The 288,358-nt window shown below is 40.4% G+C and overlaps 1 protein-coding gene across 2 annotated transcripts; it reads right to left on the bottom strand.

The window, feature by feature from the left end:
* Positions 1-47,009: 47,009 nt before the first annotated feature.
* Positions 47,010-272,560, bottom strand: TCERG1L (transcription elongation regulator 1 like). Of its 2 annotated transcripts, none has more exons than XM_054033548.1 (13): positions 272,151-272,560; positions 269,937-270,083; positions 268,831-269,011; positions 249,954-250,130; positions 104,804-104,929; positions 91,337-91,431; positions 88,532-88,620; positions 81,365-81,519; positions 72,773-72,842; positions 63,221-63,356; positions 54,900-54,989; positions 50,738-50,856; positions 47,010-48,010 (listed from the first exon to the last, which is right to left on the bottom strand). In XM_054033548.1, the coding sequence occupies exons 1-13, from the start codon at positions 272,448-272,450 to the stop codon at positions 47,854-47,856; spliced, it is 1,842 nt and encodes a 613-aa protein (XP_053889523.1). In that variant the 5' UTR covers positions 272,451-272,560; the 3' UTR covers positions 47,010-47,853. The 2 variants fall into 2 exon arrangements, with proteins under 2 accessions (XP_053889523.1, XP_053889522.1); XM_054033547.1 differs by having other exon boundaries at positions 47,010-47,933; positions 272,151-272,531.
* Positions 272,561-288,358: the final 15,798 nt, after the last annotated feature.

Raw genomic sequence — 288,358 nt, 5'->3', positions numbered from 1 at the left:
ACAAGGAGTAATGGTCTCAAGTTGCAGTGGGGGAGGTTTAGGTTGGATATTAGGAAAAACTTCTTCACTAGGAGGGTGGTGAAGAATTGGAATGGGTTACATAGGGAGGTGGTGGAATCTCCTTCCTTAGTGTATTTTAAGGTCAGGCTCGACAAAGCCCTGGCTGGGATGATTTAGTTGGGGACTGGTCCTGCTTTGAGCAGGGGGTTGGATTAGATGCCCTCTGAGGTCCCTTCCAACCCTGATATTCTATGGCAGCTCTACTGTCCCCTCACCCTCCATGCTGTTGCAGAGAGAGGCATCAGAGAGAAGAGCAGCACAGCATATAGGTGGGACAGAGTTGTGTACTCTGCTTGGCACTGAGGCCTTATAACTTGCCCCAGTAAGCATGCAACCACACTGGAAGCGACAGTGCGATTAAATTCTTCTATGCGCAGAGTGGGTGCGAGGGAAACATTTGGCCCATACATACTAGTTACACGCCTCTGAATAAAAAGATCCATTCTCAGGTTTTTGTCAGTATTTTCAGGTAATGTTGTTACAGTGTGTTTCTGTGACAGGAGAATTAAGAGCCTGACTTGGAATATTTTCATGGGGATTTTTTAGCTTAAATATAAGTAGATTTGGTATTGTGAAGCTAATCCTTTCAAGGTATATTTAACTATGTCCCAAGGAATAACTCAGGAAGCATATATTTCAAAGTTTACCAACATGTTAATAAAATATGTCATTCAGTTCTCAGTATACATCATGCTTCCACAGTGTGACATGAGGACCTACACGTAACCCCCTTTCTCCGCCTCCAGACAAACACATTTACCAGGCTCCTTTGTTGTTTTTGTTTTGTCACAATTTTGCATTCATGACTGAAGAGTAGATAAAATAATAAAAGATACGGGCCTGTGTGGTTTTTATCAATGTGGTGGGATTATTACAGAAGATGAAATCAATGGATTTATGCCAGCTAGGAGCTTGGCGCAATCATAGAATTGTAGGACTGGAAGGGACCTCGAGGGATCACCTAGTCCAATCCCTTGCACTCAAGGCAGGACTAAGTATTATCTACACCCTCCCTGACAGGTGTTTGTCTAACCTGATCTTAAAAATATGCAATGATGGAGATTCCAGTGCTTAACCACCCTGATAGTTAGGAAATTTTTTCCTACTGTCTAACCTAAACTGTCCTTGCTGCAATTTAAGCCCATTGATGCTTGTCCTACCCTCAGAGGTTAAAGAAAACATTTTTTCTTCCTTCTCCTTGTAACTGTTTATGTGCTTGAAACAGTTATCATGTCCTCCCTGAGTCTTCTCTTCTCCAGAGTAAACAAACCAATTTTTTTCACTCTTCCCTCATAGGTAATGTTTTCTAGACCCTTAATAATTTTTGTTGCCCTTCTCTGGACTTTCTCCAATTTGTCCACATCTTTCCTGAACTGGACACAATTCTCCAATTGAGGCCTAATCAGCACAGCGTAGAGTGGACAAATTACTTCTCATATCTCGCTTACAACACTACTGCTAATGCATCCCCGAATTATGTTTACTTTTTTTGCAACAGTGTTATACTGTTGACTCATATTTAGCTCATGATCTTCTATCACCCCCAGATCCATTTCTGCAGTACTCATTCCTAGGCAGTCATTTCCCATTTGTATGTGTGCAAAGTGTAATACTTTGCATTTGTCCTTATAGAATTTCATCCAATTTTCTTCAGACCATTTCTCCAGATCATGTTGAATTTTAATCCTATCCTCCAAATCACCTGCAACCCCTCCCAGCTTGTATTCTCTATTCCATTATCTAAATCATTGTTGAAGTTATTGAACAGATCCAGACACAGACTTGATCCCTGCTGGACCCGACTTGATATGTCCTTCCAGTTTGACTGTGAACCACGGATAACTACTCTCTGGAAATGGTTTTCCAGCCAGTTATACAGCCAGCTTAATGTAGCTCCATCTAGGTCAGTTGTTCTCAACCTATTTACCATTGTGAGTCGCATATGCAGCTCTCTCTCTGAGTTATGTGGGTTGCATCCATGCAATATATATACTATCTATATATCTACCAAAAAATAAAGTTTAGTATGTTATCTGACAGCAATGTGATTCAAATCAATATACTATCTTTCATTCGAACACTGGAAAATGTCTACTAAGAGCATTTTATTTTGCTAATTTAAGTCAAAATATTAACCGTTAATTTGGTCTCACTTACATTAGGGTCTGAAAATGGCCAGTAGGGGATGGGCAGGCGGTTGCTGACTGCTGCAGGCAGTCCAGGGCACACTGCAGCCTGGAGCATGCTCTTCCCCCCTGGAGGTGACACATAGCAGTGGCTAATGGGGAGGGATGTGCCCCCGCATTTCTCTGGACAGACACCCAGAAGCGAGGAGGTAACACTCCCCCGGGTGACAGCACCCTCAGTCATCCCCTTCTCTTCCCCCGCATCCCATTCCCCTTCCTCTTCCCACTCCATTCCCTTTCTTCTCCACACTGTCCCTGGCCCCATTCCCCCTGCCCCATTCCCATCTCTGCCCCCTGTCCTATATCATCCCTCTTCTTTCCCCACTCTCCCTCTTGCCCTATCCCCCCATAGGCACTCACCAGTTGTCCAGAAACGGGACCCAGCACTCATAGAAGTTGATAGTGATGGGCATTAGGACCCAGAGGGAGCCTCTTCCCTCCCTGATAGCTAAGCAGAGTGCTGGAAAAATCGAGGATGTGGGGAAACAATGCCTGATCAAACTACACCCACGGCTGGCATGGGTTCCTGTGGTAACTGGATTTTTAGTGTCCAGTCACCAGTATTAACCAGATACTTGGCAGTGTGTTCCTGCAGCATGGGGAGACGGAGACGGGAGTGAGTGGAAGCAGCAGGCTGCTGGCTGACTGCTGGTTGAGGTCCTTCCAAGCCACAGGGGGCTGCTTTGCCTTTCCTGCTGGCAGGAATAATCCATCAGGGCTGCTGCATAAGCAGGCTCCCCCTCACCTAGCTCTGGCCTCGCCCCCTGCCTGACCAGTGTGGCAAACCTTGAATTATTTTTAGCACACACCTGTGGTGCTGGGCTGCAGCTGTGTGCTATTTGGGCTGCATGTAGCCTGTGGACCACGTGTTGAGAACCACTTATCTAGGTTGTACATCCCTAGTTTGTTTATGAGGTCATATGAGACAGTATCAGAAGCCTTACTAAAGTCAAGATATACCACATCTACTGCTTCCCCCCTATCCACAAGGCCTGTTACCCTGTCAAAGAAAGCTAATAGGTTGCTTTGACATGACTTGTTCTTGACAAATCCATGCTGACTGTTACTTATCACCTTATTATCTTCTAGATGTCTGCAAATTGATTGCTTAATTATTTGCTCCATTATCTTTCCAGGTACTGAAGTTAAGCTGACTGATCTGTAATTATCTGGGTTGTCCTTATTCTTCTTTTTATAGAATGGCTCTATATTTGCCCTTTTCCAGCCCTCTGGAATCTTACCCATCTTCCATGACTTTTCAAAGATAATTGCTAATGGCTCAGATTTGCTAGAAACTGGGAATGGGCGACAGGGGATGGAAGACTTGATGATTACCTGTTCTATTCATTCCCTCTGGGGCACCTAGCATTGTCCACTGTCGGAAGACGGGATACTTAGCTAAATGGACCTTTGGTCTGATTCAGTATGGCTGCTCTTATGTTCTCAGATATCTCCTTAGTCACGTCCTTGTGTATTCTAGGATGTATTTCATCAGGCCCTGGTGACTTGAAAACATCTAACTTGTCTAAGTAATTTTTAACTTGTTCTTTCCTTATTTTAGCCTTTGATCCTACCTCATTTTCACTGGCATTCATTAAGTTAGATGTCCAATTGCTACTAAACTTTTTGGTGAAAACTGAAGCAAAAAAGTAATTTAGCACTTCTACCATTTCCACATTTTTTATTATTGCCCCCACCCCCATTGAGTAATAGACTTACCCTGTCTTTGGTTTACCTTCTGCTTCTAATATATTTTTAGAATATTTTCTGGTTACCCTTTATGTCTCTAGGTAGTTTAATCACGTTTGGTGCCTTGGGCTTTCTAATTTTGTCCTTACTTATTTATTTATATTCATGCTTCATATTTTGACATAGTTTCCACTTTTTCTAGAATTCTTTTTGTTTCAGATCATTGAAGATCTCCTGTCTTTCCTATGCAGAGAGATAGTTTGTTCTTGTGCCCTTAATAATATCTCACTTTGAATATTCACTTTGAAAGAGTAAAAACCCTAACCCTAACCCTTTTCCCCCCCTGTCTAAATAGATTGTTTATAATATGGCACTAGGAAATGGGCAACTCTTTATAGTGAATAATTCAGTCACTAATCTTAGCCATGTTCTTTCTGTTCCCAGGTTGTTTGCAAACAAACTAATATTTTAGAAATTATTTGATGAATATGTTATGCAAACATATTTTAGCCTTTGGATTGTTTTTAACGATTCACTCTGAGTATGGCTTACCTTCTCACAATTTTTTGCATCAATTTAGCTATATAAATTTAGTCAAATTGGTGCAACCCTCTCACATGGAAACAGTTATATCAATGTAAAGGTGATTATATCGGTTAGATAATTCCATACATTTACCAATATAGTTAAAAACTGGGTGTAGGCCAGCTCTATGATTTGGTTATTCCTGGTGTTCAATTGGTTACTAACGTGACTTGTTATTTTTTCTCCTCTCTGAAAATGTTGGCTAAAAATTTTATGCATAGGAATAGGGAAATCTATGATATTTCAAAGTGGTTGCATGAACACTTCCAGCATCAAACTTTACATGAAGATACTACCATGAGTATCTACAAGAGCTTTGCTTTCTATGAACATTCTTGCAAACAATGAACTTGCTCCTATGAATGTCCATGGAAAATTGATATAAAAGGCTGTGAAGATCAAAGCAAATTTCGGCGTTTTAATTCAAATGAACATTTTAAGAGCAAGTCTTTATTGCAAGTCTTTTTATATGTTGGTCTCTCATTTAAAGCCTTAACTCCTGTAATCAAGTGATTATATGAGACTCTCAGCTTTCGTTTTTAAGTAACAAAAATATCTAGTCCTCACAGATGTGGGGAAAAAAAGCTTGAAAATGTGAATCCTAAAGGCTCAAAACCCAAAGGCAAATAAAAAGAATCCAGAAGTTTTTATCTTAAAAATATTGATTTTGGGGGCCTGACTCATAATTTCCAAGTATTTGTGGTTGGCAATACTGAAAATTATTTATTATTATTTAGTAGTAGTAGGAAGAGTAATATTATCATAACACCTAGAAGTCCTCATAATGCCCAGGTTAATTATAACTTTGTCACACTTTAGAAGAAGAGAAAGGGAAGCACAACTCACTCTCCCTTCCCTTTCCACGGTTAGGAGGAGATCAGTTTCCCCAGAGTTCCTCTTTCTCTTGCTTCTTCTCTGGATGGTGAATGAAGACTCATCTGGCTGGAGAATATGAAGGAGGGACACCAGGAGCTAGTGAGCAGCTGCAGTTGCACTGAGCTCCAAACCTTCTTTCAAGTAGATGGAGTAATACCTGCCCCTTGGATAAAAGAGGAATTAATCAAACCATGAGATCTCTAACTGCTTTTTTTCTTCTACAGAGAGATTTGCTGCTTCCCTTTTCCCTTCAGAGAAAAAGGGAGAATGTTTCACCTCCTGATCTACCCCACTTTCTGGTGAAAAGTTTCTTCTCCCCAGTCTATGGGAAGCAGAATGGTCTTGTCAGATTCCTCTCCCCTCCTGGTACACTACAAGCAGGTATGTGAGTGGGAAGTGTGGTTGGAAGCATAAGGGATATTCCTACACATAGTTTCACACACACGTTTAGCTATCTAGGGGCCTTCTTGGGGACTTTGAATCTTTCAGAGACATGTATTCCTTTTATCTCAAGGTGTGTCTATATTTAAAATGCTACAGCAATGCATGTGCAGCTGTGCTATATCTACACCAACAGGAGGGCTTTTCTCTTCCCTGAGAGGTAGTAGCTAGCTTGATGGAAGAATTCTCCAGTCAACCTTGTGCTGTCTACACTTGGGGTTAAGTAGGCACAGCTATATCTCTCATGAGGTTGGATTTTTCACACCCCCTGAGAGATGTAGCTATACCAATATATGTTCCTAGTGTAGACCTGACCTTAGTTTTCTTTCAAGTGTCATATCCCATTGCACACAATACCGCAATGTCACTTCACTGTGTGACTTCTGATGCCATACTGATAAACTGCCACCAGAATGACTGAGTTTCCCTTTCTGTTTAGATCTGCTTTAATCACTAAGTTTAATCATCTGATGCTGAGACAAAATGCACCCTGAACAAAAATATCAGAAACCATAGCAATAATACAATTGCCATCTATTATATTTTACACAGTAGCTCTTAGTTTCAAATGCCTTTTTGCTTGTATATTTATGTTTCTTCTTCCCATAGCATTTACTGAGAACATTATTTTCCTGCATCCTTCAGGTACTTTTATTGCTGCTTTTTTTCTATTGTTGTATTTTCACCATCTTCTTTAAATCAAATGCTTAAAATCTATCCCCTAGGGAAGAAGCTGCCTTTGAGCCTGAGTGGAAGCACTTCTTTGCATTTCCTAAGATTTCTTCTTCCTTTGCCTTTTGTTCTTCATTCCTGGTACAGTGAAGTTTTTTTCTTTTTCTTTTTTATTCCCCCCCCGCACCACCCCAAAGAATTAGAATTTGTTGAAGGTGTTTTCTTGACTGCTTACTTTTACTGCCTAAAAAATATCAAAGAGCACAAATAAAATGATAAATCCATGCTGTTTAATAAAGTCCCAGTGCTGCCATTCCCCTCAACTTCTTGTGCTGTGAAGTATCACTTACAGTAAGTGAGTTTAAAACTTGATTAAATCTGGAGCACTTTCTCATCAAAGGAAATTAAAACTGAAGGTTTTTTACGGAGTTAACTACCCAGGAAAGTTGAGTGGACTTCAAAATGAGTGGATGGCCTGTACTGGTGTGTAGATAATACGGGTGAGGAGCAAAGTTTAAAAATTGCAATAGAATAGTTTGGCACAATCTATCATCACTCTGAAGTTGTTTAAGGGACTTTGATTGCTGAGCCACAAATTGAACGGAGAGAATCAAATTAGTTCTAAATATACTCCAATCAGCTGACAAGGGAAGCCCAGACCTGTTCTCATTTATGGATGAACTGTGCTACAAAAATTTAATAAGAAAGCTTTGATCTACAGGGAAAGGAAATACAGGGTTTATATTAGGAAGTCTATAGCATAACCAGATCAGCAACACCAGAGTTAATACAATATCTCTCTGTGATCCTCACGACAGAGATTAAAGCCTGCAAGCACCCATAAGATTAAGAAAATTGCTTACATAAAGCATAATCTGTTACTTTTCTGAGATTTAGCTTAGCCACACAGCCAGGCAGAACGAGCATTTTTTTTCTGCTAAAAAATAATTTTATAGTGATGCTTCGCAAAAATGAGCATTTTTATACGATCATGAAATCCAATTTTCTTTGAATTGGCTCCTGCAGGACAGCTACAATGGAAAGTTAAAGAAAAGAGTCAGTCTGTACGTCACAAACTATTGCCCAATACTCAGGGTAGTCTCTGCTCAACTAACACATTCTGGATTTCAAGCATCCCCTCCTGATCAATGTAGAAGCAAGTTTCTCCATCCTATCCTCCTCACCCTGCACACCTTTCACATGAGAGTGTTAACAGGTTAAAGTTTGGCCTTGTTATCTGCAAGTCTATAAAGGAATTCAAGAAGCTAAGCAAAGGGAAGAGCCAGGCCCTCTGTTCTCTGTATATAACTTTATACATCTCTTCAGAGGGAGAGTGTTAAGAGGAAGAGGTTAGATGAATGGCTGTTTTATCCCCATTTTTAAAAGCATGGCCAGTTCATCTGTTAGTTCCCTGTTTATATCCATTGGCTAGGTATGCTCTTTGATGCTTGTTCACAGCGGTATGTGCAATTCATAGAATCATAGACTATTAGGGTTGGAAGAGACCTCAGGAGGTCATCTAGTCCAATCCCCTGCTCAAAGCAGGACCAATACCAACTAAATCATCCCAGCCAGGGCTTTGTCAAGCTGGGCCTTAAAAACCTCTAGGATGGAGATTCCACCACCTCCCTCGGTAACCCATTCCAATGCTTCACCACCCTCCTAGGGAAATAATGTTTCCTAATATCCAACCTAGATCTCCCCCACTGCAACTTGAGACCACTGCTTCTTGTTCTGTCATCTGCCACCACTGAGAACAGCCTAGCTCCATCCTCTTTGGAGCTCCCCTTCAGGTAGTGGAAGGCTGCTATCAAATCCCCCCTCACTCTTCTCTTCTGCAGACTAAATAACCCCAGTTCCCTCAGCCTCTCCTCGTAAATCATGTGCCCAAGCCCCCTAATAATTTTCATTGCCCTCCGCTGGACTCTCTCTAATTTGTCCACATTAGTGTGGGTATCAAAACTGGATGCAATACTCCAGCTGAGGCCTCACCAGTGCCGAATATAGAGGAATAATCACTTCCCTAGATCTGCTGGCAATGCTCCTACTAATACAGCCCAAAATGCCGTTGGCCTTCTTGGCAACTAGGGCACTGCTGACTCATATCCAGCTTCTCATCCACTGTAATCCCCAGGTCCTTTTTTGCAGAACTGTTGCTTAGCCAGTTGGTCCTCAGCCTGTAGTAGTGCATGGAATTCTTCCTTCCTAAGTGCAGGACTCTGCACTTGTCTTTGTTGAACCTCATCAGATTTATTTTGGCCCAATCCTCCAATTTATCTAGGTCACGCTGGACCCTATTCCTACCCTCCAGCATATTTACCTCTCCCCCCATCTTAGTGTCATCTGTGAACTTGCTGAGGATGCAATTCATCCCATCATCCAGATCATTAACAAAGATGTTGAACAAAACCGGCACCAGGACCAACCCCTGGGGCACTCTGCTTGATACCGGCTGCCAACTAGACATTGAGCCGTTGATCACTACCCGTTAAGCCTGACAATCCAGCTAGCTTTCTATCCACCTTATAGTCCATTCATCCAATCCATACTTCTTTAACTTGCTGGCAAGAATATTGTGGGATAAATATTGCTTTATTTTCTTCACAGCCTCTTGTTTGGTGTTTAGTCTCTGAACAAATGTGGCACATTCAACATTTCCCAGGTCTATTTTCCACCATAAAACACCCTCCAAAACCAGCCATGAAACAGAACCTGAGATTGGCCAATGGTCACTGACCTAGGGTGACCAGACATCCTGATTTTATCGGGACTGTCCCGATATTTGCTTGTTTGTCTCGCGTCCCGACCGATGTGCAGTCGGGACACTGGACAAACAAGCAATTTTGCTCTCCCTGGAGGGCTCTCGCGCCCCCCCCCACCTCGACTCCATCCCCTCTTTCCCCCATTGGCTCCCTCCTCAAATCCCCGCCCTGGCCCTGCCTCTTACCCAAGCACATGGCATTCCTCCTCCTTCCCAGGCTTGTTGCTGTAATGGCAGCAAGCCTGGAGGGAGGGGGTGGTGGCTGGCTTCCAGTTCCTGGAGCTGGTGAGTAGGGGCACCGGGCGGGCAGGGGGGCTGGCAAGGGGGCTGCTCCCCCAGGAGGTAGACGGGGGGGCTCTGGACCCCAGCAGGGGAGAGTGGCTTGGGGCCGCACGAGTGGCCATGTAAAGTTTATCGGCTCGGGATGGACCCCGGCCGGCTCCTCGCCCCTGTAGGGGAGTAGCGTCCACGCCTCCCCCCTCGTCCTGGCTCCTCAGCTGAGCCCCCACCGTCACCCTCCTGGGGGAGCAGCCCCCTTGCCAGCCCCCCTTGCCCGCCCGCCCAGTGCCCCTACTCACCAGCTCCAGGAACTGGAAGCCGGCCACTACCCCCTCCCTCCAGGCTTGTGCCGGCATTCCAGCTGCAAGTCTGGAGGGAGGAGGAATGCCGCTCAGCTGAGGAGCCAGGATGAGGCGGGACTCGGCTCCTTACCTGGCCTGCGGCGGCCGGTGAAACATGCTGGCGCGGGGCGGGGATGCTACACTACAGGACAGGGCGAGGAGACGGCCAGGGTCCTCCGCTAGCTGATAAACTTTACGTGGCCACTCACATGGCCCTTAGCTGCTCTCCCCCACCGCTGCCAGGGTCCGGAGCCCCGTACCTCTAGCTCCAGTGGCTCCTTCCCCGCAGGGCAGTGGGACGTGCCGCATGTGCCTGGGGCCCTGAGGTGGGGCGGGGCCACGGCACGGTCAGGGCCTGCTAATTCCCCCAGCACCTGCAAAACGGCTGTTTGTTTGTTTGTTTGGGGTTTTTTTGCTCCCCCCCCCCCCACGTCCCGATATTTCCTGTCAGTGATCTGGTCACCCTACACTGATCTGCCAAGCTAAGGTAAGAAATGACCTTTGTACTGACAATTCAGCTCACTAATTGACATCCCCATGACCAGAACAAGAAGCAGAATGTAAAAATACTTATCTATAAACATTAACATTATTTATCTGAAGATTCCTGTGTGAACCAGATTCATTATTTGTGACTATACTTGTGGAATTATTAGCCAAGCATGTTAGCTGGGTAAATAATTTAGTATAGTTATACTGAATAAATCCATTTGTAAAATATCAAAATATTGACCAAATTAATCATCAGATGAACATTATTTGATTGCCTATACTCATGATGACCATCAACATGATATGCAAAAGTTTGTTTTACAATGCATAGTGCTATTGAAACTCCATCTTATTATATTTAGAATGATCATGAGCAATATGATCTAGCAATCCAAGCGGAGATGAGAAATACTGCAGAAAATGTTAGGGAATTTGAGAGTGTATTTAGTCTACAGAATAATCACTCCCATTCCTTTCACTAACATGTAGCTGAGATCTGCTGCAAGTGGAGGCCGCACAGTTGTTTAACATTCTATTATTCTTGACTGATGGATCCACCCAGTCTCTGCAATGCTCCATAAAATAGCCTTGATTATTGGTTTGTCATTTGCAAAACAACAGGAGATTTGTACAATATTTATAGCTTATGGAATAATCAGTTCTCTTTGTCATCCTGCTGAGCTTTAATATTTGGGTTATAGCTCTAAGAATTTTTAATTGTATTATGTATGGAGAAACAGTTTATTCTTCTTTTGAAACTTTAGACTTTCAACAGGCCTTTATCCCAAGAGGATACTACTTAAAATAGTTATATATGGGCCACAGATGAAATGCAGCCACTTCTGGGGTGTAACACAGCAAATGAATTTATAGAACTAATGTAACTTAATTGTACAGTTTGAGTATCATGGTGCTCTTTGGGAAGATATTGATGTATTTATTAGAGATGGGCTGATGAAATGGTGTTAGGCTAAATCTGATCTGAATCCTAACATTTGTGGATAAATCAAATCTAGGGTTTGAAATTGTATGAGCTATTGTCAAACGATTTTAGCCCTAAATGTTAGAAATCTCATGAGAACAGCTGCTGTTCTAGGAGTTTGTATGAATCCAAACATTAACCTGAAAAAGGCCCCCCACTGGCTTTCACTTTGACCTGGAACCACAATTACAGGAATTCAAATCCTAACTCCTTTCTGAATTTGAAATAGTTCTGATTTGACATTTTGACTCCTCCCTAGTCTCTACCAGAGATTATATCAACAAATGCTTAATCACTAATGAAACAAGTTCATCCTAATACATAGGTATTACGTATCACATGCTTATAGGAATAAACAGTTGTGAAAGTTTTAATCTTAAATTAAGATTTGTTTTCAGATGACTGGTACAACAGGGGTGGAAAGAGATGGAGATGAGTTCTTACATAGGCTCCTAAAATATATAGGGGGATGGTAAGACTGGCCCTATGCTCTCAGACTTCATACAGCATTGGCAATGATTAATACAAAGAAATTTTGTTGGAAGAATGATTAAAAGGTTAAAACGTTATTCACTTAGGGTTCATCTAGAAGCAACCCCCCCCCAAAAAAAACCTCACATCCTGCGAGTCTCAGAACCCCAAGCAACTGACTTGGGCTTGTGTCAAGGCTGATTCCCCACTCTGGCACTTTGAGTGCAGAAGGTGGGGGCCCACAAGGATTCTAAAAATTAATTCTGGCCATTCCAGGCTTGTATTAAACTCCCAAGGTTACAGCTTTTCTCTGACCTTGGATGGATAGATGCTGCCACCACCCAAGTGCAAAACTCCTTTGAGAGCCCAGGAAGGCTCACTTGGGAATTCCTTCCTGTGGGGTACCATCAAGCCCTTTCACCACTCCCTCCAGGAAAGAGCTGAGAAAGAAAACAAAGGAAATCAGCTGTTGCCACCAGCTAATTAAACAACATGTGCACGAACCTCTTAGGACACAAAAATCCAATTCTGTTCTTAAAAAAGGTAAATTTTATTTAAAAAAAAAGAGAAAACATCTGGAAACTCAGGCTATTGCTATATTTTAAAAGAATAACTGCAAGGATTAAGCACCAATAATAGCTTTCTTGGGGTCCTGCTTAAAGGTTACAAGCAAAACTAAAGCACTTGGGGTTAGGACAGAGGAGTCCACAAGCCATAAAGAAATAAAAAGAGATAAATCTAACTGCATCTTCCTAGACATTTCCTGATCTACTTACATATTGGGGTTTCAAATGAGTAGTTTCTAGATATGATACCGGGGATTTTTCATACCTGCCCCCAAGCTTCTTACAGCATAACTCTGTCCTGTCCGCCTCTCCCCGGAAGAACAACAACAGTCAGACAAAAGGAGGGTTTTTTCTTAATTTTAAAAAGTTCTAGCCTTCCCATTGGCTCTTTTGCCCAGGTGCCCACTCACTTCCTTTTACCTATGCATAGCAGTGAGACTTTTTAACCCTTTACAGGTAGAGCAATTAGAGAACAGCTACTAAGAAGGATTTTATAGCAACTAGCTGGCTGGGTGTCCATAAAAGGGAGCTACCTCTTCCTCTTCATTTATCACAGCTTGCGACTGGGGCTAAGAATAGTAGTGTTGACATTAGGGCTGGGGCTGGAGCCTTCCTCTGAGACCCACTCCACTTGCTGAGGTCCAGAGCTCAGGCTCCAGCCCGAGACCCAACATCTACTTTGCTAGTTTTAGCCCTGTGGGGTGAGCCCCACAAGCCCAAGTCAGTTGACGTGGGCTCTGAGACTTGCTACCCTGGGTCTTTTTTTTTTTTTTTTTTGCTGCGTAGACGTACCCTTAGTAACAAAATATTAGAATAAAAAACAGTTACACTGAATTACCTAATGAAACAGCAAACTGACCTAATCCAGTTGATTTGCACCACTGACTTTAACTATTGGTGTTATGGTGTCCTAGCAGCAAAACATTTAGTGAAAGGAAGGAATGTATGAACTAATAGGGTAAGAATGGTAGCACAGATGAATATACTGCAAAGTGACCCACCTGAAATATAAACCTCCTTTATTGTATGATTAGATGAAGATAATATATGCCTTAAAAAGAGAAGCAAGGAAAATGTGGGGTGGCTGATGACACCCTGGCGTATGTGCCAATTTGTTTGGGTTTGGTTAGCATCAGGATCTTTAAGCAACACTGAAGGAATAAAAGGAGGTGCTGACTTAAGATGATCTCAGCCCATTGTGTTTTGGTGAACAGCTGACACTCTTCAATGACCACTTGAATACTGGCACCTGTTGTCTTCCTGGTCATAACTTATTGCCCCTTGTCCTTTGACATACAAAAGAACAAAAATACAAAAGTAGTTTCTTACCCATTCAAACATCTCATGCTTACACTTCTTCAGGATGGCCAATGCCCCAAACAAAATAGGAGTTTGCAGAACTATCACCACATCTGGGATACTGGGTGAAAGGTTATTTCCTTCTATCAAGGCTCAGAGTCAAGCTGAGTCAAAGCTACTTATTAATACCCTAACATAAGCATATTAAAATATAACCAATTAAAGTTTATACTCAATGTCTAAATGACTATTTGCATACATATCCTACATAAGCATGGAGGTGTAGGATAGGGAGGAACTGTAAAAAGCTTTGAAAATGCTCGCACAGGTAGCTTGTGGAAAGAGAGGGGAAGCCAGTGCAGGGATGAAAACAAGAGAATGACAGGTTGGGAGAGGAAGATAATTTTAGTTGGTGGGTTTTTTTTTTTTTTTTTTTTTTTTATAATGTGGTGCGGCAAGATGAGTTGCACAGAATCTCAAAGTAGATGACAGCATCACAGTAAGTATGGTTATGGAGCTGTCAAATAGTTAAGATTAAGAGATAAGAACAGTCAACAGTTTGCTGAGTATCTACAGATAAGAGTGATTCGGTGAAATTAGAAAACATAGAAAAGTTTCAAGTATCAGAGGGGTAGCCATGTTAGTCTGGATCTGTAAAAGCAGCAAAGAGTCCTGTGGCATCTTATAGGCTAACAGATGTATTGGAGCATGAGCTTTTGTGGGTGAATACCCACTTCGTCAGATGCATGTTTGCTGCTTTTATAGAAAAGCTTGTAATGGTTGGATTCAAGGGTCTTGTATAGAATTTCATGGTTTATTCTTGACACAGATAACTGAAAACCCTATATGATTAACCTGTAAAAGTCAAGGACATTCATTTGTCAGTAGGATGTTATAGGACAGACTGGGTAGGAAAAATGGCAACAAGTTAAATGACAGACTCTCCTTTTGTGATCAAGCACTAATGTACAGTTTAGAATATGCAGATCCAAATATCACCGTGATAATGACTAGAATATGCTAATTTAAAAGGGCTCATTCTGGAAGGTGTTTTATTTTGTTGCAATTTGAGGGTTTTACTGGACATTATAACTGATACAGAATGAGCTTCAGTGATGGTTGTGTTGGATTTCTTTGCATTTGCATGTAATATTAAAGCAACTGTAAAGCAGTTAATTTGCCATGGTTATCATATTTAATTAGTATCTTTAAATGACAAGGTATGAAAACAGTACAGGAATTACTGGGAAATTTCAGAGCCAGGGATTATGCACTCAATATACAGTTCACACTAGAAAAAATATACTTTGTCAAACATATACACACTATATGTTCCAGGTGTGCAGAATGTTCACAGAATGAAACCATTCAAAACTTCGTCTCAAATCTTGTTATAATCCCAAAATTCAATCAGTCTTCATTTAAAAACTTTCTCAGGCTCACAAACCTCCTTGATGTATCCTAGCCCTGCTTTTGGTGAATGTAAACCCTGTTTTCACCAAACCTAAGTCAGTTTATGGTTTTATGTCATATTAATGCATATTTTGCTCTTTCCAAAACCAGGTAGAAATCTATGGTTTCAGAGGAGTTTCACTTTCAAGTCTGGGGTTTGTTCAAAACATGGTATCAAAGCTTAAGTAATGCCAAGGAAAACTTAAAGCAAGAGGATGAATAGACATAGAAGGGAAACTCAGGTTTGCAAAAGCACTCAGATGGAAAGCTAAGAATTTTTTTCCACCAATTCCCATTGAAGAAAACTGCTGAGTTTTAACCAGGTCAGTTGTTTCTCACTGAGACAACACCAGTTTTAATGGTATATTTAAGGTACACCAGGAAGAATATCTAGGTTTTCTACAAATTATTTAAAAGGCTATTGGATGGGCAAATGGCATACTCACGTAATATACTGCTGAGGAACATAAACATCAATTTGTTAAAATTAAATTAGAAGTAAAAGACTCTGGGGAGGATGTTAAATTGGAAAGGCGTACATTTGTTTGGAAAAAATACAGATATTTAATGAAATATTTGAATTGCTAAGTGGCATGAGGTCAGTAAAGGGGGGGGGGATTATTATACATGATTGATCCAAAATTTTTAAATGACGAAAGTGCTACAAAGTCCTTGTCTAGCTCAAGGGTATATTTTCCCCAGCTGTCACTGTGGGAGTTGGTTGTGCCAACTATCCTGGGAAGATGTAGTTATTTACTTTGCTATTACCCAAAGAAACAGTATCTCAGATATTAGTGGTCTGATGTTCTAACATTCAGACTAACTACATGCAGAGAAAGACAAAAATGGGTTTATTCACACAGAAGTTCCATTGTCAGTCCAGCCAAACATACAGTACCCCATCAGTGAGTAGAGCTGGGTCTAACCCAGAGTGTGGTCTCTCAGTGGTTCAGGTCAGCTAGACAGAAAGACTCATACCTCTTCATATGTAGCCACTTCCTTTTCATGTGCATCTCGGGATGTTTTGTCTTCTTGAGCATTTCTACCCTGCTCACCTTCTAGTCTGTTAAGAAGGAAACTCATTATTAAGCCAGACAATGCAATCAATCAGCTTAAACTGCCACATAGGTGTTCATGATGGAAACTACACACAATACCCCATGAGATATGGATACTGCCATTCACCGTGTCTGGGTGCTCTGATATTATAAACAAAGGTGGGTCAATGAGCTACAGAGAACTAAGCCCCCCATGGGATTTTGTCCCAGGAGCTTCATTAGATTGTAAAATGAAAAGCAAGTGAAAACAACACCAAAAGCTCCTGTCCTACTGAAAAAAATGGCAGGACTTCCAAACTGGTGTGGAGGGAAGGTTGTGAGACAGCAAAGGGGACTATAAAAACATTTTATACTATGTATAATCTGCCCCAACTAGAAGTTTACAGCAAAACCTAAATTTATTATTTGAAATTACAGAAGCACCTAGAGACCCCAATCAGGGAACAGAAGCCTTTTGTGCTAAGCAGACTTTAAGCAAGAAGTCCCTGCCCCAGATAGCTTGAAGTATTATGTAAAAAGAAGAATGAGATGCAGAAGAAGGGGGAAGAGGCCAAGTGAACCAAGTAAGTGTTGTACAGTAAGCAGTAGTCATGGTTCAGTACCAGCCTAACATTCCCACAGGACAATATCTCAAGTAAAAAGAAAACAAGTTTAAAATTTGAAATCATTATCAGAGTGAAAGAAGGATCAATCAAATCTATTGAACTTAAAATAAGAAACCTCTTGTCCAGGTAGATGGCACTTCTGAATAGTGAATTAATGTGGAGAGCCACACAGCACAGAAATCAGCTCTGGAAAGACACCTTTCTAAAACTAAAGTAATCTTTCCCTTGTAGTAAATTGGCTGGAACTGTGGCTGCTTTTTTTTTTTTTTTTTTTTTTAGAATAAATGATGTGTCTCTTTTCTAGGACAATTATGTGGAAATAGCTTTATGTTCACCCTCTGATAGAGCAGCAGAAAATAATAGATCCAAGAGCCCTATGGGAAAGGTGCTAAAATGAACCAGTTTGCTTTTTATGTCTAGAACTTAATCCTAAAGCGGATGCAGAATTCTGTCAAAGTGTCTGTGAGTTGCAAGGTACTCAGCTAGTCCCAAGCTTTGGCATTTTGAAATCCTGCTGAAGTTGGTGACCACAATAGGCGATGCAGAGTGCCCTGTATGACTAAAACCCCTGCTGGGAAAAGGGGAGGTTGGGCAGCCACCAGTGGCAATTTTAGATAGGGATATATAGCCATAGAACACAATGGAACACTGTAAGTGAGAGGGATCTCAGTGTGCACCCAGCAGTGTTCGCTCACCTTATATATGGGATAGGTCGCTCTACTCAGATGCTTTCTAACTGCCTTCTTCCATCCTGCTTCCAAGGCTGAGGAACCGTTTTGCTGGGAATGGCAGGATCCTGTGTTAGTAGAGTTAATGCAGCAACTCAAGCCTAATAGGTAAGTTGAGTAAGAGTCCCTCTTTTGAAGACTGAGTGTAGATTTGGCCAGTTGCCACTCAATAGTCAAGGCTCTTCCTGTTCCAGTCCAGGAGACAATTAAACAGCTAGCAGGTGGCATAGTGAACTCTGAATTCTTTCCCAGTAGCTCAGCCCTAGCACTGTGAGCTCAGAACTCAGAAGGTATTCACATCAAATAAGCAAGAAGGTCTGTTTTCTTATCAGCAACTGCACTGATCTTTACAAAATATTAACAATATACTATCTATAGCAATGCACAGTTCAAACTATCCATTTTAAACACATGAAAAACCATTTCCCCCCTTTATATTTTAATATTTTCACAGGTTGCAATAGCAGTAAAGGCATTTCTTGACATTTCTTGTAGGGCATTTCTTCCATCTTGTAACTGGCTGGGTTAAGACTATCAACTCCTCTATCTGGCCAGGAACTTTTCTACTAGATGCTCAATACAGTACTGGTCAAATATTAAAAATATTAAAAAGCACATAGAAAATGTTTATTAAAATAATCATACTGCCAAAAATTCCAATTAGTTATTTTTGTTTAGAATGGCACCAGTAGACCAAGAAACTGGATTCTGGTCTAATTTGCACTTGTGTAAACTTTCAGGTTAGTTATTCCTGATTTACACCAAATGGGCGATGAGAACCAGTCCCACAAAGAAAATACCAGTGAGATTTTTTTTCAGTAAAATATTTGTTTTAATTTGTAGAAACACAAATAAGATGTACCCAATTTACATTATAATCTGCCATGTAATCACATTGGCATTACAAACTCATTGATTTAATAATATTAAGCAGCTCTTTGGACCTAATTCTTTTTTTCTCCAACAACAAAAGTAGCTTAAATGGCAAGTCTAAGAAGGCCTTGCTCATTAAATGGGTTTATTATTTCCTGAGCTCTGTTTAATTACCCCTTTAAAGTCTGTGTTCATTGAATGTTTCCTTTTTAATCAGGAAATATAAAGGAAAGAGTTGTTGTTAGAAATGGTTGATTTTACATATGTATTAGTACACTGGATTGCTTAATGAATTCTGACCAATGAGAAATTTGTATTGTCCCTGAAACAATCAACTTCTTAATTATTGCCCATATTTTCGGGGGGGGGGGGTTATATCTCTCTTTTAGGAATTACTTATTTTCAAGTCCTGCTGATTATTAATTATTATTATTTGTATTTCTGGTTGCAGTAAATGACTCCAGGCCCATGGTATTAGGCACAGTAAACACCCATAAGAGAGAGTTCTTGTACTAACGAGTGTACAATCTCCGCATAAGACTAGAGGCAACAGGTGGATCCAAATGGTAACAATGACACAATTATGATAAGCTGTGGTGACAGCAAACCAGCTGTCTAGGGCTTCCAGACATTTGAGCAGATGTGCATATGGAGGGCCGGCAAAGTAAAATAAAATTAAATAAACAGACAGTAGTGTGGAAAGGGAGGATGAGCCAGCTGTTAGATTGTTAACTTAGAACTGAAGAGAAACAGGTTCAGTTCCTTGCTCTGCCACAGACTTTTGATGTGACCTCGGGCAAGTCACTTAGCCTCACTGAGCCCCAGTCCCCGTGAAAATCACTTCCTTATCTCACAGAGGTGCTATGAGGATAAATACAAGGCACTCAGACACAACGGTAATGGGGGCCATAGCAATATCTAAGATAGATGTAATTCTCTTACAATATATCCCTGACCATCTTATTGAACAATGATAATTTACTTTACACTTGCTTATGTTCACAGAACACCAATCAAAAAGTAATCATAAATTTGACCCAACACTCAAGCTCTTTTCAATATCAGAAAACTTTGAACAAGAAAGCACTCACCTCAGATTCACTCCTAATGAACCGTGTGTAACAAAAGTCACTAAAGTTGCTAGATCTGGGTGAATTAATACTAAAGATAAGTAAATTTAAAAGTGACAATTTTCTTGAATTTTAAAATGAATTTGCTTTGATCAACCACATGTTCCTCTTAAGAATATTTGTATGAATAAGTCTTACAAGCATGATTGTTTTCAGGAAGCAAATGTCAAATGTTGTATATGTGAATATTAGCAGAAAACATTTTAAATTCATTCATCTGAGTATTGATGCCAAAAATAGTTGCACACTCCTCCAATCAAGAGTAGCAATATCATATATCATATGACAAATCATATCTAATTAATCCCTCTTGAATAGCAAATGGTTAATACTCAGAGAGGTCTGTTCAATAGCAATTCATTTTTAAAAATTACTGAAGAATAATTTCAGAAATGTCTGATGGAATAGCAAACTGCAATAAAGAGAGAGATGGATTATACAAAGCAAAAGTGAAGCACAATCCATATGTAAGTTGTTGTGTGGATTTATTTAATGAGATATAAAAGCCTAATCTTGTTCCTTAAAAGCCTAATCTAGAGATCACTCATTAAATTCATAAAGGTAATTATTTGCCTACATGTTTATGGTAGACAAATTAATTAGGAAAAAATTAAAACCGTGTCTAACTCTAATGACAAGGTATTCCAGCCAATATCCTGCTGCAACCATGCTATTGATCCAGAGATAACACTGTAACACTGGCAGTATGAACAGCTGTCTGTGAAGCCAAGAATTACATGCACTCCCTTAAGAATAGCTTTCAAAGCTTGGCACCTGATTCTTTTAATATTTAGTTGTGCGCCAGTGATTCTACTACTGCAGGAAGGAGGCAAAAAAGAAAAATAGTCATGGCTGCATTCTTTTTATTATTTTCCAACTGTATTTTACTGAACAAAAATGTTTTTATTGCAGGCATAATTTGAAGAGAGATAAAACCGTACATGTTTTAGAAAATGTAAATGTTATATTCAGAAACATACTGTGACAACAGAAAAGTAAACAGAAATGTTCAGACAACTATGGGCCAGATTGCCTATTGAGATCCAGCCCCTTTGCACAACTCAGGAGGCACAAAGGGGCCAGAAACTGCCCACACATCACCAGAAGAAAATTCCCCTGTAGGAGGGGTACTCCCCATTAGCATACAGGTGACAGGTCTGTATCTTTACCCTGTGTTCCGCCCTCACTCAGCATAAATTGCACGTTGCAAGCAGGAGGGGGCATGTAGGCGCAGAGGGCGTTGAGAAATGTGGCAGAACTCAGCTCTGATACATCTGTGCTCCACTGTGGTACGGTCTAAGGATCTAAGTCAGTAGCACAAATTAGAGATGTATGGAAGAAGTTGAATGCAAGCTAAAGCTGAGCCTCAGAATCCAGGAGACAGACAAACTCCTTGATGCCCCTTATCCTGTGCCAAGCAGGGCTCTGGGCAGAAGAGAATCTGCCCATGATCTCTAACTAAATGCGGATATTACTCTCAACTAAAGAGAAAAATAGTCAGTTTTTCATGACTCCCTTTCCCACAGTTCCTATTATCTAGTTAATGACCACAGACTCCTCCCATATTTAAAGAATGTGAAAGGTGTGGCACAGTAATAACTCTGGATCCAAGGTGAATGAAAAAGATCATTTTGATTCAGGGATGCACTTCCCAGCTGCCTCAGCATAGCAGAACATGGGCTTCTGCAGCACCCCTCCCCCAGAATTCATGTCTGGGAAGCTAAACCACTTAAAAGGTACAGGTCTCAATACCACGGAAGGGAAGGCCTGAGGTATTTTCTGATCCCTTTGCCTGAATTCAGAAAAGGAAGCTTTAATTTGCGATAAAAATGGTTTTACGCTGCTCCAAGATGGCTTTACAATTCCTTCTTTGGATGTTTTGATGCAGTGAGCTGGTTAGGTATTTTCTTAGCTGGGACAGGTAAGCTATAGAGGTATCTGCATATTTGGGACAAGCTCCCTGTTTGAAGGGAAATGCTCAGTATAGTATAGCAGACAGAGCCTCTAGTTTAAGAAATAACTCAGCACTGTCAGAATTGTGCGGCAAGGGACGTAGCACAGTCTGCATGAGTAAATCAGAGTTAGCCAGCTTACCAAAGATCTGTCTGTCCCCCCGCCTCCTGGATTTGACTTGAAATCCAAGTTGAAAATAATGAATCTTTGTGGCTATTCCATGATGTCCCCAACTCTGCATGCTGTGATAGGTCTTGCCATTGGGAAGCTGGTTGGTTTACATAGTGATCATATCTAGTTTTTCTATGGAGTTCCAGGTGCTCAAAACCACCCAAATGTAATCTGACAGGGTTTATAGCATAGTTACTTCCACTGTCACATCTTTTATTTCCTATAGTTTGGCTGAAATGTTTAAAATTGAACCCCAATACTAGGGTTAATAAATATGCAATGTCCAATCAGAAAAAAAAAGATACTTTGGTAAATTCAATGCTAAGGACAGAGCTTCCAGTTTTCAGTCCAACCATGAAAATCAGGCCATAGCCTCATCTGGATCCTTTCAACCTATCAGCATTCTCTCTATATATGGTTCTTTGCTCTTTCCCACTCTTTGAGGAGATAAGATGTCTGCTGCCAACTTAGCTGTAATTCTCCCTCAAGGAATTCATGCTAACTTATTAACCTTGAATTGATTAATTGGTGAAGAGCAGGCAGAAGCTGTAATGTTCCTGATCAAGGTTTTTTTCTCTTTTCTAGGTAGGAACTGGGCAATATTCCTCCATCCCATAACATTCTGACTGGGATTTCCAGAGATCCATGGGAGTTGAATACATAATGCTTAGGCCCCTTTGAGAATCTCAGCCTATGTTGTTATTACTAACAAAGCCTTAGTACTTCAATTTTGTGGTCAAGGGATGTGGTGTGCTGAGAAGGTAAGTTTGTTGGGGTTGCTCTGATGAGGATTTGCAATGGCAGTTAGTTGTAGAATATACCTCTACCCCGATATAACGCTGTCCTTGGGAGCCCAAAAATCTTACCGCGTTATAGGTGAAACCGCATTATATCGAACTTGCTTTGATCCGCCGGAGTGCGCAGCCCCGCCCCCCTCCCTGGAGTGCTGCTTTACTGCGTTATATCCGAATTCGTGTTATATCGGGGTAGAGGTGTACTTTTTTCTGTGTTTGGGGTGTAAAAGTTTGACCCACCTCACAGATGTGAGCTGGATTTGTAGGTTAACATCAGTCATACCCAGTTCCTAATGCAATTATGGTGTAATGATTACTGTTGGAATCCTCAAAATTATTTTCTTTGATACATGAAGCTTCAGCCTTTATGTGCCAGTTTGGAGCCAATGTGTGCTTAATTGTGGATGATAAGGGAGATATGGACATTTGCCAGGGTTAATGCATGTAATTCAGCAGCCAAGGGAAATCTGCCTTAAGGGAATTCCAGCTCAGCGGGATGCCTTCCAAAGACTAAAGAACCTGCAGTTTCACGGAGCAGGTTAGATTATTGTGCAAATTGAACTAAAATAGATTTTGAATATTTATATTAATGGTGTTAAAGGTTCATGCAGATATTACAAGTTATTACAGACAATAGTGCTACTATAGTTAAGACTGAATTGACATTTGCAATGAAGTCTCTAGTTTTTCTTATTCAGTATATTGTATTTTATTTTATCTTCAGTATATCAACTGTTCAAAACACACGAGGCTGGATTCATACCAGCTGGAGCCACAATTTACACCTCTCCACGTAATGAGGAATACTATGCCCTCGGAAAGGACAGGTAGTAATGCTGATGCTGCCCTCTCTTTGGCATTCCAATGGAGCAGGGCAGATTGAAATCCCCCTTGGAGATCCTCAGATACTATGCCCTTCCCAAGACAGACTATCCCACTTTTGGGCTGCATTGCTCCTCTCAGTCCGGATGAGTACTTGCAGCTACTTTGCAAATCTTCCTTCCTAATGGACTTTCTGCTGGAGCTCCGTTGTACACCTGGGAATGGATCCGGTCCTTGATGTGTTTGCACAGAAAGTTTGTCTTTGAATTTAGTCTTGGTAAGAAACCCAGGAGTTTAGATTGTTATCTAAATCTCTCGCATCTGTAAAATTTGGCTGGATATTTCTTGAATAGTCTGGTGTTTGCTAGTATTTCCTGCTTCTAGTCAGACTACAGATGCCAATAAAATACCTATTCTAGTTATAGTGCATAGGAATTGGGGAATATCCCGTAAATAGCTGGGGAGCCCTCTAGTGGCACTCACTATGTTCTGTATTTCAGATCTCACCAGAACCCTGCCAGAGCAGCTGTGTGTGTGTGTGTGTATATATATATATATATATATATTTCTAGTCCTGGCCAAATGGGAACCTGAAAATGCTGAGGCACAAGATAAGAGTGAGAGAAAGGAGTCAGCACCAAGAAGCAGTAGCAGACCTTTTTACAGATTTCATATTGCCCCTTCCCATGCAGGCAATACATTGACCGAGGTAACGGGGCTAAGGGTGGCATGAGCAATGTGAGAATCAGGGCTTTTTTGTGATGACGCTGGAAAACACTACCAAAAGAATGTAAGCATTTTGTTTGCTCATCTCATTAATTCAGTGCTCTGGGTCATGTATTCTTGTTTTGCGACATTGTGCTAAATGCTTCATCATACACTGCGTTATCTAATGGTTTAGGAACATTTCTGGTGGGGAAAAAATGATAGAGGTAATGTCAACATTTCTGCTACTCTTGGTAAATCATCTGATTCCCAATGTATTTGTATTGATTTTCAGCTGCATTACACTGACAAAACTATGCTCATAAGCTAATATATTGTGTACATATCTTGTGGCTACCTTGTGAAATGGTTTTAGAGTGAGTTGCAGTTCAGCATGTGTGTCTACCTTGATCTTAACATATTTTGTATTTTCCCTTCTGGAGGACAGGAACTCTGACATTTGAGAGTGCTTATTTCATTATGGCAGTTGTGCCTAAGACCTAACTAGCTAGCCAACAAAAGATGCAGAACCTACCTTGGTATATGTTATGATTGAATGGATTGCAGCATCTTAAGTTGTTGTTACAGGTGAATGAACCAGTTTAGTGGCAACCCTAATTCTTCAACAGCTGCAATTCTTACTAAACCACTTTGAATTTTATAAGTAGGGTATAACTCCTCCAGGGACTGCCTTGTGCTAGTGTCTGGCAGCTGCTACATCAAGAGCAAAAAGATAATAATCATTTGTAAGCTTATTCTCTGAACACAAACCACTTGTATTTGAGTATTTTGCTGTGTTTTTTTTTTTTTTTTTTTAAAGCTGCTATGCCACTTGGAGCAGCTACAGTCTTTTCCAGTACAACTATTCTAAAAACTCTGAGGGTGAGGGGCTGATTGTCTTAGTAGTTAATGCACTCTACACTGTGTCCCGTCATATATACAAGAGGACATAATGCTCTGATTTTGCCTTTCCCCACTCCTTAGCCAATCGGAAGAATGTAAGATTATTATTCTGCAGTCATCAACATGAAATAGTTCTTAAACCTTAGGGGTTTTTTTTCTTAGTACTGGAATTCCAGAAAAATCCAGTTAACTTGTGGTTATATTATCCTATTATAGATTCCATTTTGTAGCACTGGCAACAGACTTTTACCTTATCTTATGAAATACTTTGCTAAATATATATATTTAAAATAATTTGGTAGAAAAAGTATGCATAGTTGGGCAAAACCTATAGGTGCTGATTTTAAAAAGAGACAGGTGAATTGGGTGCCTCAGTTTCTGGATGTCCATCAAAAAGTGTGTCCAATGTTCAGGGGGCAGCCCTTGGTAAAAATCAGTCCCTTATGTCAGAATCCCAAAATCACTGGTTGCTTTTGAAAATGTAGACCTTACTTTCGAAAAATCAGGGGGTTGGGAGGGAGGAAAAAAACAGTTTAGTTTTGCACTCATTTCCATGTAAGCTTCTTGCCATGGTGCTATCATACGCAATTATTTAATAGAAAAGACAAACATTTCAGAAAGCTTTTTGCGTCAGGTAAGTTTGTGGTTGTTATATGTACATTTATTTGTTCCATATTTAGCCAATCTGCTTTTAGTTTTGATAACTCTTGTTATTAAGCGGTGCAGAAAAAGAGTTAAGAACAAACAATCTGCTTAGTCTTGCCACGTAGCAGGAATGTGCCTTTCTGTTTTCATCAGCACAGTCTTCTCTTGACCACTGCCTGAGGAGGTTACTTGTCTTTTGTACACACACAATTCTGTATAATATGCTAATAGGAATGGGCACCTGGCTCACCCTCTGGCTCCCATGATTCACTCACAAAAACTGCTGCTTGCATTCCCCTTTCTTGCTATGTTACTGAACACAGAAGCATGAGTCCCTTAGATTCCTCCCAACTTAATTAAATATTGTGAGCTTCACTTCAGGAGGTGATTGGGCGTCTGTTATAGTGTGCCTTCAAAAACACAGCACTTTTTACTTGTGTATTTTTATTTACCAGTAACTGTATCCTGAGTTACCAATTACTGCCAGGGAGTTATGATCCACTCACTTGCTTGCTTTCCACTGTAATAAAGCTATTGCTGTTCCTTTCTATTTTTTTTTTTCCTCTCTGGCTTGCTCAGTCTGTCTGTGATAACTATAGCATTACTTCTGCTAGAGGCTATGTGCCAGCATATGGGCTGTCACTGAATCACAGTCCTAGAAGCCAATAGATGATGCCCTCTTCTGCCCCATGAGTGGATGCTACTAATAAAAATGACCTCTGGGGGTTATGTGGGTGCTTTTTGCAATGCAGCTGCATACACTATGTGTTAGTAATAGGAAAAAAGCAGAAGCTTCACTGTTGAACTACTGGAATGAAAGTATACTTGAAATAGGAGAACGAGGTACCAATCAGTGATCGCTCTGGTTAGAAGCGAGGAGAGGTACAGAATTAAGAAGAAATATATGTATTTTAGAGCTAGTCAAATATTAATCAACACAAAAATCTCAATGATTTTGTGTTTGTAAATCATTCATAAACTAGTCCTGTTAGCTGTGAATATATTCAGTATTTGAAAATATTCACTAAATATTTTTGACAAATACTTTCAGACCATGAGTTGTTCTCATAGGAATGTAGGTCTCGATGGGACCTCTGGAGGTCATCTAGTCCATCCCCCGCTCTGAGGCAGTATTAACTATATCTAGATATCAGCCCTCACAGATGTTTGTCTAAACTTCCAATGATGGAGATTCTACAAACAAGCACTGAAACAGGTTACCTAGCTAATCTATTTTCAAATTAGAAAGTTTTTCCTAATATCTAACAAATCTCCCTTGCTGCAAACTAAGCCAATTACTTCTATTATTACCAGACTATTTGACCTGGCATTGTGTGTACTTTATGATTGGATAAATGAAAATACCTCACAGATAATGAATGGAAAATAGTAGATATGAACAAATGAGTTTAGTTTCAGTACTTGGCAATCATTCAAATACTGTGAAGTTACAAATAGCAAAATCCCACTATAGCGGTGGCTCACTATTTATTTATTTAATTCACACACCCACATTATTCCTGATTTGTAGAGGAATGTAGTGAGGCAATAGTGGATTTGTCCTACAAACTAGCATATTTACTTTTATGAGTGCAGTTTTACTAGAAGATTTTCAAGAAGACATCTACAAAAATCAAAGTGAGTAATTCAGATCAAAGAGTGAGTTGAAAATTAAAGCAGTGTATCTGAGGATACCTTATCTCTTCCCCCAGATATGAGCAGCCAACTCCCAGACAAAAGGCTGAGAAGTTGTTTGCTTCTCAGCTCAAATACACCTCCATCTACAAAACTAAGCCTATTAAAATAAAATATTTCCCCTACTAGCAGTCAAGCAAAAGCACAGATTTCACCCTTTCCTTAAATCTAGTCTCTCCTCTATCAGAGTCCTACTGCTCCCTTCCTTCCCCAGATATACCCAACAGCTGGGCCTGATAGGTTAGGGAACCCCACTGCATATGCACCACACCCTTTAACTTTTCCCTGTCTGCATATACACCTGTGCCAATACAGAGAGAGAGAGAGCTAGCTTAGCTGAGCTGAGCTGGGGCTGTCCAAGTGACTCCAAATCCACTTATAAGGGGCTCAGTGACACACATTGTGTTCCCTATTTGCTTTTACATAGTAGCTTTCTTTGTGCTTTTTGTTTTGAAGTAAAGTTACTTTTTAACAGATCTGCAGCTGAAATATCACTGCTTTTACTGTGTTTTTTTTAGTAGTCACTGAAATTACATTCTATCATAGTAGTCAGCATTGCAGGACCGGGAGGGGAGAGGGAAGAGTCAGGGGCAGATACAACCACATGAAACTGCTTTGCCACCCTGTACACTAACCCCAAGTAGAACTATCAGTTGATAATGGTGGACCTACAGAAGCAATTGTGTTCTTCTTGTTTTCATTGGCCCAGCTATTACCAATAATCATCTAGTAATTAGGGGGGAAATTCATAACATATAGCATCAGTATACAGAAAGAGGAGGAAATAGAGCAGATTCCTGCCCCATTTGGTTAGTGGTGGAGGGGGAGGAAGGGGGCAACTTCCCATACCTCCTGGGGGACTTTGTGTATGCCTGGTGCCTTTTCAAGCATTTAGGAACTGACAAAAGGAGATGTATGACACCAATTTTCACAGGGGCTGGAGCGCAAACCAGCCCCACACTCATCCAGCAGTCGTGTCTCCGGTGGGGCTGTGCCCGTCTCCCCACTCCAGGCATTGTGTCATGGCACATGAGGTCATATGGCGCTGTGACACCATAGAATCATAGACTATCAGGGTTGGAAATCATAGACTATCAGGAACCTCAGAAGGTCATCTAGTCCAACCCCCTGCTCAAAGCAGGACCTAATCCCCAACTAAATCATCCTAACCAGGGCTTTGTCAAGCCTGACCTTAAAAACCTCTAAGGAAGGAGATTCCACCATCTCCCTAGGTAACCCATTCCACTGCTTCACCACCCTCCTAGTGAAAACGTTTTTCCTAACCTAAACCTCCCCCACTGCAACTTGAGACCATTGCTACTTGTTCTATCGGATGGTACCACTGAGAACAGTCTAGATCCATCCTCTTTGGAACCCCCTTTCAGGTAGTTGAAGCAGCTATCAAATCCCCCCTCATTCTTCTCTTCTGCAGACTAAATAATCCCAGTTCCCACAGCCTCTCTTCATAAATCATGTGCTCCAAAGGCACACATTTGACTCATATCCAGCTTCTTGTCCACTGTAAGCCCTAGGTCCTTCTCTGCAGAACTGCTGTCTAGCCACTCGGTCCCTAGTTTGTAGCAGTGCATGGGATTCTTCCATCCTAAGTGCAGGACTCTGCACTTGTCCTTGTTGAACCTCATCAGATTTCTTCTAGCCCAATCCTCCCATTTGTCTAGGTCCCTCTGTATTCTATCCCTACCCTCCAGCCCAGTTTAGTGTCGTCTGAAAACTTGCTGAGAGTGCAGTCCACGCCTTCCTCCAGATCATTAATGAAGATATTTAACAAAACCGGCCCCATGCACCAGCTCACACCACCACACACTGAAATTTGGGTCAGCCACCCCTCTGTCATGATGGAGGGGCAGGAGGCTCTGAAAAAACTGTGCACCAGGTTGCTACATCCAGAGTGGGAAGCTGGGTCCAGCCCAATGGGACAGGAGTTGCCACTGCCAGTGCATGCTGGAAGAGCGCAATCTCCAGCACTTCCTGCCCTAAGCTTTCCCTCTGCACCTGGCTGGGATTATTACAGGGGCAAAGGGTGCAGCAGGCCTGATAACATGCTAGCCAATAGGTTTAACTGCAGGTGGCACCACCAGTGACCCATCGCCCCCAGCTCTGCTGCTGCATTTGTGGTAAATCTCCCCTGGAAACATAGCTGTGGTAACATAAGGCACATTGTGTGCATGGTGAGTTTGGCTTATATATACATATCTCAGTATATTTTTCATTAAAACCATCATCCAACAAGTACAGTACAATACTAGCACTATTGCATATTTTATATAGTATACCCTTGAAGGTGTTTAGCAAGTTCCTTTTATAAATGATTCTAGCTAGGGAATGTCATAAAAATGGATAACTTCAACCAAAGATGGCTGTAATTTCTTTTAATTTTGAAAGTGTGGCTAATGATTATATTATATAATACGAACCACTCATTTGCTGTTATATGGGTGTCAGGTATCAAGGACTATAACTATATATACACACAACACTCTGTGAACACATGCCTAATTTTGTAATTGCTATTATTCACAATAACAGCTAAGTCCATTTCTGATAAATAATGTATATTCATCTGGTGCCTTGCTACCCGCAGCCAGAATAAAGGGTCATTTATAGAAATTAAAGCATGGGCAAAATCATCTGCTTCTACCATTAGAGTCATGAGAAAATTGAATTATTTACTAACTGAATGGATGGATTTGCACTGCTATGAGTGAGGTCATCATATGAGAGGGCAGCAGCAGAAGTAAATTCTTTCATGGGTTATGCTGACATGTAGGGCCCAATTCTTCACTCTGTTGTACCTGTTTAGTCCTTTGCACCATGTGGAACACAAACATTCTGATTTGGAAGAGCTTTATCTCTACTATGCATAGGTTTAAATAGCTGCATTGTGACCAGTGGAGACTTCCGTAACCTTTGTAACCCATAGAGCCACAGGCATTTTGTTTATACAATCTCTATCTCAGCTGGAGATCTGAACTAATAAAGTAATAAAGTAAAGTATCAAGCTGAGTTTGCCCCTTCCTGAATGTACAGTCCCAGATTATTACAGCTCACACTGGGAGATAAGATCTTCCACAAATATGGCATGACAAATATTTGATCAATGGAGAGAAATGCAATCTTAAGAAACAAAATGATAGCTAGGACCATGTTCTTGTCCTTCTGGCTGATAAGGCTTCCGGTGGGAAATGGCTTTCCCATTCTACAAAAACTAACTGAGATTTCAAAAAGTTCAAATCGGGATATAAAGTTGAATTCTTAAAATTATTGGGAATTGAAAATAATAATCATAATGCACTCCCCACCCACCCCCCCAAAAACCCTCACTCACCCATGGTTTGGGTTGATCAAAACATTGTGTTCTGTTAATTTTGAAACATTTCATTTAGATTTTGACCATGTCTACTCATGCTGGAAATTATACCTCCAGCTCTGGTGTAGACATACACTTAAGCCCTCCCCAGAAGAATTTACAGTCTATCTTGCTATATGTTTGTGTATTGCCCAGTAGGATGAGGCATTGGCTTCTATGTGCTACTGTAATACAAATAGATCGAAGAAGACTGGGAAGAAATACAGCAGAAGTACACATCATTCATTACCTCTGTGAATTTTCCAGAACAAAATCTTAAAAGGGAGTTTATTGGACAGTTGAATGCCTGTGAAAATCAAGTTTAGTTAACCATAGTAAGAGCTGGGTATTCTGTCCTATATTTTTTTCTTGATGCAAAAAAAAAAAAAAAAAGAAGGAAGAAAGAAAGAAAGAAAGAAAAAGAAAATAAATTACTGTTACAATATGGGCTTGCTTCAATGGCAACTGAAGTCAATGACAGACTCCTGTTGTCTTTAAAAGGCCTTGGAACAGACCCTGTATGTAAATGTCTTTCAACAGCTTGGAATACAAAGATCTACCCCTCTCCAAAAAGTCCATGAACTACAATTAGCAAATGAATTAGCTTCTTGTGAATAACAAGAGTCACAATCTGCCTTCCATTTCCCCCCTGCTCTGGAGGTGGGAGCGATATACCATCAGCCCTTCTCATCCACACTCCTCTCACATGTAGGTGGGATGTAACCGTTCTATGGAACTTGCTTTTTCCTCAGCATTAACACCCATAGTATGGGCATCTGGTGCAAGGGAGGTCAGGGCACAGAGGATGGGCCACAATCTGGCCCCTTACATGTCTTGCTAATTGCATTGGTTTCGTTTTTGTGCTTTTTTGTATTTTTCTTGAAAAATCACTAAAGAATTAAAAAAAAACCAGGAAAACCTAACAAAACATCATTCTTACTTAGTTTAGGTGAATATCTTAGATCAGTATCCTAAGAAATTGTGTGCCATTAATTCTGTTATTAGAAATATAGCTTGCATTCTTTAACACAAAACAATTCATGGTAGATAGCGTGCGAAGAGAAGTACTTTTTTATTAAAACAAAAATAGCAATTTAAAAATAATACAGTAATTTATCTCTACAGTAGCCACTTGAGACAACAAAGATTTATGCAATAATAATTTTACAAATTGACATCCGATCAAATACTTTTCATTTAAAGTAACCCACATTGGGGCTTTTCAGCATAAAGAGATGTTAGATATTTTAAATATTTAATAATTTTAAGTAGACAAAATTTGTGTAATTTGGCACTGACAAAAATGTTATCTGTAGATTGCATCTGTCATCCTTAATTCTCAGATTTGAAAAGCTGAAGTCCCTGTCAGTGCTTTATTCTGCGCTTGGCTTGTCTAAATGTCAGAAACACATTAATGATCAGTTCTGCTTTACTCAGACCTTTTATTGCTCATCAACATGGGTAATTTATTAGTCACCCAACCAATACTCACCTAAGCTTTTCCAAAATAAAGAATGAATTGTGCTTTAAGGTCAACAACATTGAGTTACTGTATATTGTAAGTGACAGAGACCCTGTGCTGAACTTGCAAAAGCACTTAGCTCTTACCACTTGCCCTTCTTGTTGGTTTCTGTACAAAAAGGTTAAAATGTAGTTTTTCTGTCAAAAAAATCTAACAATTCTTAATTTGTAGCCAAGATACAATATGGAACATGTACTCTATATATTTAAATAATGGCCAATTCTGATACTATAACTAATTCATGTGGAATGACTCAGCTGTGCATTTAGACACAGTACGTACTCCAAAGCACGTGCCCAACAGACCACTCAGACCATCACACAACTTGCAGGCTTTGCTACCTAAACAACATAGTAACAAAATCAACTTTATGTTGTTATTTACAGCAAAATGCTGAACAGAACATTAATAGAAATCATATATATATTCTCATTAGAAAGTATTAAATAAGCAAGGTGAGCAGAACAGAGATCTGTAACAGTCTGTAAATACCTTATTTTAATTAAAAAAAACTAATATTTCACCTAAGGCCACTTATAAAAATATGGATTAAATAAATGTCTTTAATCTCCTTTATGACTATAATGGGGTTTTGAAAGGTAATTGTAGAGAAATAAATGCATTTTCATTGTGACACCAAAAATGTAAAGCTCATACTATTTGTTAATATTCTGAAAAATATTAATGACGTTCAGGTATTAATAAAATTATGGGGAGAAATATGGTTTTCCATAGTTAAGGATGAAACTGGCCTATCATAAACCCAATTATAGTGCCCTAAATCTTCTAATTTTGACCAAACTAAACAAATGTGTTTTAAATTTCACCACTCTAGAATTGTTCAGCCAAGCATGAAGTATCTCAGACAAGAAATCCAGGAGATTAAAAAGAAATCCTATGCCCTCCCTTTTTTGATGTTTATATAGGTGTGGGCTGTGGGGTGGGTTTTTTTTGGTTCGCCATACTTCCAAAATGTCTTGGCAAAGAAACTCTGCAATTCTTTTAATCTATTGGTCTTAAAAAGAACTAGTGCTATCGACTAGGTATGGGAACTTTGTTGTTGTAATGTATTTGTTAAAAGTGGCTTGTGTATACCTTATGGGGCTGGTGGAACATTTAACTCTGTCTGGCACCAATGCTACCTTTACCTAGTCTTCATGGACTGTCCAAATACAGTAAATATAATGGGGGAAGTGACATGAAAAAACATGAGAGGGTATTGGGGGCCACTCTAGGGAGAGCAGGAAGAAGACAGCCAGCTGGGTGGTAAGGGGAGTGGTAGGGTCCATTTAGCTGTACAGAGAGCACTCTCCAGAGAAAGAACACTAAATCCACTTTACATGCTGTTTCCCCATAGTAGGGGAAGCAGATGAGAAAGAGAGAAAGGACCATTCCTGAGCAGCTTATGAATGTTTTAAAATAATTTCCAATGTTAAAGGATGGTTAAGGGATCAGTCTTAGCCATGTCCAGTCCATACAAAGTCAAACTTTTGAGTGCACAAGCAAAGTATGCAATACAGCCATTTAAGATGCCCACAGGCACAGGAGATGAGTTTAAAGTCCTTATCAAACTCTTCATTGAAATATTTCTATTTTACATGCAAATTGTGATGGATGTACAGGATAGAAAGTTGGTGCTGAAAGAAAGGCACACTTAAAGATGTTTGGATCTTAATTATATTTTCACATATTCCAAACTGTTTATAGTGTCACCTTAACTTTGAACTTCTAGAGTAATGTTGTCTTTTTGAGAAAACTAATGCCTAATATGTTTTCAGAAATATCTCAAAATTAAACCCCATCTTAATTAAGAGCTGTGCTTGTGAATTATTTCTAGAAATTATTTCCTATTTTTGATTTTGGCCTCTTTGGGGATCCAAATTATATACCGAAGCAAACCAAAATTTGTTTTCATTATATGAGACACCCAGAATAGGTTTCCTGATATGTTGTAGTCTCTTGCTTGTACATATATCTACCTCTAGATGATTTAAATTTAGAGGGAAGGTTAGTGGAAGGTTGTGCCTTCCTCTCCAGAGTTCTGCTCCTATTTTTTTCATGTTCAACCTACTTTACCTCACACAGAAATTATAGGGTTTTTTTCTTTTCATTTTCACTTCATAATTTCAGCACTTATTTTCCTGCAATCATAGTCACTCTGTAATTCTGACAACAAGCTATGTTCTTTTTATTCTTTTGTGTCTAACAACAGCTACAGTAACTAGCAATCTGCTTTTTAAACTGTAGTTTATATTGTGAAAAGCACCGTGAGGTTTGGGAAAGAACACTTCTAACTAGCCTGATTATTATTTGAAAGCTATTCACAGCTTTTGTTTAAAAATACATACATAATGTTGGAATTTGTAAGAAGATCTATGCAATTTTGAAATTGAAACCTCTAGTTGACTATAATGTACACACTGAATTATTAATGCAATATTTTCTTTTCTGGGCAAAAAAAATCACAGCTTATGAGAAATTATTTTTAATACAAACAAAACAGATTCTGTGAGACGCAGCCTCCTGGTTTTACAATCAGAGCCTTTTCAGATGTACAGTGTCTTTACTGATGATGTTCTTTAAAGTTAAGTATATTCTTATTTCTGATGCAGTACTTGTTCCAAGCTGGGAAGACTGCTGTGTTTTGATGAAAAGCTTTTTCCTTGAATGCAGGAAAAGAACAAACATCTACAAAAGACATTTTGCTTCAGCTGGTAAAACTGTATCTAAGGATGCAGCAACAGAATTTTTTCAGTTTGTAGACCTTCAATATGCTGCTGAGTTCATTAGTATTTATCACAGTGTTCATCTCCATTTCCTTCCTCCCCTTCTAGTATTTCATATTATTTAGAGCATTCAGATCTGATGTGATAGCAGCAGCAGCTTATGCTAATCACAAAGTAGGAAGGGATAATGAGCAAGAAGGGTGGCTTTAGGTAAGTATTTGAAGAAGATGGTCTATCTTCTATTGTATGACCAACTTCATTGTATCTTTAGGGTCATTTTGGTCACTGTGAATGGTTCATGTCTATATAGTGTAAAGACTAGTCAGAGTAAACTAAATTCTAGGAAGAATTAAGTGCAGGTCCTACATTCAGAATTACAATATGGGAATTTAAATTACACTGTAATTGATCTAAGCCAAAAAAAAGAGAGAAGTAATAGAATATAAATCCACCACAAGAAGGTTTATTTTAAAACATATAGGGTGGGATTTTCAACAATGCATGTTGTTGCCCTATCTCTATTCCCACTGAAGTCAATAGCACTTCTCCCCACCTACTGACTTCAGTAGGAACAGAGTTAGCCCAACCAATGAGCACTTCTACAAATATCACCCTAAAGGGTAACATTTTCAATAATACCCAAATGACTTAGGAGCCTAAGTCCCATTTACAAAAGTGACAGGCCTATAGGAGCCAAGGGGTGAAATCCTGGCTGCATTGAAGTTAATGGGAGCTTTGCTACTGACTTCATAGAATCTTAGAAATGTAGGACTGGAAGGGACCTCTTAAGGTCATCTAGTCCAGCCCCTCATTTTGAGGCAGGACCAAGAAAATTGAGACCATGCCTGACATGTGTCTAACCTATTCTTAACAGTGTCCAATGACAGGGATTCCACTGCTGCCCTTGAAAGTCTATCCCAGTGCTTAACTATGCTTATAGTTAGAAAATTATTCCTAATATCTAACCTAAATCTCCATTGCTTCAGATTAAGCCTTTTACTTTAAGTCTTATCTTCAGTGGGCATGGAGAATAATTGATCACCTTCCTTTTTATAACAGCCCTTAACATATTTGAAGACTGTTATCAAGTCTCCCTTTAGTCTTCTTTTTTCCAAGACTAAACATGCCCAGCTTTTTAACCTTTCCTCATAAATCAGGTTTTCTAATGTTTATCAATGGGCCAGTATTTCTCCCTCTGTTTCATTCAAAATCAATAGGACTTATGAGGGTTCAACTGAGCTCTTTATAATAATTTCAATTGTAACTAAGAAATTTTAACATAGGTCCTCAAAGACTAAATACTATTGTCTTAATTAAACATTCACCTAATAAACACACAGAGTTTGGGGAGGGGGAATCAACCTCTCTTTTTTATTTGTGAGAGGATGTATTTTTTGTTGATTTCTTCTATGCATTAATTCTTTATTAAATGTCACTAGTCAGGACAAGAAAAAGGAAGAATTAACATATGAGAAACAGGTAGGTTATGAAATGGCTCATATAAAAGTCAACTTGCGAGAAATGTATTTGTTATGAAAAGCATGTAGAGAAGCAACAATTCTAGACTTCAAAAATAGTGATGAAGAAATACAATTTAAAGAGATTTCACTGATGGTTAGGAAGATCAATCAAGTTAAATTGCCTACAGAAACAAACCAAAAACATCTCACTGCAAATCTAGAAAATTAAATTTGTAGTTTCTTGGGAATGTTGCAACTATTTGTTTTTATTTCCTTGACTTCTCTTCATTTATGTTTTGAGATTTGATCATTATTTGGGGAGCCAAACAACATCAAAATTTGTTCCCCAAAGATGCCAGGTGAAAGTAATGTTTACCAAAGTAAAGCCAAGTAAAGAAATCAAAATGGGGTCCAGTACTTTTAAAAAAAGGAAAAGGGAGAAAAAAACTGGATAGTAAGAATAGCATGATTTTGCAACTGTTTCTTTGACCAAGAAGTTTCCATCTGATAATTTTTAACCTTATTGGATAGCAAAAAGCAGAAATGGAAACCATACTAAAAATTGACTTCCAGTGACTCTGACCTTTGTGTATTTTTACTTTGACCATATTTGTCAGAATTCATTAGCAACATAATTTCTCTTGATATCTATGGGCCCCTGGAAAGTTCAAGGGGAAAAAAAGTAAAATGTTCACCCTATTCTTTGCTTTTCATTCATTTCATGTTAACCAAATATAAACAAACTACATTATTTAGGAAACTAAAACCTACAGAGAAATAATCTAGTTGCTTTAACACAATATGATTTGCAGTTCTTTGTGTTTGTGTTGAGTTTGGTAGCACTGTTGAATTGAAAGAGAGTGGGATTAAATATGCTTTTGGTATTGTGTTACACCTGAATGTTACCTTAGCCTATGACTTCCTTAATTTTTAGTGTTTATGCTTAGGGGATGCAAAAGAATAGAACTCCACCTGGGTATGTTCACTAGCTCTGGGGTTGTCAAAGCTGGGTTGTGGGCAGCCAGATGTAGTGGTCAGAGGCAGAGTGTACAGTCAGGAGTCGTGAGTCAGCTGAGTCAGGATACCAGGTGATCAGAAGCAGGAGACAAACTGGAGTTCAAAACCATGAGTCAGAGGTCAGGAGCCAAGCCAGATGAGAATGCCAAGAAGTCAAGCCAGTAGAGGAGTAAGGGGTGGGAAGGGGAAGAGCAAGAGCAGGGTGGATCCCAGTTGTTCAGGCACCTTCCTGTTCTTGTTGCTGGCTTAAGAAGGGCTGGTGGGCCAATTGCCTGCCCTGAGACTCTGCCAATGGGATGCCATGGGCAGCGCTTCAAACTAGGGCTGGGCGTCATGGGCCTGGGTCAGCAGTCATCAGCAGGCTGCTAAGTGGAGGGTTGAATCATGCCTGCTCCTGTGAACCTGGGGTCGAGACCTGTGGGTTATGACAGTGATGAGCTAAATACAAGCAGTCCTTGGACTTACAGCACAATTGGTTCCTGAAAATTGCGTTGAAAGTCAAAACGTCGTAACTTGGAACGGCAATCCACTCCATTGTGGGACCAAGTGTCGTAAAATCGAAACCAATTGTTGTAAGTCAAATCAGGGTGTCAATTCAGAAACATCATAAGTACTGTTCATCATAAGTTGAACATCGTAAAGTCAAAGATTGTCTGTACCTCCCACAAGCCCTGCAGGCCTTATTTTTCTGACCCTTCTACGAGCCCTAGGAAAGCTTGGAGACATGAAGAGGGAATGGAACTATGAGGTGGAGAAGTAGGTGTGTGATACAGGATGCATAGAGTAGAGAGGACTAGGTGGGGGAACAGAAGAGCAGTGGGGATGCACTAGTGTTTCCTCAGCTTCTGAAGCATATGGACTTACAGTGGTTTGTCAGAGGGAAGCTCCTGTGGACTTATTTTCCAGTTATTTCTTGCACCATGAATAAGGATAAGAGTTTGTCACGGAGGTCATGGATTCTGTGACTTTCAGAGACCCGTGACATTTTCCGCTGCAGCCTCAGCCCCAGGGTGGTGGGGCTGGAGCTGCCAGCCAGTGGGGACCCCAGAGCTCTGATCCACCACAGGCAGCGGGAGGCCCAGAGTGGTGCAGGTGGTGGATGCTGGAACCCCTCCCCCCAAAGCAGGGTTTGAGCTCTCATTCCTTCCCCCACCACCCTCTGCAGAGCTCAGGCTTCAGTTGTCCCTCATCAGCCCCCCAACCTACCCATTATTTTTAGTAAAAGTCAGACAGGTCATGGGCTTCTGTGAATTTTGTTTATTGCCTACAACCTGTCCATGACTTTTACTAAAAATAACCGTGACAAAATCTTAACCTTACCCATGAAGTATCATGTACTTTTTTTCATGATGTTTGTACTGGGTGATTTGCATCTTTTTATTTTTATCTTTACTATTGAAAGCTACTGCTGTTCCAGCTGCACTGCATGTTGCAGAGTTTGCCCCAACATTAAAGCTGAAAGCTTCTTGGCTAGAATCCCAAGTACTCGATTGTCGCTTATGTGTTTTCTTGCTGATTGCAAAATCACTACATTCTGTTTGTTCACATGTGGACAGTTGTGAAACTACTGATTCTGCCTCAATTTCTCTACCCTGAGTCTGTAAATAAATCTAAAACACTCTTGTATCAAAAAATGCCTATTTTAATCAACAGAAAAAACATGCCAAACAAGCAAAGACCTTCAACTAAGGTCCCAGGTCCCACTCCTAGCTTAGGAGTTCCATAGCCTTTAGATTTTCTTGCACGGCCTTTACATTTTCCTACAGTAAAGAAACTCCCAGTTTCTCTCTCCAGAGAAAGGGTACTTTTCTCATCCATCCTTCGGTTTCTGTTACATAAAGAACCCCTCAATCCTCCGCTGCATCCTGTGGTTATCTTTACCTAAAGCCTTTTCAGTTCTGCCACCCAGAGCTGAGGTTCAGATTTCACCAGTCCATCCCACAGCTAGACTGGGATGTTATCCCTTTGTTCTCTCTTTGGGGTCTACTGTGTCCAGGAGCCTTGCTTTCTCAGCTGATCACCTTTCCACTCCCTTCAAACATAAGTTCTGTCTGCCTTCCCATTAAAAGTCAGGTAATCACCTACCAATTAAGCCACCTGGGCAATCAATTAGCTCTGAAGCTGGCTTACCAGCCTTGGTCATAGATAGACTGGCTTGGATTCTTCTAAAGGGACAAGTTTCTTAGGAAAGTTTCCATGCTTTATCTGGGCCTCTGTACCCTTTAGTAGAAACATGCACATATATTGTTATGTATGTATGTCTTATATTCCTTTCTGGAATGGAATGCTCATCACATGTAACAGGTGGACTAGAGGGCTAAGCAGCCTAGTGGTTAGAGTGCACGGCTCTCAGCCTCCTGCTTGGTTGAGGAGTCTCAGTCTTTAAGACCAGGGGGTAGGAAGACCCAGGCCCTCCCTCTCCACTAGGTCCCAGCCCAGGTCTTTGTGTATATCAACCCCTGAACAGGGGAGGCCCCTTCCAGCAAGGATTCAAAATCCATTGCCCTAGACTACTTCTTACCAGTCTGTTCAGTTTGGGGCATGTCCCCTCTGCTCCAATTTTCTGGGCAGCTTGCTTTCTGTATGGTCCTCTCTTGGGAGACACCTTGCCGCAGTCCCAGGCTACTTCGGGCACAGCACCCAAAAGTTAGGCTGAGCCCCTCAATGTCTCTGGGGTTCAGTCAGGTATCTCAGGTGCTGGATGCTCCTAGGTCTCCTCCACAGCCTCCATGAGCTGGGGGGGACAGTGTTTACGCCCAGCTGGCTGCCTTGCCTGGCAGGCTAGTGCTCCTTCCCCTCAAGTAGGGAGGCAGCTAGCTCCTGCCTCTTCACCCATCAGCGCCAAACTGAGTCAGGCTCTCTTTCCCCCCCCCCCCCCCCTTCCAGGCCTGGCATTGGCTGCAGGTACAGCAAGGCAGGGCTAGCTAGCTCTTTAACTCTTGCTGGGCTGACTGGCAGTTTCCTCTGCTTCATCACATCACACTTGAAGAATGATGTAATTGTTCATCCTTATCCCCTTTCTCAGTAAAGGTAAATGATCAATACATATTTTTAGTTTCACTCCCTGTTGCATCATCTGGGCTGCACTTCACAGCTCTCTGTGTTAAGCTTCTGTGTGGTTTGGATGATAATGAAACACTCCTTCCTCTCAGGATATTTGGTGGACTTAGCAAAGTGAAAGCCTTGTGGAGGGCCCAACTTAGTCATTTTTCTTTAGCTCTGATTTTTCTGCAAAGGTAGGATGCTACTGGACTGCTACCCAATCTTTTGAAGCACTAGGAACTTTCAGCTTTTCCTGTTCTTTCTTTTTTCTCGTGTCCACCAGTGTTGTGTTGTCTTCCATACTGAAAAAGAAAAATCAGTCCACAAAATCTCCTTTCAAATCGTTTAGATTTTGTACATTCTAAACCAGTTCAAATTTCTTCTAATTGCAGTTTTCAAGAATATGGGAATGCAACACGGGATTGGTAGCCCCACATGAAGTATCTACATTAGGAACCCCATTCTTTGAAGCCAGTGAAATCTTTGCCACTAACTGTGACTAGTGTACTACCCGTATTAACACCTGACTCTGTTTCCTCTTGTCCTGTGTGTGGTACTGTGTAGTCAAGGGATCGGCAACCTTTCAGAAGTGGTGTGCTGAGTCTTCATTTATTCACTCTAATTGAAGGTTTCACGTGCCAGTAATACATTTTAACATTTTTAGAAGGTCTCTTTTTATAAGTTGTGACAAAGTTCCTCCTCTATCTTGGTGGATCCTGCGCTTATTGGCGGATTTTCTTGCCTCAGAGATTCACCATGTGGGTTGGGGAACAGCCCAGAGACCTTCCCCTTTGGAAGAACCCACAGTCCAGGTCAATTGGGAGGTTTGGGGGGAACCCGGGCCCGCCCTCTACTCCGGGTTCCAGCCCAGGGCCCTGTGGACTGCAGCTGTCTATAGTGCCTCCTGTAACAGCTACATGACAGCTACAACTCCCTGGGCTACTTCCCCATGGCCTCCTCCAAACTCCTTCCTTATTCTCACCACAGGACCTTCCTCCTGGTGTCTGATAACACTTGTGCTCCTCAGTCCTTCAGCAGCACACCCTCTCAGCTCCTTGCACCTCTTGCTCCCAGCTCCTCACACTCACACCACAAACTGAAGTGAGCTCCTTTTTAAAACCCAGGTGCCCTGATTAGCCTGCCTTAATTGATTCTAGCAGCTTCTACTTAATTGGCTCCAGGTGTCCTAATTAGCCTGCCTGCCTTAACTGGTTCTAGCAGTTTCCTGATTACTCTAGTGCAGCCCCTTCTCTGGTCACTCAGGGAACAGAAAACTACTCATCCAGTGACCAGTATATTTGCCCTCTACCAGACTCCTGTACCCCACTGTCACAAAGTCTATAATATATAACTAAACTATTGTTGTATGCTTCATTTACCAGCAATCAGTAGAGATCACCAAAAGAGGAACGGTCCTTAACATATGCCTGTTATCTTTAGACTGATGCTCAACGAGCAGGACAGGGTAAGATTTCTCTCTGACCATGCTCCACTGCTCATTAATAGCAGTGTTGCACCTTGTCAACGCCACTCCTTAAAGCTTACCCTAAAATTCAAGTGTAATATATGCCTATGGCCCGTGTCAGCTGACTCAGGCTCGCAGGGCTCAAGCTGCATGGCTATAAAATTGCAGTGTAGATGTTCGGGCTTGGGCTGGAGCCTGGGATTTTATAGCCCCACAGGCCAAGCCTCAGAGACCTGAATCAGCTGACCTGAGCCAGCCATGGGTGTTTTATTGCACTGTAGACATATGCTTACAGGCCAAGTGCCATGACACCTGTGATACATTGAGAATCGCATGATGAAGCACATAAAGTAGTAGCCAAATAATTTGAGCCATCTGGCTGGGCTGCTACTTTCTGATAGTGATTCTTGGGTAAGTCTGAGCCAATATCTCAGTGACAGATAATCCATAACTCACTCCTTGATTATCCAGCTGAAAGAAGGATAAGGTCGGTAGTTGTACCTCCAAGCCAGATATAAAGGATTCCTAAAAGAAATAGGAAATCTGTCTGACAACATGGTGGAACTGGTTGCATCAACATTGTTGAACTATATGTGCATGTATCTTCCAATGGCAATCTAAGGAATGTGAACTCCTCCCCACAGCATTATCCTTCTGAAAACCACGCCCGATACTCTGCAACTGAGTTGAAATTAGAAGAGGGAACTTTTCCATAACTGAATCCTGCTGAACCTCTGAATCCACCCTTCCATGGCAGCCACTGTGTGCTGGTAATGTGTCAAAATCAGGCTTTGGCTGCCATGGTTTCTATGATTTCCAAAATTTGCCATGAAATTAACACTGTGGACAGATTCTTGGGCCCTGCTACAGTCACACTTGTCTGAAGACATTGCAGGAGCATGGGTTCACTGGCTAGAAATTCAAATGTCAGCACCCTCTTTGCCTAAGAAGCTGCTGGATTTGCTATATTCTTAATGTTCACCGCCTGGGGGCCAGTCAAACCCACACTGCAATGCCAAAGCTATCAGTATCAGCCACTAACATGTATCAGTGCTAACATGAGCGCCCACTGTTAATCCACAGTTGCACAAATTCCCTCACTTGACCCACCAACCGATTGGATTGGATATGAAATCAGTCAGTCATACTTGGCACATTTCTGCAATGACTGGAACCAGCATTGTCGTGGAAATTCTAGCATTTGGCGAAATACTCTAGATCAGAGAAAAGTTGTGAAACTTTTAAAACTTCGCAGAGAAGAAAGGGAAAAATGACACTTATGAGATCTTCAGGGTCCCACAGCTCATAGAGCATATACATTTATTAAAGTGACATGAATCTAAACAATAAAAATAAATGCTTGCAAATATATTCATGGATACCCTTTATTCTATATTATCTCAATCCACAAGATGATTCTGTACATGCAAAAAAACCCACAAATCAAGATGAGACTGTACTATAAAGTTTTATTAAAGGGAGTTTCTCTGGCATATTATGCATGAATAATAAATATTATATTTGTAAATATATCAATGTTTTGTTTAATTACAAATATGGCAAAAATGGTACATGATAAAATTGATTGTAATGGTCTCTTCTGGCCTGAAAAATCTATGAAAATCATTATCCATGCTCCTGTATCTATATACAACTATTCAGACCTGTAAAGAACTAGTTTTGAGTTTTGTGTTACAGTATACACATACCTCAGCTGATGTTCTGAGGCATGATTTGGAGGCAAATGCTCCCAACATCTGAAAAATTGCACATATCGCATTATGGCCTGTCATGTATAGAACATATATACAAGGTTGGCAGTGGCATATCTATCCTAACTGTTCAAAAGGGAAGTCCAGATTCAAAGCCAGATGAGCAAACATGCCTGAACACTCATTTGTAATCAGGGGAATAAACTATTTCTAATAGATGCTCTTCCAAAATATGAAGACCTACATAATACACCAAGATTATGAATCAAATCCAGAAAATCTTTCACTTGTAGTATAAGAGCTTGAAGACTTGGGTTTTCCCCCCCAAAGATCAATGGCAAGCAAGGTGGAAGGACACCAATATCTCCAACTAATACCTTATTAAAGACCAAACAATCCAGTGGCTTTTCATTCCCATGGAAAATATGGTCCACCTTGAACAGCATCCACACCTCACATGGCAGAAGCACCTACCTTCTTCATAAATGGGGACGGATACAATCCTATCTGTGACAGCAGAAATAGACTTCTAACTATGGAACACCTCATCAATCAATGTCCCAAATGATCATATCCCAGCAGTATCTCTGACATCCGCTCTGTATCACTTGAAGTAATCAATTGGATTGCCAACCTAGACTTGGACATCTAACATTGTTGATTTTAAGCCATACAAAAGAATAAGGTGGAGTATAAATATGGCATCCCACTGTCCATCAGTTTGTATCTTATTTTCATTACAGTCTTTGTACACACACACACACACACACACACACACACACACTTGATGTTTTCCAGTAGTCTCCTAATATATGTTCATTACTTAGCTCTGTTTCATTTTGTGCTCCCGAAGAAAGGGGATGAACTGTTGAATGCTGGCTTTGCCCATTTCTTGAGGAGAATTCTGACACTGGTAAATCTTTTGAAGTTTGTGTAGGAAAACATAGAAAGAAATATGACAGACACAACTGACCAAGTCACTTTCTGTTTTTTGACCTTTTGTCTATGGGAGTAAGATACAGGGAAGAGCAGATGTCATTTTTTAAATAAATTCAGACTAGGTTTAGGAGCATCATGGCAAGGTGACAGAAGATAAGCAGCAATATATGATTTTGGATAAGAGCATGTCAACATGTATAATCTTGACGGAAACTGTCAAGTTAAATACCTTATATTACATGTGTTACTCCTACTATCTAATATGCTAAATTCTGTTGTAATATGATACATTCTGGTCAATTAAATCTGGACCAACTGCATTGATTTTAGTGAAGTTTCTCTAGATTTAGAATGGCAGAACAGAGCAGAATTTGGCCTTTAGATTATTATTGTTGAAAGTATTATTAAAATTGAAGTTACATATCACCACTTAGGGTGCTTACTTTTTGCATTTCACTCTGCTACACTAAGAGAATCAGACAAGTCTCATGCATTAGTTAGAACAATGGTGTTGTATTAACGGTTTCCAACAATGCAAGGGATTAAATAAAAAAAACAAAACAGGAAATTATTTTACTTAGATATAAAGGTGACTAGTCTTTCTTCTGATTTACAGAGATAAATATATTGAAAACTTAAAGCAACACAGGACAAATCACTGGAAATTGAGTGGTCTTCTCTCACTGGAGTAAGACTTCATGAGTTTAATATGTCTTCCATTCATTTAACCCGGAAGAACTTCCTTCTTTTGAAAGACCCATGCACTTTTAGTGGTCTGCACTCACCAGTCACACCATATTTACAGTAAGTGAACTGCACCTGTCTAAGCAAGATACTTCACACATATCTCTGAGCTACACATAGCTAGACACACAGTGAATTCTGGTAGTGACATCCAGATAACCATCAAAGCAAAGCTTGTAGAGTGTGGGGTGTCATAAAACTTCCAAGCTGCACGTGTAGGCACATTGGCCATTTATTATAGTTGGTATATCTGTGATGAATCACACAAAAGATTCCCTCTGTCCTTCTAAACTCTAGCTCACTTCATCCTGAAGTATCAGTCCAGCACTTTAATGAATACAAAATGCACATAAAAATTAGAGCTGGCTGAATTTTTTTGTGTGAACCATTTTTTCCATGAAAAAAGGCAGATTCGACTGAAACAATTCATAAATTTGGCTTGATTTTGGCAAATTGTCAATTTAAAAAAATGTTGATAGCTCATTTCTGCCTTTTGGAAATGTTTCACCTTTTTTGTTCAGAAAGACATATTTCAGAATTTCATTCAAGCATTTAAAGAAATTACAAACCCTCAAAAACAAAATGTTTTGATATTTTGTTCAAGCCAAAACAATTTTTTCCCCCAAATTTTCATTTTGGCCACCAAACTGAAAAATCAGTTATTTGCATTACATAAAACGACAGCATCTATGTAATAGAGCGATACTAATAGAACAACATGGTTTCACGCCATTGCCAGTATGAATTTTGGGATCTGATCCTGCTTTCATTGAATAAATGGGATAAATAAATGGGATTTTTGCCATTCAATGGACGTAAGATTAGGTCCTCTCTATGTTGTTATGCTGCTCTGTTTCATGTGATTCATCAGATATATTACTTAAATCAAATTGGAAGAAAGTTTAAATAATGAACAAAGATGAAAAATATATATACCCAAAAGAAGCAGCAGAACATTAACGTTTTTGGTTTAAAAGTTGGCCACTTGCAGTGCTATACAATACACACTTCATTTGAATGGTTCATAGAATCATAAAAGTAGTGGACTAGAAGGTGCCTCAATAAATCATCTAGTCCAGCCCTCTGCACTCAAGGCAGGACTAAGTAATAACTAGACCATTCCTGACAGGTGTTCTTAAAAACCTCCAATGACAGAGATTCCATAACCTCCCTTGGCAATTTGTTCCTGTGCTTAACTACCCTGACTGTTAAGAAATTTTCCCAAATGTCCAACCTAAACCTCCCTTGCTGCAATTTAAGCCCATTCTTCATTTTGAATTCTTTAAAGTGCCAGGTCATTAATTTAAATTTAATAAGTAGATTTTATTTTCTTAAATTGTAAGAAATACATGAGAAATACCTATGGAAAACTTAATTTTCCTTGGAGGAAATTGCAAATTCCAAGCAGAAAACAGAAAATCTGCAAACATCCAGACTGACTCTAAAGTATTTCCATTAGATCTTAACAGAAATAAGCTCAGAAACTGCACGGACTATGGAAAGAAGACACAGGACAGTTTACTCCTCAGCTGGTATAAAATGGGCTAGCTCTATTGACTTCAGTGGAACTATACTGATTTACACTAGATGCTTTATATAATTTATTGTTATTGTGGGATCTATTTTGTCCTCAATGCTCCCATAACTCCAGTTGACATTAGTAAAAATTTACATAAAAATCAAGGGCAACAGCAATGTGTTCCTCATACATATAGTAGCTCTCAAACCAAATACTGTCTGAATTCTAATGCTAGAGACTAAAAAATAAAAATGAATTGGCTTAAAATATTTATTAATTAAAAAAGTTAAAATATTTTGTTTATACAAAGATGATGAGAAAATGCTCATGCAAAATCTTCACATACAATAAAAATAACTCAAATATTAATATGATAGTTTTACAAGATAGCTTCTTTATAGTAACTTTGATGGGGAAGTGTTGCTGTAATCTGTGTGCCTGAGAGCACCATTCAAAGTAATTCCAAACCCATATTTGAAAGTTATAAGTTTTTCTATGGAACTTATGCCAAGATTTACACACTCATCACTATGATTAACAATTAATACCCTATTACTACTACTCAGAAAACTAGACAGACATATGAACATTGAGTGATGAATTCCTCAATACCACTGTACTTCTAAACAATTTATGTTAATGCATAAAGTTGCCAAAAAATAGATTTAGATAATTCCCTTAAATGATGAACATATCTTGAAATTGTAATGGATGACATCTGTTTTCTGCTTAATTACAAATCTGCATTGAATTTATAATTTGAGTATATTATAAGTAATTTGCATAATTAAAACAATTAAGGGATTGACATATCATGGCAATTAGAAATGCATCAAACTATGAATGTTGTACAAAAGAGAGCTTCAATATGAAACATAAATTCTCTGAGAACTAAATATCCTACAGGTTCCTGCAGAGGAACCTGAACAAATTTAACTCGTGTTCACTGAACCTCAGTATGAAAAGATATTTCTCAGGGATATCTGGTTCTTCTTTAAATTGTTGGAACTTGAATCAGAAAAAGACAAAAAATGCTGTTTCTTCATTTCATTTTCTATGGCAGTCACAATATTGACTTGTGTGTTTATTGCAGATTTCAAGAATTCTTATCTCATTTTCCGTAGCCTTATTCTGTTTTCTTTGTCCCTCTTTTTAAGAATAAGAATGAACTGGTTGAAAAAATGCTCTTGGTCTTTTTTCTTCTGAACAAGTCGAAACCGCTGATCTCTGCCATATTTCTCTGCAAACTCTTTAAATGTTGTTCTGCAGAAAAAAGTCATACATGAGCAAGGCATCATTTAAAGCTTTGCACTTTTGAATATATCATCAGATTATTTAGTCCTTAGTTTTACATTTTACTTTTCATATGGCTCTTAAAAGTACCAAGATTGTTCCTCCTGAAACCTCGAAAAGGTCAGTGTCACCACTGTGCGAGAAGAGGCAACACCAAAGTCAAAATCAGCTTTGCTCCATGATTAGAATCACAGAATATCAGGGTTGGAAGGGACCTCAGGAGGTCATCTAGTCCAACCCCCTGCTCAAAGCAGGACCAATCCCCAACTAAATCCCCAAATGGCCCCCTCAAGGATTGATTTTTTACCCTCAAGGATTGAGCTCAGAACCCTGGGTTTAGCAGGCCAATGCTCAAACCCCTGAGCTATAGGATGAGTTGTCTATTATTATTCCCATATTCATTATTCCCATATTCATATACTGTATATTTATTGATTTTTTTTACCCTGGTGATGTAGAATCATGGACATGGTGGTTGCTAAAATATGTTTTTTATTTTCTACTCTAGCTAGGTAATACTCTTTGATATTTTAAGAGAGGCTTATCCTCGGCTTTCCCATGATTATTCAGCATCATAATAGAAAACACTACGATGTCTAATTAATAGCAAAACATTTTTTCAGCAATACATGGTATATGATACCTGAAGAAAGAACTCTAATTTGATCTCTTCTAAAAGACAGAGGAAATTTGTCTAAGGACTACATACTGGAATCATTCCAATATTTTCAAATGTGATTGCTACATATGAGAACAAAGCTGCTGGATTATATTTGACTCAGATATTATGGTGCTGAGCATGGTAAGCACCTGGATAAATAGACATTTGGCTGAACAAAAGTCATATGATGTGTCAGTAAGTTTCTGCTCAGAAATCACCAATAGCAAAGTCAGGAAATATGTTAATTAGTTATAGAATATAATAAAACATTGGCATTCTGACTCACTCAAAGGTCATTAATATGTTATTTTCTTTTCCTGGATATCTAACTTGATATTTCCCTTTTTAATTTTTTTTTAATTACACTCAAATTATTTTGAAAAGTCTTGGAAAACTACAGAGGTAACAGAATATTGGAGAAAAGTAATTATAATATGTAGGAGCTGGTTTACAGAATGTGCTGTGAACAGGAGATGGGCCCAAACTGCAAAAGCAATATTGGGATCTATCTCTAGTTCTGCCATTAACTTGCTGTGTGACCTTGCACAAAGTTATTTATCCTCTCTGTGCCTCAATCTCTCCATATGTACAATTTGGACTGTGATACACTCCTTTGTGAAGTGCTTTGAGATCTTCAGATAATTGGTATTAAAACAAAATAAAATATCTAAATGTCACAAAAGTTTAGTTGGAATAAGATCCAGAGTTTTGTCTTAATATCCAAGTGCTGTATGGATGCATTATTGCAAACTTATAAACATAGAATTATGTATGTGTGTGTGTAGGGGGGAGTTGTGACATTTGGATCCAGAAAGTACAAGGGGGTTTATATCTAGAGATGGTTTAGGATCATCTCTAGAATGAATTTTGGGAATTCTGGAGATTGGTTTGCTATCTGCTCCTCTGTGTCTATTGTGGCAATACTTGTGGCTGGTTGCTTTACACTCCAAATGGTTTATTTTGTCAATGTTGGGGCTGGCTTGCTGCCTACTTCTTTATTTTAGTTACTGTTCACTCCCATATGAATGTTGGCAATGATGGCTGTTCACTAACTGTGTGCTGTTGATAGTACACAGATTTGTGATGTTCATCTTGGAAATTATCTGTTCTTTATTTGATAATACTAGAGACTGATCAAGGATAATTTAAAGGGTGAGATTATTACTGCAGTTTGGGTGTCACAGATGAATAGGGCAACCTGAGAAAGTGTAAAATCCTCTATACTCATGTAGGCCACGAATATTACAACTATACCCAAAGTGGTTTTGTTCTTGCAAATTAAAACACAACTGTTTGAGTAATTATTAGTTGTCACATTAGCCTAGAGTATTCTTAGTCCCATTGTCAAAGAGATATTTTTAATTATTACTTCAATACAATCTGAAAAAAGGTTTACTTCTTTTTGTATGTGAGCACACAGTGCCATGTAATTATCTTCAATTTTTAGTACGAGAACTGTAATTTCTTATTTATTTCTAATGATTTACCCAAAGCCAAAAAAAAAGAAAAAAAATATTTATCTTCACATGATTTACAATGAAAAAGCAATATCATAAGAATTTCATTTCTTATACTGCATATAGTTCTTGACCCTATTACTTGAAAATGGCTTTGAAGAAACAAGCAATAGCAACTTGAGACGCACAGACACGGCATTAATGATAACTTCTTTAGCAAATGTAATTTCTTTTTTGTCAAAAACCAAACAAATGGAAAATGCTTAGTGATTGTACATTAAAGACACTTCTATGCTTGTTATTTTTATCACACTTGTGGTATACTCCCCTTCCCAGTAATGTCACAAGGTACTAAAAAGTATTATTGAGAAAGAAAGCATAAGATAACCTTAATGTTTAGGGCAACAGTAAAAGAAGGATAAGCCAATAGCTTTATCCCATCCACAGGACTCAATTTGCAATTTCTACAAAAATTGACTTTGAAATTTTACCGGATGCCAAGAATAACAATCATAACCTAATGTTACTATTTTTTGTTTTTATTAATAAGAGACAATAAGTATTGATTGCTTCACATACCTTGGTGACAGTTTGGATTCCTCCAGAAGTTTTTTAAATTCTTCTTTGGCTAGCAATAATTTATTTTTCTTTTCCTTGTACTCGTCTCTTATTCTGGTCTTGACAAACTGCTCAAATATCTTTTTTTTTTTTAAAGGGAGACAAATATAGAAGTATTTATTAACAAACACATTGGGGTGTGCCTGATTGATCTAATGGTTACAGACTTTCACAACTGCAACGCTTTATCTGCATAATGGGTTGGAGGTGCCAATTTAGGCAGTTAATATCTGCATCCTAACACAAAGTGCAACCTTAATCAGAACTTCTTGTCATAGATGTAGATCACTCATCATGCTCACAGCTAAATATTCATAAGATTCACATTGTATTTATTTGGTTTGAAGTATGCATCTTCCCTGAACTGCTTGAACTCCTGACTGTGGACCAGAAAACTGTCCATGATGCTCAGATAACAATTTCTGGAAGTTACATAAAGAAAGATTGAATGATCCTTCAGCTCAGCTTGATGCACTGTACACATGTACATGAAGCCAATAATGCCTATGTGAAATCAGTGGGATGCAGGCACCTAGATTCTTTAAAAAATCCCTCAAGATGCCCATTTGCATCTGTAAGGACCTAAATATCTCTGTGAATTGTGCTTGAAAAAGAAAGGGCTGTGTAGGCACAATAAAAATGTAATGTGTTGCTTACAAATATTTACAATTGTTTAACATTGAAATGGTGGAACAAAAGGAGCTGTTCATCAAAACACTCTCAGTTCTCTTTATCTGCCAATTTCTTGTTTGCATTGTAAAAAGTACACAAACCTACTCTGGGTACTAAGGAGTTTCCATTCACTCATGAATGATGCATCTGTGCAAATCTACATTTCATGCAAAATAAAGTGAAAAATCATTCGGTCTACTCTATGAAAATGAAATGAAACTGGTATGTAGTAACATGGATTCTTATCCGATACTCAGTTAAAGGAAGTAATAGATCTGGTAAAGTGTACACTCAAAATTGGTATAAGAAAGAGGGACCAAGAAACTGCCAAAAATGCAGATTAATTGATTGTAAGTGTTCTTACAATTTGGCTAAATAAGTGCATGATAGGAACAAATGAAATACATAAAACCAGTTGATGTTGCCTTTGCAAGTGTTACCACCATGCTTTCACCTTCAATATTGGCAAACCCATTATCATTTAGTTCTATCTACTGCAAAAGTGCTGGGCTAGCAATCATAATTGTTTTCTAGAAATACTAACATATGAGAGAGCTTGTCAAAGAATATATAAAAAAGAAGAACATATAGTTTGCCTCTTGGGGTTCCAGTGGAAGGCACTCCGATCATACTGCTTACACAGTAATTATTCTTGTCCAAATCTCAACTATATAAGGGAAAAAATACAATAGAGAGTGTTCAATCTCTCCTCTATCAACAGAGAATTCCAATGAATAATGGAGTTTTTGTTAGTATTACAGAAAAGGAGTGCTTAAAATGACACTTGGTGATCTTAATAATTCAAAAATTAATAGATTGCTTATTATCTAATACAATATCTCCTTCGCACATCACTATTTCTTTCCATAGGTTTCCCCATGCTCTAATGTATGATGCTGTCTTTCCACTGAGTGGTAAGAACCCCTTGGGAAATACTGATAAGTAAATAGACAAAACATGTAGTATTCCATAAAAGATCATTCCATTCCTCAGACAGCACCAAGAAGCTACACACAAACATAAAAAACAGAGTTCACATCACAATCAAACTAATACTAGCAAAAGATCAAGTCAAGAGACCCTAGTCTTTCAGACAACCTGCAGATAAAATGGGTTCCTGCCCTTTCTGGTTGTGGGAAAAATTAACCTACACTTTTCAAGCTTCCTCTTTGTCTGAGACCAAACGAAGGAGGCCACATCAATTATTTATTGTATAAAAAGCCATCACGTGGACACTGATTCCTTTATTTAATTTTTATGTGGGCTTCACAAACTCAACATAGAGTCTCCACAACTTGGATTAATTCAGATAACTCCAAAACTGTATGGGCATGTATCTACCTGATGCTAAAAACTTACAGATTTACAGCAGAGATGATTTTTCTCCCCCACACACTGATAGTTTAACATGAAATAAGGCTCCGGAGTCAGCGTCAGACAAGGCAAAATTTCCCATGCATCTGATGATAGGGGAAATAATGTTTCTTACTAATTTTAGCCATATTGAAACTAATATATGATGATTCATTAAGTCAGCCATCTAATCTTGTCCAAGACCACTCTCCCGCTCAGGTCACTTGAAATAAAAGAGAATGATGGCTAAATAAATGTAATTGCCTCCGGTCTGAGGCCACAACATCTAAGTATCTATAATTCCAGTATTCAAACCACCTACTAAAATATATTAGACCCGTGGCTCACAGTTCAATATTTCTATCCAGCAAGTCATCTAAAATTGTAAATCTCTTTTCTGATTGACCTTTACTTACAATGAACTATTTTAGGTAACGATCCTCAAAAATGCATGGATTAGTTTTTAGTATATGCATTTTTAAAAATAGTTCCCAGACTGGTTCATTTGACTGCTGGCTCAGAAAATCCAGGGCTCTCTCTCTCTTCACCTTCTCCATGCTTTTTAACACGGCGTCTAATTATTTTCCACTTCTACATTGATTTTAAGCTTGAATTATTTTCTGTCTCAGTACCAGCATTAGCATGACTTTGATCTTCTGTATATAGTTATGCCAAGTCCTTGCTTTTCATAATCATTTTCCTTGAGTATTTAATATATCCCATAAATGAGGCCCATGTCAGCAAGACTTCAAGCTAAAGCCTATATGATATGTTTTTATTATGTGTATTCATTATGTTTTTTTATTGTATCATGCACACGCTTGATAGAAAGAAAGAAGCAATAAAGCTTGATTGATTGAGCAAGGTCTACATTGTGCCCTTGTTGAGTCACTGAAGGAAATACAAAGCCTTCTTGCTATGTCATCCCGTCTCCTTGATCAATTACTAAGCTACCATTCTAAATGTTTCTCTCATATTTTCACAATCAAACATTATAAAACATTTAAAGAAAAATAAAACTTGGAAACGGATTACATGGAAAGGGTATGTTAATATATTTTTAATATTAATGACAAAAGAGTATTACTGTATATTTCTTTAAGGAACTTTCCCTATGTACTCTGTATCACAGGCAACTGTTCCTCCCTATAGAGCCCCCCAAAGTTCAGTACTCTTCATACCCCATTCAATAACTATAGAAGCCATTTGGGGAATGATGGAGATAATATCGGCGGAAGCATCAGCAATAAAAGGACAACACCCAGTTCTATATCTCTTGTATGACAAAAGTTAACACGACCATCTCCCAGCTTCCTCAAGCTCTTGGATGATGAGCATCTGATTGAGAGCTAAACCCAGAGTGACTGAGGTAATGATAAGATGGAAGCTTTTTGAAGAATAGACCTTCTTCATAACATTCCTATTATTGGGGGCAGTTGCCCTCAGTTTGTTAGGTTGGTTTAAGCCTTGGAGTCCTTTTGGTACTGGATACCCAAATAACCATAGCTACAAAAAAAAATAAATCCACTTCCATTCACAGCTTGCCAGAAAACTGTGCTCATCCTATTAGACACAGACCTAGCCATCACAATTCCATTCATCCATTAACTCCAGGGATGACTACTGCAACATATCTCAATGAATAAAGCCAAATACCCTGAGAAAGTTTTAGCTGGTACAAAGTGCATCAGTCCATCTGCTAAAGTAACACAAATCACTGTAGAAACATCACTCTATTGTCCATCCTCCCTGATTTTCAAAGCTATTTTGGGGATTGGTCCTAGCTATATGAGCGCCCATCTATCTGTTTCTACAATCCTGGCCAACAGTGACAGCTATGTTCTATGGGTTGATCAACATGGAGACTTGTGAGTACAGGAAACAGGACTTTCACAAGAACAGCACCTAGACTCAATATCATTCACAATTTTTTTTAAATCCTTAACTGTAGTTAACATTTTAAATCCAGGGAGGAAGAGAGGGAGGTTACTCCTGTTTATTTTTTAATTTGGGAGGCATAAAATTTCAATGGTAAGTGTCACCAGTAAGATACTGGCTAGACAGATAGCATGCCTTACTAATTCTCTTTTGAACTCACCTGTTTACGTTCTTCAGAGTTTAGCAGAAGGTAGCGTGGGTCAAATACTATTTTGTGTAATTCTTTTTCCCATGTAGAAAATGCTGAGACCTGAAGAAATACATGAATGCATCTGCTTTAGATAATATTACTAGAAGGCTCTGGAATAAAGAAGTGTTCCAATTTCCAAAACAATGTTTAATTGCATTGATTCCCCTGCAAAATATTCACTAAAAGGTGACTGGGGTAGAATATTTCTGGAGAGAAATAAAATGAAGAATCAAAGTTAAGGGGAAAACTGGATGAAGAAAACTAACCTGAAAGTGAGAGTACCATTTCAGAGACTTGTCAACTCAAACAAACAAGATAGCATTCTGATAGAAGGCTTTCTTGAACTAGTGAGGGAAAATATTGTACCCAACAGGACAAAAATAAGGAAACAAACATATATGAGCAAATAAACAGGGTAAATTATTGTAATTTTTCAATTCCTTGGGTTAATTTTAATTGATTTCTCACCTTCACTGTACATTATTTTATAATTTCACTTACTAGACACCTCTATTTAGCCATCTCTGCTTATCTCCAGATAAATATATCCTTTGATCTTTATTTACCTGTAATCTGACCATCTGACTACTGATATTTCCTTAAATATAACCTTTAATTCTATTTTTACTGGAAGTTTCAGTCTGTTTATGTGAAAATGTTTATAACCATAAGCCCCTAAAACAGAAAGAGGTTGGCTTTAACTAAGAAAAACAATAAAAACCCCTCTTGTTGTGGATGTGGTGTGGGGCAAGCACAGTTGAAAGCTAGGGAACAGACAGATAGTTAATGAGCACTCTGAAAACAGGTTGGTAAAATATATTGTGACTGAGTGGCAAAGGATGGTTGAATTCTAATCTGTGTGTGCGGAGTGACAATTTATCTGATTAGTGCCAGACTATCAATACTGATTGCTAAGTTAAAGTGTAACCATTAGGTAGGACTGCATAAAAAAAGGAAATGCCACATGCCTTCTCTCTCTCCCCCCAATAAAAGATTTCACTGAACATTTTTAAAAACAAGTGAATGAATGATGCACATGATTTAGTGGATTAAGATATCATTAGTTATTTGCATAATGGTAGTGAGTAGAGGCCTGAGCTCCATTTGCTAGGCACTGTACAAATAGATAACGAAATAGCCACTGTCCTGAAAAGGTAGCCCCCTCAATGCTCCTCAGAATACTCTCCGCCAGTAAATCAAATCAAACTTCAGTTAATTTAAAGCAATATATATCATCATCTTTACCCAAATAAAATTTAAGGGCCCAATTATGGCTGTTTATGTGAAGGTGCACTAAGGAGAGTTATAATAATTGGGCCTATAAATTTACCCTAATTGTAAACTCAACTTGGGGGGAAATGGATAAAAATTTATAAAATGCCACAATAGCCTTTACTAAAAATAATGGGTGGGGGCCGAGGCTGATGGGGAATGACTGAAGCCTGAGGCCCACGGAGGGGGAAGACAGCCTGAACCCCACTGTGGGGGGGAGGAGGCGGCTCCAGCATCCACTGCCATGGCAGCTGACAGCTCCAGGCCCTCGCCGCCCACGGCACCCCAGGGCGCCCATTGGCTGACAGCTCCAGCCCTGCCTCTCCGGGGCTGAAGCTGCAGGGCAAAATGTCGCAGAGATCTCTGAAAGTCATGGAACCTGTGACAAATGCTCATCCTTAACCATAACGCTTCCTTCCACCACCCTTCTTCAGGTGTTCCAGCAGTTCCATCCTGCATTGCTCTCATCCCAGTTCCCCACTGACCCCCCAGGACAACCATTTCACCCTAGATTACATATATACTTTAAAAGGGCTTAATTCAACCAAACAAGAGCCGTTTAGTAATATTATGAAAGCTCAACTCAATCCAAACAAGTATATACACAAATCAATGGAATGGAGAGAAACACTCTAATGGGGAGCATCTGCCTTGTCTTTTTAGACTGTATACTCTTCGTGGGAGGGACTGTGCCTCCATCTGTTTTTGGAAAGCAGCAGCACTTTAGGTGATAGAATAATCTAAATAATAATAATAATAAATTGTAACAAAAAAGACTTCCTGATGTTCTCAGAAAAATCCCTGTGGTTCCTCACTCTGAATGTGTTATTCTTTTAGGAAGCCATCAGAGGCAAGCATGCAAACGACTCCGCCTCTTTTGGTGCAGAATTATCTTTCTAGTGCCCCAGGCGGACTCATTTTGCTGCCATTAGCTCAATTATCAATCAAGCATTTTCCTTTGCAGCCAAGTCCCTGATATCAGAAGCATCATTAAATTCATAAGGCCAATGGGGACAAAACATTAGAGATGAGGATCTTTTATTTTCTTATTCACCTTTGCCCAGAAATCTTTTTGATGTGGCATCCTCAATACATATGCGTTAAATCCCTAGCATGGCTTTCAAATTCCTACATCTAATTACAAAGAAGAGTAAATCACTAAAAATAAAATAAGTATGTGAAATATTATTTAAAAAGAATAGTTAACAATCAACCAGGAAACTTTTGATTATGCAAAATGGATCTAAAGGAATTGGCTTTGCTACTAGAAAGCAATGGGAGCCAGAAAGTTTCAAAGTTATCTCAAGCAAACTTATAGAATTTAAAAAGATTGGTTAACTTAAAAGTTGCTAGTTAAAACTGTTACTCTCCCTTGTGTCCTTCTATAACATGATGCCCCTGGATGGGTCATCATCATCTGTGAAGATTAAATGTGGATCCCTGATCTAGAAGCACAAATCTCTAGAGTCTTGGAATTTTTTTTTTTTATAATGTTTTATTTTATTTTTTGGGACTTTCATGTTATTTTGTTTAATGCATTTTAAATATGCAAGGGGGTGCATGTGTGGGGTTGATGGCCCTGGATAGGGTGGGGTTTGCAGAGCAAACTTGCCCCGTACGCACTGCACATTGGCAGCTTCTGTCCCACGGGTGCTAGGCCCAGTTCCTTGTTTCAGGTGTTGCAACCTCGTGCATGGGGTCACAGTGCTGCTCAGGTTTGGCTCAGCCACTCCTCCATCATGATGACAGAATAGAGGCCGAGCCAAATTTGAGTGAGTGGTACTGTGATCCCATGCACCAGCTGCAACTCCACTCACTCAAATTTGGCCTGGCTGCCCCCTTTTCATGACAGAGGGGCAGTCGGGTCAAACCTGAGCGGTACCAAGACTCCGTTCATGAGGTCACAAAGCCTGGAACAGGGTGCCAGGCCCAGGGCTTCAGGACACCAGCTGCAACTGCAGGGTGAGTTTTTTGTTTTATTTCATTTTATACATTGATTATGGTTTCATTTCATGTCATTTTGCATTTGCAAAAAAAAAAAAAAAAAAAAAAACAAACAACAGGGCTCTAAAAATCTCTCTTGCCTGAGCCTAAGAATCAATGTAATTTAGTGCAAAGGCTGTAGCAGCCCTAAACCCCTAGATATGGAATAGCCACTGTAGGGGACAGAGAGCCACATTATGTTAGTGTGGGTAACACTTCCAGAGTTTCCTTGTATCTTGTGATTCAATGTCAAATTAGACCAGGTGAAGGACTTCTCCATCCTGAGTAATCAGCGCTGGGGATCTACTCCTGCAACTGTCTTCTGGAGTCTGTCTATAGCATATGACTTAGGGTTGGTTTATCATTTACCATTTTGTCTTCCCTTTTTATCCTTGGTATTTTTTAAATCTCCCCTGAGTATATACACAAATTCTCTTTTTTGAAAAAAAAAAAAAAAAAAGTTGGGCTATTAAAGTCATTATTGTTTTAGTTGCTGCTATAGATCTCTGCATGCTGTTCCAGCTGTTTGTAATGGACATTTCAGAAATGAATTTGAAACAGTAAATATCCTGGCTACAATAAACTAAACTCCATGTGAACATTGTACTGTGGTCTTTCGACTGGTTACATGCTACTTTGTGAAAGAACTGGAGAATGCAGAGTGGAAAACAGGTAGAGATACTCTGATGACATCCAGAATTCAAGCAAGAAAATCCTCCCAGAACAAACCATGACCTCTGCAGCCTTATTCCCTAGCACAGAAAGAAGAGAAAGTAGAGATTTGAGTTTGCTTTTGCTTTTTTAATAATGCATTTGTGCTTTTTACCAGTGTTCAAATTCATTAAATTCAATATATTGAGTTGGAAGAGTGTGTTTAGAAGTTTACGGAAGTTGAAATAGTTCATGTTATTACCCTTAACTAAGGGCCATAAGATACATGAATAGATTCCAAGGCTGTACCTTTAATATAAAAATTTATAAGAACAGAAAAGAGCGAAGAGTAAAAGATTCCTAGCTTTTGGTGACTCATCAGACCGATGAGAAAGAATGCCACAGCATGACACCAGTTAGTGAGGCCAGGCAAAAGCAGCAAGACATAGTTAGCTAGGCTGCCCTGTAGGAGATACAGTTCAGGTGATGTTATTGTTCTGGGCCTGTCTGGAAAAGGCAGCCTTGGAAGAAACTGTACATTATAGCATAGTTTTAATTCTGCTGCTTCGTTACAGCAGGAGCTATCTATTTAAGTACATGTATGGGCTGCTTACCACAAGTACTCTGACATCTTCATGTGTCTTGTTCCCAAAGCCAGCTGCCATCAGCAGCAAAAGTTACATCAATGTGTGATAACTACTGCTATCTGTTGCATGAAATTTCAGGGGTGAGTGTGTGTGAGAGAGAGATCATAGGAACTCTATTGCCTAAATACTACCATAAAAGTTATTGACATTTTAAAGTGTGTACAATCCTGACATTCTTTAATAGCTGAATCCCATAGGACTGTAAACTCTATTACTTCTCCACAAGCATGAACAACGTGCACGTCCTCTGGTATAATATTAATAACAAATCAGCAAGAGCGGCATGCCTCATATAAGGACAAGGGGGCCAGAGGTGTTTTTCCACCCCCTTTCCAGCCTCTGAATACTGGGGGTGTAACTTAGAGTAGTCTCAAGACTCTCTAAATTGTTTTGCATTGTATCAGCCCCCCTACTGGCCACTACAGTTGCAGGCGTCACTTGAATTGAGAGCACTCCAGTCATGCTCTAGCATAGCCATGACAACCAGGGGACTGGCAGTGGGTGACAGAGAGCCAGAGTAGTTACTTCTGTGTCTGCCAGGGGTTCCTAGAGTGTGTCTCAAAATCTGGCCCTCCCTCTCCAGTAATCCTATAACTGCATTAGTTTGTGTCGATTAGTGCCTTATTTGACCTGCCTTCTCTCATCCAAGGGGACAACTACAGAAATTGAGGCACTGGATTACACAGAACCGCCATGCACAACCTAGCAGAAAATGAAATTTATTTTCCTAATGGTTAATATTAGTAGGGGTATAGTTCTGCAGTCCCTAATAAGGCGAAACTGCCTTTGACTTCACTCTAAGTTTTGCCTTTGTACAGAATATTCAGGACTGGGCCCTGGAGCTGACAAAATTAATCCTAAATAGGAGATCATATCATTGAGACTGGGCTTTTATATAGGAAAACTTGCCATACACTTACATGTAGTGCTATTGTTTTACACTATAATAAATAAAATCATATAACTGAAAACTATATTTATGTTTAGCATTCTATTATTCACGCATGTATATACATATTTTATATATGTGTACACACACACACACACACTCTGTGGTATACAAACAGAATATTCTGTGCTAAACAGAAGTCTTGATTGGCTGGTGTGCTTTGTATTTCTAAAAATGCCTGCAGCAACACTAGTGCTATTCAAAGAAATCATCTTTGAAGAAACAATGGCACTGCTGGAAAATGGCAAATGATATTTAAATAATCAGTGTGAAATAGCAGTAATGACCTCACTCCACTGCATTTTTTGAGGAAGTTATAACCAACTGGGATTAACCATCAACGTGCCCTGGACAGTTAGTGTTTAGTAAGTGCCTTGGGCCTCAGTCATTAAGCAATGTAGAATCAATATATATTTAAGTGATAACAGAAATGGCAAATTTCTGATTGTTCTAACAAGTTAATCTGAATTTCAGCAGTGTACAGCAATTTCAAAATGCCTTTCATATAACAATGCTGGTACTTTTAAGCTTTGACCATGCCAGAGGAATCCCTGAATCATTGCACGTTTATGGTGCTATAAAAAATGTTTAGTAATATTTTGAAGTATTCTGTACATTTTTGAGCATAAATAATGAAATCTTAATAAGATAATTTACTGCAAGACTGCAGACACGCATATCTTAAATTCTGTCATCCCCACGGTGTGTGGATTATTGATTAAAAACTTCCCCCCACCTTACACACAGTGTGTGTGTGTGCGGGGTGTATGTGTGTGTGTGCGTGTTAAGATATGTGCTACCACTTTGAAATGCTTTTGCTTAAAAATCACATATTTTCCTATAGGAAATATATTTGGGGGCTCTATCCTCCTTTTGATGCAGGGAAGGTTAAAGGCCCTGATTCTGTAACACTTATATATCCGAGTAGCTCATTGAATACAGTGGGACTACGCATGTACATAGTTATGTATGTGCATAGTTGTTTGCAGGATCAGGGCATATATGTATAATGTCTGTTAATTCCAACAGGATTTTATACTTGACTTGAGAGCAGAGGAGACGCTGCGGGCCTAATTTTGTGGGTGCAATTTTTTGGCCATAATATTAGCCAGATCTGTAATTCAGATTGGGTGGGGATTACGGGACTGATATGTCTGATTTATCCTAGCTGTAATTTAAATGTACACTTTATCTACCGGATCATAATGTTGAATATACAACATTAAAATGGCCTGGACAACTCCAACTACTTCAATAACTAATGATAATCTGGGGTCCAGATTCACTGGTCTAGATGAGGTGTGCTCAGCGCAAGATTGGAAATGGGGGAAAGACAGTTTTATGCCACTTTTGCATTCCCTTAACTCTGTGGTAAGCCTTAGGCCACATAGGCTACTGCCATAAATCCAAGTAGGCTGGTCTAATTTACAGCCAGCAACCAAAGGCCCTAGCATATGGTCAACAGTTGAGTCTCCACACCTGAAACCTGCACAACTTTCAGGAATTGTGTGGATTCCAGGGGATATTCTGCAGGAGGCAAGATGCTCCTTGCATCCGTGGTGCTGCCCAGCTTCACTGGTCCCTGGTAATTCAGCTCTTGTGCTTTCAGGGTCTTCTCTCTTCATAAAAGTGAGTTATCAGGCTGTATTAACTTGTGCTGCTTTCCCCTGATGCTTTGGGCAAAAAATGGTTTGAGCCCAGCCTGTCCCACCTGCCTTTTAAACTTCAGCTATATTAATCTGGAACCAGGCCAAGTTCCTATGACCAGAGAGAAGAGCAGACGTCATAGTGCTCTGTGGCTCCAATCTCACAATCACAAATAGTCATGGAGGGAAACATGGAGCTATTAATGCTTGTGACACTCATCTTTGCCTGGTGTCTAACAAAACACTACATAGGAAGTGTATGTACTGCAGCTGCATTTAGTGCAGACACCTAAGCTGAAGCCCCCCCCCCCCCTTCAGTATAGGAGAGAGTGCATGGCTGGCAGGGTGTTTGCTATTAGAACCCTGGACCTTTGGAACTCTCTTCATCCCCAGGTTTGTAACAAGGTGAAGTGTTGGCTTTCAGGGCAACCTCCAAGGTCTACCTTTCTCTTTGCCTCAGGATGAAATCGGTGTTGGACAGAGCTGGATATGGGATTCTAGGGACTGTTTGAGGTCGATTAATTTCACTTATATTGATGTTGTTGCTGAGTATTTGAATTGATCAGGGGGAATTGATGGATCTTTTAATTTTGGTGTATTTAAAAAAAAAATTCTCAATAGTGCCTACACATTAGTGCTAACATAAATCTAAATGAAGAAATAAATAATAAACATTTGCTGAACATCACTGATCAAGTAAAGTAAGGAAAAATAAAAATGTATTTAAATTAAAACATCCACTTTTTAAAATATTGCAGTGACAAACTGTATCTTTGCCGGAAGCTTTTATAGGCCACCATGCCAAAGCAAAACACAATTTCATGACAACACTATTTCATTGCCAAAATGCTGGGTTAAGACCATTTACTTTGGTTCATTTTAGGTTACAGAGCAGGCAATTTTCTTAACAATTCTTTCCAATTTCTCTTTTCTATGGTGATTCCTTCATTATACAAGTAACATGAGAACATTCCACAATGCCAGACCTTTACAGGAAAGTGACATAGCATGTCAAAAAGGAAGCAAAAAAAATATTGCAATTAATTTGGGGGCTAGAATTCCAAGGTGCTTGCTATAGATTTCAGATTAGGTATAGTATTTCCATAATTTACAAGACTCAAATAAATAAAACCTGTTTCTTACCCCTCTTTCCAGAAGCATATCTCGGAAATGGGTAATGCGTTCTTCTAAAGGAAGAATAATCTGATGTGCTGATGTTTTCACAATTTTCTGTTCCACTTCAACCTTCTCCTGATCAGCATTCTGGGGATCTTCCGTTCTTTAACAATGTAAGATATGAATGGTTCAGTAAATACACTGTGTACATTTTTTAACCCTCTACTTTCTCTAGAAAACGCTTTAGGAAAGAGGTTTAAATGCAGGATTTCATTGTAAAAAGTATGTAATATTGACAGCTAATCCTTTGTATTTAATTACTAAAATGGAATTGTTCTTGAGGACCCTTCATTGAAGATTAGGACAAATATTTATATTGAAGTAAAGTATTTCTGTGTGGTCAGAGCACATGATTGAACATGAGACATTACACTGCGCTTCAAGTGATGGGAAAACTACTATTCTCCATTATGTTTGACAATGAGTGAAGATTTCAGAGTAGTGACTGGAGAAAATAATCTTATTGCTTTTAAGCTTAAAAATCAACTGTAATCTTTATTTTAAGCTCCCAAGAGTCCCTTAAATTCACTCCTAGGGGAAACAGTTTGACATATTATTACATGTACACAACCTGTAATGAAACATCAGTGAAGAGTGCCTCTATCAGTGCAAAAATCTTTACAGACATTTATAATAATTTTCCAGGATGACTTCATTTTAGAATAAATAGCTGTTTAAAAAGAACTAATTACCACTTTGCTTTACAAGATTCACTGGAGGATGACAGACATTTAGCACAACTGTGTTGATTGCAGGGGATTACATGAAGTCATGAACATTTTTACTTAAATGTATATCAATAAGATATTAAAAATACATGGACAGATTTTCATCAGGTGTAAATATGCAGGGCTGTCCCTAGGGGGGCACGGGGCGAGAAGTGACAAATCCATCACTTCTGGGACCAACTGCACTGACCAATCACACTAGTCCATGGGGTCCCCCAAAGCGCGGGGCCTGGAGCGGTCACCCCGATACGCCGTACCCAAGGGATGGCTCTGTAAATATGTATAGTTCCCTTGGAACCAGTGGAGCTACACCAATTTACACCTACTGAGGATCTGCCGCATATATTTTTAACTGAGTCTAGTGATCACTAAACCATTAAAAACTCCAAAACAAAGCAAAACAAACAACAAAACAATGCACACCATTTGGAAACTAAAATTCACTATTTTTCTAGTGTGTAAGTGCAGCACTGATAGTACAAGCTCTGCATTAACACTGGATTTGTGAGGAGCACCTCCAGCAATAGGCTAATTAGAAACTAAACTTCAGTTTGAGCCTGTCAGTAGCTCTGTCAATAGCAGTTTTGTTTGTTTGTTGTGAAGCAGATATTTGTCCACATGGACAAAAGTGAAACCATAAACTCATGTCACAAAGACCACTGAACATCCTTGAGTATAGAATGACTTTCGGTCTCTACTAATAAATTGGATTACAGTGGCAGATAGGTCCACACTGGATTTGAACACCCATAATTGAATTGTGGAAGTATAGATCTAGACTCAATTTTTTTGTCTTATTCCCATCTTTACTATTTATCAATATCCTGATCTGTGTTTAAAAAATAAGGACCAAAAGATGTGATAATATTGGCCAAATTTTTCAGACTTCAATGCTACAGTAAAGCACTTGCATTTTAGACACCTTAATAAAGGTGACAAGATTATCAGAGGCAATGCAGTTCTCATTGAAGATAACTAACTTTCTGCATCCAAATTTGAAACTGTTGAACAACGGGTGGGGGAGGGAGGAAATAATATCCAAAGTGCTTTAACTTGCACAATTTGAAAATGGAAAAAGTTAAAATATTCTTTTCAGTTAATAAATTACATCAGTCATTAATGCAATACGAGTCCAAGCATATTATCTCTCTTCTATCAATAATTGCATTCTACTTAAATCATACTAAAATTGTATTATAGCATTAGCAGTTTCAAAGGCATCAAATTGTTACTCTTCATATTATTATGGTGATTTTTATATTGTGTTAGCAATTTTCATTTTCCCTAAATCATAATATTTCGTAATATGATCCATGAATCTTCCATTCCAATTTCTAGTATCCACAAAGAACTTTTTCAAACTGAAACTGATAGAAACCCACAATGCTACTCAATCAGCTAAGACAGCAGGAGAGACTGTTTCTCCTTTAGTTTGGTTAATTGAAAATGATCCTTCAAATCAGATGGATTTTTCATTTATTCTCAAACCAAAAACTACAATAAAAGCAACAAAAGCAGTGACAGAATGCAATCAAATATGGAAATTCATAGTTAAAAAGACACATTTAAATAGTCTATTTTACTTTTTACTCTATTCCTATCACAGTTTTTGAAACCTACAAATCTCAAAATAGATAGGAAGTATTTTTTTTACATAGAGTTCTGTTTCTTATTTGTACTGGGATTTGCAGTTGAATATTACAAATTTTCTATAGGCACAAGAATCACAGTGAAAGCTGTCACTCCTGATAGGGGATGAATCTTTCTAGATTTCTACACTTTCCAAATTATCACAGCTGATTTACCTTAATATGTTCTTTGGATTACATTCTGACCAAATACAGCAAGATAGCAGATGGGACTCAGTTTTGAAGATGACCAATTAAAACCTATGACATGAATGGTGCTGATGAATTTTTAAAGCAGACCAAAGCCTTAAGGCAAACTTGGTAGGCAAATGTGGTTGTCTGTATTTTAAAAACCCTGATCTTAAACCCATGCACTTGGAGTTACAATCTGGACTCCCAGAGCCTTTAAAATCTAGTGTAAAAATCGCATTGGATCTTCTAAGCAGATAAAGGTATTAAGCCATATGCTGCCTTCAGCTTCTACTGAAGTAAATGGGAGCCATGTGGTAATCCAGAGACTGAATAGGTCACATTACATTGCACATTCTGTCACATGAGAACTGAAGATTTTTCACACGATCTCACAGAAACAATGTAGTAGATGTACTCACAATTGCCCCATATTTTTAAGCAATTAAGAATAGGCAATTTGAAGACATTACAGATAAATGCCTGCTTCTAAGTAATCTGACTCTTAAGTAGAAAAAAAAGATTTTTGCCGCCTTTGTATACAGTATAATTAGTGTGTTGCTTGAGTAAGTATTTGGCCTGCATACTTTAAGTACAATAATTAAACTGTATTTAAATATAAATTAAACTACAGTAATAGAGCTTCTTACAGACAATAGCTTGTTGAATCCAAAACAACTGAAATGTAAGTGTAGATTCAGGACTGGAAATGTGAAATAAGGAAATATGAAATAGACTTGATCCAAAGTCTATTGCAGTAAAATGGGTGTCTTTCCATTCACTTCAGTGGATCAGGCCTTAAACCAGCTATTGAAAATATATTACCATTGCAAAAAACAATGAAAGGAAGAGAATTAGAGTGTGAAGTATAAACCATTTCTACTAATGTGCACCTGACCTATCCATGTGAAAATCAGGAAAGGCAACTGACATAAATATACAAGGATTAGCAAACTTTAACATATATATATATATATATATATATATATATATATATATATATATATATATATACACACAGTAACCTGACTTGCTGTGCTCTAAGTATAATGAATTAGGGTTTAACTTTGATGAAAGTGGATATTAACTTTAGAATAAGACTTTCTTTGTATCAAATGATTTATTGTATGTCAAAGGAATAACATAATTTATTTAGGTAAGTTTACTTTCTATGATGGAAAATAACTGAAAATTCAGTGAGGAACAGGGCAGGTTTTCCAAACCATTATGTTTATGTTTATCACACTCAACCAAATTTGACGTAGGTATTTATCGAATGGGTATTTCCTACAACATGTAGCTACAAGGGGTCTGATGCACAAAATGTGCTTTATTTTATTCTATTATATGATATGCTGTACATAACATACATACAGATGGACTGGGATGCAAGGGTCCACCAGACCCGCTGATCCTTCTATTGGTTGGGGCACAAGGTATTTGGGAGTTCCCAAGTTCAATTAACTGTTCTGCCAGATTTCGTGTGTGAGGTTGGGCAAGTCACTCTGGGACGGAGTTAGGCTCAGTGTGGCAAAACTAACTTTAGTTGCTATGCCACCTAATGGAATCCACAGTCCTGAGATAGGTGTCCAGCTCCCTATACAATGCATGGGGAAAGTTAAGCGCCTAAGAATAGGAATCACTGAAGCCAGCATACTGAGTGGGGAGCTGCCTGAGCTAGCAAATATGCGTAGCCCAGTGGGCTAGTTTACCTCTATTATATTCACTGCTTTCTATTATATTCTGCCTTATTATAGTCAGCAGTACTGCAAGGTCTTGCATCCTGTAAGACATTAGCTTCAGCAGTTAGCATGAGGCTTGAGGCCTATGAATTTTGGCATAAATAAACTTAGGTAACCCCTACATTTTGGGGAACTGGAAGTACAGTGTAAGAGGGAATTTTGTCCATGATATTCAGCCAGCCACAGAAACATGAACACACACCAGCTTCTGGAAGGTTTTGGATGGATCATCCAACTGCAAGAGTGCCATGGGAACGAATTGATATATATGATAATGGGGTGAAATCATAAATATACTAACCTATAGAAAAAGGACACCTTAACATCTGTAAGGGGAGGAAATACAAATAAGGAATAGGGAAGAAACCCCCACTGAAAATGTATTAGACATGGTAATGTCAGCGTAACATATTATAAAAGTGGCATCCCCACCTGTGGGCAGTAGGAGAGAGAGGTGTAGCCTTTGGGAGGGACCAGAGGAACCAGGGCCACTGGTGAAGATGAGGAAGGGGATGGTGATGAGGAAGATAATGGCTAACATTTCAAGTTGTTCTGCAAGGAATGGTGTGAGTATGGATGTTCAGATGTACTTTCTGTATTATATCTACCTTACTGAGTTAGAATGTGTGTGTGAGACTTTGCTAAATGTATTAATAACTTATTTATTTGTAAAAATAAAAGAGATCCTATAGTGTGAGTGTTGCACCCGTGCACATCGAGGTTCCCAACTGTATAATAATTCTAATAATACTGGGCCTGATATTGGGACAAGAACCTGTCTACCCTCAAAGTGATAACTTGGGACTCTCATACATAATCTATAGATCAGGCTACATAGGAAATGTGGAGAACTGAGTATGGCATAAACTCCACTCCTCAAAGGGAGTTAGAGGAAAGCACCTATCTCCACTTGGGACTCTCAGCCATCCATGAACCTTCTCCTGGAGGTAAGCACCTAAGTCAGGTCCCCTGTCACAAAAAAAAAAAAAAGTTGTTGTGGTAGTGGTGCTCCCCCTAATAGCCCAGTGGTTAGGGCACTCACTTGGGCTGTTGGAGAATCAGGTTCAAGTTCCTGCTCCAATTAATAAGTATTGTATACCAAGTGGAACAGTTTCAACAGGAGAAATGAAGAGACATTCACCCCAGAAGACATTGGTTAGGGCACTCACTTGGGAGATAGTAGGAGCCAGAGTTCAAATGCCTGCTCTGAATCAGGCAGAGTGGGTATTTGAACCTGTGGGTATTCTCCCACATCCCAGGTATAAGCTCCAACCAGTGGGCTATGGGGCATAAGAAGGGAGGGCTCCCCCAACCACACACCCCACAAGTAGGGAATGCCTGCTGGGGCTTACATGTTCCAAGAAGGGGCTCTATTTATGAGCCCAATTATCCTCTCACTTACAACTGTATGGCAATATCTCCAAATGAGTTGCCATAATCTTACACAGATATGAAAGGCAGAACCAAGACTACCGAGCCAAATTTTCCTCTTCATTCTGGACTCTCTGTGCTACTCAAGCAGCTGAAAAGGTGGATAGTCTTAATTGGGTAAAAAAGGTAGAGATGGCTCCAACATCACCCACCCTTAAAGGCTCTTGTGATCATGATATTCTTGGGTGGCATAACAGGCTTATAACTAGCTGGTATATTTAGAGAAGCCCAGAGACTACTGTAAAATATTCAAGGGCTGGGGGCCAATGTAGAACTAGACCCAGGATTAGACCCTGCAAATGGTTGTTCTGTGGCCCACCCTTCTCCAACAGCACAAATGAGAATCTGAAATAATGAACAGTAATATCCTAGTGCTTCTAATAACAGTTTATATCTGAGGCCTTACTACAAATATAGGTAGAAGGACTTTCCAATGGCATATATATGTCATGACCTCCAACCCCTAAGAATCTCTAGAAGACATTCATAACCCCAGTATTATGGCAGGAGAGCTAGTTAGGAGTGTTAACTATTTCAGAATATTCAACAAACTTTTAAAGGGGGGATAACTGTACTATATCTTTATCGATACAGATTCCACCTGGCTCTTATGTGGGCCCACAATGTGAGGGAGGGAGACCATCAACCAATACTATGAGCAGCCCAAAAGAGTGCCAGCCACAATTCCTGCCCTTGTGCTCAAGGGAACAGGGACAGCTCCCACTGTACTACCCTGATGGCACACACAGCCCAAAGGGAACAGGGAGGAGGTGGAGCCATGACTCTGTTGCCATTACTCACAAGCCAGTGGAGGTGGCGGTGTTCATGGAGTTAGGGATGGAGAATATGCTGCAGTCTTCTAAGTAAGAAATTTGTAGGAGGCATTCTGCCGCCTTGAGAATGCATCCTTATGCTATCTCTGAGGTGAGGTATTTCTGCCCCATCCCTTACTATAGGGCAGGCTATGTGCCATCATTTTAAAATAAATTCTAATTTCAGCTACAGTACATCTTGTATACATAAACATGCTGGCATAGGGAACCCAATGCACTTAAGCAGTTGTATTTCAGTTTCAGGTGCTGCTGGCTTTTCAGTGGTTCCTACTGCTGCAGAAGCAACAATTATCAGGTATCGGCTTGAGGATACATAAATTTACTTGTTGAAGCAATTATCTGGAGAGACTAGAAATATACAGAAGGAACATTTGATGGGCTTTCTATCATCAGTGGGGTACACAGAACATCAGAACAATGACTAGTACTACAGTAAAGTCATCTGCACCATTCTCCTGTGTATCTAATTAATTAAAAAAACCTAATATAAAAGAGAAAAATGGAACTAAGAAAGGAAGATAAACTCCATTCTATGAAAAACTGCAGTTTATTTCTTAGAAATTCTTTGAATGCTTTAGTTTTTAATGTCATAGATTTGCAGCTACAATCCAAATGTTGATATATTTAAAATATATATTTAGACTAAATGTTTTTAAAGTAACTGTTGAAACATTAGCTTTCTAAAAATCCATGTAAGTACTGATTTTCCTGTAGGATAATTTGACCATGTCAGGAATTCCTTATATGTTACTAGAAAAAAAAGTAAAATTCAAAAGAATACTGCTTAAACCATATAGTAATTTGTGCATGTTTGCTATGACTACTGAAATATCAACACATTAGGGAGGTCAAATCATTGCGGGATTGAGATCACAGCAATGAAGTTTGAAGGACTACTACATTTTTTAGTCAAATATTATTCTGTTTACTTATATGAAATATGTAAATAATGTCTTTGATTTACTCTTTGTGAGAGTAAGGCAACCATTCCTCATCAGGACAGTTATTTTTAAAAAGTAGGAAATTTGAAGGTAGATTTAATTGTGGGCCTCTCGGTGTCTTTTAAGATATCTTGTCACAAATTTCAAATATGATAAAAATTGCGCTATTTGTTACACTTGAGCAATATATTGTTTCAGGCAAGAGTGAGAAAATCTTGCTATCAAACTCAAAATTCAATATTTAGGCAGTGTACTTTATAGACAGTATGTAATGCACTTTTACTAGGTGCTATTTTGACTTCTACTGCTATGTAAATTTACTCCTGATAGCAGTCTCTGTTGCTAGTGAATCAAATTACAATCAGAGTAAAGAAAAAAAAAAGATAACTTGCCATCCTTTATGTACAATGCAGTACAGGTAAAATTCATTTGTGGTGTGGATAGCCAATATAAAGCACTCTACAGTAATTATTCATCACACTGGAGCTTCCCTGGTCCTTGCTCACTCTGTGTTTGCTGTGGAAGTGGTCTCTGTACTGGCTGCACCTTGAGAGCTGTGATGGAGGAGGTAAGCCAAAGGAGCTATATTTATGCAAGTGGTGCAGACACGCTGCCCTAGTGCATTGGCTGCGGAGGGCTGTGCGACAATTCAGATGCCTGGGCCCACCAGGGCTGCATTTGACTGCTTCAACCTGAATGACATTTATGTATTTTTTTAAACAAAAATATGTATTTCATGGACTTTGCAAGGAAAATATAGACAAAAAGGTAGGTCAAATTTGGGGTCTCTCAATTTTGACAGTGCCCTTTTGAATGTAAAGAAGATAAGAAACCATAAAAGAGTCACCTTTTAAAAGATGAATAAGTAATGGAAATCCAACCAACATGGGACAAATAATCTCTATTCACAAGTAGGCAGCGGAGGAGTCACTGTTTGACCTCATGACATTCTGGGTAGCAAATTTTATATTATCAACACACAGGAATGGAATAAATATGGTTTTCTTGAGATTACTAAAGAAGAACAGTCTGTGTCAGGAGTTCCTGGAACTTTTAGTTCGAGCATATTAACAGTCAGAGGTTTTAACACTTTCCCACCCTGTCTTTTAAAAAACCCATCTTACACCAATAGGATGAAACTATGACCTATTGAAGAAGCAAAACTGACACTGACCTCTATAAGGGCAGGTATAATCAAGAGGAACTCCAATGAAGTCAATAAAACTACAGTGCTAGAAAAGCAGCATAAATGGGAAGATAATTAGCCCCACAATGTCCATCTTGGAAATTTAGAAATACTTTGTCTCCACTGTTCAAAATTTGCTCAAAGCATATCAGTTGACATCTATACAGACTCTATTATGCAGGAAATCCTTATGTCATCTTATATAGAGCCAGCATTGTTGAAAATAACTATTGTTTGGGGTAAGAAATAATTCCTCACTAACCATCCTCCAGAATGCATTTATTTCCTTTTTTATTTTTTTGCAAGGAAGTATTTTTGTCTTATTCTGGTGTGACGTGTGCAAAAGAATATTGGATGAAGACTCATAATGAGGGGCAAATCCAACAACACTTAGCAGAAACATCTTGAAATATAATTTAGTGACCAAATTCTCTGCTGGTTAAACAGGTACAGCTTTGATGGAGTTTTGCCCAGTTAAACCAGCAGAAAATTTGACTTATTGAGTGAAATCCTGGCCCCATGGAATTCAATGGCAAAACTCCTATTGATTTCAGCTGATTCAGGATTTCATCTAATGTTTTTAACAGTAATCATCTTTCTTGAAAGAATCATTTATCTGTTCTGATGTAAACAATTTCCAGTTACAAAACAAATAGATGGTATATATGGAAAATGGCTCTTTTGAAGCGCAAGGGGTACCAACAAAGGAATAGACATCTTGAGGATTGCTGTTACCATTGATGCATATAGATAGTATAAATTAGTTTCTTCTTAGTGCCATATCCATAGTAGACTTTGGCTTCCCTATAGAACATATGAATTAAGAAAGAATAAAACTTACTTATTTCTCTTGGTTTTGGTGCTATGGTCATCACTTACTTCCTCTGGACAAGAACTATCACTTTTATCTGCTAAAAAGAAATGCATAAAATTGGAATTATTAGACAGTTACTATCTACATGAGAACAAAAGTCTTAGACATCCCCCTTCACTTGTCCTTTTGTTCTGATACTTACTCATAATATTGGCTTATTTCTGCAATGATTTTTTTTTAACTTTAGAAGATACTTTATAAAATCCTCATAGGTGAGCTCATCAAAACAGAGTGATAAATACCAAAAAAATGACACTTTTTTTTATTTTTGCCCTTTAAGGGCTTCTCACTGTAAATTTGTGATTTTTTAAATATCATATTTGCCTGATAAACTGAAAAATATAACCACAAAGATGTTTATGTTACATTGTTATTTCAATCCTGACAGGGTGAATGATTTGAGAATGCTCATTTCGATCACAACTGCTTCCTTTTTCCTATTTTTCATTCCCATTTTACTGAAGCATAATGCTGCTTTCTTGTTAAATCTGACACGCTGTGTGGGTATGGAAGCAAAGTTAAGTAGATATTGTGGACTCTCAAACTCATAATATACCAAAACCTACTTTGGCCTGGATACTCTCCCAAAGAGGGCTTTGAGATGAGATTGTAATTCATAATGAATGTGAAGGTTATTGAGAGGACATCTATTTTTACAATTTCAAGTACTTCATTGTTTTTTCCACATACAAATTACAATCTCCAACGTAACAGTGCTCTGAATTCAAATGCACTGGCTACCAGAATTTACTACCACTCAATGCCTAGGTTGATTTTTGGAGTTTTAAGCAGTTTACTGGAAAAATATCATCCTATATGTGCTGAGCTCCTAGTATATTTAAACAACAGAAAGACCAACCCTGAGCCTCTTTGCAGCAGACTGCCAATCCTGACATTCTGCATGATATGAACACAGAGCACTATGATGAGATGAAAAAAACACAATTTCATTTGTGACTTTAAAAATAGATCTGAATCCAGATTTCCAGATCCACAGCCATACATTGACCCTTAGGACTTGTCTACACTACCCATCAGATCGGTGGGCAGTGATCGATCCAGCAGGGGTCGATTTATCCCATCTAGTATAGATCGATAAATTGACCGCTGCGGCTCTCCCGTCAACTCCGGAACTCCACCAGAATGAGAAGTGCAAGCAGAGTTGATGGGAGAGCATATGCTATTCACGTAGCTGAAGTTGCATATCTTAGATCGACCCTGCGCGGTAGTGTAGGCAAGCCCTTAGAGTATAATCCTAGCCCCATTGAAGTCAGTGGCAAAACTCAGGATTTTACCTCTGAAGATTACACTAATTAACATATAAATATTAGTATGATTTCTTAAAGTATATTTAACAATATATATTATTAAATTATTTTAAACCAATAAGTCCTTTGTATTTGTGCTTAATACTAAATTTACATTATGGGTCAAATCCTCCTTATATTGAGACCAATTGGAATTTGGCATTTTACTTCAAAGGGAGCAAAGTCTAGTCCTTGATTGTTTTTGTCTCCTTGTTTTAAGGAATATTAATTGTGTTTCAATGAACAGAACATAAACCAAACTACAACATAAGGGAGAACTACAGTAATATAAAAAGCCTCAAAAACTCTGATCACAGTATTTGGAGGTTAGGGACAGGAGCAGAGACCCTAACAGAAGGAAATATATACCAGGTTAAAATTATTTAAACTCTGCTGACTACAGAGTAAATTCAGGGGAAGCAAAAATGAATGGCACTTTAAAATAAAAAGGCTATGGCCTATATAATACTTATAAATACATCAGCACAAGTATTATGAATATACTTTGATATATGGTAATGAACCTAAGTAATGTTTTCAGTATCTGTACAATGCATGAAGATAGTTATCAATAGCTGCTAAATTCTTCTGTAGAGAAGCCTACATAGAAAACAATGTAGGGACTCAGAAGATAGAGTAAAATAATACAGTCTTGCTATTTTAAAGCCATTAATCAGGAGCTATTCATCCTGCTGAGACAGCAGTGATCTTAACTTTAATAAATTCCTAAGAGAGTACTATGTAATCTTTTAACAGCGTACTTGATGTTGCTTTCAAAGAGAATTCAAGTTAAAAATGACCTGAGGTTCAGGGCTGATTGGGCAAGCACAATCCTATTTCTACAAAATGGCACCTCTAGTAAAAAAAAGCCATGCTCAGCAGGCATCAATGCCAAATAAAAATCAATTGTCTCTTATCTGAGTTAAGCTTCAACATGTTAGCAAACATCTTATACTGAATATCTACAAAACACTTTATCACACCATAGATAGCCCTCTCAGAGTTGACTAGAAGATACATACTGCAAATGTTATTAATCTCAACAGTGAGACCATGTTTCTTGAATAAAGAATGTAGGGAAAGCACGTAGAAATAATACGAGTCCTGTCTGAAGTAGTAAGATTATTCCACTCTACATCTGAATAGGGCCAGGAAAAATATTGATCAATGACATTCCAATGAATATGCGAAGTTCTGAAGCAACTGAAGGTTGCTTGACTGAAAAACAGTTATAAGGCCCCATCTAGTTCTCTAAAGAAAGCCATCGCCCTGTTAATCATTGCTATGAAACAGATATATAAACTGTAAATCTAAGAAACATAGCAGTAGTCAAAAAAACGAACAGAATATTAGGAACCATTAGGGAAGGGATCGCTATTAAGGCAGTAAATACCATAATGCCATATATAAATCCACCTTTAATACTGTGTGCAGTTCTCGTTGCCCTATCTCAAAAAATGTATATTAGAAATGGAAAAGGTACAGAGAAGGGCAACAAAAATGATTAAGGTATGAAACCGCTTCCATATGAGGAGAGATTAAAAAGATGACCGTTCAGCTTGGAAAAGAGACAATTGAGGTGAGGGGGCATATAAGAGAGAAGACAGGATACTGGGTTGGATGGACCATTGGTCTCACCCAGAATAGTCATTTTTATGTTACTGTATGCATTTTAGAAAGAAAAAAAGCTGAAATCGAATTAGAATGTATCAGTATTTTTATGTTCTGTTTCTGATGCATAGCCTCATCTCAAACTCTCCTATCGTCCTGCTTGTCTTACTCGAGTTATCCTGTTAACTGCAATGGGACTACTTGCTTGAGTAAGTGGTGCAAAATCTGTCCCAAAATGTTTAAAGTAAACACCACCTATGCAAATTTTAAGTGGCAAACTCTGCAACACAAGACAGAAACTATCCAAGGTCTCCCACAAAAAGATAAAAATCAAATATTGTATTACTATTGGGCCCAACTGCAGAATCATCTTCTTGGGAGATGAGGGACCAGAGGAAAAAAACATCTAATAAGGGATTTATAACTTGAGAAACAATATAACTTGATTATAATCACTCTGTATAGTATTAGGAAGGAGTGCTACACTAAATCTGATGGACTGTCAAGCTTAATTCTAACTAGTTCATTAATTCTTTGCAACACTGAAAAAATATCACCACATCACTAGTGTTAAGTTGGTTAAGGATTCCATGACAACAAAGAAAACATCACTCATTATTTTATAAAAATAATTTAATTTATAAGTAAACTTAATAAATATATTCCACTGGTGTGAGACAATGTTTTACACATCTATTTAATAGACTTGTACTAATATTTTTTGCTTGAATATTAATCAAACCAAATTTCTTTCTGAATTCTTGAGGAAAGAGGGTGGATCAATTCATATCTGGTTTTGAATATGGCTCCTGTCCAAATATGAGAGCTAAATATGGAACAGAAAACAGTTCTGTGTGCATAAAAACTGCCTTCTATTCAGCTAAAAAAATCCCAAAGCCTAATTTCCATATTATGGGGCACCACAGGCGGTGTTGTCAAAAGAGATTGAAAAATACTTCGATTTGGGTCCTCCTCTCATCCCAAACTGCCTGGAGTGTTTTTTCTGTGACAAGAATTCTTATATCTAGTTCTATCTATATGGTTTCAATCTGTCTTGCTAGTGGCTGAATGAGAAGGAGTAAGCCAAGAGCACAGCCTTTGGCTGGAAACAAATGGGGGGTGAGGGAAGGCATTGGCCTGAGGCCATAGTTTTCTTTTCTTGGTTTCCTATATGTGCCAAGTTCCATTCTTCAGTTTCCACCTCTGTAGGCTGTTCTGTGTGAGAGGACAATGACTACAACTCTACTGAATCCCTGGTGTAGGTTTCATTCCAACCAACTTTTTAAAAGTACATGTTTCAATAATAAGTTGGTAATAACTTAACCTTGCCTCATTAGTCTGTGGGACTTTTAGTCAACTGCTCCCTTTCAGGCAACCACTGGACTACTCAGATGATTAGTATGGGGTGGACATGGACATTAGATGGACATTTATGGTGGTATTGCTTTTGTCCTGGTGTATGGGACCTGTAAGACTTGTTTAGTTTTTTAAAGGTAGGAATGAACAAGAAAGAAGGGATATTGGGACAATTTCATCCATGAAAAAGTTTGATTTTATTCATATCAGAATTTTAGACCAAATAGTAGATGCCTCATACTGCCTTGTATCCAATACACTCTTTTCAAAAAGCGAAATATTATTGCTCATAACCTCAATAGCCTTTCCTGGCATTCCACTGGGTGATAATTTTTTCTAGTGCATTTACATATTCTAATGATCTGGGTTGTTTTATGACTTTGGATACACAAACTGAAGTAGACACATGTTTCTGAACACACCGTTCCAATATATGGAGTTCAGAAACAGAGAGTCAGGCAGGCTGAAAATGTCATTGCCTATAGAAATAAGATGACAAAAATCCTCAAAAATCTTTGAAAAGAGAAAGGGATATCATGGTTGGTATCTGATCACAATATGATACAGTGGAGTAATGATACACAGTGCCAACAAAATAGTGCTATGGTCAAAATGAGTTACAGCAGAGACTCTTACTTACAAGAAATGACAGGTCAAGGATATGCCCTCTTATATGTGTCATCTGATCTGAGAAAGTTAAAGTCTATAAATTGGCCATGAGCTTTGCTGTTAATGATTCGTACGTGCCTGTAAAGATCAGTAGGAGTTGAACACATGTCTGCAGGACTACCAGGCAAACAACAGCCCCACATTGTTACCCAGCTGAAACCTAGTCACTTCCTTGACCCACAATCCAGAGGTTCAACACCATGGGAAGTTTAGCCTTCAGTGGTCTGACTGACAGTGGTCTTAGCAATCCCTGATTGGCTCATTGTCCTGATATAAACCCAGAGGAAGTACCAAGAAGCATTTAGGCAACAATGTGGATCCCTATCTAGCTAGCTGCCTGCCCTGACTCTCTGTTTTTGAACTCTTGGTAGTGGTGTCAGCTCTGAGTTAGATTATAACTCCTGATTGATCTGTCAAATCCCAATACCTGATACTGACCTTTAGCCTGATTCCTCATTCTGACTATGGCTTGATCCTCAGCTTGACTCTTGACCCTGATACTGGCTCTGATCCTTGGCTTCAATTCTGGAAACCCAAGCTCCTGCCACTAACCTTGCTTACCTTCGCCCAGGATCCTGACAGTACCTAAATTGATATAATTCCAGATTCTCCATTATGTTACAGAGGTGTGATGCTGGTGTAACTCCATTCAAGACAACTGAGTTGCACTAGTGTAAAGCTGGTACTGAGGAGTGGAAAATGAGGTCTTCAATCTCTAAGCAGCTGAGTATATTGTATTAAATCATACATTCCTTATTCCACTCTTACTCCAACTCCTCCCATAGATTTCAAAGACAACAGAAATTTTCCCCACCTTTGGATTGAGAGAAATGGCCCAGTATGAACCCATTAGTAAAGAATCATGACACCTTCATAAATCTCTATAAGAACTAATTTTAACAAAGGTGGAATAATTGATAAATGCCTAAATGTCATTCCTGAATTACAAATGCACTTGATCTTTTAGTTCAGTGATGTGCTGATAACCTATGATACTCTGAAAATAATTATGCTTGCTCACATTTTTGTGTGCCTTTGATTTAAAAATTTTAATTAAACTCAACAACAGCAACTAAACTAAGTACATTTGGCAACTATCTCACAAACGTGTAGCTTATTTGGTTGATTTATTTACTCAAGATTTTCAGCTAATGGGTATGCTGCAAATAATTTATTTGACCTCATCAGCTAATATACTCAGTATAAGCTGATTTTCTGAAATACTCATACAAATCCCATTTATATCAATGGAAGCTGCAAATTATTAGCAACAATGAAAATCCAGCTATAATTCACCAGAATAACCTGACACAATAGTCAAGGCATAATGTGACACACACACAATAGCATGTAAAGAATAGGACACACAACAGAAAAGGAATTTCTTAAATAACACAGACCAACAATGGCATTGGCACAAAGATGTTTTGAGGATTAATGATAGGCTATGAATAATGGCCCTCAGTTTTGTCTTGGGTTATCATTTCTACCTACCCAGTCATTAATTAATCCTCCAGAATGCCCTACACTTTTATTGCTATTGCTAAACAAAACTTATGTTGCATTGTGCTTCTGAACCAGAACTTCAGAAGATTTGGTCTTGGAGCCTTTGGTCACTGTGTTTATCAGAAAGTTATCTGCTTCACATGAAGAAAGCTTTGATTTTGTTCCAAGTCTCTTTTAAAATTGAATTTATACCTGCAAAGGCAAGAAATTCATCTCTTAAATGATGTTAAGTGATATATAAATATATCCCCTACAGTAACAATGAGGAGTCCAGTGGCACCTTAAAGACTAACGCATCCCCTATAGTAACAGTCTATGGAATTTTTTCTATCAAACATTTACAGCAAGGTCCTGACTATCATTTACTCATATCAACTTGCAAGAACACCCTTTCATATCCTCAGTTCATCCTCACAACTCCTATTTAGGAGTAGCCCGTTGGGAATTGTTTGTGGATCAACAATATACATTATGCACTTTAAAATTGACTGTGTTTTTTACTTTCATCATAGATGAAAAATAAATCTCACTTGATGTACCTTCATGGGAAATGTGGGGATTGTTTTTGTTTAGTTACAATATATTCGATTTTCAAAAATAATTTTTGTTTACTTTTCTTCTTCACGAACCTCACCACTAAAACAACAAGGAGTCTGGTGGCACCTTAAAGACTAACAGATTTATTTGGGCATAAGCTTTCGTGAGTAAAAACCTCACCTCTTCAGATGAGACATGGATTAAAGGAACTTTGTAAGTGTAACTATACTACAAAATACATTATTCAATCCATACGTGCTGGTGGTGATGATCACCCAATGCAATCAGCTAATTAAATATGAACAGTGCATCAAATAATTGATCTGCATGTAGACCTTTTCCTAACAAGGGCAGAAAAGTTGTTGTTCACCCAGTCCTAATGTCCAGACAGCATGGCTTAATCTTTCTAGTGGTTCCCCGCTTCAACAACAAAAAAACCCACCTGTCAAAGTACCACATTGGGGAGAGGGAAGAAGAGGGAAACAGCTGAGGTCTGTGTTGAGCTCAACTCCCTCACAATAGCTGCAGCCAAGAATTATCACACAGATCAAGAAGCAACACTAAATGGAGTGGAAACCAGTAATAGCCCAGGGCAGACAGGCATCAGCTGGCAAAGCAGGTTTTTAGGGAGCAGTATTTACTTTTATAAGGCTAAATAACTGGTAAAGGGGGAGATTGAGGGCCTAGCTCATGTTACTGAGCAAATACTGACATGAGTTGTCTCAGTGGGGACTACTCCTATAAGCGGCCACTAATGTAAGTAATTGCTGCACCACTGCGGGCTGAGCGAGCAATTAAGTAGGGGGTGGTAGATTAGAAATATAGTGAGTGAGCTGTGAGCAGGAAAGCTGAAAGAAGTGTGTGGGATGGGATAGAGATGGGCAGGGGAAATTAGTTCATCAAATTGACCTTCTTCATGGCAAACCAGGTGGCAAATCGTTGTTCTCCAAGAAGTGAACTTTAAAAAAAAATACATTTGAAACACTTAACATGCACTACTGCAAAGCAAGTTCTCTCTTCAGTCAACACCAAGAATGTCATTCTGAAATCTACAGTGCTTGAGGGTTGATTGGCAAAGCCATTTTTGGATTGTGGTACCCACATGTCCGCCAAACCTTTCAGCAGTCCTCAGAGATTTACTTTTGGGATTATTTTCTTACAGCTGGGTTAAATAATCCTTTATTACTGTACAACTGCCTTTGGTAGCATGGTCAATAAGACATTTGCAGAAATCATGCTATCCTAACACATTCCTAATGTATGTTTTGGAAATATGAATGCATTAAAGGTAAAGACAAAGTCTTCCAAGGTGTTATTTTTTAAATCAAAGATTCTTTCAACATAAGAAGCCACCTATTTTTACTTCCTTGCTAATAATGAGAGAACTCCAATACAAATGTTAGAATTTCAGTGTAAATAAATATTTTGTAAGCAGCATCACTTAACAAAATACTTTACACAAAATCCAACAGGAAAATCATCATTCTGATAATTTTCACTTAATATATTTAACTATCGAGTTTCATTTAGCATTTGATTTTAAATAGATGCAAATAATCACAGCTTTAGTTACTTGCTGAAGTTTCCAGCTTGCGTTTATGAGGTGGATCTTCAATGATTCTATTAATATCACCACGATTCTTTAGATCCACTGGTTTCTCCCATACTGACAGCTGCATTGTAGGGTTGAAGAAGAAGACTCGGTCATCTCCAGTCCAGACTACACACCTATTTTAATTAATAAACTATGCTTAGATAATCTCACATACACATAGAAACAAGATATTAAACTCATGGCTAATTCAATATTCTCCATAGTCTTATACAGCATGGGTGAAATTCACCCTCCTATCCAACTTAAGGCCCCTGCATTAAGGAAATTTCTCCCCATACTAATAAAATATCATTATCAGTGGTCAGAAAAGTATGCGGGCACATGCACACACACACTCTCTCTTTCTCTCTCCACCAGGGAAAAAAACAAACAAACAAAAAACAGGACCCAAGTAAAACAATGATGCTTATAACAACTGAGGCCATGGTAAAGAATTACATTTCATATTTTCAAAATGTATCTGTGAAGGTGGTGAACCACAGAGGTCTCAAGCTGTTTTGCATAGTCAGTGCCTACTCAACACCCATATAAGATAGATTCAGGGAGGTTGCCATTGGGTAGAAGGCAGCCACAGAAACCTCATGTGGCTGCCTCTGAGGTAGAAGGAATAGCCAGAATTCCATTAGGCCTCCATGGCTATGGATCCCAGCCAAACCCTACAGGGGTTCCATGCTACAAAGACAGAAAGGGCCTGATCCAAAGTCCACTGAAATCAATAAACATCCCCCCCACCCATTGATTTAATTGAGCTTTTGGACCAAATATGCAATGTGCCCAAGCCATGACTGCTATGCAAACCAGAATTTCCTGACTTGTTCAATTTAAATGTCAGCCTCAGCATTGCATTAACTTAGTTCCTTGCATTACATTTCCTTTTTAAAGCAGGAAAAATATTATTTTAATAAGCGGTATTATATCACAATGATGGATATTCAAGTAAACCTGGATGCACTTGATTAAACGTATAGTTTTTACAGACATATAGTACCATATATGCATCTGAAGCCTGTACTTTGTGCATACTTAAGAAAAGTAGTATACAACACATACCCATTATGCCATTTTAAAACGCATATAAAGGGCCAACTCCTGACCTCCTTGAATCAGAAACACCTGACAAGAACTGATCTTATTAATGCAAGCTCTCCATCACTTGGCAGTTCTCAATGGCACAGGGGAATAGAGCTATCAAAAAGACATGCTTAAAAAGAAACCTGTTCTGTGTAAAAGACTGAGAACATAAAAAGTGATATATAAATGCTAAGTCCTATTATTGGATAATTTGAAGTTTTCTGTGAACTAATAGTAAGAGAGCACCATTGATTGCCTGTTCTGCTAATAAAAAATATATAACCTTTGGAGCGGTCTAAAGGGAGACTGTATATCTTTATAGTGCAGAAAACAGAGGCAAGAAGTGTTTTCTATTGGTAAAAATAAGAAGATAAAAGTAATTAAGAATGCATTGTAAATTATGTGCATTCCCAAGGTAGAAGACAAAGTTGGAAGTGAACACAAAACTGTTGAATTCTCAGTTATAGTTATCCCTTGTACCTTTGGAGTTAAAATAGTGGGGACCTGATGAATATTTTAATAATTTTCATATTATAATAATATACAAATACTTCAGCTTTGAAAATAACATCCCAGAATGGCTGACCTATTCTTTTATGTGGTAATAATTAGGTGAAAACAACATTTGGTATTTTGTGTCTCAGAGCTACAGTTCTCAGTTTTATCACAGACACTGTTAATCAGATCAAGAACTCTAAATGTACCATTAAGCATTAGTCTTTGGCTCACAATAGATCAGGATAGAGTTGATGGAAGACTTTAGGAACAAGAAACCAAACTACCATAAATATCACAGTCCTACTGGCAGGCATTTTAGAAGCCAAGCATTAGGGGGAAGAAGGGAGTAATTAGCAGTTAACTGATTTATTTAATAATACGGTTACATTTCTCCCTTTACCTAAATCTGTGGATAATGGGCCCAATAATGTCAAATGGTGCATGCCTCCCGCAAAATGCTGAGCACTCTCAATTGTAATTAGCTTTAATGGCAATTGAGCTCATTCAGCCCTTTTGCAGAATCTGTCCCTGTAGGAGTACTATGTGGAGCTCATGGTGTGCTTCAAAAGCAGGAAGCCAGTGTACTGTGAGTGTCACAGTCATGCCATCATACACATTTAGGACAGTCTCAGCACCTGCCAATTGTGCACATCAGCATCTCTGGCCAGGAGGAGATGAGAACAAGGCTATTTTCAAAAAGCTGTTGATGCTGCTCTCTAATAATTTAATAGTGACTTCTCCCATGCACAAGTTCAAAGTCTCTGATCTCACACACAGTTTCTACCACTTTGGGTGATGGGAGACCACATTTGAGGCTGATACTGTATTAGTCATTTGAAGTGTACTGCTAGGCCATCTGGAGTCTCAGCATTTATCTAATAAAAACAAGGTGATTGCTAAAATGGAAATGGCACATTTCCACACCTGATTGAAAGACCAAGTAAGCATCTCTAGAGAGCTGTAAAAATGGATCCAAATGGCAGGTCCCTCATGAAGCCTTTTCATTTTTCCATAACTAACCCAATTTGACATTTAATTTAAAATTAGTACCCCCTTCCCCCACATTACATATCACCTGTACCTCTTTGGCATAATAAAAATTTCATTATCCAAAAGGGAAAATATGGTATTTGGTTTCAGTCACAGATCACAAACTGAAAGTGCAGATGATGCTATGTTCTTTAATTAAAATAATGACATTTAAATATGTAAGAAAATAACCTTAATATAACATATACTGTATTTACATGGTAGTTAGGCAGGGTTAACTAATATTTCTGAGAACTGTTTAGTCATATAAACAAATCTGGCTAATTGTTGCCCTGCTCTAATCTCTCCTTTTTATGGGAATTTATTTCATCAGGTGGAGGCCAGGAAATGTTTATGAGAGCTGAAGTCCTTAAATTCGCTGATATCTTTTAGTCAGACATTAGTGTTCTGGTCTCATTAATATATGATCTCCTCTGAGCAATAAACAATAGTTGGGTGCCCAAGTTGCCTCACATGTGCCATAAAATCACAGATTCATAGAATCACAGGGTTAAAAGTGACCTCAGGAGGTCATCTAGTCCAACCCCCTGCTCAAAGCAGTACCTAATCCCCAACTAAATCATCCAAGCCAGGGCTTTGTCAAGCCTGACCTTAAAAACCTCTAAGGAAGGAGATTCCATCACCTCCCTAGGTAACCCATTCCAGTTCTTCACCACCCTCCTAGTGAAAAAGTTTTTCCTAATATCCAACCTAAACCTCCCCCACTGCAACTTGAGACCTTTACTCCTTGTTCTATCATCCGGTACCACTGAGAACAGTCTAGATCCATCCTCTTTGGAACCCCTTTTCAAGTAGTTGAAAGCAGCTATCAAATCCCCCCTCATTCTTCTCTTCTGCAGAGTAAATAATCCCAGTTCCCTCAGCCGCTCCTCATAAATCATGTGCTCCAGACCCCAAATCATTTTTGTTGCCCTCCGCTGGACTTTTTCCAATTTTTCCACATCCTTCTTGTAGTGTGGGGCCCAAAACTGGGCTCAGTACTCCAGATGAGGCCTCACCAATGCCAAATAGAGGGGAATGATCACGCCCCTCGATCTGCTGGCAATGTTCCTACTTACACAGCCCAAAATGCCATTAGTCTTCTTGGCAACAAGAGCACACTGTTGACTCATATCCAGCTTCTCGTCCACTGTAACCCCAGTCTTTTTGATACCATCAGAGGTCAATCAAACTGAGGAGAAGAAAAGAGTGGAAGCGGTCCCTTCCCTTTGCCTCTCCCCTCTTCATCTTGCTCTTTCTCCAATGGCCTCTTGTACCTCCACTGACTGTTGCCCCTTTCTCCTGTCCCTAGCCCTTGAAGCTCTCTCACTCTCTCCCTGCTTCTCTTCCATTTCAGGCCCTGAAAACACTTCATGAACTTTATGCACTGTCCATTGTCGTTATGAAATCAATGGATTTACTCAGTGCATGAAGTTAAGCATGTGTCTTTGTAGGATTGGGGCCTTAGTAGCTAACCTTTTCTTCTGTCCTTGTCCCATGGAGAATCCCATTCAGATTGGAAATTCTCCCTAGGAGTTATGGAATGAAATTAAGGAAGGGAAAATTCTGGCTGAAAAAATTAGGCAAAAATTCCTAATGATGAAGATTCTGTTAGGCTGTGGAAAAGTCATCCATTGCGAGAGGTGAAGGAAGCTTAACTTCTTGGGACCTTTACAAATAGACCGGACAAACCATTGGAAGCATAAATATAGTATAGGGAAACAAGTGGCCCCAGGGGATGCATAAAGTGACTAAGCAGTAGTTTTCCATCTCTGACTAAATGTGGTATCTATGGGTAAGTAAATTAGTGGGCTGTTTCAGTTATAATGCATCACTGAAATAGTTAATGTTGTCCTTTAAATTGTTATTGTTAGGCTTCATGATTAACATCCCACTGGGACTGATGAAACAAGTTCATAGCTCTCATAGCTATTTGTAATTACTAACTGTCTGAAGACAAAGGAAGACAGGCGTGAATAGTTACAATTTGAACTGCTGTTTTTGCAGACACAAGACATATCCTCTCTTTTCTGTGATTCCATCATTGCTGAATTTTCCACAGAATTCAGCAGCACTTGAAACAGAATTCTACATCAGAACCTAAAGCTTTCATTAAAAGATTTGTGCATACACAATGTGCTGCATCTCTTTCAAGTCACTTTGATGACAAAAAATTAGTGTAAGCCCAGCTTAACTCGCCAACTAAATTTAGTTGCCCAAGCAGTGCAAAGCACCCAGAGTGGACTGGTGAATTTGGGCCTAAATTTCTAGCCCTTATAGTTGTGAGGTGTATAAACTTCCAAACGTGAGTCACATGTAAACCAATGCTGTGTTTTCTGCCTGAGTCTGTTTACAGATTGCCTGCAACAACAGCTCCAAGAAGCACAAACTGCTCTTATTCACTATAATGTTAACTTCAAATAATATGCTTCACATTTATTTGTTATTCATTCTATGAAAGGTATTATACATATATTTAAAATCAAAGTAAAATATTTATTTTATGTTGTAAAATTGGTCAATTTCACTGGATATTTGGAGGAACTATATTTATTTAAAATAGTTTTAAATACAACACATTGTATGTAAAACATATTAATGGGACTCAATGGATTTTAAATATCCACATTACAACACATGTACATCAATGCTTTTACAAAGCACAACAAGTGGCTTACTTTTCTTCTTTTCAGGTGACCAGCCAAAGGAGGGCTTCACTCTATTTTGCAACTGTTTTGCCTGAATAAGAAGTGAAGGATGGGGCTCAGAATTAGCTACATTCCATTACCTTTGGCACTATGTGCTGAATGCCCTACAAGGCTAAGATGGGCTGGTAGCACATTAACAATTGAAAACTCACCTTTTGGTTTGTTTTAAGTGGCACAACCTCCAGCCCCACTCAGGTTTCTCCAGTATGACACCCCAGCATACACCTAGTGATGTTACATCAACCATGGAATCCTGCGGAAGCATGGAGCCAACCTATAGGTGGAGAGGGGTTGAGGTAAATTCCAGGCTATTGTTGAATTTGTTAATGTATTTAGCTATTTGGCATGGCTTTGTAAACCTGTTCTTAAAGAACTATTTTATATCCCAAAGGGTGTAAATTATATAGACGCCCCACACAGGCATGCTCCATGTTCCAGTGTGATTCATGGTGGATCTGAGGACATCAGCATGGTGCATGTTGGGTATTCCACATCAAGCAGGGGACAACTGTCAGTAATAGGGCTAGTCATTGTGGGACCTAATAAAAAGGACCAGATTGTGATACCATTACTCACTTTGAGTAATGTCTTGCTCATCAAATACTCTGAAATCAATGGCACTATTAGAAAATTAAGGTAAGTAAGGATATCACAAATCAGGACCAAAGAAATGTGCAATTTCAACTGATGTGCTGAATGGCCCTTTCACCATTCAACACAAGCTGCTAAAGATGATGGAATGCTGTGAATTCCTTTTGCAGGTTTCCAGTTGATTACAGACTCTACTATACAAGAATGGATCGCTAAGATATGCTATAAATGGCTTATGATACTGTTGGGTTTAAATGGTTACAGTTCCCTAGGTATCACCATTTTCACCATTAGCAGATGTCATGAAGAGGAGTGGTTATCACATATCTTAAACATAGGTCATAATTAATGATGACCTTATGCTGCATGTATATCATGTTGACCTGCAAGAAGACACAATATAATAATAAATCATAATTATAGATATTTACATAGGACCTTTTATCCAGAGATCCCACAAATCTCTACAAACTGAAGAAAAACAACAGGGATCACTTCCTCTGCCACTAAAATGTGGCCATGTCTGGGGTAAAGAAAAGAAACACACTTACACACACATACACACACACACCAACCAACAGTTCAGGACAGAAAGTAAAGAATTATCTTTGTCCAGTTGAGACCACAGAGCTGAATTGGGATTTGGACAGAAAAACAAGCTCACAGGACACAACTTACTCATAAATATCACCTGAGATCTATTACAAACCTGTAAGACAATGAGTTTCCTCAATTCCCACTGAAGTCACTGGGAGAGGACGACGATCAGGCCCTAAATAATCAATAGCATTTCTTGCAGTACCAAAGTTTTCTTTTCAGGTCATTCAAGTACTAAGCAGAGCTGACCCTCCTTATTTGTGAGATCCGATAAGATCAGAGCTCAAGCTAGTGATATGAACTATCAACAAAACACAATCATTACATTCTGCAGATAAGAATTGATTCTTAGCTTGAGTTGGTATCAGGTGCACACTCAACCGTTCTTATAAATGCTGATAGCTGTCTTAGACTGTACATGTGGCTATGTCCTATCATTTTGTGTAACTATATGAATAGTGATGTAAATCTACAATGCCACTTTGTAAAAGAAAATAGTGCAATATTGTTAAACATCCAGAATTGTTTTACTGTTGCTGCTATGCACTCATAAAGACACAGACCATTAATATATGTTTGGCAATAACAATGATATTGATGATTTATTATTATTCATCCTGAATATACTTACCATGGTGATCCTGGTACAGGAGTAGATGCCACAGGCTTGTTGCCATTTGAAATGCTATCATCTTCATTTACTAGTTTCAAAGGATGATCCTTGACACAGAAAGACACAAAAATTAGTCAGCAAGTGAAACTGATGCTCAGGAGTGCTACTATTATACAAACAACTCTGTTTAAACTGGAGGTGGATTATTAAATCATCATTATACCACTGGAGACCATATGGACAACCATCTACCTCTAAACCAGCTAGGTTAGATTGGAAAGAATATAAACACTACCCTATTTGGAATGTTATGCATGCAAAGCTTGAGAGATAAAAAGTCTTCCATATACAGCACAGGTTATAGCTCACATGGAATACTGTGTATAATTTTGTGCATTTCACCATAATTAGGATAGGCCATATCATCATCAGAAAGAAAGAAACCAACCAACCAACCATGTGGATTGGGATACTCAGTAAGCTCAGGATCAGGTGGGGCTTTGGAACCAGAAGGCCAGCTAAGAGTGCAGAGTGCTCTGAGGGAACATGCAGGGGCAAAGAAAACTTGCACATCTGGACAGGTGTGAGGAAAAGGCTAGAAGGGAAGGGGTGCTGGTGCTTGTGCCTTGGGTTGGCAGCAAAACACTTTTGTTTGGCAGTGAAGAGCATGTGGTTGCAGGAGGCAGTTTGCATGGTAAGCAACTGGAACTGCTGGAAGTCAGGCATCAGGGGGGTTGAGGGTGCTCTGCATAAGTTAATAATTCAGTTATTTCTATTAATAATTCAGTCATCTACTATTTGTAGACAATTTTGCCTTACTTTGCTCAAGAATAATGCTGTTGAGAGTGATTCTCCACTGGCCTGTGTGTATGTCTGACAACAGTTCTTATGATACCAGCCATTGCACGGAGAGATTTTTGCCCTTTAGCTGGAAGCCTGGCATATATAGACCAGTTAACTATTTGAAAATTGCAGACAGGCAATCTCCTAAACATTTATTTATCAGGTAGTCTGGAAAGCTACAGGTAATAAGTGTTTTAAGGGTTAAAAAAATCAATTTATATCAGTAGCTTAAAGAAATGAATGGAACGGAGGAAGGGGATGCTATGATAGCTCCCATGCAGTGTCAATGCTTGAGAGGATGTAATATGATTAAAAAATAATAAGCACATATACAGAGCTCTTAATCTTCAAAGTACTTTACAAATTTTAAGCACTCAACAATGCTTTTGAGAACCAGTGCAGCACTCTGGAGCAGCTGCAGTCTGAGGGATGATGGACTGAGATATTATGATTATATAAAGCATAATGTCTCCAAGGTGCTGGGGGCAGGTGGAATAGGAATGGGAGTGGAGAGAATGAAACACACTGAACAGCGGCACTTGCTATCTTTCCAAAAGGTTGAGGGTGTTCTCTGTGCAGCGCTGCCTTACTGGGGTAAACTGGTGGGGCAGGGAGAAAAGAAAGGAGGAGAAGAGGCTGGCCACACATATCACCTTTGAGTTGTGTGACACTGCCAGTAGTTGGAGTGGTCTCCTCTTGTTCTCAAGGGGACTAAGCAGACTCCTTATTGTTACCTACAGCATGGAGGTGCGGAGGGTGAGGTGCTGAGTATAAGGGTAGGACTGTCCCACGCCAGCTCATTCATTACAGACATCCCTAATTTGGCTCTAGCTGTTTAATCTCCATATTGTCTTCATGAGGAAAGTAAGTCTTTCCACAGATCTTAAAAGATTTTGATTCAGACCTTATATCATAGAATTATAGGACTGGAAGGAACCTCAAGAGGTCATTTAGTCCTGTCCCCCACACTCATGGCAGACTAAGTATCATCTAGACTATCCCTGACATGTGATTGTCTAACCTGCTCTTAAAAATCTCCAATGATGGAGATTCCACAACCTCCCTGGGCAATTTATTTCAGTGCTTAATCACCATGACAGTTAGGAAGTTTTTCCTAATGTCCAACTTAAACCTCCAGTGCTGCAATTTAAACCCATTGCTTCTTGTCCTATCCTCAGAAGTTAAAGAGAATTTTTTTCTCCCTCCTCCTAGTAACAATCTTTTATGTACTTGAAAACTGTTATCATGTCCCCTCTCAGTCTTTTCTTTTCCAGACTAAATAAACCCAATTTTTTCAATCTTCCCTCATAGGTCATGTTTTCTAGACCTTTTGTCATTTTTGTTGCTCTTTTCTGGACTTTCTTCATATCCTTTGCAATCCACTGAGAAAGAATTTGGGTATAAAAAAGCTACACAAATACTACATATGTACAATGCCGGTGTTGCTGTTAATCTCTAATCTTACATTAGATAAAAGTTTAATGATCATTAACATTTGTAATCCATATATATATAATTATTATCTTTATGTAATTACTTCATTAATTATCTTTAAGAAGGAGTAAAAGTATATTAATTACATACACAGAGGATATCAAATTTAGAAGTGTTGCAATGACAGTGAGGTAGGGCCCTAAAAATCAGTCCTGGTGCACTTCTCTCTCATGGCTTGTGGACATTTCTGCACACACATCTGGAGTTTGGGGATCTCTAGATGCTTGATGTTGGGGCCTTGGGGATCCTGATTCTCCAAGTCATTTAAATTGGCATATAAAGGGACAAAAATAGCTGGTCTGTATTAAAGTGCTACCTTTATGTCTCCTCTCCTTCACTCCCCAACATGATTTAGAAGGTACAAGGTTACAAAACAGAGAGATTGGATGGGTACATTGAAAGATCATGATAGTCCTTTACTCAATCTCTGATTTCCGCAGTTCAATATTTTAAAAATTAGAACAGAATCCATAATGAGAATCAGACCTTATCCTCATCATTCTCTGTTGGTTTGCTTTTCCTGTCGGTATGTAAAATCAATGTTGGTGGGCAGGAGGCTCTGCTTGATTCTTTGCCTTTATCTGTAAGGGAAAATATATATATATTTAAATTCACAATAAACATATTTCTAATGACCCACTGAGATATCTCAAGAGTTTATATTCTATCACTTTGGAACTTAGAGTTTAGCTGTAAAGACAGAGTCCCCATTAGTGAATAAGCTGGATGGGGAGACAAAATGTTCCATTATTTAAAATGAGTGATTGTGGTGTTTGGTAGAAGTGATCTATTCAGTTTCCAAGCGAATGTGGCCACATCACAGGACCAGCTGGAATCCTCTATAAGATGTTGGGGTGACATTATACTAACAATGCTAGGTCAGGGATAGAACAATGAGCCTGTAGCGCTGGCAAATATAGGAAATATAAGCATTCATGAGCTGTCTGGACTGTGTATTTATGAATTCCATCCTAGCACATCATCCAATTCAGGACAGCATGTTTTTTCTAGAACAAGGAATATAGAGAACTCCATGGAGCTCTGAATCTTCTCCTACCTACCTCAAAATTCCCTCCCCACACAAAAGGAAAGGACTATATTACGTTACAAAATGTTGACATACAGTAATATATTTTACTGTGATACATTCAAACACACCGTAACTTGCTGATTATTTACTGTACTGTAGTCTCCATCCTGCTCCTATGGAAGTCAATGGCAAAACTGTCTTTGACTTCTACAGAAGCATGATCATTTGTCCTTAGCTGCTTAGAGCATGGAAGAAACTGGAAAATCTTTTGGAAGTTCATTGTCTCCAGAGTTTGTTGGGCTATCGTCTCCTCAATACAGTGAAATTGTTTTAAGAAAACATTTAAGGGACTGACCGAAGTCTGGCTGCTTAACAGAAGTGGTTCAATAAATGGAAGTATAAAAATGCATTCAATAAGTTTGGGGATATCTTAAAGTTGTTCTTTAAAACAGGAGGTTCATAATTAGAGTGGTCTTCAGTACTACAGATTTCATTCTATTTACTGCTGTGTACCTTAACCCCATTATACCCATACAAAGTGACTGCAAATTGGGTGTAAAATAATGCCCTATCAGAATAGTGCATCTTACACTCACTTTTGTATAGGGCAAACAGCAACATAAGGAGTACAGGCAGTGGAGAAATAGCCCCTGACTTGTGTGATAAAAAGTGTTCAAAATGGATAATAGGATACTTTGGCTCTTTCCTACAATACTACTTTGCCACTCAGTGAAGACAATGAAGTTACACTGGTGAGTAGCAGAGTGGACAGCGAGGCCTATGCGCGCACACACAAATTTCCCCCTGTTAATTGACAAATTTAGCTCCAGAAAAGATAAGATCTGGACTATTTTTGATCCTTAAAAGAGAATGTCTCTCCTCATTCTCCTTTCCCTGATATGTCTATTTATTGATTCCTTCATCATTAACTTGCACTCCCTCCATAATCACATTGTATTGGATGTGATTCTCTTCTTACTTCCAGTAGCTTTAAGCTTTTGAAACTCAATTGACTTAATTGGAATTACCCCAGTGTGAGTGAGTGAGTGGAGATATATGCCCTATACACTGTATTACACAATCTGAATTCAGGATTGCCACTTCTCACTAGAAATTTTTAGCAGTAAAGGTGATTAACCACTGGAATAAACTTCTAAAGGAAGTGTTGGCTTCTCAATCTTTGGATGTCTTCAAATCAAGATTGGATGCCTATATGGAAGATATGCTTTAACCAAACACAACTTATTGTGTTCAATGCAGGGATGAAATTCTAGGGTCTGTGATATAGGGATCAGAATAGATGATCTAATGCTCCTTTCTGGCCTTAAAATCTATTAATCTATCAAATGGACCTGTAGCGGGGTGGTCACCCGCTCCTCCCTGGGAAGGTTTAAAACAGCCCTGGGAGAGGGCTGTGGCAGGGGAACAGCTGGGCTGATTGGGAGGAAGCAGGCTCAAGTGGGGCCATGCCCCAATCAGGCCCAGCTGGCCCCTATAGGAGGCTGGGAGCCAGGAGCTCAGCAGAGTCTCTCTCTCTGCGTTCAGAGAGAGAAGGGCCTGACTTCAGGGAGTTAGAAACAGGGTACCTGAGTGGAGCAGGGCTGGGGAAAGGCAGAGGGGGCGGGGAGCTCCAGCCTGGAAAGCCCCAAGCTGCGGCCCAGCATAAGGCTATTAGGTACTGGGTTGCAGGGGGCAGCCCATGGGTAGGCAGAGGCAGCAGGTCCTAACCCCTTTGCCTGTGATGAGTGGCTGATGCTGCAGTCTGCCCCAGTGAATGGGGGCTAGATGGAGACTGGGCAGTAGCCAAGACTGAGGCGAAGCGGGGATAGTGGGTGGGGGTTCCCCTGGGTGGAGAGACCCAGAGTCTGGGGGTACTGCTGGGGGGGCAGCAACCCAGAGAAAGGGGTACCGGGGTCCTGAGAGGGACATGGGGCCAGTGGCAAGGCGAATCACCAGCCTGCAGGGGGCGCTCCAGGGTGCTGGAAGAGCTAATTCCCAGAGACAACCAGCAGGAGGTGCCGCAGGGGTGAGTCCGCACGCTGCAGAACCCCACACCAGGAAGTTCAGATCTCCAAAGTTCAGGGATATTTAGCTGTAAGGTTTCTCTGTTTGGAATCCTCCACTACATCTCACCAAGCAGTGATGATGCTTCAACATATCCAAGCTAAAATTTCCTGCAGTAGCATTTACATACAAAATAAACATTACCATATTTTCCTAAATTCGTAGATGAAGAGCTCTGATCACGAGAGCCCTGTACAAATTATGGAAAGGAGAACTGGATCATGCAGAAATGAGTCTTCTTATAACACACCCTTTGGGACTATCGTGCATCTGAGAGCCCTTAGGAAATATTAAGCCTGCTTCACAATGAGATAGCCATTTTATATTTTGTCACTTAGTAATATTAACAGATTATTCATAGTCCAAGCAATAGCTTATACTTGAACTCTCAAAGAGATCTGTTAACAATAGAACATAAAGATGAGGAGATGCTTCCATCTTAGATCCAGCTTGGTGGGATGAGGGCAATACATAAGGGCATTCCAACATCCTGGTTGCCAACCACTTTAGCTTGGAGTTCAGGAACGGTTGTCAATCTGCAAACTATAGTCTCTGACTTTTGTTCAGTATCTTACAAAAGGTATATTTGCAATGATTATTGGAGAATTCATTATAAAGTACGATTATTGCAATGCTCTTTCGAGAATGCATTATAAAGCAGAACCACATACAAGAATACTACACACAAATAGTATGGATGTTACTCAGAGTCCAGAGTGTGAACATGTTAGCAAGCACATAACAGAAAACAAAATGACACAAACAATCATGCACAACAAAATTCCAGTCTGACCATTACTCTCCTAGTAAGTGAATAGAGACATTCTCCTTTTATCTATTATTTCTCCAGTGATGTCTTCCCACTGGCATTCTATTTGCCTCCGTTCTTCACAGGAAGAATGATTCCAGCCAATGCTGGTGTGCTTCCCCTCAGCACACACTTCTCAAAATCACAATACAGCCATTATTTTGTACATAAATGAATAGGTAGGAGAACCTGATTTTTAGAGTGATTAATCTCACTCACATTGTTTTTGCTTAACATTGTAAAATGAGATTAGAGATGCAAACAGCCCATCTGACATAACAGCCTCTCACAGATCCCCTCACCCAAGTCTAAGGGCTTGCATCCCATACGTCTAGGAAACAAGAAGCTTGACGTTTTCCCCGGATTGTATTAAAGCCATGATGAACTAGAAATTTTAAAAAGTGAACACCACTCTGGAGAAAAAGTGGTGGATGCATGTAAATATTTGACACTGCTTCACCAAAGTGAAAATATATATTTTAGGGGGTGATGGAGAAATCACTTTTTCCAGAAAGGATTTGGATTAGGTGTTCTCTTGTTAAATGTTATGGGTAATCAGGAGGAAGACTGAATACATTTATCAATTGATTTCCCCATTAGAGTAGGGAAGAGTGCAGAATGGCTATTACATATCCAAATAATCTCTAAATATATTTTCCTACACTAGACATCTGTTAATACTGGACCAAAGCATTAAGGGCAAGATTCATGTCTGGTATCACACAATGAAGTCACACCTGGCATGAATTTGACTGTAAGTATTCCAAACTATAAGCAACAAAGAGTCCTGTGGCACCTTATAGACTAACAGATGTATTGAAACATAAGCTTTCGTGGGTGAATACCCACTTCACCATATTGAATTTCTCAACATGCTAATCTCACAGACAGAAAGTTTCCCAAATCAAAAGGAACACCACAGTGATTCTGGTAGATGAAACTTCAAACATGCTGAGAAGGAGGTTGTGGTGTGCATATATATGTAATTGAAGAGAGATGTCTTCTTAGGGAGGAGCATCCTGGACTGATGCATGACTATGCTTTTTGTGTTTTGGTTCTGTTGCTGATTGTAATCGAGTGAGTCACGGGTCTCTCTCTCTCTCTCTCCTGAAGATTTTATTTTTGTTTTTATTGTTTGTCCTTTTCCTTAATCTGAAGTAAAAGTTCTCATTAGACTGAAAAATATATTTTGTTCTTTGTTTTGAAAAAAAAAGATTAAAAAAACCCTTCAAAACCTGTTTGTTAACAAAATTAGAGAGAAGTGATATTTGAGAATCCAAGCTGACTCTCACCATCATTAGAGAAATTTCCAAGATGACTCTCACCATCATTAGAGAAATATAGAGGATGCACCTACAAGAACCTAATCCAGACTCAACTCTGATATTATGTTACCACTGTTCTAGAGTTGACACCTCTGAAATCTTTCTCAGATTTGCAATTTCTTCTGAATTGTTTCATAAAGTCATTCCTGTCCATTAGCTCTGCTCTATGATATCTTCCATTAGTTTGATTCTCTCTTCAGTGTCAGCCTCAGAGCCAACTTCTGGTTGTTTGTCTTCTCTTTATTTTCAATACCACAATAGGTTTAGTTCTCTGCTTGTATTTTACCAGTGAAATTCCAGATGTTCAACTTTTTATCTGAAACTGCAGAAGCAATGGACAAACAAAATGTGTTATTCATAAATTCCTACCCCACCGATAGGGATTTTTAAATTAAATATTCTTAATGTGCCTGCTGAAAAAACTGGAGAAATTTCCTTTTGTAGACGGTACTTCTTTAATAGACATTGATTTTGCTGCAACTTCAGCGGCGTGTGGATTAACCTGAGTATCTAGGCTTTTTACACACATAATTGCCTCTGGTGCTGGGCCTATTCTAGCACAGCAGAACTTATTCTATAGCTCTCTGAGGGTTAGCGCTAGTGTAAAATATAACATGTCTAAGTACTCCTTGCTTTGTGCTCTTCTACAAACTCTGATGCTCTTGTCAAGAAATAATCCCTGTGTGGAAAACAAATTATTTCATGATGGAATAGTCAAGACACTAGATGACTATAAAGGTAAAGTAACAAAATACTCCTAATTACATAATTATAATCAGAAGCAAGAAAACGTGAGGCAAAATCTTTTGTTCATGAATGCCTAATAAAATGGGGATTGTGATTTTTTCCCTCCCAGTTTAGGGGGAAATCACAATAGCCCTTCCTCCAGTTCTTCCTTCTGACTTGGATGATCCAAGGAAGAAGCTATTTTATGTTTTATTTAGTATTAATCACTGTCTGGTTTCAAAATTGGTCAAGATCTCTTTGTTTCTTATTCATATGTATTTATATATATAATGTATATATTTATAAGTGTGTGTGAGGAGCTCAAAGGAAAGAAAGAAAGCAATAGTAAGTTTAAACAGTCACAGTTGTAACTTAATTGGTAAATAGAATAAATTCATTTGGTACATATATGAAATATTGTTGAATATGGGATGGGACACTTAACTAAGCAACTCCTCAACACCTTGTTCATAGACCTGAAATGGCAGGAATTAACCAAATGAGATACACAAAGACATGACTACATCCCAAGCAGCTAAGACTGAGAGCACACACAATTACTAAACTGCTGCTGAGATACTGACATTAGTGAATGGTGACAAGGTGACAAAAAATGGAGGCCTACAAATTCAGTCAATGTTCTTGTATTTTTGTATATATGGGCATCTAACCTTCGCTCCACCCAAATATCTCCCACTCCAGACAGAATCCTGGCACCAGTGCAATATACTCAATTGGAAGATATGTGACTGCATTCTTCTGCAGATAGGATTATACACATACTCACAAAGAACAATGACTTTATGTGAAAGCAATAAGAGGGAGTTGAATGTTAAGCAATAAGTATGGCTTCCAGACCTTTGTGTCTCTCTTTCTTTTCTTCTGTCAGAAGTAACCTGGTTGTTACATTCTACATATATAGCCAAAATATAATGCTTTTCCTTGTGGAAAGGAGGAATTGAAAAGCTTTAAAATATCCTAAAATTCTATAGTACTGCTCATGGGGATGGGGTGGTGGGGAGAGGAAGTATGATCCAGGATGGTAACATTCAAGATTAGATTTGTTGTGTGTGTGCAAGATTGGATGTTTTTTCTAAAAGCTATGCTCTAGGAATTATTTTGTGAAAGTTCTGGCATCCAACTTGTGGTTCCCAACCTCCAGTTTGTCTTCTGTCTCTGATCCACTGGTATCCTGACCTGATCCGACTCTGGTTCCCGACTCATGATTCTGATCTCCAGTTTGCCTCCTGCATCAGACCTTCCAGTAACCTGACCCAGCTGACTCTTGACTCCTGTCCCGTGACTGTGGACTCTGGCTTCAGGTACTAGGTCTGCCCACATGAGAGACCCCATGTGACAATATGTTTGCACAAAACATTTGGAAAACAGTTTTGAATAGTGAAGGAATTCAACATTCTGACAACAGACCATTCATAAACAGGAAAAAAGGTCTAACTTCACCAGACTCACTGCATGTTTCACAGATTTTAAAGCCATAAAAAACCCTCAAAACCCTCTATTCTAACTTTCTGTACAGCACAGGCCATAGATTTTCAGCCAAATGATCCCTGCATCTGACCAAAGAAATTGCAGTAGAACTAGAGTACATCTAGCTGAGAATTGTTCTTTCAGCTCAAGTCATGTTGAATTAATGAGGCAGCCTAAGAACTAGAAAAACAATCCATTAGAATTGGATTTGTCAGATAGGAAAGTAAGGTTTAGAGAATCCACTCTACACAGTGGGAAGGAAGCCTGCGCTGCCTATATGGGGAATCTTAACAGAACACCTCGAAAATTGATCTTATCTACTGAAATGAAGGACATCAAACAAGATGCATGTTTACCCTCTCTTCCAGTTGGTACATTTCTCTTCTACAGATTTATTCTTCTCCTTTTAATCAATTCTTTTTCCACTTCAATTTGAAATAAGTGTATAAAATATTCCACTGTATAACACTAATGATGCCATTATATATTTTCAGCATAATCAGACATTTTTTTCTAAACTTATCACCGTAATTAACAATGATATACTGCTGTAGTTGCTTTACTGCCACCTACTGGTATACTGGAAACTGTGCAAAAACAATAATTTATTTCTCCAACTTCTTGCAGATAGAGCTGAATGACTAATATACTTTTACAGTGTAAAAGTAAGTTGCATCAGCAACATTATCATGGTTGCTAATAGTATGTTGCTAATAGTATGTGCTAATGTCTGTACACATTTTATTAACAATAGGACTATACTGAGCTACATATTTAACCAAAAGGAGAAAACAAACCCAAGTAGGAAAGGCAGCATTCATGTGAATGCATGCTATTCCTATTATTTATGCTAATTAACTGTAATGATTCAGGGCCAGATCCTCAGCTGGTTGTAAAGCAGGAAAGCATCAATGAAAACAATAGAGCATGGCCTATTTACACCATCTTATATGCTGACCCTCAGATCCAAGATTCCTTAGACAGCATTATTATCATCCAGTTCTTGCATCTATAAAGCCATATATATTATTTCTCTTCCTAAATCTCTTCTCTCATTTCATCATACTACCCCTCTCACCCTCTGGATCCTTCCTACACTCTTTTCAAGACAGAAGAAAAATAATTCAAGCTAATCTCTAGGCTGTGATTCAGCCCTTTGATAATTCTTGTTGACATGCTGTCCTCCACTCTCTATGCTGACTTCCAAGACAATATCCAGTTTAAGATACTGGTCCTAATCTTCAAAGCTTTCAGTGGTGTGGGCTCAGGGCATCTTTTAGATCACCTAAACTTCTGGGATGAAGACTGTTGTGGTTAACAACTCTGCTACTCAGGTGCAACAGGACTTTCTACCACAAGAATCCAGAATGGTAGCTGTGGAGAATACAATAGGAAGACAGATATATATACAGAGAACATGAAAAAATGGGTGTTGCCATACTAACTTTAATGAGACTAATTGATTAAGGTGGGATATTATCAGCAGGAGAAAAAAAAAACTTTTGTAGTGATATCAGGGTGTTCTCGGTATATAAATAATCATGTTCTCTGTGTGTATCTATCTATCTATATCTATATATATCTTCCTACTGTATTTTCCACTACATGCATCTGATGAAGTGGGCTTCAGAAAGACTCTGAGTAAACTTTCATCTTACTTTCAGCTTATGCTCAAATAAATGTGTTAGTTTCTAAGGTGCCACAAGTACTCCTTGTTCTTTCTACCACAAGGATAACACTCATCTGTGCAGGAAATAGAGCTTCCTGGTGGGCCGGTCAGACTGTGGAATTAACTCGTCCGGGAATGAAGGGCCATCACAAACCTCACCACCTTCTGTTTTAAGTGCAACATATACATTTTTAAAAAACAAAAAACTTTACTAAAACAAAACACTACACTGAACACACAATTCTTCCCCCAGGAAGAAGGGGAGAGAAAGAACAAACCACATGTGACAGCTGTTAGTCACATTACTTAATACACTAGAGAATGATAGTGGTACAAGAACCTATGTAAAACAAACAGAATAGAATAAAATAGTTCCCAATCCCAGTTGCTAACAGAAAATTTAGAGATATAACTCATTTAGATAAAACATATCCACCCTAATGATTTTAAAGGTATTTCTAGAATTAGATGGGGCTTTACTAGATGCAATCCAGTTGAAATAACTAAGCATACTGTATTTGTATGCGGTCAGTTATATATCACTTCTCTTAGTAAGTCTGATAAATGAATGAACTTTTCAGAGGACCATCTCTCCTGTTTTAGCATTGACTCAAGAAAGTGAGTTTTATTATGCTGTGGCTATCACTTTTGTAAAATTCCTTATTTAGACTTATATTTTGACAGAAGGAAAAGCTACTAATGGGCCATTAAGTGTTACTTGTGATGGAGGAAAAAAATCAGTATTATCTATGTAGATTGTTGTACAGTGTTCTATAGAATATTTGCGGTGAATATAATCTGAATTTAAAAATGTTCTAGTGAGTGATGCTAGTGAATCTGTCACTACAGTACACTAAAATCTGGATTATATGCACTTCAGTTATCTGAAACTTAGTATTTTCTAAAACAGGGTCATATTAACAAAGTCCATTAATCACATTCAAATTCTCCTCAGTTATAGAACCTCAATACTCTAATGTATTCACCTGTCCCCCATGACATTTGAGTCATCAAGGTTTCACTGTATTTTTGCCTACAGACAATGTAGCTCCCCTCTGTCAATGACAATCACGATAAGGAAAGGTATATTTAGTATTGGTCATTGAATTATTTAAATGTGTGTGGTTATGAAATATAATTACCAGAGAAACATAGTTGTACCGGAACAGATGTCACTGTTTTGTGTCTAACCTCTGATTTTACTAATACATAAGCATATGACTAACTTTATAGATGTAAGTAGACCTAGCTATTTAAATCAATGGAACCACTCATATACATGAATTTAGGCACAAGCTTCAGTCTTTTTCAGAATCAGGGGCCTTTTTTGGTACCTTGGCTACCACAGTGGCAAGTATTTGATGTTTCAGGGAAAAGTTCACTCAGAGCACTAGCTCAGTTATGCAACAGTGTTCTGTGGGGAAAAAAAACATTGAGAAGATGTTCACTATATCTTCCCTTTTGTATCTCCCCATATTACACCTCTACCCTGATATAATGCTGTCCTCAGGAGCCAAAAAATCTTATTGCGTTATAGGTGAAACCGCATTATATCAAACTTGCTTTGATCCGCCAGAGTGCGCAACCACCCTCTCCTCCCCCTCCCCCCCCCGGAGCGCTGCTTTACCACGTTATGTCCGAATTCATCTTATATCGGGACGCGTTATATCGGGGTAGAGGTGTATTTGCCCAGCATGAGAGTTTATAATCCTTGTGACATTCTGACACTTGCACATCTGGTTGCAAACATTAAAAGGTGTATTGCTTTTTGAATTCCCCCAAACTATTTGCCCGTGGCAGGGAATTACCACAGATTAGTTACACACTGTGTAGGAAACTATTTCCTTCTATCCATTTTAATTATTTGCCTTTAGAGGTCACTTCATTTATGCATTTACTCAAGGTCTGAAAATGTTCAAACTTGGCAAAGATACCAAGAACTACTGTAGTACAGTCAGAATACACAAAGTGCAGCACTGCACAGTTATCGTCCTAGCTAGAATATACATTTATGATACATATGATAAGAAAGAGATATCTAGTTCCCCGGAAAGTTTATGTTTTGTTTTGTTTTATAAAGATTCAAATTCTGACCTTTTTAGGGATGTTTTCATCTCAAGGTAGTTTTCTCTCCCCTTTGTTCTGTATCCTGCATAGATGGGAACTTTTAAAATGGAGGCTCCTCTGACTCCTTTGCAAACACCTCACAGTGGTGTTTTGCTCTCTTTGCTTCTTTCTAGGGTCCAGGCAGGCAAGGTCCAATAAGCTCCAGTACACTTTTGATGGAAAAAAAGGGAGATCTATAGATGGAGTTTCCCTAACACATATGGATGGATCTCAGCCGGGGCAGGAAGGGAGCAAAATGGTACACAGGTAGGTGTAATCTAACCTAGAAGCCCTTTCAACAATCAAGAAAGCATTGCACAGTTCTCGTGCATGCTACCTTCTATATTTCTTCAAACAGAAACTTTGATATGGCAACACACTGGAAGGTAAGAGATTTGGGTTCTCAGCTCTGTTACTTAGTCACTTTGTGACCTTGGGCAAGTCATTCTATCTTTGTGTGACTCATCTGCATAATGAGGACAATCGTATTTAACCACCTTTGTAAAGCACTTTGAGATTAGTGGATGAAAGGCCCTGCACAATTGTGAATTGTTATTGCTTATTGTTATTAATTTGATTTTTCCATTGAAGACAAGGACCACTGAAAGTGCTAACTTGTAGTAATCCATGGGAATACTGTTGTGTCATCTTGGATAATATTAAAGAATAACTCATGGCATGACTTTCCTTCACTGAAATTACCAGGAAATCAAACAAGAAAAACTGAGAAAGATGAATGAGTTTTATATTTATAAGAAAAAATGAAGCAAAAGTATAATGCTCATCTTATTTACATTACATGGGTAAGTGGGAAAATGTAATGATTGCTGTTCTACACCTATGACATTTCAATGAGCCTGGCGCAATAGTGCTTGTTTGATTGAGGAAACCTATTGAACAAATGTCATACCAGCCTTACAGAAAATATTGATAGTCACAAAAAGGCTCTATACAATCAAATCACCAAACATTATGATGGATAAAATGGGGAGGTTGGTTGTTTTTCAGTCTGTCAATAAGAAGATTATTAATGGGGTCTCAGAACAACTATAAATCTTGTTACCCACCTGCAATTGGCTACACAACTGCATATCAGAAAGACTCTGAGTAAACTTTCATCTCACTTTCAATGCATTCCTTAAACAGTATTAAAGTCTATTTACTCCAAAGGATTTGCTTTCAACAAGGAAACATAACACAATTTAGCACAGTCCTCTCATTCTTAATGATTCACATGCAGGGTTTTTTTGGGTCTCCAAGCAACATAACTCTGCAGGAGATGAAAGCAGTCTGAAGAGTAGATCATGACTGAAGAAAGACAAACACATTTGAGTTGAAATACATCAAAAAGGAAACACACAAACTTCTCTGAAGTTTTCCAAAATATCTCTCGATGAAAATATGACTAATGCCTGAAAACTGTGTGTGGACATGTGTAAGAAAGACAGACAGAGAGAATATTCAGTGCAATCACAAATAAATCAGAAGATCTTATTTGGGAACAGACGTAACAAGAAAATAGTCAACTCTCCTCTTCAGGGGAACCTATGATTCCATTAATGTATTTGTATAGAACAGCCCATAATTATGTATTCCATGGGACAAACCTTCAGTCCAGCCTACTCCAGACCTTAATTTTTATCCCAGGTGTATTTTACCAGCACAATTTAGGTGACTTGAACATGGCTGCACTGTAATTTCTGAGCACAAAAACGTAGATCAGCTTCTGAAATGTGACCATCTCATTCTACATCTCTGAGTGCAACACATTGTTTGTGCTAATATTGCTTAAATATAAAAGATCTGATATAATTAACCAGGACTAGAAGCTATTCATTCTTGAATAGGCCCCAGTATTTCTCAAAAAAAATATGCCCTAGAACATGTGCTTACCGACATGTCCAAATGGTGGGGGGGTGAGGAGGGGGAGGTTGCAACCGCTTTCTCTTCCTTTATGCTAGATGGGGGAGGGGAGTTCTTGAAACTTTTTTCTGTTGTAACATGGGGTCAGGGTATGGACAAGCTGGAGAACCTATGGCTTATCTATTCTTCCAGCATCATGAGGTGCCTCAGCTCAATTCACCCCCTCATTCTAATAAGGAAGAGAAAGCACTTTGCTTAGTCCAAAATCAGTCATCCTACACTAAAATGAAGCTGTATTCATGGTCGGTCAGTCAGTATTTCACATAGTTAGAAAAGTATAATTACAATTTCACATCAAATTCCAGTCTCCCTTTAACCATGACTTGCCATATGTAAATATGAATTAAGACAAAGCCTCGAGGATCTTTCACACCTTTGGGAAGGACCAGTTCCCCTCCTTCCAACCACATCCTCTCACCTTCAAACACATGCACATTTAGATGGCTGTGGACACAATACTTGGATCAGCGGAGCACATCAAAAAGCATCCTCTGTGGTTTCAGACAGTCTGACTCTACAGACCAACCGTGACACTACTGACGTGGAACATGAGAGGTCTAATAATGGCTCCAGAAATTAATCTTTTGCACCACCAAATGCAAAGCTGCTGCCAAGTGCCAAGCAGGGAAATCAGGATCTAAAATATTTTGAACAAGCTCCTAAATAACCAGAGTAAATTCTGTAGAATTTGCACAGCATTTTTTTTTCAGTTTTGCATTACTATGCAGTATGGGAAATATGATTCGGTCACAAGTACACAAATATGGAACATATGGTTTAGTAATATAATAAGTACACTGAAACCTACACACACCTGTTAATGTCTGATCCATGAAATTGGTTGCCATGAAAGTCACAGCTGGTGTAGATACAGCAGCAACCCTGGTGACTTGCGTTGGCATCAAAGGAGTCATATGAGCATCCACTCTAGAAGCAGCACCTGCATACAGACCATAAGGAAAACATTACTTTTTTTCCCCACTAGATACATTTACTAAAAATGGACTTTGCTTGTGCAATCTAATTTCAAAATGACTTTATTCAGTTGTCGTTAAATATAACTGGGCAAATACTTCAAAGCATTTTTGTGAATAATCATTTGAATGTTTAAACTAATTTATTTTCACGCACCTTTTTGTGTTTGCTATATTCACTGGCAGGGATGTTCATAGAGACTGAATTTTAAGCAAATATTGGAGAATAATCACAGAAGGTGATTCAGAATTAGTTAACATGGAACAGTTTTGTCAGGAAACAAATGTTCAGGGATACGCTCATCCAATCAAGAAACAGAATAAACCAAGTAGCCTATTTGCCCATCATAACTAACCAACACAGCTCTATTTTCTAATGCAGATTACTCACAGTGAACTGCTTCTGGCCAAGAATTATTCTCCAAAATTATTTGGCAAATGATTTAAAACAAGAGTACATCCAAGAAAATCACAATCTTCTCAGACACTTCAAAAACTGAAAAAGTCTAAATGAATCAAATACATTTTTTATGATGAATTAGTCGCTGTCGCTCAGCTCCATTGCTAAATCTATGCTATTTAAAACTGAGCTACTTAGTCCTTAAGATACATTTCAATTTAGAGCTACTGACAAATTCATTGTTAAAACTTAAGCATTAATTTTGAGCTATGTGTGAGTTTACTCATATAACGTCTACTCTGGCCAAGAATAATGTAGTATGACCAGATTTTTCCAGTCTTTTGCTCCACTGAATAGTATAACTGTATTTGGGGTAGTTGTCAACCCCCCTTTTTCTATATTATACAGTAGTGTGTGGGGAATATTTCTGTAGTACTTGCTCTTTATTGTAGCGGGAATCCATAAAAACTCCATAAACACACTTGGAGTCTTTTGACTCTCTGATTACAAGTTTTTGAAGGAAGGTTAATAAGCAAAACTATTAACATATAAAATATTGATCATGCTGTTGACTATAACCACCATTTCTCAAAATAAATTATATATCTTAAATCAGACTTATTCCTTTAAAAGTACTATTTGTGATTGTTTATTCCATTGGTAGCAACTCAATCGAGTATTTCTTATTCATATCTGAGATGTAAATAAGCATATACAAAAATAATGTTAGGAATTTAAAATACTTTTATAATTAGATCCACAATAACTTTAGAACTCAGTGGTCAAAGATACATAATGCACCCTAGCCACAGACAACTGAAGAGATTTGGCATGTTCAAAGTGTCACACTTCTGGAAACAGTCAATTTAAAGTAACAGAAAGAAACCATTTATGTGTGTATTCTGCTGCTTAGCATACATATCCCCTAATGGATTTTATATAAGATGCTCATGCAAAGAGAATAGAATAAACTACTCCTGTTGAAAATCCAGTAAGTCTCACCCACCTCCTCCAGCTTTCATATTCAGGAGACAATAGTGAGATCTATTATTCGACTGAGAGAAACTGCCCCAGAAAGTGGTGAAAGCCACAGTAATTGAATCACTCACACCTTTGGGCAAACTCTGGGAATGTATTGTAGTGACCTATGTCATGCAATGAAGCCGGTGATTTGATCTGTAGGTTTTGTCCAGTTCTAATTTCTAAGGGACAGATTGTCCTCACCCACCATGGGAAGGACTAGGACCAAGGGAAAGTCCCATTGATTTCTGTTGCACACTTTACAAAAAATGATCCTGTCACAAATGAGGTTCTGGCTCCCAATAGGGATAAACTGCCAGGGATAAACTCTTTTACCTGCCACAGACTCTTGAACTACTGAAGGAGTTTCTACAGTACAGAGGAGTCTGCAGAAAATGTAATGAGTGCTCAGGCTGCTTTAACTTTAATTGGTTTCCTGTTGGTGGGGAAAACGCTTAACACCCAAATTCACCTTTCAATATGGAGACTGGAGATTATGCCACTTTGAAGCAGTGAAAGATCCCCATGCACAGACCTGGGCGTGCCTGGTCTGGGCCAGAATCTCTACAAAAATACATCTCCAAGATCACTGACTAATATTTATTGTCTTTTCCAGTTAACAAGATTTAAAGTTGCAATTTTAATACATTGTTTCTTCTATTATCAATTACATTTTCCCAGATAAACACTGGATTTTAGGCTACAAACCAGCACCATGAGGTCTATTTTGCTCACAGTTGAAAAGGATTTAAAAAACACAGTAAGTCATTTTAATGGTGCTCTATTTTTTAGAAGACTTGATCTTTTACTGCAGCAGAAATGGCAATATATATATATATATATATAATTTATTAAAGTAATAATGCTTTATAGAACTAGAAAGGAAAAGTTCTTATAAAGGGTTTACTAAGGAACTACCTAGGACAATGAAATAAATAAATAAATAAAAGCTCTGCCAAAAATGACAGGTACTCGAGAAAGAGTTAGGAGTTATTTAAGGCATTAAAAGGATGGGATAGATTTTTGCAGTTCAGTGAATACTGCCGGTGATGCATTTTTATAACAAACTAGTATAAACCAGGATGGCTCTAAGACATCATAACATGGCACAGGATAGAGGTAAAGTGATTTATTCATTTCAACTTTGTTTCATTTTTGTGTTGTGAAAGCAAAGCAGATACCAGTGGCACCAGCCCAGCAGGGATGCTTTCCAGCTCTAAGAGACCTCAGGAATATGGAGCAACCATAGACCAAATGAGAGTCCAAACGTGCTGAGAGCATTGTGGAACTGTCAGAGTTATTTAGGAGCAAGGATCTGAACCTACGGAGATGGACAGTTATTTTGGGGTCAGAAGTGATGAGTATATGCTGCTTTTGCTATTGGCATTTAAAACTACTGGTATATTAGTAGTACATAGTTTTGGAATACATAGTTTCCTTTAACCACAGGCTCAATTCCAGCCTTTCAACCTTCTGAGGTTGATACATTGCATATTGTGCATGTGTGTACTCTGCACGAGGGACTTTCAGCTTAGATCTTAAAATCTGAGGCATGTCTCAGATCTAATGACATTAATGATCTAATAGCACTTTTCCATAATAGTAGGAGTTGGGCCTGTGTTCTGTTCATGCTGTGGTGGGGTTACCTTCTGATCCAAAGTGGCTGCATGTCAATGGCACTGTTTTTTGAAATACCTTGGGAGCTAGTGCAGCAGGAAGAAAAGGGTCTCTGCAAGTCTTCAATATGAAACAAAGATTTACATCAAGCAGGATTCAAACAGAAGCAAAAAGACTTAAATCATGCAATACATGGGAAAGGAATGCATTATACAGTAAGGTGCACTTTTATCTCTGTATTGTGGTAGCATCCAAAGGACCACATCAGAACTGGCACCACATTGTACGTAATGTTGCACAGACACACAAGTAAGTGTGAAAAACACTAGGAGGGAAGGGCCCATATATTGTGACGGTAATAGAAGTAAGATCACATGGTTGCATAGCCCATGGTGATTCAAAATCATCTGAAATAACTAAATAGAATTAGCTATCCCTAACTGCTGTACAATCTAGCCATCCATGGTTGGCTGATTTCTTGTAGGCATCAGAACAGATGTGTGTCTTGAGGGATATGAAGGATGAGAGGGCAGTGTCATTGTGGACTAATTCAGGAGGGATTTCCAAGCACAAAGGGCAGCATGAAATAAAGCAAGGAAATGCTAGTGGAAGAAGTGGTCAAATGAACAGGCTAGGCTGGAATGTTTGGTGGAGCAAAAGGGATAGGAGAGTTGGTGATGCCATAAAACCTCTCTGGTCTGCTTAACCTCTTAACAAAAACAGCCCACAGTCTTCTTCCTGCTACTCCCATCCCTTTGGGAGGATAGTTGCCTGCTAGCAATTACCCTTGATGAGCTAGTAGGGGTTACTTGAGGGAAATGCAGAAAAGTTTAATTGCCAGCAGCTGTGGGAAACACTCCAGTAAAGAAGCATTTCATTATCCCTTCTTATTTTTAGTCATTAAATCAGTGACAAGAAATTCCTACAAGACATCTGAGTAGCATGAGCAAGGAATCACTTTGCAATGTACTGTAATTAATTTAATACAGATACACTCAATGGAAGTCTCCAAAACAGATCATACGGAAGAGATGAATTAGATACCATTAGACAGGCACCTTAAATAGTGTTTTACTAAATATAGAAGCCTTTGAACTTGGCAATCACTAACAAGATATCAAACCATTCTCCAGTTCGAGGAGATTCAGGTGGTGATTACCTTTTAGGACCTGCCTCTGCTCCTATTGAAGACAATGACAATACTTACATTAACTTTTATAAGAACAGGGTCTTAGAAGATAAAGTAACTCTGAAGAACAACCACTGCTCACAAGGGTTCTACCATCTGCATCTAAGGTGTCTCTGAATATACAAAAAATCTCCACAGAAGACCACTCATATAAGGTGTCCCCATGTCTTACAAAGCCTTCCCACCATATCCTCTGACATATTGAGTAAAATCTTGTTTCACATTTATTGGAAAACCATTTCTTAAACTATAATTTAGATCTATGCTATGATTTATACTACATAAGCATGTTTAGAAATTAAATATATAATATTTATTATAGAACAAGGGATGCCATTTTAGATTGTTTCCTTTAGCTTTGTAAAATAGTATTAATGATCACAAGGAGGAAATATTTCTCCTATCACTTTAAACAATTACAGAAACAGGTTACAATGATATTCACTCTTCTAGACTCTTCTAATTTTGGTGAGGCAAGAATCAATATGTACATAATGAGTTTCTTGTTATCTCCCTTAGGAAGGAATAGACAGGGAAGGCTAGATAACTAGTTTGAATTTATTGAAAGGGTCATTTTCAAGATAATGACAAGCTTCATTATGAAAGTTAGAGGGGAAATGTCATGCTTTGTTCTCTCATATTATCAACATTTTAATATTTCCCTATAATTTCCAGGCAGACTCTAGGAGCCAAATTCTCTGAAAGCCCATACTACACTATTCTGATGGGTTATTCCCTAGTGGCAGACCATATTCCAAAAGAGAAGGCTGTGAAGGTGCAATGTAAACACGATATCTTATACTGAAATTGGAGCCACTGGCTGGAAAGTGGCCATGCCCAGTGTGGCCGATGCGTCAATTGATTGAGTAGTTCTATGGATATTCTCCACCAGCACAACTCCTACGCAAACACAAGCTGTCAGAACTGCTCCCTAATGGAAAACCCACAGAAGACAAGAACACAAACGATGCTTGACAGTTTTTGCCTTTGACTGAGAGACATCAGAGTGGCGAGTGTCTATAGCAGATATCCAAATTCATCCCAGATAGATGATAAAAATAACCTCTGAGTAACTGAAAGTCTAGTCTATGAAAAGAATATAGAAGGTCACATTATTTTTGTGATGGAAAAAGGTTTGCAGCTGCTGTTTTTTAATTTTAATTTTTTTGTTTAACATGAGAGTGAACTTAGTGTTTATTACAACTGACTGATAACATTTGCTTGTGTTCCTCCACATAGCTTAGCCTAGGTTCTTCAGTACTTACAATGACTTCCAATTATGACAACCTGAGTAGTGGTTCAATGATGTAGACAAATGGCGATTAGGATGAGACCACCTTTTTGCTTGTGAGCTAAGAAAGGGTTTGAACGTAGGTATGATACATGTGGCCAATCCCGCACCGCCACCATATGCAACTAATGCATTGATCAGGTGACCTTGCCTGAGATAAGATAACATTTAATGTATATATTGGGCCTGATCCTGCACCTCTGAAGTTAATGGGAGCTTTGCCACTGATGTCGACAGGTGCAGGATTGAGCCTAGATCATCTGCAGTATGATATCCTGTCTTCCTTTATATTCTTTTCAACTTTGACACCCTCAAACTACAGGTTTCTATTAAAAAAAGTAATCAAAATAACTCATTTCTGATTGCCCACACTGATTTAATCTTTTTAGAAATGCACTGTAGTCCTTAGTCACAGCTTTGCTGCTGTTGACGTGCTGAAATATCATTATAAGCACTTACAACAATTATTCTCATTTCCTATAGTTAAAAGCAATGGAAGTATTTCCATTTGGAGAACAAAATAAAAAAACATTAGAGATGAGCTTGAATCAGAACCTCAAATCTATCCCTTCACATCATTTATTTTGCAGGGGAAGGAGGAGATTCAGGTTCGTATCTGCAGATCTAAACCTTTCTCTGTGGCTTTCTTTCTAAGTTGGATTCAGTTCAGTTACAGCACCAAATGCTGAAAATCTAACAAGAACAGCTAGTCTGAAGAGAGTTCCATATCTCTGGGCCAGAATCGTGAGAGAACAGCAATCTGACCCAAAACCTAAACCCCAGTCATGATTTAGCCACCATGACTTGCAAGGCAGCCTAAAGAAAAAAACTAGAACTTTATGAAAACTGCTTTAGAATGCATATGAGAAAGTCACAAATGTAAAACTAGTGCAGTGCCGTCCTATGGCTTGCAATTTATTTCATGTTTGCAGGAATGAAGAAGATAATTCCATGGCAATCCTGACAATCACAATTCAGTGCAACTGCTCTTGTATTTCCCCTTTGTGGTCCAGCAAGGGCACCCACTCCAGGCTCTTGACACCTCAGCTGTCACCTCTCTTGGGCAGAGACCCATCTCTCTCCCCTCTCCTGACCAGGGTTTTCCCATGCTGCACAATTCCCTGTGAACACTGATTTCCCTACCAAGTCACACTGCCTAAGAAACTATACTTCTCACTCTCTCCAGAGGCTACAAACAGCTTAATTATCTACAAGCATAAATTACTACACAGCAGGGCCGCCCAGAGGATTCAGGGGGTCTGGGGTCTTCGGCGGCAGGGGGCCCCCGCTGCCGAATTGCCGCCAAAGACCCGGCACTTCGGCAGCGGGTCCTGGAGCGGAAGGACCCCCCACCGCTGAATTGCTGCTGAAGACCCAGAGCGGAAGAAGCTCTCGGGCCCTGGGCCCCACGAGAGTTTTCCGGGGCCCCCGGAGCGAGTGAAGGACCCCCGCTCCAGGGGCTCTGAAAAACTCTCGTGGGGGCCCCTGCGGGGCCCAGGGTCTGGGGCAAATTGCCCCACTTGCCCCCCGCTCTGGGTGGCCCTGCTACACAAGCAGATTTATTCTTTATGTTACATTACAGAAAAAAATACAAAAGACCCTACACACATGCTAATAAGTTTACCAGAGAACACCTCAACTCCAACCTCAGGTTCTGGCAGGTGTCAGTCCTTCAAACCCCATCAAAGATTTTTTTTCTGTGATCACAAATTCATAACAACTTCAGCTCAGAACAAACATACCTGTGGATCTGTGTGTCACTCCTTTATACAGTTTCGGCCTTTGATCTTGGGACCCTAGAAATAGGTAATTAACAGACCCTCTCCTCAGGGCACCGCTTCAAAAGGCTGGGTTTTGCATAACCATTGGCAGGAGGGGGAGAATTTGCATTCAGCTCTCCCTAGATATTTCCTAGGAATTTGACTTCCCAAAATTCATTCTTGTCTGCCATATTGTTCAATATAGTCCTTTGATCATCCAGGCCCACAATAATACATAACCTTTTGATTTAATACAATGGACTCCAAAACTTAATTTAAAAATGCATCTCAAAGATATTAAAGAAAGCTGCCATATCTGTCACACTAACCACAGAGTGTGAGATATAAATGAGCCAGCAATTCAAAGCTAGGCATGCAAAATGCTCACAAATATATGCACACAAATGGTGAGATGTCTAGGCACATCAGGCCTCTGCATACAAAAATTATAGATGCAATAATGCATAATACAATTATGTATGTCTAACTTTGGAAATCAGTGTATCTGTATTTGTTATGGTATAGATTTCATTATTTCTTTATAGCTTGCCATATGATTTATATACATACACCTTTTGAGGGGGTTCATTCTATTCATTGTCAATGTGCGTGTTGTATGTTTAGACATGATTCTCTATATTTCATGGTCTCTTTAGCTCTTTTCTTGATGTTGATTTATTTTCACATTTAGCTACAATAAAATTAATAGTGCAGCCCTCACCATGACTGAAGAAATTAGTTCACAGCTCTCATCCAATTCATTCAGGCTTTTTTTTTTTCTTCATGTGTATGAACCATGTCCCCATGTTCAGTTTAAGTGTATCTTATGCTCACCCCAATACACTTGATTGATGTAAGGCAATCATATCCTTTAAGGAATATTTGTGATTTTTAGCACTTCATGCTCATAAAAAAGCAATTTTTGCAATAGATTGCTTTGGTATGCAAATGCCAGATAAACATTGAGGATTTGGTTTAATGTCATAATGTAACATAAGCTTTCAAAATGAACTTAATATAACCTTCAGAAATGGAGTATTACCTAAGCACAAACCATAAAGAACCGAACACATACTCATATATACAGTGAGCATTTTATGATTAAGTTAAGGAATATTGCAAAATTCTAATGAAGTATTTAACATTTATTTAAAAAATACAAGCAACTTATGTGTAAGTATAACTATGCTCAGGGAAACATTACTGGGAGCAACGAGACCATATCTGCTGGAGGTTCAGAAATCTGAAGAGTTATTGCAAATGACTCAATGTCCTGATTTGCATATTTGATGAATACACATGACCTTATTTACATAAATGACAGCAAACATACTGAATACACCTCTACCTCGATATAACGCGACCCGCTATAGCACGAATTCGGCTATCACGCGGTAAAGCAGTGCTCCGGGGGGGCGGGGCTGCGCACTCCGGCGGATCAAAGCAAGTTCGATATAATGCGGTTTCACATATAATGCGGTAAGATTTTTTGGCTCCTGAGGGCAGCGTTATATCAAGGTAGAGGTGTACCAGAACTTAAGACCGACATGATTGCAGCATTGAATGACCTTTAGGGACATAGGATTCTCTATTATCCAGATTGGCTCTGGTGTCATCTCGGGGCAGTATCCAAGTAACTCTGACAGCTCCTTGGGGCTCTGCCCCTTGTCCAGGACTGGGTGGAGGTCTGCAATTGAGGTGCTCATTTCCTGTCTGGGGGTGGGGAGTTCTGCTGTCAGCTGAGGGATGCTCTGTCTGGGGTGCTGGGTGCTCCTTGCTGGGTGCCTAGAACGGGTAGTGACTTATTATGTCGTTGTGGGGGCTCTTGCTTCTCTGTTTGTGTGTGTTGTGGGGAAGTGGTCTGGCTGCCCTGCCTGGTTCTTGTAGCCAGGGAGAGAGTTTGACTGTAAAGCCACAGATGGGTTGGAGAACTATGCTTGAGGCTACAACTCTGAGGTTAGAGTCTTGGAAACATAGCATAGCCCTAAACTGCAAGAAACAGTACAGAGCAGAGTATCAAACATACAACTCTTGGGTTGGATCTGGTTCCCAGGGTGTATTTGAGCAGCCTGCTTCACATATTCGTATTGTGCAGAATAATAGCTTTTTTTTAAAGGATTTGTCTAGCCCTCATGGCAGCAGAGGAAACCCTCCAAATGTGAAGTGATTTCTGCCTGAGGCTTCAAACAGTCTGAAACAATGACTCGAAGAGGTGAACTCCACTGTTCCCTATTAATCTCAAGCCGCGTGAAGATACGTCATTCTATTCTGGTTCCATCCCCAGAAAGATCAGCAAAGAGGGTGGGAATAAAGCTGTCCAGGGGTGGAAATTGGTAGTTGCTGCAGTGAGTAAAATGCAGAGAGAAGAATAGAGGAAATGTGTAAAAACAGAAACGAAGACGAAAAACAGAGAAAAGACATTTGGGAAGAAGGAGAAACAATGAGCAGAAAAAAATCTTGTTTAAAAGAGGTGAGAGAGTTCTCACTGAGTGATACTGAATGTGAAAATAAGGGACTGAACAAATAGGGTGAAATTGCAGTCAATTAAATTCAATGCACGTTTTTACTTCAACAAGGGAAAGTTGTCACCCATAATAAATAAAAATGTAGTTATTGCATAAAAACTGTATTCACCCCTTCATCCCTGTGCAAACCTTGCTGTGACATCAGTGACAGATCTGCTGTGGATTGAGAGGACTATGAAGTCCTGAATTATATATCCCAGCCCAGGGACCATAATTAAACAGGAACCCGGCCCTCTCCTCCGAATGAGTTTGATACCTTTGACACAGAATATCTCCTCAGCTTTCCACAGCTCCAGTTCCTCAAAGCATTAAAGCATGTCCTTAAGTTCCACTGAAAGTTAAGTATATGCTTAAGTGCTTTGCTGGATCAGGGGCCCAAATTAGAATAATTTCACCCCTACGCAGAAGCATTTCAGAAAGCAGCTCAAAACAGGAGACTCCCAACCAGAATGGGAATGTTAATGGACATATATGAAGTAATTTCAATGGAAACAAGTAAAGCAGTGCAGAACATATATGTTTACAATCTGATGGGCTCCACTGGCATTTTCCCTAATTAACGTCAGGTGACTTCGCTCCTTTCATTAAAAGTTTATTTTCTACACTCAGACTGTGCTTGTGAGTGGGGAAATATTTCCTCTCAGAGTCGCCCAGGGCTGGTGTGTAATTTTCCCTGGTAACTTGGTCGGAGCCGGTCCTGTGTTGTATTGTTGAAAAGGAACCCTGAGATATTGAACCCAGCCCTGGTTGCTGCTAGCTCCACATGGTAGAAGGGTTACAGTTACAAGAAATTGGGAAGGCAATCTACTACGTGAGAGAATTATAGAAGATATTCTTTTTCACCTTTCACTTCTTGAGCTTTTTCCAGAATAGATGACTCTTACACCATTATTATTGTTTATAACTAATATTAAAGAGGGCCACATTTTTTGCCCATGGAGCCTGAAGATCTATTACCTTTGCCAGGTCTCCTGTCTAATTACTTGTGGCCCTAAGAGACTCTAGGGGAGATAGGATATAAAAGTACTTGTTTCATTATAAAAGAGTAAAACTGAAGGCAGGTAAAGTTGAACAAATTAAACTTTATTAAACTTCATCTGTTGCCTGTTCTCCCAGTGTCCCCTCAATAAGATCCCCTCTAAGGAGCCGGTCCTGTGTTCCTTAGAGGGGATCTTATTGAGGGGGACACTGGGACTCCAGATCCACTGTGCATGATACATCTTCCCTATTTTAGAAACATTTTAATATAAACATTAAAAACAAACAATTGATATCCAGGCCTCACTCCTTGTCCCTTCAGCCAGCGGTTGCTAGCACATAGACAGCTGCACACTTGTCTTTATCATAGTTAGTTGGTTACATAGTCTTTGAGGTAGTTTGGTCTCCTCAATAGATAACCAAATCAAGACAGCCCTCTCTCTGTTTCCTGGTCACTGGTCTCAGAGTCCAGCAAACAGTCTCTTCCCTTCCTGTGGGGTTGGCCGCCAAATGGTTCCTCTGTCTCTCTGTTCCATAGTAATCTCTGTAGGCTCTCTCTGGATGTTGTGTCTGCTGGATCATAAGTGTCTCTTGTTCCTTCAGGTCACATGTTCCTCTCTCAGCATATGCACAGTGTGCCCAGCCATTTGATAGGATCATCATCAGCCAGGTGAAGAGCCTGCTATTGAAATAAGTCAGTGGGTGCTTGTGAAGGATATGTGACATAGTCTGAAGTTGACCGCATCTACATCACGGGATGTTAGAGAAACCCCATTTGAAGAGATTTGCCGCATAATTGCCCTGTCCCATTTGAAACCGATTCAGGGATGACCGCAGGTGCCTTGGCCGGTCAAAACCTGTGTGCAGATGGTTGGGTCGATGATGAGAGAGTGACAGTTGTTGCTGACCACTCATTATGGCAACCAGATTCCACCATCATGTCCTGTGGTGGCATAAGTGACCATAAAGGGCATCTAGAAAACAGGTGAACTAGTGGGTGGTTGAAAAGGTCTGAATACAGAGACAAGTTGCTGTTGTATCGGATCTTTGCCAGGAGCATGATGGAGGCCCCCTCAAAGTGAATATGGGGCAGTGCTATGTTACTAAGTATTGGAAGCCAGGGCAACAGAGTTGCACATAAAGACCTGGTAACACTGTGCGTAGCTTTGTTAAGTTCTACATTGACCAGCCTAGAGTGAGACAAGCGACAGCAGACAGGAACACAGAACTCTGCTGTTGAATAGCAGAGGGCAAGGGCTGATGTTCTAAGAGTCCAGACGCTCACACCCCAGGTTGAGCCGGCCAGTTTTCTGAGCAAGTTGTTCCGAGTGCTAACTTTGGCTGTTGTCGTCTTCAAGTGGTGGTCTTCTTCAATGTCATGCTGAGGTAAACCGAGTTTGGGTCGTGCTGCAGGCATTCACCATTTAAGAAAATATTTAATTCATGGTTTGCAATTTAATTATATAGATGAAGTACGCTAGAAACCATCTTGGAAAAACTCAGCTGCAGGCACCATCAATTACAGTAGTCTTCCATGAGCTTCATATCATCATTCAGGACCGTGTCAATTTCTGAGAAGGCCTGAGCTTGATAGCTGCAGCAGATGTCATCAGCATAAATAAACTTTCATGAGAGCATTACTGGCAAGTCGTTGATGTACATATTGAACAGTATTGGTGAAAAAACTCAACCTTTAGGAAGACCATTAATCTGACACTTTCAGGAACTGAAACAGTCACCATGTGTACTCTGAACCACCGATTTTGAAGAAAGAGCTCTACTATTTCAACCACCCAATGTGGGGTAACTTGAGAGAGTTTACATAGAAGGCCTCTGTGACAAACCATGCCATAAGCAGTGGTCAAATCCAGTAAGATTGCTCCTGTCTTTAGATTTTGTTGAAAACAATTTTCAATAAAGGTGGTCAAGGCCAAGAGTTGATCACAGGTGCTACATTATTTCCTCAACCTTGCCTGCTCAACTTGCAAGACATCGTCCAACTCTGGAGCAATTTGTTGGAGTATCAAGCAGTAAAACACCTTAAAACATACTGACAAAAAGGGTATTAGGTGGTAACTTGCCACGTTGTGGAGGTCCTTGCCCAGCTTGAGAATGGCAATAATCTTTGCTTGATGCCTAGTGTGTGGTAGTTTCTTCTCATTAATGACCCATATATAGAAGTTAGTGAGCCACCGTGATGCCTTTGGTCAAAGATGCTGAAGGAATTCTGACAAGATGTTATCATACCTCGCTTTTGTGCCTGGTTTGATGGAGTTAAGAGCCTTATTTAGCTCGTCAGCTGTGAATGGCTCTGGTAGACTCCTGCCCACATTCTGATGTTGAAGCTGATGCCAATCATCATATACTTTTCATTTAAATTGTATCTCCAGTGGAACCTTTGCTACCTACAGTAGATGGTTTGCAACCTCACTGGGCTTAACCAGTGGGTGATTTTGGCCTAGTGGCCATTGGGCAGCACCCAGTCATCAGATCAGGTTCCAGCACTTGTGCCCAGAATAAGTGAAGTCAAGCTTCTCCATACATTCGTTCTACTGCGTGAAGCTGGCTCTATCCAGAGACCCAGATAGTCTGCAATGTCTGGATCTCTAGATATTTCAAATTTCCTAAGCAAGGCTTTGTAATCAGCACTCAGGCAGGGTATGTAAATTGGTCAACAGTCCTGTGGTATAATTGAGCATGCAGCTTTGTAAATGGCTCCTTGGAATCAGCAGTAGGCTTCATCACCTAGGGTACAACATGACGGAATGGTAACCACACAACATTCCAGAACATTGCAGAACTTTTCCCAAATCTGCCTTACAACAATTCCACCAATGCTTGATTGAACTTTGAATGATGGGTAGTTGGAGTCCAGCGTGGATGAGTGATGATCTATGTTGGCTGAGAGGAAAGTTATCCAGTACCGTATGACTCACTAGTTGTGGATGCCCATCTACTGAACTGATCCAACAAAGATCGGGAGCTGAGAGAAATGTGCCACATTCTTTTGCATCATGAATCAACATGAAGTTGTTGTTAATTGCCAGTCAATCAACTGCTCACTGTCATCATCTGAATCAGCATACCCCCACTCAGAGTGATGACTGTTGAAATCTCCAATAAAGATTGCTAGATGATCAAGTGTTGGGAGGACCTGCTGGTCCCAGTGCATACTTGGAAGCTTACGTAGGGAATCCTAAAGCTGCCATCATGGATCAGGTCATAAAAACTGGAGGATGAGAGAGTGGAATAGCATCAGATATGTTGCACAGCCATGTTTGTTGCACAGCTATGTTTAACAACTGGGTAGTGTGAGACGAGGTCAAAGCCATCAATACCATATCAGACTACACTGCTAGCAACATGAGTTACTTGCAAACAGATGATGTTGATGCTGTGACATGTGGCTAAGGTACTTGTCCCTCTTGTTTAGTCACCTCATATGACCTGGGTGCGACTGTATCCACATGACTCCTTTAGTCCATTCTTTCTGGTGTGTCTTTAATGGCTGAATCCTCACAGGACTGCTTGTCTCCAAAGCTGGTAGATTGTACTCTAGTGTCTGCTTTCTCTGATTGTTGGCCATCTCCTCTTGGTGATGGTGTGTATTCATTCCAGGCCAGTAAACAGACTCTCAAGCCTGTCTAAGACAGCTATCAATGCCCAGGCATGAGGCATATTTTTTGCAGTACATCGTTATGTAACAAGTGAGGGACAACAGCTCTCTGTTTGCAATATGATTCCTTTATGAACACTCAGCTTATCTTCCATTTGAAAATACAGTTCTGCTCCTACCAGTACTTGGCTTTTGGTCTTCCACACTACTAGTATCACTCTCATGATTGAATATAGTTGGATGACCCTTTCATAGCCTCTTTGATGTCTATCAGCTTGGCTGTTCAAATTGGGAAATTGTGCAGCATGTTAATGGATTCAATATCCTGATCCCTTCCCCCAACTCACTGATGCTGGCTACATCCCCTGATCATGCTGTCAGCTAATATCAGTAATCATCTTGGACAATAGCCACTCTCTACCTGGTTGTGCTGGAGACATATCAGCATATGCTGCAAACTCTTTGGAGTACTAAAAAGATACTTGACATGATTGTCTCTAGGAATTTGTGGTCTGTTTGCACTATCACAGGGTGGCCATTGGTGTACTGATGCTCTCCAAATACCACACCCAGAAACTCTTTTTCTATTTCTATCCAAAAAACACACCGGAGTGTGACTGGCTCTCCTGGCTGGTAGTACCTCAGGATGGCACATCCTTTATCATTTGTTTCAGTGTGTCAAATGCTTGCTCTTGAGGACCTGCCTAGTCCCACTCAATATTCTGCCTTATGAGCTGACATATGGATTCTGCTACTGAAGACATGTGTTGACAGAACTTGTACAGAAAATGTATCATTCCTGTTCAGCACTGCACTCCTTTCACATCAGCTGGTGCTACCAGGTCTCTGACTTCCTTGATATTGTTAGGATCTGCTTTCAGTCCCTCTCTTGTGAGTAATTGTCCAATGTTTATCACCTCATGCTATTTGAGTCATTTTGGGGTGGGAGGGGGTTGGGTTTTACGTTCCTGTCCCTGCATCACTCGAGAAAAGCATGTAGTTTTTCTCATAGTCTCATTTAGCTTCTGTATCATTGTTCTCTTTACCTCCAATAAGGATATCTGAAATTATTTTCACCCCAGACAGTCATTCCAGCACTTGGATGAGTCTTCTCTGGAACACCTCTGGTGCCGGGCTTATGCCCATTGGCATGTACAGCCAACTCTAGCAATCAAATAGTGTTGCAAAGGTTGTCAGAGTGCTGGACTCTTTTTCCAGGATTAGTGCCAAAACCTTCACAGAACGGACAAATCCTCAGATCACACCATTAAGATTTTGGTTTTGGACAGTTCTGTCAAGATGTCATCAATTGTGGGCAGTGGAAAGTGGCATGTTTTTAACGCCAGGTTCAGAGTCTTTGAGTTTATGCAGAAGTGTAATTTGCCCAATGGCTTCTTTACAACCAACATGCTGCCTACACAGTTTGTACCAGCTTTTACAAGTGCTATAATGCCCCTACTCTGCAGACTTTCAAGCTTGTTAAATATTGGATTATACTGCCACTGGTGAGCACACAGGTTCCATGGCTTCCAGTCGCTGCTTTCTTTTGAAGTACTGATCGCATTTCAAACTATCCTGGTGTGCTTTTAAAATTGTCTACATTGTCCATGGGATTTCCCCTTTTGCTTCTTGCACTGCAGCTATGAAGTTCTGAAACGGCATCCTTCTCAGATCCCTGGCTTGTATGGCCATACAAGAGTCTGTTGTGATTACCATCCAACACCACAAACTTCAGATGGCACTGTCTGTTATTTTTCAGGTGAGATACTATGAGGTCACATTTTCCTACAGGTTGCATTATGCTCTCATTGTACATTATTAGATTAGGTTAGATTAGATTAGATTGCGCCTGCTTTCTGTAATGGGTGTGTTCAAGTCAAATTCACCCTGAGGACTGCAGGAGATCCTGCTATCCAGCTGAAATTGAGCAGTGTGTTTCCCTATTAACATTGTCACATTCACAGAAGTTGGCATTGTCCCTTGTTGTTTTTCTGTCCTGACAGCCTGAACCTAATATGTTTTCAGACATAAGGAGAGAGTCAGGATGTCATCTCCACTGTTTGATTTGCCATCACCCTCTTGTACAAGACCAAATCTTTCCGGAACCTTTCTCCGCTCTTGTGCATACTGCTTAAATGGTTCAACTTGCCACATTCGTGGAAATGCTGTCCTAGTATGGAGGACTGCAACTTTATCCACTATGGTTATATTCTGCAGAAAATGCATCTCACTATTGGTATGGAGCCTGGCCACCGGCTCTCCTTTGCTGCTGTCTCACTGCATGTATTTCTGGGGGTGTCCACGGGCTTTTATCTGTTCTCTTATGGTTTCTGCTGCAAACCCCATGTCTAAGGATATGTCTAATGTGAGGGCGCCTTCCTGGAGCAGCCGCTCAAGAATATCCTGTCCCAAATCAGGGAGTCTATCAAGCCCCAAAAAGTGCATGCAGCAGCCAGTGTGCATAGGGCAGTAACATAGGGGTCTATATGCTCCCCTTCGGATTGGTCTGTAGTGAAAAACCTGTGTCACTTCACAATTTCTTTCTGCTTTGAGGAAAAGTAGGTCCGCAGGGCTCCTAGGACTGCTGTAAGGCTTGAGACAGTCATGAGCTTCAGGGTGGTACAGACTTCTCTGACTTGGTTCCACAATAAAGTAAAATAACAGTTATGCTTTTCTGTTGCTGTCATCCTTCTGCATGACCAGGTCTCTTTGCAGCTCCAACTCCTCCTTCCATCAGGTCCTTCATTGCCTCATGTTTGTGACTGCAAAATCCAGGGTTCCAGGATTCAGATTAAGTTCCCTGGCTCACAGTGCCAGCTGCTGCACTTCAGAGAACCCACAGCTCCAACCTCGCCGAGTCAGCACAAGTGGTGTCCTGAATAAGAATGCTTTACTGATTTGGGGCCTCAAATGTTTATTTTAATGTAGTCATATTGGAAACATATGCAGTGGGCCTAATCTTAAACTAAGAGAAGTCAGTAGAAACCTTTCTATTGAGTTGAATGGGCGTTTGATCAGGCCTTGTATATATGGTAAAACTAATGCTTTGCTCTCTTGTAATTCATTTTCTCTCTAGTCTGACTACTGTATTTGTACCATGGGACAAAATAACTTAATGTATTATTAAAAAGCATCATTTGTCATTTATATTTATTTTAATGGAGCATGTATAATTACAGTGGATAGAAAACAAAACTTGTTTTCATTAAAAGCACTCCAAACCTGTTCCATGAATGGTATCAATTCTAAACAGCAATCCTTCTTAGTTGAGAGCACAAATACAGAGATAAATAATTCTAAAATTCAGCTCCACTTTGGAAATGCTAGTTTGCATAGGGAAACACTAGGAAATAGAAACTTCCCTGGAAAGAGTTATTTGTGTTTTTCTGAGGAAAAAGGTGTGTTAGGCAGGAAAGAGACATCATTGTTCCATGCCTCCTTTGCAATTACAGACACTTTCACACAGTGTGTGACAAGAAGACAGAGTGTTTTGTAGTGGTGGTGACTAATTGGTAGTTTTATTTATGTATTTGGAATGCTTGTGAAGATCCCTCGCTGTTTCTGATGTAATTAGTTTCATTGATACCAAATTTTATAAGCTGAGATAGGCAAAGCTTCAATTCCCTGCTAACACCCCGGAACATAGTAAAAGTGATTATTTATATGCCATCCTCTGTGCAAAACATGTTGGAAAAAGCTTTCAAAGTTTTAGAAAAGAAAAGAACCTGCCCACACAATTATCTTGTATTATACACTGGAACAACAGTTTAGCTCAAGAAAAAATAAGCTCTGGAGATAAAAGGCATAATGTGTGAATGTTCAGAAGAAAGTTGTTCAATATGAAAAAAAACCACCTTTGTTTATCTACTGAGCAAAGAGTCATAGTTCTATATTTCCAATTATTCTGTCAAAAGTACAGTAATTGGTTTTCAAGTCAAACAATTAAAAGCAAATACAAATGACATATTGCACATGCTGCCCCACCCCTTGATGGTTTAAACTGTCTGACAGGATAAAAATAATGACTTTGGGTGTTTGTTTCTTTATAGCATGATAAATGCTAAGATACATTCTTTTATCTCTTTGTTGTCTAATTACACTGGTCTACAATTTTTGAGAAGTTGTCTGCTTCAGAGATAAAATGTGCTATTTATTATGTATTTTGATGTGCTGAATTCAAATATGACAATTAAAACAACGATTGGCTACTGTTTCTAAGATATTTAAGTTTTTACATTTTATGTCTAGGTATATTGTGTAGATAGTAGAGTTTTAATCATAAATTGTAAACCTAGGTCTTTTCATGTGTTTATGGTTGCTTTACATGATAATATTTCACCTGTCCTGTTTATGTAACACTTTAAAAATCAGCAAAAGGGTTATATAAATAAAATTTATGATGAAACAAAAGGCAAAAAACTATTATGTACATAGTTTAGTCCTATTCAGTGTCTACTCGGCGCTTCTTGGCTTGTCTCTTGTATTCATTAAATGGAGCATCTCTTGTCACTGTCCAGCAATAGTCTGCAAGCATTGATGGGCTCCATTTGCCCTGATAGCGTTTCTCCATTGTTGCAATGTCCTGGTGAAATCGCTCGCCGTGCTCGTCGCTCACTGCTCCGCAGTTCGGTGGAAAAAAATCTAGATGAGAGTGCAAAAAATGTATCTTTAGTGACCTGTTGCAACCAAGGCTTTTGTATGCTTTGAGGAGGTTTTCCACCAACAACCTGTAGTTGTCTGCCTTGTTGTTTCTGAGAAAATTTATTGGCACTAACTGGAAGGCTTTCCATGCCGTCTTTTTCTTGCCACGCAGTGCATGGTCAAATGTATCATCTCGAAGAAGTTCAAGAATCTGAGGACCAACAAAGATACCTTCCTTTATCTTAGCTTCACTTAACCTTGGAAATTTTCCAAGGAGGTACTTGAAAGCTGCTTGTGTTTTGTCAATGGCCTTGACAAAGTTCTTCATCAGACCCAGCTTGATGTGTAAGGGTGGTAACAAAATCTTCCTTGATTCAACAAGTGGTGGATGCTGAACACTTTTCCTCCCAGGCTCCAATGACTGTCGGAGTGGCCAATCTTTCTTGATGTAGTGGGAATCTCTTGCACGACTATCCCATTCGCAGAGAAAACAGCAGTACTTTGTGTATCCAGTCTGCAGACCAAGCAAGAGAGCAACAACCTTCAAATCGCCACAAAGCTGCCACTGATGTTGGTCATAGTTTATGCACATCAAAAGTTGTTTCATGTTGTTATAGGTTTCCTTCATATGGACTGCATGACCAACTGGAATTGATGGCAAAACATTGCCATTCTGCAGTAAAACAGCTTTAAGACTCGTCTTCTATGAATCAATGAACAGTCTCCACTCATCTGGATTGTGAACAATGTTGAGGGCTGCCATCACACCATCGATGTTGTTGCAGGCTACAAGATCACCTTCCATGAAGAAGAATGGGACAAGATCCTTTTGATGGTCACCGAACATGGAAACCCTAACATCACCTGCCAGGAGATTCCACTGCTGTAGTCTGGAGCCCAACAGCTCTGCCTTACTCTTGGGTAGTTCCAAATCCCTGACAAGGTCATTCAGTTCACCTTGTGTTATGAGGTGGTTCAGAGGAGGAGGATGGGAGAAAATGTCAATCCTGTGACATTGATGGTTCAGGACCAGAAGTTTCATCCTCTTCCTCATCTGAATCAAGTGAGAATGATTCTGGTGCATCAGGAACCGGCAGTCCTTCTCCATGGGGTACTGGGCGTATAGCTGATGGAATGTTTAGATAATGCACAGTCCACATTTCTTCTTTGACACACCTTTCCCAACTGGAGGCACCATGCAGAAGTAACAATTGCTGGTATGATCTGTTGGCTCTCTCCAAATCATTGGCACTGCAAAAGGCATAGATTTCCTTTTCCTGTTCAACCACTGGTGAAGATTTGTTGCACAAGTGTTGCAGCATATGTGTCGGGCCCACCTCTTGTCCTGATCTCCAAGTTTGCAGCCAAAATAAAGGTGATAGGCTTTCTTAACCATAGTGGTTATACTGTGCTTTTGTGATGCAAAAGTCACTTCACAAACATAGCAGAAGTTATCTGCACTGTTCACACAAGTATGAGGCATCTCTGCTCACTTTGGCTAAACAGAAATGTGTCCCTTTGCAAAATCAAACACTGACAAATAAGAGAGCATGACAGTGTATGATTTCTAGAGCTGATATAGGGCAATTTGTTCAGTAGAGTGATGTAACCTTCGTTATGATTGCATCATCCATGACTTCTAGGAATAACATGACGCAATTCATATCATGTATGACACAATACCAGCTTCAGATTGCATCATTCATTGTTTTGCCTAAAAAGTAAGTACTGTCCAAACCCAGTCATAGATTTATTCATAGATCCAATCAAAGATGTATTTTAGTCATTTCTGGTTTAAATTGAGATCCCTTCCCTTTATAACTCACTTATCCTCCGCCATTCCCAAGTCAAGGGTCGTATATACTGACCCAATAGCATATCTTGAAAACTAGAGCCAATCAACAATTTTAATAATCATTTTCATTCTCAGTGACCCAGAATTAGTAAAGTTTGACTACATTTATTTCAGAAGCATTTTGGCTGTAGAGCAGTGTTAAAAATACTAGCTATGGACGCAAGGTGCAAAATTTGGATCCAGAACAGGATTTTTGGATTCCTCAAATTTCAGGCTTGATTTGATCTGGGTTTTGATTTAGCCCACTATTAAAACAAGGGACATCTGTAATATTAGACTGAAGTTCTAGTTTCAAACATTTAGAGATTTTTCTGTGCACATAAAAGTTTTCTACCCAGTTCTATTCTCTCACTTTCATGATGTGTTTCAAATTTACTTTAAAAGTTGGTTGTATAAAAATCCAGATTCAATTGAAAAATTGTATTTCTGCACTGTTGAAATAAAACTACTAAAATAGAAAGATAAGCATGATAGGTTTTTGGCAAAGAAAAGTATGTTCCATTTGAAATGAATAACTATGTTTGAAATCAAGAACCAATCATGAATTCTAGGCATGATATATTTTTACAAACTAAAACCACTACAATTATTTTATCAATTACAAAAATAATAAAATAAATCCTTATTTTTTATTTTGGATTGTATCTGAATCATTCATTTGCTCTTTATTATGACAGAACAAATATCTCCTAAATACTTGATAAGATCATTGTTCAATCCATCGTGAGATTAAGTGGCAGATTAATAGCTCAAGAAATGAGTTTACACTTCTTAAGAAAGTGAACGAGACTTTCAGAGGAATATGCAGGGAGTTATGCTCACAAATCCAACTACTGTTAATAAAAGTTGTGTATATCAGTCTCCATTGACTGTGCTGATTAAGTTCTAACATTCAGGTCTCGCCTTCACTTCTAGCATAACACCCTCCTTCCCCCATGCTTCAGGGTATAGGCCAACCACCAACTGTCTCATGTTAGCCAAACATTTCCAAGATATGCATGTTATTGCATTTTCTATTATGAGGTTTCTTGCATCTTCATTTGTAACATCTGGTACTGGTCAATGTAGATTGGAAGAGATGGGAATAGATGGAATACAGGTTTGATCAGTACTGCAATTACTATGGTCCCTGCTTTGCTTTGTAACTGTGTGCATTATCTAGAACAGGGGTTCCCAAACTTGGGTTGCGGCTTGTTCAGGGTAAGCCCCGGGTGGGCCACAAGATGCTTTGTTTACCTGAGCATCTGCAGGTACGGCCACTCGCAGCTCCCAGTGGACGCGGTTCGCCATTCCCGGCCAATGGGAGCTGTGGGAAGCCGCGCGGGCTGGGCCACCTCTTCCCACAGCTCCCATTGGCCGGGAACAGTGAACTGCGGCCAATGGGAGCTGTGAGCGGCTGTACCTGCAGACGCTCAGGTAAACAAAGTGTCTTGCAGCCTGCCTGGGGCTTACCCTGAACAAGCCTCGAATCAAGTTTGGGAACCCATGATCTAGAAAAAGGATCAAGTAACCAGTCTGTAAAAATAACATAGGCTTGAACCACACATTTTTTATATATCCAAGGGGAATGAGGATGTTTCAATAGATGCCTCTCAGTTCAGAGTAAAATAAGAGAGCATGTCTATGTTTTGCAGTCTCTGAATAAGAGGGTCCTGTGACTACTAGAATACAGGTTCTGAAAATGTTTGTCATTCTGAATAAAAATTGGGTTTATAAGGCACCATTTATGTAAACTCTCATCAAGACTACCTGGAGAATACACAGACTTAACAAATTCTAGCACAACGCCACTCCTGAACAAAGAGATCTGTTAATTTTTTTAAAAAAAGAGACTCCAGTAACATCTTGTTTTGGAGTACTTTGTTTTTTAAATGGCTAGTACTTTAGTAGCTTAAAATCTGTCTAAAATAACTGAAGTGAGTGGGTGGATGATCTCCTTCATTACTTCCAATGTGTCTGCCTAGTGTTGCTCATTGGGGAGCTAATACCTAAGACACAGCTATTTTCACAGCCCATTTAGATGGAGTATAGAATGTTTAATGAGTTTGATAGCAAAGGAGCAACATAGGAATGTTCCTTTTTTCCAGGACATACAGTATAAGACTTCATTCACAATACTCCTATAAATCCATACCTAGGTGGGTAATTTAATTAAAGATTAATATAAAGATAAACAGATTTTGTGGTCCTAATTCAGCAAGGTACGTACCCAACTATAAACATGAGAGTAATCCCATTTCATTAAATTCCAAATAGTGACCATTTTAACTAAACATTCCCAGTAGGAAGCAGAGGGAACAGAGTTCAGGGACCATCAAGCTATTACAGATCCTAGCCTGGCCCATTTCTCACAGCTGAGGCTACTGTGGTAGGATGGTTGCCCCTTTATAACTCCTTATCATTGGCATCAATATAATCAGCAACAGATAATAGTTCTTGATCTGGTGCACAAATAGGGCATGGCATAATTATACTTTTGCACAGTGCTCATCTTTGTGTGTGTGTGTTTATAAAATGGCTTTTAACGTTTTTAAATGCATTGTATACATGTGTGTTTACATATTTTTCTCTGAAAATTTCTAAAAATATTATGAAAAGGTGGTTTTCCAGATGGCTTAGTACACTTGTAATAATGTCACTGGTGCAGAGGCCCAACTTTTATGAATCCCTGATTATGATTCATCCATTCTGACAAATGTATTGACTTGGTTTAGGTGATATTATATTTGGCCAAGACTAAGATGATGTGGTTCATTTAAAAATGGGCTAATTAATCTCCTAATATAATGACATATGTATTTGAGACAGTTCCTTTAGCAATGGTATGATTATTTTATGACTTTCAGAAATCTCACATTGGTATGTATTTATTGTTTTAAGAAATCCTGCTAACTGATTTTTGAATCAGGGAAAAATCCAATCCCTTATTTCACAGTCACTAGAGGACCTTTCAGATGCAGAGCCAGTGTTGTTCTTTTGTACAGGGGAGGAAGGTGGGTAGAAATCACCATACCAGTTGAGATCAGAGGTCCAATGTATTCTGGGACTCTGCACAGGGAATTACCTGGACCTAATATATTCTGGGAAAGGGGGTTTGGGAGTGCTTCTGTGGCCCTATTAGTCCATTGCCCATCTCCCACTGCTGTTGGGGGGAGTCACAAACCGGTATATTAGCCACAAAGTACCAGCCACCCCACGGTGTGAAAGAGAGAGAAGAATATTCTATCCCAGCACTATCCCCACAGCTACTGAGGCTCAGTACAAGGAACAGAATTAGCCCCCTCAGACCATAATTTACTTACTTAATTTGCATAGATCTAACCAATGGTATTTTAACCTAAGAAATATAAATAAAAGTTTTGTTCATTTTTTGTTTTCTCAGTTATAAGTGTCCTGCCTACATTTGCTGGGATAAATCCTGACCTGTGGTTAGGAGGCAGTAAAGGACATTAAGCCATTTCCTTCCATGGAGCCTGGCACCATACCATCCAGACCTATACAGGGAGTCCTCGGACTTACGACACAACGTAATTCCGAGGAACAAATTGTAAGTTGAAACTTTGTAAGTCGAACCTGCTTTTCACATAGGAATCAATGGTATGAAGGCGGGGGGATGGGTTCCTGAACCAAGGCTTGACACTATTTTCACCACAATAACTCAGATTTTTGTACTAAATGACTTATAGATGACTAATGTTTCAACATCAATGTATATAGTGTACACTGTATTTTGTAAATAGCATACAAACAAACATAAACTCACATATACTGATCAGAATGCCAGCAACACAGGTCAGAAAGCCAGGGAGAACGACACACATGCTAAGCCTCAGTCTATCACTGTTCAAACTTTCTGATTGGCTGAGCCTGGGGCCGGAAGTCAATCAAAAACCATCAGCAACCCTACCTGGCAACTAGCTACCCTGCTGCCTCAAAGCCAGTCAGAAGTGACCCCTTACAGCTTCATACCAGTAGAACACAATCAGGAAGTAATTTCAAGCTAACTTTATGCAAATTGAGCATCCTAAGGGCAAAACAAGCATCGTAGGGGTGAAATGGGCAGTCAATTGAAAAGCGTTGTAAGTGGTGTCCGACATAAGTCTGAGGACTTCCTGTACTCCGCAGCTCAGACCCAATGTGAACCAGGGGTTTAGAGTAGTTTTTCAGCAGAGTAGTGTGGCTGTAGCAGAGTAGTGTGGCTGCTCAGAAAGAAGTGGCAACAAAGAGTTGTTTTTAAATGAGCTCCAAATACTCCCAAAGCAGATGTCTATGCCTCCAGCCCCTCACTGTCCTTAATTCAGGTTATTTCAGCCCTGGGGTAAAATCCAGTAGAAATGACACAGGGAAATGAGTCCCTGAACAGTCATGTCTGTACCAAAATGCATTCAGTATCTCTTGGGAGAGGGGGCTGCATCGGGAGAGATTCTTTCAGATTGCCATTTCAAGGGGGAGAGAAATCATCTCTCCAATAGGCCCATTGTCTATTACATCCAATAGCCCTGTTTCAGAACTACCATCCAAGAGCCCAGTCTCAGCATGCATCTACACTGCACAGCGGCGGCTCCAGGCACCAGCGCCCCTGGGGTGGCAAAAAAGCTAGAGCCGCCCCTGACGCTGCAGGTTTTTTTTGGCAGTGTACATAGCTGTGTAGCTCCATTACCATGGGTAAAAACAGCAGAGTAGATGGTAAGGCACGGCTTAGGCAAGTAAAGACATGGTTGAAGGGTTTGGATAGGTACTCATGTGCATATCCTACCTGGCTGTCTACTCACCCAAGCCATGCATCCCTGTTGACACTGCTATTTTTATCAGCGTAGTTTCCTGTTGCCTCCCTACTGCTGGGGTCTTTCCCTGGAAAAGACTCCAATGGGGGGAAAGGCTCTGTCAGGGAGGAGGCAGCGCGGAAAGGCTCTGTCAACTCCTGGATGCTGGAGCCTTTCCCCACTGCAAGGAAAGACCTTCCCTGTGGTGGGGGAAGGGCTCCAGAGTGCATACCCCACCGCAGGGAAAGGCTCCGGTAGCGGGAAAAGGCTGAAGCTTTCTCCAATGCCTCACCTCCACCAGAGCTTTCACTGACATGTGTGTGGATGTGATCTGCTTTTTATGGTGGTGTGTAGCTACACATAAACTACACACCTCCGAGAGTGGTATGTGGTATAGATGTAGCCTTAGGTTATACGGTCCCAGTAACTTCCTCTGTGGCTGGTTGTCAACCTTCTGTGGAGACATCTTTCCCTTCATCCCCCTGCCATTCACAGCGCTTCCAGGACATAATCGGAAAGACCTCAGGGAGAGTGTCAGAGACCCTAGCCCTTTGGCACGGGTGAAACAGTCCTGTAACAGCACCACAACTGCCCCCGCCACCCCATCCAACCCCCCTCTCCTTCCTGACTGCCCCCCGGGACTCCTGCCCCATTCAACTACCCCTTCTCCCTTTCCCCTGACTGCCCCTGGAACCCCTGCCCCTGACTGCCCCCTGCCGCCACATCCAACCCACCCTCTCCTTCCTGACTGCCCCCCCAGGACACCAGCCCCCATTCAACCCCCCTGTTCCCCGCCCTCTTACCACCCCAACCCGTATCCACACCCCTGCTCCCTGACCACCACCCTGAACTCCCCTGCCCTCTATCCAACTCCCCCCGCCCTCTGCCCCCTTACCGCGCTGCCTGGAGCACTGGTGGCTGGCGGCCGCCCGGCTGGAGACAGCCATGTACTACGCAGCACAGGGCACTGGTCAGGCCCCAGCTCTGCAGCCTCACCGCCCAGAGCATTGTGCCTGCAGTGGGGCAAGCTGAGGCTGTGCGGAAGGGGGAACAGCAGGGGAGGGGCCAAGGGCTAGCCTCCCAGGCCAGGAGCTCAGGGGCCGGGCAGGTGGGTCCCGCAGGCCAGATGTGGCCCGCGTGCCATAGTTTGCCCACCTCTGTAATAGATGGAAATTAAATGATCTATAGTAATAGTATACTATACTGATCTATAGTATACTATAGATCTATAATCTAGTATACTATACTGATCTACAGTACACTATAATGATGTATAGTAATAGTATACTATCAACAAAAAAAGAAAAAGCAGTTAGACAAACTGTGACAATGGGACTACAACTTTTAACCTGAGAACCTGTAAACAAAGAGCCTGAGGTTAAAAACTGTTTACTAAAGCTGAAGACAAAATCACCCAAATAATCAGTTTACCATATATAATGCAGTAGACTATCATTAGAAAGTATTAGTCTAATGAAAGAGGTCATGCAACTTGTCATCTTTAACAGTTATTGTACAATGCAATATCAGGCTGTTATTAAATGGGTTGTGTTGTTTATGACCTTCCAGTTCTATAGCTCTCACAGAAACGGGCATAGGAGCTGCTTATTTCAAATTCAAAAGCACAGAAGTCCTCCTGATTTATTGAGAGTTTTCCTCTTAAAAAAAGAAAAAAATTTGAATACATTTGGAAGAATATTAACATAATGGAAAACATATGGGAAGTAAATATACAAACCAAACAAATGTCAAGCAACAGAAAGGTTTGAAGTTAACTATATGCTACTGCTAATATGCTATTATGGATTGATTGCCTTTGTTTGGCAAATAAGGGTGAAAGGCTTAAATGATGATCTATAAACAAACAAAAAAACAGAGAGAGAGAGAAGCATAAAAGGCTAAAAGAAGAGAGCTGAGAGGAGAAAAAAAATGAAATGACACCAAATACTGGATCTACACTAGAAAATTTGGCACTCATTTTCCAGTAATGGTGCAATCACATGGATATTAACAAGTGTAGCCCCGGCTCAGATCTTTTCAGCACCATGCCATGAAACCTTGAACAGTTTTTCATTATACTATAGTGGAAATGCCTGTAGTCTGTCTTCCCCTAGGACTTTCATCATTGCTAGCCGTGGTGCAGCTGCATTTTTACTGGAATATAGGTACAAAATGTTCTAGTCTAGGTGCAGCCAAAGATGAACCAATGTTATATATAAAGCTGGTCAGGAATTTTCAGTGAAACTTTTTTGTCAGAGGGTTTTTTCAGGTCCAGGATGGATTTTCTGGGGATGGTAAAGGAAGAAAAAGACCCCAGAATAGCCTGGTGGTCAGAGCATTCACTTTGAGTGTTGGATACCCAGGTTCGTCTGTGCTTTTATCCCAATGAAAAATGAATCCCGATGCCAAAACTTTGAACTTTTTTTGAAAATAGAATTCTATTTTCCCTCACCAGCCCTAGTTATAAGTTTATTGGAGAAAGTGTGATTTAAATGATCAGGCATGGATGATTTAGTAAAACATTGTGAAAACATAGTCTCTTGTTTCTTAAACAACTTTCTATTAATTCATATTTATTACAACTAAACAGTCAGTAATGTTCCTGTTATTCTGGTAATTTCAATCTAGTTTTAAACTGCCCCTCCCCCCCAGATTATAATTACAAACGCTTTTCTGGCCCATGAGATTAGTTTTTTTGCTAGTACTTCTACTCATTCAAACCGTCTCCATGATTCCCTAGGACTGTATTCTTTTGCTGTGTGATACTGTAGCACTATTTAAATGACTGCCTTTGTTCCTTTCACTGGGTAGTTTACTTTATCTTGTCCACATTGGCAAACTGTGCACACAGTTTATTCAAACAGAACATGAAGATGAAGTAACATCATATGGAATTTTAAATCATGGCAAAAACTAACAAAGGACTTAGTGTGAAATATTTTATATCTGAAAGGGATAGAAATCTTCCAAAGATAGAGTCCCAACTTCAAAAACAAATTAATTCAAGTAGATGGCAAACAAGACATTTAAAATGGCCAGAGAATGACAGAGTGGGTCTCTGCAAAATAGAATGAGGATCATTGATATCACTTGAGTCCAAGTGGTTTCCAACTGTACTGCACGGTAATCACAGTCAGGAAAGCTCAGAGACTAACTGTGGGGAAGGGATAGGTATATGCACAAGGAAACATGATTGATCTAAAAAGCAAAAGGGAAAAATATGCTCTTTGGGGGTAGGGTTTAAGAACAGCAATTGAACGAGAACAGAGGAGAACAAGGAACAGAATGTGTAAGTGCTGCTTGTGACACAGAGTTCTTCCTGAGAAATTGTAGCTACAGCTGGTAAGTAAATAGGATTAAGGGGATGCGGGGTTGTCAAGGAGTGGCTACTGACTATATATCTGCATTCAAAGCTAATTTTTCAGGAACTGTATGAATTGTAAATTAGATTATGCGAATTTATTAATCCTATATCTACTCATTTCTCTCCTAAAACAGAACTAAATAACTTACATGATAACCCAGATCCCAGTCACTATTACTTCTGCTTTATTTGGAATCCCCAAGTGTTGTAGAGCAGATAACCAGCTCTATACCATGCCCCCTACCAGCCCTGGCATTGAGAACATGGCCAGAGTGCTGCTGCACTCCAGTACCTTTAGCTGTTGGAAAGCACTGTTCTCCCATCACTGTCCCAGTCTGCCATATGTCCCAAGGAGCTGTCAGGTTGCCAGGGGTTGGAAATTCTGCCAAGCCCCTGGGAGAGGGAGTATTACATTTTGCCCTCCTTTGGTCAGGATAGAAGCAAAGTTGATGAACTTCAAAAATGAGAGGGTCACACGTAGCTCTCCCATGGCCAAGTGGGAGCCTGTGTGGAGTGAAACTGACTGTAATCCTTCCACTGAGATCTCACTGTGAAACCTTGAGAGGAAATAAAACCGTTGTGCTTTGTTGTGTTCCCTTTTTCAGACAGAAAGTTTTAAAGATACACAGGTCTAAGCATCTTTGCAAACAAAACAGCAAGCTGGCCATGGCAGATTTATGCAGTTGCCTGCAGATACATATAGAAACCAGGGTAGGTGTAAGGTGGGTGGGCGCTTTTGAAAATTTGGCCTTTAAGTAAAGAGGAATAGTTTGTCACCTAGATTTAGTTTAAATCCCTCTAATCATATTTCAATAAAACCAGTATGTTTCACACAACAAAAAACTGGGCATTTTGCAAAGAGATTGCAATGTTAAGTAACTGCACACAACCTATTTTTGTTATAGGAGAAAACAACCACAATGGTACCTATTATTAAGCTCCTTATTTTACAAATAAAGCTAAAACCTTTATGTGAAGGATAGTTGGGAGTTGGAGATAAGGCAATACACGTGCCATTTGATTCTCAAAGGATCTGATCCAAGGTCTATTTAAGTAAATGGAAAGACACCAATGGTCTTCTAATCAATCCCAAAGTGTATAAACCTCACTCCAAAACTTAGTTCATAGAACAAAAGAAGCAGAGCATAATAAATTCAAAAATTACCCTTTTCCATATTTAATTTGAGCATACGGTCTCCAGTGTATGAATAACCATAAAATGTGTTTTTGTAAATTTTAAACTGTAATATTGCACTAAAGACAGTACATGTTCCCATAATTATGGCAGAACTGAAAGTGTCTGTTCACAACAGGCGGAGGAAGGAGGACAATTTTCCAATTAAATGATCCATTCAGAAGGCAGACTTATCCCACTAAGTCCATGAGCTTAGGAGTTCAGAGCTTTACAGTCTGATAAAAAAAGTCAGTCTTTTTATTGTCGCTTTTTTCCCAGCTTAATCTTATGGTTGAGACAAAGACCCTAAAATTTATGTTGCTCAACTTTATAAAGTATTACTTATTGCTTGGCTGTATAGAGATGAGATTCTGAAATGTTTTCTATAAAAGCTTTATTTAATAAAATCGGTTCCTTGCCAGTGTAATTGGGCTCAGGTCTGGGAAGATGAGAAATTTGCTGCCTTTACATAATAATTTGCTTTACTGGCACCTTATCCACAGTCATTGTGAATGCTACTGTTTGGTCAGGCATGTTATTATTGCTTGTTTGTAAATGCATTCTGTATCTTCTGTTGCATATATAAAGGATCTTATTGGTATCAAAAAATGGCAGTAATTTTCAATGAAAGCCATTGAGTCCCAGAGCAGGATTTTCAAAAGTACATCAATGACTTAGGAGCATAAATCCCACTGAAAGTCAAGAGGACTTCTGCTTCTACATCACTGATGTGCTTTTGAAAATCCCATGCTGAGTCCTGAGCAGAGCAGGTATTCCCTGGAAATGCATATTTCTAGGGTTAGTTTCAATTTTCAAATTATTTATTTTTAGATTCAAACAGAGATGGAAAAGAGAATAGAGAAGATATACGTATTAACAACAAGTATTTAAAATTACTGACACTCTAGGTTCTGCTTAGAAAAAGCCCAGGATGGACTCTTTCAGATATATCTGGAAGGCAATATGATTTTCTGCAGCTTTTAGCCTCTTAAAACCATTTGGAACAATCTCTACATGCTATACAAGAAAGCAGAGCACAGCACAACATATAAATATGAAATATAATGGTGACCTTAAATATAAACATTAAAATTAGTGCTCCCACCCACGTAGATTTAGTTACTAGGGCTTTTTATGGCAAGCATACACAAAAAGCCATTGTATTGGGCACAGACAGCATTACTCTTGTTATCATACTCATTATCATAAAAATATATTGCTGATAATATGCTGCATGGCTGTAGTGTGATACAGCAGATAAACACAGTGCTACACATTAGTTAAGAGTCAACAGATAAAATCCCAACCTTATTAAAGTCAATGCCATAACTTCTATTTACTTCAGTGTGGTCAGGACTTCAGCAAGGTGTTCAAGTACTGGGGAGTCTGAAGGATCAGTGCTTTGCCCAGAAGGGCTAGGCAGCTGGACTGCAGGTTCCAACTTCTGGTTCTGATAGGGATGCCCCGAGTGTGTGCCTACAGACCCTGAGACTGGGGGAATGGCAGGACTCAGCTCAGGCTCCACGAGCTTAAAACAACTCTGGGAATCCAGAAAACAGAGGCTTAGATTCTCTTCAAAACCATCCTAACGGGTAGCCAGAAAGGGACACTTACTTGGATCTGTGACACCTCTGTCCTTTGGTGTTTGTGGTCTAGAGGCCTGCACATGGAAGGTGCAGAGCTCCTACTGAAAGCATAGTAGGATGTTGCCATGTTACACCAAAACAACAACAGACTATGGTGGCAGGTCTAGAGAAGGATAGGCTGAATGTTATCCACAAGGGACCTGATTTTGCTGCCATATGATACAGATAGTTCCTATTGACTGCTAGAAGGCCCCTAGGCTGAATGGTGATTTTCATTCCATAACCACTACAAGAATATATAATGGTCTCATGCCTTTAGCATTATCAAAAAGGTAATTTTAGGAACTTCATACTGTGATGGGTTGGATCAGAGAAACCGCCCTGGGAGCTGCCAGCTGGTGTGCCAAGACTACCTCTGCTCCTGTTTTCCCTGCCAGCTCAGGACTCCAGCACCCTGTCTTGCTGAGCCAGACACTCCCGTCTGCTCCAGACAAAGACCCAGGATCTGAATTACTTGCCCCAAAGCTGCAAGTTTACCTGAAAACAGCTCCCAGAAGTGTGCTTGTCTTTAGCACTCAGGTGCCCAACTCCCAATGGGGTCTAAACCCAAATAAATCCATTTTACCCTGTATAAAGCTTGTACAGGGTAAACTCATAAATTGTTCGCCCTCTATAACACTGATAGAGAGATATGCACAGTTGTTTGCTCCCCCAGGTATTAATGCATACTCTGAGTTAATTAATGAGTAAAAAGTGATTTTATTAAACACGGACAGTAGGATTTAAGTGGTTCCAAGTAGTAACAGACAGAACAAAGTAAGTCACCAAGCCAAATAAAATAAAATGCGCAAATCTATGTCTAATCAAACTGAATACAGATAATCTCACCATCAGAGATGCTTCAGTAAGTTTTTTTCTCAGACTGGACACCTTCCAGGCCTGGGCACAATTCTTTCCCCTGGTACAGCTCTTGTTCCAGCTCAGGTGGTAGCTAGGGGATTCTTCATGATGGCTCCTCTCTCTCTTTTGTTATGTTCCAACCCTTTATATATCTTTTGCATAAGGCAGGAACCCTTTCTCTCTCTGGGTTTCCACACCCCTCCCCCACTGGAAAAGCACCAGGTTAAAGATGGATTCCAGGTCAGGTGACATGATCACATGTTACTGCAAGACTTCATTACCCACTTGTCAGCACACAGGTATACAGGAAGACTGACAGGTAAAAAACAGCCATCTGCAGACAATGATCCTGGTTAATGGGAGTCATCAAGATTTCAAACCACCATTAATGGCCCACACTTTGCATAATTACAATAGGCCCTCAGAGTTATATTTCATATTCCTAGTTTCAGATATAAGAGTGGTACATTTATACAAATAGGATGATCACACTCAGTAGATTATAAGCTTTGTAATCAGGGCCGGCTCCAGGCACCAGCCCACAAAGCTTGTGCTTGGGGCGGCACCTGGAGGGGTGGGACGCGGCGCTCTGGCTCCGGCTGCCAAGGAGAGCGGAGCCGCAGTGGGCTCACCGCCCTTCCCCCGGCGCTCTGGCCACCGGGGAGAGCGGAGCCCCAGCCGGGCTCTCCGCCGGGGAGAGCGGAGCCCCGGCCGGGCTCGCCGCCCTCCCCCCCCGGCGCTCTGGCTGCCGGGGAGAGCGGAGCCCCAGCCGGGCTCGCCGCCCTCCTCCCGGGGCTCCAGCCGCCAGCGGAGCCGTGGCAGGCTCGGCGCCCTCCCCCCGGCGCTCCGCAGCCTTGCGGGGGGGTGGGCAGCGGGAGGCTTTTTTGCCTGGGGCGGCAAAAAAGCCAGAGCCGGTCCTGTTTGTAATGATATCTTACAAGAGACCTTTTGCATGAAGCATATCCCAGTTACGTTATATTCACTAATTATCATATTTTTATAAAACCATATAGACTGCACAACGTCACAGATTCATACAAACCAAAAGCCATATGCACGTACATGTGCCTGGATTGTTTTAAAACTATACAAATTGAAAAATCACTAATATCCCATTAGCTACTCTCTAGAATTCAGTTATATGAAAAATACACTTTAATCATGTGTCATTTAAGGTCTACCATCAATCAAATTTTGTCCCTACCCCCAATCCCATAAGGCCCTGCCCCATAAAGCCCTCCACCCTGGGGTATTGCATCCTGGCCAAAGGTTGGCATTTGTTGGAAGCAAGGGGTAACATGTGTCCTAAGAACTCTCCCCGCCACCCTCTACCAATTGGAGAGGACTTCAGCCCTATAGGACCTTCCCAAGAGTAGGGATAACTAATCAGGGCAAGTTCTGGGGTAGCCCCTCTGGAAGATTGTTCAAGGAGGACACCAAGTGTGAAGAGGATGGCAGCTATATGGATTTAAGAAAGGCACATGGCATAGAGTTAACTGAGCCTGTGCCATGTAAAGAGTGTAAAAGCATTATGCCATCTCTTGCACCCCTTTCTGTTTATGCTGTCCCTAATCTTTGTTTTAGGGAGAAGCTTTCTGAAGATTGTGAGGGCTGAGTGAATTGAACTTCAGAGGGTATAAACTGCAAGTTCCCGGCCCTGGGTGCTGACATGTGTCTTGAAAGCTAATTAAACACAGGTGGTGTTGTAGGTTATGCAATGCCATGTCTATTCTTAACCCAAGAAAATTTAGCCTAAGGAGTAGCCTTGGTAAATGCTGTGCAAAGCACTTGAGACCCTAACAGTGCTTTAAACAAAATTACTAAACCAAAGGATCCCCATGTTAATGTATTATCGACCACCTAATCCACACGAAAAGCTACAGAACCCCACTTAGGAAAAAAACTATTTGTAAAAAAAATCTAAAAGGATTAAGTTAGAGAATGGTGAGGAGACCAACATGTAGTATTAAAACTTGGTATCTGAAGATAGAAATACCTGTTGAAAAGAACTTTGTGACTCCCTCAGTTTCTGTTACAAGGTCTCTGTGGCCTTAAATAAAATGAAGGGTTTGATTGAATCTGGTGGTTCATTTTCAAGTGCTGTATGTCTTTTAAATTAAACAGTTTGTGAGACTCCCCCCACCCCCTAATATGGGGGGTGGGGGGTGGGGAGACGACTTAAAAAACAAAAAAACCAAAAAAACAAAACAAAAACAAAAAAACTTTCAGTAGTAGACTCCGGGGGAAATAAAAATGCCATGTATTTAAAATAATGTAAAAAGCTCCTACACTGTATATCTTTATGAAACATGGAGGTTTGAGACTAGTGCTTGAATACAACAGATCTATCTCATCGCTCTTTAACTGATTGGTTTAACAACCAGCTATTGAAAAAAATCAAGTTGTATGGAACTATTGCATTCAGATGTAATTACTCATCTGGGCCCCCTAACCTCCCATCAGTGACAAAGATATTATGCCTCATAGAAGCTACAGCGGTATCAGTAAACAAGTTTGGTGAATGTTCAGAGTAAGCAATTTAGGTAATGCCCACAGAAAGGGGGTGGTATGCACTGATTAATAGTACAAAACATAGTATTTTGTAAAATGCTATGGGTCAGTTTTCTAGGAACTCAGGAAGTCATTAAAAGTTTAAAAACAATATATTTTCAAAAGTAAACTCTGGTCTAATGCATAACACACAAACAGTGCCCATCCTTAAAAGGAGCAGAATTCCACACATTGTGTAGAACATATGGGGTACAGTCATCAAACACTAAAAATGTATAAAGTGATTAGACGGAAATAAAAAGACACATAGGGTGATTGCAAGATATTTAAGGAGTCAGGACCCAGGGGGGAAAACAGATAACTGAGGAAAAGGTTGTAACTATGAATCAGTAACAAGTCTAAGTCTCTGTCTATATTTCTGTTACAAGGCCTGTGGGGTGCTTGAATTAAAACAGGATTTGAAGGGCTTTCAAGGATTGTATGTTTTAAAAAGAAAATAGTTCGTGAGAACCCTGCTATTGGTATTTAAGAAAAGAGACCTATTTACAACGCAAAGCTGAAAAGTTTATAGCTGAAACTGTGGGAAATAAAATTCTGGTGTTTAAGATAAAGAAAAAAAAACTATTAAAAACATAAGAATGGTCCATCTAGTCCAGTGGTGGGCAACCTGCGGCCGCGGTTCTCTATTTCTGGCCAATGGGAGCTGTGGGAAGTGGCAGGCCGCAGGGACAGGCTGGCTGTCGCTTCCCGCAGCTCCCATTGGCTGGGAACAGCGAACTGCGGCCACTGGGAGCTGCGGGGGGTTGTGCCTGCGGATGGTCAACATCAGCAAAATGTCTCGCGGCCTGCAATCTGATTACCCTGATGGGCCGCATGCGACCTGCAGGCCACAGGTTGCCCACCACTGATCTAGTCCAATATCCTGTCTTCCGACAGTGGCCAATGCTAGGTAATTAACAGAACAGCTAATCATCAAGTGATCCATCGCCTGTCACCCATTCCCAGCTTCTGGCAAACAGAGGCTAGGGACACAATTTGATAACTTTATAAAACATGGAGGTTTGAGATTTGTGGTTCAGAACAATAGCACTGAATCAAACACACTGAAATGAATTAGGGCAACTCGGTTTAACCATCCTCTACTGAAATGGCAAGGGTGACTCTATTGCCTTTAGTTATCTGATGGCCTAGATGTGATTATCCACCCACACTTCCTTAACACGCCATCAGTATTAAAAATGTGTCTTATTGGGGACCAAGTTGAGTAAATAGGTTTGATGTGAGTAAATAGGACAGAAATGGGGGTGGTGACCTCTGATTAACAGTACATTAAATAAAGCGTCAGGTGTTTGTAGAATGCTATTGGTCAATTTTTCTAGTAACTGAAAAAATCATGAGAAGTTTAAAAATAATTAATTTTCTAAAGTAACACCTGGTCTATCCCAAAATGTAAATGTTGCAGGGAGCCACAAACCTCCACTGTATTTATAAAAAATAAGCATATGCTTTAACAAAATCCTCACTATCAAATATTTAAAAGCTAAGAATATTCGAGGGCTGTTGACTATAATGCAGTGGTGGGCAACCTGCGGCCCATCAGGGTAATCCGCAGGCAGGCTGCCAGACAGTTTATTTACATTTGCATGGCTGCTCACAGGTCCCAGTGGCCGCGGTTCGCCGTTCCCAGCCAATGGGAGCTGTGGGAAGTGGCAGCCAGCACGTCCCTGCAGCATGCGCCACTTCCTGCAGCGCTCATTGACTGAGAATGGTGAACTACAGCCACTGGGAACTGCGGGCAGCCGTGCAAATGTAAACAAACTGTCTGGCAGCCCAGCAGCGGATTACGCTGATGGGCCGCAGGTTGCTCACCAATGCTACAGTGGTACTACATCCACTTTTATTTAAAAACAAACCAACATTTCAAGCATAAAGAATATGTTGAAAAAAAAAAAAATATCTAAGTGATTCATTGTCAGCTGAAAAGTTTTTAACCAGGACAGTACAATACCATTCAGGATTGTTGTGTATGGGGGTTTAATACTGTAAGAAGATTTTGTAGTGTTTTAGTTTTGATTGAAACAGAAAAAATATATTTTAACTAAAAATTAACCAAAGGTAACCAAAAGCAGCTCACCTGTGTAGACAATTTAATTTTCCCCACAGATCACAAAAGAGAATGTCTGAGCAGTAGTGCATTCTTTCCTTACGTAGCTATTAATTAAGAGCTGTAGTGATCAAATCAACTACAGACATTGAAGTTTGATTGAAACAAAGAGGTAAGCTGGTATAATAATGTGAGCATTTTTATCTTTTTACAACAGAAACCATCTTAAACGGAATGGCTGCTGCTGGACTGCAAGACGAGGTACGTTGCTTGTTTTATAACTCTGAAAATGTATATAATACATTCTTACTCTTTGTGCATGCTGTCCTTACTAATAATGATACATCTTTATTGCAGTGTGATGTGTTTAGTATGGAAGCAGCAACTTCAAACTGTAATTCACCAAAGCAAGGTAAACCCCCATATTGACTATGTTTGTGTTTAATATTGTTTTTTGAAAAACGGGTTTAAACAGGTTGTATAGGTTTTGTGCATTGGGGGGATAATACTAACTAAAATACTGTGTGTTCTTTAACCAAAAGGCATGCATATATGGGGGGGGGGGGAGGGGAAGACAAAATAGCTACATGCCAGCACATATGTATGGTGGAAGATAAATTTCTGAAACCTTGCTTTTAAATGTGTTATTTTATTTTATTTTTTAAAAAGCTAGTTTTAATGATTAAATTGTTATTTGTGATTTAGAGGCATTTTTAAAGTTAGTTTTATTGCTTAAATTTGTGTTTTAGGGGCATGTAGAATATGTCTTTTTTCTGGGGGAAAATGTATATGTCCCCTCAGGAAAAGAGTAGGTGTGGGTTGTTGTTTTTTTAAAACATTTTGTTGCAAACAGTTTTTGGTTTTGGGTGCTTAAAATAATAGGGTGTTTGTTTTTGTTTCAGATACATCAAGCCAAAGAACAAAACAAAATACTCTGGTAAAAAGCAACAATTCAAACACACCTCCAATTTTTCAGTGGTTGACCCCACACAAAGCCCTAAGAAAGCTGTGAGTGAAAACACAAAGATTCACAAACCTGAAGCATGTGCTTTAGAGGTTATGAATAACAACAACAAGGACTGAAAGCTCATGCAATGCAGGGGTATCTCTTTATGAAGTATTTGTAAATTGTTATGAACTATTCTCTTACCTCAATAAGCAAAGCACAGCTCTTCAGAATTCTAAAAGGATTTGGGAAAACCTCTCTTCAGAAAACTGATGGATGTAGTATCCTAAGGGATTCTAACAGAAAAGATAACTGGAGACTACATCAAAAATGCAAAAGCTCTTGTGGCTGACTGAAAAATTCTGCAATCTTCCAGACGGTGGTTCTGGTTCTGAGCAGGCATGACTTGGCGTGGAAAAGGTAAAAAGGGTATCTCCAAAGATACACATCAGCAGTGGGGAAAACAAGCTGGGGGTTGTTAGGAGTGTTAGTGATGACAATGTAGGATTCCAGCCTGTATATTTGTCTGAGCTAGAATTTTGGGTCTTGTTTGCCCATTTGATTTTTGATACACTTATATCCTTACTAATGTGTGTGAACAAAGACACCGTGTGTTGCTTCTGCCTAGCCAAATGGGTTTGGTATATAATGGGAACAGATAAAAACAGCTAAATTGCCACTGGGTATGGTGGAATAATAATATACGAGCGTATACTTGAAGACTGCCTCGACTCCTATTTAAGGCAAGGTCAAGCAACCAATTGGGAGGGGTAAACGGGGGGCTGAGGGGGGAAGGTATAAGAAACACTAAGGCCAAAGAAATACCTGTCCCTGACTGAAAACCAACCTCACTTCTTACGCCTCCCATAGGATACAAAAGAGGTGGGATGAAGCCCCCAGACTCACGATCCCCCAAAACAGAACATGACCATTAATTGTAAGAGGTGGGACCAAGGGCATACTACAGGTATATTTATGTCAGCTAAGGAGGGGGGCAGATGGGACACTGGGAAAAGGCTCTGAGGTGTCAGAGTTATGGATACGGTTGCTTGAAACTAACTCCAATAAACACTGCACTGCCTGCCGTTAGTAATTCTGGTCTTCTGCTTTCTGTCTGCATCACAAGAACCAGGGGAGGGGTGAAGGGAAAACCCATAACAGGGCTCAATGTTTGTATTTGCAGGGTTTGGGGGGATAAAGAGACTGCTGCCAAAAAAGTTATGGAGCAGGGTCGTAATAAAAATTTTAAAAGAAGCTAAAGAGATAAGGAGAAGGAAAAAATTCTGTAGAACAGTTCACAGTCACTCCTGATGAGCAATGCAATAGTGATGGCCCCTTGGAGGATGACACTCAAATAATGTCTGATGTATAAGACACACGTGATGGTTCTGTAGAGGAACCCCCAAACAACCATTAAACTGCAGATGCAAGCCCCAAACAGATGTGTATATGGAGCAAGTGAGAAGCTGGCATTGGGAATTACCTATATGTAGGGGCTTGAATTGTGAGGAATTTTGTTTAAAAAAAAAAGTAGGTCTATATGATATCCCATCACGGTTTGTTGATGAAGAAATGGAAAAGTGGTTAAATTCTTCTCTCAATTACACAGGTGTAAATCTGGTGCTATTTGGATGAATTTCATCAGTTGAGGTGAATCCAATATTTGTTCTGCTAGCTCAAAACAAGAAAACAAATGTCTGCAGTGGAGCAACAATGGCTGGAGATGCTGAACTATAACTGGTAAAGGCACACACATAAAGTAAACAGAATAAAGCCTTTTCTACACCACTGTTACTAGTACTAGTCCAAGCTGCATTGGTGTTAGTGAAGTCGAGACCCCTTATATAGACATCTCCCATCTCTGGCAGCCATTTTCAGCACCATGATGATTAGACCAAGTCCAACTCATGCTGGGCTAAAGCCAAAGAGCTGTCTGTATTGGAATTCCCAATATTGCTGACCCTAGTGCAGCAGAAATGGTGTCAGGGATTCCCCCCTGCCCCCAAATTTCCCTCATGTAAACAAAGTTTAAGAGTGAAAAAGGGGGAAGCAACAAAAGAGCTCCAGTTGTCACTGAATATCTGTTAAAAGAGCTAGAGTTGCACCAACAACATCTTCCTTAGTGTCTTATTTTGTATTACAATAGCACCTGGAAGGCCCAAAAGAAATCAGGCCCCATTGTTTTAGGCACTGTACAAACACAGAATAAGGCCTTGTCCACACCACACAGCTTTATCGATAAAAGGCAGCTTTCGTTGACAAAACAGTGGAGATGTGCATGCTGCAATGCTCCTTCTGCCAATTTAACTCTCCTGCTATGTCGACATAATAAAACCACCTCAACAAGAGGCACAGAGCTTTTTGTGACAAAGTTAGAGCAATGCAGTGTCAGTGTAGACACTATGCTTGTTTATGTCACACTATGCCTCCAAGAGATGTCCGATAATGCCCATCATGACCACTCTGATCAGCAATTTGAACTCCCCTGCCCTGCAGCCAGGTACATAGGTGGCCCTTCACCTTTAAAGGCACAGGAATTCTTGATATTCCACTTCCTGTTTGCTTGGTGTGGAGAGTTCACATAGCATCTGCCCAGCTGACCATGCTGGCTTTCCACAGCAAACGCACTCCCGCCTGGAGTACACTGCAGTTGTTGGATCTGTTGAGTCTGTGGGAAGAGGAGGCTGTGCAGTCGCAGCTCTGCTCCACCATCCGTAGGAACCTTGATACCTACAAGCAGATTGCTTGCGGCATGGAGGAGAAGGGGCACAAAAGGGACATGCAGCAGTGTGTGCTAAGATCAAGGAGTTGAGGGAAGCCAACCATCACTCTGGTGCAGCGCTGAAGACATGCTGCTTCTACAAGAAGCTGCATGCCCTCCTCAGCACTGACCCCACCTCAAACACAAAGAGCCCCAGAGATACTTTAGGGGGACTGGAGGCAGCGGCCAATGGAGTTGACTCTGAGGATGAAGTGGTGGATAAGGAAGTCGAGTTGTAGGAGAATGTGGGACAGGCAACAGGGTCGTCCAGTGGCACGGTGAGCCAAGAGCTCTTTTTGACACTGGAGGGGTCTAGCCAGTCCCAACACTCCAGCTCCAGTGTGTCTGAAGCAGGAGAGGGGAGGTCCAGTAAGTACTCAGTTTGCTTTGATGCTACACGGTGCTCTTCTTTATTTTGTTACAGGATAGAAGTGAGATAAGGGATAGAAATTAACAACACTAGGACTGCATCTGCTTCTCATTCCCTTGTGCAGCTACACAGTGTGGGCCCTGCAGAAAAGTTTGTTAATGCACACAGAGATCTCCTGGGAATCCTACATAGAGATCTCTAGGAAACTTTTCTGGAGATACTCTGTAATCCTCTTGTAATGGGGTTGGCACCCACCTCTCGCTAGTGCCCCTCTCTGGTTGCACATGTCCACGTTCTTTAGTTCTGATGACCCCCTTTGGTGTTTCTCAGGTGGGTTTGTCAGTGACAGCGCTCTGGCCGAGTCACACTGTCTACATGTTAACCAGCACAAACCCCTCCGAGGTATACGGTCCACCGGGGCCTCTCTCAGTACCCCTCTGGTGGTGTCTCTCTCTAGCCCTCCCTGGGCTTTGGTAGCTCCATCTGAATTACAAGCTGAAATAAAAGTTGGCAATTATTATTTATAATCATGAAAGCAGCTATACTAAATAATGATGATTGATGGCACATGCGTGTGTAATACTATATCTTGTTCATTGGTCTGGAACGTATTAATATCCCATTCACTTCTCATTTGGAAAGTAAAAATTCAGTGAATTACAAAATAAGATATAAACAGTATGTTTATTTGTCAGTGGGGGGAGAAGCAGGGGAGGATTTAGTTGAAAGAGTTTAAATAATGGATTCTCAACCTGGGAGTCCAACGGTTCCTGGATGTGTCATGATCACCCATTGTTTTTTAAGGCTAGATACGAGGATTCTGAGTTTTTTTCACTCCTGCTGTAACATGGGATTATAGTATTGACAATGTGGAAAACCACTGGTTTAAGATTTTTCTAGTGACTGTGGGCCTGAATTGGAAGTCAAAGCAAATCCAAAGATTTACCGGGTCACAAACTATTAAAGAAAACAAGTGAGGGTGAGGGGGAACATCTGGAAAGCTAGTTGTTATCACAGCTAGAGTCTTTGAGAACGCAGCATAAAACTACTGCCTAGTCTATTTTTTTAAATAGAGGATTTATGTGGATTTGTGGTGGCATAATTTTAGTAAGAATGGGTAATTTCCATTATTTTCTTTATAGAGCGCAGTCATTGTATTATAACCATATATTGAAGTTATTTCTGTGCAAGAGAATTTCAATCAGTTTTATTCCTAAAAGATTGTATATAATTTTGTGTTGTCAGGAGAACTAGAATATTATTTTTCTGCTCAGTTTCTTCTATGTTTTTTGATGTAAATGTACTTCCATTTAAAGCCAGGTCTACACTGCCACTTACTTCAGTATAACTTACATTGCTCAGGGGTGTGAATAAGCCATCCTGAGCGACATAAGTTACATTGACCCTAAACACTGGTGCTATGTTGGTGGGAGAAATAGCTATCGCCTCTCACAGAGACAAATTTATTATGCTGATAGGAGAGCTCTCTCCCAGAGGCTCTGACTTTCCGATTTCTCAGGGGTTGCTTAACCCCCACTCCACCCCTTCCCCCAAGGCCCCACCCCTTCCCCACCTCTTCCTGTCCCCACTCCGCCACCTCCCCTGAGCTCACCTGCCCTTCCTCTGCCTCTTCCTCTCCCTGCTCCTCCCCCCGCTCCCTCCCCCAGTGCCTCCTGCATGCCACTGAACAGCTGATCACTGGCCGGTAGAAGGTGCTGGGGAAGGTGGGGGAACATAAGAACAGCCACACTGGGTCAGACCAAAGGTCCATAAAGCCCAGTATCCTGTCCTCTGATGGTGGCCAATGGCAAGTGCCCCAAAGGGAATGAACAGACAGGTTATCATCAAGTGATCTATGCCCTGTCACCCAAACCCAGCTTCTGACAAACAGAGTCTAGGGACATCATTCCTGCCCATCCTGACTAATAGATTCATGGAAGATAGTCATTGATGGACCTATCTAGCTCCCTTTTGAACTCCATTATAGTATTGGCCTTCACAACACCCTCTAGCAAGGAGTTCCAGAGGTTGACAGTCCGTTGCGTGAAAAAATACTTTCTTGTGTTTGTTTTAAACCTGCTACCTATTAATTTCATTTGGTGGTCCCTTGTGAGAAGGAGTAAATAACACTTCCTTATGTACTTTCTCTATACCACTCATGATTTTATAGACCTCTATCATATTCCCCCCCTAGTCGCCTCTTTTTCAAGCTGAAAAGTCAGTCTTATTAATCTCTCCTCCTATGGAAGCCATTCTATACCCCTAATAATTTTTGTTGCCCTTTTATGAACCTTTTCCAATTGCAATATATCTTTTTTGGGATGGGGCAACCATATCTGCATGCAGTATTCAAGGTGTGAGCGTACCATGGATTTATATAGAGGCAATATGATATTTTATGTCTTATTATCATCCCTTTCTTGATGATTCCCAATATTCTGTTCACTTTTTTGACTGCCGCTGCACATTGAGTGGATGATTTCAGAGAACTATCCACAATGACTCCAAGATCTCTTCCTTCTGTGGTAACAGCTAATTTATACCCCATCATTGTATATGTATAGTTAGGATTATGTTTTCCAATTTGCATTTATCAACATTAAATGTCATCTGCCATTTTGCTACCCAGTCACCCAGTTTTGAAAGATCCTTTTGTAGCTCTTCGTAGTCTGCCTGGGACTTAACTATCTTGAGTAGATTTGTATCATCTGCAAATTTTGCCACCTCACTGTTTACCCCTTTTTCCAGATCATTTATGAATCTGTTAAATAGGACTCAGCCCAGTACAGATCCCTGGGGGACACCACTATTTACCTCTCTCCATTCTGAAAACTGACCATTTATTCCTACCCTTTGTTTCCTATCTTTTAACCAGTTACCAGTCCATGAGAGGACCTTCCCTCTTATCCCATGACTGTTTATTTTGCTTAAGAGCCTTTGGTGAGGGACCTTGTCAAAGGCTTTCTGAAAATCTAAATACACTATATCCACTGGATCTCCTTTGTCCGCATGCTTGTTGACCCCCTCAAAGAATTCTAGTAGATTGGTGAGGCATGATTTCCCTTTAGAAAAAAAACGTGTTGACTACTTCCCAACAAATTATGTTAATCTATGTGTCTGACAATTTTGTTCTTTATGAAAAAGTCAACCAATTTTTCCGGTACCGAAGTGAGGCTTACTGGCCTGTAGTTGCCAGGGTCACCTCTGGAGCCTTTTTTAAAAATTGGCGTCACATTAGCTATCCTTCAGTCAGAAGCTGATTTAAATGATCGGTTTCAGATGACAGTTAGTAGTCCTGCAATTTCACATTTGCATTCTTTCAGAACTCTTGAGTGAATACCCAAAAAGAATGGCTCAGGTTTGGGAATCCCCCTCACATCCTCAACGATGAAGACCGATGCAAAGAATTCATTTCGTTTCTCCGCAATTACTTTATCGTCTTTTGAGTGCTCCTTTAGCATCTCGATCGTCCAGTGGCCCCACTGATTGTTTAGCAGGCTTTCTGCTTCTGATGTATTTTTAAAAAATTGCTATTACTTTTGGAGTCTTTGGCTAGCTGTTCTTCAAATTCTTTTTTGGTCTTTCTAATTATATTTTTACACTTAATTTGCCAGAGTTTATGCTCTTTTCTATTTCCCTCATTAGGATTTATCTTCCACTTTTTAAAGGATGCTTTTTTGCCTCTCACTGCTTCTTTTACTTTGTTGTTTAACCATGGTGGCTCTTTTTTGGTTCTCTATGTTTTTTAAATTGGTGAATACATTTAAATTGAGCCTCTATTATAGTGTCTTTAAAAAGTTTCCATGCAGCTTGCGGGGATTTTATTTTTGGTACTGTACCTTTTAATGTCTGTTTCACGAACCTCCTCATTTTTGTGTAGTTCCCCTTTCTGAAATTAAATGCTACAGTGTTCGGCCGCTGTGGAGTTTTCCCCGCCACAGGGATGTTAAATTTAATTATATTATGGTCACTATTACCAAGCGGTCCAGCTATATTCACCTCTTGGACCTGATCCTGTGCGCCACTTAGGACTAAATCAAGAATTGCCTCTCCTCTTGTGGGTTCCAGGACCAGCTTCTCCAAGAAACAGTCATTTAAGGTGTCAAGAAACTTTATCTCAGCATCCCTTCCTGAGATGATATGTACCCAGTTAATATGGGGATAGTTGAAATCCCCCATTATTATTATTAGATTTTTTTTTAATTTTAATAGCCTCTGTAATCTCCCTGAGCATTTCAGAGTCACTAACACCATCCTGGTCAGGTGGTCTGTAATTAGCCCTACTGCTATATCCTTATTTTTCAAGCATGGAATTACTATCCATAGAGATTCTATAGTACAATTTAGTTAATTTAAGATTTTTATTTCATTTGAGAGAGGAGGAGCTGATCGGTTGGTTGGAGGTGCTGGGGTGGGGGAGGGAGGGACTGATTGGCAAGATCTGTCAGCAGGTGGGAAGCACGGTGCGGGGGGGGGGGACACACACACACTGATCAGTGGGGCCACCAGTGGGTGCTGAGCACTCACTATTTTTTTCTTCAGCCCCAGAGCTTCAATGGAGTTGATACCTATGGGTGCAGCTGTGCCAACTAGCACTTCTAGTGTCAACTAGCCATTAGAAGCAGTGCTGTCAAGTAATCAGAGAAAGTGATGGATTTGAGGGGCCATGGGATGAGATTCTGAACTGCTGTTTGTAAGAGGCACAGCACAGAACCTGCAGCCACAGGTAGGGGAAGGGAAGACAGAGCTAAATTTGGGTTTAAGCCACCTTTGAGCTGACACAATCCTGGCTTGCTCTGGAGTTTGTCTATGGAACAGCTGGCTACTCAGGCTGCCCTATGGATTGCAGTGCTGCTTGGAACCTCTGCAGTGCTGAATGTTGCAGCTGTACCGCTAATGCTCCTGCCTTGCCCCTAGCCTCACACCCATATGCCAGGGCCTGCAGTGAGAGGTTCTTAGGAGGTAGTCTTTTGGCTGTCTTCCCCAGTGTATGTGCCAGTGGATTCCTCCTGTAGCTGGATACAGGGATTTGAGGGCCCCTTTATGCTGCTCCGACCTTTTAACTTGGCATAAAGTGGCTGTAGTGAGGGTGAATATCTCACCCCTCGATACCACTGTTGTTTGGCATTGTCGTTGCAGTTTTAGCATCACAATATCTGAGCCTCATCTTCCCCATGTGTAAAAATGGGGTTAATAATGCATACTCACCTTTGTAATGTATTTTGAGAACCCTATATGAAAGTGCAAATATTATCTGCTTATTTAATTAAACTTCATTGTTTATTATGGGCCATATTCCAAGCAAATATATACACAACGGATTCATTGTCCTCCCCCTGAAGAAAAAATCATGGAGAAGTTGGTTTGCAATTTCATTTCTATTCTCTTTTCAAAATCTAATGTCAGGGAATTGAGTGTCATAGCGAGTTAAGGAGCAATTGTTCAACCCCTATAAAAATCTGGGTTCAGTTTTGGATCAGCTGACAAATGAAATGTGTTTGGATGTCTCAGTCTAGTCGCTACAGAACTTTGCTCCTTTCACATAGAGCACCACATAATTTAGCACAATTCTGACTGATTAGTGACCTCTGCTCATTGGAAGCATAAAGCTGGATTCTAATGGCTGCTGTAAATCAGGATTGAGGGACGCATGCATAGCTTGTGAGTGCGATTCATGGCTCTTGCCATTATTATTATTAGCCTCATGATCACTGTAATTTACTCCCAGTTTTAAGAAAACGAAATGAAAAGCAACACAAACTCAAAGCCGCTGTGAACAAATCAACATTTGGGGATGGAGGTTTCAAAAAAGGTAGATAACTGCCATGAAGGCAAATATTCATTGTACTTTATATGAATATTTAAGCAAGTATTCACATAAAAAAATCCATCAGAAGCATAAGTATCCCTTACAGCAAATCAGTAACCGCATCCACACAGTCAAGAGGGCTAAATTACATGCATCAGCCAGAACTTCCCTCAGGTTTGAACATTCTCAAAACTACTGTCAAATAAACTGCCAGTCACTGCAGGCTAGTCAGTCTTTCACATTGAAAAACATTGTGAGGTTTGAATCGATCATTGCCCAATGGAAGGGCAATAACTCTGCAAAGCAAATGCAGCACTTATATGGGAAAAAATACATGAGATTCTCCAAATCAACCCTTTTGTTTTCTTTGCTTTTAATGTAAAAACACAAACAGATTATGATTTAAGCATTGGCAGCATTCACTGGCTTTTGCAGAAATAGTTTAGTTGCATTGCACTTGTTTATCCGAGCTTTTCTCTGGTTTACTCTTTTCAATATTCTTAGCTGTAGCGAAGTGACAACTCACTGGTGCGGCACCTCCTGCTGGTCATCCTGGGAATTAGCTCTTTTCCAGCTCCAGAGTGCCCTCTACCGGCTGATGTCTCGCCTGCCTCAGACCCAGTGTCCCTACCGGACCCCGGTGCCCTTTTCCTCAGGGTTCTGCCCTAGGAGTACCCCCACACCAGGGCTGACTCCAGGCACCAGCTTCTCAAGCAGGTGCTTGGGGCGGCCGCTCTGGAGAGGGGCGGCACATCCAGGTATTCGGCGGACGGTCCCTCACTCCGCCTGGGAGTGAAGGACCTCCCGCCGAATTGCCACCGCAGATCGCGATCGTGGCTTTTTTTTTTTTTTGGCTGCTTGGGGCGGCCAAAACCCTGGAGCCGGCCCTGCCCCACACTCTAGGTCTCCCCTTCCAGGGGAACCCTTAACCCTCTAACTCCACCTTGCCTCAGTGGCTACTGACAGTTTGCCCCCGCTCACTGGGGCAAACTGCAGCCTGTAAAAGGCCACTCATCATTGGCAAGGGGGTCAGACCAGCTGCCTCTGCCTAAGCCCGGGCTGCAGCCTCTGCAACCCCAGTATCTGTTTTGGCCTTTAACCAGGCCCGCAGCCTGGGGAGTTGCCAGGCCAGAGCTCCCCAGCTCCTCTTGCCTTTCCCCCAGCCGTGCTCCAGTTCCTGCACCCTGAGCTCCCAGGCAGCCTGGTCCTTCTCCCTCCAAGGCTGGAGAGAGACTGATGCAGCTCTTCACTGAGCCCTTATAACAGGGCCAGATGTGGTCTGATTGAGGCATGGCCCCAGCTGTAGCTGCCTTCCCAATCAGCCTACCCTATTGGCTCCCCGGGGCAGCCTTTCCCAGGGCTGTTTTAACCCCTTCAGGGCTGGAGCGGGGTGACCGCCCCACTACATTAGCCCTTGTTGGTTTTCAATAAAGTAATGCAGGATGCACTGTGCACCTCTTTTGTGTTTTTACTATCAATTTCGTTTGTTTTATTATTTTTTGTACTACAATAGTGCCGAGGAACCACCATTAAGGATCTATCTTGCTAGCGTACTGACAAGTAAAGCAGACAGTCCCAGCTCCAGAGAGCTCACAAGGTAAATCTCAGACAGGATGAAACAGACAAGGGTGGGGAATGAGTTGGTAGCAATAAAACAAACATATTTGCAAAAGAGCAGAGGTCTCAGCTGGTTGCTTTCCCAATGCCAGATGCAAGTGATTTGTAGGTGTTGCAGCAGAGGAGGGATTTAAAAGAGGGTAAGGTGGTAGGTCTTATTAATTTTGACACGGGGGTTTATTTCATCCATATGGGCGGCACAGAAGGAAACATGGAGGTACTTGAGGAAGAGGGAGACAAATTTGTGGTCAAAGCTGGCATGATTGGCAGAACTAAGTTGGGGGTCAATACGTAGTCGATGAATAAGTTGTACTATGTTATAGCTCAGGGTTCTCAGTTCTAGGTCAAATGAAGAACAGTGAGAGGACTCAACATTAAAATACCAATCAAGAACAACACAAAACAAGAACAATACAGAGTTGTCTGTAATTAGATGTTAGTGGAAGTTTTGGGTTCTCAAGGAATACAGGATCGGGTTCTGAATTAAGCAGAGAAAATAAACAATCAATCTGGCCATAAATAGCAATACATTGCTTGAGAATTGATGGTGAGTGAAGCCATGTGACACTTTAAAAAAAAACTTATATTATTTAATGTCAGGTTGAAAAAAATCTCAAGTAATTTCAAGAGGATAGATCAGACTTCCTCCCCCGACACCTCGTCTCCCAAATGTTGGGAATCAGATAACACAGAATCAAGAAATTTCCTCACTTCATAGTAATTTCAATTATTTGAGTCTCCAATAGTTACCGCAGCAGGTAAACTCTCACCTACAGCTTTTCCCTTATGAAGCACACAGCCCAGTTTTGATTTGTGTCTTGCTGGCAGATTCACTCAAAGAATGAAAAAGAGAAATGTGTGCTTAATTATTATTAGCCATTCATATTACTGTACCATTTAGTGGCCCCAATGTTCTAGGCACCGTATAAATGCACATAGAAAGAGACAATGGTTCCCCTGAGTACAATGCAGTTGCATTCTTGTGTATTCTATGATTAACTTTCAGGGAAAATCAAAGCTACAACCAGCAAACTGAATCTATTGGATCCCAGTTACTGTGGGCCTAGACAAGGACATGGAAATGTTATAAATGTTGCCCCTGCCCTCGAGGTGCTACAGATCTCTGTTCTTGAAAACGTTACCTCCTAACACAACATTAGTGTCATCTGCCTTCATGAAACACGTGTTAATTCCCATAAGCTCTGGTTTTGACCTCAAAATACAGTTTGCATGAACAATATGGTTGAGCCACTTACGTAAAGTCCAACTTAGTTGATGTAGATGGTAGACTTTCCACATCTAACTACTGTGACATCAGAAGCATCAGCCAATTTAAAGTGGCTAATGTCTACAAGCCCCCTAATCAATTGTTGCCACCTCCAGCTCTACCATCACGCCAGCATCTAGGCTGGAGACTTCAATAGCCAGCACACAATCTGGGAGTATAGAGAATCTGATCAAAGCAGAATAGACTTTGCACATTGGGCCTCTCTCAATAAACTACACTTTCTTCATGACCTTAAGTAACCAGCAACTTTTCATTCTACCTGCTGGAAACAAGGCTAATTCCTTGACTTCAGTTGGGTCATGTCTGCTGGAGACTGCCTTTTACAAACCACCTGTGGGCTAAGTTCCCTCTAAGCTGCATGGCCGTCCAGCAGTCTATCAAGTCCCGCACACTTCAGATGCCTCTCCACCCACTGACATGCTGCTCTTGCCCTCTGCCTTGGGTTGGAGCCCCTGACCAGCTGCGCCTGGGAGCCTCCTGCTTGCTGCGCATTGCGGAGGGGGGTCGTTGATGTCAGGATGTCCCCCCCCATGTACCTCATCTCCGCAGATCGGGGGAAGGGATACGACAGGGCTCAGAAGTGGGATGGAGCTTGCTGGCGGCTGCTGCGTCTGAACAAGGAGCCTTCAGACTGGTGAGTGCTGATCTACTTAAAAAGGGCAGCATACTCAAAGGGGCAACGTCTCTCTCTCTCTCTCTCTCACACACACACACACACACACACAGTGTGTGTGTGTCTCACACTCACCTTCCAACACATACTTGTGTTGTTACTTCTTGATACTTTCTGCAATGCACATATATTCTCTGTAATTTTGTTCTTTGAAAGTGCTGTTATTTTAGTTTCTGGACTGGAGTAATTCTCCCTATGGTAACTTTAAAAAAATATGTATATTATATCTAGGTTTTTTGTTTCTACTGGTGGTGCGCATCCACACATGACCTTGATATTGGTGCACATAACAAAATTCATTCCACACATGGATGGAAAAAAAATAAGAGGGAACATTGCCTGAGGGGCCCTGGAAATTCCCGCCATGGCCAGCATAAGAACAGCCATGCTGAGTCAGATCCATGGTCCATTTACCCCAGTATCCTGTCTCTGAGAGGGGCCAGTGCCAGATACTTCAGAGGGAATGAACAGAACAGGGCAATTTCAAGTGATCCACCTGATGTCCAGTCCCACCTTCTGGCAGTTGGAGGTTTAGGGACTCCCAGAGCATGGGGTTACATCCCTGACCATCTTGCCTAATAGCCATTGATGTAACTATCCTGCTTGAACTTATCTACTTCTTTTTTGAACCAAGTTATATTTTTTGCCTTCACAACATCCCCTGGCAACAAGTTCCACAGGTTCACTGTGCATTGTGTGAAGTCCTTCATTTTATTTCTTCAAAACTTGCTGCCTATTTAATTTAATTGTTCTTGTGTTTTGTGAAAGGATAAACTATCACTTCCCTATTCACTTTCTCCATACCATTCATGATTTTGTAGACCTTTACTATATCCCCTCTTATTTGTCTGTTTTCTAAGATGAACAATCCAAGTCTATTTAAGCTCTCTTCTTATAAAAGATGTTCCATAACCTTAAATTATTTCAATGGCCTTCTCTGCACCTTTCCAATTCTAATATATCTTTTTTGAGATGAGGCAACTAGAACTTCTTGGAGTATTCAAGGTGTGGGTGTAACATGGATTTATATAGTGGCATTGTTATATTTTCTATGTTATTATCTATCCCTTTCCTAATGGTTCCTAACATTCTGCTAGCTTTTTTTTTTTATTGCTGCTGCACATTGAGTGGATGTTTTCAGGTAACTATTCATAATGACTCTAAGATCTTTCTCTTGAGTGATAACAGCTAATTTAAACCCCATAATTATCAACATTAAGTTTCACCTGCCATTTTGTTGCCTTGTTTAGTGAGATCCTTTTGTAACTCTTCACCGTCAGCTTTGGACTTAACTATCTTGAATAATTGCGCATCATCTGCAAATTTTGCCACCCCTTTTTTCCAGATCATTTCTGAATATGTTGAACAGCACTTTCATCTGTCAGCATCCTTATACAAATAGAGGTTATCATACCTATTTTGACCACTAGCCCAAGGCTTCATTCGAACTACAGAAAGGCAGACTGAGACAAAGCTCACTGACTGTCTCCAAGTCCCTTCCATGTGGTTGCCCAAAAAACCTATATACAATCTCTGGATAAAGAATGTGCAGAACTCTTTAAACAGCATAAAAAAATCCAGCAATCCAGAAATAGCCAACCATCTCCTACACAGCCTGAATGTAGCCCAAAAAACATTGTGGGAAAAACAATCTCAGAAATAGACATGTCAAGATCATGGACACTTACTGAGAAGTAGGTGTAGTACAAAATTAACCAGATACATGAAAACAGAAGGCGTCTCCAAATAGTGTTGCCATACACCTGACCAACATTGCTAAAGGAGGCAAAGATACAATTTTTGAGGCAAAGAAATGGTATCAATACAAGCCATCTCCACAGCTCAACCAAGATGAAAACTTAACTATCCTCTAGTTCTAGAAAGAAATAGAAAAGGCACTGAAATGAATGAAAACAGGGAAAGCCTGCAGCTTTAACAATGTATTACCTGAACTCCTACAACATTTTTAGAAGAAAAACCACCACTGACTTTCTTCATGTCCTGCATCATACAATAGAATATGATACCAAAGATATGGCAGACAGCTAAGGTGATTGTTTTTCATTTGGCTTCGGTAAAACTAACAAATAAAACTCCCACTGTTTAGCAGCCAGCTATCACCCACTATCACTCCTGATATGTAACTACAAAATCCTGAAGTGGAAGATCCTACAAAGAATTATACCCCTGACAGAACAACTTTTGAGTGATAATCAGACAGGTTTTAAGCAAATCAAAACACCTGTGACCACTTACCATGTGCATTGAGAATTGCTTTCAAAGGGAGAAGAAAACAGGAACAGTTTTTTTTGACCTTAGAGAAGACCATGACACTATCTGGCATCTGATCTGCTGTGTAACATGTCAGGAGTTATTCCTAGATGTGTTGTCATTGACAACTGAGCTGATGGTCAAGTAGACCTTTTCAGATGCCTCTAGGCTACAACCAGCACTTGGAGATTTCAGAAGAATGGACTCTCTCAAGGCTTAGTGCTGGCACCAGCTTTATTTAATATATTCACTAATGACCTACCAGACACCATTTCCAGGTGATTCATTTATACCTCCAATATCTGCTTGGCCTCAAGGGACCATGATTTCCAAAAGATTGACAAGAACCTGAACAGTGACATGGCTGTCTTTGATGACTTTTGCAATCAAGTACATCAAAGACCATGTCAACATGCTTCTATTTACACCATGCTCAGAGCAAACTTGAACTTAAATCTCTTTGAATGATCAGGAATGTTTGAATGGTTGACACAATTCAAAGCCAGTGTATCTACGGGTCACCCTAAACTGCATACACGTACAAATATCATCTAACTGAAGTAGCTCAAAAGACCAAGAGCAGAAACTGCTTCCTGAACAAACTGGTAGGGTCCACCTGGGGAGTCAATGCACAAACAGTTGGTGGTTACTGTGCCAAAGTTTGGTTAAACTTTGCCCCCTCTAGGCTAGTAGACACAGAGCTTAATCATACCATGAGAATTAACACAGGCACACTGAAGTCAATAAAACTAGTATTGTTATAAGTCCTAGCCAATATTCCTACACTAACATTTGGCATCAGAATGCAGCCAACAAACTGATCACCAAGAGAGGTTGAGGGAACTGGGATTGTTTAGTCTGCAGAAGAGAAGAATGAGGGGGGATTTGATAGCTGGTTTCAACTACCTGAAAGGGGGTTCCAAAGAGGATGGATCTAGACTGTTCTCAGTGGTACCAGATGACAGAACAAGGAGTAATAGTCTCAAGTTGCAGTGGGGGAGGTTAGGTTGGATATTAGGAAAAACTTTTTCACTAGGAGCGTGGTGAAGCACTGGAATGGGTTACCTAGAGAGGTGGTGGAATCTCCTTCCTTAGAGGTTTTTAAGGTCAGGCTTGACAAAGCCCTGGCTGGGATGATTTAGTTGGGGATTGGTCCTGCTTTGAGCAGGGGATTGGACTAGATGACCTCCTGAGGTCCCTTCCAACTCTGATATTCTATGATTCTATGATACAGCAAATGCCACTCTTGCCATTGGCCAGGGATATACGGGATGCACCACGGACTGCATAGCAGGAATCCTATCTCAACAGTACTGCATACTTTGCATTCAGCTGTTAATATCATCTGCTCACAGTGGTCGACAGAATGGGAGACTGCTTCAGCCTCTGACAGGAACTCCAACATCATAACCAGCCCAGATGAATGGCTACCTGGCTTTGGGCTCCCACACCAACTTTGGAGCCAGATTAATGGGTTCAGGTACTGCGTGGTTCACTGTGCCAAGAATGACCATACTTGGGGCATCCAGGGCAGTGCACTGTGCCTCTGTGGTGGATGCTGCACATGTTTGTATGGTTGTTCTGTTTGTGTTGGGCTCCCTGGAGGCCTTGACTGGCTCAAGACTATGTCGCTGTTTGTTTACTTGCTTGTTTATTTTAAAGCCTTGCCTTGTCTCCCCCCCAGTGTCTAGTTCCTGCTCTAACGAGCCGACATTCTAAATAGACAAGGCAGAGAAAAGCTGTGAGGGGAAGCAATGGCAGAGAAGTCCAGTGACTCACCCTGCAGGTCAGTGACAGAACTGAGAATAGAAGCTAGATCTTCTGTCTTCCAGTCTAGTGCCGTATCCACTTCTAGACCACCCAGCTCCTAAGAATTAACTTTCTCAATCAAACGTCTTTAGAATCTTTGAACACAGCAGCCCAAGTAGCTTGAACACCCAGGCTGTCTTGATACGGATAGAGCCTACTTCTTCCCACTGCTTGTATTTTTACTGCTTTCTTGATGGCTGAGAAGCAATTATTTACAGTTATGTTTTATGCATTTGTGTATAACGAGTACAGATGGGGCTGAGCATAAACGCATAAACACTGGATGCAAGCACCCGCAAACACTGATAAGGCAGAGATAGGAGTTTGAAATTTGCAGCTAGATCCTAGTTGCATAATTGAACAAACCAATACCCATAATTTAACTTCCCTTCCCTGAACTTTGGAGAAGTTTGGACCTGAACTTGCCTCTCAGGACCTTCTCTGCATATAAGCTACTTTATGATTGTTTACAGTAATTTGTACATTTCAAACTTTTTAATCGGGGAATAACGGTCAACCTGCTAGCATGCTGACTGGCCAGCTGATGTTTCTCATCTTGGCTGACTGCTGATTGCCTGTTATCTTGCCTTCTAAATGCCTTGTTTTACTATATTTGATCTCAGAGGAATTAAGGATTGCTTTGTTTTAGACAGTGAATTCCGCAGGGATTTACTTTCAGAGTCTAATGAAAAGGGTGGTTTCCCCATAGTAAATTAGTTAACTATGTTTTCTATGCATAGCATGTACCCCTTTTTTTCTTTTATTTCTAGCATCCCTTTACATGTTCAATTTGCATCGTGAACATGAAGGGAGTTCATAAGCTTTTCTGCCTTGTGGAAATAAAGCTTTGCTCAGAGCCCCAAGAGTTCAAAAACTAGCTACAAATGATTGAACCAGATGTTTGAACAGTATGCCTGAATATTTCTGATATACAGCAGCTGATTTGAAACAGAAAAAGCCCTGTGTTCTGAAAATATTTACATTTCATTAAAATTAACCTCTGTTATGTTTCTGAACGCCAGGCTGGCAAGTCAACACTGGATAAAACAACTTTTGGCTGAGTTTTCCCTAATTAATACATATGTAATGAGATGATCTCAGGGATCATGCACATTGCAGCTTTGCCATTTCCGCAGTTTCAGGGCCTGATCCTGTAACTTCTTACCAATAGGACTAATCCATACTCGTGCAGAAAATGTCAATGAAGACAATGGGATTACACATAATATTGCAAGTCTGAGCTGACTCTTATCACCATATCAGAACTAAGCAATGTTACTTTTATATTTATTATGAAACTGCAACAAATAGTAAGAAAACTGAAAAACAAGACCCCCACCGGTGAGTGTTCTCAGAAGTTAGCCAAAATGGTTAAAAATATGATCTATTCACTATCAGTAAATTGACTGAGACTCATAATGGATAAGAATAAGTTAATTTATGATGAAATTGGGGAAGTAGTCATAACATTTCTTGGATTAGCTCAGCCCACTGACGGAGAACATTTCTTCATCCTCTGATACCAAAGCTTGCAACTTGGGGCTCTTGTGAGATTTTTAGCTGCTTTCAGATGATCAAAGAGCTATTGCTGCTCTTTTCCATCTGCATCTGGCTAGGAGGTTGCAACCTTTTCTCTTGTATTTGGATTTTGCTATGGTGACCCACACAATTGCCACTTTTAGATTAGTTCACTACATGGTGTTACCCTTTTGATCTATTTGGAAGCTGAAGATGGTGCAAAACATAGCAATTCTTGCATGTGCACATGACACCAATACTCCAAGATCTACATTGGCTGCTTATACTCGTTCAGGTAGATTTTAAGGTGTTGGATTTGACTTATAAAACCACCAAAGCCCTGGAGACTGCCTCTCTTCCTGCATCCTATGCTGCTGTGCAAGTTGATCAAGGATGCTCAAGCTGGAAACTCCTTATTATATAAGGGAAGAAGCTATTGACTGAGCATTCTCCATGGTAGGCTCATAACTTGGTAATACACAGTCCCTTCCATGACGTGAAGTAGCCCACATTTCTTGAATTTCCAGGCACTTTACCAAGTCGATCCTTTTGAGACAATTTGGCAAGGTGGCTTGTGATGAGGTTTATGTGGGATACTAGAAGGATGGGGCATTTTACATAAGGTTTGTAATATTTTCTTGCTGACCCTTTGAGTGCACATGAGGGGAAACGTGTACCTGTTTTGTTCTTTCATGATTTTTGTATTGTATTTTGAACTCAACAGACAAGCATTCTGGTATGTTTGTTTACTTAAACAAGTAAACAAGATTGAGATCTCTTGATGAAAAGCTCCAAATGCTTTGCAAAGTAGGTCAGCATTGTTCTCCCCATTTTACAGATGAGGAAACTCAGGCACTGTGACTAAGGTGACTTGCCCATAATCACCAAGCAGGCCAGTGGCAGAGCAGGGAATAGAAGAGAGATCTCCTGAGTTCCAGTCCAGGGCTTTATCATCTAGGCTAATCTGCTCCAATACCTAGTAAGAGAGCTTGTGTTTTACTTTAGCAAACAGCATTATAGTGGGGTTGTAGTACATGCTTACTCAGAGTGCCTTAAGAATTGCTGTGCCTCATGGGGTTTGGGGGCAGATTAATGATCCGAATTTGAGATTATATCATAGAATCAGAGAAGATTAGGGTTGGAAGAGACCTCAGGAGACCATGTAGTCCAACCCCCTGCTCAAAGCAGGACCAACACCAACTAAACCAGCCAGGGCTTTGTCAAGCCGGGCCTTAAAAACCTCTAAGGATGGATATTCCACCACCTCCCTAGGTAACCCATTCCAGTGTTTCATCACCATCCTAGTGCAATAGTGTTTCCTAATATCCAACCTAGACCTCCCCCACTGCAACTTGAGACCATTGGTCTTTGTTCTGTCATCTGCCACGACTGAGAACAGCCTAGCTCCATCCTCTTTGGAACCCCTCTTCAGGTAGTTGAAGGCTGCTATCGAATCCCCCTGACTCCTCTCTTCTGCAGACTAAATAAGCCCTGTTTCCTCAGCCTCTCCTCATAAGTCATGTGCCCTAGCCCCCTAATCATTTTCACTGCCCTCCACTGGATTCTCTCCAATTTGTCCACATCCTTTCTATAGTGCGGGGCCCAAAACTGGATGCAATACTCCAGATGTGGCCTCACCAGTGCTGAATAGAAGGGAATAATCACTTCCCTTGATCTGCTGGCAACGCTCCTACTAATGCAGCCCAATATGCCATTAGTCTTCTTGGCAACAAGGGAACACTGTTGACTCAAATCGAGCTTCTCGTCCACTGTAATCCCCAGGTCCTTTTCTGCAGAACTGCAGCTTAGCCAGTCGGTCCCCAGCCAGTAGCAGGACGGAAGAATCCCATGCACTAAGTGCAGGACTCTGCACTTGTCCTTATTGAACCCCATAAGATTTCTTTTGACCCAAACCTCCAATTTGTCTAGGTCTCTCTGGACCCTATCCCTGTACCTTCCAGCATATCTACTGCTCCCCCCGGCTTAGTGTCATCCACAAACTTGCTGAGGGTGCAATACATCCCAACATCCAGATCATTAATGAAGATGATGAACACAACCGACCCCAGGACTGACCCCTCCACTTGATACTGGCTTCCAACTAGACATTGAGCCATTGATTACTACCCATTGAGCCCAACGGTCTAGCTAGCTTTCTATCCACCTTAACGTCCGTTCATCCAATCCATACTTTTTTTAATTTGCTGGCAAGAATACTGTGAGAGACCGTATCAAAAGCTTTGCTAAAGTCAAGATATATCATGCCCACTGCTTTCCCCATATCCACAGAGCCAGTATCTCATCATAGAAGGCAATCAGGTTGGTCAGGCATGATTTGTCCTTGGTGAATCCATGTTGACTGTTCCTGATCACCTTCCTCTCCTCCAAGTGCTTCAAACTGGATTCCTTTAGGACCTGCTCCATGATTCTTCCAGGGACTGCAGTCAGCCTCATCTGTCGGCAGTTCCTTGGATCCTCCTTCTTCCCTTTTTTAAAGATTGGCACTATATTTGCCTTTTTCCAATCATCCGGGACCTCCCCCAATTGCCACGAGTTTTCAAAGATAATGACCAATAGCTCTGCAATCACATCAGCCAACTCCCTCAGAACTCTCGGATGTATTAGAGCTAGTGCCATGGACTTATGCATGTCCAGCTTTTCTAAATAGTCCTTAACCTATTCTTTCACCACTGAGGGCTGCTCACCTCCTCCCCATACTGTGCTGCCCAGTGCAGGAGTCTGGGAGCTGACCTTGTCTGTGAAGACCGAGGCAAAAAAGGCATTGAGTACTTCAGCTTTTTCCACATCATCTGTCACTAGGTTGCCTTCCCCATTCAATAAGGGTCCCACACTTTCCCTGACCTTCTTCTTGTTGCTAACATATCTGTAGAAACCCTTCTTGTTACCCTTCACATCCCTTGCTAGCTGCAACTCCAATTGTGCTTTGGCCTTCCTGATTATACCCCTGCATGCTCGAGCAATATTTGTATACTCCTCCCTAGTCATCTGTCATATGAGCGAGCCATACCCAAGGCACAGACCCACTAAAAAAATCATGCAATATTACACTTTTACGATTTTTATAACTCTTATTGCACAAAATATGGCTCTGATTCCCTCTTCTTCCCCAAACTGATATCACCCTGTCAGACTGATCTCTGCTACTGTCCAGCACCTGCTGGCCCTTTGGGAAAGCAATATTTTAAAAGATATTTGGGGTAGGAGGTGGCCCTATAATGAGTCTCAAGTCAAATTTATGAGCCAGAGAAAGTAATTTGTACATGTATAGCAGGGATGGTACTCTAAATTGCAGCCAGGTTGATGTCAGAATAACTGAGTGACTCACAGAACATTTTGTCCCCACTGAACCTGAGAAGCACCAATGAACTGTAAGTCTGAGTCCTGCCCTAGCAGCATTCTGAGAATGGGTTTGTACACTTTTGTTGCATTCTACAGGGGCTGCCCTTAAGAGTTGGTATTTCAATGTTCTCTAAAGCCATGCACATACTCAAATTTTACTTTGGAAGTATAGTGAAGGAAAATAGTATTAATTAAATAGAGGGAAAGATTCTATTAAGCAGAAGCATTAGGATAATGTAATCATGCCACATGCTTTCAAAGAGTTAAGGTACACACCAACCCCACCCTGCTACCTCAACTCTGCTCCATTTGTGTGATTTTCCAAACCTATCCCTGGCAGATTTCATAGCTCTCTCTCTCCTTCCAGATGGTATGGGGTATTGCAGGGATGCAGCATAAGGGAACAATAGGAGAAACTACTAAACCGTGTCCTCACTAAGGCAAAAGTTGTGTTTAGGGCAGTGTGATGAGGTAGTCAGTTCCCAAAGGGTAGTGGGTCCTAATGGTCAGCCTACCCCATCACCCATTAAGAGGCTAAAAGGCCTGATTATATACACACACAAGGACCTGGGAGTCATTGGGAGAGAGAAAGTGGTCCTGGGAGTAAGAAGTGTTTGGGATGAAATTCCATTATTGTTTCTTGAAGAGTTTGGGACTAGGAGCCTGGTAGAGAGGGTAGGGCAAGACTTCCCTCTCAGCCAACCAATTGGGGACGAGCTGGGAGAAGAAGACCAGCATAAAGGCTTCCTCTTTTCTCACAGCAGGAAATAACTGCCCTGATAAGGAGCTAATTAAAGAAAAGGGGCCAGCTGGGGGAGAAAGTGGTAAAGCCCCCACAGCTGGCTAATCTACAACTCAGCTCCATTGAGGAGAGCTGAGAGTTCCTGCTTAGAAAGGCCTGGAACATCTGACTACCAGAACCCAGCTCCAGAAAGGAGGGCTGGGAAGACTCCTGGGTAAGGAGGAAATGTGAAACTAATACCGCCCAGTTCCAAAGAGAAGAGCTGGGAATTCCTGCTTAAGGAAGGACTGAGAGGGGTGACCCAAGAAGGAACCGAGAAAGGAACCTGGACCAAAAGACTGTTTTCAAGTGCAGGAAAGAAGAGTGTCTGGAAGTAAGGAGTCAGAGACGGCTTGTTGGACTAAGTCTGAGGTAAAGAAAGTCCCTGGGTGTGTCCTTGTGCTTATGGTTGCCATTAATAAATGAGACCCGTGGAAGGAGCGTGCTCTTTTGATTGAAAGAGGTCTGTCTGGACTTGTTTATAACCCAGAAAGGCAAGCGAGGCAGGCCTCATGTGTGGCTCCATGCCTGAAAGAAAGAGGGTGCAGAGAGGTGAGCTCCACCCCATCACAGGCAGGTCTTGGGAACACCACTTGACTGTGCCTGGCCTCTGCTCGACCACTTCACTGCTATACACAAGCCACAGCATTGCCAGATGTTACTATCCCTTAACCCTTGCCCTAAGGATTTCCTTTGGAAAACCCCCTGCCCTGTAGTACACTGTCATGATATACTACCAGATTGCTACAAATCCTCACAGCAACAAGAGATTATTTGTGCTCCTCTACTTGCACAACCTAAACAACTCTGCACAGAAACAAAGGATCCATGATTAGAGCTGGGCAGGAATTTGTTGATAAAACCTTTTCAGTTGGAAAATGTTGGTCTGTTGAAATGAACTTTTTGAGGGAAAGGGTTGGTTTTCATAAATTTCTCATATAAAAAACACTTTGGAAAAAGTTTCAAAGTTGTCCCATTTTGACATTTTTGAAACAAAAAGTTCTGTTTTTTTGGTTCAGAATGTTCTTGTTTTGCAATTTCAGTTTTTAAAAAATGGAAAAATTGAAATAGTTCAAGATTGAGCCACTCCCCACACAATTTTTAGTTCATGACTTTTTTTTTAGATTTTGGCTTTTTGCCCCTATTTGGAACAGGGACATTTTTTTTAAATTTCAAAATATGGGAAAATTGTTTTCTTCCTCGCTCTATCGGTGATCTGTTTGAGTAGAGATACATCTCTCCTCATATCACAAAGTGAGCTGTGATAACTTGTGATTGTGATCCTTCCACCATTCAATACAGTTCTTCCTACCAAAGTGTAGGGCAGTTGGAGTGCATGCAGATGAATAAGAATATAAGTCTGAGGGACACAATGTGCCACATAAAATGACTGATTTACTTAGTTACGCTTCATGTCTGCTTATTATAGTACAGTGAAACATACGTACATTGAAAAATGACTTTTTGCCAGTTCCAGGGAGCAGAGTTAAGATTGTGGAGCAAGGCTGGTGTGTGCCTTAAACACTATTTCCAGGTTTTCAGATATTTAAATCTAGGTACATTCAACATTCTGGCAGGACCTCCCGTCAAACTTACCTCTGTGTTACTGAACTTTTGGGGCAGTGAACAGTAAATGGAATCTTTCATTATGAACTTTCAGTGTTACATGTGACTAAACTTAGCCAAGATATTATATTTGTTAGCTGACCATGAAATACTGCTTAATAATTTAACTTACAGTTGTTCTTTTGCCACCCAATTTGTGTGCTAGTCTAACATTTCAAATCATAGAGAAGCATGAAAATATGTCAAACTAAATTTCTTTGTCTACAAAAGCTTTTGTGGGTTTTTTTGGACATTTGCTGCAGAGACCTCATGAATAATAAAGAAGTGTGAACTGAGCCATTATGTAAGTTAGAATCAATATGTGCATTATTTGGTTTCCACTTGATGAAAACAAGCAAATTGGCCTGTCCCCATTCTCTCATTCTGAACACAAGTCATTTGAAATGACGCTGGTGTGTGAAGAGAAAGGGGAAGGAAGGAGAAAATAAATCAGGTTTAAATTTCTGTACAGCTCTGAATCACTACATGCCTGTGCTACTTATAAACTGACCCATTATTAGGGGTGTTAAAACATTTCTCTCGCTAGAGAGAGGGTCATTAGTATTGAACTCCCCTTCTAAAGTAAGGCAGTGAAATAAATAAAAGCATTGGCCCATTGGTGACAGGATTCCTTCATGATATCTCCCTTGTGGAAACAGCATACTGCTCTATCTGTGAGATCCTCTCCTCCTACACACTGTTGTACCCTCATAATCAAAATAAGCCAGGAAACTTTTAAAAATTACAACAAAACTCTCCCCTAAAATTCCCCAAACACTTAATTGAGTCAATACTAACATGAAAAAATAAATAATAACAGAAAAAGAAACATCAGTCCTAGGACTGCACATACAGAGTTTGAGCCTTCCTGCCTGCAGTATACATAACCATATACTTTATAAAATAGCCTAAGGTAAAACTTACACATGTGAACTAGCTGATTTGACAAAAGACACAACCAAAGCTCTGTACATTTCACAACAAACTGCTCTCAATCTGTGGTGATGTTCCTGGATTCAAAAGCACTCCGGTATTTACTCCATAATTTCTTGTCATGGAATTTTTTGGACAATCACCCAGACACAGAGAATGTAATATAGGAAGCCATTTCTCAGGCCTGCCCTGTAGCTTATATAGTCAGTTCAAATCCTATCTTTAGTAACCTTTCTATAGGAGTCTCAAGAACTGAGATTTTTCTCATGCATTTTTATTATCTGTCATATACCTTCTTAGTATATTTTCCCTATTTTAAAAAATGCAGCTGTGTGGAATCCAGCTGTTTATTTGCTTCTGTATTTCATCTGGAAATGTTCAGTGGCTATAATCATTCAGTGGACACATTAAGGAAGCTTCTTGAGCACTAAAGTATTTTAAGATGGCATTATCGTTTCTTAAATATATAGTCTTTGTTTTGGTGAAGAAACAAGCCATAGCCTAAAGCAACTGAAGCAGAGGGCAGCCTCAGAGGTGAAAAGTGGTAAAAAATAAAGGTTCTTCTAGGACCAAAAAACCCTGTACTAATTTTATCCAAACTTGTTATGATTGTCACCTCCACAGACAAAATGCCTGTACTAGCATGTGTTATCAGGAAATCTGGAGCATCTCACCAGATGTGAAACAGCTGAGAGGTAAGTGTAACAGATGCAATATTTTCTAAAATAACACATTTTAAAAATATGCCAAACATATGTTTACAAGTATACTGATATTATAGTTCATTAAAAACAGATTAGGGTTCTTAACAAAATGAAGTTGTTTGGCACCATTTTTTCCCCACTGGCAGTGTCTCCTTTCAATGATTCCTGGAACTTACTTAGCATAGAAATTAGCATATACTATCACTAAGGCTGTTTGGAAAAGTTCCGACAAAACATTTTTTTTCTCAAAAATTGCCAATTTGTTGTAATCAGAAATTAGACGGAAATGGTTCGATTTTGATGAACTTCTGATGGACCCCATGCAAGATTCCATTGGAAATCTGTCTGGTTTCCTGCCAGCTTATCAACTCAGCTCCTTGGCAGCCTGCTAAAATGAGGGCCTTTGAGCTTGGGAGTCACTGGTCCCAGGGCATCCAGACTCCTGACTCTCAGTTAGCCTGCCAAACTGGCTACCATGGAGCTGGAGAACATGGAAGCCATGGCAGGGGTGGGTTAAAATGAACATTCTTGTCATTTTCACTGTTGCCCACCAATGAATAGCAGCAGTGACCAGACTTTTGTTAAGGTGACAAGAGTCTGATCAGTTTCATCTCTGCAATACATTGGTGGACAGCTGTGAAAGTAGCAAGAATCAGGAGAGTCCCAAAGCAGTGGGAGATCTCACCAGATCCCATCCCTTTGTGCCTCTCATTAGAGATGGAATAAACTGGGCTATTATTTATCTCTCATTGTGCTACCACACAATCTTTTTGGCATTAGGATTCTTCCATATACAGGGCCAGCCCTAGATCAAATGGTGCCCCAGGTAAGGAGCAGTCTTCAGTGTCCCTCCTCTCATTTATTAAACTTTCGAATACCTTATTTTTATTGCATTTGTAGCCCATTTCACGACTTTGATGCACAAGTTGCATGCATGATTTATCTGTCATATAAGATGATAAATTTGCACACTAGAATCTGTAAATCTGTATTTATTCATGCTATATATATATATATATATATATAAATAAGGAAATAAAAAGTTTCCTCTAATCTTATAGAAACTTTTTAATTTTAATAATAACTGAAAATGTACTAATATCAAAAAATTGAACTGTATACCAATATTGGGTGCACCAGTATTAAATAGTGTTACAGTCAGTGATAGCCTTAGAATATTAACCTTAGTCCTCACATTTCCATTCCTTATCGTCAGGTAAATCTGCTAATTTCTTAGTAATAGGACTTCCATCATTTATATTTCATTCCTCAATTTCTTCTGCACTGGAATGATCGCTACTGCCTAAAACTCGGTCTATGTTCCGTTTCAGATATTTCCCCATCAAATTTGACCTTTGCTGCAAACTAAATTGCAATTGAGCTTTTCACTTCCTATACTGAGCTTCTGATGGCTTCTTTGGGGAAAACAGACAGTATTAGGGAGAGCAAAGGTCTATGTCAACAGTCTTAGAAAGTCATCAAACATTACATGTTAAGCATGGCAAAAGAAGTAACAGTATTTCTTTTATACTGTAGTGTGGGGTTCGACAGATATCTCTGGCGTCGCATTAAATACGTCCTTTATTAGTCACTACTTACACTCTTCAAATCTTAAAACATTACACAATAAAATAAGGTTCACAATATTGAAGCTGGGCTCTCACTTAGTTCTTATATTTCACTGACTGACTGGTGATGCCCCTTATATAACCATGAGGGTATGACTGACAACATTCTAGGCGGTTCAAGGAAAATGTAGTTCTCAAAGTCTGGAAGGTTCCACAAGATTCTACAATGGTCCAGAACATTCTAGGAGATTAGTGAAAAATGAATCCACATACAGAATACCTGAAACATTTTACTTCAAACATTCTATTTTCCCTTTTGTCGCTAACAAAAATACCATTCCGAGGCCGATACCACCTATGTCTGACACCCCAGGTAGTCGCCTGGGTCTCATGCACCTAAATATGGCCCTGTCCATACAGAAATGATTTACTATGATTTTCAGCATGGCCTCCAGGAATTTTGCAAGTCCAAATAATGACTCAATAAGAGTCATTTGCACACAAATATCTGATTTGCAGGCACATTCTGTTGCTTACGTGTTTCACTGATGATTTTGCTGATAGTTTGGAATGCAAAAAGCCGAGTTTGTTTTTTAAATAGACAATAGTCCTTTAAATAGACAATAGCCACATCATAATGACAGTGCTATACACTAGGCAATATTTATGCATCGTATGTTAACGTAACCAGGGCTGGCCTTACCCTGAGGCGAACTGAGGCGGCCGCCTCAGGTGCCAGACTGTGGGGGGGGGGGAGAGTGCCACTAAAACCCAGAGTGTAGAAAATTGTCTGCTGCTGGTGCATATGTATTCTCTCTGCTCTAGATGCACAGAGATGGTGGAGTGCTGTGCTGGAGAAAGGAGGGCACAAGAGACATAACAGGCAGACAGGAGAAAAGGTGAGAGAGAATAACAGAAAGCAGCAGGAGGTTCAGGGAGAGAGAGGAGGAGGAGCCTCTTCTGTTCCTATCTAGCACTCCCAGGAGCCTGGACTGATTAACACCAGCTTCTCAGGGAGCTTCCTGTTTCCTGCTGCTTCCCTGAACCCACTTGAGGAGAACAGGCAGTCAATTGAAGTAGTAGGAGCCAGTTAGGCCCTTAAGACGCTGAGATCTTCCCTTACTCAGGCCCTGCTACCAGCCTGCTTATTTGTTCCCTTCAATTGAGTGTTGAGAGCCACTATAGCTGGCACAGAACATCAGTCAAGAATGAAAGAAGAAAACGCCTCTCTGGGGCAGCATTCAAAAAAGAAAGCAAGCAAAGGAAGTTTTTCTATCTGTGCAGGAAGGAGCTCTCCTGAGATAGACACAAATGTTCACGGTGAGCCTTCCGGCCCCAGTGAGGATGCGAGTGGTGACGACATGACTGATCTTCCAATTCGTCAGAGTGCAGGTGACCTGGCAGCTACTGCAGCATCCATATCTCCATCTCAAATGGATGTAGCCATGCACATTCCTGAAGAAAAGTGTAGATCAGAGAAGAGTGTGGTGGAGGTGCAAGAAACAGCCGCTGCTGAGTTTAGTTCCTTAAATCTAGATGATCCAGGACTGTGGACCCACTTGAGCAGAAGCCCGAGGGACTTCCTTGTACTGCATGGGCCACAGCCAGTGAAAAACTTCATGTTCCCCAAAGACAATGAAAATAGAAGTTTCCATCCAACACATTACTGGTGTGAAATCCCCAATGGTGATAAAGTGGAGAGACCATGGATTATGTACTCAAAAACCCAGAATGCTGCATACTGTTTTTGTTGCAAACTCTTCCAGTCTAATGTTCCAGCCACATTGGGGTCTACAGGAACAAAGGACTGGAAAAATCTGGCTAGAAATCTGGCATGCCATGAGAAGGCAGCAAATCACCAGAGAGCATTCCATAGGTGGAAAAAGCTTGAGATGAGACTAAGGTTAAAATCCACCATAGATTGCACCAGAGTCTCTTTACTGGCAAAATGTTCTGAAAAGGCTCATTGCCATTGTGAGAATGCTTGCTACCCAAAACCTAGCACTGTGTGGCTCTTCAGATAAGCTGTATGTGCCAAACAATGGAAACTTCCTTAAAATTGTGGAGCTGATGGTTGAGTTTGATGCTGTACTCCAGGAGCATCTAAGAAGAGTCACCATCCAAGAAATGTACACACACCGCTACCTTGGAAAAACAATTCAAAATGAGATCATACAGTTACTGGCAACAAAAGTCAAACAGAAGATTGTGGCAGATCTGAAGTCAGCAAGATATTACTCTGTTATTCTGGACTGCACATCAGCCATACGGAACAAATGACTTTAATGGTGTGTTTTGTAACAACAACAGAACCTAGTGAAAATGTCCCTGCAATGATGACTGTCAGAGCATTTTCTAGAATTTATTGACATTGATGATACTACAGGAACTGGTATGACAAAATGTGCTTCTTAAAAAGCTGGAAGATATGGGAATTGCAATAGCGGACATGAGAGGCCAGGGCTCTGATAATGGTGCCAACATGAGAGGAAAGAACAGAGGAGTGCAGACACGGATCTGAGAGTTAAACCCTTGAGCTTTTTTGGTCCCATGCCGTTCTTATTCATTGAACTTGGTGGTCAGTGATGCAGCATCAGCTTCTAGTGAGGCTGCTGAATTTTTTAATGTAATTCAAAGCATCTATGTATTTTTCTGGCATCAACTCATCAATGGTAAATTTTGAAGCAACATCTGGCAACATCCTCTCTGACACTGAAATCACTGAGTGCCACACAATGGGAAAGTCGAGCGGAGGTGATAAAGCCTATCAAACACCAAATTGAGAAGATAGATGATGCCATAGTTGCCATTATGGAGGATAATGCTATGACAGGAACTGTTCGTGGGAGAACGGTGGCAGAGGGAAATGGAATCACCAGAAACATACATAACTTCACATTTCTGTGTGGCTTTAGTGTTGTGGCATGAAATATTGTCTGAAATGTTGTAAGCAAGAGACTCCAAGGTGTTGACCTGGATATATCTGGAGCAATGGAACAAATGGACAAAGCAAAGTCATACCTACAATCTTACCAGTCAGATGAGGGATTTCAAAATGTTCTGAAGAGTGCACAGAAGTTGGCAGAGGAACTTCACACTGAAGCTATTTTCCCACCCATTCAAGAGTCACCGAAGAAGAAGACATTTTGATTACAAGGCACGGAATAATCCCATAAGAGACCCCAAACAACAATTCAAAGTTGAATTCTTTAACCAGGTGCTAGATTGTGCAATACAGTCAGTTGAAGAATGTTTCATGCAGCTCAAGGAACACAGCAGTATATTTGGGATATTGTATGTTATTCCAAAACTCCTCACTATACCTTAAGACCTACACCAGCAACGCAGGGCACTAGAGACAGTGTTGACACATGATGACATGCGTGATATTGATGCGAGTGCTTTAGGTGATGAACTGAAAGCCCTTTCAACATACATTTCAGCAGGATCAACTCCAAAGGCTGTTCTGGAATATATGTGCACAAATAAGATGACCACCCTCTTTCCAACTGCTTTTGTTGCTCTGCGCATACTTCTAACACTTCCTGTAATAGTTGCCAGTGGAGAATGCAGCTTCTCCAAGCTGAAGTTAATAAAAACACATGTATGCTCCTCAATGACACAGGAGAGGCTGGTCGGCCTTGCAACCATCTCAATAGAGCATGTGCTGGCCCAGACTGTGGACCTCCAGGAAGCAGTTCAAATCTTTGCAACCAAGGCATGGAAAGCACCACTTTGATTATTCAAACAGATAAAAATGCCAGCGTTTACTAAGCAGACAAGAAAAGTTATATTTGCTGTTCAGGCTTTTGAAAGTTAAGTGTTACTTAAAATTTTTGAACAAGGCATTTTAACTTTAGTTCTCCTTTATTGGGGTAGGTAGCATAGCAGTACCATGAGAGGAGTAGAACAGGAAGAAGGCAGAATTGAGACTTTTCAAAGTTTTGGCCCAAGCAAGGGGGCATCATTTGAGGTCCCCACCTCAGGTGCCAAAATGTTGTGGGCTGGCTCTGTATGTAATTGAAATTGAAACTCTTAATGAAACATTATAAATTGTTTATCTACATTTGGCAGCACAGGCTATTTTGACACTTTCAAATGATCAAAATCTGATTTTTGTTTGAACATTAATGACTCCAAATTTTGTTAGCACAAGTTAAGGATGACTAGCTGTGCCTCATACACTGCCAGAGCATCAAATTCACCTATACTTAAACCTGTGAAAACCAGGAAATGCAGAGTTAAGGTACACTCCAGTCCTGCTCTGCAACCTTAATTTTTTCTGCCTTGTTTAAATGATGTCCCAATCTGCCAGACACAGACTGAAGCACTCAAGCCTTCCAGGTGTTATGGAACTCTGTGGCGATACAACACGTGGATAAATACAGAGAAACTGTCAGACCATGTCCTAACTAATGCAAAAGTTGTGTTTACACTCGAGCCATCTTGTAGATCCAACTTTTCCCCTGAATAAATTTAATAAACTTAAACCACCATTGTCTTCCACCAATCTTTGACTGGCTGTTGTTGTTCTGGTCCCTCAGCACAATTTATAGCAGTCCAAGGACAGTTCTAAATTACATTGCTTCACATGTCCTCAAAAAGTAGATCTCCACAGAGAAGCCACGGTTATGTCCTTATGCTGGCCACAGGGTGAGGGTGGATGTGAAGAAGTCATTACACCAGCTTCATGCCATCAAAAGTAACTACCAACATTGCTGTAATCCTCCCAAGGTCAGCTGTGTTGGTTGTAGGCCAGCTTTGCTCTACCAGTGTGAAGCAAAACAGTCATCGTGTAGCCCAAGATCTGAGCCATGATGTATAAATTCATGTATTTTTGAAAAAGTCTTATCACCAGAAAGCTGCAATAATCTTACATTGATCATGGCTTCCCTATTGTTCTTCCTTCCCTATCATTTAGAGAGACAATACGATTACTGGAATTTGCACTTCCAAAATCTATAATTCACACACACACACAGAAGTCTCTCCCCATTTTTGAGCAATAATTTAATAGCAGAGTGCCCTCGTGAGGTCTGAGATTACTAAAATGTATTTACTTTTAAAAATATGCAAACACTAATACACTATCAATATAATAAAGTATTGCAATTATACTACACTCAAATACACAAAGTACATTTTGTGCTTCTTGATTTATATTAATTGCATTTGATTCTTATCTCCCAATTCACAGAATTCAGCCATTTGCAGTCATTAGTGTCGATTAGTGATGTTCTACTTTAGTTTTCATGGGTGTTCTTAGCTTTTCACCTATTCTCTTAGTTTGCTTAGACTCAGGGCAAAGTATTCCAAGCAAACCAAAATATTGATTGCCTGCGCAAGTTCACGCACACTCTAGACATTACTAGAGCCAATCAAAATATGTAATGAAGCATATAACTCACAGGGATGTTTTGAATCTTAGTGTTTGCAAAGCACTTTGAGAATGGCTGATGATAGATGGTAAATAAGTGAGGGTTTATTATTATTCAATACATTATTACACCTTAATATACAAAATATTAGTTACAAAACTATATACAAAAACGAGGCTGCATTGTGAGGATTACACAACTTGGGAACAGCTGTGTTCAATGATACTAGGCAGATATGTGAAATTACATATGAATTTAAGTATTTGGAAGGTTGGGGTCTGAGACTAAGTTTTTTGGGAGGGACTATATCTTCTTGTATGTATGTTACCAAGCACACTTTGGGTGCTGCCACAATATAAATAAATAAATTAAATAAATGTCTCTGCCTTTGTTCTCACTTTTCTAAAACCAGAATTGTCACACTTCTCTGTATCTGATGAGATATTCTAAGATGCACTACAGTTTGACTATTTTCAGTAGTTTAGCAAGTGTAGTGAAGCAGAGACAAGAAAATGTGAAATCTATACTTAAAAATACCCATAAATGGAGTTCTTACAATGTTCTTCTGAGAGGATTTTGTGCTTTGAGCTACTGCATGGTATCTGTACATCTGTCTTTAGTCTGGAACTGGCAGGGGTACAGTATAATAAATGTTGGTTCTCTGTTCTTTTGGAGCCATATATACCCAACTACATTGGTGGCAGTGAGGTGAACTAGAGATCTTCCAGAGTTGAGCTAAGACCTTCAAATATATTCCAGCTGTTGCTTACTTTGAGCAGGACACACCTGCATCTCAGAGCCAGCAATGACTGTCTCCTTTTGGCCAAGCTTGATCATTCCTGTAAAGTAATGTACAAACATCACCATCAACAAAAACCCTCTTCAATCTTATACTTCCAGCAAGTTCAAAATAGATGCTATTACACTGAATACCACCAGTGTGCTGAAATAACTGCAATCAAGCCCATGGATGTATTTACTCATTGTAATAACTAACATTTTAACGTAACTTGAAATAGAGATCATGGAAAGAGAGGAGAATTATGAAATACCAATGGCAATTAAAAAATAAAATTTAGTTAAATTCCCTTGGCCTTTTATTCATTTTACATTGTGCTTAGTAACACAGCATGCTTATAAACCTGTCCCCTTGAACACAAAAAATAGGCTTATTTTTGTTCCAAGAGCAATTCTGAATCTGGAAAAAAACTGTTTTCTTGTGGAGCCATGAAAATTGGGATTATAGCCATAAAAATCAGTATTCCAGAAGAAACAGATTTTCTGCTCTGCAGCTGAAGCGCCGAAGCATAGTCTTATTAAGCAAACAACCAAAGGAAGGAAAAAAATAATCTATGAAATAGATGGGGAGAAAGGGAGCAAAATACATAATCCTGGATCTGGTTTTGATGCATTCGGGATAAATTAGACACGTATATAAATGCATATTGAAAATCAATTATATATTGTATAATTTTTAAAACAAATAAATTTTAATTTAAGAATATAAGACCCTTCTTTTGCTGAAGGCTATTTTCAACAGAAGTCCATAATTCATTATCTTCTCAAGCACAGCAGAGGAGCTGCGGAGTTTTACACCAGGCATGTTTTCATGTTGCAAAAGAAAGACTGTGCTAGGAAGCATCTGTCAAAAGCTCTGTGCACAGTTTTGACCCTGCAGCAGATAGGTCAACATTTGATGCTAATTGATTTCTTCAGACAAATTTATGATGTAATATTGTTTAAGGAGGAGATTTTCAGAGGTACTAAGGGGAGTGTATGGGAAATGAACTCTTAACTACCCATTGTACCTTTGAAAATTTCCCCCCAATATTGAAAATGGTTTCAGAACGGTTTAAATCAAATTATGACTCATTCACAGTAGAAGCAGAATTCTGCTGGCTAAAACAGCTTTCAGAATTGGAAGCCTGTCTCTCAAACACTTACTTTACTACTCAGCGTAAGCCTGAAAGCTGAAGTAAATTACCTCATGAGGGATTACCTCATGGTAGTAAGGTTTATGCCTAACAGTACTAGTAAACCAGTGCAAAACCATTCCTAATATGGTTTTCTGTAGTGTACATTTGTGTGTGTGTGTGTGTGGGGGGGGGGGGTTAACTTGTATTTGCCTATAGTTTATGCCAACAGCATCATCATATCATGAGTGCATAACAAAGGATCTTATTTGCTTGCCCTCTCTCTCTCCCCCCCCCCCCTTTCCCCTCCCCACCTTTTTAAAATTGGGTTAAAGAAGTGCAAATTTCATTTTGTTCTGACAGTGGCAAGATTTGTGCTCATCCTGATGTGTTCTATAGTTATGAGCCAGCTCACAAACAACCTCTGTCATCATCATGCAATAGCCTCTGTCATTTTGCTGCCAAAGAAGGTAGCTGCTGATGGTTGGCATAGTGGCTGTGGCAACGTTGGGCCTCACCACCTGGCGCCTCCTGCTGGTTGTCTCTGGGAATTAGCTCTGTCCAGTGGAGCGCCCCCTCCTGGAGGTGTCCCGTCAGTCGTCTGTTCCTCACTGATGTCTGGACCTGCGTTGCTCCCCACTCGGCGGCGTCCTCTTCAGGACGCTGCCCTCCGTCAGTGCCCCCTAGTTCATCCTCACCCACTTTGGGGCCAGGGGGGTTGATCAGCAGTCTCTCTAACACCCCAGCCGCCATATCCAAACACACACTCCCAAAGTCTAATCCCTCTTGTCAGGGATCTGGTGTAGTCTACAATGGCTGCTCCCTATGGCCGAAGGCTGGGTGTACTGCAAGGGGAAAAGGGGGGGACTCAGGCCCACCCTCTACTCTGGATCCTGGCCCAGGGACCCTCCGGCGGTAGCCTTGCTGTCCTCCTTCTCTTCCCTCCATCTGTCCACATCCCTGGGCCGCTTGCCCTTCAGCCCCTTGCACTGGCTAGGCCCTTTCCCTCGGGGCCTGCAGTCTGGCAGACATCGGGCTGGAGTTCCCTTCTGCTCTCCCAGGCCTGCCCAGCACTGTGCTGTCCTAGGTGCTAGTCTCCCTCTCTGGAGACAGACCTTCCCCCATGAAGGTCTGGGACAGACTGACTGCTCCCTGCTTGAGTAGCTTTTTTATAGGGCCCTGATTGGCTGTCTTCAATCTGGGCCCTGATTGGCTCCCAATAAGCCTCTTCCTATTGGCTGTTCATCTGTGCAGGCCCACTGGCCTGCTGCAGCCCCCTCTAGCATGTGGGCGGGGCAGCCACCCCACCACAGTGGCTAAGGGTGAGACGTCCCTTTAGGTATCTTGCATCCTTTTCACTGCAGGTCTTAAAAATAAGGACAGAAGCCTTGAACCTTACTCAATATTCAGCAGAAAGCCATTGTAGTGAGTGGAGCCCCAAGGTGAAGTGCTGTTGGTAATACCTGGAGGGCCCAAGGGCTGCAGCAGAAAGATTTCATGATCTGAGGAAGTCACACTATATAGAACTTCCATTGAATGAATATGTTCTGTTCTCGCTCTCTTTTTTTTTGTTTTTTGTTTTTGATAAACTGAATTCCTCTAAGTATTTATGGTTATTTGAACTACAAAACTCCCTGTTTGGTTATCTTTACACATGGGGAACAATAGTTGCAAAAGGCAATTAGTGCTGTGTAAAATACACAAAGAAAGGAAGGCCACCTAGGGGCTTGTCTACACTACAGAGTTTTGTCGACAAAAGTCACATTGACACTCAAAGGACTACAATAAAAATCGGTATTGCATGTTCACATTTGCTCACTCCATCGACAAAGCATGTCCAAAGTTGGGGCACTGTCATCGATAGTGTGAGCAATGCACTGTGGGTACCTATCCTACCGTCCAGCTCAACACCTTCTGCCTCTAAGTCTTGTGGGAAGGTAGAGCGGATCACAGTGCATCTTGGGACTAGGCTCAATTTCCCATGATGCATTGTTTTCTGTCCCAGTATTCCATGGGCTTCCAGCTTTCTTTCATGGCATTTTTCAATAGCCTTTGTTTGCTGTATACCCCGGCATGTTTGTAATAAAGGATGGATCCCGCACAGCTCTCCTATGCTCTGATAACTGTCATTAAGATATCGCAGATGGCAGTGCAGTTAATCACACAGTTCCTAACTGAAGAAGATTCCCAGTTGCCTGACATGCTATGTAATATAGATAAGAGCAACTTTAGATTGCGTTTGGCATTCACAGAACAGCTGCAGACAGTGGACTGTCGCTTTTGGGCTCGGGAAATAAGCACTGAATGGTGGGATTGTATCGCCATGCAGGTCTGGGATGATGAGCAGTAGCTACAGAACTTTCTGATGCAGAAAGCGACCTTCCTGGAACTGTGTGCAGAGCTTGCCCCAGCACTATGGCACAAGGACAACAGAATGAGAGCTGCCCTATTGTTAGAGAAGCGCGTTTCAATCACTGTGTGGAAGCTGGCGACTCCAGACTGCTACCAGTTGGTCATGAATCAGTTTGGAGTGGGGAAGTCGACCGTTGGCGCTGCGTTAATGCAAGTGTGCAGGGCAATTAATTGCATCCTTCTACAAAGGACCGTGACTCTGGGAAATGTGTGTGAAATAGAAGACAGCTTTGAAAAAATGGGTTTCCCTAACTGTGGAGGGGCGATAGATGGCGTACACATTCCTATTTTGGCACCACACCCACCTTGCAATGGAGTACATCAATAGGAAGGGGTACTTCTCCATGGTGTTGCAGGCACTTGTGGATCACTGTGGGCATTTCACAGACATCAACGTGGGGTGGTCAGGAAAGGTGCATGACGCACGCATCTTCAAGAACACTGGCCAGTACAGAAAGCTACAAGTGGGAATTTTCTTTCTAGACCAGAAGATTACAGTGGGGGATTTTAAAATGCCCAGAGTGATCCTGGGAGACCCAGCGTACCCCTTACAGCCATGGTTCATGTAAACCTTAATGGGAAATCAAGACAGCAGTAAGGAGCAGCACAACAACAGGATGAATATGTGCTGGATGACAGTGGAATGTACCTTTGGCAGATTAAAGGCGCGCTGGTGATGCCTTTATGGCACGTTAGACCGCAATGATGAAAATATTCCCATAGTCATAGCTGCATGTTGTACATTGCATAATCTTTGTGAAGCTAAGGGTGAAAGGTTTGCTCCACAGTGGAGGGTTGAGGCAGACCACATAGCTACTGATTTTGAGCAGCAAGATATCAGGACTGTCATAGGGGCCCAGAGTTGGGCAATTAGAATCAGGGAGGCTTGGAGGCAACACTTTGAAAATGAGAACCAGTAATATATAACTTGGTGATTGGTGCTGCAATATTACATTACATGTAGTTTTCCTAGGAAGCAATGGTGAATTTTGGGGCCTTACATTCCAGTAAGCAAATGATTGACCTGCCTGTGTATGTATTGGTAGTGCCTGCTATCTTAATTTGTAGTAAACAAAGATGAGTTACCATTCAAAAACCTTGCTTTTATTGCACAAGAAACATGCACCCACACAAAGACGCTTGGTGGGAAAGGAGATACCAGGGACGGGCAGACTTTTAGAGCTGTGTGCAGGTCCAGCTATCATTCTGAAAGTTGTCCAAGGGGATGGAGTGAAGGGGAAACAGAGAAGTCCCGGAAAGCAAAAAGGACTGTGCAAACAGAGTTTGGGGTGTGGGCCATGGAAAAGAGTTCTGAATCTGCTGCAGGGGAGGGCAGGCATGCATCTGCTCAGTCTGCAGCATTATTAAGGACTTTGCATCTGCATTTGGTCTTCCCTGACTTTATTCATCCTCTCAGTAGTGTCCTTAACAAACTCCTGATTTTCTTTTCGGTCCTGCCTTTCGGCTTCCCTCCACTTCTTGTGCTCCCTTTTCTCTGCGTTGAAGAAGTGTAGTACCTCCCAGAACATGTCTTCTTTGCTCTATTTTGGGTGCTTTCTTATCTGGCAGAGCTGCTCGGCCAGTATGTCTGGGGCGTTCCTAAAGGCCACATCTGCCGAAGCACAAGGAACAATGCACGAGAAGAATGATTGTTAAGTACACGCATGGTATTGAAACATTTCAGTAAAATACACCTCTGGTAACATAACAATCCCTTTCTCACTGATCCTTGGCAAGCCCACATCTCGGCGAACACTCAAAGCATGGTGAATGTTGGCTGGGGAGAGGGAGGAGTGTTCTACATGGGGAAAAGAGCATTCTGCAAGGGTTGTGGTGCAGCCAACTAGGGAAAAAATTCTAAAATTCTCCCACACTTTGCTATAATGACCCCCACCTGTGGAAGATATCTCACTGCTGACAGTAAGCAGGGAAGTGAGGGTACATCTACTACATGCTTGTGGCTTTTTCCCTGCTCCCTATGCTGCTCACCTGTGTGCCACTTTGGTCCCTGCACAAGTGATTGACAAATGGTGCAGGGAAATTTCCTACACTGGGGGAAGGAAATACTAGCTCTGCCAAGGAACCTTTGGCAGAGGATTGCAGAGTACCTCGAGGAAACTTTCCTAGAGATCTCTCTGAAGGATTCTCAGAGATCTTAGCATGCATCAACACCCTGTTCCGCCATACTGATTAGCTTCACAGGGAGATGTCCACCTCACAGAAACACAGCCAGCCTTCTACCTTTCTATACCCTGAACCCACCTCTGCACTACACAAACCACAGCCAGGCATCGTATTTCCTGCTTCTTGCTCCCCAGGGAGCAGCTGATGAGACTGGCTAGACACCTCTGGAGTGGAGAACAGTTCCTGGCTTCCTGCCCCACTGGGAGACCCCACAGGGAACTGCACATCCTCGTCTAACTCCACTTCTTCATCCACAACTTCATCCTCACCCTTACGTCTCTCATCAGGGTGGCTTTATTTTGTCACCAAAACAGGACATTTTTGCCACCAAAAGTCTCATTTCAGTGTGAACGTATTCACTGTTTTATTGACAAAAGTTGCCTTTGGTCGACAAAACTCTATAGTGTAGACAAGGCCTAGGAAAAAGCTGTATTTTTAACCCAGCTTAAGCTAACTCATGATAACTAACTCATTATTTATGATCATAGTAAAGACAAGGCAACTATAGTTTTAACCTATGTTAGCTGGTCAAGGTGTACCCTAGGTGGGAGCGGAGGATTTACCTTGAACAGTTAGAATGGATTGAAACTAAAACTGCTTTGTTTTCCCTAGTATTTAAATAATGTGGATTTATTTAGTACAGATAAAATACACTTTTTACCTAGCAAAGGTCAATTTCCCAGTCCTTTCACATGCAAAACCCTCATTCACTTCCAGAGGTCCATGCAGAAACACTGTGGGACCATGCTAACCCAGCAAGTAAACTATTTTTCACTCTCTTTCTGTATAAAGCTTGAGGCATTTTTGCTTTTTTCTACAAAACCCAGAGTCCATTGTCACATGCTCCCTGTATGATTTATTATTGGTTAGAAGATAGAATTTTTACATTTTTAACTGTGATAAACTTGCCTTACTAATGGTGGGAGTAGTTACATTTCACCCTTAAATTTACTAACTCGGATCAAAAAAGTTTGTAAAGCTCAGTTTTTGCCCATCGGAATTAATAGTTTTGCAAAGCACTAAAGGCGACAACTTAAAAAGGACTTTGTACATCTATCCTTATCTATTTCAATCAAAGTTCCTTCTTTCCTTTGCTGGCATATACACGGTGGAAACTCAGCCTGTAGTGGGGGGAAAAAAGAGGGAACTAAGGTAGGGGGAAAAAAATCTCTGGAAGTCCAACAAGCTATTTCCAGATTACACCTCATCTTCCTATTGTGAACCCCACTTCAAATACAAAGTAGGGAAAGACTATAAATAGGATCTCGCAAACTTCCTTGTTTAGGATTTATACAAACACAGAAAAAAAGGAAGTAACATTTTCCCCAGTTCCTGAACTTTTAACCTGATCTCCCTTATGCTGCACTATAAAGAGTAGCATACAAAAAAACGAGATGAAGAATATTTTTACATAATATATTATGTAACCAAGGCAGCTTCATCAGGGTTAGAGCTTAAAAAGATAGGTTCCAATGCCAATTTACACCAGCAGAGATTTTGGCCGGTATATGACTAGCCTTTCTTACTTAGGGCACATTAACTACAGGAGGCAACAGTGATCATCCTTTTATTTCTTTGTTTACACAGCTGTGAAAGAGACATGATACCAGGTTTCAAGGAAAAGAGTTAAGTACAGGAATTATCGTTAAACTCTGTCCATCCTTAACACTATTATAGATATTCATTTCACATTCAGTTTTGACATAGTGTAAATCCTAATTCTTTCTCAACAACACTGGTATTTTCATACACCACACATTCATTTGCTAGGCGACTCTTAGCATCTGAAACTGGCACAGAGTAAATGAGTGGCATTAAACATAAGTACCTTCTTTTGTCAATGTCATTGCTTATTACATGTATTCTACTAACTGCCATCTACCAAAGCAGATGTACTATTGAGGAAATGCCAGCTCTTTGCAAGAACAGTATGCCTCATGCTAAGTCATTTGTGTGAACATGACACTTCTTTTGATGTTTTTGAATATGGTAGCACATCATTTTTCCTGTACAAATTATGTACATCTCTTCATATGATGAAAAGCAATGTTTTTTTCCATTCCCATAACTGAAAATCATACTAAAATGTGAGCGATTTAATCACCTCATCTTCTGTAAATGAAAGGATACGTTTATATAAGATTTTTTCTTACTTATACGATTAAGATTCTCTGAGCGGTGGGTGATTCTAGAAATGTGTGCAATTGACAAGAATTTCAAAATTACGAAAGCTGCATTTAAAGTGGCAAAATTTGGCCCCATAATTCACTGGGTTAGATGACACAGTGGTAAAAATCCTGAGTTCTGTCTATATTACAACTTCCACCACTATCACTAATGCAGGGGGGGGTAGCTCAGTGGTTTGAGCATTGGTCTGCTAAACCCAGGGTTGTGAGTTCAATCTTTGAGGGGGGAACTGGGGCAAAATCAATACTTGGTCCTGCTAGTGAAGGCAGGGGGCTGAACTCAATGACCCTTTGGGGTCCCTTCCAGTTCTATGAGATAGGTATATCTCCATATATTAAATGATCCTGCACTGGTGATGAATTATGTGTCTGATATTTCCTAGTGCTACTCTCCTAGACAAGGCCCAAAGTTCTTCCAGAAAATCCTTTTCACAATGTACACTGAACCGGCTACGGGTGTTCAGCAAGTGCTGTATAGGCATGCAGGGCCAGAATGGTTAGTAAAGCTTTCCACTCAGTGCTTTGAGTTACCTTGGAAGTTACTGGCAGCTTTGTAACAATGGGCACAGCTGAATAGATCTGCAAGTTGTTTGGTTTGGATAAACATCCTTACAAATCTACAATGTGGACTAGAAATTATTATTATTTAATATTTATATTGCAGTGGCAGCTAAAGTCCACAATCATGCTGGGGTGTATTGTACTTCAGCTCATACAAACCCATAAGACAGTCCCTGGCCTCAAAGAGTTAGAAATTTCGGTCAACAGAGGCTGTAACTGAGAAGTGAAGACGTGCATGACAATATAAAATGGGAAACAAATTATTTTGATTTTTCAAAAACTTTCAACAAAGGTTTGATTCATGTGTATCTTATGGGAGTGGTGAAAGTTTGGTTCTCTTTTATCCTTATTTTATCCAGTCCTGTGGTGAGAGTATAATCATAGTAATATTGGGGAATAAAGTGGTACCTGTAGGGATCAAACAGTTTTTTGTCCAGTTGTATTACAAAGCCTTGCTTCTATTCTGTTTATATCTGCAAATCAGAATGAAAATTTCAACAATTACTTGGATTTGAATGGGATTGTTAGTCTCTATAGAAACAAAACCATGCTGGGAAGGGGAGCTTAAATCATCTTCTTTGCTTGATACTCAGCCAGAGTCACTCACTAAGGTTCTGGAATTGCTTCAGGAATTCCAAGGTATGGTCTGAAAGTTGGACTTTATCATCCAAAAAGGAAGAGTCTAATTGAGACATCACAAGATGCCTTCAGTATGCACATTGGACCTAGATAGTGCAGTCTAGTAATTTTATGGATTCATAGATTATAAAGCCAGAAAGGACAAATATGATAATCTAGTCTACCTCCTGTATAACGCAGGTTATAGAACTTATCCAAAATAATTCATTTTGAACTAGAGCAGCTCTTAAAAAAAAAAAATTATCGAATCTTGATCTAAAAATTGCCAGCTATAGAGACCACCACAACCCTTAATAAATTGGTCCAATAGTTAATTGCCATTGCTGTTAAAATTTTGTGTTTTATTTCCAGTCTAAATATGCCTATCATCAACTTCCAGCCATTGGATCTTGTTATGCCTTTTTCTGCTAGAATAAAGAGCCCATTATCAAATTTTTGTTCTTCATGTAAGTACTTATAGTTTGTGATTATATAACCCCTTACCCTTCTTTTTGTTAAGCTAAACAGATTGAGCTCCTTGGGTCTATCAATATGAGACATATTTTCCACTCCTTTAATCATTCTCGTGGCTCTTCTCTGAGCTTTCTCCAATTTATTAACATCCTTCTTGAATTTTTTACATCAGAACTGGACACAGTATTCCAGTACTGGTTGCACCAGTGCAAAATACAGAGGTAAAATAATCTCCCCCTTCCTACTCAATATTCTCCTGTTTATACATCCACGGATCACATTGGTCCCTTTGGACACAATGTTACATTGTGAACTCATGTTCAGCTGATTATCTACCCGGATCCCAAGTCTTTCAGAATCACTGCTTCCCAGGACATTCTCTAGATGTATAACTTTGCATTTGGCCATACTGAAACACATTGTTTGCATGAACCCAGCTTACCAAACAATCCAAGTTTGCTATGTATCAGTGATCCGTCCTTCTCATATACCACTCCTACAATCTTTGTGTCTTTTGCAAACCTTATTAGTGATGATTTTATGTTTTCTTCCATAGCACTTATAAAAATGTTAAATAGTGTACTGCCAGGAACTGATCCTTGTGAGATGCAAATAAAAATACACCCACTTGAAGATGATTCCCCATTTACAATTATATTTTGAGATCTATCAGTTAGCTAGTTTTTAATCAATGTAATTTGTGTCATCCTAATTTTTTAATCAAAATGTCATGTGGTACCAAGTCAAACACCTTACAGAAATCTAAGTATATTACATCAACATTATTACCTTTATCAACCAAACATATACATTCAATCATCAAAAAAATATCAAATTAATTTGACTGGATGTATTTTCCATAAAAAGTTATGTTTATGGGCATTAATTGTATTTTCCTCTTTATTAATCAAATCCCATATCAGCTATTCCATTATTTTGTCCAGGACTCTATAACCAGCTGAGACTGGAGCCAGGTTGAGAGCCCTTTGGCAAAAGTCAATCCAGATAAAGCAGAGTTAATGTGTGTTAGCCGGAGTAAAATATGTTTAGAATTAAGAGCCAGTAACATTAAAATATCATCATTAATTATAGCGATTAGGTACACCTTTGAGGTAAATAACCCTCAGATTTAGGCATTTGATGGAATCTCAAATGGAAACATCGTATCAAAGCTATGTCTACACTTAAAAAGCTGCAGCAGCACCACTGCAGTGCTTCAGGGTAGCCGTTCACTTCAGCGATGGGAGGTGTTCTCCCATCATTGTAGTTAATCCACCTCCCCGAGAGGTAGTAGCTAGCTCAAAGGAAGAAATTTTCTGCTTACCTAGCATGGTCTACACTGGGGGTTAAGTTGGCATATCTATGGCTTTTGGGGGTGTGGATTTCTCACACCCCTAAGGGATGTATTTATGCCAATGTAAATTTTCAATGTAGACCAGCCCTGAGGTGCTCTGTTTGGTGTGGCTGTTTGTGTCAGATTAATAGAATAAGATTTAAAACCGTTGTAAGAGATAGTTAAAGGGCCACACTTACAACAAAGCCTAATAGAGTTTTCCCTATGAAGCAGCTGGTACCTGCTCTTTCTGTAGACATACATTGAGGGGCCCTCTTAAAGGTACACAAGAGTGACTCTCAAAACATATATACTATTCATTTACAACTTTTATGAACTTATAAAATGTTGTCTTGAGTTAAAACCACTTTCAAACTGATGTGTGAATAGAATGGGCAGAATCTGTCTCAGCCAGGAAATTCCACGGAACCAATAGCCATTGTGAGTGAAAGGGGATCCTTCCCTGGTAGATGAAAAGAAATCCAGGGAAAGAAAAGCCCAAAAAGAGATTTGCATGGGAATAAAATTCTTTTTTAATCGGTGATGTCGAACTGTCCTGAAAGAAAGACACTGTAAAGTAGTGGTGGGCAACCTGTGGCCCACAGGCCATATTCGGGCAGTCGGGGTAATCCACTGGCAGGCCGCGAGACAATTTGATTGTAGGCAGGCACGGCCACCCGCAGATCCCAGTGCCTGCAGTTCGCCGTTCCTGGCCAATGGGAGCTGCGGGAAGCGGTGTGGGCCGCAGGGACGTTCTGGCCGCTGCTTCCTGCAGCTCCCATTGGCCGGGAACATCAAACTACGGCCACTGGGAGCTGCGGGTGGCTATGCCTGCAGACAATCGATGTAAACAAGCTGTCTCGTGGCCCACCAGCAGATTACCCTGACAGGCCGTGTGCAGCCCATGGGCTGCAAGTTGCTCTCCGCTACTATAAAGAGTTAGGCTTGTATCAATTGTAATGCAATAGATTATTTCTTTTCAGTATGGGTTATTGTGTGTCACCATTTTAGGCCTTATGAGGATGATGAGAAAAGCTGAGGGTGAGGGTGGGGTGTTATGAGCTAGGTGAAACCCTGTTATGGCTTGGGTTAAAATCTCTTTCAAACTGAGGTGTGAAGTAGTCACTCATTTAGCACAGTTGTAAGAGACAGTTAAGGGGCACACCTAAAACAAAGCCTACTAAAGTCTGCCCATAAACTAGCATCAGGTGGGTGGAGGGTTCAGCTGGAATTTGTAACCAGGTAGGTATGTGGGGATAGGGTGAAAACTGGAAAAGACTAAGGGCTTGGCTACACTTGAAATGCTACAGCCACTCAGCTGTAGTGCTTTTTCCATCAATCTAGTACTGTCTGCAGGCTTGTCTACACTGGCACTTTAGAGTGCTGCAACTTTCTTGCTCAGGGGTGTGAAAAAACCAGAGTGCAGCAAGTTTCAGTGCTGTAAAGTGCCAGTGTAGACAGTGCACCAGTGCAGGGAGCCAGGAGCCAGGCTCCCAGCACTGGGAGCTATGCCCCTCGTGGAGGTGGGTTTTTCGCTGTGCTGCGACTACACAAGCCATGTTGGGCAGCACTTTAACGTTGCCAGTGTAGACTAGCCCGCGTGGGCTAGGTCAGCTTCATTACGTCACTCGGGTGTATTTTTGATATCCCGAGTGAGACAATTGGGTTGATCTAGTTTTCTAGTGTAGACCAGCCCTGAGAAAGTGAAAGAGCCTGAAGAAGCAGCTGGTATAGTAGTTGACCCTGGAAGAAACTTGGGAAAAGGTTTTCGGGTCAGGAATGCAGGCTGAAAAGAGTGTGCTCGGTGCTGTGAGCAAAAGAAGTTGTTTCCTGCTATTTGAGCCATTCTCAGTTCAGAGACACAGGACTTTGTACAGTATTTGTAAATAAACAAAACTGCATCTAAGAAATACCTGTTACCAGTTTCTGCTCCCTACAGGAACACCCACAGGCTGCTCAGGTTGAAAAGAGATCACAGACCCCATCTCTTTCCCCAGTTCTTGCCTAAAAAACAAACTGAAACGAAGGGCTCAGTTACTAAAATCCACGATCTTTGTTGCCTCCACACTCCACTTATTCCTAAACTCTTCAGTACAGAACTAGTGGCAGAGTGCAATGGCCAGGAATGTAATTGTCAGTTCTCAGGGACTGCTGAGATCCACAACTATGACCTACTCAACCCCAAGAGATTTTGTCATGAAACTCTTTTTGGAATTCCCCGTACTACCAGCAAGGTTGGTTGCTCCCATCTATTCTCCTGTAACCTCCTGGTTCACAGAGCACATAGTGAAAGCTAATACAGTTCTAATTTTAAGGTGTTTTTCATGTGTAACTAAATCCAGCCAGGAAGGGAACATGCCATGAGGAGCAGCACTTCCACGCCTCTGCCTTTCTCCTCTTGAACCCACTGTGCTTGTCCATGCTTTCCAGCAGCACAGAAATGAGCTGGCATGCTTTGTGCTGCAAAAGGGAAGCTGCGCCATGGGGGATACCTTTCTCCTGCACATAGTTCTTTGAATACACTTTCCCCACACATTTACTTCCCTCTCTTACACACATCAGAAGGAAGTGTATGGCATTTAATTGTGGCATTTTGAGTAATAAGACTGAGTACCACCAAATATTCTACACATGCTTTTGAGAATGCTACATGGAGCTGTTCACTAAAGGTCTGATTTAGCCACTGTTATTCATATGGAATGGTATTCACCCAGTAGTAGTCCTATTCATTTTAATGCATGTCAGTAAGGTTAGCAGAATCAGTGCCTTAATAGCTAACAGGTACAATTCAGGGGTACCAGGGTAAATCTTCCACTTTAGGCCTAACCTGTCTCTAATAATCTATGAACCAAAGCTGTCATGTTGTTGTGCTCATTCAAAAGAAAACCCCTGGAGCTTTTTTATATTTTCCTGCTACATTTTGTTGCCTAAGAAACTCTGACTTAAATCTAATCTGTATCACAGTTTGGTACCTTCAAGTAGGGAATACATGAGGTGTGATAGAAAAGGAATATGATGAGTGATAAATTGACCCCCCCCCTCTAAAAACCATCAAAAAAAAAAAAGACAGTGGTTAGTTTATGATTTTCACTTTGTTGTGTGTAGCTAGTACTAGTTCACTTAAAATTAAAATTAAAAGTAATTTAGAATTTCAAAAAAATGGCAAGCTATGAGTCAGCATCATTCTTAAATAATTCACAGTGAATTATGAACAAGAGCCAAGTCCAAATAATATTCTAATCACTAGTATGGACCCTAGTCAAGATAATATCACCCCCTTCATTGCTTTAAATCTCAAAGTTTATGTTGAGAGATTTCAATGAAACAAAAGCACAGAAACCTTCAGGAAAGCAGAATAGTTGTAAGGAAGTACAAAAAATGTGCATGGAATTGCTGAACACTGCTTAAATGTAAAAATCCTGTGAAAATTGACTTATTGTTAGCTAAATGCGGATGGGAAGTTCAATGGCACTTTTAGTGACTAAGGGCTCCCAATAACAGTAGTGCTTTGTCCATATCAGGACATTCTCAGGCATCATATGTCTGGCATCAGGGCAATGAGTCCAGTATCATGTGCCCCCCCCCCCTTTTTTTTTTTTTTAATATACAATAGCTAGTTAGAGGTTGGCATAGGGGAAATAATTATTGTTGGAAGGATTTTGTCAGCCACTCTCCTATGGCAAACTCGAAGAAGTTATTATACAAAATAAAGGGAGCTGGGGGCAGGAGAGGAATGATGTGACGCATATTATGCAAAATAAGCATCCTCACCTTCTTGTTCTGTTTTCCAATCTCTCTCCTTCCCTGATAGTAGATCTCTTTTTGTGTCATGATAAATCATGCCATATGCAGCCTGCATCTATGTGCCTTGGATGAAGGGACTAAATATTCAGTCTCTTTGGAAAGTACCATGCACATCTATGCTGCTATACACATATTTATTAATAGCAGCAGCTGCACAGGTACCAGGTGTCAAGGATCAGACACAGGTGTTGTATCTGAACTCCCTCAATGCTGTACCTGTCAGGTATTTATTTATTTCATTCCTGACTTCCAACTCATTTTTCCCCATGTAAATGAACTAATTTCATAGGATAAGTTTTGTCTGTGAATTTAAGATCTCCTGCTGGAGGGTGTAACCTTATTACACACTATTTCAAAGGGAAATTCCCTTCTGACCTAGGAGTGTTGAAACTGTCATGAGACTATAATTTGTATATTTTTTAAGTGAATGAGAAGGTGGGTTTTGCTGTGGTAGATGCAACATGCTTCCTAATCTCCCTAAAAAACGATGGTAAACATCCTTTAACACTAAATGTGAAAAAAAACTATAGGCATCATAGGACTTCTTAGTACCTTCCAAGTCACTGCAAGCTCAGCATCAGCCATCAGATGCTTCTAAGCACAGTAAATTCTGAAATTCATAAAGAAACCTCTCCTTTCCCTGCTTAACCAATACATGCACAACAAAGTCCCTCAAAAATTTCAGTGCTCATAGCCTTCTGCAGTGTTCACTGTACTTGATTTCTTTATTTAAGCATTCTAAAGTATTCTTTAGATACAATAATTCCCTAAGTGAGGGAAAAAAGAAAACTCACCTTCTCCCTGCAGAAGGTTGAGTCATCATCAGAAAAGGGGAGTTGTAATTAGCTATTCCTCCAGAGTGCATCTTTCCACATTTAATAGTCACACAAATACTGCATATCAAAATACAACATTTGCACTTGCACATAACACAGACAGCTAAATGGCTGTGAGGATACATGTTCTGTTTATTTAAATCTGTACCAAGAAGCCAAGCAGGAGGGTTTGGGGAAGGTTCTATTGAGGCAGAATAACTTATTGGATAATATTGCTTCCCTAATTACTAATCAAGTTCTTCAGTGTTAGAAGAATGCAGCTATTTCTGGGATTCTTTACGAGTGACACATGACAAAAGTGGTACAAATTTCTGGCACAGAAATATTCTTTGCCGTATTACTCAACACCCTGGTCAGAATTTTCAAATATAGGAGCCTAAAGACAGGCTTCTATATCCTGATCTAGGCTCTTAAGTAAGTGGATTGATTTTCAAAAGTGCTTCTAGTTAACTTCTATGGGAACTGCTGGGTGCTCAACATTTCTTGAAAAAAATCAGTCCACTTACATAGAAGTTTATGGCAAGATCTACACAACCACTTACTTTGGTATAACTTACATCGCTCAGGGATGTGAATAAAACACCCCCCCTTAGCAATATAATTTATACCAACCTAAATGCCGGTGTGGACAGCAGTATGTCGGCTGGAGAGCTTCTCCTGCCGACCTAGCTACTGCCTTTCATGGAAGTGGATTTATGATGCTGATGGGAGTGAGGTCTCCTATCGGCATAGAGGGTCTTCACCAGACATGGTACAGCTGTGCTGATGTTGTGCTTCTAGTGTAGATTAGCCCTAAATTAAGATTCAGAAGCCTAAATTTAGGTCACTATTTTTGGAAATCTTGGCCTTACTTTCCCCCTTTAACTAGTCCTACCTTCCAATGAGAGCCCCTGCAGCAAGCTCACAGAAAGGCCTTAATCAGTCTTATTTACTTTGTGGGGCTCTAAGGGATTTGAGAGAAATAACAATCATACTGACCAATTAAATTCTATCAATCAGAGTTGGATACACTTACTCATAGCTTATTCTGGAAGCAGTCCCTTGAACGTCAGTGTGATTTATCAGAGATACTACCCAACGTTAGTAAGGGGATCAAAATCTGCCTCCTGGCTCTGGTGAGTGACCCCTGAAATTTGACATCTCAGGAGGTTCTAAAATGGACAGTGTGCTACCAAAAAAAGAGAAGGTGGCCAAAATGTCAGTTATTGCTAGTGTGCATTTTAACATTCACAATTACTGTTCTATTATTTCCAACCAAACTAAATTGCCAGTAATTTCCATTCAGCACAGGTTAGTGTGATGACAGTTTTTATACCCAAAATTAAACAAGAAAAAAAAAGTTTGGATCATACCATTTTGATTACAAATTATAAATCTACTCTAGGATATGTAACTTTTATTGAATATGATATTTAAGAAGACAATTGATTTTAAGTGAAGTATAGAGAATATGATTTCATTATCTCATTTAGTACAAATAAGGCATTTTCAACTCAAATCTTAAAAGGGACATTGGGACACAACTGAGATAAGACCTAAGTTTGACCCACACTGAAAATAATGCCATCCAGTACTTCTCACCTATAGAAATCTAACTCCGTATATTTTTCCATTATATTTCCTCCTGATCATTTCTGCCACTGAAAATATATTTTCAACAAAAGTAGACACTTGACTTTTTTGGTAAGGCTTCATATTTAGCAAGTTGTTGGACCTATACAGGGTCTGATTTTTCCATTGCCCTGCACCTTGTATATTCATTAACACAAGTGCAAACTGGGTGTATAACACTAGCAAGTGAAAATAATAGCATTTTATATCAGCTGTGCACTAATTTTGTATAGCGTAAATGACTACACAAGATGCAGACCACCAGAGAATCATGCTTATGCTCCTTTTATAATGAGGTTATACTTACCTAGCAGGGGAGATACCATGATCTCAAAGGTGGTTTTCCCAGGGTGAGGCTTATCCATTGCACTCAGGGGGGGAGAGATAGCTCAGTGGTTTGAGCATTGGCTTGCTAAACCCAGGGTTGTGAGTTTAATCCTTGAGGAGGCCACTTAGAAATCTGAAGCAAAAGTTAGTACATGGTCCTGCTAATGAAGGCACAGGGCTGAACTCAATGACTTTTCAAGGTCCCTTCCAGTTCTATGAGATAGGGATATCTCCATATATTATTATTTTATGAATGTACTGGTTTGACAGAATATAAGTATGACTGAAACATTATACAATAAAAAGTTTCAAAATAAAACACATGCAGTGTCATCTGAAAGCAGAAGTTTCCAGATGGAGCCTAGTATGAAGGTACGGGCATGGGCAGCAAGTTCTATGGGCACCACAGACCTGGCACCAGCACTTCTGTAATCAATGTTTCTGTGCTGATATCATGCCTAGAGTGACATATTCAGTATTATGACGATTTACATCAAAGACACTGATACAATTAATGATTTCTCTCTACTAAGTTTTCATGTGGACCCTCCATACAGAAGAGCTATATTTTTGTAAATTCTTCACATATCATCACTCTTTTCTTTTGAGTCAAGGGCCTACTCAAAATATGAAATTTCTGCTTAACCGTTGAATACTTTAGTTGATTTGTGCCTGATTAAGTAGAAAAGTAGAGTGGAAAACTGTGGATTTCTCATTAATGTTAAATGTTTCATACATTTTCCTTAATCTTTATACTTTAAGATTTTAAACTATTTGTCTCTACTGTAACTGAGTTTGCTGAAAACAAACAAAAAAAAAGGATCCTTATAAAGGAATTAGGCAGGTGGAGAATACAGTCTTTCCATTTGAACTACAGCAGCATGTGTTTAAAAATAAATAAATTCAGTTCATTTCTTAGTATCTAACAGGATCACCAAGAAACCAAACCGCAAATTCACATCTAGAGAAATATCCAGCTAAATGCAGGGGAAACTCACTGCTCATTGTGGAAAGCTTGAGTCAGCTATGTCTTTATTGGGAATAGTGGGAAATAAGAAGTGGATGGAGGGAGATGGAATTCAATTCATAGCCATAGAGAGGCTATGGGGGTGCAATTCCAACCTGGCAATTTAGCTGCAGGATAGGCAGATCCAGTGGCCAAGAACTCCTATCTCCATCTCTGGCCTGTCCTAAACAGAAGAATCCATAGGAGACTTTATCATCACCACACACATTGTTCCAAGAAAGATCTGTAGGTCAAAGGAGACAGTGCATAAGTCTGCTGCTGGTCAAAATGCATGTGTATTATAATGTTGCTTTTTGGGAGGTTGAGTGTGTGAATGAGCTTGTTTGACAATTTTGCCTTATTGCTAAAACTGTGTTTTAACTTTATATGATTTGAAACCTCAGCACAGTATTCAGGTAGTCCTAAACCACAAGCGTCAGTGCCAGACATGGAAGGGAGAAAAGCAAAATGTCCACAAAATCCTGTGAGAACTTGTGTTAATTACTATGCACAAGAGTTACATTATCCAGGACATTTTTATTGTTTATTGCAAGATCTCGGAACCAGATATTTTAAGGATGCACAATACCTTTAAAAATGCTACTGTTATGAGGATTGAGAGAAAATAAACACTCAAATAAATTGTGATACAAAACCAACTTTGAACTTCAAACTATAAATATCTGCATTGGCAATGGAAGGCATCAATAGCATGAACTTTGCTTGGGACTGACTACTGGACAAGACAGCAATGAGACAAGACAGGCTATTACACAGGTGCTCTCTGCTCTACACTAATGTCCAGATCCACATATTTGCGATCCACTTATTTGTCTTTACAGATCTTAGCAGGCTGGGGATACCTAACTTAGAGGCTGTTTTTCTACTTCCTTGACCCTCACTCTCATATATATCAACAGGCACATGGTAGCTTGCTAATCACAGAATAATATACAGTGGTTGTCATTAAAATCTTTAATTATGGTAAAGTGGCTGCAATAATCACAATATTATTGTAAATACCAGAGTAATATTAACTAGGTAAAAGGCAATGTGTACAAGTTTTAATAGCAATCACTGTGCAGTATATATCCAAACACAGAATCTGGTTGTTAATGGAAAGTTGGTTCAGAAGACTGTCTAAACCTCCTGACCCTCACCACTTCTTTCCATCCATTTATGTCAATCTCTGTAATGAAAATGAAATTGCTACAAAGTATGAGGGGCACACACACAGTATTAAATATGCTAAAATACAACAATCCTGCCTCAGCGTGGGGGATGGACTAGCTAACCTCTTGATGTGCCTTCTACCCTACATTTCCATAATTCTATAAACTGGTCCATCAAACAGCAGGATTGAACTTCAAATGAATTCTCATTTCTAGTCAGTATCTCTCCATTCTCCATTAATCAATCAGTCCCAAAATGAAAATAGGAAATAAAAAACTTGATGAAAGGCCACTGTGAAGCAAAACACTGAAATATATTTTGCCCATTCTTTACAAATGCTCAGACTTGCAGGAAGAATTATGAAGAATGCATCTGTACTTAAACACAAGTATTATTAGATCAATCTAAAATAAATCTACCACTTGCTGTTTGAATAAAAGACCCTCAGGATGGATGGAAGAATCTCCATAAACCTGCATATCCTAGAGTCTCACTCTTGCCCTTCAGGTCAATCTTCCATCATTGACTTCCATTCCACACTTAATTCCATTGGCCTCATGAGGACCAAACCTAATGCATTCCTAACAATCAACTATTTCATAATCTATTATTATGTATTATTTATATTGCCATAGTAAGTAGGAGTCCTAGTCATGAACTAGGGCCCCATTGAGCTAGGTATAAACACATTGTTGCATCCCTCTTCTATCCATTTCCCCACCCGCTATTTATTATCACCTAATGCAGTGTTGTGTCTAATTTAGCTTTTAAATTCTTGGGGGATTGATACACAATTGTAAGGTATTGTGATATATTAATAGAGCTCCTCTTAATGGTGTGTCTATAAATATTGCAAGTTACAGGGATGTACACATTTATAGTTATTCCAATTTGCAGCTAGTTCTGTAAATAAAGCCTAACAAAGTCATATTTGGCCATAAGGATGTATTTAAAGGATTTGGCTAAATTATCTGGCTTACTGATTTTGGTCTGTCTACTAACTATTGCATAAACACTCCTATTCAGTTGTAAAGACATCACTGGACTTTGGCACAATTCCAGCCTCACTATTTTAAAAACCATTTGGCAGATCCCCACTCCCAAAAGCATCACAGCATTGGCTTAAAAATCAGGAGATTTAAAATAAAAAAAAAAATACATCTTGTCAGTTTGTGGTCTGATTCTTTGACTCTTAGCAGAAGAGCTTCCTGAACACCATTTTTGTGTGTGCGTGTGCAGATGTCAGCACGAAAATGCACCTGAGACAAACACAAAATGGGAACTCGTTCTGCTGAAACAAATACCAGTTTTCCCTCACTGTCCTGTGCTTGACACCGTTTTCCTCACTGAACCCATTCCCTTCCCACCTGGCCCTACCCAGAACCCCCCATCTCCACTTCCCTCAGCCTTTCCAGTTGCTTTTCCCCTTTCTCCTCCCAAACGTGATTCCACACTGCTCCCTAACAGTCCATTGTCACTAGTCTTCCTTCCTGCCTCCCCTCACCTGGGCATATTCCAAAGGCCTACCCACATCCTTCTCCTTCCCCCTATGCAAGCTTCAAAAACCACAGCAGTTTTCTTCCTCCTACTCAATAGGCTCCATCCTGCTCCCCATTACCTTAGGGCTGTGTCCAATTTCCCCTTGCCCATAGACTTCCTTGATCTTCCACCCCAAAACAGCTGGGTTCATTACCTGCATGTATTCCTGTGATGACTGAGAATCTCATGTTGAAAGACTACATTAGTTTATTTTTTCAAGTACTGTAACAGATGACACAGGTAGCATCCATTTTCAGCCTTACGTGGAGTAAACCTCAGGGACTGGTACATACACTCAGAGCATAATTAAAGCCAAAAGAGAAGAAGAGTCATACAGAGATTATAGCTATTTTCCAAAGACATTTGTCTCCAAAACCCACTGTCATAACAGAACATAAGGAAAACAGCATCCTGCAGAGTCTATCAGTGCATACATGATAGCACTGAAGAATTTAAACCAGCACTGTGAATATGGAGCAGATTTGCCTTGTGCTTTGAGAGATGGTTTAGCATCTGGTCTGCGATATGAAGCCAGGCAGAATCATTTGCTAACAGAGGCTGACCTTATGTATTCCAATATGGAGACTCCTTCAAAAGACACAAAAGAAATGCTGCACGGTCAGAGTGATTTATATGTGATTAATGCCTCAGTAGCCAAGTATTGGACTGAATAACCTCGCTTTAAGAGTGTGAGTGGCCGAACAGACCATGTAGCAGATGATTGTCATTTCAAAGGGAGTTGTGTTGGAAGTACCATGAGAAAGGACATGTACAGTGTATGGATAAAAGTAAATGCAGTTTTGAGAAATTCATCTGAATAAATTAAGCATTTCTGCTGTAGTTCTGGCTGTAAAAAAGAGTGATCCTCTGCCAGTTGAAGTGACACTGGTTGCACCTGTGTAAATAGAGCCAATATGTGTATATTACACAGTAAACCAGTTCCAGAAAAAGATCTGACATAATTTGGGTAGAATTTCAAAGGGCTGGGAATTCTTTAAGCATGTTCATAAAGAACCATGTACCTCAATGGTGCTGCATAAATACCTCAGCTCAGTCCAAACTAACTTGTATTCAATATACATTTTTTCCTAGACTTTGCTCATGCGTCACTATTTTAAGTATCAGTTCCTCGGAAATGGATGGATTGCGGTTGAGGATTAGTTACTCCCTTGTTCTCATTGGTGAGCGATTATTCACACAAGTATTCCCGTTTTCTTCAGTGGGATGATTCACATGAATAACTGTTCAGCAATAGGAGTAATGGAGTCACAATTTGGCCCATTAAAAACATAGATGAACAGGTGCCCCAGATCCCTGCGGAGTTCCACATAAAATATCCTTTTAAGTACATTATAAAGTTATTGCCGTTTAGCCTGGTGACCTATTTTACTGTGTTCCTTGTTATTTTGTGTGCAATTCTGCCTGATAGCATTGAGCTGAAAATGGTTTGTTCAGCTAGCCATACAAGAAACAACATGTAAAAGGTTTATGGACTGTTTCATGTCTGATCAGAAGTATGAGAGATTTCTTAAGATATTTCTAAATGTGTTCCTTTCATTTTTTAATCTAGAGCAGGGGTCGGCAACCTCTGGCACGCGGCTCACCAGGGTAAGCACCCTGGCGGGCCGGGCCAGTTTGTTTACCTGCCACATCCGCAGATTCGGGCGATCGCGCCTCCCACGGGCCGCGGTTCGCCACTCCAGGCCAATGGGGCGGCGGGAAGCCGCGGCCAGCACATCCCTCAGCCCGCGCTGCTTCCCGCCACCCCCATTGGCCTGGGACGGCCGGGAAGGGTTTTTATTGAAGCACGAAGGGGGAAAATGGACTCCAATCTATTAAATCTCTATATTCAGAATATTCTAGTTGATTTTAATTTAGGCAAACTTATTCAATGAGTGTAAGATTTTCAAAGTCGGATGGCTGCTGAAGAAGCAACTTGGAGAAACCTGTTTTTCACCACTGTTTAAACATTCAAAAGAAAGTAAGTACAAACAGTTAGACTTCTAACTGCTTTTAGAAAGTCTACATGTTACATTTTGGAAAGGAGAAATTTCTAATTTTTAAAGAATCCTCAGAGGGATCCTTTTCAGATGGGTTTTTAGCTAATTGTTCCCTTAAAAAAAAAATTGGGATATGGCTATGGAAGTCAACAGATTTCCCTGAAGAAATATCCCACCAGAGAGCTTGACTGGGCCTGCAGTCCCTAACTCTACTTCTTTTAGGACGACGCTCTTTACACCTGAATAACTCATAGACTTTAAGGTCAGAAGGGACCATTATGATCATCTGGTCTGACCTCCCGCATGATGCAGGCCACAAAGCCGTCCCTACCCTTTCCCTTGACTCTGCTGTTGAAGTCCCCAAATCCTGTGGTTTAGAGACTTCAATTAGCAGAGAATCCTCCAGCTAGCGATCCCTGCCCCATGCTGCGGAGGAAGGCGAAAAACCTCCAGGGCCTCTGCCAATCTACCCTGGAGGAAAATTCCTTCCCGACCCCAAATATGGCGATCAGTAAAACCCCGAGCACGTAGGCAAGATTCTCCAGCCTGACCTTCATTAGCCATTATACTATTTACCTGCCATGGCACGCTGTTCCTTTGACTAAAATCAGGTTATCCCATTAAACCATTCCCTCCATAAACTTATCTAGCTTAATCTTAAAACGAGACAGGTCCTTCGCCCCCACCGTTTCCCTCGGAAGGCTGTTCCAATATTTCACCCCTCTGACGGTCAGAAACCTTCGTCTAATTTCAAGCCTAAACTTCCCCACGGCCAGTTTATATCCATTCGTTCTCGTGTCCACATTAGTACTGAGCTGGAATAATTCCTCTTCCTCCCTGGTATTTATCCCTCTGATATATTTAAAGAGAGCAATCATATCCCCCCCTCAGCCTTCGTTTGGCCAGGCTAAACAACCCGAGCTCCTCGAGTCTCCTTTCATATGACAGGTTTTCCATTCCTCTGATCATCCTAGTGGCCCTACTCTGTACCTGTTTCAGTTTGAGTTCATCTTTTTTAAACATGGGAGACCAGAACTGCACACAGTACTCCAAATGAGGTCTCACCAGTGCCTTGTACAACGGAAGCAGCACCTCCTTATCCCTACTAGATATACCTCGCCTGATGCATCCCAAGACCGCATTGGCTTTTTTCACCGCCACGTCACATTGTCGACTCATAGTCATCCTGCGGTCTACAAGGACCCCAAGGTCTTTTTCCTCCTCCGTTACTTCTAACCGATGCGTCCCCAGCTTGTAACTAAAATTGTTGTTAGTCATCCCTAAGTGCATCACCTTACACTTTTCACTATTAAATTTTATCCTATTTCTGTTACTCCAATTCACAAGGTCATTCAAGTCTCCCTGCAGAATATCCCGATCCTCCTCCGAATTGGCAATACCTCCCAGCTTTGTGTCATCCGCAAGCTTTATCAGCCCACTCCTACAATTGGTTCCGAGGTCAGTAATAAATAGATTAAATAAAATGGGTCCCAAAACCGAACCTTGAGGAACTCCACTGGTGACCTCCCTCCAACCTGATAGTTCACCCTTCAATACGACCCGCTGCAGTCTCCCCATTAACCAGTTCCTTATCCACCTCTGGATTTTCATATCGATCCCCATCTTTTCCAGTTTAACCAATAATTCCTCGTGCGGTACAGTATCAAACGCTTTACTGAAATAAGGTCAAAGCCAGGAATTAATTCCTTCTCTGCTTCAAACGAGATAGCTTCTCTGTACATGGGGTTTTAACAGAAGCTGTCTCCAGTCATTTTCCAACATGTAATGAGAATTCTCACTACAGTAATCTTAAAAAGGAAAATGTCATTTATTCATATTATAAATAAATAAATAAAAAGATTGGACAAATAATAATACAAGACTAATGGATAATTGTTAAGACTTTTTAAACCTACTCCTTTTTTGAAAAAGTAAATTAACTAAGCTTAAAGAGTCTCAGCTAGTATCCTCTAATTCCCCAGCTGCCTGAACTTCCATTGTTTCTAATGCTTGTGACATTTTACTTGTGATCAGTTTCCACCTCTTTAAATAATCTGAAAATATAAATCTTGCCAGGAAATTTGAGTCTTATCCTCTCAGGATATAAAATTGCAAAGTTAATCCCCAGCCTCCTCACATGAGGTCTGACATCTCAAAAACTTTTTTCTTTTCTTCAAAATATGAGAAGTATAAGCCAGAAAGTATCCGATAAAAACCGATTCTCAGTTCCACTAGAAGTGTCAAGGGTAGAATTCACCATTTCTAGTATTACACATTATCAGGGCAGTCCTGGGGAGAGCTGGGGTGTTCTCTTCTAACATTTTGCAGAAGAAAGCTAATGCACGTAAAGTCTCTGCTCAAAGACAGACCTCAAACCATTTAGCAAAACAACTTCCTCAACCACCATTTTGAGTATGCTCCAGAACTGCGTCAAGAAATGCTAGGTTAGATATCTTAATTTTGCTTTCATGACTGAACTTTTCTGATCTATCATCGTAAGCAAAAATTATACAATAACCAGCAGAGGAGTGCTATGTGGTTTGATGAGGTTGGGACTTTCACACACAATTCCATCTCTTGGGTTTTCTTTAATACAGTCTATTATATTTCATCTACCTGAAAGGTTTTTTTTTTTGTTTTTTTTTTTTTTTTCAAAAGAATCCAAGCAATATTTTAAGGGATCGCTACTTTGTTTCCACTGATATTTCAGGATAATATACAGATGTGTCTGTCTGTTCTATATCAATCTTATTTCCATTATTTAAAAAATATTTCTGAGTATTAGTGGCTTCAACCTGTGTCAAGGTTACTGTGATTTTTAAAAAAAATGAAATATTTTTATTAAATAATATAAAATTATTCAAAGTCCAGCCTACCAACCCACAAACTAAGATGAGATTTTATTTTCAGTCATCAAGAAAATGCACGCTATGTGTTATAAAATTATGTTTTCTATTTTTGTGTACTATTGGTTTAGTGAACAATTGTATTTAGTACATCTTTTAAAAGGTAAATGTCACAGATAATTTGGTTTCTATTTCTATTTTTAAATCAACATTTTTCATTATGGACCATGTCGTTTTAATTATACTACACATTTAAAGAAGTAGAAGAACAAAGAGGCTGAGACTTAAGGTTTCAGGACACAGGAAATAGAGGATAGATGGTGAAAACTACCAGGAAAAACAGTGGGTGACTTTAATGGAGCCAGGACATCTCCTCTAGAAGACCTCCTCTCAGACCTCTACATCCAAAGGTCTCCACAATCAGGAAAGAATTGAGCCTGTGGTTCCATTTGTCACACACTTGAAGTGTTGTGGCCATGAGCAGACCAGTGAAATTTATCCTTGGAGAATAATTCAATGTATTTATGAAAATATCGCTTTTTGCACATAAATTTTTAAAAGGAAAGTGGGTCATTTTACATAATTTTATTCACAGGTGAAAATTAGTATGGAGTTTTCATCTTTATACTACAAAACCACTACTTCTGGCATGGTTTAGCAGTCTATTCAAGAAGCATCTAGGAATGGACAAAAAAAAAAGGGGAGGAGGGAGGATGATAGGATTAAAAGTATTAATTGACAGTGTTCTCTAATGGGATACTTACCCAGCTGTTGCCATACTTGGCTCAAACCAATGGGATTAATCACTCATTTTCAAAAGTACTGAAATCACTCACAAAAATTTAAAAGACTTATGTCCTATCTGTAATTTTCATATAGTCAATACTGAAGAATAATGAGTGATACAAAACTGGCATTAGCACAGCATTACTTTGTAAGCTTCTTTCTAACTGAACTTTGCAGCAAATGGGTGATGGCAGAGACTGTTGTTTTAAATTAACTTCCCAAACCTAGGGTTTTTTTTTTTTATATAATATTAAATGAACGTAGCAATTCCAATAAAATTCTGTTAATTTAGCTCAGTTAAGTTCCTTCCAGACTTTAAAAGGAAATCTTCAGGAGGCAGCACTGATACAAGAATAGTCACAAATGAAAATTAGGTTTTTAATCTTTCAGCCTGTCAAAGATAAACTGCATAAGTGTAACTATCTCATATTATTCTGGCATTGACCTTAGACAGTGGGAACTAATTTAATCTTAACATATTATAGATTTACAGTGTATTAAAATTCAATAGTTTCAGTATGAATTTATTCTGAAGGTTAAAGAAACTGAGTAGAGGCTACAGATTAATCATTTACACTGTATTTCCCAAACCTAAAAGCAAACAAGTTCTTAGGGACATCTACAAACATCACAACCAGAAAAAGACAAATAATTTAGTAGCATCAAATATATGCCATTTTTATAATTATTAGCTTCGGTTAAGCATATGCAAAGTAATATGTTACCTAACATTTTAAATTCTATAGCATAAATACTGTGGGCACCCCAACAGCTGCACGCTGCATTTGACTTGTGACAAGGCACAATTCCTAGGACTCTACACTGGTATTTTAAAAAGGAATTTCAAGGAGTTAAGTACATTACTCCCATTCAGAAATTTGTACAGCCTGATTCTTCATCACTGCCGCTATTTCAATACCAAGCTGTTTTTAAATGGCAGAGTCCTAAGCATATGTAAACACATGGCTCAGAAAAAGGTAATTATTGTCATTCACAAATTGACATAATGTCAGATTTTCTTTTTGTATTGATGCAGTTTAACCGGTTCAAGCAATTCTTGACAACATAAGCTGGCAAAGAAGGAAATAACTGGTGCCTTCTTGCTCTATGGGCTTGCTAGCTGACTTAGTGTGAAAAAACAAGACACTCCACTTTGTCTTGGTGATGCAATGATTTATGAGAGATACTGAAGCTCTCCCTGAGAACAGTGAGTTTTTGCTGCTGCAAACTCAGCACACCTATTAACTCAGTTATACCACAAAATGCAAAGCAATTTATTTTATTTACTTCCCCACCATGATATCTGGCTACAATTAGCTCTTCTTATTTTGACAGGTAAGAGTCAGGTTATCTCGGTTTCCTCTGCCACACTTTTACCTTGTCTGCTCTTAGAGAACTCAGTCTCCTTCTGTTTGAAATCTACAGAGTACTTAAATGCATATAAAATTGAAGATTCAGCTGTTCCTCCATGCCCTCATTAGTGTACATCTGCTCCACATAGTCTATATGTGTCTTAAAAATATAGTGTAAACTGCAAGCAATTGATTTTCTTACCAGTGGCTCAAAATTATTCTGAATTATGATATGTTTCTACTTGATACTAAAAATGTGTTGGAAGAATGGAAATGACACTCCTTTAATGTTGCAGTTTGAAATAGATTTTGTGAAATCTATGCATTTTCTGTGATTAGCTACTATCATTTCTTACCATGCAGAATGTCTCACCTCTAGGTTTTTCTTTATATTTGATACTCACTGGTGGTCTAGCTGCCTATTTTCTGAAGAATTAAAGTAATATTTTTGGGGGGGAAACCAAGGTATTACTACTAAAAAAAAAATATTGCCAATATTCTGCCACAAAGGGTTAGGATTCAGGCAGACTGCATCTAGCATTCTGATTATAGTGATGAAAGTTCATGAGACAACAGCCATTGGAATTAAATATAAGACCTAAGACAAGATATTGATAATGTGTATCTCCTGCATATCTACTTAGATTTATAATACAAAGGGGAAAGTCTTCCATTGAAGTCAAGGGGAGTTAGACACCTAACCTCCTTCAGTGGTTTTGAACATCCCACTAGGTGCTGATCAGTATCTTTCAGTGCCTAAATACATTTGAAAAGGTTGGCGTTTGTGACCGTCTCATGGGAATTAGGCTCCTAAGTCACTAAGACACTTTTGAAAATGTTACCTCAAATCTCAAAAAGGACTCTTTAATTAAACATATTGTAAGCTTGTATTTCATGTCAATATTGATATAGAAGAGTTATTGATATAGAAGAGTTGTTTTTGTTGGATTAGATCTTTCCTAAATGGATAGTCTGATCCTCATTTATTTGCCTCCCAACATTCTCGCTGAGCCACAGAAAACACATGCAAAAATTGGGATAGAAGAAAAAACATTTGGGCAAGAATTTAGCAGCTGGAACAGCCAGGGAACAGCCTGGATCAGCATCTCATTTAAACAAAACTTTGTACACCCAGTTTCACAGAGACAGTGTTTCTTTTGGTTAAAGTCATTACAGTTTACTACTCTCAAGATTTTATGGATTTATTCTGTGCTGTGGGCCTTTCATCCGAAATCTAAATATTTTTCTGTGGCGTCTCAGATCCCAAGACTTCTCTTTTAACATTACAGTTGGCATTACTACCTGCTGCTGTGAATGGTGCTCTTAAGCAAACCTGTAGATTACCAGTTTTGCCTACCCAATTTTACATGTCATCAACCTACGCCATCACCCTGCATTTTCCTTAAAGCCTATTGGGCTCATTTCTGTATCTTGCCCCAGTTTCAGAGCAGTTAAATTGTAAATATGCTCATTTCATCAAGGGTAGATCCTAAAATGCTCTGTGGAAGTGAAGGGCCCAGTTCTCTGTCTGATTATGTGAGAACTCAATAGAGTTGCACTAATGAAAAATTGGGGTAAGTAGGGAAATCATGAGTAAAGTATTTATAAACTACTTCAAGCATCTAGGGATGATTGCCCAAATTCAACTATAATTTGTACTAAAACTCACTGTTCAAATTGCTCAAGGACATTGTTTGGACTGCCTTCTTATCATGCCCATGGCATTCCTAAAAATTACAGGCAATAGCCAAATCAGCTTTCTGGGCAAATTCTATTCTTAGTTGCATCAGGGAACCCCCATTAATTTTAACAATAACAGAGTGGAACGTAGCCCTTTGTCTTTTAAGAACTGTAACTACAATTCATTTTTGTGTATTGGGAATAATCTCCATTTTCATAAATTATATGAATAGGCAAAGGCATAAGGATAATTTAAATTAATTCACACAATACATTTCTTGGATATGTGTGGCTAGTAATGTATGTTTGCATACATAACATACCCTACATCATTGAACTGTTCTGCAGTGAATACTAACAGGACTGTTTATTTTTTTCAAAATGATTACAGCCTTCTAAAACCAAGCAAATATGATCCTTCAGAAAGCAAACAATATGCTAATTCAGAAAAAAATCAAACACTACTTCCAACAAAATAATCTTTGCCTACAGTAAACAGAGTGCACCTGATAGAGATAGTAAAAGAAAGGGCATTAGATTTGTGCAATACTATATGGAAAGCCAGACTATTTTCTTTTGTTAAAAATTAATGAAACTAGCATGCTATATTATGTGGTTTACAAATCTTGTAAAATCACATCATCATCCAGGTTTAGCCTAGAAATAACAACATCAACATGTGAATTGAATTCAAGCATGTTTCCTCAAAAATAAAGCTCCAACAAAATATGATTTGTTTTACCTTTTCATTTTAAAAGCCTTCTCCTTTTCCCTCTCATTTTAATACAAGTTAAAATTAATACCATCTGGTAAAGATGACAACATGTAGATTTTCATTTCCGAAGTGACTTTTAACATTTGTGCTCATTAAAAGCAAAAATGAAAATCTCTATCTTGAGGGAATTGAAGCCTTGAGTTACTGGTAATGGGCTGCAGAGCCGTTTAGTCTGTGGGTCCCTGATTCAAATTCAGCTCAACATCCAAAGACTTCTTGATAGCATACTATATGTGTAATAAATCTTAGGTTAGTTCCTAATGAACCAATGCCCATGTCACAAAAAACTTCCACCAAAATTGGTACAAGTAGTAATCTCAGCAGAGAGGCCAAGAAGGACTATAGAAGTGGTGCCTAAACTTTTCTTGTAACACTCCTTCTTACCAGTAATGGAATCTGGCTGTATCCCTGTTATTTTATTACTGTGAAGTTGGCTCAGCAGAGGAGCTTGGACTGACAACACAGCTGGGGGCAGAACTGGGGATGGCGGAGGAGCTGGGGCTAGAGGTAGAGCTGGCCTGGGGTGGAGAGGAGCTGTAACTGGGGCCGAATCCAGGGCTGAGGGCACAGCTGCACTGGGTGGCACTCCCTCCCTGCCCTCTGTGGGGCCTGGTCCTGGCCCTGCCGTGCACCCCCCCAAACATTCCTCATCACCCCCTTAGGGGGGTGCACCCCATAGTTTGAGGACCACTGAACTATAGAGACTGAACTTCCCATACTCTTCCCTAGAGGCAAAGTCACTGAGGTCAAGGATAAAGTGCATTGGTGGGGCAATATGATAACACTTCACAGAAGCTGTCCATTCTGTACCTATTTTTGAGGATTCAAGTCTTCCGTGCAGTCATGAGATGACTTTTCAGGCACTAAACTCACTTAAATAATTTCTGCCTGCCATAGTGGCATTACCATAAAAAAGCATAACTTCTGTTTACAAAGTTATCCTCTCACTCCTGTGCTTTTGGCATGCAAACATATTTATTTTCTGGGCTTCATACTCAGATAGGAAAAACAGATTTAAAACATCAAGGATCTCCGATTATTTTGCTGTGACTATACACATTTTGAAAATTCTTCCATCAGAAGAGGACTGCTTGAATTAGAGTAACTGCCATTTATGCATATGTTCAGGTCCTACTGTATGTTTGTGCTGCTGTGGCCTTATGTAAAACCTGCTTCTATTTTGGATAGACAGCTCTGGAAAGCATATTGCAACAAATTGCAGCAAAGCATGTCTCAGAACCTTCAATATGTATGAATAAGCCAACCTCTTAATTATTGAACCACAATATCTCAGATATCTTAAAGTGAAATGATTTGTTTCAAATAATGTAATATTTCCAAATGATGTGCTTTAGATGATAGCATTTTACAGGTTATATACTCTTCATTCTCTTTTATGCAGAGCATCATCGGGGCATTATTACTTTAATCCTCAGTAAAAAGCAAATGAGATGTAACTGAGTTCTAAAAGGCAAGAGAGGAGCAGTGGCTACTGAGACACACTGTTTTTCTAAGCCTGATTTGTATGTGTTTCTAGTATATAGAACAAGAACTCCACTGAATCTATTTTAAGCACGGTTGGTTCTATTGCATTAAAGAACATTATTATGGCATCCTCTATGAGGAAAAAAAGAGATAATATTACAATTTCAACTATTTCTCCAAATCAATGACATTTAACCTGTGTGAACTACTTACAATGAGAGGCTTTCCTGAGTGAGATATGCGTGGTCAGGCACTTAATGAAGGATAGTTTTTGAATTATTCATTTGGTGTATTGCATAAACTTAGGAATCCTGAAAAAAACATGACCATTATACAGTCACACAGCCAAACTGTTGTTCATTTGCATCCAGTGCAACCCTGTAGGATTTGAGCCATAGTCTCAGTTACAGCGTATTTTCTTTAGACAAAATATATATTACATAAAGGTAAGCAATTATGCATTATTTATGCTGTCATTCCTTACCCCCAAACCTTCCTCCTTCCAAAAAAGGGTGAGGGATAGCTCAGTGGTTTGAGCATTGGCCTACTAAACCCATGGTTGTGAGTTCAATCCTTGAGGGGGCCACTTAGGGATCTGTGGCAAAAATCAGTACTTGGTCCTGCTAGTGAAGGCAGGGGGCTGGACTCGATGACCTTTCGAGGTCCCTTCCAGTTCTATGAGATATACCTATCTCCATATATATAAAAGTCATCAGGCCACACACTTGGATCTGTCCTTGGTACACACAACACAGCTTATGAGTCAGTGGGGAGATAGAGCAGGGGGAGGGGAAAAGATCTAGATAAAATTACTGTAAAGCAGGTACACAGCTGGTTGAAAGACTGTACTCAATGACTAGTTATCAGTGGTTTGCTAGCAATCTGGTGGCATCTTGCAGGGGTCAGTACTTGTCCGATACTATTCACTATTTTCGTTAATGACTTGGATAATGGAGTGGAGAGTAGACTTATAAAATTTGCGGATGACACCAAGCTGGGTGGGGTTGCACGCACTTTGGAGGACAGGATTAGAATTCAAAACAACCTTGACGAATTGGAGAATTGGTCTGAAATCAACTAGATGAAATTCAATAAAGATAAGTTCAAAGTACTTCACTGAAGGAAAAAAATCAAATGCACAACAACAAAATGCAGAATAGCTGGTTAGGCAGTAGTACTGAGTAAAAGGATCTGGGAGTTAAAGGGGATCACAAACTGAATGAGTCAACAATGTGACAGTTGTAAAAAAAAAAAAAAAAAAAAAAAGACTCAGATCATTCTAGCATGTATTAACAGGACTGTTGTAGGTAAGACCTGGGAGGAAATTGTCCCACTCCACTTGGCACTGGTAAGGCCTCAGCTGGAGTACTGTGTCCAATTCTGAATGCCACAGTTTAGGAAAGAAGTGGACAAATTGGAAAGCGTCCAGAGGGCAGCAACAAAAAAAGATTAAAGACTTAGAAAACCGATCCTATGAGAAAAGGTTAAAAAAACCTGGGCATGTTTAGTTTTGAGAAAAAAAAGACTGAAGGGGAATGTGCTAACAGTATTCAAATATGTCAAGGACTGCTATAAAAAAGGACTGTGATCAATTGTTCTCCATGTCCACTGCAGATAGGGCAAGAAATAATGGGCTTAAACTGTAGCAAGGGGGAATTATGTTAGATATTTTGGGGGGGGGGGAAACTATCTATAAAGACAGTTAAGCTCTGGAATAGGCTTCTAAGAAAGGGTGTGGAATTCCCATCATTGGAGTTTTTAAGAACAGGTTGGACAAACACCTGTTAGGGATGGTCCTAGTTTACCTGGTTCTGCCTCAGTGAAGGGAGCTGGACTTGATGACTTCTCAAGGTCTCTTCCTGTCCTACATTTCTATGATTCTATGAAAAGGTGGCTAGTGTAAGATAGGTCAGCCTGAAGGACAGTGACGTGGCCACTGAGACGTCCAGGTATTACTAAAGCACATGGATGTCTTGGTTATGCACTCTTTTCTCTGGATATGCCCCTTGCACTAGCAAGAGGAATCTACACCTGCTAGCAAAGTCAACAATAGGGCTGCATGGTGCTACAGGGATGCACTGAAGAATATGGGCCTTTATGTCCACTCAAGATCTCTTTAGCCCCTTTTCTGCAGCACTGCTCTTTTCTTTGTAACCAATGAGTTTGCTTCTGTTAGAAGATCCATATTTTCATTTTTTGTCTGAGAGAGTGATCTCCTCTGACACGTTCTCAAATGGACTGGTGAGTTTAATATTTTGGTTTGTGTGTGTGTGTGGGGGGGGAGATGCTATAGCTCTGAGTTTCTTTTAGCTACCTACACAAGTACACAGTAATAGCCAGTTAGGATGGCAAAGTTGTAACAACTGTCTTCATGGGCTAAATTCTATCTGAAGACAATGAAATTACTCGTGTGATTTGATCCTTGGTGCTTTTACTTCTGAGCCAAAAGGCATTTTTACCAACGACTGTGTTTGGCCTTACAATCTATGCATTACTTTTTCATATATAGTAGAGCTTGACATGAATATCATTCTGCTAATGCTGGTTGCTTGCTCTTTCATTCAGTGTTGCAAAACAATAGACTTCGCATACAACAGTTATAATTAATCTTGCTGATTTTTTTTTTAAGCTGGAAGTACCCTGCATATTTGCCATATCTTTCAGTACAGATAAAGATGGTAAGATACACCACTGAATATTTTCTCTTTTTATAAAACTTTTCACTGCCTGTTAATATATTTATATTTGTAAAGCTTCTCCAATTTACTTCCAGTCTGGTGAAAATTATCTCCAACACAAATTTGAATCTTTCAGTTAAATAGTGTGTAATTTTGAAGGGGTACAATAAATTATGCAGCAACTTAAATCTTTGGAACTTCACATTTCTGTTACAGCAGAGCAATTATTTTTCCATAAACTAGTCCATTGTATTTCAGAGTAATATCTTTCCAATTTCTTATTCCCAGGAGGATCTTAGCTGCAGTGTAGGTTTGGAATTGCTTAAAATAATAAACTGGTACAAACTACAGACCTGATTTTACTCTATTCTGCTTACCTAGATTCTAGTACACAATCATCACTGTAGTATATGAGCTGAGGTTTGAATATTTAGTTCTTATATTTACATCTGTAGGTTGACAGTACCAGATGTGACAGTTTTTACAGAGAATATGGAGGTCTGTACAGAATTCTTATTTGTCTTTTTTGTAGTTTTACAGATAGGAAAGGGGTTTTGCAAATCTATCATCATATACTGGAGGCCCTCTTTCCACTTTTCTCAGTGTATTCCTTTTCAATTTATTTTTCAGTCCACTGCCAATTTAACAGTTATCCAGTCATTGTGGTTAAAGAACTGTTCCCATGGTACACCTTAAACTGCACAGATTTCATTCCTACATTATATACCTTATTCCATATTTTCAGTTATGGATTTTGACATGTTCCTTTTACAATCACAGTAAATATGCCTCCATATCAGATGTGTGCATTAGGTGCCCATCCATTCACAGCCAAGGAATTTAGTTAGAATTCATAATTTTCCTTACTTCTTCATAATTGTTTGGTCCTCTAGATGCCAGGGCAATTGACACTTTGTACATTTCTAAAACAGATAATGTATTGGTTTAGGAAAGCCTAAAGGCCATTGTGTATCAATAAAGTTTTGGGAGTTCAAAACCACCACCACTCTCCAGCAAATATACATGCTTCAGTATACAATCCAGTTCCTCTCTACAAGACAGCATAATAGCTACTCCAAGCAAGATAAAATCCTACTAAGCAGTCTGGAGCAAAGAACTATTTGCACACACAGTGCCATAACTGTTACTTTCCTTCAGCTGGAGTCCCTCTTGGATGCAGGTTTCTGTTGTTTCCCCAACTCTAACTGCATTTACCTTTTTGATGAGTAACCATTAGGAATCAGCATAATTCCAGCACTGCAGTCTTCCCAGAGAGGGAAGTAGGACTCCATTCTTGATTAGGAAGAGAAATATAATTCTTGTCTAGCCAGTAGAGAGTGTGGTCTATATATCCAGATTGGCAACCAACCCATATAGTTTTCAAAATAGCTTTGTTCATTTTAGTTAACACCTCGAAATATCCAAGGGTAGCATCTATACCATGAACTTAGACTCCACAGTTTAAGTCATTTTTACTGAAAATATTCTGTTCCACAAGCTAAACTTCATTTTACTCCACTTAAACTCTTATACTTTTAGACAATAGGGCCCTGATCCAGTCCCTCATGAAGTAGACTGGAAGACTTCCATTGACTTCTGACTTTCCCCAGTTTATTCAATATCATGAGATTCCTACACATTTGTTTTCCAGTGTCTAGGGGACTGAATAAACTTGGTTCTCTCACTGGCAAAAATGTTATCTGTATTTTTTTTCCTGTTTACTACTATCTCACATTCCAGTTATCTTTGATGTCCCTGGTGGCAATGATTAAAAGCTGCAGGATTTAAAGCAATTAGTAAATGGAAGAGAAGGCACCTTTCCATGGTACTGTTTTGTAAGCTAAATGAAACAGATCTTAAGTGTCCAATCTGAATTGCTAATGGATAAGAGCAGTTAATTGCTATGGTTTACTGAAATTAACATCCAAATCCAATTTTCTTTAGTATAAACTTCCAAAGAAATAGTACCAGGTAGGCCTAAATTACTTTTAAACTTCCAAGATTAAATGTAATGTTGCTAAATTATCTGCAGCATACTTTTGGGGCATGGAATTTACTTGATATCTATTAGGTTCATAATTACATTATGCAAACTGTTAAATGGAAGATTAAAATATTAGCCTTTTGAGCATGCACTGCATTTTCTATTTCATGGACTGCTCAATCATTTTCTTACGTAACATATCACAAAGTATATTTTCTATCAGAATTTATAAATTGACAGAAACCAAGGAAATGTTTTCAGCAGACTTAGTTTTTTCTGCAGTAGGTTTTAATTATTGATTTATATTAGATAAGGGCCATTTCAAAACCCTAGATCAGAATCAAACTTTTAGGAAGTCTGGACTCAGATATAAACCTGAACTTCATGGCTGGGTCATATCTCTAGTTTATTACATTAAAACAAATCAAAAGTACAAGTTGAAAAACAGAACAGTTGGATTAAAAATATTCAGACAAATTGAAGATTACAATGAGAGAGAGAGCGCACATACGCTAACTAAGAAAGAAAATCTGAGCGTCTCTTGACTGATGCATACTTAACACAAAATACTTAGCACTAATGCACGATTTCCATTTACTTGTACTGACCAAGAGCAGAATTTCGCTCTTACACTATACTTAGCAGCTCTACAACATTTCTCACTTCTGCATATCACTGCATCAGAGAAGATGGTTTTGTGTCATTGGAACTTGTGCTATTTTGTGATGTAGCAATGTAACATCATAACCGTAAACATATATGGTAAAAGGAGATACATATAAAATTCATAATAGTATACTAGTACCAATAAACTCAAGCAAATGATAACAGCAATAACCAAAACAATATATTAGTTCACTTTAACTCCAGTTAAAGTAAAGACTCATCAACACACACAATAAATCTTGCCCCTAATTCTAAGTTTTTCTATAGGGGGCTACTGCAATTATTTTCCAGTCTAAATCTTCTATTCTCCCTTTACCACTTCTGCTTCCTGGTTTTAGATACATTCTTTCTCTTTTGACTTCCAATACTCCTACAGAATCATAGAACTGGAAGGGACCTCGAGAGGTCATCTAGTCCAGTCCCCTGCTCTCATGGCAGGACTAAGTATTATCTAGACCATTCCTGACAGGTGTTTGTCTAACCCACTCTTAAAAATCTCTAATGATGGAGATTACACAACCTCCCTAGGCAATTTATTCCAGTGCTTAATCACGCTGACAGTTAGGATTTTTTTCCTAATGTCCAATCTAAACCTCCCTTGCTACAATTTAAGCCCATTGCTTCTTATCCTATCCTCAAAGGTTAAGAACAGTTCTTCTCCCTCCTCTTTGTAACAATCTTTTATTTACTTGAAAACTGTTATGTCCCCGCTCAGTCTTCTCTTTTCCAGACTAAACAAACCCAATTTTTCCAATCTTCCCTCACAGGTCATGTTTTCTAGACCTTAATCATTTTTGTTGCTCTTCTCTGGACTTTCTCCAATTTGTCCACATCTTGCCTGAAATGTGGCACCCAGAACTGGACACAATACTCCAGTTGAGGCCTAATCAGCGTGGAGTAGAGTGGAAGAATTACTTCTCATGTCTTGCTTACAACACTCCTGCTAATACATCCCAGAATGATGAATGCTTTTTTTTTTTTTTTTTTTGCAAGTGTTACACTGTTGATTCATATTTAGCTTGTGGTCCACTATGACACCCATATTTACTTCAAACCATTTCTCCAGGTTGTCCAGATCATTTTGAATTTTAATCCTATCCTCCAAAGCACTGGCAACCCCTCCCAGCTTGGTATCGTCCACAAACATTATAAGTGTATTCTCTATGCCATTATCTGAATCATTGATGAAGATATTGAACAGAACCGGACCCAGAACTGATTCCTGCGGGACCCTACTCATTATGCCCTTCCAGCAAGACTGTGAACTACTGATAACTACTCTCTGGGAACGGTTTTCCAACTAGTTTTGCACCCACCTTATAGTAGATCCTTTTAGCTTGCATTTCCCTAGTTTATTTCTGAGAAGGTCATGCAAGACAGTATCAAAAGCTTTACTAAAGTCAGATATACCATATCTACCACTTCCCCCCCGCCCCACCCAATCCACAAGGCTTGTTACCCTATCATGTTAGTATGACACGATTTGTTCTTGACAAATCCATGCTGACTGTTACTTATCACCTTATTATCTTCTAGATGTTTGCAAATTGATTGCTTAATTATTTGCTCCATTATCTTTCTGGGTACAGAAGTTCAGCTGACTGGTCTATAATTCCCCGGGTTGTCCTTATTTCCCTTTTTACAGATTGGCGCTATACTTGCCCTTTTCTAGTCTTTTGGAATCGCTCCCCTCTTCCATGACTTTTCAGAGATAATCGCTAATGGCTCAGATATCTCTTCAGTCAGCTCCTTGGGTATTCTAGGATGCATTTCATCAGACCCCGGTGACTTGAAGACATCTAATTTGTCCAAGTAATTTTTAACTTGTTCATTCCCTATTTTAGCCTCTGATCCTGCTTCATTTTCACTGGCATTCACTAAGTTAGATGTCTAACCACAACCAACCTTCTTGGTGAAAACCGAAACAAATAAATCTTTAAGAACCTCTGCCATTTCCACATTTTTTGTTATTGTTTCCCCACCTCCCTCATTAAATAATGGGCCTACCTTGTTCTTGGTCTTCCTCTTGCTTCTAATGTATTTGTAGAATGTTTTCTTGTTACCCTTTATGTCTCTAACTAGTTTGATCTCGTTTTGTGCCTTGGCCTTTCTAATTTTGTCCCTACATACTTGTGTTATTTGTTTATATTCATCCTTTGTAATTTGACTTAGCTTCCAATTTTTGTAGGACTCTTGATTTTTAGATCATTGAAGATCTCCTGGTTAAGCAAGGGTGGTCTCTTGCCATACTTCCTATCTTTCCTACGCAGTGAGATAGTTTGTTATTGTGCCCTTAATAATGTCTCTTTGAAAAACTGCCAACTGTCTTCAATTATTTTTCCCCTTAGATTTGCTTCCCAGGGGATCTTACCTACCAACTCCCTGAGTTTCCTAACGTCTGCCTTCTTGAAATCCACTGTCTTTATTTTGCTGTTCTCCTTCCTACCACCATTCCTTTGAATCATGAACTCTACCATTTCATGATCGCTTTCGCCCAAGCTACCTTCCACTTTCAAATTCTCAACCAGTTCCTCCCTATTTGTCAAAATCAAATCTAGAACAGCCTCTCCCCTAGTAGCTTTCTCCACTTTCTGGGGAAAAAAAAAAAAAAAAAGAAATCTCTAATACATTCCAAGAATGTGTTGGGCAATCTGTGCCCTGCTGTGTTATTTTCACAACAGTTGTCTGATTAGTTGAAGTCCCCCATCACCACCAAGTCCTGTGTTTTGGATGATTTTGTTAGTTATTTTAAAAAAAGCTTCATTCCCCTCTTCTTCTTAGTTAGGTGGTCTGCAGTAGACCCCTACCATGACATCACCCTTGTTTTTTTACCCCTTTTTTCCTTACCCAGAGACTTTGAACAAGTCTGTCTCCTATTTCCATCTCAGCCTCAGTCCAAGTGTATACATTTTTAATATATAAGGAAACACCTCCTCCCTTTTCTCCCTGCCTGTCCTTCCTGAACAAGCTGCACCCTTCTATACCAATGTTCCAGTCATTCATATTATCCCACCAAGGCTCTGTGATACAGTTGTGTTTATTTACTAGCATTTTGAGTTCTTCCTGCTTATTCCCAATACTTCTCACACAGTATACGGACATCTACAATACTGATTTAATTCCCCTTCCCTCTGCCCGTTCTGTCTTGTCTCTCCTTTATCCCTGCTATAACAGCCCATGCGCCCCCCAGAGTCCAACAGAGTCCAAACCTGTCTCCCAGGTCTCTGTGTAAAGCTTAGATAAGTCTCTGCACAATTTTAATTCACAACATTTAAGTGTAGGACATATATGGCTCCCTTAATGAAGAGCCTCCAAGTATGAAAAATTTGGTGCCACTTATGGGGGAAAAGAACTGAACTGCATCATTTCTGATTCACACATGCAAGATAATGAAGTAGTCACTCTAGAAGGTGATAGTGTTAAACCAGATATTCACAGACACGAAAATTACTCCAGCCTAAATACAAATATTTATTTTGTAGTTGTTGGTGAGTAGGTAGGTTAATGGACCTGAGACAAAGGAGTAATGTAAAAGCTTTCTACCCTTGTGTGTCAGTTGTGATACTTTTTTGGAGGAGCAGAGGGTATATATGTAACCTATTGCAAATCTTTGAGGTTATGTTCACTTAGGAAAGAAAATGTGATTCTTCTACAGAGATTGCTATCTCGTTGTACAATCCTAGGTGAAGACAAGGCACAGGTAGTTTTACCTTGATGCAGCTGCTCAAGATAAACACTGGTGGGAAGGCGATGACTGTACTACTGACACCCCAAGAGTTAAAAGTCATGGTCAGACCTCAGAACATCAGTAAATTGACCTACTAATCATTGTTAAAAAACAAAACATGCAGAAGTCATGGTTTTGGGGTCTCTCTCTTCTGGCTTTTGAACTGCCCCAGCCACCTCCTTCCTCCTCTCCTGCAGAAGCAGCATGGTGTGTCAATCACAATTCAAAATGCAACCTTCATTGCAAGTAAAATGTGCACACAAATGCAGGCCCAAGCTGTCCTGTATGCCTGCTACCCAGCTCTTGTTCCTACTGCCGGGAGTCCTCCAACCCTGGCAGTCCCCCATTCCTCTCCAGATGCTGACCTTGGTCTCCAGCCTTCAGGGGAAGTGCCTTGCCCTAGGCTCTGATGGTATGTCTAAATTGCTGGAGGGAGCCATAATAATAATGTGCTAATAATAGCAGTGCAGACATTGAAGTTATATTAGAGACTTGGGCTAGCCACCCAAGCTCAGATCCAGGAAGTTTGGGTGGGCTGAAGAGCCCAAGGTGCCGCCCTAGCTGTAACATCGCAGTGCTATTTTTAGTACACTAGCTCAAGCCTGAGTCTGTCTGCATAGGCTGGGAGGCTCTCTGCCACCTGCAGTGTGTAGACATACCCCACCGTGGGAAAGGGATGAGGCCACTGCTGCTATCTTAGATAGAGGACCATTCTGCTGTACTCTGCCAGATCTGGTTCTCTGCCCACACAGAGCACATAGGGAGGCTCTAGTACTGCAGACAGCTGCTATGTCTGCCCCTTGCACAAGTGGCAGAGCAGCCTCTAGTGATTAAAGGAAGAAATGACAGACCTTGCAAAAATCCTGAGCTGCCTCTGCCCCAAAACAACACTTGTGATATCACGAGTGTCAGCAACATTAATTGCTAAGGTTTACATCTCTCATTCCTCATCTGAATGAAACCAGTTCAGGTTGCAAAGACTAATATTACACGCAAAACTCAATTCAAGGTATTCTAGCAGAGCTGCAGCCTACTGACATTTTGAAGAAAAAACCCCCAAAAAACAAAAACAGAAAAACTTTATTTTAATAAGCCAAAATGTATAGTAAATTAAGTCTGAATTTCATGATATTTTGCATGCAAAGAGTTTAGCATGTATGAGGAAATTCAGTTTGTCTGCATTCTGTAAGTACTATATAAAATATTTAATTAACTTTTTGGCCATTGTCAATAAGCTTCTATTATAGCCAAGACATTGCTGGGCTCTCTCCACTAGACAACTAAAAAAAAATGAAATGTATTGTTCATCCCTTCCCCTCCCTCTGGAAAAAGTTTGTTTATCTTTGTAGATTAAGCAGTTGACTTTAGTAAAGAAGGCTGTAAGCTCAAACCCTATTGCTGCTGTGTTTTCACTAAAGTGCTATTAAAAGCACCTGTTTTTCTTCTAACCAAAGTCTGGTGAATACATTCTCACCACTACGTATTTTTCCTGTAAAATAAAAACAAGAGACGTGACATTGAGTAAAGACACTTTGAATTATGCACTAAGTAGAAAGAAAAATACAAGCCATGTTGCCTTCCCCCCTCTTCCCCGCAGGGGTGGGGTGGGTGTGGGTGAGTGTAAGAGATTCATTTGGGCCAGCAGGAAAAAGAAAACCCTAGGGTCTTTTAAGGATTCTCCATTCCCCACGCATGGGTTCTCAGCCTTCTGGTGGCCTTGGGGGGAGCAGGCATTCTGTAGCTGATTGGCTGGATTGAAGTGTACAGTGGAAGACTACTAGTTATTTACACCCAAGAGGTGGACCTATAAACCCTTTTCCCTTCCCAGGGTACCATTCTACACCTGCAAGCAACAGTTCTCCCTCCCACATTTAGGATTAGAGTAGGAGTGGGGCTTGGGGCCTTGCTGAGGAAACCATTGTAGTCACCTTTTGGGGCTGGGAAGAAATTGCCCCCTCGTTGCCAAATTGGCCTGGGTGAAGTGGGGTTTCTCCACTACCACCTTCCTCCTAGTAGCCCAGGAACCCAGGAGGTAGGGTAGGTCATACTGAGTTCATGTTGTTGCAACTTGCGAGGGATCTAGTGCAGACAATCCTTCAATATGAAGTCTGTTTCCCTGATAAACTGGGACTGGAGTCATGATCAGGGTAGGGATCCCGGAAAGGAGCTTGAGGCTTTTAATGTCTGGTACAGTGAGGAGACACCCCACTTTTCCCCATATCCTTAAGTCTCATATAGGAAAGGCTACGGGGCTCACTGCTGGAAATAGGTTAAAGTTTGGGAGTGTTGACATAGACATCAATAGGAGCTAGAATTTTACGCATTGTGTCTTATCTTCTATTCTGTGGTATCCAGAACAAAAAGCTGTGACTAATACAAACAAACAGACACACACACAAAAGACATTGGGTTTGGTTCAGTACATTGGGAGCAATTTACCCATCCACATAGGTTTCATTAACCCATACTTAAGAGTTTTCAATATCTTATATCTGTTATTGCATATTTTCTTCGCCCTGCACTTCTAAATAAAAATCAGTTGCCCTCCCTGCCGCAGACCTACCTGCAAAAGGGGACATATACACACTGGATATTGCAGAATTAGAGAGCACGGTGCAAAAATGATTAAAGGCATTGAAAGACTCATATGAAGCAAGTCTGAACAGACTGAAATTGTGTCTTAGCAAGGAGATAAATAAGAGGGGATATGATAAAAAAATATAAGATAATGAATGATAGAGAGGGTAGATCAGGAGCTTCTGTTCTCATAACACAAGGACAAGGGGAAATTCCATGAATGAAAAGGCTGCAAATTTAAAACTGATAAAGGGAAATACTTTTTTAATGCAATGTAGAATTCTACTGGAACTCATGGCCACAGGAAGTAATTGAGGCCAAAAATCTAGCAAAATTCAAAAAGGGATTGGACATTTACAAGCATAACAAGTATATCCAATGTTATCATAATTAATTATAAGAAGAAATTTGTAAGGGATATAAAACTTCATGGTTTACACCAATCTCTAACTATTAAATGTCAGCAAGAACCTAATGTTGGGAGCCAGATTAACACACATCTGCCCACTGTAGGGCTCTGATGTCTTTGAAGCATCTGATACTGGCCACTGGACAAGATAAACTTTAGGTCTGATTCAGTATGGCAATTCTTATGTTCCTAAAACCTTCCTTTTTGTCTCTGTCTCCCCCTACCTCCTTCCCCTCCCTTACCCCCACATCTCTTGTTCTCTATGTAAAATGTGTGGTGTAACTTGACTGTCAATAATACACCGGCCACTCTCAAAATTACTCTACACAGCCTATAAGAAGAAACACTGACTTACTAATCAAGACAATTTAGTTTATGTAAAACACAGCACTATTTTAATAGGCTCTATATTTAACAGGAAACTAATCTTTACAAACACATCAAAAGATATTTTGTAAACGTTAAGAAACCATTCTCACATTTTATCCCTAAGCATGATGTTTCACAAAAATATTTGACAAATTTTAATAGGAAAATTGCAATTTGATCTCTTATGATATGGTATTTTAAGCAAAGAGAAAATAAATACGTAGAATAATAAATAAATAATAATAAAATAAAAATGAGAGGCAAGCTCTACTAGTGCTATTTTTACTGTACTATTGCAAACAGATTTCCCTTTTGGCTACCCCGTACTTGAGACAAGGAGACTTGCTGAGCAGAACAAAGGATGGCTCGGGGGGTGCCTAACCTTACTTTTCAACATCTTATTGACTTATTCAAGGTACCTAATTTATGTTCAGATGGCGTGTCTCAAGTCAAATATATAAATCCCTAACTGGAGTGATATGCCTTTCTGGTGAGCCTACACAGCATCTAATAGAAAGTGATTCTTTAATAGTATGTTATTTTTATAGGTTATTCATTTTTTTTGGTGTTTAGTTTCGTTTGGCATTTGAAAAATCTCACTTCCAAAAATCCTATAGTTTACACCTACCATAATATATGGATAGTCAGCTATTTCACAGTTCATTTGTTGTACTTTACCTAGGGGAACATCTGTAATGTTTACTGCTTGCTGATACATCGATTTCAGTGATAGCCATAGTGTTTTCATGTTTAGAGTTCAATGTTTTGATCAACAGAGAGCACTACACAAAGGACAGTGGGCCACTAGCATTTCTTCTCTTACTGGCTTGTTATAGCTTAATCCGTAACCACTGAAGTTAACGAGTTTTGCTATTGACTTCAACAAGAGCAGGAACAGGTGCTTAATCTGTGAAGAAAGAACAAATAGCCCTAATGTTTGGGAATTAAACACCACCTCATTTTATGATTCCTGAGCTATATGATGCCTACATAAGAAAAAGCATACAAGTAAAAAAAACACCTCAAATTAAAATAAAACCCAAACCCCAAAACACTTTGTACTCCATCGTGCTGTTAAAACGGTTTATAAAGACATGTTGCAATACCATCTAATGGTCATGGACAAAAAGTAGTCATCTATGCTCAGACTGCATTAAAGAATTAGAAAATCCATACATCAACAGCAAGGCAAGTACATTGCCTTTTGGTCACTGTATCATCATCATCATCATCATTATGTATATCAAAACCTAAACTGAAGAAAAGAAAAGACCATGTCATGAAACCCACATAACTTCCTTTCTGTGTTGGAATTTTCACTGATTGTTTACCCTGTCTGGTTCATCTGCTATTTCTGTTAGGCTTCACTTCAAGGGTACATGCTGATTAGGGCAGCCTTCACTTGGAATAATCTTTAAAAGTTTATGAAGGGTACTATATGTTGTAATTATCTTTTCTTCCTCCACCTTGCACATAACCATTTTCTATTTTCAGATGTACTGTGGATAGTGGTGTGTTGCTGCCATTCATAACATACAATAGAAATGGCATTGTAGCACTTGCGTTTGAGTCACTTTCTACATTATCCTGTGACAGGTGTCTCTGTATATTACCTACATGAGGGGATGGCTCCCTCAAAGATAAGGTTGTGTTTCAGTTCTCATATTTCATGAAATATGATTATTGTTACTTGTATTACACAGCCCCTAGGAACACTAATCATGGATCATGATCCATGATACTAGGTTCCGTACTAGCACAAAACAAAAAAGAGGATTCCTTCCCCCAAAGAACTTACAATCTATATATGAGACAAACAATAACTGATGGACACAGTCAGATAGGGGAGAACAAGGAAAAATGAGACTATATTGGTCAGCATGATAGGCCATGGTCTCAACACATTAGCAACTTAACCACTGCCAAGTTTTCTGTAGGCTTCATAGAAAAAGAGTTTTAAGGAGGAATTTGGAGGAGGATAAGAAGGTAGCTTTCAAGATGTTTAAGGGGAGAGGCTCCCAAGCATGAAAAACAGCATGGGAGAAACCAAAAGGGCTAGACAGTGAAGTCAATAGCTTATGTTTTATGTGAAAGAGAAAAAGCAGCCAGTGGAATGATGCAAAGAAAAGGGGGGAAATGGAAAATTGTAGAGATGCATAGCTCCCGAATCGCCAGTCCACAGGCGCGGCAAACTGCTCCCATGGCTACGAGGCAGGAGTGACCTTCAATCCAGCGTTTGTGTTTGGGAAACTTATTTGGCTGATTTGATTGTACCCTCGCAGCTGGTGTTCACGCGCTCAAGAGATGGGTTCGTTATCTTATGTGCATGTATACTGCCTGGCTCTTCTATGCGCAAGAATGTAACCACTAAGAAGAGTTGTAAACAAAGTAAGGAGAGAAATAAAAACCCCAGGAAAAGTTTTCCTGGGAGGTTTTTTGCAAGAGGCTTGTAAAGCTCTCTAGCTACCACAGACCTGGCGTTCTGTTTCCTTTCCTGCGTCGTCACCACAGCTGGTGACCCCGACGTGATACCCCTCTACTCACCGGCTGGATACGCCGAGCGTGCCCGCGGCTGTTTGCCGCCCCTTATTCGTGAGTATGGGGGGGAAACTTTCCAGTGCCCAGAAGGAGCACGCAAGAGAGTTACAAGAGATTATACGACAGCGATCATGTGTCGCTGTCCCGGTCGCTCATATTGAGGACCTCCTAAGGGAAATAGATCGCCAGTGCCCCTGGTATCCAGACTGCGGGTCATTGCAGCTTTTTGATTGGATACAGATTGGGATCACCTTGTATAGTAAACCCCGTGCCCCAGTTCAGTGCCTGCTGCTCTGGCAGCGTTGTAAGGAGGCACTGGAGGGGATCGGCCCCAACAGCCCCAAGCCGGTCCCCCTTTTGCCCCCAGGTGATGGGCCACCCCCCTCCTGCCCACAGCTGACCCTCCCTGCGCCGCCGCCCGTGGCGGCGCCCCCCTGCCTACCGGTCGGGCAGGGGGGCGCTGTCGCCGCGGCGGTGCGGCAAGCGCGTGAGGCCGGTCTCTTGACCGATGAGGAATCCAAGTGTGGGTTCGAGGCGTTTCCCGTCTCTTGGCGGGATAATGGAAATGGGGGGCAGATAGTGGACTGGGAGGCTCTCCCCTACTCAGTTCTGCGCGAGTTCCGCAAGGCAGTTCGTGAGACCGGGGTGCGGTCCACTTTCACCCTGGGGATCTTGGAAGGTGTGTCAAACGGTTACTTCTTGCTCCCCCAAGATTGGAAAGACATGTGTCGCATGGTGCTGTCTCCCGCGCAATACGTTGTGTGGGATAGCGAGTACCAGCGAGAGGCGCTTGCAGCAGCAGCGCAAGGTGGGGGGGCTTATCTTGCTGAGCAGTTATATGGCACAGGGCAGTTTTCGAGCATCCCCGAGCAGGCGGCGGGCACGCCCCGGGTAGCTTTTCCCATCATTGGCCAGTGTGTCCGTCGCGCGTTCCGCAGGGTCCCCGCTGCAGGCGAGTCCTCTAAGTCCTTTGCGGTTACTCGGCAGGGTGCCACCGAACCATTCCACCAGTTTATTGACCGCCTCCAAGAGGCAGTCCAGAGGCAGATTGATAACCCGCAAGCCCAGACTGAACTAATGATAAAATTGGCTTACGAAAATGCCAATGCAGACTGCCGCCGTGCCATGCAGGCAGTGGTCGGGCGCCCCGGGTATACCCTGGCAGAATTGCTGCAGGCGTGTGCTGACGTAGGCACTCAGACCCATCAGATGGCCCTGCTGGCAGCTGCCCTGCACAAGGGGCAGAAGCCTCAGGGGAACTGCTTTAACTGCCAGAAGCCCGGACATTTTTGGCGGGAGTGTCGGGCCCCTGCGGGGGGCATGTGTAAAAACAAACCCAAGCCCCGGACAGACCAGAGGCCCCGCACGCTGTGTCCGAAATGCAAAAAGGGCTACCATTGGGCTGCGCAGTGTCGCTTGGCCGGGGGTGACAGCCGGGTCTTGGCTGCTAACCGAGACAACCCCCCGGGAAACTAGTAGGCGGGCCTGCGACCAGCCCGAGACCCAAGGCCGCGCCCCTCTCCGTGCACGACGCCCCCGCCGCCACAAGGGGCAGTGCGGGGATTGACCTTGTTAATCAGGAAAATATGGATATCACTCTCCCCGGGGAGGTCCTCCTCATGCCGTCCCAGATTCAGGGCCCGCTGCCGGAGGGCATGGTGGGCCTTGTCCTACCCCGCTCGTCCGCCAGCAAGCAGGGCCTGTTTGTGGTGCCTGGGGTGGTGGATTCGGACTATGGTGGAATTATCCATGTTCAACTGTGGAGTCATCTCCCGAAACGGCTGTTTCAGGGAGATGCCTGGGCGCAACTCATACTTGTGCCCTACTCCCTTCCGGCAGGGGGAAGAAACGTTCCCCGAACCGGAGGCTTCGGGTCCACCGACCAGCGCACTATTCACCCACAAGTGGCAGCAGTTGTTAAAGACATTGGAGCACCCCAACCCAAACGCATTTACTGCCTCAACGATCAGCCGTTCGAGGGTGTTATCGACTCTGGGGCAGACATTACCGTCATTGCCGCTGCGCAGTGGCCCGCCCATTGGCCCACAGAGCAGGCTCCGGCAGTTTGGGGTGTGGGCGGGGCACAGGACTCACAACGAAGTGCCCGATGGTTGGAGGTTAGGGCGCCCCAAGGCATCCGCCGCGCCCGTATCCGGCCTATCATTCTCCCCGTCCACCTCAACCTGTGGGGCCGTGATTTATTGACACAGTTCACTGCCACCATCCATATCAATGATTAGGCATATGGCCCTCCCCCTCCGTTGGCTCACTGACGAACCCGTATGGGTTGCGCAGTGGCCGCTTCCTTTAGAAAAGCTGGAGGCCCTCCAGCACTTGGTTAATGACCAGCTGAAGGCAGGACGTTTGGAGGAGTCCACTAGCCCCTTTAATACCCCCGTGTTTGTGATTAAAAAGAAATCTGGCAAGTGGCGCCTCCTGCAGGACCTTCGCGCCATTAACAAAATTATACAGCCTATGGGTCCCCTGCAGTGTGGTACCCCTAATCCCAACCTTATTCCCTGTGATTACCGGTTATTTGTAATAGATTTAAAGGATTGTTTTTTTACCATCCCCTTGCACCCTGAGGACCGGGTGCACTTTGCCTTCACTGTTCCGGTTTTGAATCACTCCCAGCCCACTCCACGCTATCAGTGGAATGTGCTCCCTCAAGGCATGTTGAATAGCCCCACCTTGTGTCAGCATTTTGTTGCGCAGGCCCTACGGCCCTTCCGCGCAGCACACCCAGATGCCTTAATTTACCACTACATGGATGACATCCTGGTGGCTCACCCCGTCCTCCCTGATGACTGGCTGGACGAACTGCGCCACCAGCTTGCGGCGTGTGGCCTGGTTGTGGCACCGGACAAGATCCAGCGTCAGCCACCCTTTTTGTATCTTGGTCACCGCATGCTCCAGTCATATGCTCGTCCAGTTTGTCCCGAGTTGGTATTGCCCAACCCTCTTACGCTTGTACAGCTTCAACAGTTATTGGGGTCCCTTAATTGGATTCGTCCTTTTTGCCCTCTGACTACCTCCATGCTGTCCCCTCTTTTTTCTGGCCTTCGGCAGGGCCGTCTCCCCGGAGATATCATTCCCGTTTCCCAGGAACAGCGCCAAGCGGTCACCCTCATTAACCAGACCCTGGCCCAGGTGTGGGTCGACCGCCGAGAAAGGGAACAGCCCCTTTTTGCCATTTTGCTTCCCACACTCTCACAACCGACAGCTGTCCTCGCCCAGGAGGGGGCGGCAGCGCGTCTTCGTTTAATTGAATGGATTTATTTGACCCACTCCCCTCCGCATACTATTCAGACACTCCCTCAACAGGCCGCAGAGCTGATTTTTAAAGTGCGAGAACGGTCCCGTACCCTCTTGGGTTGGGACCCCGTTGCCATTATTGTCCCCATCCCGGCTAAAGACTGGGAACGCACTGTCTCTTGCAGTGCCACCCTCCAATTGTCTCTTGCTGACTATGTTGGGGAAGTTAAATATCACATTCCCCCTAACCCCCGTCTTTCATTCCTACAACAACGTTGCCTTCACCTCCGGCCGTCCTTGTCAACCGTCCCCATTAAGGATGCACTTACCCTTTTTACGGACGGCGGCCCAACACGAGGTGCGGTCAGTTGGCAGGTGCAAGGCACTTGGCAAGTCCGCTTTACCCTGCCTCAGCGCTCCCCACAGCGCGCAGAGTTGGCTGCTGTCATCCTGGCCTGCCGATGCTTCCAGGATGACCCTTTTAATTTGATTACTGACAGTCTTTATGTTACTAATGTTCTTAAGTCTCTTCCAGGTTCCTATGTGTCGCCCTCCTGTGATGACAATTTGTTGGCCCTTTTTCTTACCCTGCAACAGCTCCTTTCCTCCCGCTCTAGCCCACTGTTTGTGGCACACATTCGCAGTCACACCACACTACCGGGCCTATTAACAGAAGGCAACACGGTGGCCGACCAGGCGGTCAAATCGGTGGCCTCAATTTTTTCCTCCCCAATCGAAAGCCACGCCTTTTTTCATCAATCCGCCAAGGCCCTTGCCAAGCAGTTCACTCTCCCATTGTATCAGGCGCAGGCCATTGTTCGCCAGTGTGACCTTTGCGCTTCTCTCTCCAATAGCCCGGAGGTAGGGGTTAACCCTCGTGGAACCTCGGCCAACCAGCTCTGGCAAATGGATGTTACACATTTCCCTCCCTTTGCCCCCTGGCAGTATCTTCACGTGTGTGTAGATACCTTTTCCCATTATGTGTGGGTCACCCCCCAGAAGGGTGAGGCCTCTCGTCATGTTATTAATCACATGATTCGCGCTATGGCAATCATGGGTCACCCATCCCATCTTAAGACCGACAACGGCCCCGCCTACTGTAGCTCGGCCTTTGCCTCCTTCTGTACCACGTGGGACATTGTCCACACGTTTGGTATCCCGTATAACCCCACAGGCCAGGCCATTGTGGAACGAGCCAATCATGCGCTCAAACAAGCCCTGGTCCGCCAAAAACAGAAAGGGGGGATTCCCGTAGGCCTTCCTCCCCGCCAGGAATGGCTGGCTGCAGTGCTTTTTACCCTGAATCATTTGAATTTGACTGACAACTACTCTGCAGCAGAATGTCATTTTCGCAGCTACCAGGCCTTGCCCCGCCCCTTTGTTAAATATCGCAAGGCCCCAGACCCTCAGTGGCATGGCCCAGTGCCCCTTATAACGTGGGGACGAGGGCATGCTGCCGTTTCTCTTCCTACAGGTCCGTTGTGGGTCCCGGCGCGTAACGTCCGCCCGTGGCACGGCGATGGCCTGGCACCAGGGACTATCAAACCCCATTCCACAGTTCAACCTACATCTGCAGGATCCCGAGCGTCCTCGCCAGCGCCCCCCGCGGGGGCCCCCGCAGCGCATAACCTGGGGACAGGTTAAAGCCCTTTCATTGCAGGCCGAGCAGCTGCGAGTGCAGCAGCAGCTAGAACCTACCGCAGAAAATTACCTTGTGACATTGTTAGCTTGCCTTAATGTTAATTCACTCCTTATTTTGTGTGTATTGGGGAGTTTCCTGTTGGCCCCTAGCTGCCAAGGCGAACCCCAGATGGAGCAGCGGCTGCAGTTTAACACCTGGGTCCACCTGGCAGAAGTATTAAATCAATCTGATTTCTGCCTGGCCGTTGCCCCGGAAATGCAAGGTCTGTTAAGTACCTGCCTTGTTCCTGTCTGTAAACCACCCAGCAACATCTGGGGTGTGAGACAGTGAAAGAAATGTGCTGTTTTAAGCTTGCTGATAATAGTTTTGTATGCAATAGCAAATTGATATGCTGAAATGCTATGCTTAAGTCATCCGCCAAGACGTTTTTCTTCCTTGGTAGGATTATATTTAGTTATAGCCACCCTTAGAGTGGATGAAGACCCTTTTATAGTATGGGGTCCTAGTTTTGATGTTTGACGTTTTACTTTGCTGCTTTGTTTAATGTATACCCAATCTAGTGGCATTGTGTATGCTACCCTGCGAGAGTGTTTTGTTTAAACACCGCATTTATAAAATAAAACAGGGGGAGATGTAGAGATGCATAGCTCCCGAATCGCCAGTCCACAGGCGCGGCAAACTGCTCCCATGGCTACGAGGCAGGAGTGACCTTCAATCCAGCGTTTGTGTTTGGGAAACTTATTTGGCTGATTTGATTGTACCCTCGCAGCTGGTGTTCACGCGCTCAAGAGATGGGTTCGTTATCTTATGTGCATGTATACTGCCTGGCTCTTCTATGCGCAAGAATGTAACCACTAAGAAGAGTTGTAAACAAAGTAAGGAGAGAAATAAAAACCCCAGGAAAAGTTTTCCTGGGAGGTTTTTTGCAAGAGGCTTGTAAAGCTCTCTAGCTACCACAGACCTGGCGTTCTGTTTCCTTTCCTGCGTCGTCACCACAGAAAATTATCTTTGCAGCAGCTTTCTGAATGGATATGAGGCAAGATTGTATTTGTCAAGGCAAGAAAAAAAATGTAGTAAATCAGGATGTGAGATGAGAGTTCAGTTGAGAGTTTTAGCACTGTGCAGAAAATGTACAATGTTGTGCAGAAAGAAATCAGCAAGATTTAGATTATTGCCTGGATGTGAGGACCTAGAGAGTCCTCAGAGATGATGCTCAGGTTATAGGCTTGAGTGACAATCAAAATAGCGTGCTATCAAAAGAGAAGCAAGGATAGGTCTTTTTTTTTTTTTTTGAGGAGGGAATATTAGGAGCTTTATTTTAGCCATGTTAAGCTAACTGCTAGATATTCACAAGAATATATCAGAGAGAGACAGGCAGAGATTTTAGTTTGGACAGAAGAAGCCAGGTTTGGAGTCAAAGGTAGATCTTTGAGTCATCAGGATGGAAATGAGAGTTGAATTCGTGTTTGTGGATAGAAGGAGAAGCGAAGGAGACCCAGGACAGTCCTTTCCACAGAAAGTTGGAGTGGGAAAGAGGATGGTCCTCTGAAAGACAAGCTCAATAAGCAGTTAGAGAGGTAGGAGGAGAACCAGGAGAGGGAAAAATCAATCAAGGAAGCCTTGGAAGGACAAGTGCATTCAGTGAGCTTATAGATGAAAGGGAGAAGGGGGTTGGGAGAGAATAGTTGGAGATGCGAGTGCAGTCAACAGTGGTGTTTTCTTCTCATTTTTGTTTGTGTGCTTGTTAGGATGGGAGAGACTAAAGTGTGTTTGTGTTGTGAAAGGATGGAACCAGAGGAGAGTGAGAGGTGAGGGGAGTTGAGAGCGGGCACAAGAGACATCAAGACATGAAATAGGATGGAGCACTACGGCAAGTGGAGGGGTTGAAGGAGAAGAATAGATGAGAAATTTCTGCATCTCTGATGGGGAGAAAGAGGATAGAGTTGCAGGAAGAGATGGGGAAGGAGACAACCTGAGCAGAGGGAGAAGGTCACATTATATTTTGTCAATTATCTTAGAAGAAATTGGGAAAAATCAGCAGAAACAGAGGAGAGAAGAGTTTCAGAAGTGAATCAAAAAGCCAGCTGAGATTGAGGACATAATATTCAATTATTTTGGTGAAGTAGAGTTGTTTAGCTAAGAAGATGGCAGAAATGAAGGAGGAAAGAAGGAATTTGTAGTAGAGGAAATCAGTCTGTTCACTGAATTTTCAGAGACTAAAGTATTTCAGAATTATACAATCTCTGCAAGTAGCAGTTGTATTTTCACCACATTTGAGAAGTTCTAACCTTGCTGAAAAGGTTCAAGAATTAAGAAGACAGATTTTTCCCCCCTTCTTATTGGAGCATCCACCATGCCAATGACAAAAGCAGTATCAGCAAGATATTTTCCTAGATCCATTCCATCCTACCATACTCAAGTTGGACATAAAAATCCAAGCTCTATGGATAAACTAGTTGAATCACCACCCATAAAGCCACCCATAAAGCTGGGATCTGGTCATTCTTAGAGCAGTGTCAGATCAATACATGCACTAACTTTTGGGAAAGAATTATGGTATGGAAACCTTTTGCCTTAGTTAATTCAGGGAGATCAAAAAGTTCCATTTCTCTTTTCTAGGGTACATTTACCCTTGCAATCATCCTTAATTATGAAAGATGTTATCAGTCATTTCAGAAGATCTTTGGGAAAAACAATTAAAACTTAAAGAAATAGTTGGCTGTTTTTCCTTTTAAGAGTAAAAAGCACCTTAAGATGGATCATCCAATTTCTAGAGACTTATTTAGAGAAGCAGAACATTCACAGATTGCAATGAGTGTTTGCTCGCCAACAATAGGAGAAAATTGGCATTTGATAGAGGCTTTATCTCAACTAGGAAAGCAATCCAAAGACAAAATTACTTTTCAGATGTATATCTATGCTCAAGATTAGTTTGAGGAGAAAAATATCACTTTAATAACTATAGACATTCATTTGTTTGCTCCATTACACAGCATTAAAGCTGGGCAAATAATTTGTAGTGAATAACTGATCTGCTGAGTCTCTCTTATTCATCCGTTAACAGGTTGTCCACCAACAAATTGGGGTTTTCAGGAGTTTATTTTTTAAATAATTTTGAATAATATAATTTGTGAATAATTCTTGCTCTTCAGATCCTTTACAAAAGAAAGCTTGTAGTGACTAATCAATATTCAAGCTGTTTTATTGTTACACACATATGTCACATAGTACATTTCTGCTTCCTGAAAGGATTGTCATAGAATCATGTTTCTATTGTGAATAATTGTAATTGCTCATTTGATCTTCCACAAGTGTTATTCAATATTCATTTGAAATTCAGTTTCCAGTAAACTCATTTGTTAAGATAGTTTCAGAGAGTGAACACAAAAAAGAGAGACCACAACAAAGTCAACTGTCTTAATAATGTGAATGAGGGAAAAACAATAACATCAGTATTTACCTGGCTCTACAAAATATAAAGATACAAACTAACATGCTCAAATTCCATAATGTAGGCGCTCAGCATTTATTGCACTTTACACTTGTAGTGAAGTGAAGACTCACCAGCGTGGCACCCCCTGCTGGTCGTCTTGGGAATTAGCTCTCCAGCATATGGAGAGCCCTCTGCTGGCTGGTGGCTCGCCTGCCACTGGCCCCATATCTCTCCCGGCCCCTGGTGCCCTTTACCTTGGGGCTCTGCCCAAAGCAGTACCCCCTTCCTCTGGGTTTCCCCTCCCAGGGGAACCCCCAACCATCTACACCCACCTTGCCTCAGTGGCTACTGCCAGTCATCATCTAGCCCCCTCTCACTGAGGCAAACTGAAGTCTGTAAAAGCCACCTATCATTGACAAGGGGGTCAGACCAGCTGCCTCTGCCTACCCCGGGCTGCACCTCTGCAACCCCAGTATATGCTTGGGCCTTTAGCAAGGCCCGCAGGCTGGGGATTTGCCAAGCTGGAGCTCCCCAGCCCTATTCCACTCCTGGGACCCTGAGCTCCCAGGCAGCCAGGTCCTTCTCTCTCCACTGCTAGAAAGACTCCTCCATCTTCTGGCCCCCAGCCCTCTTATCAGGGCCAGCTGGGCCCTAATTGAGCTGCTTCCTCAATCAGCCTAGCTTGGCTGCTTTCACTCCTTTTCCCAGCCATAGCCCTCTCCAGAACTGCTTTTAACCCCTGTTCTGTAGGAGTGGGAGCCGCCCCACTACACACTATTAATAAATGCATTTGTAGACTAATTTTTATTGAGTGTGTGAATAATATTTCTGATAAATAGGACCCAGGAAATGTAGTGTTTGTTTTTCATTTCTATTAATGTCCTCTCTCACTGATATCTATTAATGCGAAGTGCAATATAGGGGAAGTCTGGATACTTTGAATTCATATCAATGAGCAGCTGTATGGAACAACATGAAGACTGTGAAAAACAATTTAAGATACACAGGTATTCTCATTTCCCCCCCAAAAAGCTTTTATAATCATTTCTCTGAGCTAAAGCCTGTATTTCTCCGTTAACCTAGGGTCCAATCCAAAGTCCATTGAAGTAAATGAAAATCTTGTATTTCAGCGAATACTAAACAGCTCTAGAACTTCTACATATCAATACATCAATTTTTAACTTCTACATAACAATGCATCAGAAAAGATGGTTTTGTGTCATTGCACCTTCTATTATTTTGTGATATAATAATTTATAGGAGACACACAAAATTTGTAATAGTAGAATAGCCCCAATAAACTCAAGCAAATGATAACAGGAGTAATCAAAACAATTTATTAGGGCCTCTCGAGTTTTGCCATTAACTTCAATGAAGACAGGATCTCATTTACACAACCTGCAGAAGTGAGCCTCGAAGCCTGGTTCGATAGACTCAGGTTTGTGGGGCTTGCACTAGCACTCCAAAAATAGCAGTGTGGACAGTGCTGAAGCCCACTCCCCTCTCTAGGCTTCAGAGCCCAAGCCACAACGTCAAAGCGCTGTCTACACTGCTATTATTAGAGTGAGCCCCGCTAGCCCAACTCTGTAAACCCTGCTGGGATCTCACTTCTGTGGGCTGTGTGGGGATGCACCCATAGAGTCCCAACTTGCAAGATGATGAGAGCCCATAAGACTTATTGAAATCAGTAGGATTTAGTCCAAGCTGACAATTTTTAAAAAAAAATTGTTCAAACTGTCTAATTTCATTCCTCTATTATAACCCCCCAAAAGATGTTTATCTTGGGCCAGATTAATCCAGCCTTACTCACATTGAGTAGGTAGAGTGAGTAAGAATGAATTAATCTGGCCCTGTGTGAGGAAGTTGAATTTTAGGATTGCATGGGTAATTCCTTTGCTACTGTAACAATTCCTTTGATACTGCAATAAGTATTATGAAAATTTTGAATTGGCCATCGGTTTTGTTTATCACAGAGAAGGAAATATCCCTTCTAAAAAAAAATACCATCCAAAAATGTTTGGATAATTGTTATAAAAACTTGTATTTACTATCAGCAAAATTTGCTAATGAGATAAGTTGACAGACACGTGAAAGGCCATGCAGCAAACTCCTGGCATTAAGAGGTGTTTTTACATGTAATGTGCTTGGTTGTTAAGTTACTGATAGGAAAAATACTTAGTCACATCCCAGCTGTTCTGTGAAAGGCTAAAACATTAAATTTAAACCATTAAGTAATTCTGAAAGCAAGAGAACAGGTGGCAAATGGTTTATATGGCAGATGGTGCCTTTTTTAATATTTGTACTCACTGTTAATTTACAATACCAAGTCCACAACTACCAACTCATATTTTACCTTTTTCACTTGAACGATTAGAAAACTGTAGGAGAAAGTATGAAAATAGACACCATAATTATTTTAAAAAGGATAATTTTTTCACTTGCCTTACTTATCTTCATTCAATAAACATGAAGTCAGTAATTTCTAATTCCAGGAGCCCTAAAGTCCTCAAATTTGAATTAAATTCCAGAATTGTATAAACTCTAGAAGTTTTGTCACAATTTTAAGTTTAAATTTTTAAGTTAATTTAACACTTTTGAAGTATGCTATCTTGAAAGCACTCAAGAATGAATTCCTCTCTTTAACCATAGAGTAGATAAAACACAGGTGCTATCGTATGGTTTTCCTTACTATAATTTATTGTATCTCTAGAGGCATATCAATAACATGTGTGCTGAGTTTAGCACCTGGATCCTGTGATGAGGTGTACTTGCCGCGCACTGGAGTTGAAGGGGTTAAACCTGTACTCTGGGCAGAGGAAGCCATGCCCCCTCACCCCTGATGGGCATGCTCCAACTGGAGCAGCAGTATAAAAGGGAGTAGCCCAGTTCACCACTGAGGAGAGAGGATGCATGATTCAGGCTCCCACCAGGGAGCTGATGGAGACCCAGATTGTGAAGGCCAAGCCCTCTGGGACCCGGACAGATATCCAGCTACCTGTGTACACTCAGGAGACCTTGGAACCGTGAAGAGCTCCACAAACCAAAGACCCTAGAGACCCATGGACCATACTGCTGGAGGACAGGGTAGGAAGTTGCCCAAGGGGCCTAGCCATTTTTCCAGTTGCAGGACCAGGAACTTAGTGTGTTTTGGTTGGATCCCTGATGACCCAGTGGCTTGTATTCTCACTGCTGACAGGGTCCTGGGATGAGACCTGGTGGAGTACGGAGGGCCTGGGTCTCCTAACCCTGGCCATTGCTCCTCTAGGTGGTGGCCCATCTGCCCCCTCCCCCCCCCCCACTGGCCATTAGCTGCATAGCCCTGTGAGAGATGGCAGACATATTGACTGTTGCCATTAGGCCTGATTGCCCAGAAGCCAAGGGCATCAGGTGGACTCAGCCACGGGACTGTAGAACCCCTTTGTCCACCCCAAAGGCCCAGCATAAGTGTATGTAAATAGATAAATCAATAAATATTTAAGAAAAGGAAATAAGTCAACTGAAAAAATGAAATGTAATGTAAACTCTTTTCACTTCCCCTTAGACCTGTGAAATCATTCGTGTCTTACCTCCAACCTACTGCCATGTAAACATGCTGCTGTGTGAATTATTACTGCATTCCCCTTTCACCATCCTCCAACCCATACTTTTTGGTATTTCACATCAAAGGTCTCCAATGCCCACACTTCCTGTTATTGCTGGAAATGAGTGCATTCTGCCTCAAACAAAGATCGTAAGAGTCAGTCAAACACACCAGTTACTCTAGATTTCTTTCCACCTTGCCTCACCTGTGAGCACCTTTCCAATTCATTTGCCCGCTAGACCTTTCTTTTTCTTCATCCTTCATCATTTGCAGTCTTCTGAACATCTTAAGTCACAAAAAATGTCTACATAAGCTCAACAACAAAGAGGCCAACTGGGTTTTCCTTAGTGCCCCTCCCCCCCCCACTTCCACCCCCCCATCCAAATGTGTGGTTTTCAAAACATTCACTATTACTCTCAACTAAATCATAAGAATATTTGTTCACTTATGAGAGAAGAATGAAAGGAACCTTTGGCAAGTGAACTACAAGAGGTCTAAAATCAGAATATGACTGCAAAACTTGTTCACAATTCAAAATAAACTTGTTGCTACTCCTCCATTAATATGCTGTATTGCATAGATTCGTTTCCCAATTTCAGCGGGGAATTATATTAACAATCAAATACTTTATTGTGCTGACACTTTGTATAGTAATTTTCCATATGTTTTGATGTGTTTAGCTGAGAGTGTGGTTGGGGGTTACTGCAAGGTATGTAGCAAGAGACTATTTAATTTTTCTTGCATTCAAATTGTTGAAATTGCCAGAAACAACTATTAAGTAGATATACTGTCTTTGCCATGCCTCAGGCATTTTCAGAAGCAAATATTAACACCTTGAGCACTACATTAGTGCCAACAGGTGAAGTTTCTAGTATGGTGGCTATAATGTAGGTTTTATTCAATACCTTACCTAAGAAGTCGGTCATGATTAGTGGAATTTATTTAATTTCATCATGCATTAGGACATGCTGTGTGCCAAAGTAAGTTTAGTAATGCTTGATGATATATTGAAGGTGAATTTCATCATTTCAAAAGTTCTTAATTATCAAAACTTCTGACCATTTTTAGAATAAGTTGAATCAAATATTTGGTATGGCTGATGTACAACAGCTAAGTCAAGATCATATGTTTTGTTGCTTTGTACAATGTATGAAAGGTATTATGATGATCTTCTTTCAGAAAGAACAAGATTATCCAAAACTAGCAAGCTTGCAATTGGTAAGTGACTTGATTTATTTATTGTTTTTGCATAATCCACTCAACACTTAAATGAACTATATGTAGAACATCAAGTTTGAAGAAGGACGAGTTAAACATAATCAAATCTCATTAAAAAAAATAGACCTCAAAATTATTTTGGACAATGGAAAGCTAGAATATTTCATTTGTTAAACATAAAAAATAAACTCCTTTCATGGACAATACTGGAAACAAAAGTGATCTATTCATATTAAACTACAATTGGGAAACTGTTGGAAATATTTTCGAGACAGATTCTTAAGTTACAAAAGCTAGAAAATATACTACAATTCATCATGTCTCCACATGCAGTATGAAGAAGATCTCTACAGTATACAGGTCTTGAGCGGTTATATAGCAAGAACCTTAAGACGGAGATGGTTGAGTTACAGGGGAATTATCTGGAAAACCAAGATGGAGATCTCAGTTCCAAGCTGGAAAATATCAACTATTAAAAGACTATTCCTTTTAATCAATGAACTTCCTGAAGTAAAATGATTTGGATTAATACTTTATTCAATAAAAATGCAGTTTTGATCGACCCAAAACTATTCACAAATTTGACTTGAATTCATTTAATAATTTTGTCCAAAAAAAATGTTTGGGGCTAGATTCACATGGGAATTAGGTGCCATTCACCAAATGGCCAGAGGAGGTTGTGGTGGTACCACCTCCCACTTGTCAGGAATCAGGGCCTGCAGTACAGCCAGTCTCTGGGCAACCTACTAAGGGCTGCCTGATTGGCTACACAGCCTGATTGATTTGACGAGTCAGCAGAGCACCTCTTAAGCCTTACAGCAATTCAGCAGCTGCTCAGAGCACTTGCCCATGGCTGTGATAGCTCTTGTGCCTGGTTGTTCCCAGCCCTACTCCTGCCTTGCCTCATTCCAGGTAACCTTGTTCTGACCCTTGGCTCTAACTCTGGCTGTGAACCTTGGCTCTGACATCTAGGTTCTGACCGTGGGATCCAACTCCTGGCTACTGAAGCCTATGTCCAGCCAGTAGGCACAACACCTGCTCTAAACACAAGGCACAATTGCCCATGCCCGAGGCTTTGACTCACCTTATAACTTTTATCTTAGTGTTAGGGCACTCACATGGAATGTAGAATATTGCCAGATTATTTTGTTTTTATGAAAAAGGAAAAAAAAAACTAGCCATAGCTTTATTGATGACCTTCGGTTCCCCACACATCTATCAATAACTTTTATAACCATAAACTTCATCAAGTTAATTGCTTTGGCATCAGGAATTAACTAAGAAATTATATGAGACCAGCATGTGAAGTACAGAAAACTGTAAAACAAGCCTAGAATTGAAATGTTGTCCTCCAAAAGTCAACAGCAGAAGTCCCACTGACTGGACAGCTTCCTCTGAACTTTGGGCACAATGCGATGCTGAGCACCTTTTGTAATTTCTTGGCACACAGTACAAAAGATTTGTCAGTGCTGCACTGGCTGCATCCCTATCTTGAAAGGATCACATCAAGGAACAGTCAAAAGGGTGGGTCATTATCAATGTGCATTCAGTCCTTGGCTCTCTAAGAATGTCAGTTGTATTTCTGCTTTTTCTGTTGTTGACATTTGTCCACAGAAAATGGACTAATGCCACCAATTCATATTATTATTGCCTAATGAAAAGCCATTCATTGGTAACAGCTTGTGACTACCACTTGTGGCCTTGGATAGAACTACCTACCAATATGTGAAAGGCTTTGTTACCCATTATCAATGACCTAAGGTTGAATGTGACAGATTTTTTTCTACCTATACCTCTTAAATAAAGGGACTGCTTCATATGTGATAGTCAGAATAAAGATAGTTCTTGACTGAACAGTGTCAGTCAGTTATTCTTTATCACATTTCTTGTGAAATCAAAGTATTTCTTCTTCTTTGGCTGTATAGCACTCTCTAGTACACGTACACACACACACACACACACACTCTTCAAAGACAGTGCTTTCCTGCTCAAGAGACCAGTCCCTCTGTTATGTTTTCTTTTCACATCTAAGCCATGGTCAGGGCTGTCGGTTTGTGAAGTGTGGATAAGAATGGACTTGATTTGAGCAGTCAGTTGCTAGATCTCCCCTCTAGGCCACTGAGTTCAGTCTGTCTTTTATATCTTTTCCAGAATCTTCTGGAGTCCAACTGGCTCTGTGAATCTTTAGGGACTAACCAAAATGTAACTATTACTTTGGCTCTATCACAGGAATAACATTCAGTCTTAAACATGCTTTATGTTTACCCTCACAGACTCTCTAAGGTAAGAAGGGACCATCATGATCATCTAGTCTAATTACCTGCACATTGCAGTTCACAGCACCTCACACACCAACTCCTGTAGAGCTATAACCTCTGGCTGAGTTACTGAAGTCATCAAATCATGATTTAAAGATGTCAAGTTACAGAGAATCCACCGTTTATACTAGTTTAAACCTGCAAGTGACCCATGCCCCATGCTGCAGAGGAAGAAAAAAAAAAAACCTAGTGTCTCTGCCAATCTGAAACAGGGGAAAATTTCTTTCCCTTCCCAAATATGGCAATCAGTTAGACCCTGAGTATATGGGCAAGACCCACCGGCCAGACACCTGGGAAAGAATTCTCTGAACTCTGAAGAGTTAAATATCTAAAACCGATGGAGACCAATTTGTAATTATATAATCTTGAGACTTGGAACCTGTAAAATAATCTCATTGTTTATATCAAATATCTTTTCTCAATTTTAAAGACTGTCATCCAGATTATCTGTTTTGAGTGAGGTGCACTCAATACTGGACCAGGTGATGCAGGGTAACTGGTTTTAAACTACCTTTTGTAGCCTATGGATTCTATAACCAGTCAGGGACCAACCTGGTCCCCACAGTAAATTGTAGCAACTCAAAGACTACTCTCCTTTACACATGGTTTTCCACATCCCCAATTGGTTATTCTGATAAATGGGGATAGCCAGAGTGGAGACACATTCCAGATTCATCCGCTTTCCCCAAGAAATCTGCTGTGTTCCAGGGACCAGGAGGGAGTGTCTAATTTAGCTTTCCATCAGCCAGGGATTATCCTTAGACAACCAAGAGGAATTGGCAGAAGACCAGGCTGATGGAGAGCTAAATTAGACACTCCCTCCTGGCCCCTGGAACATAGCAGATTTCTTGGGCAGCTCAGTGCTCCTGGAGTTGGAGTGAGAATTTGGCCCAACACATTTTGGTATATAATATAAATGACATTGGTACGGCCTATAAAGCAGGAGCTTTCAACGAGCAACCTCATTTCAATGTAATCCGCCATAGAGAACAAAATAGCTGTTTTAATTTTAGTCAGCAAAGAATTTGAATATGCACTTTCCCCACATAATAAGAATGGAGTATTTAAAAAAAAAAAACAAAAAAAACCCTGACCTGATAAATGTAAAGACAAACCTGAAAGGCTGGCATTGATGTTAAAAACACAAGTTAAATATTTATCTGAAATATGTACATGAGCCTGCTTTTTATCATTTGGGTTTTTTTTTTATTTCTAAAGTATTTCACCAAAGATCTTATTGGCATTCAGTCAATAAGATTTAAAACTAAATTACAATGCAAAAATCAGATCAGGGCCGGCTCTGGGTTTTTTGCCGCCCCAAGCAAAAAAAATTTTGGCTGCCCTCCGTCCCAGCCCTGGGCTCCTCGCCGCACCCCCCTGCTATCCCAGCCCTGGGCTCTCCCCACCCACCCACACTCCCCTGCCACCCCAGCCCTGGGCTCTCCCCCCCACCAGCCACACCCCCTGCTGCCCCAGCCCTGGGCTCTCCCCCCCCCCGACCCACACCCCTCTGCCACTCTAGCCCTAGGCTCTCAGCCCCCCCACCTGCACCCCCTGCCGCCCCAGCTCTGGGCTCCCCCCCACCTCCCAACCATTGCCCCCCACACACACCTCCTGCTGCCCTAGCCCTGGGCTCCCTTCCCCCCCCCACCTGCACCCTCCTTCCGCCGCAGCCCTGGGTCACTGGTAACTCGCTCCCAGGGCAGGTCATTCAGCAGGAATTTTAGATGTGCACAGAACACAGACAGGATTGGTTCCCATATGGTTACAGAACTGCAGTAAAGTGGAACAATTTTCAGCTTGTGTAATTGGAGGATATCTGGATGCATATTATAAGACTGTCCTACATAAATAAGGAAAAGTTGAGGTGCCTTTATTATTCTTTTGTTCCACTCTTTCTTTCTAAATTTGCCAATGCAATATCACTGTCTTCCTTTTAAACAAACAAACAAAAAAAAAAAGGCAATGGCTGTTGAAAATAGCAATTCCAGTCCTAATAACCACTGGGAAGCATTTCTTGCTCAATTTTATCCTACTTTTTCTATAGCAAGTTACAGTGGATCAGTATATTTGATTTGGGAGAAAAGAAGTAACAGCTGCCCAAACTGAGCTTGAGCACTCCTTAATTTTGAGGTGTTCAAATCTGGAAGGCAGGTGCAGGGGGGCTGTAGCTCCGCAGGGGAGCACGGCAGCATGCATGCAACATGGTCTGAGTGGCACGGTAAGGGGACTGGGGGGTTGGAGAAGGGGTAGGGGGTTCTGGGGGGGGAGGCAGTCAAGGGACAGGGAGCATAGGGGGTTGGATGGGGCGGAGGTTCAGGGGGGCAGTCAGGGGCAGGGAGAAGGGGGGGTTAGATGGGTCAGGGTTCGGGGGGGCAGTCAGGGGACAGGCAGAAGTTGGATAGGCATGGGAGTCCCAGGGGGTTGTCAGGGGACAGGTAGGGGGTGGGATCCTAGGGGGGAAGTTGGGGGGGGTCCAAGAGGGGGCAATCAGGGGACAAGGATCAGTGGGGCTTAGATAGGGGTGGGATCCTGGGGGGCAGTTGGGGGAGGGGTCCAGGGATGGGGTGATCAGGGAGCAGGGGGGTTGGATGGGTTGGGGTTTCTGTGGGGGGCAGTCGGAGGGGGTGGATGGTGGCAGGGTGGGGCTACCCTCCCTCCCTGTGGAGTGTCCAATTTTTTGTATGTTAAAATATGGTATCACTACTCACAGTGCAGCTCTCCATTCACAGCCGGCTGCAGCATGAGGTCTCAGCTTCCTCACTCCCTCCCCCTCTTTCCTGTTGGTAGTGGCCAAGGGAATGCTGGGAAATGTAGTTCTTTCCCTGCTCCAGGGCTGGCTCTATAGGCAAGGAGCTAACCAAGGAACTACAGTTCCCAGGGCCCCGTGTTGGTTCTCAGCTCCCATGCTGGATCCCTGCTGCCCCTGCAAATGGGCTGCCCCAAGCACGTGCTTGCTTTGCTGGTGCCTGGAACTGCCCCTGAATCAGATGAAACTGAATATCAGCAGTTTATACTGTACATTCAAATATTAACTAAAGTAAAAATCTGTGACCAAATTAGCTACTCCACTAAGATGTCAAAACTTCTGGTGGTCTTTCTGTAGCCCACTGGTAAGTGTGTGCTACATGTTCCCTTCTGTGCCCAATACACAAAGAATATGAGTCTGTTTCAGCTCCAACTAGCTCTGGAGTTGTCCAGTTCAATCCTTGGAGCTTTGGACAAGATAGAGGAAAGGAATAGAATTTTGCAATCAGTTTCATTGGAAGCGAGATCAGTCTTGAAGAGTATCTCTATCAGTGTTGATGATTTGATGAGACAACAAGTGGTGCAAGGACAGGGCTTTTCACCTGTAATCACTTGGTCTGCACCTAGCAGTACCTCTCTGAACCCAGAAGTATCCTTAGGATCCCAAATTTTTCTGCCTCACCAACATTCTACTCAGTGCTTATGGGCCTGATCATACAATCATTGAAGTCACTGGCAAAACTATTTGATCTGAATGATGCAGGATCAGGGCCTCAGTTCTTTAGGCTCTTATGGATTGGACTTTGAGAGGAAACTCTCTCTTCAATTTGTGTACACAGCTCTACCACTTTTTAAACTACAGGGAATGTAGGGAATTAAGGGAAAAAATTAGTCCTACCTTTGTATATTGCCTATCCAAACAAAAAAAAAATTGCATTTAAGTTCTCCATGTACACTGTCAAAATAATCAAATTAAATATTTAAAAAAAACAATTAAAATAGAAGGAATCCCAAATGAAGGTGTTTATTCCAAATTTCTGCCCACTCCTTCACACTCTGGTTCTGATTCTCCACTTTCTCACAGGAGGTTATATCAGGAGTAACTCCTCAGATGTCAATGGAACTGCATTCATGTATAACCAGTAATTGAGAAGAGAGTCAAACCATCTGTGTTTATCTCAATAGACCTAATAAATGCATCACTTTCTAAGATTATTTTTGTCTTTAAAAAACAACAAAATAATGAAGCTGTGTTTGAAATTTCTCAACTCCCCTGTTTAAGGCAAAGCTGTTCTTTGTATGTAGCTACAAAAGCAGTGAGAAGATTGTTTTTCTCATCTTACTCCAATTAAACTAGGTATTAACACAGCTCAGAAACATGACAGTAGTAGACTTATTTTATGGATGTTTGTTTAAAAATATTATTTCACACACTGGAGACAATTATTTTAAAATAGGGCTGTCAAGCCATTAAAATATTAATCGTGCTATTAAACAATAATAGAATACCATTTACTTAAATATTTTTGGTGTTTTCTACATTTTCAAATATATTGATTTCAAATTACAACACAGAATACAAAGTGTACAGTGCTCACTTTATATTTATTTTTATTTCAAATATTTGCACTGCAAAAAACAAAAGAAATAATATTTTTCAATTCACCTAATACAAGTACAGTAGTGTAATCAATTTATCATGAAAGTTGAACTTACAAATGTAGAATTATGTACAAAAAAACCTGCATTCAAAAACTAAAACAATGTAAAACTTTAGAGCCTACAAGTCCACTCAGTCCTACTTCTTGTTCAGCCAATCGCTCCGACAAACAAGTTTGTTTACATTTGCAGAAGATAATGCTGCCCACTTCTTAATTACAACATCATCTGAAAGTGAAAACAGGCATTTGGATGGCACTGTTGTAGGCGGTGTCACGAGGTATTTACATGCCAGATGAGCTAAAGATTCATGTCCCTTGATGCTTCAACCACCATTCCAGAGGATGTGTCCATGCGGATGATGGGGTCTGCTCAATAACAATCCAAAGCAGTGTGGACCGATGCATGTTCAATTTCATCATCTGAGTCAGATGCCACCAGGAGAAGGTTGACTTTTTCTTTTTTGGTGGTTTGGGTTCTGTAGTTTCCACATCGGAGTGTTGCTCTTTTAAGACTTCTGAAAGCATGCTCCACACCTCATCCCTCTCAGATTTTGGAAGACACTTCAGATTCTTAAACCTTGGGCCGAGTGCTGTAGCTATCTTTAGAAATTTCTCATTGGTATCTTCTTTGCATTGTGTCAAATTTGCAGTGGAAGCATTAAAACAAACAACATGTGCTGGGTCATCTGAGAGAGCTATAACATGAAATATATGGCAGAATGTGGGTAAAACTGCAGGATACATACAATTCTCTCCCAGGGAGTTCAGTCACCAATTTAATAAAGCACTATTTTTTTAAACAAGCGTCATCAGTATGGAAGCATGTTCTCTGGAGTGGTGGTCAAAGCATGAAGGGGCATATGAATATTTAGCATCTCTGTCATGTAAATACCTTACAACGTTGTCTACAAAAGTGCCATGCGAACGCCTGTTCTCACTTTCAGGTGACATTGTAATTAAGAAGTGGGCAACATTATCTCCCATAAATGTAAACAAACTTGTTTCTCTTAGAGATTGGCTAACAAGAAGTAGGACTGAGTAGACTTGTAGGCTCTAAAATTTTACGTTGTTTTGTTTTTGAGTGAAGTTATATAACAAAAATACATTTGTAAGTTGCACTTTCATGATAAAGAGATTGCACTACAGTATTTGTATGAGGTGAATTGAAAAATACTATTAATTTTTACAGTGCAAATATTTGTAATAAAAAAGTGAGCACTGTACACTTCATATTCTGTTTTGTAATTAAAATCAATTTATTTGAAAATGTAGAAAACATCAAAATATTTAATAAATTTCAATGTGTATTCTATTTAACAGTGCAATTAATCGCAATTAATTTTTTTTAGTTAATCGCATGAGTAAACTGCGATTAATCAGCAGCCCTACTTCAAAGCATTCAGAATCATAACTGACACACACACAAATTAGGAATTACACTGCATAAGTAGTAACATTTTAAAACATAGGTCTAGCAGAATTAACAGATGAGAATCAGTATTCATAATTATGTTAAGTGGGGCTGGATGTGCCAGGGTGCTTGCAGGCAGCAGTGGATTTATATTCCTCTTAAGGGATGGAAAGCTTGTGTTGTGCTCCCCAATAATACACAACCACACCAGCACTGATTATCAGAACTGGAATCTTTGCTCTTTTGGACTAGTCAAGCCTCTTCATTTTACTGCTGCATTACAGTGGTTCTTGCTGGCTCATTGACACTTTTTTCTACCTAAATGATTCTTGGTTGCAGTTGCCGGCCTTAAGAAAATGGCAGCAAAGTAGCATTTGTTGAGCTGGTATTTTTACAGATATTGATATAACTCATTTCAGGTCAGATCAGTTTCTGGAATGCACAAGTTTCCCCCTGAATTCTGCCCCCCTTATGGAAAAGAACTATGCTGGGCTCTAGCCACCCTTACCAACATATTTCATCTCCATCTGAAGCATTACCACCATGGTAAGTTTAGTGGAGCTCTTATTCATATACCTGCTCTTTGCTTACCATGACCATTCACCCTTCTTGACTAGCATGAACCTGCCACTCCAAAGAGAAACTTTTACCTTCAGATCAAGAGAATTTCTGCCTGTCATAACTAAGGCCCCTGCATGTCTAGGAGGGAAACAATTTACTAATCTTTATCTGATCCAAGTAAGTGCCCCACCCCCAAAAAACAAAGGGTAAACTTTAACCAGACTCCATCTCCAAATAAGTACCTTCTCTAATTTCTTAGGTCCAATCAGCCAAAATTATCATCCCTATAGCAACCATCCTGTGCTAGAGGGGGTTTGTCTGTCAAACTGTAAACCCAATTTTGAATTAGGGCCTCCATTTTGTATTATGTGCTCAACACATGCCAAAGGCAAATCGCTTTGATTTATTCCAGAAGGAACCCTGCCCAATAAAGATGCTTGATACCTCATTGAAGAAGCATCATAGAGGAGACATCACTGAGCAACCTAGACCCATCAACTTTGATTGTATCTCAACTCCTCCCCTCATCAAAACAAAGCTTTTTCTATACAGGGGCATCAACATGACTGGTCTCCACCTTCTCAGCCTGAGCACATGACAAAGAGACAAAAGCTGTACTTAAGAAGTGGTGCCATTCTCTACAGGGGAAGCCAACCATAGCCATGTGTAAGTGGCACATGTAGGAGAGAAGAAAAATGGAATGCCTGAAATATAGACATGCCCCACACTCGCAGAATGCATAAAACACCCTCTCCTGGTCTGATATCTCAATACTTTTTTGTTATTTTGCAAAGTTCTGTAACTGTCAAGTTTAACTCTTAAGAGTACAGACATTGTGGTTAAGAACTGCCTTTGCTAAGCCTGTGTTACTTGTTTTCCTGCCATGTTGTCCGCAAAAGGAGTTAAACTAGAAGCCAGAGTTCTCACAGTGAGACATAACTCCGAAAGAGCACATGTAAGCAAGTAGGAGATTTGGGAGATCTAAAGCACTTGTACTGGGGTCTGGGACAGCTGGACTGCTCAGTCCCATGTCACAAGGAAGGGCTCTGACAAGAGGTCTGAGCCTGCAAGTGTGTCCTATAGATCCAGACTTAGAAAGATAACTAGACTCTGCCCAGACCGAGTTGACTTAGAAGCATATGGGACACTGGATGGGTCCACTTATAACAGACTGTTGCCATACACAGAGTATGTCCTCTTTCGCCACGTCCTCTTAGTGACATCATTATGGGAGGGAACCAACAATGACCAGTAGTAACAAAACCTCACATGTTGCTATTGCTGCCTCTGATGGATAGGGTGTGTATCTCTCTATCAAAGGGTCTTATACCTTGCAGGGCCAGGGTCAAGACATTTGGGAAACACAGGGAGGTCACAGGCAGGGGACTTGTATAAACCCTATGGGTGGTGTTTGTAAAAGGCTTCAGCCTTAGCCTAAGACTGCTCCCAATGAAGTCAAGCCCCTACACAGCCTAAATCTACCAGCATTTGCAGCATAATTGACTGATTGAGCCTGCCTGAGCTAATTCAACTCTCTCAGGGCCAGTGTGAGTAGTATACCCATCACACTACTGTAATAGTGCTGTCCAGTATAACTGATTATAGAGATTAGTTTTAACAAGATAATGTTAAGGCTGATAACTTTAAGACAGATATAACATATTCTGCTATTTTCGAACTTTTCATGCAAATTATTTTGACATTGCCTTACATAAACTTTATACAAGGAGAACATGGAAAGATCATTAATTACCAACTTACTTTATAAATCATACATGAGACAAGCAAAATGTAATTGCCCCCAGGGTACACAAATTATGTTCTTTTAAAGATTTATTTTTCTTTGAGAACAATAAGTCATCCTTAATAAATGTCAATGCACTGATGTTTTTAACTGAAAGGCAGAAAGCATTGTAAAGTATGTCCTACACAGGGGATTATCTGTATATTGGATTATTTTTCCTTGATGCTTTTCCAGTCATTAACTTCTGTGGAGAAATAGAAATGTAATTTTGTTCTTGACAGCAAAGGGCTACTTTTGACCAATTGACCATTTTTTTCCTGCAAGGGAAGGAACTTTAATTTAACTTCAGTATCTCATCCACTGTGTATTTCAATAAAGAGATCATGAGTAGTCATTTTACAAAAGCTGTGTGTACTAGGTTATGACTAAAAATATGCAGCATCTGCAGAGGATATAACTGATGTAATGAGAAGTGAATTCAGCTCACTCCATTAATATTTACGTGGTAAGTTAGGCTTTTAAACAGATGTTTCTTGCATTAGCATTTATGGGACTCTTTCTATAATTTTCTATATAAACTCTATAAATTTGTTTGCGTTTCTGTGAACTCAGACACAGAATGCCATATACAGTTTGAAAATGTGTGTGTCCTTTATTAAGGCAATGGAAACAAGCATAAATATAATAGAACAAAAACCTTAGACCAGGGGTAGGCAACCTATGGCATGTGTGCCAAAGATGGCACGCAAGTTGATTTTCAGTGGCACTCACACTGCCTGGGTCCTGGCAGGGCCGGCGCAACCCATTAGGTGACCTAGGCGGTTGCTTAGGGCGCTACAATTTGGGGGACAGCACCCGTGGCGGTATTTCAGTGGCAGGACTGCCCGCCACGTCTTTGGGGGGCAGCATTTCGGGGTGGGAACTTCCACCGCCTAAGGCGGCAGAAAAACTGGCAGCGCTCCTGGGTCCTGGCCACCAGTCCAGGGGGGCTCTGCATTTTAATTTAATTTTAAATGAAGCTTCTTAAACATTTTAAAAACCTTATTTACTTTACATACAACAATAGTTTAGTTATATATTATAGATTTATAGAAAGAGACCTTCTAAAAACGTTAAAATGTATTACTGGCACGCGAAACCTTAAATTAGAGTGAATAAGTGAAGACTCAGCACACCACTTCTGGAAGGTTGACAACCCCAACTTAGACTTTGATCCAAAGTCCCTGGAAGTCAACAACCATCCTTCCATTTGACTTATATTGAGTAAGGTTGTCTAAAATGGACTCCTTCATCCCCATCTCACTGTTAGCATATTCCATTAAATCCCTTTTTACGGTGTTTTACATAAGCATATTGATAGTCTTTGCAAAGTGAACAGCATCAAATGTATGGGATGACTGATTAATGTTTAGGTGAAATCCCAAATCTATTTAGCATGTTCAAGCACATACTTTCAAGCTTGTCTGCCTTCAAGAAGCAACTATATACTCCACAGGAGAAAATACCCATAAAAAAGTAGTTTAGTGTGAAAGATTGATAATGGGATTATTGCTCAGACACTCAAAACTTGATATTTGATATCCTATCAGCCTTTCATTTGTAAGGAAAGCAACAATTGTCCTAGCCTGACATGTTTATCATTGCAAAGCTGAGCCAGTTATCTAAATGTGATAGCTCCTTGGTTTGATAATATTCTATCATGTCTATGGCAATTCATGCAGAGCAGGTTAGTGCAACTGTAAATCAAAAGTACATTTCTTATGGTGACTTCTGCTTCTTAGAATACTTCAGTATTTCAATTCAAGAAGCCTTTTCTCTAAACGGATACATCTGGCATGATGTGATTTTTTTTTTTCTTTTCAGTATAGGAAAAGTATGACTCCCCTGTGTTTAGATTTTTCTCAAAGAACCTGTTTTTAACTACAGACCTAGAGAACATAATTTTTAGTATATATACACATTCTCCATACATACATCTCACAAGAGTTTTAATTACCAGTGTGACACAGGCTTTCACTAGAGCTCTTACATGACATTGTTTTGGTGAATTCAGTGGATCTCTGTACCCAGATATACCCTAGTGCCTTCTGCCAGTCGGCATCCAGAGGTTCTTGAGTCACAGAGTATAACTGATTAACTCACCAAAAACTAGCACTACTTTATTCTTAATCAACTCCTACTGTATGTCTAACAGAGGCCTTCCAACAGTAGGTGATTACAATATGGAGGGCCACCCAACCTGGCATAGATTTACAGTGCTTTCTCACTGAAGTAAATAGAGTGGTATGGGATAAAATTTAATTGAGATTTTGAACCCATATTTTTGTAATCCATAAGAATTACATAACATCATAGAATTAGTTAAGATTTGAGTTTCAAGCTCACCTCTGAATTTCCTCTCATTTGCACATTTGAATCAAGTTGAATCAAAGTACACCTCTACCCCGATATAACACGATCCGATATAACACGAATTCGGACATAACGCGGTAAAGCAGCACTCCGGGGAGGCGGGGCTGCGCCCTCCGGTGGATCAAAGCAAGTTTGATATAACGCAGTTTCACCTATAACGCAGTAAGACTTTTTGGCTCCCGAGGACAGCGTTATATCAGGGTAGAGGTGTAGTGGCTTTATAAATGCATGGATCATTTTAAAATGACCTCTCAATCTAACACAACAATAAATACTAACAATTGTTTTTCCCTCAGGACTAAAATACACAAACCCACATATATCACAAGCTGTTAAATTCAATTCCTACTCAACAATCATTTAACAAAAAGCCTTTGTGACCAAAAAAAAAAAAAAAAATCACACAACGCACAGTCTCTGTATGATTCAGATTGAATAAAAGCGGCTACATGGTATCAAAGAAAATCTCTTACCTGGAAAAGGTGAAGTCAAAACTGGTATTTTGACAGGTGACAGAGTGAGCACATGGCAAGGTTGGATACTTGTAGGTGATGGTCCCTGAGGTGCTTCTGAATCTACGGACACCATGGCAGCTGCTAATGCAATTGTCTGATGACTGCCCACTTGTTTAAGGCTATTCTGGCAACCACCTATGGAAGGGTTAAGTAAAATTTGTTTTATTTTACATTTGAAATAAATATTTGTTGGCAAGTTAAGACACACACTCTATAAATAATACTGTTTTTCAATCTTCCTATATTACAATATAAGAAGACACCAAAATGTCTTTATTATTATTGCAATATTAGTAGCTTAGTCCTCTACTGGCTGCACATCCAGCCATCCAACTTAATTTAATAGGACATCAAGATGCATCAGAATTCTATGTTAATTCACTGGAGTGTTAGGTGTCATTTTACACACTATAAAGTTGCTTCACACGCTGACTCACCCAAGGTCACAGAATATGTCTGGTTGAGCCAGTAATTGAACCCAGATTTCCCAAGTCCCCAGGGAGCACCTTATCCACCAGACACCCCTCCACCCTTAACTCATAGCTTTTGTACCATAGACTGCTTTTTGTGTTATAAATGTCCCTGGATAGTACATTTTTAAAAACAAAAAAAAATGTTTTCATGCTTTCAAATATAGGTTCTAACATAAAGGAATGGTGATTTGTGCATGATTTGAAAACATCATGTATATTGTAATTTATCTATATAGTTACCACAATCATGTGAAGAGCTCTGGATGGGGGGGCACAATAGTAGCAGTTGCTGGCACTTACCCCATCTTTGGCCTAGGGGAAAATGCACTGAACCATGCAGAGACCAAGAATTCTGGTCTCACTGAACGGTGTTAGTTCTGTATACTTTACTGTCCTTATAACTGAACAAGGTCTCACACCCCTGTCTTATAAAGGCAGACAAGTGTCATATACTCATTTTACAAATAAAGGAACCAAGAGGTAACATGAGGTCCCTTCTGGCATGGCTGTGAATAGAACCCAGGTATCTAAAATGGCAAGTCTCGTCCACTTCGCTATGCTACTTTTTAGGATGAACTTGCTAAATCTTTGTACTTGGGTGTGATAGCTGTAACTACTAGGTCACATTACCATCAGAACTAGGAACAGAATCCTGCATGGGCTCTACATTCCAGCATTTCCTGACTTTTGATTTTGCAATCGAACCATTTGTATATATTTTTTAATATTACCTATATCTATAGGACTATTCTCCTAATTATAGGCAAGTAATTGCCATCAATGATACCAAGTTGCATGTACATAGAAGCCCTGCCACTGGAAGCAGGGCTTCTATGTACATGGAAGCACTCTATCCACAGAGAACCGCCTGATTTAAATGGGAGTTCCATTGGGCCTGAAGAGAAGAATGTACCCCGTACTATGTAACATTTACCTTTAACATAAACAAGCTTAGGGGAAGACCTTTAGAGCTCAATCACGTCTAAATATGTTAAATAAACAAGAAAATGAGTAGTAAAAATCCTAAGAAGGAAACCTAATTTGACAAACACCAGCTGTTACCCTCTCTACACTGAGCTATGTATTCAAAAATTAAGCAATCATTAGCTTATTATGTCATTTAGCAAATGTTTTCAGTTCATGTGGAAATCCTTTAGGCAATAAGAGCCAACTGGTAATTCTGCAAAAATCACTATTTGATCAGAGCTGTCACTTTAGGCATTTCACAGGTTTATAGCATTTCTTTTTCCAAATGAGTTTGGAGACTAAAGGAACCCTTAGGGCCAGATCCTGGTACCTCTTGTGGCCATTTCCCACCTGCCTACTCACATAAACCACTTGAAGAGCTGGCAGATGTGGCTATCTAGGGATTCTTCTGGCATGGGAGAACCTCTCCTGGCTATATTAGGCTATACCTCTCCTGCCCCCAGTGGAGGCCAAGATAAATGTGGAAAGGTCAGTGCCCCCTGTGTTCTGGTGATTTCTGGCAGCTAGAAGAGTCCCTTACATCCATGTATAGCTCACACAACTTGGAGCAGTCCAGAGGCTGCTTTGTGTTGTGCATTATGGCTAAGTTGCCCCCAAATCAGAGGACATGAAGGTGGCCTTATACCACTACCCTTATGTCCCACTCCACCACTGAGCTGAGTACAGAAGGGTCAGATCTGAGACTCAGACCCTTGGTTCTTTCTATACTCCAGTAGATTTCTAAAAAGGTAAAGTAAACCAGCGGCCAAATTTAACACAGGCATAAGAAGAGTCATTCCACTAAAGTCAACAGAATTGTGAATGTTTTGAATTTAGCTAAACAGGAGAGTGGGTTGTGTGGGTAAAGAGATTTCCTTTAGTATCTATATTTCTTAAGCTTGCACTTCCCTCTTTATTAGTCTTTGTTTGCAATGCAGATGTAAGGAAAATATTTTGCCAGAAAAATAGGCTTTACAACATTAGTAACACATACCAAATGTATACAGTATTCATTTCAAGTAATTTCCATTATTCCTGATGTTGTTGTCAGTTCTAAGATATTTTCAATTAAAAAACAAAACAACAAAATAACAACCACATGTAAGCCATATATAAGCACATGTCCTTGTTAGTACAACAAGCACATAGGCCAGAGAAACACTAGCAAATACGAATACCAAGTCTTTGATATTTCAACCTGCAACAAATGAAAGAAAGATTACATCTACCAGGGCCAAAATGGAAATATTCAAAAATGGCAAGTCAAACCATCTGATGACAATGATTTTGTTGTTGTTTCTAACATTTCCTTCTGGGATCTCATGGGCCTATGGGTTAAGTTAATCAAATCCTCATCAGTAGTCTGCCCTTGGATAGAGAGTCTGTGTTTCCAATTCCAGGGATTTTCTGCTGTCACCAAACAAAACAGAAAAAATATCCTATAACTGTTCATGGATTCTGAAAAAGTATATAAAGAAAAGAGACTCTTCTACGTTTCCCAAAAGGCTGTTATTAAGCAGAGATAATGTTCTCTTCTAGCTTGATTTTTTTAATTAAAAAAGGATTCTGCAACATAAAGATACAATTCTCAACATGGGTGAAGGAAAGGAACAAAACAACAGTATAGGAACTAGAACAGTGTGCAAAGTAAGCCATGCCATCATCTTCTTAGCGTATGCGCAATGTGCCTCAGATGGCATGTGACCAGAATTATCACCAAATTTGGTCCGCTGTTTGGATCATTAGTACCCAGCCTGGGCCAGGGGAGCTAACGGGGAGTGTGACATGAATGCTGATCCATGCCCCCAGCCTTGCCATGAGCACAAGTGGATGAAATTAGTGAAGTGCTAGAAGTTTTCAGGACTTGAGCCCTTTGTTACCATTTCACCAATCAATTAATAAAGTTTTGGTGATTTCCCTGCTTTAGATGGAGTGTACTCTCTCTCTCTGGACAGTATTAAATCATTCCTGGAAGAAAGGGCATATCTAAAGATCCTAATACATCGTTCAGATAAAACTTTCTTCTCTGGAACATATCAGATTGTGCCAAATAGCAGATATTTTCAAAAAGTTTTCTGAGAATCACCGCTATAAGGTCAACACTCAGATACTTCAGAAGTTGAATAATGTTCTACACTATCATCAATATATGTCTGAGAAACAAAGTCTAATGCTTTTCAGTGATGTTCACGTCTAAGAAGTTGGGGTTTTTTTTAACCTAGAGATGCTTGCTTATCACAGAAGATTTCTATTTAAGTGTGAAAACACATTAATATGTTGTTAAGGGGAAAATATTTGTGGGAGGCTTTTGTTAAAAATGATGGCAGCACACTTATGTGTGAACAACTGAGGAACAAGATAGCAGGGGTAGCCATAAAGACATGAACAAGAAAGGACAAGAGAATCAACCTAAGATTAAAGAAAACAGGGGAGTAGGTAGATAACCCAGGTTCCACAGCAGCAGGGCCGGCTCCAGGCATCAGCTTACCAAGCAGGTGCTTGGGGCGGCCACTCTGGAGGGGGGCAGCATGTCCAGCTGTTCGGCGGCAATTCGGCGGATGGTCCCTCACTCCTGCTCGGAGCGAAGGACCTCCCGCCAAATTGCCGCCGCAGATCGCGATCACGGCTTTTTTTGTTTTGTTTTGTTTGGCTGCTTGGGGCGGCCAAAACCCTGGAGCCGGCCCTGCACAGCAGATACCATTTGATCCCCAAACATCCATTATATAAGCAATTACATGGTAAAGTGTCTAGACACACAGCAGCCTAAGACTAACTGTTTCTGTTAGACCTGCTTCTTCATTCTCTCACAGGGTTATCTATGTAGTTTTGGGATTCAAGAATTGTCCCTGCTTTCCTATACTTGACTCATGTGCCTCATGTCCATCTGACAATTCTGACATCCTGAAGTTCTTACTACAGTACATGCATGGTGTATTTAAAGAATGAACAACTACTAAAGACCTACAGGAATCACCAGCCTGAGGAGCCACACTAGAGCATACCAGAGACTGTGCTCTATTTAGGTCCTGAATTATCCCACTTTTTCTCTTTCACAATAGCATACTTTTTCCATTCACAGTGACTTTGTCCATGACATACAGACAATGAAACAGGATTCTGTGCTGCTCTTTTGTCTGCCCAATGTCCTCCCCAACCTCATGTTCCTTTTATGACTTCTTTCTCTGCAGTCATAAAGGACATATCGGAATGTGCTCTCTCATTATTACTACTATTAACAAACAGTTAAAACCATTACATTTCTTCCCTAGGATCAACAAAATGGGCTGTTTCTTTTCTTTAACAAAACAGAAATAAGGATTTTGGATGCCACTGGAATTTACAGGTTCAGTCCTATCTGAAGAGGGCAATTCCAGCTCTTCTTTTAAAAAAAAAAGTTCTTTGTACTATAGAATCTCACTGTGCAAATTAACTGATTAAACTCATTTAAAAATGTTCTGCAGTTTTACAGGCTTATGGGCTTTTTTTTTTTTTAATTCTGCCTACAATGGACTTTTATAAAGATCTTTCCCATAAGATCTACAGAAAAAAAATTAAAACAGCAAAATCAAGTCATCCACAAAGGAAAGTAAATTCTGTGATTGCATCAACTAGCAGAGTATCAGAGGGGTAGCCGTGTTAGTCTGAATCTGTAAAAAGCAACAGAGGGTCCTGTGGCACCTTTGAGACTAACAGGAGTATAGGGAGCATAAGCTTTCGTGGGTAAGAAACTCACTTCTGACTTGCATCTGAAGAAGTGAGGGTCTTACCCACGAAAGCTTATGCTCCCTATACTCCTGTTAGTCTCAAAGGTGTCACAGGACCCTCTGTTGCTATCAACTAGCAGAGGTGCTGGAACAATTTGTATAGTGGGGGTGCTGAGAGCCATTGAACCAAACTGTAAACCCTGTTTATAGCAGAAACCATTTCATGCCAGGGGGTGCGGCAGTATCCCCAGCACCTCTAATTCCAGCACTTATGTCAAACAGTTAAAAGCCTTTGAAATACTTCAGTCATCTAGGAGGGGTGGAATATCTTAAATATAGCAGCACAGTGCTCCTTGCAACTTGCTTTATATCTGTCCATTAGGATGGGTAAAATATATGGGGTTTGCTTTTAATTTTGTTTTAATTTATGTTGCAGATTCCCATCCATATTTTTTTTTTATTAAGTGCCTCACAGGGACTGACTTTTTGTATTAAAGTGGCATCTTCTTCGCTTTGATGAGAAAATTAGTTGGACTTTAATTTTGCAGTCCTTTCTACTTCACCGCATATCTTCAAAAGACATCAGTCTAATACAAATATAACTGTGTTTCAATGTGCCTGTGTCTGTACCTACACACAACCCTCCATATGCAGTGGTAATAGCTTTATAACAAACTGTAAAACAGTTGATACATCTTACAACTCTAAAACATTTCAAAAATACTTTTTATATTGTATACATGTTCAATAGTAGAGTGTGGGGGGAAATATCAAGGACAACACTTGTAAAAAAGTGAAAAACACTTTGAAACTGCTAAATCTTTATATATAAATTTTTAAAAATATTTTTCAAGCCTTATAAATATATTTGTAGCAAATGAAAGCGCTATAAAATGAAATATCACTTAAATCCCATTAGGCTTATAAATGTAATAACTTTTAATGTATAGTTGTTGACCTTTTTTAATTTAACACATTATACACTGGAGAAGATGTACACCCTTTTTTTTTTTTTTTTTTTTTTTGAAAGATAGAGGTTTATTTCCTTAATTCATAAAACCATTTTGTTGAATGTGTATTTCCTTGTTTGTTTAATAGTTTGAATCAAGGAATTAGTAAACAGAATAAACAAAGGGCCAGATTTCCCCTCATACCGTCTGACCACATGCATAATGTCATCACGTGGCCATGCACATTGCCATGTAATTCCTCTTGTTTTTGAATCCAAGATTTCATTTAACAAGGAATGATGTCTATCACTTATGATTGTTAGGACACCTGTAAAAATGTGAATCTCAAGTGATGCAGTGATGTTTGCCTGAGAGCTTGAAACAGGAGTTCTGAGAGGTCTGAGCTGCCCCATTTTTACCAACTAAAACCTTAGGCCAGACTCAGACTTTATGATCTATTCCACAGAAAGGGACAGCATGTTGTCATGCTGTCTCTGGAGCAGCCCTGGAGGGAATAAGAGGTGACAGGTCCACACCTGTCACAGCATATGCTCCCTCCCTGTCAAACTGTGTAACTATGCTACCAGATATGTTGAGGGCTCAGAGTTAAGGTTTCACTCACACCCATTCCTTCCCACCTGTACAAAATGGTGATGAGGCAGCTCGGCAGAGCATGCATGCCCCCATCCCCCATGCTCAGAAAGTTGAGGTAAGGTGCGCCAATGGGAATAAGTAAGGTGGTGCTTTAAATTCCTTCCATTCCCTTGAGCTGGAATGCAGGATAGGCTATAATTAGTTCCCTAATTAGGAGTCTTCTTATAACAACATTATTAACTATTTCACTACCAGTTATTTTAGCAGCAAAATCAAGCTACTGTCCTTCTCTGACATTGCTGGATGTAGTGGCTGATACTGGGAAACTGTGTGACAGAGCAGCTAGTTGCCATCAATGATTTCAGAGATGAGAAATAAGAAATTCAATCCTGTTCCCAAATCTGAAGTCGAGACCACCCTTCCCAAAATGGGGAGGAAAAAAGGAGATGCATCCTCCCCCCACTACTGGAGCCAGAAGCAAAACTCCCTTCATCTTCCTGGGTGCCAAAGGCCCTTATTGTCACCTACGCAATGGCAGAACTTCTAGCTTCTACATGACACCTGTACAATGCAGTTTTACATTTTTCCATACAAAGGTCTAGTGCAGAATGGAAAAAAAAAATTGTAAACTTGGGCCCGGTTTAAAATTATTCTGATAAATTCAGTTTAATACAACACAGATATTATATTAACTGGAATGAGGAAGGGCAGTTGGGACTTTGGGGTCAAAGTCTCAACTGTCTGGAAATTCTATCACATAATTCACTGCTCCAGGCCACATAATCTCTGAGTGTTGCATAGAACCCAGGGCCTTGCTTATATTGGTGTGAATCAGGAATAGCTATACTGAAATCAATGAAGATACACAGATATATGTTTAATCACGATTATATACAGAGTTTAATATTAATTTTTCCACAAAGGTTGCCATTCAGCACACACTGATATAGTAGCTGGAAATATCTTGCAAAAATATCACTTAATCCTAACATATGATTGTGACACTTCCTGAGCTAACTGCGCCTCTGACCTCTAGGTGGCTTCTGGCTATTACATTTCTCGGGGCAGTATCCTGTGATCCTCTCCCTCCAGACCGGGGACCTAGGTCTGCAGATTCCTGTAATTCACATTCAGGTCTCACCTTAGTTCAGCACAGGCAGTCCTATTCTCTCAGGGGAAATGACAGGGTTAACCAGTGACTAGCCAACTCTTGTAAAGCAGAGTACTATTTATTCTGAGAGACCGATATGGCAATTTCTTGCACTATCTTTGGGAGATCTTACTGTATTAAGTTTATGAATCATTTTGGGCCAGGGATTGTATGTAATTTCATGGGGAAGAGTAATTACACTTTCTCCAGAATTAATAAGAGGGGGGAATGATTAGGCAAATTCACTCTGGCTGTAGCACCTCCATAAGGGTACCACCACCTGGAAATGCTCGCATATAATAGTTCAAACTGGATTCTTCAGAGACAAATAGACAAAGAGAGGACTTTTGGATATATAGCTTGAAATTAAACTAACTCAGGCCTGCTTTCTGATCCCATCAGGTCTCAGGGTCCAGCCATCACCTGTGTCTGGGCAGAGACCCTTGTCCGACTGCCTTCTGACCAAGAGTCTTAAGGCCACACAGCCCCCTGCCATACACTGCGGTAACCCCAGAAAGCCAGTCTACCTAACAGCCAGCACCTGTGCTTTGCTTTCTCTCCAAGGGCTATGACCAGCATGGCTAGAAGTTACAAGTTACCACAAAGCTCTCTCTCAGCAGAGGCATTTTTTCTTAGGATAAAAGCATCACAGAGAAGACAAAAATCAATACCTCCTTACAACACATAGCAAAATCTCCTATCTACCATCCAGAGATCCAGTTCCAGAGTGTTTGAACCATGTGATTGCACCCTTAAGGAATATGAAGGAAGCCGAGCCTCTCACTGAGGAATGCATTTAAGAGGGACTAAAAGAGGTCTAAAGAATGGCTCACCCTTTTACTGTGACATCATCCTTTCTTTTCCTGCAATCCCCTCTCACTTATTACACACTTTCAACTTTTGCAACAAATGAAGCAGGGATCCGCCTCCTTCAATACACTGCCCTGATTCATCCTCAGAACAAGTCCAACCTGTGCACTAAATCAAACAAGGGGTGCTGAGCTAACAATAGTATGTGATCTTGTAATTAAAGATTTTGTAATGGATATGAATAAAGGTCTTAAGTGCTTGGCTTTGCAACCTTAATATTCTTTTTAACATATTTTTGTGTCTGTAATTTCCTAGTTTTTTATATAAAAAAAAACCCGAATAAACAAATTCCATCATGTGTACTCACATGGGTCATCAGCAGGACGGGAAACTTTAGATCCACCATACAGACCTCTGCCACCTGATCCAACAGAGTAACTCATAACAGTAGGGGGTTGTCATCCTCTATGTGGATCAGCATATAACACAGTCAACCTGTGGAACTCCTTGCCAGAGGCTGTTGTGAAAGCCAATATTATAACAGGGTTCAAAAAGAAAATGAGAGAAATTCATGGAGGATAGGTCCAGCAATGGCTATTAGCCAGGATGTGCACGGATGGTGTCCCTAGCCTCTGTTTGCAGAAGCTGGGAATGGATCACTTGATGATTACCTGTTCTGTTCATTCCCTATGAAGCACCTGGCTTTGGCCACTGTTGGAAGATAGGATACTGGGCTAGATGAACTTTTGGTCTGACCCAGTATGGCTGTTCTTATTAGCGGGGCTTGGGTCACTTTGCCTATGGGTTTCACAGATATTTGCTGACAGAAGAGGAATGGTCAGACTCAGAAATCCTGGGTTTCATTCCAGCCTCTGGAAGTTAGTGCACCCTAGTGGGCACAGACTTCTACTCATTTCAACACTCTCCCCCGCAGTTTCTGTTCTATTTCCTTCAACTTGTCCTTGTCCCATTCCTGTCTCTTCTCCATCCCTGGTTCCTTGTCCCAGTCCCATCCTCCTCATCTAGCTAGTCCCAATTCAATTTCTCAAGCTTCTCATCCCACCAAGTTCCCGTCTTCTCCATAGCAAGTCCTAATTTCAGGCCTCTGAACTCCCTGGTTCAGTCTTCTTTCCCCACCCCCAACTCTCAGCCCCCTTTCCCACCAGTCCCAGTTCTTGCCTTTCTGGTTCCTCATCTGATCTTTCTCCATCACTACCACACTGGCGTCCAATCACCCCTTTCCCAACCATGTTCCTCATTCAATCACACTCCCCATGTCTTTGTCCCAGGTTCCTGTCCCCATCTTTATGCCCACCCCATCAAGTTCTTCCCCAGTATACTAGCTAGTCCTCAAATCTGTCTCCACTCCCCACTCACCTCTTTACTCTGCCCCACTGGTTCTTAGTCCCAGTCTCCTTGCCCAGACAGTTGCAATCTCTCCCCCTGCGATGGGTCCTCATCTAATTAGTCTCCCTCCACCTAATAGCTCCCAGTCCACTCCATTTTTCCTTTCCATCTCCCAGTTTCAGCCTCATTGCCCAATCACTCCCTGTCTCTCACATCTGCCACCCAACTCCCAGGCTCTGCCCCTCATTGCCGTCTCCTTGCCCAGCCAGTACTACCCTCCTTCTGCTCCCAATCTCCTTGTTCAGCCAGTCCCAGTTTCCACCCCCATCCACAAACTCTTTGTCCCAATTTACTCCGTTCTCTCCTCCCCCTGCAGATCTGGCTGTTGTCCCCCTTTGAACCAGGCCATTTCTTCCTCCATGCTGCCTGGGCCCAGCAAGTTCATCGATAGCACAGGACAGACAGGCTCACTGCTCTCAGTTTAACTACCCAGACCTGGATCCAGCATGGCCTATAACAGCAATTGAAAGGCTGGAACATGCTCATTGGAGACCAAATCTTCAGGAAATTTAGCAGCTAAAAATATAAAAAATCTCTACTAAGCATATGTGAACTGCAATTTTTCAAAGGTTATAATTAGCCAAATAAGGGCAGATTTTTAGAGGGACAGGAAAGAGTGTACCCCGAAACAAAGGACATTCCTTTGCCAAATTTCAAGTCCATGGTCTAAGGCATGGAGATGTTAGAACTGTTCAAAGAAAAGGTCACTAGAATTTAACATGGGCAAAAAAATGTATTTTCCCTATCTTTGTTCTTGGAAACAGATGAAATATATTCGTTAAATTTTTCAAAAAGATTCAGTAAAATTATAACCTACTGAAGCCAGGTCTTAGAATAGGAATAATAGTGATCTTATTATGGGAGGGGCTGGAAACATCTATTATTATGTTCCATCTAAAGATCTTAAAGCCTTCTGCATACTTTACAAAATATGAAAAAGGACATCCCTTTTGATATTTCCCTTCAAGCAGATGAAAGAAGCAGAAGATTTGCTTCTTTGAGCAACAGTGTATTGATGGGAGAGCTAGTCAGGAATTGTCCATTGGAATGATTTTGCAAATGAAAATGCAATTTCTGCAAAACAAATTTTCTGTGGGAATATTTTCCTTTTGCTGAAAATAATTGATTTTCTATTAGGAAAATTAAACAAAATATTTTATTTCAGGTTGGTTCAGCCAAATATCAAAACATTTCAAATTTGGAACTGATCAAAAATGTTTAATCTCAAGTCAGTTCTAAAAACATTAAACTACAGTCACATTGCCTTACAGAAATGGTAGTTCTGGCCCCCATTTTCTCTCATGGGCCAGGCTCTTTGGAGGACAACATCTCCCACAAAGTATTTCTTCTGCATGGTGCATCATGGGAACGCATGATTAGATGCATTATGGGAGGTGCAGTCTCGCCAGGGAACCTTGTCCATATGAGTAAATGGTGGCCAGAACTACATCCCAGCTCAAGTGGGATGGGTGGATTGAGACATTATATCATCATTTATCCAACAAACCAACTGAAGCCCCTCCACATGTCACCAGACGGCCTAGCTGAGTGTTTGTCCATTTGCTTAAGAAAAGCCCAATATGTCAGCACCCAGCAACATTGCATCTGCATTCTCTCTTAACAGGCTATGAGGGATAGTAACTCGCTATATATTTGAGTTTACTTGTACATTTGCCTGTACTGATTGTAATCAGCAGTCAGGTATTTTGGGATACTTCATAAAATGGAATATATTACTTCTATTTAAGTAGCAGCAACTCTGTTTCTTAATATAATGAAGATACATTTCTATTTATAGCTCATCTCTCCTTCACAGCATGCTATATGAAAGGCTTGTTCAACAAGATTTCTATGGAAAGCCTTTTTGAACACTAATAAAAAGTGTACTACTAAAAAAAAAAAAGGAACATTGCCTGCAAAACAGTGACTGAGAAGCAAACCTGCCAACAAACCGTAACCACACATCTTGAAACATTAAAACAATTTCAATAATTTTAATAGTAATGATATGAAACATAGGGGATATTTTTCCTCACGCTCCCCCTTTCCCCCCCAAAAAAAATTTCGCACAAAAATCCCAAGGAATTTCTAATAATTCAACTCAACACATGGAACCAGTTCTGAAGACCATGGCCAGCTTAGACAGCTAATTCAAGACTCCTGGAAAGACTTCCAGTTTTCATACAGCTTTGGGCTTGTCTCACCCCCTAAGCAGGGAGGAGATAGCTATACAAGGAAAAGCAGGCACATCCGACTCATAGCAAACCAGCCATGACTTTGTTCCATATGGCAGACTGCACAATGTAGTAGAGAAAAATATAAATCATTTTCCTTGCAAAAAGATGTAGACATTATATCCGCAATATAAGATGCAGGATAGTGCTTTGTCTGCTGGAAATAAAAAAAATAAACAATCATTTCTGGGTGAGATAATAATGTGTTGTTATTTTCTTTAGATAAATAAAATTGTAAGTGCATAAATTCAAGGTTTTGTAATCCATTTTTATCTGCCTGGGAATAATAACTGATTACTTTTTTTCAGAACAAATAATACCTTCTAGTACCTAGTATGTGCAACTGCCAAATTATTTGTATTGGCACTAAATTATGCGTGTTAGCATTTACCAGCCCCCAACACTTCATAGTTAGGCCAGGAAAAATTAGATTTTTATCAGTAAATATCAATTTCACTGTACACCCACAAATCAAATATTGATATCAATAATAGAAATGTACAGATAGAAAAATAGTGCCTGAGAACTTATTAGCTTGATTTATGGCCATTTACTTTGTATATTTTGATATGTGATCTTGACAATGTGTTTTAATGGTTATAAAGCTATAACTTTTTGAATCTCAAGGTTTCCTGTCAATAAACAATTGTCTGACCTCCCTACTGCCTGACACCCTCCCCCAGTTTCCCACAACTGTGAAAATGTAAAAAAGAAAAAAATGCTTAAAAAAAACAAACATCAATATTATCCATCAACATTATAAAACAAAAACCAAATCCCACAAGCCTATTCTTAATGAATTTTCTTTTTTCATTCTAAAATGTCCACTGAACTGAAGAAACAAGGACATTGTTACTAATAACTGGCTCCTGATATGGATCCAATGTATGGGCTTGACTGGGCAAGAGTCTCCCAAGGCTTTTTTTTTTAAACCAAGAAAACCATTCTGATCTAAGTAGGGCCAGCATCTTCCACAATTTGCAACTGAAGCATCTGATTCCAGGTGATGTGGGTTTCCATTTCCTTTTATAGTTCTGTGTCAAGTAATCTGAAAAGTTAGGATTTGTAATGCTCATAAAGGCTCAACCCTTCTGATAGTCAAAGCATTATAGAGTAAGGTGGCTTTAGCAACACTAGATCTACATGTAACGTCATTTTTATTTGACAGCTCGAGATTTAACACCTACTGCAACTGGAGTGGGCAAAATGGTGGAGAAAACAAATACCCATCTCTTGTTGGCAAACACTATTTGCTGTCCCTACATTGCAGCTTTCCTAGTGGATACAAGTCTCTGCTGTGTGCCGCAGCTTGAGAGGATATAGAGAACAGCAGGTTTGCAGCAGGTTTTAAGAGCCCATACTAGCCATGGCTTTTGCATTCCCCTTCCCCTTCCCCACCCCCATCCCCACTTTCAACCTCTTCATTGTGTGCATGCTCCAACAGTTCAGTCCAGGAAAGATTAGACAACATTTGTGGCTTCAGTAGAATGCTATTGATTTCCACAGTGACAACATCTATTGTTTCTATTGTGATAGCATGCACAGACCTTAAATAAGATTGGAACCACACTGTGATGGACGCTGTACAAATTATAGCTAAATGAAAATGTCTATCCTGGAGGACTTAAAAGACACAAAACAGATGAAGGGTTGAAGATAAGGAAGACATACAAGCAAATGAATATGGTGAAGAATTGGTACAACTTTGTTATTTTTTTCTTTATTTTTTTTAAATTGAATGTAGAAATGGGTAAATTAATAAGAATGAGGGAGTAAGAAAAGAAAGGAAAGGAAAGAGGATTAATCACTATAATAGCCATTATCAGTAGACAGTGTTTTGTAGGCATTACAGCAGAGGTCGTTCTAGAAAGGGAATTGGAAAATAAGGCAGGGGAGGAATGAATTATAAGAACATAAGACCTGCTATACTGGATCCATCTAATCCAGTATCCTATCTTCAGACAGTAGTCAGTGCCAGATGCTTGAGAGGGAATGAACAGAATAGGACAGTTACTGAGTAATCCAACCCATCATCCAGTCACAGCTTCTGGCAGTCACATGCTTAGGGACACCCAGAGCATGGGATACTGTCCCTGACCATTTTGGCTAACAGCCATTGATGGACCTATACTCCATGAACTTATCTAGTTCTTTTTTGAACCCAGTTACACTTTTCTCCTTCACAACATCCTCTGGCAATGAGTTCTTCTGTACTTTGTATGAAGAAGTAGATGTTTTCACTGAACTATTCACTGTTACCCCAAGATCTCTTCTTGAGTGATAACAGCTAATTTAGACCCCATCATTTTGCATGTATAGCTGGGATTATATTTTTCAGTGTGCATTACTTTGCATTTATGGAATTCTAGCTGCCATTTTGTTGTCCAGTCACACAATTTAGTGAGATCCCTTTGTAACTTTTCAAAATCATCTTTGGGCTTAACTTTTTCTTGAGTAATTTTGTATCAACTGCAAACATTGCCAGCTCATTGCTTACTCCTTTTTCCATATGGTTTTATGAATATGTTGAACAGCACTGGTTCCTGTACAGATCCTTGGGAGACTCTGCTATTTGCCTCTCTCCACTGTGCAAGCAGACCATTTATTCCTACTCTTTGTTTCCTAGCTTTTAACCAGTTACTGATCATGAGAACCTTCCCTCTTATGCCATGACTGCTTACTTTGCTTAACAGCCTTTGGTGTTGACCTTGTGAAAGGCTTTCTGAAAGTCCAAGTACAACTATACCAACTGAATCACCCTGTCCATATTTGTCAATACCCTCAAAGAATTCTAATAGGTGAAGCATACTTTCCCTTTAGAAAAGCCGAATTGACTCTTCCCAAACATATCATATCCATCTATGTGTCTGATAATTCTGTTCTTTACCACAGTTTCAACCAATTTTCCAGGTACTGAAGTTACGCTTACTGGCCTGTAATTGCCAGGATCACCTCTGGAGTTTAAAAAAAAGAAATCAACTCTATATTAGCTACCTTCCAGTCACCTGGTACAGAGACTGATTTAAGCAATAGTGAATACCATCTGGTCCTGGTGACTTATTACTGTTTATCAATTTGTTCCATAACCTCCCCTATTAACACCTCAATATGGGACAGTTCCTCAGATTTGCCACCTAAAGACTATGGCTTAGATTGAGAATGTCCCTCACATCCTCTGCAGTGAAGATCGATACAAAGAATTAATTTGCCTGGTCTTCCTTGAGTGCTCCTTTAGCACCTTAATTGTCCAGTGGTCCCACTGATTATTTGGCAGATTTCTTGTTTCTGATGCACTTAGTTTTTGTGTCTTTTACTAGTTTCTCTACAAATGCTTTTTTGCCCTGCCTAATTATACTTTTACACTTGACTTGCCAGAGATTATGTTCCTTTCTATTTTCCTCAAAAGGACTTTACTTCCACTTTTTAATTGATGTGTTTTTTGTCTCTGCCTCTTTTACTCTGTTGTTTAGCCATTGTTTCTTTTTTTATCCTCTTGTTTTTTTTGATGGGAGTAGACATTTAGTTTCTATTATGCTGTTTTTTAAAAAGTTTCAATGCAGCTTGTAGGCATTTCACTCTTGTGACTGTACCTTTTAATTTCCATTTAATTAGCTTCCTCATGTTTGTGTAATGCCCTTTATTGAAGTTAAAAGTTATTGTGGTGAGTTTATTTGCAATTTTCTCCCCCACAGGAATCTTAAATTTAATTATATCAGGGACTTTTCCTTCTGCATAAAGGGCAAAATAGAAGAAAGTGTAAAGGTATTTGAAAATGAAGCTGACTGGTGGATACTAAAGGCTGAGAACATTGCAAAATAAAGGCAGGGGCTGGCATCATGATAAGTTATTAAAGGAGCATTGTTGAATGGGGTGAAGGGTTTAAAAGGTGAAGACAAAGAGGTGAAATCCTGACCCTATTGAGATCAATGGCAAAACTCCCATTGACTTCAGTAGGGACAGGATTTAACTCAAAAAGCTTAAGTTTGGTATGGAGATGAAAAGGGAGCCACTGATGGCATGAGGTGGGCAGAGCAATGATCCATGCAGATGACCTTGGCAGCAGCATTTTGAGTGAACTTGAGGGGGCAAAGATGCAGTAGTCCAAGCCAGATAGGAGGAGGTTACAATAGTCAAAACATGAAATGAGGACAATTTGGAAGAGAGTTTTAGCTGTTTGCAGAGATGGAAGGCTAGATTTTAGAGGTATTGTGTAGGAAGAAGCAACATGTTTTAGACACGGCCTGAATGTGTGGGCCTGGGAGTGCAGTCAAAGATGATACCCAGGTTGTGCGCACGAGTAACTTGGAGGAGATGGAGGTGCATGCCGAGACAGAGAAAGGAGATGATATAGGGGAGGCAGGCAAGGGACTGTGGAGAGACTCCAAAGATGGCTGGAAATGTAGGTATCAGATTCACTGAAGAAGGAGAAGTAGAGCTAAGAAGATGGCACAATTAAATGAAGAAAGAGTGAATTTGTAATGAAGACACTCAGCATGATCAGGAGACTTCTGCCAGACACACAGCACAAGAACAAGAGCTGAGACAGTGAAGTCAGTGGAACTATACTGATTTATTCCAGCTGAGGATTGGCCCTGTGTATCTATTTGAGTGTTAATAGTAGACTCGATCCTGTAGTCCTTATTCAGGAAAAACTACTAATTAAATTTAGTGTAGATGGTCCAGGCCTCTGGTTGATGGTCCAGGATCTTGGGGGATCCACAACTATAGAGGTAGATGGTCCCAATCCACCTTTGATACAAGAATAATGAAGAAACTCCAAGAAATGCAAACATGGCATTTCCAGTTCCCATGCATAGAAATAAATGTAACAGAGACACAGAGGGGGTGGGGGGGAGGTATTTTTTAATGGGTGGTAATTTCAAAAGCTCCTAAATATGTTAGGCACCCCACTCTCATTGAAAGTCAATGTAAATTAGGCACCTAATTCATTTTGGTGTTTTTCAAAATCCCATTTATAGACTTCAATGGGAGCTGGAGCAGACTAACTCCAGTAGTTTACATTTAATTACATTAATATGAGTTGATTGTGAGTTTTATTTAAGTTAGCACTACAGTATTAGGCCCTCTCTGTGTATTGCTACTGGGAGGTATTTATAGACAGAAGTCACCCGGAAAAAAACAAACAAACAAACAAACAAAAAACAATGCTACCAGTTCTAGACCACCAATGCATGTGGGAACCAGTATTTTACTTCCAAATACACTCCATCAGGCATTTATAAAAGCATCCATCAACATGGCAGCCAGCCACAGATATAAACTTCAAAACAATGCATACATTTTTGGGACACCAATTAAGCAAAAGTCATCCAGGTAGAGATGCATAAGCAGTGTAATTGTTTTGCCCATCAGTATACTTGTTTATGGTCCCTATCATCCATTATGGAAAGCTGAACAGCACTAGAGTTGATCAATAATTAATAGTGGCAAGAACAGAAGGCAGCTTATTGTAAAGTATTATTAAAACCTTTGAAATACAGAAATTATTTGAATTGTTCTTCTTAATTCCTAAATGCTGAATAAGATTAATTGATAATTGAAATAAAAAAGTCTGGAAAACAGACAGAAAATGGATTTTTCCCCTCATAATGAATCCCTGCATTATTCAAAAGAATGTTGCCTCATTACATGTAGCAGAAACTTGAGAAAATACAAGAAGGTAGAAAATTACATGTCTACAGTACAGTTTCAGAATAAGAACAATTCCATAATAATGAAGGGTAGAACAACTATGGTTTTGCCATTATTTAAAATGGCATTAGCTTTGATCTCAGTAAGACAGACATTTGTTTTAAAATGTACCTTGTTTTTTTCTTTGAGTATCTACATTTGTGCTTCAATTATCTTTATTCTAATTATTTGTTCATTAGTGTTTTCTATGGGGCAACTAGTATGTTAGATCAATGCAACAAAATACTAACGAAAGGTCACATCCATCTTTTCAGCAGTACATTTTCTGGCCTTTTCTGGGTATAAAACATAGCAGTAATACATATATTATTATACCACTAGCAGCTGTAACATACCTTATTTATGTAGATTAATAGAATTTATTTCATGCATGTTATCTTGCATAAGTTAGTTTTAATGAACTGATGGATCAATTAGTGTTCCCTATTAATAATTAACTGTCTATACACAGACTATATCAAATTCTAAAAATAAGCAACTGATATTAAAATTACACATTAAATATGTCAGCAATCTCACTAGTGTGTTTGAAAATAAACCAAGTCATCATTGGGCTGGCTATACTCTAGGTCAATGGAGTGGGATTGCTGGTTGCTGAGGAATCTGGGTTCTAATTTTCCATAAGTTTATACTTTTTCTTTCCACATCATTTTTTAAAATTTAAATAAAGGTGAAATGTTCTTGTTCTGGATTTTGTTATCAAGGTTACAACCTAAATGGGAATTTCGCCTGAGAAAAGAATTCAGGACTGAAGCAACTACCTAGATTAAAAATAAGATCAATAGAATGAAAATGGATAGTGAAAAAAAAGTGTTCATAATTATTTATTACTAACCTGGTATGGGCTGAGGTGTTAACACCACTGTGGGAAGAGGCCTTGAGGCAGTAGCTGGCCTAGATATAGCCATAGCTACTTGATTTGTCATTAAAAGAGGCTTCTCATGTCCCTGGAAGATTCTTGATTCCTCAGGATGTATCCATGCTGAATCCAGAGCAAATGCGTTATTTAAATATATCTGCCAAGGATAAATACAAAGTATGTTGAAGTTGAAGATAATATAGTTTCATTGCTTATTGTTTTCCTGTTTTTTAGATCTTTGATTCAAGCTCTCATAGCTATATACATGTTTGTACCATAGATCATGTCCTAAATCATGAACAGTCATAAAACTGGATTGATTTATGCTTCCTAACTATTGGGAGGGTATGGTTATCTAACAAATCTCATAAGGGGACTATCCAGTTTAGGAAGTACTACCAATAAATAAATAAATAAAAATCCAAACCCCACAATATGAAAGAACAAGGCCAATCCTATCCCAGAGACAGCTATGGCAGAACAAATGTATCTACAACATTTGGTAGCCCAAGGTTGTTCCAGTGAGGACTGAGAGATGGAGGAGGTGAAAAAAGATAAGACCATCCTATAGTTACTCATATGCTTAAATTTACATACATGCCTAGCTGTTTGCAGGATCAAGACCTGAGATTGCAAATACTGCATGAAATCCTGGCTCCACTGAAGTTGATGGCAAAACTCCCATTGACTTCAGCTTTGCTAGGATTCCAGCTGCTGAGTCCATTTCTACAAATTGATATAAACATGCAGTCGATAGCAAGGTGTTGCCAGTAGCCAAAATATGGAAAATACACCAAAACCACATATTTTGGTGGTACAAACATATTTTACCTGACTTAATATAGAACTAATGTTACAGCTATTTTAGTCCTTTTCACTATTTAAGAGAACTGCTGATTTATACCTTCAGAAATAGACTATTTATTGATCAACTTTTTATAGCATTAATTTTTCTATAGGATTTTTGCTTGACCTAGATTGCTGACCTTCTGCATGCCTTCACAGTTTACAAAACTCAATGTTTTCCAGTTGTTATGATAAGATCTTAATATAAAAATGTCCCAAGTAAAGTTCAGAGTTACCTTGCAATTAGGTAGTCTCTTATCTCTCCAACTTTTCCTGGCATGAGGTGGAATAGTAGATGTGTATACATGTGGGAAGATGGGAACAAATTCCACACTAGAAGAAGGTGAAAATCCTATAACTGGAGAATGAGCTCCAAACATCCACTTAAAAAAAAAAGAATGAAAAATATTCTGCAGTAAATCAATGTCTGTACATGCTGTATTAAAAAAGTGAATTTCAAGCAAGTTTAATGTATCAACCTCTTTAGTCTAAACATTGGGTTTTTAAATATATATATACTGTATCAGTCTCATGTGTATTGTGTGCCACTCAAAGCTAAACTGCTATAGAAATCTACAAATAGAAGGCTCAGAGTTAGAGTACCTAGTCAATACTATTACTAATCAGCAATGAACTGGGAAAAAAAGTCACATATAAATAGAAAACATCATCATACAAGATTGTGTATGTGTTTCTGTCTCCAGAGGCAATGGACAAAACAAAGACAAGGCAGAATGTGTGATTTCCTGACTCTTGAATTCTTTGGACAAATATATTGATATTGTAGAAACATTTCTGCATTTCAATCAAATTCCTCCCACTTCAAAATAATTGATGTTATCCTTCCATTAAACACAAGAGCAATATAGCTTTTTCTCCTGCTCACCCTCTTTCCAAATCACTAAGTTCCAAGAGGCATTCACAGCTAAAATGCTTGACTGGGAATCTCTAAATGAAATTAATCTAAGATTATAGAGTTCAAAGTTTTATGTGAAACAGCATTAAAAATACAACAGAAGTGCTAAACTCCTATGAAATTAACATAGCTATTAATATCTAATACATTAAAACTTAAGATGAATATTAAAGCTGACCAGCAAAAGTAATTTTAAGTGGCCTTACAATAATTGAAACATTCATCAAAAAGCACCACCGAGATGTATTGCTTACATTAATATGGTTCAAAATATCTTAGCGTCTGAATTTACTGGCTTATATTGTTAGAGTGCCCTTCATTACCAGCCTGCTTTTTCCATAGCAAATAGGAAAAGATCAGAGGGTTAAAGGATGAACAAGACAAGCCTTAATGAGCCAATTCATGAGCCGCTCCCCACCCCCTTCTTTTATTAAGAAAAAAATATTGCAGGTTTCTAAACATTAAGGAAAAAAATCTAGTTCCTAGACATTAAATACCTCTAGTGGCAGCATCCTGACACAACAACATAAAAACATGTTGCAACGGCATCCAGTTATATATATTTTTATAATTTATATTATGCATATAGAAAAGCCTTATGAAACATTCACAAATATTATAAAAATAGGACTGTTCAGGTGATCGTTGCCTTCTCTCTTCTAGTAGGGCAATATTAAAAATGGCAAGGCAACTTTGTTTTAAAGCAAGGAAAGACAGGCTTAAGTTACTTGGCTGAATAAAAGACCCTTATATCTTTATCTGTCACTTATTTAAATGGAGTAATAAACGGTATTCCTAGCCTGCTCTTTCGCAGCAAATATAAAACAAGATTATTTTCTACGGAAAATAAATGTCTCTTCCTGGAACAAATACACTGAAACCCACCAAAGACAGCCTTCAGTTCATTGCTCAGTCCCAGCATTAGGGTTCTCTTTGCAACGCAATCAGTGCAATCTCTGCTCTCTCAATCCCCAGTTTTTTTACAGTCGAACTCTCGTAAACTGTGTTATACCATTGACCAACTGTATGGCCCAGACACTTACAGAACATTAACTCTTAGCACATTCGAGTCTGACGGCAGGGATTGCGGTTCTATACGTTTCTATATGGCTTAAGTACGAAGACACACGCACGGAATCCGATTAATAGTTTATGCGGTCTCCCCCTGCCTTTGGAGTCTGACACAGACGGTGCAGTTACTAACGGATGCGCAATAAACTGTGTGGGTCTGCAACAAACGGGGCTGTGCGGGGTAACTTCAGCACCACCGCGCGTTGGACAGCAGGCAAAAGTTCTGCCCTCGGCTTTCTGCACAGGCAGTCATCACCGCGTCCCCCCCGCCCCTCCGCCCCAAACCCAGCGCCTCACGAGCGTGGCTTTTACTGGCCCCGAAAATGACACGCACGAACTTGCGTGGATCAAGTCGGCTGTGCTATTCTAGCAGCACTTTGGGAGTCAGACACCCGGATCGGGAAAGAGAGAGAGAGTGAGAGTGGGGAGGAGGAAGGGAGGCGAGGGGAACCGCATTCATTACCTGCCCATTCAGGAAGGGATACTGGTGCACAGCAGGGCGCTGATCTGGCGCAGAGGGCACTGACAGAGGCAAGAAAGGCTCGCAGGGGACTTGCCAGCCGGGAAGCCCCTGGAGCAGTGGAGCAGGGTGGGGAGGATGTGGCGAAGAGAGCAGAAGCGGAGGGGGCACCACCCCGGCCCCACCTATCCTGAAGAGCCCAGCCGCACTCGGGACCATCCAAATCCAGGGAGGCGGTGGGGGCTCTGCATTCATCTGCCAGAGGAGAGGCTGCTGCCGCTTGGCTCTCGGAACCGGGAGCATTCTACATGGTACGGTACCGTCCCTCCGCTCGCAGGGCTCGCCGCCTGGACGCGCAGGGGCAGGCAGCAGCGGGGCCGGGACCGGGACCGGGACCGGGACAGCTCCGCCGAGGGGGCGATGCCCATCCGTGCCCCCGCTCGCTCTGGCGGCAGGAGCAGTGGCGGCGGCGGCAGCACCAGAGCCGAGCGAAACTCCGCTCCATTCAGCGGAGCTGCTGCTGCCAGGCTCCGCCCTCTGCCCAGACCTCCCTCCCCTTCTGCTGATGCATAGCCCGGCAGGAGACACCTACGGGGGAGGGGGTAGGGGGGCAGCAGCTGGTGGCAGGTCTCAGCCAACGTCGCCACCAACTCCTTCCCCCCTCTGTGAGCAGACGGGAGGACGGCCCCGGGCAGCGGGGCAGCCGCTCAGTCTGGGGGTTGGGGGGGAGAGGGGGTGAAGGAAAGGGGGAGATGTGTAAAGGAGGGGAGCTGGGCTAACAGGCGAGGAGCGGGAGGGGAGAGACCTCCCGAGGGCCCCTGCCTAAGAGGGGTGGAGGGAGAGCCCGCTTCTCTGGCTTGGGAGGCAGCAGCAGGGGGGGAAGGGGCTGAAGGGGAGGCCCGGCTCCCAGCTCTAACAGAAGCCCCCATCCCACACACACAGCTAACCCGGCTGAGGGTGCCCCTAGGGGAGACCGCTGGGCACTCAGTCCTTTCCACCGTCAGCTCCCCAGAGACGAGGACGCGAGCGGAGCGAGGCCCCTGCTCCCAGAAGCTGTCTCCAAGACACCGCTCTCAGGCACTGAGCAAAGGGGCTTTCCACCGTGCCCACCAGAGCGCCCTGGCTGATCATCAACCCAGGAAAAGGGTGACAGGTAAAGCTGGTGGAAAGTCAGAATTTCCCTTTCACAGAAATAGCCACATTTCAAAATGTGTTTTCATTTCATTCCAGAGAAAGAAAAACAGCAAAACTTCAAACATCAACATAAGTTCAAGATTTCCGGGGCGGGGGACATAACAAAAATTGTTGGGGGTCAACGGCAGTGTTTTGTCTCACCCAAATTGAAATGTTTTGTTCTGATTTTGACTTTACAGGTTATATTACGTAAGGTTTAGGAAGATTTGCCTGAAATCATTTCAGAACTTGAAAAATGCCATCCTGAAATGGAACATTTTGCCTTTATAAAAAAAATCAAAATTAAATTTAAAAAAATTGCCAAATTTCCAAGAAATGGTTTGATGAAACAGCATTTTCCCACTGGAAAACAAAACGGACACAACAAAACCTTCCACTGGAAAATTTCCAGCCAGCTCTAGTTATAGGTAGTCTGGGTTTGATGCAGGGATTTTCTCACTTAACACACCTGCTTATAATTTTCTATGCAAGTGCTAAGTTCCTGGGGGACTGGACACTGCTACAAGACACTGAACATTTTTACCAGCAAAGGCCTGATCTTAAAAACTCTTATCCACAGTTACAGATGGAGGCAGTGCACCCAGTGGCTAGGACATTGGATGGGGATTCAGGATTCCCAGGTTTTAGTAGTGGCTCTGCCACTGACCTGCCACAGACACTTCACCTCTTTACCCATTTTCCCTTCTATCCTGTGTCTGTCTATTTAGACTACACACTTTTTGAGACAGGGACTGTCTCTTACTTTGTGCGTGTAGCACCAAGAACAATGGGACAATATACAACCATAATACAAATCAAATAAAAGAGACACAGCAAACAGGCCAAGAACTAAGTTTTCACTACTAATGTACAGTGCCTTTGAAGAAATTCAGGAAACATTACAATAGAAAGCAAAGATAACCTGTCCCCTAGAGTGTGTCCAAGTTTGGGCTGAGGTACTTTAGATAGCACTGTAGGGAAGGCACCTGTGTGAGGACAAGTCTTCAGTATCCTAGAGAGGCCTAACTCTTCTAATAAAATGAACAATGGGAAATTTCTCCTTCCTATCAGAAACATGCAGGAAAGAGCTTAGGGCTGGTGAAGATTCCTTCAGATCTTCCATTCCATGAGTCTGAATCTCCCTGCTCCCCTCTCCCTCCATTATCTTCCTTGCAGAAGATATTTAGTCCCCAGAACCCACATTACATCAGGGAATTTGTCAAAGGCACAGGACCATCTACACAGGCCCAGAGTCATGGCAGCTCCAGAGCACCCCTGCCTTCCACCTTACCCCTACCTCTTCTGTCCCCTTCTCTACACAAAAGTGAATACAGCCTCATGCTATATTAATGTTTTCATAATTTTTTTCCACTGATGAGAAAATAATGCACGTCCAACTTCCCTTGCTCCCCTAGCCTCAACCTTCAGAAGGCAGAAGTACAATGCAGATGGAGAAGGATGCTGTAAAGGCAATTTTGATCCCATAGAGAGAGAAGGGAAGATCTGAACAGAGAGGGTCCTCTCCATACATAGAAGGGGGAGTGTGGTCCGATACCCAAATAATGTATATAGTCCCATAAAAATCAGGAGCTTCATTTAAAAAAAAAAAAAAACCACCCACAACCACCATCCAGAAGCATTCCAAACTCTCAGCCTCTCAGCCATGTTCTCTTATATGGGTCTATTTTCCGATCATTAGTACATATATCACCCCCCATGAATATTATTCTTTTCTTCATACAAGTGAGCAACTCCCCCTATAGACAAATGTATCAAGAGTTTAACTGTCAAAGAAATGCACTTTCAGCAGCATGTTCGGTGCACCACCGACCTCTATTGGCACTATCAGTTAAAAACACCTAAGTGTACTCCCACTATTCTATATCCATGGCCACTAGTTATTCAGACTTATCTAGAATGTTTTTCCAAAGGATAAAGGATGGTTTCTACATTATACTGCTAACAAAATTATTTGTTGCATATTTTAAAATTGAACTGTCAAGATAAACACATGAAAATGTCAGATATTCTGTGGTCACATTTAAAGCTCTGATAATTTAAAGGTGGTGGGGGAAGGTTGATAAATTTTATTGTGATGATTTAATCGAGGTTTAAGAAAGAGTGAGTGTGAACGTGTGTATGCGCATGGAGGGGGAAACCAGAGTTCCTCTTCTTCTGCTAAAAGCAGACAGGAGCATTCTCTCTCTAGCTCTCTCTCCTCCTTGGCTTGGGCAAGCACCTCTCCTCCACAGCACCTCTTCCACTCTGGTGGGTGCAGTGAAAGGTCCCCTCCTGTTTCCATCTACTTTAATCACTAGATTTTTTGCTGCTCACTCATTTAAGTTAACTGGCTGCTCTTTCCCTGCTAGGCATAAGCTAAGCACATACCCTGTTTCCCCGAAAATAAGACATCCTCCGAAAATAAGGCCTACTTACAGTTTTGCCTCTCGTTGTAATATAAGGCATCCCCCCGATAATAAGACCTCCCCGATAATAAGGCATCCACCGATAATAAGGCATTTTTCATTTCTGAAAAATAAGACATCCCCTGAAAATAAGACCTAGCGCATCTTTGGGAGCAAAAATTAATATAAGACACTGTCTTATTTTCGGGGAAACAGGGTAGTAAGGGTCAGGAAGGTATTTCCCTCCCTTGCTCCCCCCACCACCAGTGTGTAATACACTAGTTTTTTTGTCTCCCTTTAAATATAGACACCAACCACTGCTGGAAGGATACTAAATAGACAAGTGTTCTGACTAGCTAATGTCATCACAGCTTCCAACATCTCTAACCAAATAAATAAATAAATTAAAGGAATTATTAAAATGAATTGTACTTGCATTTATACAAATGCATAAAGTCTTGGAAATTTGAAAAAAATTGACTTTAGAAGTCACTGCATGCATTTCCCTGCCAAATGTCCAGTATTGTTCCTATTTTCTTTTTCACACTGACAATCATATGGCAAAGTGCGGAGTAGGAGAAAAGTACCCATTATCACTAATCTTATTTTAGTAGTCGCTTAATTCCCAAAATGTGAAAAAGTAATCATACTATTTAGCTCTTTTTCAACAAATCTTTGCTGTTATCTTAACACAACTAGCAAGAGACATGTTAAGCCTGTACACAAGGAAGTCAGGGATAATAAAAAAATAATTTCTTCTCCCCAACTTCTCCATTTTATTCACTATGAAAAAGTTTGCTCTCCGAGTCCATAGAATAACCCTGAAGAAGTTTCAATGGCAAACATGAATCAAGAAAAATATTTTCCATATTTTTCTTCGTGTTTGCTTATAATTATATGCTGATAGAGAGGAGTACTGGGAAATACAGATTTGAATAATCTGAATTCCGACAAATAACATTTAACATTTAAATATTTAGTGCCAGTGTTATTTTTTGTACACGTACCACTCCACATTTCATATTAGCATCCCACATTGAGCCCAGAACCAGAAAAAGCAGTAGACCTAGGAGGTCTGAATCCAGCATTTCAGTCTCTTTCACTCACAAGGTGTTCAGCATTACAGTGAAATAGCAGGTAAAGAGCTTGGTTAGTAGTAAATGTTGTAAAATAGCTGTGATTTTGGGGGGATAGACATTGTCTGTGCATATTTTGTTTTTTTAAGAGGCACTCACTCTTCCTCTTTGTTTGCATCTTTTGGGTTAGTGTAAGATAATTATAAGGTCCTCAAGGTTTCAAGTGATCTTTAATAAAAAAGATAAGTACATAGAGTTGTGGATAGCACAAGTTATTTTCTCCCATAAACAACAAAAGTTGAAAAGAACCATAGTTCTCTTTGAACATATTTCTCTCTTATGCTCCGGGGAGAGTTTGTTTCTGCTGAGGATTTTTTCTATTTGAAAAGGATGCTGTTCAACTCCTAATTGTGGGTATTTGGTTTTTATCTCACAGATCCACATTTTTTCTTAAAAATAATCATGAGGGAGTTCAAGATTATCTATAGCAAAATCAGATACTAATCATCAAAAACAATTTTATTATTCAGATGGCTAGAGGACACCTACAAATAAACCAAAGTCATAAGGCTAGATATTCCATTGCAGCCAAAATATTTCATTGCAGCTGGGGGACTGGGGCAAGGATTTTCCCACCTTTGTGCTTTCCTGATTCTAGCAATAGCCAAGCACCAGTCTGATCCTTGATATATCATGAAGTTTATCTATGGTGTGACCAGCAACCCATGGGCCAAAGGGCTATTCCATTACCCAATTGATGGTGTACAGGATGCCTCAGACACCCCGCTTTTTTTCTGAGAATGCTCCTTATGCCTGGAGTGACGGAGGAAACAGTTGTATAGAGCTGTTCCAGCTCTGCCCCTCCCAAGGTTTAGCCTTACAAAAGAGGAATCCTCAGATAGCCAGGTCAAATGATAGCCAGAATGAACACTGCAAGGAATCCAATCTATAGTCCTGGTTAGAAAAAAAACACAAAACTCTTTCCCTGTACCATTTATGTTCATAGGAGTGTCAAAGAGCATACCTACTCTGCAATACCTGCTGCCAGCCAGCATGGCTCTACTGAGGCCTGCCTTAGTTTCCCATTCACTTTGGGCCCCTTGAAAGGTCCACAGAGTCCAGATGTTCAAAACATTCCCCCATCTGGGGTCCAGTTTACTAAGGCTTTCCCCAAAGTCTTTCAAAAGAATGCTCAGACTTACAAAATTCTTCATCCCAATTTCAGCTGGGACCTTCCTCCCTGAGAGTCTGTCCTCTCTTTAAGAGTTAATTTCTCTCACCCCACTCCCAAACTGAGCACAGCTCCTCTTCTCTAAAGGTCTGTTTTGCCCTAGGAATTCAAACAAATGTTTGTCTGCTTCAGTGTCAAGTTAGGTACAGCCATTCCTCTGCAAGAGTCTGTGTCCTTGTTCTCCACCAGCCTACAGCTTAGCCTTCTCCACAGATCTTCCATGCTGCTGTCTTCTCCCTGCTAACTCATAGCTATGCAGGAGCCTTCTTTCTCCTTACAGTGTCTGCAGGCCTCTGCCAACACCCATTTGCAGCCAACTCCCCGCTTAACTAGGCCCAGGTGCCTTCCCTTAAACCCAGCTGATCAGTTTAATCAGTCCAGGTAAACTGGACCATGGCCCTTTGTAAAGAGGTCAGTAACATGTGACAGAAAAGTATAGTTAAGGTCCCGTGGCATCAGGCTTAAAATGTGTATTCATACATATTTTGCCTTGCTCCTTACTACCTTCTGTGTTCTGTACATGTATTCTCTTTTCTATCTGGTTTGGGGGAGGGAAAATTTAATCAATAAAGATGTGATTCGAAGGCTCATTTGCATAAAAAGAGGGACAGTTGTAGTTAGCATATTGAACTAATGTTACATAAAGGTGTGGGGGATAGGAGAGGTACACAGTTTGTCATGCTACATGGCAATTGTTTGTATTTGTCTTCATTCCCCCTCCTCCTGAAAAAAATCCACACCCCATGTTATTATGGTTTGTTATCTCAGGAAAACTCTTGCAAGACTCTAGTATACACTGTTAAATGCCAGAAATGTGTCTTGTTTTTAATTTGTTACAAATATCAGCATACCCAATCAAACATTTTGCTGATCTTCGACAAGAATGCTGTGTTTACATAGATAGGTCAGACAGCCACTTCTGCTTTTAGCTGATCAGAATAAAGTGTATGATAGTGCATCATTTGGTGGAGGAGACACATTCTATAGCCTACCCTCACACACACACACAAATATCAGTTGCATTTTCACTCAGGCTTCCTCCTCTCTAACTAACTAACTAACTAACTAAATAAAATTGATGTGCCTTTCCTCTCTATACCTGGGGAAATCTTTGGTTGTTATCCAATCTAATTGTGTGGCAGCTTTATAACATGCCAATATTCAAGAGACTCAGCTTTATGGAAATTTAGTACTTCCATTCTACAGGCTGGTGGAGGATGAGATAGCTGCAGAAGTGACAAGCTTGATCACCTTAGAAAATGCTAATTACACTGTTCTCATTCTGCCTTTCTTGGCCAATCCATGGAGTGGCAGTGGTGTTGAGTTTAGTTGAAGCAGAGAAAAACAAACAACAACAAACCCCAGAGTAACAACTTCCAGATGGTGAGAGGTTACTAGGGAGCAATCCCAGCAACAAAATATGGAGTGACAGGAAAAACTCACACCCTCCTCTATAATATTCAGAATATTTGCGCTGAATTCACCCTTCTGACAAAACTCTGCACCCTGAACTGAATGAAGCCAGCATAGTGGTGGAGTGCCATGCATTACCAAAAGAAAGATCCGAGTATAATTTCCACATCTTGGCATCATGCCCCCTACATGAGTTCCCTTCCTTAGGGTATGGTAACCCACTGGTCATTGCAGTACTAATCCTTCTCAACTATTCTAACATTAACTATCTTCAAAAGGATCTCTGTCCAGGACTTCATGCTAGAGGAAATTCACAACAATGCTGCTAGTTGGCCTGTTATTAAGATGGAAGGTTAGTAAAGAGGCCTGAGGCCTGTGTAGGTTACACAATGGTGTGTGCTGCAGCCACACTCCCAATACACCTCTTTTCCCCCCGGTTGGTTTCCAGGCTAGAACTAGTGAAAGGGTCCATGGGAGGCAGCCTATATGTCCTCTACAGTGCCTGCCCCTTTGCACTATTCAAAAAAAGACTAGATCCGCATAAATGGGGTTGTAGTGGGAATGAGGTTCTCATCTGATGTTTTTGATACCTCACATTATGTATAAATGGAAGGGAGTGCAAGTGTGAGCAGGTTTTCCTCTTATTATGCAGAATCACTCTCTTCTTCCTTCCACGGCAGTGTAGGAATAAAGAACGCCATTGTATGAGGTGTTATTTCTTTCCCCAAAAGAGGTGTCAGAATGTTCAGCCAAATAAACAACTCGATTGACTTAATATTCTTTTGTGCTTTGTAACAACAACATAGTAATTGACACAAGTGAAAAGTCTATTAGGCCCGATCTACACTACAAAGTTAGGTCAGTGTAATTTGCCTTGTGTTGACATATTTTTGCATCTATTTACACTCTAATTTGTATCTCATTGACAAAAGCACCCTGTAATGGTGATGCAGTAAAACCACCACTTCGACTGGTGTTGAGCAATGGCTAATATACCATGGTCAATGCAGTATGAATGTAAACACTGCGTGACCTATGTTGACCCTAACAGTCCTCCAGCAGCTATCCCATAACACCTGATACAGATCACTATGGTCACAATTGTGAACTCCATTGCACAGGAGTCATGGAAACTGGAAACCCACCTCCATTAAAACACCCTGCATATTTTTGAAATGCCTTTCCCTGACTTCCCAGCTTGGTGAGCAGCACAAAGAGCAGCTCACCTTTGTGTGCAGCTGCCCAATAGACCATGATGGTTACACATTCCAGCACACTCCAGCCTGGAGTAAACAGGAAGTATTGGATCTTCTGGGCCTGTGGGAAGAAGAGGTTGTGCAGGCGCAGCTTTGGAGCAGTCGTAGAATTGTGGCCATCTATGAAAGGATTGCACAGGGGAGGTGGGTGAAAAGGTACAATGGTGATCAGCAGCAGTGCTGTGTAAATGTGAAGGAATTGCAGCAAGGCATACCACAAGGCCAGGAAGGCCAACAGTCAATCTGGTGCTGAGCTTCAGACTATGACGAGTTGCATGTCACACCTGGTGGAAGCCCCACCAGCACTGCGCAGACCACCCTGGATAACTCAATGGAGCCTGAGACAGATCCCTGCTGAGAAATCCAAGGATCAGGAGTGGGAGCAGAGACACATGGTGGGGGTTCTGGCTATGGCTCAAGCCAGAATCTGTTCGAGACTTTGCAGTATAGCTAAGCATAGACAAGCCCGATCCAAGGGAAGAAACCTCAGGTAAGCATGTGCATGCATTTTGCCTTACTATGTTTAAATGTAAAGATGGTGCCTGGCTCATCCCAAGTTACCAAAGACATATCTATGGATTTTCACTGTTTTACTTGTATGAGAAGAGGTAGTGGTACAACAAACAGAGGTAGAGCTATTATCTGGTTTTCATTCCCTGTAGGATTAAATGGAGGTGGTGGGGGCACCTTATTTATTCTTCAGCAATCTATCTTCAAAGAAATCATCATGTCTCACACTGTTGCAGTTCTTCCTGTGACTCTGATGATGCCAGATAAGTGTGTGTCCTGTATTTGCAATGTGCATGAGAATAGTACAGAGTTGTATGGGTTCCATGTTTCTGTCAGAGATGGTGACACAAACAAAGCTGCGCAGATTTGTGTGATCTTAAAAGCAGGCGTAAAAATTAAGAGGATAGGAATGACATTGTGGGATGGAGAAAGTTGCATGATGGGAACTTGACTTCTAGCTCCCAGAGTTCCCTGAGTGACTCATTTCTACCCCACAACACATTGTGAAAACTTCCCAGAAGGCATTATGCCAGATGGCTGCATGTGGCACGCTGGGATACCTACCCATACTGTGCATTGCCACAAGCATTCCTGGTGAATACGCCAAGTAATGATACAAGCAGCGAAGTATGCACACACGAGTGATATACTAACCGTGGCAGCTATATGCTGATGTAACTTGTGTCAACCAAAGTTTATAGTGTAGACAGGGTCTGAGTCTATCTGCTGTAATACAATCATTTATTTCCAGTATCAGTAAATATCAGATACCTCAGAAAAGTATCAAATAAACCCACACTGGACCTAATTGTGAAATACTATACCATAAAGGACTATGAAGATTGCCATTGCCTTTATACTTTTTATTCTAGCTAGCATAATAACAGATGCTATTTTTATTCCTATATACATATAAAATAGAGATTTGACAAATCTCTTTTTTTGGAAATGGTGGACATCAAATAGTGTTTGATTTATAACCAAATAGAGGGACTAGACCTAGAAATATCAGAAGTGTTATGTTCATATATTATTTAGCAACGGCACATGTTAATATTATGCCTCTGACTGAGCAATGTCAAAGAATGGGAAACAAACAGACTGCAAGTCTCTCATAGAATGCAACAAGTCAAAACTTTGTAAACAAATCTTGAAAAAAAACTAAGAGGTAAAATGCTAAACTCCATTTCCAGTTGTTAAGACTCATCTTTTTTCCCAGTGGGCTTGATCCAAATACTGGAATCATTTGGAGACTTTCCACTGATTTTAATGGCATTGGATCATGCTTTGTAAGCCTAGTCCAACTCCCGTTAAAAGTAGTAGAATTACTTCAATGGATGTTCCATCAGACCATATACAAAAATGGCTAGTGGGTTCTGTTCCCACAACAGGACCAAACACACTGAACCAAATCCTTCACAGTATGGAACTGCATATTTTCTGTGAACCACCTTCTAGTGTACCAGGATATCAATAAAGGGAAAGGGGCAGCAAAGAACTGGAGAAGTTGGTGCCCAGAGACAGTGGGAGAAAATATCTGTCAGTGACTGGGATGTGGGTGGTTGTACCCAGTGGTTAGAGCAGGACTCAGGGCCAGTGGTTAAAGCAGGAGTCAGTAGCCAGGAATTAGAGCCCAGGGTCAGAGCTGAAGACAGAGGCCAGATGCCAAAGCTCAGTGGCACAGCCAAAGTCAGAAGTCAGGACTCAGATCTGAGGATCAGAAAGAGGGTTTCTGGAGTGAGGCCAGGCAGGAGCAAGTTTGGGATGAAGGCAGAAGCAGGATTGAGTCTAAGGCTGGAACAAGGCAGGAGCAGAAGCTACTGTAGATGTGGGCAAATGCTTTGAGTGGCCACTGAACTGCTGCTGTTGCTGGCCATACTAGCTGCTCTGCTGACTCTTGCAACCTATCAAGCAGAGTAGCCAATCAGGCAACCTACTGCCTACTACAGGCCTGCTGCCCAGAGACTGGCTCTGCTGCAGGCCCTGATTCCTGACAATGTCAAGGAGCTACAGCCAGACTTGTCTGGCCAAAATCTTTACATTGCAGAAGACATGCTGCTCTCGGAAACTAGCCACATATTCCATTAAAGAGAATGGAGAGGGAAGCTGAGAATCCTACCAGAAATGGCATGTAGTGGCACATGGGAGTGACTATCGTGTCTAGTGTAAATGTAAATCTGATAAACACACACAGTTCAGTATACAATATGTATTTTATTTTTTCATGAGGAATCAGTGACTATTACTGAATTTCCTTTGCGGGGGAGGGGATAAATCGAATGCAGGAGAAGATGGGAGGCAAAGAGCTATTAAGCATATCTGTTAAGGTGACTACCAAGCCTGCTTATTACAATCTATATATAAACTAATCATAGTGGAATGAGAAGTCGAATATGCATTATCTGTGTCAAGAATGCTTTTTTTGATTAAATATACAATCTAGAATAGGGCACCATGCTGTTCTGCATATAAGAAGTCCTTTTCAATTGAGTTATTCAAATTAAGGTAGTTGAGGAAAGAAATGGCAAGGGGCACAGAAGAAGAGAGAAAATATTAAATTATTAAAATAAAAACATACATATGTATTAACAGAATATTTTACATATGCATATACAGGATAGCAGATTCCAGTGTTAACTGGGGGAGGGGGGAGTTAATAGGACTCAAAGGTGATAGGACTAAAAGTCTTATTGTCCTTTTCAAAATTAGCGGGGGGAAAGTAGTTCAGAAGTATAATGATGCATCTACAAAACTGTCCTATTAGGAAAGATTTTTTTTTAAATTGTCAAGTTAAATGAAACACAACTCAACTGACTCCCTCACCCTCTCATTCTCCAGTTCCATCCTTCACCTGAGCTATACTTAGCACAGTACCAGAGGGATAGGGGCAAAGTTGGTTTAAAGCCACCTTTGAGCTGCCCTAATCCTGGGAGCATAATATAATCAGGGCCAAGATATGTCCCTTCAAGCTCCAATGTATCAGTATATAAAATCAAATATGACATATTACAGTAATTCCTCACTTAACGTTGTAGTTATGTTCCTGAAAAATGCGACTTTAAGTGAAACGATGTTAAGTGAATCCAATTTCTCTATAAGAATGAATGTAAATGGGGGGTTAGGTTCCAGGGAATTTTTTTTTGCCATACAGTACAATACAGTACTATAGTTGGGAGGTGCCCTCGCCTTACCCCACACAGGCACAGCCCACTGGCACTGGAGACAATGAGGCAGGCAAGGAGGCTGAAGGTGCTATAGGCTAGGAGAAGCACGTTGTGCAGCAGCAGCGGCAGTTTCACCTACTCTGCAAGCACCAGGGGCGGGGGGTGGGGGCTCAACCCTCAGTCCATTCATGCCATCCCTTCCCCCAAGCCCTCTTCTTTCCCCCTCCTCCCACTTTATTCCACACGCCGCATCCTCGCTCCTCCCCCCCTCACTCCCCTGCCTACTGCCTGCGGCAATCAGCTGGCTTGCAGCATTCAGGAGGCAGGATGGATGGGGGAGGAGCGAGGACAGGGCATGCTGGCTCCCCCTCCCTCCCCTGCCTCCTGAACACCGCAAGCCAGCTGATTGCCACAGGTAGGAGGCAGGGGAGTGAGGGGGGAGGTGCTCCTCGCTCCTCCCCCTCCCTCTTGCCTGTGGTGATCAGCTGGCTTGTGACATTCAGGGGGCAGGAGAGAGGGGGGAGGAGCGAGGACTCAGCGCGCAGGCTCCCCCCCCACCTCCTGTCCATGGCAATCAGCTGGTTTGCAACATTCGGGAGGGAGGGGGAGCCTGTGCGCCGAGTCCTTGCTCCTCCCCTTCCCTCCTGAATGCCGCAAGCTAGCTGAGTGTGACGGGCGGGAGGAGGGGGAAGGCGCTGATTCACGGGGTCTGCCTGCAAGTGGGAGGCACTGTTGGGGGGGCATAGGGAAGCTGATAGCGGGGCTGCCAGCTGTGGACAAAGCAGGCAGCCAAACAACGTTATAGTGAAGCATTACACAACTTTAAATGGAGCATGTTCTGTAATTGAGCAGGGAAATAAGATCGAAACAACATTAAGGGAGAGGACATTAAGTGGGGAGTTTACTGTATCTGTAAATGTGAAATGTTTAACTCCCTCTAAAAGCTATGAAAAAAATCTTTTCAAAACCTTGGGAAAACATTGCAATTATTGTTAAGGATCATAACCCATAAATTTTACTTTATTCAAAATGTCCAAAATAGTAATTTAACATAAATACATGAAATTATAAACATTGGCAAATTTAATGAAAAACATTGATCTTCATTGGAACAAATGTTGAAGCTTTTGCTTGACAGTGGAACTGTTTTCCACTCAGAAAGGATCATTTTTCAAAGAAAAAATATTTCACAACATTTCACTCTCTTTTGAAATAAATTGGAGCAATCTTATAAAATTAAAATAAAATGAGAAAACTCCAGGTTCTGTGGCTTTTTAATTTTTATGAGTACTTTGCACAAGCCTAATCTTGTTTAACTCTTAAATTACTATGCCCAAAGGGATGATATTTATAGATATTATAAGAGTATAAGAATGGCCATATTGGATCAGACCAAAGGTCTATCCAGCCCAGTATCCTGTCTACCGACAGTGACCAATGCCAGGTGTCCCAGAGGGAGTGAACCTAACTCGTAATGATCAAGTGATCTCTCTCCTGCCATCCATCTCCACCCTCTGACAAACAGAGGCTAGGGACACCATTCCTTACCCATCCTGGCTAATAGCCATTAATGGACTTAACCTCCATGAATTTATCTAGTTGTCTTTTAAACCCTGTTATAGTCCTAGCCTTCACAACCTCCTCAGGCAAGGAGTTCCACAGGTTGACTGTGTGTTGTGTGAAGAACTTCCTTTTATTTGTTTTAAACCTGCTGCCCATTAATTTCATTTGGTGGCCCCTACTTCTTATATTATGGGAACAAGTAAATAACTTTTCCTTATTCACTTTCTCCACACCACTCATGATTTTATATACCTTTATCATATCCCCCCTTAGTCTCCTCTTTTCCAAGCTGAAAAGTCCTAGCCTCTTTAATCTCTCCTCATATGGGACCCGTTCCAAACCCCTAATCATTTTAGTTGCCCTTCTCTGAACCTTTTCTAATGCCAGTATATCTTTTTTGAGATGAGGAGGTCACATCTGCATGCAGTATTCAAGATGTGGACGTACCACAGATTTATATAAGGGCAATAAGATATTCTCTGGCTTATTCTCTATCCCTTTTTTAATGATTCCTAACATTCCTGTTTGCTTTTTTGACTGCTGCTGCACACTTCATGGACATCTTTGGAGAACTATCCACGATGACTCCAAGATCTCTTTCCTATTAGTTGTAGCTAAATTAGCCCTCATCATATTGTATGTTTAGTTGCGGTTATTTTTTCCAATGTGCATTATCCCATCTCCTAGAACTGGAAGGGACCTTGAAAGGTCATCGAGTCCAGCCCCCTGCCTTCACTAGCAGGACCAAGTACTGATTTTTGCCCCAGATCCCTAAGTGGCCCCCTCAAGGATTGAACTCACAACCCTGGGTTTAGCAGGCCAATGCGCAAACCACTGAGCTATCACTTTACATTTATCCACATTCAATTTCATTTGCCATTTTGTTGCTCAATCACTTAATTTTGTGAGATCTTTTTGAAGTTCTTCAGTCTGCTTTGGTCTTAACTAACTTGACCAGTTTAGTATCATCTGCAAACTTTGCCACCTCACTGTTTACCCCTTTCTCCAGATCATTTATGAATAAGTTGCATAGGATCTGTCCTAGGACTGACCCTTCGGGAACACCACTAGTTACCCCTCTCAATTTTGAAAATTTACCATTTATTCCTACCCTTTGTTCCCTGTCTTTTAACCAGTTCTCAATCCATGAAAGAATCTTCCCTCTTATCCCATGACAACTTATGTAAATTAAGAGCCTTTGGTGAGGGACCTTGTCAAAGGCTTTCTGGAAATGTAAGTACACTATGTCCACTGGATCCCCCTTGTCCACATGTTTGTTGACCCCTTCAAAGATCTCTAATAGATTAGTAAGACATGATTTCCCTTTACAGAAACCATGTTTACTTTTGCCCAACAATTTATGTTCTTCTATGTGTCTGACAATTTTATTCTTTACTATTGTTTCAACTAATTTGCCTGGTATGATATTAGACTTACTGGTCTGTAATTGCCGGGATCACCTCTAGAGCCCTTTTTAAATATTGGCGTTACATTAGCTATCTTCCAGTTATTGGGTACAGAAGCTGATTTAAAGGACAGATTATAAACCATAGTTAATAGTTCCGCAATTTCACATTTGAGTTCTTTCAGAACTCCTGGGCGAATGCCATCTGGTCCCAGTGTCTTGTTACTGTTAAGTTTATCAATTAATTTCAAAACCTCCTCTAGTGACACTTCAATCGGTGACAATTCCTCAGATTTGTCTCCTACAAAGGACGTCTCAGGTTGGGAATCTCCCTAACATCCTCAGCCATGAAGACTGAAGCAAAGAATTAATTTAGTTTCTCTGCAATGACTTTATCGTCTTTAAGTGCTCCTTTTGTATCTCAATCATCCAGAGGCCCCACTGGTTGTTTAGCAGGCTTCCTGCTTCTGATGTACTTAAAAACATTTTGTTATTACCTTTTGAGTTTTTGGCTAAGTGTTCTTCAAACTCCTTTTTGGCTTTTCTTATTACATTTTTACCCTTAATTTGGCAGTGTTTATGCTCCTTTCTATTTATCTCACTAGGATTTGACTTCCACTTTTTAAAAGATGCCTTTTTATCTCTCACTGCTTCTTTTACATGGTTGTTGTGCCAAGGTGGCTCTTTTTTAGTTCTTTTACTGTGTTTTTTAATTTGTGGTATACATTTAAGTTGGGCCTCTATTATGGTGTCTTTGAAAAGTGTCCATGCAGCTTGCAGGGATTTCACTCTAGTCACTGTACCTTTTAATTTCTGTTTAATTAACCTCCTCATTTTTGCATAGTTGCCCTTTCTGAAATTAAATGCCACAGTGTTGGGCTGTTGAGGTGTTCTTCCCACCACAGGAATGTTAAATGTTATTATATTATGGTCACTATTTCCAAGCGGTCCTGTTATTATATTGTAACCTATCTCACTAGCTGGGTTGCAGGTAAGTACAGTCTGAGAGAGAGTC

The sequence above is a fragment of the Malaclemys terrapin genome, chromosome 7 (assembly GCF_027887155.1).
Source record: "Malaclemys terrapin pileata isolate rMalTer1 chromosome 7, rMalTer1.hap1, whole genome shotgun sequence".
Classification (NCBI taxonomy): Eukaryota; Metazoa; Chordata; order Testudines; family Emydidae; genus Malaclemys; species Malaclemys terrapin.
The sequence above is the reverse complement of the archived record's forward strand: the minus strand, read 5'-3'. Positions and strand labels throughout refer to the sequence as shown.

Bases quoted from the DNA above. Each gene is read 5' to 3' on its own strand.
- TCERG1L (XM_054033548.1), bottom strand. From the start codon at position 272,450: ATGCTCCCGGTTCCGAGAGCCAAGCGGCAGCAGCCTCTCCTCTGGCAG. The intron at 250,131-268,830 runs GTTAGTAATAAA...ACCCTTCCATAG, and splicing joins AACACCTCAGCCCATACCAG to GTGGTTGCCAGAATAGCCTT. The intron at 81,520-88,531 runs GTAAGTATATTC...TAATTAAAATAG, and splicing joins CCTGTACCAGGATCACCATG to GTGTGTAGTCTGGACTGGAG.